General features: G+C 45.5%; 9 protein-coding genes and 1 long non-coding RNA gene across 13 annotated transcripts; 4 read left to right on the forward strand and 6 right to left on the reverse strand.

Annotated features, from left to right (window-relative positions):
- Positions 1 to 6,068: 6,068 nt before the first annotated feature.
- Positions 6,069 to 29,988, forward strand: CIBAR2 (CBY1 interacting BAR domain containing 2). The gene is made up of 9 exons (XM_061593855.1): positions 6,069 to 6,088; positions 9,867 to 10,101; positions 11,557 to 11,625; positions 12,988 to 13,089; positions 17,324 to 17,329; positions 21,843 to 21,947; positions 23,624 to 23,737; positions 26,620 to 26,718; positions 29,572 to 29,988. The coding sequence occupies exons 1-9, from the start codon at positions 6,069 to 6,071 to the stop codon at positions 29,698 to 29,700; spliced, it is 879 nt and encodes a 292-aa protein (XP_061449839.1). The 3' UTR covers positions 29,701 to 29,988.
- LOC133369308 (uncharacterized) lies at positions 12,815 to 24,714 on the reverse strand. Its single transcript, XR_009758867.1, has 3 exons — positions 24,492 to 24,714; positions 23,594 to 23,731; positions 12,815 to 13,293 (listed from the first exon to the last, which is right to left on the reverse strand). It is a non-coding gene; the product is annotated as an uncharacterized LOC133369308 (long non-coding RNA).
- Positions 29,989 to 31,640: 1,652 nt separating the features above from the next.
- LOC133369111 (meckelin-like) lies at positions 31,641 to 71,199 on the reverse strand. Its single transcript, XM_061594019.1, has 24 exons — positions 70,858 to 71,199; positions 69,148 to 69,221; positions 68,977 to 69,042; positions 67,174 to 67,274; positions 65,411 to 65,489; positions 61,577 to 61,654; positions 60,797 to 60,862; positions 60,148 to 60,292; positions 57,939 to 58,053; positions 56,696 to 56,786; positions 53,410 to 53,466; positions 50,273 to 50,371; positions 49,916 to 50,014; positions 49,129 to 49,227; positions 47,308 to 47,410; positions 45,913 to 46,043; positions 44,304 to 44,444; positions 43,111 to 43,191; positions 42,163 to 42,279; positions 39,591 to 39,707; positions 38,584 to 38,679; positions 35,521 to 35,623; positions 34,820 to 34,962; positions 31,641 to 32,790 (listed from the first exon to the last, which is right to left on the reverse strand). The coding sequence occupies exons 1-24, from the start codon at positions 71,048 to 71,050 to the stop codon at positions 32,710 to 32,712; spliced, it is 2,475 nt and encodes an 824-aa protein (XP_061450003.1). The 5' UTR covers positions 71,051 to 71,199; the 3' UTR covers positions 31,641 to 32,709.
- Positions 71,200 to 71,655: 456 nt separating this feature from the next.
- KIAA0513 (KIAA0513 ortholog) lies at positions 71,656 to 129,424 on the reverse strand. Of its 2 annotated transcripts, none has more exons than XM_061594135.1 (12): positions 129,265 to 129,424; positions 93,234 to 93,747; positions 89,607 to 89,706; positions 88,813 to 88,886; positions 88,103 to 88,173; positions 86,954 to 87,155; positions 86,773 to 86,813; positions 86,486 to 86,570; positions 85,899 to 85,976; positions 80,711 to 80,791; positions 78,076 to 78,170; positions 71,656 to 75,485 (listed from the first exon to the last, which is right to left on the reverse strand). In XM_061594135.1, the coding sequence occupies exons 2-12, from the start codon at positions 93,584 to 93,586 to the stop codon at positions 75,436 to 75,438; spliced, it is 1,230 nt and encodes a 409-aa protein (XP_061450119.1). In that variant the 5' UTR covers positions 93,587 to 93,747; positions 129,265 to 129,424; the 3' UTR covers positions 71,656 to 75,435. The 2 variants fall into 2 exon arrangements, with proteins under 2 accessions (XP_061450119.1, XP_061450118.1); XM_061594134.1 differs by lacking the exon at positions 129,265 to 129,424 and adding an exon at positions 128,986 to 129,208.
- Positions 129,425 to 133,627: 4,203 nt separating this feature from the next.
- SPATA2L (spermatogenesis associated 2 like) lies at positions 133,628 to 145,773 on the forward strand. 2 transcript variants are annotated; one of them, XM_061593951.1, is made up of 3 exons: positions 133,628 to 133,739; positions 141,670 to 142,053; positions 143,903 to 145,773. In XM_061593951.1, exons 2-3 carry the CDS (start codon positions 141,670 to 141,672, stop codon positions 144,965 to 144,967), a joined length of 1,449 nt encoding a protein of 482 aa, XP_061449935.1. In that variant the 5' UTR covers positions 133,628 to 133,739; the 3' UTR covers positions 144,968 to 145,773. The 2 variants fall into 2 exon arrangements, with proteins under 2 accessions (XP_061449935.1, XP_061449936.1); XM_061593952.1 differs by having other exon boundaries at positions 141,738 to 142,053.
- A 1,218-nt stretch (positions 145,774 to 146,991) lies between these two features.
- On the reverse strand, positions 146,992 to 161,856 carry CDK10 (cyclin dependent kinase 10). Its single transcript, XM_061593953.1, has 14 exons — positions 161,704 to 161,856; positions 156,599 to 156,671; positions 155,190 to 155,261; positions 154,976 to 155,078; positions 154,080 to 154,161; positions 153,271 to 153,338; positions 153,033 to 153,085; positions 152,830 to 152,899; positions 151,323 to 151,382; positions 151,013 to 151,136; positions 150,239 to 150,378; positions 148,748 to 148,800; positions 148,523 to 148,667; positions 146,992 to 147,321 (listed from the first exon to the last, which is right to left on the reverse strand). Exons 1-13 carry the CDS (start codon positions 161,797 to 161,799, stop codon positions 148,567 to 148,569), a joined length of 1,095 nt encoding a protein of 364 aa, XP_061449937.1. The 5' UTR covers positions 161,800 to 161,856; the 3' UTR covers positions 146,992 to 147,321; positions 148,523 to 148,566.
- A 3,370-nt stretch (positions 161,857 to 165,226) lies between these two features.
- SPATA33 (spermatogenesis associated 33) lies at positions 165,227 to 173,902 on the reverse strand. Its single transcript, XM_061594254.1, has 3 exons — positions 173,776 to 173,902; positions 168,396 to 168,545; positions 165,227 to 165,687 (listed from the first exon to the last, which is right to left on the reverse strand). Exons 2-3 carry the CDS (start codon positions 168,406 to 168,408, stop codon positions 165,485 to 165,487), a joined length of 216 nt encoding a protein of 71 aa, XP_061450238.1. The 5' UTR covers positions 168,409 to 168,545; positions 173,776 to 173,902; the 3' UTR covers positions 165,227 to 165,484.
- A 9-nt stretch (positions 173,903 to 173,911) lies between these two features.
- CHMP1A (charged multivesicular body protein 1A) lies at positions 173,912 to 183,668 on the forward strand. The gene is made up of 7 exons (XM_061594253.1): positions 173,912 to 174,020; positions 175,868 to 175,887; positions 176,316 to 176,393; positions 177,630 to 177,776; positions 179,487 to 179,615; positions 180,550 to 180,737; positions 182,132 to 183,668. The coding sequence occupies exons 1-7, from the start codon at positions 174,014 to 174,016 to the stop codon at positions 182,151 to 182,153; spliced, it is 591 nt and encodes a 196-aa protein (XP_061450237.1). The 5' UTR covers positions 173,912 to 174,013; the 3' UTR covers positions 182,154 to 183,668.
- Positions 183,669 to 188,397: 4,729 nt separating this feature from the next.
- DPEP1 (dipeptidase 1) lies at positions 188,398 to 204,016 on the reverse strand. The gene is made up of 10 exons (XM_061594689.1): positions 203,904 to 204,016; positions 197,241 to 197,373; positions 196,532 to 196,664; positions 195,415 to 195,565; positions 194,663 to 194,732; positions 193,565 to 193,741; positions 191,425 to 191,509; positions 191,256 to 191,331; positions 189,720 to 189,855; positions 188,398 to 188,852 (listed from the first exon to the last, which is right to left on the reverse strand). Exons 1-10 carry the CDS (start codon positions 204,014 to 204,016, stop codon positions 188,682 to 188,684), a joined length of 1,245 nt encoding a protein of 414 aa, XP_061450673.1. The 3' UTR covers positions 188,398 to 188,681.
- A 6,696-nt stretch (positions 204,017 to 210,712) lies between these two features.
- Positions 210,713 to 224,182, forward strand: LOC133369020 (sulfotransferase 2B1-like). Of its 2 annotated transcripts, XM_061593815.1 has the most exons (6): positions 210,713 to 211,006; positions 215,554 to 215,762; positions 218,486 to 218,612; positions 220,148 to 220,242; positions 220,353 to 220,533; positions 221,931 to 222,132. In XM_061593815.1, exons 1-6 carry the CDS (start codon positions 210,868 to 210,870, stop codon positions 222,035 to 222,037), a joined length of 858 nt encoding a protein of 285 aa, XP_061449799.1. In that variant the 5' UTR covers positions 210,713 to 210,867; the 3' UTR covers positions 222,038 to 222,132. The 2 variants fall into 2 exon arrangements, with proteins under 2 accessions (XP_061449799.1, XP_061449800.1); XM_061593816.1 differs by lacking the exon at positions 220,353 to 220,533 and having other exon boundaries at positions 221,931 to 224,182.
- The last annotated feature ends 1,391 nt before the right edge of the window (positions 224,183 to 225,573 follow it).

Raw genomic sequence — 225,573 nt, forward strand, 5'->3', positions numbered from 1 at the left:
GTTGCATGCAATTGCTGGCCTCTCCAAGTAGGACTGGGACTATCCCATCTGAAATCCTGGAGAGCTGCTGCCAGTCAGTGTATGCAATACTGAGCTAGATGGACTGGTGGCCCACAGACCACATTTTGGGAACTCCTGCCCCAGTAAATATATTTTTGCACACATTACTGGGTTAGAAAAATGGACTACAAAATTCAGAGAAGTACAAATTTCAGAGGATGATGTTTTGGTTCATGTATTGTTTTGAGAAGTACAAATTAAGTAGGCTTGCCTTTAAAAGCGAACTGAATCAAACTTCTCCCCCGATCCTTCATGAAAGGCATTATGTAGAAAGTGGGGTTTACTTAGGGATTTGACTGGAAGTAAGGTTATCATACTTTGGACACATAATGAGAAGACATGATTCACTAGAAAAGACAATAATGCTTGGAAAAACAGAAGGGAGTAGAAAAAGAGGAAGGCCAAACCAGAGATGGATTGATTCCATAAAGGAAGCCACAGACCTGAACTTACAAGATCTGAACAGGGTGGTTCATGACAGATGCTCTTGGAGGTCGCTGATTCATAGGGTCGCCATAAGTCTTAATCAACTTGAAGGCACATAACAACAAACAACAAGAGAGGTGGCATCACGCAGGTGCCCTGGCATAACGTAGTTCCAGGCATAAGGAGCAGCAAGAGAGCAAGCAGAGTAGGGCTCCTCTAGGCTGGGTTTTGTTTTGTTTTGTTTGCAGGCTTTTTCTACAACATGTCATTGATACAATAACAGTGCATTAGTGGTGGATTTATACTGGACTGTCCACACACCATTCTACTTTATTAGCTGTTCTGTGATGTTTTCCCAATGTTATTGAATTATTGGAGGGGCAATTTTGTGCTAGAGGGGGCATCTTGTGCTAGAGGGGGCAAGAAGGGGGACAAAGCCAACAACCAGCAACATTTCTGGCATGAAAAGCTAGAGGATTTCAGCAAGAAACTATGGGACATGCATCATTTGGAAACAAAGCAGCATGCTCTGAAAACTTTGCGGGCACAAACAGTATGGAAAGCGGGATCATGTATAACCACCTCAATACCACCTTGAGCACAAATCATGATGAATGCACAATGAAAGGGAGGATTGCAGAGGCCTGTAATTTCTCCCTTTTGTTTCTTCCCTCCTCCTTCCCCCCCTTAAAGGACATTCATTTTTTATAGAGACAGCCTTTTATTTCAGGTAGGGGAGTGTGTGCAGGTGATCCAGAATGCTGCATGTGATTTGGTATCCTGATTTTAAGCATCCCTCAAAAACAGCACTGGTGTTACACCACAAATACTGCTGTGTATTTTTCTTCTCAACACTCCTGATTTAAAAGCCAGGCTTCCATCACCCTCAAAAAGCCGCTGCAAAAGAAATCTAAGAGCCCAACCTGAGAATTCCACAAGCCAAATCCTGCCATTCATTTAGTGACGTCTTATCTCTTACTATATATTTTTGCAAGCATCACGCTACCAGTGAACACTTCTGCACATGCCTGAGCTGGAGCGTTCACAGGTATCATGATGCTCATGAGCAATGAGGGCAAAGAGAGGCAAACCATGGCTGTGATGGCACTGAGGTGGCGATGAGAAGAGTGGCGGTGCGGGGAGCCTAGCAGGTGGATGAGGGAGTGAGCAGCAGCAGCAGCAAGGCCACAAGGTAAGTGGGAAGTGTGGGAGGCTTGGAGACCCTTGAAGCCCTGGTGACCTATGTAGTGTGGGGTTGGTGAAGGGGTGGAGAGACAGCTAGGGGCACCTGGCAGAGCTGTGGGGGGGAGCGGTAGAGGGCGGCAAGGCAGAGGGAATGGAGAGATCGCTAGAGGACAGCATGGCAGAGGGGGTGGGGGAGGCCTTGGAGGTGCTGTAGGGTGAGGTGTAGGCGGGGTTGGTGGGTGAAGCAGGTAGAGGTGACAGCCTCTAGTAGAGCTAATATATTTTAAGTTATCCCTCCCTAACCTGATGCCTTCCAGATGTTGCTGGACTACACCTTGCATCCCTAACCACTGGCCTTGCTGACTGGGGCTCATGTAGTCCAAACTGTCTGGAGGGCACCAGGTTGAGGGAGGCTACTTTAAGCGCTAGAGTCCTGGCTGGAACGGATGAGCCAACTCTGTTTTCACATACGATCTGGTATTAGCAGCAGCAGCGCAGCAGTCATCTGTAAATGGTCTAAGTGCAAGACAGACCAGTGATTCCCAAACTTTTTTCCCCACGGACCACCTGAAAATTGCTGAGGGCCTTGGTGGACCACTTCGTAATTTTTCTGCCTGTTGTAGCGATTGTAATGGGCTGGGCTAAACAGTGTATGGTTTTTAATGGTATTTTTATTGCTTTTTCGTTTCTCATATATTGGATTTTGTTTAATTACAATCTGAATTCCATACAATTGAAACAGTAGTAAAATAATACAGTAATATAGTTTAAGAAATAAAAGAAGCAGTGAAAATACAATTAAAAATCAGTATGAATATTTAATACAATGGATGTGCCATCTTCAACTACAAATCCACAGACGTGCCTTAGAGCACCTGAGTAAAGCTGCACTGGGCTCCTACTGGGAGGAATATAAATTTAATCAACAACAACAACAATAAAGCTCGTGGACCAGAGTTTGGAAACCCCTGGGATAGACTATAGAAAGCAAACTGAATCTGCACTGTAGCTTCTAAGTTTTACGTTTGCATTACAGGTTAATTTAAAGCCCAGGCCAAGTCAAGGCTGACGTATACAAACATCCTTAGTAAAATAGCATCCCATGAGATATCATCATACTTGCAAAGATTTTTTACCTTCCTCAGCTGCTGTTCCTTCCTGGAATTGATGCTACTCAACAAGTCCAGAGTACAGACCAGGAAAGATTATCCTGAATATACAGCTTGTGGCTGCCCTCTCCTGGCTGCATAGCTACATGAATACATGAATTCAGATTTCCCCACATTATTGTAGGAGGGTACATCTGCATGGCCCTATCTCAAGTCCTAGTTCAGACCTTTCTTGATGTAGACCCAGTCTGGCAGAAAGGTTTTCTTTAAAGGCTAATTTACACCTAAATGTAAATGTACTGCCTTCAAGTCGATTCCGACTTATGGCGACCCTATGAATAGGGTTTTCATGAGGTTGAGAGGCAATGACTGGCCCAAGGTCACCCAGTGAGCTTCATGGCTATGTGGGGATTCGAACCCTGGTCTCCCAGGTCATAGTCCAACACTCTAACCACTACACCATACTGGCTCTCAATTTACACCTCTACGTCCATAATGTAAAGACTGCAACATAAAGAACTGGCTTTCGTGAAACCAAAGCCATGGATCAAACACCACAAACAGAGCTTTCATACACCCTCATATCCTATATGCAGTTGGGCCTTCTGCAATGGGCTGTTTGGTTTGGGGGGTTTCTTTTGGAAGGGGAGGGGGAAAGGATATCTTGATGGGCTGTTATGGAAATGTGTATCATTTGCCTTCAACTGCCAGGCTTTCTAGAAAGAAATCCCCACCTCTTTGGTTGGCATGACAGAACAGCATGACTCATACAAGCTAGACTCTCATCTTGTTGAACTCTGGGGCATGCAGAAACTCCCTTGGGAAGGGTGCACTGGCTGTGAACTTGTAGTTGCATCCCTATCTTTGCAATCTATAAATAGTGTTTCCCAAAGACACTGTACATTTCTAGCATACTGGGTGCCTCCCAACTGTCAATATTTTGCAGGGAGAATTCAAGCACATACCGGAACCTTAGGTTTGCACAATTAAAGTAGATTAAATGCAAGACCGGCTTTGGTTGTCCCCCGAGTTGGTAAGGATCATTTAACATCAACACGAAAACAAGCCTTTAGTGTCATCAGCCCAGATCTCTGGAATGCTCTGCCAACAGATTTTCAGCAGGCACCTTCTGCTTTAACTTTTAAGCACCTGCTGAAAACCTTTCTGTTCTGCCAGGCTTACGCAGGCAATTAAGAACGTGCCTTTTTGCAACAATTGACCTTTGTTTTTATTGTATTTTTAATGTTTTTTATTCTGTGGTGGCAGCGGTTGTTTTAAACATGTTATTAACCACTTTGATATTTTTAACAAAACACCAGTATACAAATATTTTTATAAATAAATAAAATTAAAGGGCGCTCTCTCTCTGATACAACAAATTTACTTTAAAAAACAGACTTTTGGAGGTTGGGAAAGTGATAGGGAAATACACTGATAAGTGAGGGATGATTTAATGATTAACAGAATGACATGTAAATACCCCACAAGCAAATCAGGATGAATGCTTACTGTAATACAATCACCCCATAAACAAATCAGTATCATTGATCAATAAAGACCAGATATAGTCTAACCACAACATATGTTTTGGGCAAGCAAATCAGGACAAATGCTCAATAAACAGATCATCTGCGGAAAGGCCATAGCTCAGTGGTAGAGCCTTGCATGCAGAAGGTCCCAGCTTCAGTCTCCGACATCTCCAGATTGAGCTGGGAGAAACTCCTGCCTGAAATCCTGAAGAGCACTGCCAGTCAGTGTAGACAATACTGAGCTAGATGGACCAGTAGTCTGACTCGGTAAAAGGCAGCTTCCTATGTTCCTATGTTTTAAGGAGCCCGTTGTCTTTCCTAAACAGTCCTGCATAGACTGGCCTAAGCGTCTCATCACTTTAGAAAACCTGTGTGTGTGTATAAAAGCAACATATATGTGTGCATGGTCCTCCATTCACTTTCCCCCTTTTTCTTATCTTGCTACAGAATATATTGAATTTCCATTAGACTTAATCCTCAGACAGCCACTGAGCCAGACCCTGGGGCACATCGACAGGCATTGCCTGCCCAGCTGCAACACAATGAAAACAAGACTTCCTGCTGACCTATCACATCTGGACAGACAGAAGAGATTCTTTATCCTCTTTAACAGCTTTTTCCATGCCCTCAGGAAGCGCCCTCTAACTCCAGACTATGAGAAGGCTAGAAGAAAAGGAATCAAGAGTTAAAAGCAAGGAGAGAGGCAGTGGTAGTCTGAGCCAGTGCTTAACATTGTTGTTCATTCTACAGTGCTGGCCAAAGACATTTTCCGCTCCTCCAGACATCCTCTTTATTGCACATGCATGATGATTTGTGCCTGCAAATGTTTCTGGGCAGACATACTGCTTCATTTCCAACTGGTGTATGTCCCATAGCTTCCTGCTGAAATTCTGTAACATTTTATATCAGAAACGTTCTGGTGGTGGTGCCGCCACACTTTTGTTGTGCTTTAATGCAAGTGTGTCCCTCCAGATAGCAACGATGTGGCAACATTAGGGAAGCATCACAGAACAGAATGATTCTATGCTATTTGCTTCTGTTATTTGATGGTCTTATTGGTGTTTACTATTTTTAATTGCCATTTTATGGTTAGTCATTTTGGGTTTCTTTGAAGAAAAGTAAAATATACAATTAAAAAAGCACATCCACACAAACATTTTAGTGGGTTTCTGCAACGTATCGTAACATGGGGCTGTAGCCAATGTAAATTCTACATAGAGTAGACCCATTGAAGTTAATATACTTCAGTTAATTGTGTTCATTAATTTCAATGGGTTTACTCTGAGTAGAAATAACATTGGCTATAACCTGTGCTCTTGAAGATGCATGGAAAACTGGTCCAAACCATTCATTTCCCCCCAAATTTCATTATTTGGAAAAAGTATCACGTGAATTCCAAAATGGTCTGAAGCAGAATCACACCAGAACAATTAATTAAAAAAATAAACAAGCAAAAAGAATGGAACCAGAACAAATGACTGGTTTGATTCTCTGGGCGCTGTTACCTGTGTACAGCACATTTGTCTCAACAAATACTCAGCTCGGCTGGACTCCAGGAACAACCTTGCTCCAAGAGACAGTTACCCTTGGAAACCAACGCCCATCCTCTCCCCGTGGGCAATGGCTCTGTTGGTGGGGTTACCATACCAACCAGGCCTAGAGTGCCACCTGAGCAGACTCTAGTGCAGCTGTGTCTTCAATTCCACCAGAGCCCTGTTATTGCCGTAAATATTCAAAAGACCAGCTGATTCCTGCAAAAATGAATCTCATCCTCTCTCGGTAAGACAGACTAGTTTGCTCTTTTTAGAAATGTTGGCTGTGTACACATTCCCATTGACTCTGCATCCAGTGCACTCCCACCACTGGTTTGGGAGGCGGTGTGCCCACAACATTAGCCACAATCCATATCTATCCTGTCATTTCTTATGAAATGCAGCATGTTTCATGCTTTTTCCCAAAAATAGCTTGAATCCAAATTGAGAAGAAAGTTCTGGCTGCGTTTCAAGACGATCATGTGTACACAGCCAACATCTTTTGCAGACTGATATGCAGGGGTGGAGTCGTTAAGGGTTGCAGGGGGTCGTAGACCCCTTACTTTTTTGGGGAGCAGAGTCCCAGCCAGGTGCCTATGTAGGAGCCAATCAGCATGAAAGGGGAGTGTGTTAGCCACTGAGAAGAGCCCTTGTCTTTTCAGGCTGACTGGAGCCAATCAAAGTGAAAGGAGGTGAATCAGGCACTGAGAAGACTCTTGTCAGTAGCTAACACACAGCCTCTTCTTTCACACTAATTGGCTCCTAGGGACAACATGGAAAGCCAGGGATACAGTCGAAAGTGGAAAATGAGGCATGGCTGTGAAGGGGTGTGCTCATGAACAGACCCTGCACATTTGAATTTGCCACTGTACTACTGCTGATTTAAACCTTTCTCTTGGAAATGCTGAACTTTCAGGAAACAGCGAGAGGGAGGCATTTGTGGCCCTGGCTGGATTTTTCATGATTCACCACCACAACCATTATTACCACAGTAACATCAGTGCATATGGCGCAATGCAGGAAAATATAAAGCAGAAAGACAGACCTCTGCCCCAAGGAGGTTACAATCTAACTTTTGAGATGGGGCAGACAACAGAAAAAGGGTGAATAGTACAGGCAAGAATGGCAGGTATGAATGCAAGTTGTACTTTGGCTTAGTTTCAGGGAAGGAGAAATAATCATAATCTGGGAGTGCAGGAAGATATGTCACGCGCATTAAGAGGAAAAGTCAGGGGACTAGAAGAAAATGCTACGCACCTCCCACCGACCCCCGGAAGACACACACAGTGGAGGTGTAGATAGGTAAGCGCGGGGACATAAGAAGATGCTCCAGCAGGAGATAGTTAAGTATAGGTACAAGGCATATGTAAATATGTATGGAGGAGATAAGCTAAATATATATATAGGAGGAGATAAGCTAAGTAGACACAGTGGCCCAAGAGCATAGATACACACGGGTAGGAAATGCACATGGGGGTGGAGGTAGCTAAGTATGCACTGACGTAGGAACACATACACAGGGGAGGTAGCTGCGGATGCAGAGGTCAGTAACTCAGGCCCCGTCTGCACTATCTATTTAAGACAGTATCATACCACTTTAAACAGACATGACTTCCCCCAAAGAATTCCCAGGGTGGTTTAACAATCAACCCCTCTTTCCCAGGGAACTCTGGGAATTGTGGCTCTGGGAAAGGAATAGGGGCCTCCTAACAACTCCCAGCACTTTTTGCAAATTACAGTGCCCAGGATTCTTAGGGGGAAGCCATGATTGTTTAAAGTGGCATGATGATGCTTTTAACGTATAGTGCAGAGAGGGGCCTAAGCACAAAGGGCATAGGCAGATAGTAGCTAAGCATGGAGGTGAAAGGCAAATATGAACTGGAAGAGGTGACTAAGTATGCACAGGAGAGGTCAGCTTGTACATAAGAAAATAGAAAGCTGGCTTCTATTGGGTCAGATTATTGGCCCATATAGCTCAAACGTTGTCTACACTGACAGCTAGCAGATGTCTAGGATTTCAGACAGAGATGTCTCCCAGGCCTACGTGGAGATGTTGGGGATTGAAACTGGGACCTTCTGCACGCAAAGTAGACACTCTACCATCGAGCTGCGGCCCTTCCCCAACACTTTCATGAAACACTTGTAAAGCAGTAACAACTGTCTTTAGGAAATTCTGCAGTTGCTAGAGTCAATCACCCTGATGGCAAAGATCCACCGTGGTAGATTGAATCCAGATGCTTTATAGCAGTTCCTCAGTTAAAGACCCTCAACCTTCCTGAGCCGTTCAGAAAAAAGATAGCAGGGCAAGGGGTGGGTGGGCAGTGTCTAAGGAGAAACATTTAAGAAGATTACTGTAATGACCTCTATGTGGGGCTACCCTTGAGGTTGGTCCGGAAGCTGCAGCTGGTGCAAAATGCAGCGGTGAGACTGCTCACTGGGGCAGGGTACTGCCAACATGTCACCCCGCTGCTGAAAGAATTGCACTGGCTATCTATTAGCTACTGGGCTAAATTCAACGTTCTAGTTTTGGTGCGCAAAGCCCTATACACCTTGGGACCAGGATACCTGAAAGGCCGTCTTATCCTTTATATACCCAGTTTATCACTGCGCTCTGCAGGTGAGGGCCTCCTGCAGATACCATCTTATCAGGAGGTCCCTTCCACACAACACAGGAAGTCGACCTTTAGTGTGGTGGCACCAATCTTTTGGAATTCCCTACCCTTAAATGTCAGATAGGCACCATCTCTGTTATCTTTTCGGCACCTACTGAAGACATTCCTCTTTCAACAAGCCTTTTAAGTAGAGACCTTATCCCACTCTGCATCTGTGTTGGAATTGCTTTTTAATGTTTTAAACCTTTCTTTAAAAAAATATGTTCTTAAAGCTTTTTTAAAAAATGTTTTTAAAGATGTTTTGTTTTAATATATTATAAAGGTTGCTTTATTATTTTTAAAGTGTTTTTAGTGCTTTTGTTTGCTGCCCTGGGCTCCTATTGGGAGGAAAGGCAGGATATAAATCTAAGAAATAAGAAACTGTTGGAAGCAAGAAGAATTTAGCTCTAGCCTACCTCCAAGCGCTCCTGCTTTTCTAGCTCCAATTGCAACCTGAGCTGAGCTGACTGATGCATGCAAAAATCTAGCTAGTAAAGCTTTTCCTTGCATGCAAATGCAGTGATGAGGAAAACTTGACTTGCTAATATTTTGTTGTGCCATGTCATTATATAAAAACCCAGGAAGAGTTATATAAGGAAAGACGGCAAACATAGAGCTAGGGAATTGGCACAAAGAAATCCATTCTGTAAAAGAGGCCCCTGGAGAAAAAAAAAGGCTTTACCTGGTGTCAAAAAGATGAAAGGGCCCCTCTAGACTGATGTTCTATTGCAGGTCTATTCTGCTACATGTTTTGACACAATAATAGTGCATTAGGGGTGGATTTATTCTCTTTAGTTTGGTCAGCAATGCTTCCTCTGTTAACACATTATTACTGTCTGGAGGGGCTATAGTGCAATACAAGGGGGACTAAAATAAACCAAAACATTTGCGATATCAAGAGTTACAGGATTTCAGCAAGAAGTGACCGGCCATGCACTGATTGGAAATGAAGCAGCGTGGCCATCCCAAAACTCTTGCAGGTACCTACAGTATTGAAAACAGGACTGTGTATAACCGTCTCAATACCATCATGAACACAATTATGAATGCACAATAAAAAGGACTTCTGGTAAGTGTCAGTGCCAGACAACTTCTCTCATGGAAAAGCAGTCCATAAATAGGGAACTAAAGTCGAGAAGGGTTCCTACTGGGAGGAAGGGCGGGATATAAATTTAATAAATATATAAGACCTCTCCCTGGCTGTCACCTAACCTAATAGTGGGGAGCATCTGAAGAAGGGCTGCTGTCAATGACAATCTTTGCACAGGGGCAGGTAAATGTGGGAGGTGGTAGTCCTTGACATCACCATAAGAAAAAGAGTGCGGAAGAAGAGGGACCCTTTTTTAAAAGAAATAATTTGCTTCCCTTTTCTAGAGATACCCAAGTGAAGATAATGGAGAATACAGTCACGAACGCAGAGAAATACTTTGGGAAATTCTGCAGTCTGATGGCTGCTTATACACGCAAGACTGCAAAGCTTCGGGACAAGTCGGACCTGCTAGTCAAACAGCTCATTGACTACGGAAACACAGAGAATCCCGAGCTGCGAACCACTGTGAAAAACTTTGCTGAGGAGCTGGCAAAGGTGCAGGACTACAGGCAAGCTGAGGTGAAGAACTGAACTTGCCAACTTAAATCCATAGCAGTGTGCATTCATGCATGTGCAGAAACACACACGCCTAAGAGTAAGGGAATATCTATTCCATTCTAAGATCAGAGCAAAGATAGGATCTTAAAGACTCTTTGCTGCAATAGTCTAACAACAATATCCTCTGGAACTCACAGAGAGCTTGTGTTGACATTTTTAATTTTATTTTAAGGGACAGAAACACTGTTTTTTTTCAATTTTTTAATATATTTTTTTCCTTTTTTATTGTATTAGTTATGGATTTGTGTTTTTTCGTTTTGTTTTGTTTTGGTTTTGAAAATTTGAATAAAAATTAATTGAAAAAAAAGAAACACTGTTTTTAATAGCTACAAAACTGGCAGAGATTAATAAGTGCAACCTGTTTTGAACAATGAGTGAGTAGGCATCCATGCTGATCTGTAAGAAAAAAAATTAGAATTGGGCAATACCTTTATCGTGACCAATCAAACTGTCACAAAAGTGAGGCAAGCTTTTGAGTTCTCTAGAACTCTTCATCAGGTAAAATGTTACACAAAGCAGGGGGCAAGAGGGATGGACAAAATTAGAAAACAAAAGGAGTACACAGATTAGGCTGATGTCCTAACAATGAGGCCATCTTGCAGACTCAGTTCCAAGATGGAGACTGCAGGCCCAGGAAGCCCCTTTGAGGTAGGAATGGGGGCCAAATTCAATTCAGTTTGCATTTCAAAAAGAATACAAGAACCGAAACGCAGCTGTTCTTGAAATCTGCACTTCTCTCCATTTTGCAGGGTAGTTCTCCGGCCAAGTCATATGTACAAAAATGCATATACAAGGGTAAAGTGTGCATAAAAAGCATATATTAGTGAAAATAGCACACAGAAATGAATTTTAGATTAAGTAAAATATGTTTTGCAAAACTGTGTACATTAGGCAAGATTGCTTACAAATATGTGCATTTTAGGAGAAATTTGCACTAAAATGTTGATGAGTTTTCCTGAAGACTTTAAAAAAAATTCAGAAACTTGATGTGGAAATGCAGAGAACTGAAAAACAAGAAACCAAGAGAAACCAAAATTAATGTATTTCTTCATCCCTACTCACACCTGCTACATATATCAGGTTACACACCTAGAATTCTGGGATGAAGAGGCAACAGCTGCTCTTGTAAAGTCTGCCTTGTAGCCCAGTTAGATTTTCTTTTCAAGAAGGAATGGTGCAGAAGATGAAAGCCCTGGGCTAACATTGCATTAAATATGGTGCAGACTGTGATATTCAACACTGAAACTGCAATCTAGAGTATAGCATGGCACAGGTCCAGCATAGCACAATTATGGAGCCATGTGTCCAACAGGACATGCATCAGATGCACTTCTGACCAATGAAGTTGCACTTCAGTTGCCAACATAGCAATACTTTATTGTGCTCTTCTTGTGCTCTTCTTGCTGACTCCTTTAGGTAGAGAGACTGGAGATGAAGGTTGTTGAGCCTCTGAAGATGTATGGGATCGTTATCAAGCAAACCAGGGTAAGCAATGCATTTATTTTAAAAGACAACCCCAAACCAAGTTCACTGTGGAACTGCAATGCCTTTCTAAACTGAGATACAAGCCCATAGTGAAAGGGGTAACATAGGATACTGACTTCTACTAGCTTTGGTTGATACACCAACTATGGCCATTCCTGGATAGAGATAATCTTGCCATAGTAGTTCTGGCATTAGCAACCTTGAGACTTGATTATTGCAATGCACTCTGTTTTGGGGATGCCCTTGAGTTTGATCCAGAGGTTAGTGCAAAATACTGGTATGAGTTTACTATATGGAGCTAACCTTTCAACATGTTACACCTTTGCTGAAGCAGCTGCACAGGTTGCCTATATCACTCTTCCTCAACCTTGGATCCCTGGTTGCTGTTGGACTACAGTTCCTATCAGCCCCACATAGCATGGTCAAGGGTCAGGGATGATGGGAGTTGTGGTCCCTCAACATCTGGGGACGCAAGGTTGAAGAATATGGGGCAGGTTCAAGGATTATTCCTTATTTACAAATCCCTAAACAACTTGAGACCAGGCTACTTGAGAGACCATCTCTCTGCTCATACCACCGTCTGGTCATTAAATTCTATGAAAGAGGAGCTCCTGGTGGTACCCGTATTATATAAGTCTTGTGTCCAGCGCTACTAGGGGCTTCAGAGTTGTAGTATCTTTAATGTGGGACCCATTACCATTTGAGATAAGACATGTTCCAACAATCTATTCTTACCGATGCATACTCAAGGCATTTTTTACTTCCTCAAGCCTTTTTGGAATGATTTTTAAAAATTTTATCAGCCGATGACTATGCTAGGGTGGCAATGGAAAGTTCTGTCAATTTCAGTTCTCTCAGTTTCTCATTTTCCCAGTCTTAAATTCGGTTCTCCACATTTCTTCACCAATCTGTGATATTTTTAAAAATCCTTATGAAAATTCTTCATTTTTAGACCAAATTTCTCCTAATACATGCATTTTTATATGCTTTCACTTATTCACTTTTATGTACATTTATCCCTAATATATGCATTTTTGTACACATTGGTTGGAGAACATCACAAAATTTGAACAAGTGCAAATTTCAAAAGATGGCTGGATTTTGGTTCTCATACTGTTTCAGAAAGTTCAAATTTGATACAGTCGCCTTTAAATGCAAACTAAATCTAATTTCTTCCTCTTCCTTAACCTCTCATTTGGAACTGTTAGTTTAATGGTTTTATTTATTTATTTTTAATATTTCACACTTAGTTTTGTTTTTTTCTATATTGCTCTGATATTTTATAATGTGAGCAGTTTATAAAGTTAACATAAAACAAAGGAGCTGTTGTACAAAAGAGATTGCCTTTGCTACATTCAATAGGCCGAGATTAAGAAGTTCAACAAAGCCAGAAACAATGAAATAAAGCAACTGGAGAAGTTGGAGAAGATCCGACAGAAGTCGCCATCTGACAGACAGTTGATCGTATCCTTGCCAGCAGCCCATTGCTGTTTCAGTCTCTTCCTTGCCCATGCAAAAGCAGTCCCAGCTCACCAGCATTGCGGAGTTCTGGCTGCTTTAGGAAAGGCAGATCAGGAAAGGCAGAGTTATGAGCCCCACTATGGGAGGCTTGTATTACAGTAATGTTTCCTTCTGAGCGTTCCACAGAGCGGTGGAATCCAATGAAACCTATTGGAAACAGACGTACACAGGGCAAAGTGTCTCCTTTAATAAGGGAACACAAAATAGATTGTTGCAGGCTAACAGTTGGCCCTCTAGAGAGGTAGTTGGGGCCCAGATAAATCAGATGAAAATCACATGAATAATGTTCAAACAACAAGCATAGGTTTAAAACATACACATACTCCAAAGACCACTTCCTTGTCACAAATCTGCAGAAGTAAAACGGGAGATGAAAATGCACAACACCTGGATATACGTTTTAGCCAGGGCACACAACAGTTTGTGCCTAGAGTCTATTTGCTACTCCGGGCTTAGCCCCGGAGATCTTTTGCTTTGCAAAGATGAGAAAGCCCCTGCACATGTGTAGAGAGTCTGTCACCACTGAGTAATCGGAGCCATCTGGGACTGGGGGAAAGACTTCTGGGCTAGACCATCAACCCCTTTGATTCTCTCCCAAGCAACATTTGATTTAGACATGCATGAGTTCAGCCATACTGCAGTAAAAACCAACCCAGTGGTCCTCTGTATTCCCAGGGCGCCCAGATTTGCCATCCTATTCCTTAAAGGGCCTGATATTCTAATATAAATATCCAAACAGCTTCCTAGCATCAGTATGTTTAAAATATCAGAGAGAAATACCAGTCCCTTTATTTCTAGAGATATTTGCCCAAGGGGGAAATACGTTCTCCATTGGTGAAAGAAGCGCAAAGGGATAATCCGAAAATGCTCAAAAAAATATTTCCCGCCCTTTTCTCTCCCCACCCCTCCTTGGCAATAGATATTTTAATCAGGAGCTTCTTCAAAAACTGAACCTTTTCTTCCAAAGGGAGAAGCTCTCAGCAGCAAATCCCCAGGAAAGATTCTCAAGGGGAGGAGAGGAGCTTTCACATTCTCTTAATCCCTGCTGTGCTAAACTCAGCTGCTGAGAGAGTGACCATAAAACAAGGGAAAGACAGAAAGCTGCAAGTGGCAACTGTGGAAGGACCTTGCAGGGAGGTAGAAGAGCTCCCTCTCTTTTTCTCTCTCTCCAAGATTGTGTGGGGCCATCATCGTTTGTTAAACTGCATCTTCCAAACCTGTAGAGCCGCTAGGTTAAAAAGAGAGAACAGGACCTTTGAAGAAGCCAAACACTCTTCTCCCTGGGACCAATCATGCATATCTAAGCAGAAAAGATTAAACTGCATCCTGCTTCGCTTACCCTGACCATCAAATCCTGACACCTATAGACTCAAGGCCCACAACCATTTAGCAAAGTCCAGCAGCTTTGGAAAAACTGAGTTTTTCCCCTTATGAATTTAGAGAATTTTTACCCTGGTCTACAGCCGAAAAGGCTCCCAGGCTACGGAGCTGGTCTCAGCAGAGCGGATGGCACGGCCCTACTCCCCTTCTTTCCCTCTGCTGCAGCCTAATGGATAGGCTGCTGGCCAGTGACAGCTGGGGGAGGGGCCTGCTCATACTATTCTCTCAGGAGAGCTCTTGCTTCCCTTCTCTTCCTCTGTTGCAGCCTGATAGAATGGTTGCTGCCAAAGGACAGCTGAGGGAGGGAAGCCCCAAAGGAACTTGTCTGCCCTTTGACCCATATTTGCTGCAGTGGCAGCAAGCTCTTGGACTCCTAGACTTATTTTCCCCTATCTTCCCTCCTCAGTGAGATCTGCAGGGGGTTATAAACTTATAATACATACACAAGCACACCAGCTATTGGGTAACTCTCTTACCAGTAGAGATCTTCTAGGAAATGGGTATGGGGTGAGCAACTGTACTGTGCCAAGAGTGTCACTTGTGCAATAGAAAGAGCAGGATCTTGAAAAAATGCCTTTGGGGAGAAGCTACAGGAATTTATATTTTTATTGAAAAAGAATTCTACCCTGCCTTACTCTACAAGGTAAATCCAAAGGGATCAATAACGAAAACAGTAAAAGCAAGCATAATCCCTGAAAAAGCTCATCAAATCATAGTACAGTATAACAATATCCGACAGATTTAATAATTCCAGCAGCACAGATGTTGCTGGACGGCGACTCCCATCAGCCCTGGTCAGCATGGCCAACGCATGAGCTTGATGGGTGCTGTAGTCTAGCAACATCTGGAGGGCTACTGGTTCCCCATCCCTGATCTATCCCAACATTTTTAAGTCTTCCAATGCTGAGATGGTGTAGAAGGGGTGTACTTTTGGCTAGCAGTAGTTTGCTCCTGAACAAGAATCAAAAGACCCTGAGCACCTTGGGCTACTCAACAGTTTTTAGTGCACCTTTAAGGTCCCCTTTCTGAGTAGTTTTTTTTAATTGCCCCCTTCTCCTCTTTCCTTTTACTCTGAGAAAAACTGAGAGACAAGCAGAAAAGGGACCTACGGTGTCAAAAACATTAAATAGGGCTCCATGTTACAGATTGGGGTTAAAGGTGAATCTCAGGTCTGAAAGCTTGAACCACACTCTCTCATCCCTGCAAAAAATGTGTACTGCAGAAGATGAGGGTCAGGGTGCCTCTGAGTCTTCAGATGAGTCTTGTTAAGGAAATAATGCCAACTGCTCTCGTCTCCTGATGAATTCCTTGCTCACCCTCCTACACTTCTCGTTTTCCTGCCACTCGCCTGGAGCTTTCTTGCTTGTTACTGTGAAGCCACTGCAGAAGTTGCAGGGGATAGTAATGTCTCCCTCTCCACCACCCCCTTCCCCTCCTCAATGCCACAGTTACCATGATCTATTGATGGGTTTGACTGCCCTCTGGTGCTGAAGCTGAACATGGACATTTCTCACCACAAACTGCTAGCAAAACCTGTTTTGTACAATAGCAAAGAGTGTGGAGGCACTTTTGTGGCAGACATTATACACACCATCTGTATATAAAGCACATGGCTTCCCACAAACTATCCTGGAAAATGTAATTTGCCCCTCAGAGAGCTACAACTCCAGCACAGTTTCCAGGATTGGAATCATATTAATCATAGGTTGGAAGGGGCCTATAAGGCCATCCAGTCTAACCCTCTGCTCAATGCAGGAATCCAAATTAAAGCATCCCCGACAGGTGGCTGTCCAGCTGCCTCTTGAATGCCTGCAGTGCTGGACAACCCACCACCTCCGTAGGTCATTGGTTCCGTTGTCGTACTGCTGTAACAGTTAGGAAGTTTTTTTTGATGTTCAGTTGATTCTTTGGGGGGAAGCCAATGTGCTGCAAATGTGTGGTGTGCAATGCCATCTTCAAAGACTTAAAAATTAAGCTGATAGTCTTGAAGGTACCACAAGACTCTTTGCTGCTTTTGCTGCAACAGACTAACAGGGCCACCCCTCCAGACACCGTATAATGAATATTATGATTGTTTAAAGAGGGTCAAGTCAGCTTCCTTAAGATCATTATGTGAAATGTATCCTCTTCTGTAGCTTCTGTCTTTCAATACCCCTCAAGATTCTGCCTCCTCAGCACATCCCTCCCTCCCTGATATTCCTACCTTCAGCTCACTCCCTGCAGGCTGCACTGCATGGCCTCCTGTTTCTCATTTGCCCTGGGCTTTAAAGTCTTGTCCTTTCTGTCCCAGAATGCCCAGATAAACAATAGAGGAAGAAATAATCACATTGCTAAAAACTGACTGATTTATTTTTTAAGACTTGCTTGCAGGGAATGGTGCCCATTGGAACTGGCAGGGCAAAAGGCAGAGAGCCCCAAACTGTAGATGGATCCAGAGCCACTGACAAGCAGAGCCAACTAATTCTGGTTTAGTCTCCAGTTTAGAACTCTGCTGAGTTCTACAAGGGGCAACAATAAGTAGAAGGAAGCTGACAGCCAGTGCCCCCCCCGGATTGGTTATAAGTCAGAAGGTAGGCAGGTGGGGGCTATTGGCTGAGAGCAGACTGAGCTTGGTGGGGCAGTGCCTTACTTGCCCTAGTGAGTCCACTGGGGCATCTGGTTGGCTACTGTGAGAACAGAGTGCTGGACTAGACCTATCTTCTTATAGCTTTGGTCTGGTCACGTAGTCAGTTACAACCTGAATTGTTATTCCTTTGATCCCCATTTGGTTTTTTGCCCCCTTGACACCTATGCTCAGTCACAGGTAAGGGATAAGATGACCTTCATGTGTACAGTAAGTTAAAGTGAAGGCACAGGTAAGAATGCTGACCAGCACACACACAGCAACCACTCTCCAGTTGGTCCAGCAAAGATGGCCACATGCGTAAGATGCTCAGCATAACGTTCATTCACACCATCAGTTTGGTGCTGGCTTTCTGTTGAACCACTTTTGGAAAAATCCCCAGCACTATAGGGCTTGCTCTTGACCCCAGTAATGTCCTTTGGGAAACAAAGTAGAACAGAGTTTTGTATTTAAATCTGCAGCACATCTGTTTGAAAGTATTTCTGCTGATTTCAGAGGGATGAAGGACTGATTCACAGACAGATTATACGTATATGTAACTCACAGCTGAACATCTGCATCGCCACCACCGATAAGCACTGGTCTCTTAATGCAGCTTCACTTCAAGCTGATGCAAGTAATCATGCACAGCAACTAGTTGGCCAAGATGGGGATATGCACCTCCATCTCTATCAAGAAATGCATCCAAAAAGTAAGAGAAAATAAATACATCCAGCCAGTTCAAGGAACTCAGGCTTAGTCCATGCATGCAGCAGAATTAGTTTGCCCAGAAGTAACAGGGTTCACTGGACAACGTCAGACTGCAGGATGGTAAAGCACACTTTTAATCTATCATATTTATTATTATTATTTATTCAATTTATTAGTCACTTGCTACCCGAAAGTCTCCAAGCAACTTACAACACAATTAAAAGCAAAAATATATCACACATAAAACAATAAAATAAAAACAATGACCACCCCCATACAGCCACAGAAAGCTTTGGCAGCTTTCTTAAACCGACCAACAAAAAACCATTGCAAGCAAAATAACAATTACAGCAATGAGCAAGCTGAACTCACTCCCTGAAGAGCTAGCTTCCCTCCGCAATATAGGTGTGCAATATATAGATATATGACCTAAGCTTACAAGATCTGAACAGGGTGGTTTATAACAGGTGCTATTGGAGGTCGCTGATTCATAGGGTCGCCATAAGTCGTAATCGAAGGCACATAACAACAACAAATATAGATATATAGTCTAGAGAATCTTAACACTCCTGTAACCAGTAGCAGCCCAAGACATTTTGCTGCCTGAAAACACAGCCCAAATCCCCATCTCTAGGGCCAACCCTTTTAAAAATCATCCTACACCATCCACCAGACACCAATTCTTGCCAGTGTATCACTTCATCATCAAGCTGTATGGCAGGATCAGCCTTGAACAGCCTGGAGTGTTGCATTTCACTCTAGCATCTCAGCTTTCCATTTTCTGCTCCTGTTGCATGTGGAGACCAAGCCAATCTATAGTATTTGATGCATGATAACCAAACTACTTGTTTGTATATCTTTCCTTTCTTCCCCAAAGCAGCTCAGAGTTACTTAAGCCTTCCAATAATCATGCAAGGCAGGTTAGGAGAGTGACTTGCCCCAGGCCACCACCTCTCATAGGTTGTAGGGATTTCAATCACACCCAAGCCCAGTGATCTAGCCACCATGGCACACTGTTTTTTCCATGTTTCAAACATTAAAATCATCACTTGATATTGCAGTCACTGAGCAATGGAAATATGTGAGAAGGCTCTCCCTTACTTCCAAGTAGATGTGCTTGCAGTCCAGTGGTCAACAGCCATTGACAGAAAAGTAGAGCAATTGAGAAAAATGCCTCTTATGGGATCAAGTCTTTATAATCCCAGGAGAAAGTTTTATAGTTGAACAGCATTCCGCTTCTGGGTAGAGTGCTCTTTGTAAACACAAAGATGGATGCTACTGGACAGTCAGGCTGGAATTTGCTTGATGCTTCAGAATCAAGAAACCAGCCGGATCAGGGGGATGCTATGCTAACTGGATGTTAGGACCTGCTGATGTTATAAAGCTGCCAATTCAAAACACTGAATGAAGAAAGAAGGTTGATTTTATGTTAAAGCTCCCAAATGAATGTTAAAGCTCCCATAATAATACTTAGCCTTTCAATAGTACTTTGAATATGTTAAAGCATAGGTACGTTTTCTCGATACTCTTTACAAGAACCCTGTAAAGTATGCCTCCTTATCATCCCCATATTGTATACACACCATACATTTAAAGCACATGACTCCAACAAAGAATCCTGGGAACTGTAGTTTACCCCTCACAGAGCTACAACTCCCAGCATCCTTAAACTACAGTTCCCAGGATTCTTTAAGGGAAGCCATGGTGTATACCCAGAAAACCTTGCCTAAGGGCACCTACTGACTTCAGGGCTGCTAAAAGGGTATTTGAATTGGGGATATCCTAGCTCATATTTTACACTGGTCGCTAGTCTATGACTTTGTATCAGTTCTCATAGGTTAGGAGGACTTAGAAATATATACGCTACTGCAATCCTAAAGTGTTAATGGAGCAGATCTCTCCAACGGTAAATGTTGATGGCATGCCCAGTTCAAGATGACATGCCCATATTGTCATAACCCATGCAACACAATTTATTTCCCTATATTTACACTATGCTGTAATCAGCAAGGCAGGGCCCTATAATTATGCACTGCTAAATCAAGCCAAGCTCCCAGGCATTCACAGTTGGATGTTTTATGCAGAAAGGTCAAGCTTCTATTCTCCCAGCATTTGGGGGGGGGGGGCAGAGGAACTACGAGAGGGAGAGAGAACAAATAAGCCCTGCAAAGCTTTGGCAGAATTACCACCTTGCACATTAATGCACATCAGTGTCCAAGGAGAGTTACCTTTATCCCACACATCACAGGGAGAATCTCGCAGTCTCCATGCTGCCAGGCATCACTCATCTGAGATAATGCCTTCCTGACAAGCAAGAGTGACTCATTGCGCTCTGCTGATCCAGAAGTCTCACACCGCTTGTTTACAACTGTATCTGAAATAGCACTTCTTGTCGTAAATCTACTTTGTTTACTTGCATCCAATACTCATCATGGTACTAACAGTGCACAGCAAGACGGTGCTGAGTGGAAGCTGATTTAGCTCATCAGCAACCTACAGCGTCTGGTCTACACAAATACATCCGGGAATTGGGGAAGGTCTGTAGCTCTGCAGTAGAGCATCTGCCTTGCATGCAGAAGGTCCCAGGTTCAATCCTTAGCATCTCCAGGCAGGGCTGAGAAGGACTCCTGCCTGAAGCTCTGGAATGCTGCTGCCAATCTGCATAGACCATAATGAGCTAGATGGACCAATAGTCTGATCTGGTCTAAGGCAGCTTCCTATGTTCCTTCCTAAAATCTGTTAGGACTGGGCTTGATGGATGGAAATGGCCAAGTCGATGAAGCAAACTGAAGTAGATATTTTGGGGAAAAGATATGGGTGAGGGGGGTTTACGGTCCTCAGTATCAGGCCCATGGCTAGTTTTCCTCCATTGGGAACTGTTCAGAAATAATCCATTTTCTGCTCTAAAAACCAACCTCCCTCTGGAACACAAAGCTAAACCCCTAATCTGCTCTCTGCTTTCCAGTTACCTGCTAGATAAGCCTTTCTCAACCAGTGTGCCTCCAGTTGTTGTTGGACCACAATTCCCATCTTTCCTGACCATTGGCAATGCTGGCTGAGGCTGATGGGAGTTGTGGTCCAACAACATCTGGAGGCACACTGGTTGGGAAAGGCTGAGATCTCTCACTGTGTAATAACCCCCTTTCATTCAGCAATGTAAGTTTTGGATTTCTCAAAGCAGTTCCCAATGGAAATGAAGAATTTATTAACCCCCTCAATATGTGCATGAGCTACCCTGGGCTCTTTGAGAGGAAGAGTGGGATAGGATGGGATAAGAATGTAATAATACTAGTACTAATACTAATGATGATGACGATGGCTATGATATCCTGCAAGGTTGCTAACACTAACACTGATGCCCATAAGGTTTGCAGAAAAGAGGGCACCAGATTGGGGAAGGCTGGATTAGACTGACACCCAACTGAAGCAGTCTTAGCTAATTAATCACATTAATTTTTCTTTTGAAGGGAAAAATGCTTTCGATTTAGATTATGCATGCATGCTGGTACGCACCACAGCAGGCATCACTTTAGAAGAGGTGTCCCCCTTTTTCTCTTCCATGGGAGGGAATGCCTCTTCTGAGATGGCATTTACTATCTGCAGTATTTAGAAGTGTATGTTATTTTTTAAAAATGTAAAAGTTTGCTCACCAATTCATCAAGGGCAACGTTCTTAGCCAACAGATTTGTCTAACTCAGGGCTCGGGAACCTGTGCCCCTCCAGATGTTGCTGGACTACCACTCCCATCCTCCTTGACCATTGGCCCTGATGACTGTGGTTGATGGGAGTTGGAGTGCAATACCACCTGGAGAGCCAAAAGTTTCCTGACCACCCCTGGTCTAACTGATTAGTTGACTAAATCTTGTAACCCTCCTGTTGGTGCTTCCTGGAGTCATTTGCTTGTTTCTCTCTAAGAGCTCAGATGTGATAGCATCACATAATGCCTTCCTGGCTTCAAAAGAGCAGCCTCACAGGTAACCATTACGCTCCTGTCTTTCCCTAGGCTGAGTCTCAGGTACACAAAGCCACTGTTGATGCAAGCCGCAGCACACAACAGCTCGAAGAGACTATAGATGAGTTTCAGAAGCAAAAGCTGAAAGATATTCAGGTAATAAAGACAGCTTGGTGGTTACTTCCCTAACATGCAATTGTAGCATGGCTGCGTACAAGTTACCTGTTTGCACCACACAAAAAATCATCTCTCTCAGTACAGAAACGTTCCTGCTCATCCTCAACATGCTGCTTCATTCTAGATTGAAGTCACTGCGTCCTTTGTCAGGAGGTGGTGAAAAATACATAGAGCTGAAAGATAAAGTTGAAAGAGGGACACTCTTCGCCACTTCCTCTTTCAGCAACATGTACTTTTCAAGGCTCAGGTCAGCACCTGAGTAGCTGAAAACAGAATGGAGTGTGACCTGGTGGGTTGGAGGGAAAGGTGAGTGATATGGGGGACAGGTGGAGGGAAGAGGAAAACTGATCAGCCAGACAGGAGGAAGTGGGGTGCCAAAGGAATCTGGAAAGAACCAAGGGGGGGGAGGGTGCATGCATGCATAAACATCCACCCATGTTGGTTCCAGAGTAAAACTGCATATTTTTTTTCACACACACCCCAACCACCTGCAAAGCACATCCATCTTCATTGACTGAACCATAAAAATCATGGATCCCAGCATTGCCATGGCACAAAGACATGGATCCTCATAATTATTCAAGGGATCCCTTCAAAACTACCATCAAATCACAGGGCTCCTCACAGTCAACAGATGTGCTCTGTGATTAGTTGGTGGTTTTGTTGCCATTCTATATAAAATCATGAATGTTTGTGAGGATTCATCATTGGATCCATGTTTTCGTAGCACTAGCAAACAGGTGATTTGTGGTTTTTACTGTGCAGTCTGTCACTGTAAACTTTACTTTGATGGTGGATTTTTGGGGGCTCCATGTAAAATCATGCAAATTCAAGAGGACCTGTTTTCATTTTACTTGATCTGAACTTTACGCACACCCTAAAGAAGCTTTTCCAAGAGGTCTGAAGGAAGATGCAGGGGAGAGAGAGAGAGAGAGAGAGAGAGAGAGAGAGCATACAAGCACACACACACTTTCTTACTGTTTCTCTGGGAGGAGGAGGTTAACCTGGTGGGGGTGGGGGGTAGAGATGCAACTAGAGAGGGTGCCCATGTCACTTTCTCAAAATTCCATATGTCCCTATGGGCCCCAAGAGACTGATGACCCCAATCTAGCCTTAGTTATTTTCACAAACAAAAGGTTAGTAGGCCGCTAATTACATTTCCCCTTTACCAGAATTAAAACTTGAAATCTTGCCAGCATTGATTTGAAAATGAATTGAAAAGTCAAAACTGAAAATGGAATATGTGTTAATTCTTTCTAATGAGTAACAAAGATATTGGATTGTCCCAGCAATCTTGCAAACAGATTAAATGGCTAGAAGCTCTATGATTTTTGCAATTTATTTTCTCTGCCTTCCACATTCCTGGTGTTGTTGTTTCAACCCAAAGAATATTATTGCTTTAAGCAGGAGCTAATGCATATTCCATTGAGTTTTTTAGATTTCCAGTTTTCTGTTAAGCAACGGGTCTCAAGAACTTTAGGATCAGGAAAAAGTGTGTTTCTAGAATGCCTTTCCTAAGCCTTTTGAAAAGAAATAGAGAAAACATACTTTCAATGGATGAAGTCCCAAGGTTCCGCACTGAACAAAGTCATAACAGAAACCAAGTTGGGAGATAAAAGACTCACATTAAGACGTGCTGTTTGCTTTCCTTGCAGAAGATCTTCTTGGATTTTGTCACCGTTGAGATGGTCTTTCATGCAAAAGCTCTAGAAGTCTATTCCAATGCCTTCCAAACTCTCGAAAGCTATGATGTGGAGAAAGATCTGGAGGTAGTTGAATGGGATAAATAAGAAAATGAAACTCACTAATTACAAATTAAATTTAAAATTGTTAGAAATCTTTAGATTGTCTGCTATGCAAGACAAGGCTATCAGTGGCTAGCTACTAACCCTGATGGCTATGTTCTACCTTCACTGTTGGAGGAAATATACTTTTGAATACCAGTTGCTGGAAACCAGAGGAGAGAGTGCTGTTGCACCCAGGTCCTTATTGTGGGCTTTCCATGAAGCCATCTGGTTGGCTACTGGGAAAATAGGCTGCTGGACTAGGTGGGCCACTATTCTGATCCAGCTATAAGGTTCTTTGTGTGTTTTTAGAGTTAAAAAAAACATGAACATGCCCCTCATCTTCAGGTATTGTTACATAGGCATATACTGTCTTGTTCCTCAGTAGGGGACCTGAGGCCTTGCTATATACCTACTAGGGCGCTCTGACAGGGCTGGGAAGGCCTCACTTCTCCCTCCCCATGACTGCCAGTCCCCATTACGTGTGAACCGCCTCACAGCATTAGGAGGAAATAGAAGCTTTATTTTTTCACTGAGGGGAAAATAAACAAACCTGTACCTGGGCAGTGCCTCTTCAGACTATGGGCTTGTTTATGTGGCTGTAAGTTTGTCACTCAAGTCGCTGCAAACTGAAAGCTAGGTTGTTAACAGCGGGGGAGTAATGTCCTTTTCTCATGAGGCAAGTAAAAGATTTGCCAGTAACACCCCCCCCCGATATGGACAACAGCCAAAGCAGTACCTGGAGCCAGTCCAAAGTCAGGGCCCAAACCAGGAGAGTCCACAACAAAGGCTCAGGCAGGGGGAGAGCAGTCCAAGGTCAGGAGCTGGTCAGTCCATGGGCAAAGCAGCACAAGTCCAGAGGCAGGTCCAAAATAATCCTGGGTCAAGCTTGGGGTCCTCAGAAGCTTAGCTAACAGGCCAAGCACAAAGTTGGTGCATAGATACTCTTCCAGCCAAGCACTGGGGTTTTAAAGCCAGAGCTGCTGGAATCACAGCCCCAGCCTCAGCTGACTCCTGTTCATTACTACCAGCTGGGCCTTTACTCCCAAGGAGATCTCCCTGGTAATTGGGCGCTTCTGTGGATTGGCCAGATCTCCAACTGGCATTTGAGGCGGTGACTCTCTTGCGATTGAGGCCCATTCAGCCTCGATGTCAGAGGCCAAACGCCCTGGGTGCAAGCAGCCCTTTCTCGGCCTCATCGCAGGACCCTGGCTCCTCACCCGCAGATGGAGCTTGACCCAGGGCTGGGTGTAAGGCCACAGCCTCAATGACGACTTCCCCCGGCTGAGACCTGACAGCTACCTTTCTCCCTGCCAGGCTAGCCATGTGAAGAATTTTTTTTTTAGTTGTGTGTATCAGTGAAGGCACATTCAGGCATGTGAGTCTCCATCTGAGGACTTTTCACATACACAGGAACTTGGAAAAGTTACTTTTTTGAACTACAACTCCCATCAGCCACAGCCAACATGGCCATTGGATTGGGCTGATGGGAGTTGCAGTTCAAAAAAGTAACTTTTCCAAGCTCTTAGTGGCAAGTAGGCCATAGCACAGCCTTTCCCAACCAGTGTGCCTCCAGATGTTGTTGGACCACAACTCCCATCAGTCTCAGCCAGCATTGCCAATGGTCAGGAAGATGGGAGTTGTGGTCCAACAACATCTGGAGGCACACTGGTTGGGAAAGGCTGCCATAGTAGCTTGGACTGGAATGACAGCACCTGAGGCTGCCATCTTGTTACTAACACATTACATAAGCCTGTGCCAACCTGCGCCCCCCCCCGATGTTTTGGACTACAATTCCCATCAGCCCTAGCCAGTGAGGCTGAGGAGAGTTGTACTCCAAAACATCTGGAGAGCACCAGGTTGGTGAAGGCTGCATTTTACAAGCAATCCTCCGTACCAGGAAGGCTGGGCAAACATGGCTCCAAGCTGTTTATTGTGACCCAATATCACCCTGGTTATCTTGTCACATACTTGTTAATTAGTCAGTGTATTGCTAGAAGACAAGTCACTAATGCCTACTGACTGTTATAGCACCCTATTATATCACACATATGTGAATAATAATACAAAGTGCTGGTTTTGACCTATAAAACCATATGTGGCTCTGGACCCCAATATCTCAAGAATCGCCTCTCCCCATATGAACCAACCCAGATCCTGCAGTCTTCTTCAGAGGCCCTTCTTTGTGTGCCTGTATGGAAGAAGGTAGCAATACGAGAACGGGCCTTTTCACTGGTGGCTCCCCGGTTATGGAATGCTCTCCCCAGGGAGGCACGCCTGGCACTCTCACTATCCATTTTTAAGCAGCAGGCAAAAACATTTTTATTCACCAGGCTTTTGGACCCTTAATGTTCTGCTCATTTTTTAGTGGGGTAGATTGAGTTGGATCTGTTCTTTTATACTTGCAATCGGGAAGCATTTGAAGTTGTTTTCCCTCTTGTTTTTATACTTGCTTTTAACATTTATTTCTACAAGTTGCTTTCACTTTTGTGAAAAAGTGACTAATAATTTATTTATTTAAGTTCTCAGGGTGGAGATTGCTAAGAAAGTAGGCATTACATTTCTACAAAGCAACCTTTTCTCTTTTCTCTTTTCTCAGAGCACACATTCTTGTTCTTTCCAAGAAACTGTTCTTTTCTCCCTCCCTGCTCAAAGACATATATTTAAAGGCAGCATTGCCTGAAGTTTGTTCAAATACACAATTATGTCTTCACATCAGATACGGACAACTCTGTCCATAATTAATGTTCTCACTCCTGTGGTCTTATTGCTGATAATTTTCAGGTGAATAGCCTTGTGGTTGCAGGTGGGGCTCACCCATCCAGCAGTGTAGTAAGAACCCTAAATAGGCTTTCTTGCCTTGCTAGGATTTCAGAGCAAAAATACACATTACTTCTGGAACCTTCCACGAGACAAGACCAGTCACCGCAACAAGCCAATCTACTGCCCTCCCATGGTCCACACAGGTGAGAAAGGGGGTGTGATTACTGTGATAATTGGTACTGTTTTATTGTTTTATTGTTATATTGTATTTTATGATGTATTTTATTATGATGTAATGTATTGTTGTTAAATTGTACGTCGCCTAGAGTGGCCATTGGCCAGATAGGCGACCCACAAATTAAATTATTATTATTATTATTATTATTATTATTATTATTTTCGCTTCAAAATCAGACTTTTGAGTAACACACTGATATGAAAAATAAGCTCCTGCATCCCTCGGAAAGGGGAAAGGAAGGGATGCCATTTGCAACCCCAAAAGCAATAAGATGAAAGAGTAAGGGCAAAAATCAGTAGAAACCTTTTTAGCGAGAGGGGTGTAAGCCTTAGAAATTGCAGCAGCATGCATATTTATTCTCACAACAACCTTCTGAGGTAGGTAAGACATATATAGTTGCTTGCCCAAGATCCCCCAATGAGTTTCGTGCCTAAAGTTGCACTCCTAACCACTTGTCTAGAAGTAAGTTCCATTGAACTTAGAGGGACTTACTTCTGAGTAGACATGGTTAGGATTGCACTGTAAGTGGAAAATTGAATCTGGTACTTTCTAGTCCTGGTCTAAGAATACTCTATCTACTATACCACACCAGTGGTAAACTACTCCAAATTTTAGGTGGACACTGTAATTACAATGTTCTTTGTATTGATGGGCCACTTGCAGGCAGAAGTCCTGAAACCTAACCTATGGTTTTCTACAATCAGGGGTGTAATCATCTGGGTCTCAGGGGGTCTTAGACGCTTTACTTTTTTGGGAGCAGGGTCCCAGTAGTGTCCCTATATCTCCAGGATCCTAAGAGCCAGTCAGCATGAAAGGAGAGTGTGTTAGCCACTGAGAAAGGTCTTCTAACATGCTTCCTTGTCCTTTCCTGCTGACTGGAGCCAATCAGAGTTAAAGGAGGTGTCAGCCACTGAGAAGACTCTTCTCAGAAGCTAACACTCATATTTCATGCATATTGGCTCCTAGGGACGTCTGTTGTTGTGGGAGAAGGCTTTAACAAGGATCTCATTCTCAACCCAGCAGTAAAAAAGGGTGAGGGGCATGGCTGTGATGATCATGAAGGGACCCTGCAGTTCTTAATTTGCCACTACACTACTGACTACAGTCTATGGCCTGTAGTATAGATGCAGTCATCTCTTGGCACTAAAGACCAGGAGTGGCTAATCTTCAGCTAGCCCCCCCAAGCAAATTCCCATCACCCCAGAATTCACTTATTTTGGTGCAGCTAAATTACTTTATTTTTAAAATAGGCAGCAATGGAGTGGACAGAGAGATTTGAAGCTCTCCAGCCAGCCCAGTGCCCTGACATGGATACAACTTGTCCCCTCCCCAATAATCAGATAAATCATTTGATGAATGGAGAGGGGACAGTCACCCTCCTCCGCAGCTGATTTGCACAGGCCACTGGGCGGAGAGACAGAGAGAGGCTGTCTGTCTCTCTCACACATTCACCATTGATATGCGGCCCCTGGAGTGTTGGCCAAGGATAAATGCGGCCTTCAGACCAAAAACGTTTAGCTACTGCTGCTATAGTCAGTTATCATGTCTTCTTGAGCATGTATGTATGAAGGAGCCCACAATGCATGTTCCCCGGGTAGATCATCTCTGAAAATTGCAAGTCTGACTGCAGAAAGTGGGAAGGAACCAGGAGAATAGCTTAGATTCTTAGAGCAGGTGTGGAGAACCTTTGACCCTCTAGTGGGGATGAAAAGATCTGTCAATTTTGGTTCTTTCAGTTTCTCATTTTTCCCATCTTAAATTCAGTTCTACAAATTTCTACAGCCATTTGCAATTAAAAAAAATTATCATGAAAATTCTCCAGCGTTTTAGTGTGAATTTCTAATAAACACATTTTTGTAGGCAGTTTTGACTAATGTACATTTTTGCAGGCAATTTCTCATGTCATGCATTTCTGTACGTAATTTTCCCTCATATGTTCATTGCTATGCACACTTTCCTTTAATATATGCATTTTTGTAACCATTGTTTGGTTGGAAAGCTGCACTGCAAAATTCAAATAAGTGCAAATTTTGAGGGATGGCTGGGTTTCAGTTCTCATATTGTTTCAGAAAACGTGAATTTGATAAGATTCAGCTTGAATTGGAAGCTGAATCAAATTTCTCACCGATTCCTACCCTACAGATGTTGCTGAACTACAACTCCCATCAGCAAACATGGCCAATGGGCAGGGCTGATGGGAGTTGTAGTTCAGCAGTGTCTGGAGGGCCAAAGTTTCCCCATCCCTGCCTTAGAGGGATGAGAAGAGACAAGGAAAGAAGATAGGAGACGAGAAAAGGAGTTTCTGGGGGTCAGAGAGAGGCAACTGAGATGCATGTTTTAAGAGTTTTTTCCCTCCTTCATGTAGCTATTCTTCAAGCAGGCTGAGCTCTTCAGTGGCACAGATTTTGGCGCGAAGTTGTGTGATTTGTAGCTCAATGGCAGGGAGACTGCTGACTTTGCACACAACATGTTCCAGGTTCAGTTGGTATGAATAGCTAAAAAGATTATACAGCAGGTGATGGGAAAGCTCCATGCCTGAGATCCTGGAGAGCCACTGCCAGTCAGAGTGGACAAAACAGGCTCAAATGGATAAATAGCCTGGCCTGGCATATGGTAGCTCCCAGTGTTCCCAAACTGAGGCTATTAGGACCTTCAGATTCAGCCGTTCACAAAGGCAAGAAACTCACAAGCTTTTCTTATTTTTTTGTGGGGAGGGTGGAGTCCCCATATTGTCAAAATGCGGCATTGGCACTGTCACAGCAACATCAACCTTAGACAGGCTGGTACAATAACCATTGTTCAATCTCTCCATCTCCAGAGCATTCAAAGCACTCTTCAGAAGCTGACACTAGTGGAGAGTGGCGAAGAGTCTGAAGAGGACCAGCTGGAAGATTTAAGAGGTGCTGAGTATACCCAGATTCGGCGGGTAACCAGCAGAACCACATGAGACCAACCCCTTGATTCATTAAGCTGTGCTGTATTTATTTCTGTTTCTGCTTTGAGATTTAAGCTTTCATGCAGGTTTGCCCTAGATCAGAGGCATACATTGCGGTGACCTCCAGATGTTGTTGGACTCAAATTCCCATCAGCCCCAACCACCAAGGTCAAGAGTCAGGGATTATGGGAGTTGTGGTGCAGCGACATGTCAAAGGCACCACACTGACTACCCAGATCAACACCCACCACTCCTTCCACAATCTTGAGATTTAAAATAAAATAAAATGTGAACTTCCAATTTCTTCTTTAATCTTTAGATGGCATAAACTGAGAATGGGAGCACAGTGCAAACACACTTGCAAAGCTTGTTGTTTATTCAAGAGGACTAGAAGCTTAGATTATCACAAGCCTATGCATCAGATGTGCACAGTCTGCTCAACGGACAAGTGTATTTGCAGTACAAGTGCAGGAGTGGTCATTTCATACCACACTATCCCCCACTTGTACAGCCCATTTCTTCTTTGAATTTTTGCCATCTCAAATCACTGGACTATTTCAGAGCAAACAATTTAGCAGTTTAAGAGGTCCTCAAGTGTGCAAATGTAGAAAGAGCCAGTCAGTCCTTGGCCATCTGTTGTATATCATCTGTAGGAATATAAAACAGGTTTAAACTCTCACCTCCCAAGTTTATCACGCTTATGCTAGTGACCTTTATAACTTCCTGCAACAGTGAGTTCCATAGGTTAATTAGTATTTGTGCACTTTCTACTTCCAATCAGTTTCACTAACCTCACCTTCCCCGATTTTGACGGTTCTGAAAAAAAGGGGATAGTTGATCCTTATTGTCTCTCCATGCCCTGTCACTCATACCTGATGACATACTTTTCCTGACCAAAATAAAATGTGCCACGTTGGCTTGTGATTTAGTGGCTCAAATGAGCCATTAAATGTCAATGAGTGGGTGGAGGAAACTGATGCTTGCCAGGTTTTGGGTACATCATAAAAATGTTTTATTAAAAGAGCTATTTATCTGCAGTGCAAGCATGAGAGGGAGCCCAGAGGGGATCAAGAGCACTGTGGTTTTCCCTGTCTTTGTTGCGGTAAATTTGCTTTACTTCCGAACCTCCTTTTTGAATTAAAAAAATTAATAAGGGTCAAACAGCATATGGTGCTAAGTGTGCTATCAGAAAATACATCAGGGCTTCTTTGCTTAAGGGGGAGGCAGTTTATCAGGACAACACAGTGCTCAGAAAAGGAAGGTTTAACCCCTCCCGCTCAAGTTGCAATCCCAATGAAAATGACCCTCTACTAAACGAACAACGTCAGTGCCCAGATGGCAGATTATGGGTGAGAGAGTATGCTTGTAATTGGCTGTGCTTAGATCCATAGGCCGTATTCAACTAAATCTTACTCAGAGCAGATGCAGTGAAATTAATGCACCAAAGTTACTTGTGTCCATTAACTTCAATGGAACTATTCTACATACCAAACCATGTGTGCGATTTTTTTCTCAGCTGCTGATACAGGTATAAATCATGTATCCACGTCATGAAATTAGCTACAAATGCAATTTTTAAAAAAATTCAACGGATTAAAACGCTGAATAAATTGGGGGGGGGAGCTGAAGACACTCCTTGCCTGGGGCACCATTTTTTGTAGGGCACAGGAAAGAATGGTTATGTGTAAAAACCAGGTCCCTGTGAATGGCCGTGAGGAGACCTTTAGTTTGGCCTGGCATATGTGATAGAAGGGTAGTTTTACACCCTTTCCCAGACAAAGAACTCTTCCAGATGTGCAGCACTCTAGCTCCAGGACGGCTAACCTTTCTTCGGGCTAAGGGCTGCATTGATGCATGGTCAGACCTTGGGGACCAAATGTCAAAGTGGGTGTGAACAAAGTGTAAAAGTCAACATAGTTATTATTTTTTAAAGGACAAATGGGGAGTGGCACAAAAACCTTTTGGCTTTATACAAATCACAGCAAGGACCCACAGAACTGGTCAGTAAAATGAAGAAATGACTTTTTTTTAATGACACAGGGGAATTAGAGGGTGACAAAATCCTTTTGGCATCACAGTATGGAGCAGTTATTATTTTTTTAAAAAATTAAGATTTTAAAAATGGGGAAAAAGAGGAGGGCTAGAAAAAGTATTTTGATGTCATGGCATCATGGGGGGCACAGGAGCAATTGATTTTTTATGACATGTTGGGGGGTTGGGGGCCACAAACTATTGGGGGCCAGATCTGGCCTGTGAGTCCAATGTTATCTTCTACTTCAGCAACTGACCACGGAGCAAATGGACTGGAGAGCATCCACCCCAGGGATGGTTCTTCTGTTCCTCTGTGTCTCATTTTTCAATCTGAAATTCAGTTCTCCACATTTCTGCAGTGATTTCTGGATTGTTTTTTTAATCCTCATGAAAATTCTTCGGCATGTTGGTCTGAATTTGCTCTAATAAACACATGTTTGTTTGTATGTAGCTTTGACTGATGTACATATTTTTTCTAGCAATTTCTTCTAATATAATGCATTTTTGTATGTTATTTTCACTAATATATTCACTTTATGCACATTTCCCCCTAATATAATGCATTTCTGTAAACACTTTTTGGTGGAGAACTGCACTGCAAAATTCAGATGTGTGAATTTCGAAGGATGGCCGTGTTTTAGTTCTCATATTGTTTCGGAAAGTGCAAATTTGATAGATTAAGCTTTAAATGCAAACTGAATAGAATTTCTCCCCCATCCCTAATGAAGACTTGCTGTTGCCCTTTATCGCTGCTTTGGGAAAGACGCACAGCCATTGCTCAGAGGCACTCATGTTACTTCACATGCTCTGACGATGGATCTCGGCAGGAAGAACAGATATACAGGGCAGAATTCTAGTTCAGATAAAAGATGTGCAAACCACAGTTCTAGTGCTGAACAGATTCAAGGTTCTTCACAATTTCTTCAGTAAGTAGCAGCAATTCCACAGCAGGAACCTATAGATTCACAGGCAACCACTTGTTGCCCAATTCTAGATTAGGAATTGCTTCTCCACCAAGGTTTTCTCAGCCAGGTTCCTCCTTCCAAGGGTGTTTCGAAGCATCTGCAAAAGCTGAAAGCCAAAGGGGTGTAATAAAAACAGGTGTCTATTGTTTTCTTGACTGTACAGTGGCCTGGAGTCCACACTCTTGCTCCATTAGCACTCAGATCCTTCCTCCCACAGTGGCACAGTCAAAGCAGAAATGTTTTAAATTGTAGAAAAAAACACCCACAATTAGATATTTGGAGTGGCAGCGTAGATATGTTTTAAATGAATAAGACTCCAGCCACGTTTACTGCTCACCACCACCAAACCACTTCTGAAAGTGTTGTAGCAACGGTTGTGGGCTCAGAAGCAACCTGGTTGCACATAGAAACCATTGCACGATCATTGCATCAAACGCAAGTCAAATCTGTCAGTTTTGGTTTCTCTCAGTTTCTCATTTTTCCAATCTTAAAATCAGTTCTCCACATTTCTACAACAGTTAAAAGTACTCATGAAATTCATCAGCGAATTTCTCATAATATAAACGTCTACGTGCAATTTCCCCTAAAAATATACATACCGTATTTTTGCAAAGCAAGTCTCTCTAATAGCATGCATTTTTAATGTTATTTTAACTACCATAGAAATTTGTATGCACACTTTACCCTAGTATATGTATTTTTGTACACATTACTTGGCTGGAGACCTGGCGTTATAAAATGTAGAGAAGTGTGAATTTTGAAGGATGGCTGAGTTTTGGTTTGTGTATTGTTTTGGGAAGTGCAAGTTTGGTAGGTCTGCCTTTAAATCCCCTCCATTACACAACATTGCTATTCAACTTCCTATAGCCAGGGAGCTATGTCCTTTCAGCATCTCCCCAGCTCACGGATGCTGAGCTGCAAAGTTACACAAATGTTCCCAAATCCTCCCTCCTATTCAGCACTCTTCAGGTGGGCTAGCTAGACCACTTGTGGGAGATTTGGAATGTGTGAACAAGGTGAAGATTTATGAAGCAGCCTTTGGCCTGCATTAGATCAGCTCACACACTTGCCGTTTTGATTTTATTGTGTAAATCAGTCTCCACAACGGGGAAATTCTATAAGCTGTGGCTGCATACAGTTAAAGTCTGCTCCCATTTTAGCCCCTACCCAATTAAAAAAAACCTGAGAAGTAATATTGAATTGAAATACACCCCTTTTCTTCCAAATTGTATGAATTACTCTGGACAAAACCTTTATCCACACCATGCATAATTTTTTAGAAAATAAAGGCAACATTCCATTCTCTAGTAGGGATGGACAAGTATGTCACAATTTCAGTTTCTCTCATTTTCTCCTTTTTCCAGTCTTAAATTCAGATTGCATCGTTTCTGCATCAGTTTGCATTTTTTTTTAAAGTATTCATAAAAATTTGCCACTATTTTAGTGGGCGTTTATCCTAACGTAGATATTTTTGCAAGCAATTTTGCCTCAAATGCACCTTTTTGCAAGCAGTTTCCCCTAATATAATGCATTTTAACGTTATTTTTACTAATATATACATTGTTGTATGCATTCATCACTTAATCTGGTGAAGTGTCAAAGCACAGCTGTGTTTCATCTAGAGATGGAAAGATCTGTCAATTTCGGTTCTCTAAGATTCTCATTTTTCCAAGTCTTAACTTTGGTTCTCCACATTTCTGCAGCAATTTGAAATTTTTTAAAAAATCCTCATGAAAATTCCCAGTGTTTTGGTGCAAAAGTCTCCTAACAAACACATTTTTGTAGGCAGTTTTTTGCAAGCAATTTCTCATCATATAACACATTTCTTCTGTTATTTTCACTCATATATTCATTATGCACATCTCCCCCTAACATATGCATTTTTGCAAACATTGGTTGGTTGGCAAACTGCATTACAAAATTCGAATAAGTGTGAATTTCAAAGGATGGCTGTGTTTTAGTTCTCATATTGTTGCAGAAAGTGCAAATTTGATAGAACTGAACTGAATTTTTCACCTACGTATTGTTTTGGGAAGTGTGAATCAAGTAGGCTCATATTAAAATGTGAACTAAACCAAATTTCCTCCCCATCTCTACTCTTTTGCTCACATATCTGGGGTCATGAAACCATTTACCTTTTGCACAACAAAGGTGATAATTGTTGCCAAGACAAAATCCTGTGCCGCCAAGTCCACAGCAGAGAAGATAAGGGTTTCAAAGAGGAGCAGCACAAGCTCATGGTTGTAGAAAAGGGTTCTGCCAAATAGTGCACTGCCATCTAGAGGGAGAAAAAAGGAACACATTTATCAAACTACTACTCTTTTGCCATTTAGAGGTAATTCTGGATTTTAATTCCCACAGCAACTCTTCTTCTTAAAAATGTGCACCCCCAAAATGGAGTCTGTTTTGTCTCATCCACACACAGTGGAGGCTAGGCAAATGGGCCGTTGCCCCATCAACCTCAGTCTTCCATCGGCCAACCCCCACCTGCCTGCCTTCTTCCTTGCATCCAGTCCAGGGGGTGAGATCTGCCTGTCACTGGCTCTGGTACCACCACTGTTGGTCTCCCTTCCTCCCACACTACCAGTCCCAATGGGCACCATCCACTACTGAAAGTTTCTTAAGCCACTTTAACAGTCATGAAGAATCCTGAGAACTGTAGTTTGTTCAGGGAGCTGACCTCACAGAGTTACAATTGCCAGCACCCTTACAAGCTACAGTTCCCAAGATTCTCCAGGATCATTAAAGTGGTGTAATAGTGCTTTAAATGTATGCTGTGGATATGACTTAATGCAAGATAATGCCCAACACAGAAGTCTACAGGCATTTGGAATACCATTATAGAGAACAGAGATGTCCCCTGGCTCTTGGAATTCCATGTTCAGAATCCGCTCCAGGAAAAACTTGTCCTTCACCACGTAGTCCATATCTCTGTACCTCTAAAGGGTGAAGTGAATGAGGAGAGAATTAAAGGTGTTAGAGATACGTCAAGACAGGGTGACTCCTTTATTGTTAGTTGCCAGCACACCTGGGCCTGCAGGATTAATTAAATACACAAAGACAAGGGAAACAGCATTAACTTGGGGTGCTTCCGCACTGCAGCTTATTGCAGACTCAGTACTGCTTGTGCACACCAGTTTTGCACAGCACCTACGAGATGTCATCTTCATCAAAATCCCATACTATTTTCCCATTTAATCTGGATTTACTGTTTCCATGGAAAATCTGCTAAATTTAAAAAAAGGTGGGGGGCTGCATACAAACCATGTATTTAAAGTACACCCCTCCCCCCCAAAAATCCTGGGAACTGTCATTTATTAAGGATATTGAGAATTATAGCTCTCTGAGTGGTAAACCATGTTGGAGCTGTTTTCTGGCGGTTTAACAGTACACCCCCCTCTAGTCCCCAGAGGTAAAGCAGCACCAATAACCAGGCATTCACATTTTCACTTGCCATGGCAAGAACTTTGGTTTGTCAATTCACAGGCATCATAACAAACCACAGCTAAAGCTTCACAAACTGTGGTTTGGTAAGATGTCTGAACTGAGTTGCAGGGTAAGGACAGGCAACAGAAAGTACTACTTTGCACAATGCAGGATCAGTTTATGGAATTTGCTGGCATAAGAGGTGATAATGGACATTATTTAGATAGCTTAAATTAATGAAGTCTATCAGTGGCTACTTGTCGCTGTATGGAACCGCTGTCATGGTTGTTATGTCCTTGAATACCATCTGCTGGAGGAGCAACAGCAGAACATGTCTGTTACTCTCAACTGATATACTTTACAATATTTGTATTCCACATTTAAACCACAACCATTTTCAAAGTGGTTCACATTATTATTATTTCCCTTTTCTTGCAAAAGCAAGCCAAAGTGACTTACAATAACAAAAAACCCTAAAACCATGTATAACAAACAACCAAGAAACTTTAAAAACACAGCTGTACAAATAAAAGACAGGTCTTGTAAAACCTGCCACAGTAAAAGAAGCCACCAGTACTAGAAGCCCCTCAAATGATATAGAATCAGATTTACAGGAGGAGGATTGTTCCTTCTTCGGCAAGCTGTCTCTCTGGAATACCAGGTCTACTCTTGTGCTTATGACATGCTTATGAGCTTCCCAGGGTCATCTGGTTGGCCACTGTGGGAGAAAAAGATGCTGGACCAGATGGATCTTTTAGTTTTTATCCAGCAGGACTCTTCTTACTTACTGAAGTTAACTGGGTGCTTATGTATCCTTCTGTTAAAAATTCCCGTGACTGTCATGGCTGGAAACAATGCTATAATTATGGGAACTGTTGCCACCTGTGACTTGCAGTTGCCCTGTTCACATGTTATAGATGGTTAGGAGCTCTGTGTTTTTATTTTTTCAAAATATAAACATAACCAACAAAATAAACACAAAATAATACACTATGTAGATCATAGTCATATTGCTTGTAAATATTACATTTTGATTATACATACTGAATTATTAACACAATTTTAATTCATACATTAATACGGTTCCCTTCCTTTTCTTTCCCACAGGATTGTTGAATATCATTCCTATCCTTTCAATTATTGGACCATTTAATAATAGTGCCATATTCATGTGTATGCCATTGGCAGGAGAATCCTTATATTTTGGAGATTTCTATAATTGATAAAATCACACCATACTGAAATTAAATTAGTCCCTTTGTTCTCTTGCTCTCGTTAAATTATCTGTTAGTTTTTCAAGTAGACATCCATGTTTCGAGGGGCCTTGAGCAAGATACTCTCCATGAGCCCCTCTCTTGCACTGGGTCTCGTTCCCTACTGCTGTTATCACCCGCTGTTGTGTCTGCTTCACTTCCTCATCATGAGAGACAGGCAAATCTGTCATTGTTGGTTGCTCTCTGTTTCTAATTTTTCCAGACTTGAGTTCAGTACTCCACATTTCACATTTTTTTTCAAGTCCTCATGAAATTCATCAGCATTTTAGTGCAAATTGCTTGTTAGTTATTTACTTTATTAGCTACCCTTCACCTTAAGGTCCCGTGTGTGTGTGTGTGTGTGTGGCAACAATTTAAAATGAAATATTAAAACCAGTTTGAAACAAATTACAGTTACAAAATCTTATATACATTTTGTATGCAATTTCACCTAATATACATATTTTTGCAAGCAATTTCCCCATATATTGTTTCCCCATAGAGTGCTGCAGACAGAACAGTTAAGGGCGCCCTGAATCAAGCCTCTCCAAAGCATGTATTTGCTGCTCCTAATCTAAGATTGAAGTTATGAATAATGGTTCTGATCTTTCTGTTTGTATAGCAAACTCTTGATAAATGTGTGCAAGGCCCTGAGCCATAAACTGCCATAAATTATTTGCACATCATTTTCACTAATATATGCATATTTACACACACTACCCTAGTACATGCATTTTTGTACACATTACTTGGTTGGAGAACTGCATTGCAAAATTCAAAGTAGTGCAAATTTCAAAGGATGGCAGAGTTTTGGTTCACGTATTATTTTGGTAAGTGCAGATTTGGTAGATTCGCTTTTAAATGCTAACTGAATTGAATCTCTCTCCCATCCCTACTCATAGCTATCACCTGCTTGCTTGCCAGGCAGAGACCCAATGAGCAGGCAGGCAATGGCACCTAATGCTCCATCGTTTTATCACCACTGTTGTTTGGGGCAGAGTAAAAGGTGGATGAAAAAGCAAGTTGCAAAGGTGAAGAAAAGGAGCCGGTTGAAGAGGCTTCTTGTTAGTGGTCCCTCGGCAGCTCCCTGACCAAGTCAGCCTTTGACGCCGGCCCCAACTGTTGGCATGCAGAGCACAGCACTTTGTGTGGCACAGCCTATGGATACAAGTTCCCAGCACAAATAAATGTTGAATAGATAGAGGAAGCCAAAGACTCACATGTTCCAAAAAAGATATCAGGAAGCGGTTCAAGGCATAGTAGCTTCTGAGTCTCTGTTTGTGAAGGTCAGACTGCACATGGGTTCCTCTTGGAAACTGCCACCAAAAAAGTTCAGAGACTGTTAAAGTTCGTGTTGGCTACCTGCCATGCCCCACTGAAGAGGATTTTTTAAAAAAACATTGATTTGTTTTCCCTCAGACGTTGCCTTTGGCAGCAGGGGTCTCAGCTCAATTTTCACCTGCTGTTCGTGAGAGCTCATCTCCACACACAGACAGTGTTTTCAATTAAAAGGTGGAGGGAAAACAGGAGGGTTGCGTATAGCCTGGCAGATTATTGTTCCTTGAAGGAGCTCGGCTACGGTTAGATTCTGATCAAGAAGTAAAAACAACAGAGGCTCCTAGTGGCACCTTAAAGACTGTGAGGAGAGTCTTAAAGGTCAAACAGAGCAGGAGTTCCCAAACTGTGGTCCCCAAGCTTCATTCAGGTGGTCAGCATGTCTGTGAAGAACAGGGGAAGCAGCCACTAAGAACAGCAAGCATCACTGCTGCTCCATCGTTCGTAGAGCCTGGGGGGCCAGCTGGAAGGTGAGTGGGACAGACACAGCAGGTGCAGCCATCACATTAAATATGAATATTGATGTTTAATTATATTTTTATTTTTATTTCATATATATTGTATTTTGCTGTGTTACAATAAAATACAATATACAAGAAGTAAAAAGAAGCAATAAAAATGCAACTAAAAATCAGGCAACATCTAGTGCGTTACAATTGATACAACAGGCACAAGAATCACAAAGTGGTCCGCCAAGATCCTCAGCAATTTTCAAGTGGTCCGTGGGGGAAAAAAGGTTTGAGAACCACTGAGATAGAGTCCTAAAGGCAGCATTTTTGCTCCAGGACCCGAACTTCTCCACCCCAGGGCCTGGCAGAGATTGTTTTTAAGTATTGCCCAGCTAATATTTTTGTCGAACCAATTACCAGCAAAATACGATTAGGTATTGTACCTCCATTAAAGATAAGGTTATTCTGTCATAGAACTCCTGAGTCCTATCAGTAAGAAGCACTTCAAATGTTTGCACGTCCGAGTAGGCCTCCAAGCCTCTAAGAGCACAGAGATTCTCCTGTGGAGAGCAGCAACAAAGGGGGAAAACAGTAATCACTGAAAGGTAAAAAAAACATGAATACCAAAGATTGAGAGCTATATTGTAGCTCTTTTCTGAATATCCCTAATTCTAGAGTGAGGGGCAACAGCCGGGGCTCTGACTGAAGAGTTCACATTCTTTCAATCAGAAACCCTGCCTATCTTCCTTTTGCACAAGACCTAATGGAATGGAGAACAACGTTGCAATTATGAGTGGAAAGTGGGGGTGTGACTTCGCAGAGCTTGGAAAAGTTACTTTTTTGAACTACATCTCCCATCAGCCCCAGCCAGCATGGCCACTGGATTGGGCTGATGGGAGTTGTAGTTCAAAAAAGTAACTTTTCCAAGCTCTGGACTTAAGGAAATCCATAAGTCCCACTTCTCTACTCCCTCCAATGTTAGCAAAATCACCTCCCTCCCTCGGTAGCCTTGTAAAAAGAGCAGCTAAGGGGACTGTGATGTTCCTATATTAATGTATATATGGTAAGTGTTGGTTGTTTAGAAGATACATGGTAAGTGGAGTGAAAGAGGAGGGGGAGTGAATGGGCAGCAGAATGCTAGATGATTGGCTGAGTGTTTAAAATGGCTGAACGTATAAAAGGAAGAGTGAGAGTGGAATCTGGGGGGAGAAGAGAAAGAGTGGGTTGTTTGGTGGGTTTGAGAGAGTGGTTTACCAGGAGAGAGTGGAGAAGGAGGGGGGTGGAGTTCGGATTAGTATTGAGTAAAACCATATGCTTATGTGCCTTAAGAAGAAATCTTGTTAATCTTGTTAGCTTTGTTATCTTTAATAAATACTTAATTTGGTTTACCAAAGGCCTGATCCTTGGCTGGGGTTTCACAGACCAGAAGGGAGGGTAAGGTAATGACCAAGGCTGAAGGGGAACTGTAACAAATGGTGGCAGCGGTGAAGAGAATAACAATACCAGTATTCAGAGTCTCTGGGAATACTAGTATTAGGACGTGACTGGTGGTTGCCTAGCAGGGGGATCTGTTGAGATCTGTGCTAGAGCGGGGAGAGAAAAAATAAAATAAAGGACAGTCCGGACTGGTGGAGTCCCTGGTGGTGCCTAGTGACAGGCAGTAGCCACGCGCAGGTAGGAACCTGACAGGGAGAGCCAGGGAAGGGCGCCACAGGGACCGCCAAGCTCACTTGCTAAGGGCAAACCCAACAGAGGCACTGAAGGAACGGCCAGTTCCTGGCCTACTTCGCGGACCGTCACCAGAAGGTAGTGCTTGGGGAACATCACTCAACACCATGAACTCTCCATTGTGGAGTCCCTCAGGGGTCAGTTTTGTCCCCCATGCTTTTCAACATCTACATGCAGCCGCTGGGTGCGGTCATCAGGAGTTTTGGAGTGCGTTGCCATCAATATACTGATGACACGCAGCTCTATTTCTCCTTTTCATGTTCTTCAGGTGAGTCTGTTGATGTGCTGAACCGTTGCCTGACCGCGATAATGGACTGGATGAGAGCTAATAAACTGAGACTCAATCCAGACAAGACCGAGACACTGCTGGTGAACGCCTTCCCTGCTCAGATGGTGGATGTTCACCCTGTTCTGGATGGGGTTACACTCCCCCTGAAAGAACAGGTACGTAGTTTGGGGTTCTTTTCGATTCTTCCTTGTCTCTCGAGGCCCAAGTGGCCTTGGTGGCACGGAATGCATTTTACCATCTTCGTCTGGTAGCCCAACTACGCCCCTATCTGGACAGGGACGACCTCGCCTCCGTTGTTCATGCTCTGGTAACTTCAAGATTGGATTACTGTAATGCGCTCTACGTAGGGCTGCCCTTGAAGACAGTTCGGAAGCTTCAGCTGGTGCAGAACGCGGCTGCCAGACTATTGACAAGGACCAGTCGGTCTTCGCATATAACACCTATTCTGGCGCGTCTGCACTGGCTCCCTATTTGCTTCCGGGCAAGATTCAAGGTGCTGGTTTTGACCTATAAAGCCTTACACGGCGTGGGACCTCAATACCTTGTGGAACGCCTCTCACGCTATGAACCTACCTGTTCACTTCGTTCAGAATCTAAGGCCCTTCTCCGGGTACCAGCTCATCGGGAAGCCCGGAGGGTGGTTACTAGATCTAGGGCCTTTTCTGTGGTGGCCCCTGAGTTGTGGAACAGCCTCCCCGAAGAGGTACGCCTGGCGCCTACACTTCTATCTTTCCGGCGCCAGGAAAAGACCTTTTTATGCTCCCAGGCATTTTAATCTTTTAATTTTCTTAATCTTTCTACTTTTAACATGTATCCTTCTTAATTTGTGTTGTATTTCGTTTTTGTTGTGCTTTCTGTTGTTTGTTTGTACATGTTTTTGTGATTTTTTACTATGATATATTGTATTTTATCTTGTTTGTTCACCGCCCTGAGAGCTATTCTGCTAAGGGCGGTATATAAATTGAAATAATAAATAAATAATAAATAGATGCTATTACCTCTTCCTTCCTGAGATAGGAGTGCATGGTGTCCATGCCCACATCGGCGTGTCCATGGACACTTCTTCCATGGATGTAGAAACCATAGCACCTGTGCGTCAAGATGAACACTGACACCTACAGGTGCAGGCAAATGAAACAGTCACTTGACAACTGGGCAGAGAAAGTTAGAGAACATGATTGCAGTCCAAGTTTGTTTATGGATTAACATTAGTAAATTTTACAAGCACAATTAAGACTCCACGTTAGTTTATTTTTAATTAACTACATTATATCCCGCCTTTCCTCCCACAGGGAGCGCAGGACAGTAAACAGACGATAAAGCACTAAAAACATCTTAAAAACAAAACATCTTTAAAAAACGTAGTGTAATCTAACCTCATCCAGCAAACATGGGCCTTCGGGGGAGAGCAGATGCCCCAGTTGTAGAATGTCCTCCCAAGGGAGACTCGCTTGGCATCCACACTAATAAGTTTTAAGTGCCCAACTAAGACTAATATTAAAAAAAAAAATTGCCCAGGCATTTTAGTATGGCTTTAGTTGATCGGTGCCCAGATGGCTTTTATAGTGAATGCTTTTCATCTTCTGATTTTACACGGTGTTGGTTTTTACACTGCCTAAGAGCTTTTAAGATGTCATTGCTTTAATAAATTATAATTATTTTTATCGCCACCAGCAGTTCTGGGAATTTTATTCGAATTGAAAAGCAAACTGGAAATAAACTAAACAAACTAATCAATTATGAGCCACTAGTAGGCCTGCATACATTATCTGTTCTGAAAATAGTACACTCCATTTGCTCATCCCGAAACAGGATAGATAATAACTGGTCCTGTGTTGGCTATGGCCAATGGTACATGGCCAACATTTTCTTTCTGTGCAGCAGAGCTGACTGATGCTCTGCTTAGAGGTTTTGACAACTATAAATGCTATTAAATATATACTCACATTGCTCAATGAACAAAGATCAATGAACTGGTGAATCTTGTCCTCTACAAACCGCTCGTATAACCCGACAGAAAACACCACCTGTAAACAAAAGGCATGCCGGTTCTAATCACCATGTGATGATAGCAAACAAGAATACGCAGTAGGGCCTTCTTTACTAGCACTGTTCAGTTAAAGGGGGCCTCCAAACTGTCATTATTTTGTGGGAGAGATTCAAGCGCATATCGGACATTTAGATTTGCATGATTAAAGTGGATTAAGTGGCTTTTGTCCTCACACAACAAATCCACTTTAAAACAAGAAACTGACTTTTTTGCAGTTGGAGAAGTGACAAGGAAATGCATTGGAAACTGTGGAATGTACAAATGATTAATGGAAGATGTATAAATGCCCAGCAAGCAAATCAGGATGAATGGTTATTGTCATATAGCCTCCCTGCGAACAAATCAGAATGCATGCCTGTTAAAGACCTCCGTGTAAGCTTTGTGCAAGCAAATCAGGACGAATGCTTATAAACAGGTTGACATTACTGACAATTAGCTCCTGGAGAATGGACTGAGCAGGCACACAGCTCATTTGGTCAGTCTTCCCCACTATGGTGAGACATACTGTATTTCTATTTAAATTATTATTTCTTAGTTTGCCTCTATACATATAAATTAGCACATGCAAATCATTGTCCTTTTTTATTATGCATTTCCTTCCCCTCCCCCCCAATACATGAGTGGCCATGCTAGATATAATCCATCCATACTGGATGCTAAGTTATTTATATTCCTCTCAGGCAGAGTCCTGGGTATAGGTTATGAAATCTTTACTTCACTTATTTCTTAAGAAAGCAAAGGAGGTATTTCAGGGTGCCTCACAGTGCATAAAACAGATTATGCCTTTCTTTTGTCATGTTACTTACCTAAGCACTTTTTTAAAAAAGAAGGCTAGTTATTGCTTGTTAATTTCATATTTGTTATATTTTTCTATACTAACAAAGGAGGAGGAGGAAGGATCAAGGCAATTTCTATATTCTTATGTTGGGTGAGATCTAAATGAGACCTCACTGTGCCCCCTTCCCCCAGGTAAGGCACGGAGCTGGATTGAACCAATCCAGCTCCGTGCCTTACGGAAGGGGGCACAGTGGGGTCTCATTTAGATCTCACCCAACACTTAGTTAACTAAGACTCAGAGAGAAAAGTGACCTGTACAATCCCCACTGCCAGCCAAACAGAAGCAGCAATCCCAAAGCGAAGAATTGGGCTCCATGGAGCATGGTAGACATTTGGTCCTAGGTGCAGATTCACATTCAGATCTCTCGATGTGAGGTTCTTCAGTCCCACCACCTAGAAGTTAAAAAGAAGTCTGTGTGGTTCCCACTTCGATAGAACATTGTAGGACTTGGGCCTAAATTTCTCCTCAGCCTCACTGGGTGGGCCCTGGATAAGACTCCCTCCCTGGAAAATGGGATTAATTACATACTCAAGAGTTGTTGAGAGGGCTGCTGAGTCAACCACAATGCAATCTGGAGAATTAAAAAGCTCTACAAAATAATGTCCAATTTATAAATTACATGGAGACACTGTAAGGCCACAGATTAGGCCTGGTGCATATGTTACCATGGTAACATGGTTGCCATTGAACAACTGCTTCTGTATGGTGAGGCCTCCACCACACTGCGATAGGTGTTGGCCAGTAGCTTAGATGAGGCAAATGAATGAAGGAAGAAAGGTTTACCAAGGACTATTCGTCATAATGGCCTTACGGCACCTCCATGTTCAGAGGCTACTTCCAGTTATTGGGAAGCCACAGTGGGCAAGGACTATTGTCTTCGTGTCCTGCTTGTGGATGTTCCAGCTGCATCTGGTTGGTGACTGTGATGGACAAGATGCTAGACTAGATGGACCATTGGTATGATCTAGAAGGGCTATTCTTAAAGGAGGATGGGCAAGAAGAGAATACAAGGGACCAGCAAGAACAGACTCATCTTATCTTACTCATCTTACTGGGCACTCCAGTCTCCATTTCTTCCAGAGGAGGGTGATCCATTAGAGCACATGGGGCACAGCCCCACCAACTCAATCAGCCCTCAGCCAGCCCTCATCTGCCTGACTTCCAACCAGTCCAAGGGGTGGCATGCTGTGTCAGCAGGGAAGAGGATGTTGTCCAGTTGTTTCAGCCCTACAAGTAGACACCAGCCATTCCTGATCTCTTCCTGTGAGCTAGCTCACAGAAAGTCTGACCATCATCCAGGCATGGCTGAAGCTTTGGCAGCCCTGGTGACTTACACCAGGGATGAGCCGATCTGTCCATTTCAGTTTCCCAGGTTTCTCATTTTTCCAACGTAAATTCAATTCTTCACATTTCCACGACAGTGTTGCAATTTTTTAAAAAATCCTCTTGAAAATTTATCAGTACTCTAGTGCAAATTTCCCTTAATAAACCTATTTTTGCATGCAGTTTTGACTGATATACATATTTTTGCAAAGCAGTTTTCCCAATACAATGCATCTTTGCATGATCTTTTCAACAATAAATGCATTTCTATTTTACCTTAATAATGCACTTTTGAACACATTTTGCTAGAGAACTGCACAGCAAATCTTGAAGGATGTCCATCTTTTGGTTCTCGTATTGCTTTGAAAAGTGTGAATTTGGTAGGTTCACCTTGTCCCCCATCACTAATCTAAACAAAAGATTTGCACTCCTTGGCCCTAAGTGTCTGCATTTGTGACCTTGAGAAGGGGGAAAGTTATCACTTAGGAGAATGCAGGGACTGCATAGCAACTCCTTTCTTTCCTTAATCTCGCTCACCTCCAGGAGCAGCAAGACAGCAAACAACTGGAGCGAAGCGTTCACTTTCCTGTGGGTCTGGATCTCATTCCACTCATTAGCGATCAGAAAAGTTCTCCAGGCGCTCACAGAGGAAGTAGCCCTCTGATCTCCTGAAGCAAGGGGGGGGGACACAATGAAGCAGAAACAATTGGCTTTATTTGAGGACTCTGCATGAGCTTATCGGATTTTTGGCAAAGTGCAAAGCTCAACGCCCCTGGGTTTCCTTGAGCCCTTGCTTATGTTAATTTACCTCTCCCGATATGAAATCGTTACAGTCTGCAGCAAGCTGCTTCCTGGAACAGGCGCCTGCTGATTTCCCAGAAGTACCAAGGGCCTTGAAGTGATTTGCCAACGCTAATTAAACAAGCAAGAATCGCACAACAGCTGTGCGGATGTGCTGTAGGTAACATTGCTCTCATTTTTCTGGGAGTCAAAGTTTTTGATCTTCAAGAACATCCTCTAGTAGCAATCACACAGTGTCAAACGTTCCATGCTCCACTCAGTAAAGTGCTCAGAAGCCACACAGTTACGCCCTGAATACTGTGAGACTTTGCTCACAGCTGTAGGGTGGCCCAGTGAAGAGATATAAAGGGAGGAAACATAAAAAGGGATTATGTTCCGGTTGTGCTTTATCTAAAATGGCTGAGCACAACCTTGGAACTACAAGCAGTTATAGGAGGCAGAAAAGGGAAGCCATTGGTCCCAGGGTATGGTCTGAAGGCACATGAGAACACCACTTTGCTGAAACTAAGCAGGTCTGGGCCTGGTCAATGCCTGGATGGGAGACCAACTGGGAACCACATGTATGCCGCCTTGGGTTTCTTGATGAAAGAAAGGCGGGATATAAATGTAAGAAAATAAATAAAAATTGGCTCACTCTTCCAAGCCAATCAGGGATTTGTAGATAGAACTTGACTGGCATGCTGCCCTGGAAGTTTTCCTCCTTGGCTAGCCTAGACCAGGGGTAGCTGGGGAGTAGGTGTAGCTTGCGGAGAGTCCCAAGGCCTGGAGAGCCACATTCAGCCCCAGGTCTGAGGTTCCCCACCCCTGTTTTAATGGGAGTAAAGAAAACTGTAACCTCAAATTAAAATTACGTTCCTATACAATCAAATACTTAACTCATCAACTGCTACGTTATTCATCACTTTATACCAGAATCTCAATTATCCATCACATTTCTCTCTCAGCTACACCTTGTACTGTAGAGTTCACGACAGAACCGTATTTTGGTTCTCATATTGTTTCTGAGAGCGCAGATTTGAAAGATTCTCCTTTAAATGCAAACTGAATCAAATTTCTCCCCCATCTCTACTTGCAGTAAATTTACCCCTCAAAATGCACACAACCTCTCGGGAAACAAAAGCAAACAGTTACCCATAGACGCTTTAAACACTTGTTTGTCCTTTGGCTTCTCCCAGTCTATCAGGAAGATGGAGACCGTTAACTGGGTTATCAGGATATGTATGAGGTCCAAGGTCTGGAACAAAAGGAGCCACCGAGGATTATGTCTCAGTGACACAACGATAGGTTCAAGATTCAGTCCTAGGTAGCTGAGAAAGACCAGAGTATAAAAGCCTTGGAGACTTGTTGACCTTCAGAGTAGGCAATTCTGGGCTAGATTCAGTGGATGTTGGTTCATTAGAGCAAATGGAGTATTGTCCCACCAAACTCAATTTACCCTCAGCCAGACTCCACTTGCCTACTTCCTTCCTTACAACCAGCTCAGGGGGTTATGTTATGGTTTATTTCTAGGCCGCCTTTTGGCCAAAAAGGCCCCCAAGGCGACTTACACACAAATGGAAAAACACAAATACACGATACAAACAAAAACAATACAATTTACAAAGCCAACAAAATCCTAGCATTTCTAAAAGCAACAACGGCTAAAAACCAAAAGCACTCATCTTCCCAGTAAAGGACAGTCCCCAGAAAAATGTCACTAAGAGCAGGGACGAGGTGGCAAAGCAGGTGGAAAAACTTGACCCTCGATAGTCCCAGCACAGTCTCAACCCTGCAGCTCAGGGGGTGACTCTGGCTATCGGCTCCCTCTTTTTCCTTAGCCTCAGAGTTGCCCTTGTAGAGCTCACCTGGGAGGAGGAGGATGGGGGCAAAACTAGAATGAGTTGCCCTGCAGCTCATTAGCTCCACCTATTGTTTGGGCTCCCTGCCTTCCGCCACACCAGTCCCAATGGGCACCAGCCACCACTGGCTAAGTTATTCTGATTGCAAATTGTTTTAACTGATTTCATTATTGTATTTTTATATTTTGTAACCTGCCCTGGGACCTTATGGTGAAGGGCGGGGGGGGGAATCCAGTTCATTAATTTTTTTTAACAAGAGACGGATCAATAGTCTGTCCCTGTATAAGGCTGCTTCCCATATGCTGATATATTAACTTCCCCTGCGCCATGAACTCATCAGGAGGCCTTAGGCAAACAGCTCTCTCACCGCCTCAGCACCCCACTGCAAGATGAGGACAATAATACAGATCTATCTTTCAGGTTTGTTGTAAGGCAGTGGTAGGGAAACCTGGCGCCCTCCAGATGTTACTGGACTCCAACTCCCATCAGCTCCAACCAGCATGGCCAATGGTCAGGGATGATGGGAGCTGTAGTCCAGCAACGTATGAAGGGCACCAGGTTTCCCACTAAGGATTACAACAAACTAATGTGAGAAGCCATTCTGAACACTAACATGTTACATATTGGTATGCCGCTTTGAGACATCATCATCGGCAGCAGGCCATAGGAAAACAACAGTAGCCTGAATTACAAGGCTTAGGTTAATAAAACTGCAATTATCCAGCACCCAAGGTTCATTTTCTTTTGGAAACCTATCCATTTTTACCTGTTCACAAGCCTCCCAGGGTAACTTGGAGGAAAGCCATGATGGTTAAAACTAAATGAAGCCTACAGCACAGACTTTTGCTCCAGGGAGCTGTGCACATCTGTCTCAGTCTTGCTAAAGCTTCAGATGCTTCGCCGAGTCCCTCAAGTTGTGGAATGGCGTAAGATTTCCTTCTAGGTTAGAGCTGCCCAAACCACCTTTCCTGTCAGAGGTTTGTGTGTTTGGTTTTTTTTGTTGTTGTTAGTTATGCCATCTTTTAAAACTTTGACATTTCTCCGTGAGATGCAGTGACAAAGCCTTCTCCATTTCCCCCAAATCTCAAACACTCAGCTCTCCCGGGGCTCTTACCTTTAATGCAAGAGCACACAGCAAGTAGATGATGAAGTTGGTTTCTATTCGGCTACCACCAGCAGGCAGCATCACCTCAACTGCAGAAAACTGTTGACCCTAGGGAGAAGGACCGAAAATGAGGACAGGACACAAAAGGTGTTTCTCTATGGACAATTCTTGGGGCTCATACCTCATCATCCCTTTTTAACAAGGTAACAGCTGTCCCAGCACAGAACCTGCAGCCTCATTAGGGGGCACAATCTGGGGGCCCAGCTCACTGGCAAACACATGCTTTGCATGCAAAAAGGTCCTTAGTTCAATCCCTGCCATCTCTGGTAAGGCTGGGAGAAACTTTGGAGAGCTGCTGCCAGCCGGTGTTGACAGTACTGAGCGAGATGGACAAAGCAGCTTCCTATGTTACACTGGTTGTTCCTGGTTACATTGGAAAGATCTTCCTCTTTCAACAAGCCTTTTAAGTAGATACTTTATCCCTGTCTGTGTCTGCGTCTGAATTCCTTTTTTAATTTTTACTTTTTTAGATGTTTTTAATGCTTTTTAAAAAAGATTGTTTTTAAAAGATACTTTGTTTTAATATGTTTTTTAAAATGCTTTGTTTTAATATGTTTCAAAGTCTTCTAAGATGGTTTAGAGTGGTTTTTAGTGTTTTTGTTTGCTGCCCTGACTCCTTCTGGGAAGAAGGGTGGAGAATATATATATAGGTAGACATCACCTCCAAGACCAAGAGTAAGAAAGATCCACTGTGTCAGATGCCTGCAGGAGAATTCTAGGCCTGAGAGTAACTCACCTTGAAAACTATGAGCCAATAAATGCCAATTCCCAGGCTGACCATGAAAAAGACATTTGCCAGAGATCCACTGAAGTAGGCAAAGAATTTCACGATGATCTGCAGAAAAAATAATAAAAAAAATCCAAAGGGAATAAAATCTTGAATTAAGGGGGGAACTGCATGGCAAATGGAGCAAAATGCAAGCTACGCTATCTTCCATAGCTGAGCACATGCTAGCAAAGTGCAGGCATGCGGAAGAATACCTATCATGTCTAGTAAACAGAGAGAGGGAATTGAGCAACATGTCATTCTTTGGACTGAGGCATGACCCAATTTTCAGCAGCTCATACATGAAAGGAAAACCATCACCCTTACCATAAAGTTTATGTTCGGAAGTCGAGATCGCCGGGCCCAAGTGCTGGTCTCCAGCAAAGCATAAAGGACTGCAAGGAATCCCAGAGCTCCAAAAGCAATCTGTGAAGAAGGAAGGCAAGGACTGAGGAAAGCGTGTGTGCATCATCCATAGGGACAGGTGAGTCTCTCAAATTTCAGTTCATCTCTCCACATTTCCACAACAGTTTGCATTTTTAAAAGTAAGTCCTCGTGTGCAATTCTAATATGCATATTTTTGCAAAGCACATCCCTCTGATATCATGCATTTTTAATGTTATTTTAATTCAGGCATTTTTATGCAAACTTTACCCTAGCACTATATATGGATTTTTGGACACATTACTTGGCTGGAGACCTGCATTGTAAAATGTAGAGAAGTGTGAATTTCAAAGGAAGATTAAACTATTTCCAATATTAAAACCATACACACATATAGCTAAAAAAGTTCAAACTAGTTTAAAAATGATATAATAGACATGAGCAATGCAGCACCCTTCATGCTCTATCCTTAGCCTTCAATTCCAAAGGCTTGTTGGAATAGGAAGTCTTTGCTTGTTGGCGGAAGGACTGCAAAGGGGGGGGTCATTCTTACCTCCCTAGGAAGGGAATTCCAAAGCCTAGGGGCAGCCACCGAGAAGGCCCTCTCACGCGTCCCCACTAGTCGTACTTGAGGAGATGTGGGTATTGAGAGAAGGGCCTCTCCTGAGGATCTCAGGGCCCGGGCAGGCTCATACAGGGAGATACGGTCTGATAAATAGCCTGGACCTAAGCCATATAGGGCTTTATAGGTCAACACCAGCACTTTGAATTGTGTCCGGAAACAGACTGGCAACCAGTGGAGCTTTTTTAACAGGGGGGTAGTACTTTTCTAGTTCTCTCATAGCTGCCCTCCTCAGTCCTAGCCTTCTTCTGATTTCTTGACTATTGTCTCCATTTTGGTTAATGACTGTGCAAAGTATTGGAAATCCTTGACAAGTTCAATGTCCTCGTTGTCAGCTTTAAAGTTACATAAATCTTCTGTTGCCATTACTTTAGTCTTCTTGACGTTCAGCTGTAGTCCTGCTTTTGTGCTTTCCTCTTTAGCTTTCACTTATTATAAATCAAATAAAGAATAATAATAAATAAATACATAATTTGCACTTTCTGAAAATACACAAAACTCCTCAAGTACGACTAGTGGGGACGCGTGAGAGGGCCTTCTCGGTGGCTGCCCCTAGGCTTTGGAATTCCCTTCCTAGGGAGGTAAGAATGACCCCCCCCTTTGCAGTCCTTCCGCCGACAAGCAAAGACTTCCTATTCCAACAAGCCTTTGGAATTGAAGGCTAAGAATAGGGCGTGAAGGGTGCTGCATTGCTCATGTCTATTATATCATTTTTAAACTAGTTTGAACTTTTTTAGCTATATGTATGTATGGTTTTAATATTGGAAATAGTTTAATCTTATTTTAATGTAGACTTTGTATGTATTTAATTATATGTATTTTTTATCTGGAAGCTGCCATGAGTTCCAGTTTTGGAAAAATGGCGGGGTATAAATAAAGATAATAATAATAATAATAGAAAAGGTCCTAAAATGCAAAGATGTGTCACTGAACACTAAAGTCAGGATCATTTAGACCATGGTATTCCTGATCTCTATGTATGGATGTGAAAGTTGGAGAGTGAAAAAAGCGGATAAGAGAAAAATCAACTCATTTGAAATGTGGTGTTGGAGGAGAGCTTTGCGCATACCATGGACTGCAAAAAAGACAAATAATTGGGTGTTAGAACAAATTAAACCAGAAGTATCACTAGAAGCTAAAACGATGAAACTGAGGTTATCATACTTTGGACACATCATGAGAAGACATGATTCACTAGAAAAGACAATACTGCTGGTAAAAACAGCAGGGAATAGAAAAAGAGGAAGGCCAAACAAGAGATGGATTGATTCCATCAAGGAAGCCACAGACCTGAACTTACAAGATCTGAACAGGGTGGTTCATGACAGATGGTTTTGGAGGTCACTGATTCATAGGGTCACTATAAATCGAAATTGACTTGAAGGCACATAACAACTACAACATTAGATTTATATTCTGCCCTTTCTCGCAGTAGGAGCCCAGGACAACGTGTAGGTTTACCTTTAAATGTGAATGGAATCACATTTCTCTCTCATCCCTACTGGAAATCAAATGGAAAAATAGGTGGAAGGGAAAACCCACACATTGCCCCTCCCACTTTAAGATTAAGTAAACTGAACTATACGTTATTGAACATCACTAAGTCCATATCCCCAATATGCAAATTGCACCCTTCAGGAGCAAACGGCAGCTTCAGGGAGAGGGTGATTTTGGGAGGAGAGGCAAATGGCATTGTGGGGGGGGGAGAGAAAGAGTTTTTTAAAACCCTTCCTCATGTCACAGTCCTGATCTAGATTGAAGAGCCCTGTGGTGGGTCTCTCCAAAGAAAGAAACATGGAAGCAGAGATGTAAGAAGGCATTGTTTCCTGTTCTGCCCTGTACTTGCTGCATGCAGCACTGTTTCTGATCTGCTGTAATTTGTTTTTTTTTTAAATTACATTATTTGTCTTGCTGTCCACTCTGGCAAAATTATCTAATTTACATAATTTACATATTTAACTCTGTAAATTACATGTTACCTTGTCATTACATCATTCCACCTTATCCCTTTCAGTCAAAAGGAAACACAATGCAAATGAGGGGAGGATGCAATCAATTACATATCATTTGTGGACTGAAAGTAGCAACAGCAGCAAATACCAATTGTATTTGCTGGATTGATTTCTGTTCCAGATATGGGATAAATAAGTGAACATCAGCAATTTTCACTCCCTAGTGGTAGTGATTAAGCATGGTAATTAAAAAAGGCTTTTAACAACACATATTTTGGCCCTCTTAATGTGACCCCAAAGAGTCTTGCCACACCTAAAGGATGAACAGATTTATCGTAGCATTTGTTTTGCATTGCCTAGAACTCATTCTGTCTGTGGGCCCTGGCCCACAAAAGCTGAAGCCATACTAAACCTAAGAGTCAGCATAGCAAAACCAACAAAAAGAGTCTTTGAAGACAAAACATGCACAGCTACCCTTCTGGAATCCTGCTATGAGGGTTACTCACATCTGTAGCTTGCTGAGCGGTTCCAGGATCCTGAATATAAGAGACTGAAAACGACACCTATAAAGAAATAGTGCAAAGAAAACATAACAACAGGAAAGAAAACAGGCATATAAACTGCAGGTTGTGGGCAAAGTCTCATCTGAGGTCATTACAGTGAGTGACTTTGGAAAATATCATGCAAAATTTGGCTAAGCTGACAAAAGACTTAATGTTGAATGCTTTGGCATCTTCTTGCTCATACAACAGGAAGTTCAAAATGGTTTCCCCCCCCAAAAAAAGTCTAATTCTGTAGGAGTTTTTCTTTTTACAAAGTGCAAATGGAAACTACAACAAAATGTTGCAGTATGGAGAGCCCTGTGTCAGCGTTTCAGCCAGCCACCCAACCCCTTGTCCAGGATACTCCATTCCACTCCCCTCTCCAGTTTTCTCACCTACCCACCCACCCAATCGGTCGCTATTCCATGCCCACCTGAGCAAGCTTAGCCTTCATTGGACTGTTTTATTTTTTGTTCAACCAACTTAGGGGGCTTTTCCTACAACATTTTTGTATTTCTGAAAACCTTAAAGAGTTCCCCCAAGCCTGCTAATACTTCACTCTTGAGCATGACTGCTACTGTTCTGGCTATGAAAGGATCCACACTCTGGGAATGAATTCAGTATGTGTATATTTATAGAGAATGTCCCCCGTTCTGTTTATGCAAGAAACAGCAGCCCAGTCCTACTACCTTACGCTATATTAACAAAAAATAATGGCAGGCTCATTCCTCAGTGACTTTTGTCCATTAGCAATCCACCTTCTTTGACAAACCACCCTGTCAGGGAGGGTTTTTCTCTCCTCTTCCTGAAAGTAGCAAAGGGATCCCTCCTGTGCATAACCATCTTTAGCTGCAGGAGACCCCTGAAGGATGCAAAGAGAAAGGGCAACAACACTGACTGAGGCTGGGGATGAAGCCGTCACTGGGGACAGGCAGGCAGTGGCCAAAAAAAGACTGAAGGGACAGGAAACCTGTCTATTGAGCATTCATTTATCCTGATTTGCTTGCAGGAAATTTAGGCCACTGTTCTTCAACCTTGGGTCCCCAGATGTTCTTGGACTACAACTCCCATCATCCCCACCCAGCTCAGCCGCTGGTCAAGGGATCATGGGAGGTGTAGTCCAAAAACACCAGAGGACCCAGAGTTGAAGAACACTAGACAATGTTGGCTGTTCGATGAGCACTTGTTCAGATTTGTTTTCAGGGAGTTTACATGACATTGCACCAAACCACTTTCCTTATTGCAAAAAGTTCAAATTTTTGGAGGAAGCAAGTTTGTGACACAAGAGCTCCCAATCAATTTTAATTTGGAACACAGAAAGCCGCCTTGCACAGAGTCAGACCACTGGTTCATCTATCTCAGTGCTGTCTACACCAGAAGGTTACCAAACATTTTTTTCCCATGGACCATTTGAAAATTGCTGAAGGTCTTGGTGGACCACTTAAGGGTTTTTCTGCCTTTTGTAACAATTGGAGTGCGCTGTGCTAGATGCTGTATGATTTTTAATTACACATCTTATTTCTTACATATTGTATTTTATTACATCCCATAGAATCCAAACTGTAATACAATCAAATGCAATAAAATAAAATTTAAGAAATAAGAGAAGCAATTAAAATACAATTAAAAATCAACAAGAATATTTAACGCAGATATGCCGCAGACCACATGAATGACACTCACATACCACAGTTCGGGCACCCCTAATCTGCACTGACTTGCAGTGGCTGTCCAGGTTTTCAGGCAGGGAATTTCTCCCAGCCTTACATGGAGGTGTCAAGGATGTCAATTTGCCAGTAAGTGACCGAATTCCACTAGAAAACAGTGATTGTCTGGAAGCTCCCAGAGTTCCTCTACTACAATCATATGCAAAACACCTAAGACTTGGGCGGAGTTGCTCAGCCCAGCTAGAGGACGTTTGTGGTGGCTTTGACTACTCCAACCCTGAATCTCAATGGAGAAACCTGAGGTTTACTTACTTAAAAACAAAAAAAATTAGCCTGTTCTTCATCACCAAGCAAAACCGGGTGGCAGGGGACACAATCAAATACATTAAAGCCACAAATATCAACCACAGAATCATGCAGCCACGGAAAGATAGAGGAACCTCAGCAGAACCAGTACAAAGGCCCTTGCCAAGGCGATACTCTCCAGATGTTTTTGCATTACAGCTCCTGTTGGCTGTGCTGGGCTAGGGCAGATAGAAGTTGTAGTCCAGAACTTCAGCAGAGCACCAACATGGCAAAGGCTGCAACAGTTTCAAATACTCTGCTTAAACATTAATACCCTGCACAGAGAACTGTTTATATACATAGGTCTTCAGCTGGCACTGAAAAGTCATTAAGAGTTGGATCTCCCCAGTGGGGACCTGAGCTAGTTTGCCCGTCAGGACCAGAACAGAACATAAGCCCTGTAACCGGATCAGGCCAAAGGCCCCTCTAGTCCAACTTCCTGTCCTCACAGCAGCCAACCAGATGTCCCAATGGGAAGCCCGAAAGCAGGACCTGAGCGCAACAGCATTCTCCCTACCTACGATTCCCAGCAACTGGCATTGAGAGGTATACTGTCTCCAACAGTGGAGGCAGAACACAGTTATCGTTGCTAGCAGCCATTTCCCTAATCCTCTTTTTGGAAAACGTTTTGGAAAAAGGGCAGGGTATAAGATAATAATAATAATAATAATTTTAAAGCAATCCAAGAGAAGTGCTATCACCTGTGCACTCTGAATTTACTACTCCTATGAACATATGAAGCAGCTCTCTGGGGGTCTCAGGCAGAGAATGGTCTTTGCCATCACCGGCCACATAATCCTTTAATAAAAAAAAACCCTGGAGATGCGAGGGATTGAACCTGGGAACTTCTGCATGCACAGCAGCTGCTCTCCCACTGAGCCAGTATGGCAGACTTGCTTTGCCTGCCTGCCTGCCTCCATTTGCACAGTCTGCTCCTTGGGCACCCTCTCCTCTCATCAGACTGGCAGAGGCAGCTTCCTCGCAGGAGGTCAGGCCATACAGGCAGGAGGAACAGAAGCCTTTGCTTTCAACTCCTGACAATCCCCCAGCACAAACCCATTTCTAATTAACACCTGCCGAAGCAACAGCTGCTGGAGAGGCCTGGGGGGAAGGGAAAAACATTGAAGCAGGGGTTGGGGGGGGGGATCCAGCCAGCCAGCCTTGTTGTTTCAGCTGCTGCTGCTGCGCACATATATATTTCTCTTCCTCCAGGAAGGCTTGATGCCACACACTCTTGCCTGGGCGACTTCAGCACTGCTCCGCTTTGCGTATTTCACTGTCAGTAGGAAAGGGGGATTGTCTCCAGGAGTCCCGGTTGGCAGGTGTACACTGTGTAAGTCAGGAGAAAGGAGGACGGGAGAAAGATTAGCTGGAGGACAAAGCCAGCAGTTCGAGGGAGGAGTGATGGATCTTTCAGCCTCTACGGAGGAAAGGAGGGACTGCAGTGGAGGGGAAAGCAGCTAACTGGGCAGAAGGCAGCCATGGTTAACGCACTTCAGACATGCCAGATCTTAGGATGCTGATGGCTCTACTACAGGCACAGTAGGGCACGGGTGCGGAAGATTTTTCCAGCACGAGGGCCACGTTGCTTCTCCAAGGGCTGCTTGACAGTGGTGGGGGTGGCAAACGTTGGTGTGGCCAGACACACACACACCACTCTCCATCCAGGCAAGCAGCAAGAGGCGTTATGACAAGTTCAAGGGCACATTCCAGCCAACTAAAATCAATAGACTGAGGGCCGTGGCCTGGGCAGAGTTCTGAGGGCCAGGCAGAGATGCATGGAGGGCGCATTCGAGAGGAGCGCTGACCTGATCTTCCCCATCCCTGCCTCAGGGCCAAATGAGACATCCCATTAATTGTGTGAAAGCAATTGACCTGCAGGTTTCGTGCTATGTAAATAGCATTGCCAGGGAAGACTGAGCCTCCTTGTGGCTGGGGAGGGCAGGAAGGGGGAATTTAACTCTCTCTCTTTCTCTCTCTCCACCTGCCCTCCCCAGCCAGGGTCCCAACAAAAATCGCATCTCTGAAATACCTGTTTGAATTTCAAGGGATTCCCTCACCATGCAAATAGCAGCGTCAAAGGGGGGGATATTCATTAGGACCATAGCAGGGAGCAAAGGGTTAAATCCCCCACTTTGCCTGTTGTAGCCTTGATAATTATCACACAGAGCAGCTGCTATTTGCATTTAAAATAAATAATAAATGTGCCTGTTAAATGCAGCCTTATATGTCCGAGACATGTCAAAATGAACTCCTCATTCCCCCTCCCTTTTAATTTAGGAAGGGCAGGTTCACAGCAATCCCCCCCCCAGTCAGGTACTTTTGGAGCTGTTAAATTCCACACAATGCCTGCCCATCAGACGTTCAAGGACGATTGTAAGGGGGAGTATGCTTCATCATTGGACCAACTGTAGGAAGCAATACTCTTCCTTGCACGCGTCCACCCCACCTGCACTCCTCATTTTCTATTGTTCTTTTTACCTGAGGAGCAGCTCGGCTGCAAGAGTAACAGTTGCTGGGGCATTGGACAGGTTCTCTCTTCTGCCGGACAGTCCGTCCACAAGAAAAAATCTTTGCAGCTTCTGAGAAAGAGATGCTGACAAAAATATTTGGGCAGGAGGCAGGGAAGAGAGAAAATGTTTTTGTAAGCTGAGGACTAGGGATGTAAAGACCTGTCATTTCAGTTCTCTCAGTTTTCCAATCTCAGATTCTGTTCTTCGCATTTCCGCAGCAGTTTGGTTTTTAAAAATCCTCATGAAAATTCTCCAGCATTTTAGTCTTTCTCCTACTAAACACATTTTGTATGCAGTTTTGACGAATGTACACATTTTTGCAAGCAGTTTTCTCCTAATACAATGCATTTTTGTATGTTATTTTCACTCATATATTTATTTTTATGCACACTTTCCCTCAATATACTGTATGCATTTTTGCAAACATTGCTTGGTTGGAGAACCACGTTGCAAAATTTGGATAAGTGCAAATTTTGAAAGAAGGCTGTGTTCGGTTCCCGTGCTGTTTCAGAACAAGTGCAAATTTGATACATTTGGCTTTAAATGTGAACTGAATCCAATTTCTCCCCCATCGTTACTGAGGACTCAGCATTTGTGTTATCCAAAGGAAAGGAATGAGATGCAGCAACTGATAGACATGCAGTCAGGATAGTATTCTATGTATTGCATGATGCTATGAACTCTGTTCTAAGCAGTCAACTATCACTTGTCATTAAAAAATAAGGGTTGTATCCAGTGGGCTCCTACTGGGAGGAAGGGTGGGATATCAATCAGTCAAATAAATAAAATAGTTCTGCTCAAAGGACACCCACTGAAATTAATGGACACAATTAACAAAGGACCATTAATTCCACTGGGTGTACAGAACTTTTTGGGGGCATTAAGCTTCTGCTTCAGCACACCCTTTTCTCTCTCGGCTAGACTCACTTCACCATGTGGCCCTCCAAGGGTTGGCCATGGGTCAATGTGGCCCTTAGCCCGAAAAAGGTTAGCCACTCCTGTGATGCAGTATGCAAATGTTAAGCCAAAGAGCTTTAGGAGGTTAAGCTGTTGCAATGCTGCTGCGCTTGGAGCTGGTTGAGATTTGGGGTAGGGTGGGGGGCTGAAGTGATGCCGCTGTGAAGTGTGGGTCAAAAACCAGTCTTGTAAACAAGCTCACAAAAGTCACAAGCCTGCAAAAATATTTACTAGCCTTTTGGGGGCTGGCAGAGGAGGGGCAGTAAGCGCCACCCTTCCTCCAGAAGCCCACCACGTTTTTGCCCTGGGTACAGAGGTGGGGGTTTTCCTCTTTTTCTGGCACCCCGCTTGCTTTCTATGCTGGACACGGAGGACAGGCAAAGTGCTTCATTGCTTCTCCTCTGCTAGTCCACTCATTCGCCTGCAATGCAATCCCATCGCCGTTGGCTACCAGGCAAGGGCTTAAATAAAAGGCTAGTCTAGTGCACTTAGGGATTCAGAGAATTCCAACAATAATAGAAACAGGAGTGGAAATTGCCAATGTTCGCTTACTTGTCCCATGTCTAGAAAGGAAATCAAGCCAGTGAATATGATCGGTACTTGCTGTTGCTGTCATGATATGTAATTGATTACATTTCCCCCACCTCTACCCCATTTGCATTGCGTTTCCTTTGCACCAAAATGAATGGGGTGGAATAATGTAATAACTACATAACTTATGTAATTAATTACACAAATTACATAAGTTATGTAAATTTCACCACAGCAAACAGCAAGATAAAAAAAAGTAGTTTTGGGCAGAAGACAAACTGCAACAGAATGAAAATAGTGCAGCATGCAACAAAAACAGGGCGGAACAGAAAACAATGCCGTGTGACATCCCTAATAGCTCTGACCTGTGTGCTTGCTGCTGCATCTCCAAAATACCTGCTCAGCCTACACATTTATACAAAGACATCGCCGATGGACGTGCCACGCACCTTGAAAAGGGAACTTGCTGTAAAGACAGCAGCACTAAAACTTTCCATCGTTTGGAGCAGGGCACAAGTGTGAAAAAGAAATTAGTTTTGCATCCAAGATTCCGGAGGAAAAAGAGATTGGGGATATGTGTAACGCATGGGCAGGTGTGAGGAGACAGATGAATGATGAAGGAGAGGCAAAGGCTTGTGTGGGCTATTATAATACCCAGAGCTCCTAACACAGAGAGAGGAAAGGGTCACCTTGGTTATTTGTAAGTATTGCAGGATTCTCTATGGGGACCTGCCACAATCGGGTGTTTCCTTCCTCATCCTCAAATTGCAAGAACATCTCATAAAAGATGGGTTCAGGGACGCTCTGCAGTAGGACGGAGACGTCGAGGGTGCACTATAACAAAGGAGAATGATTAGATGCTACCACACATGTCTTCATTGTGCCAGGAGCAGTCTGCAAGGGAGATCTGTTTACTCTTCTGAATCATCCTTATTTACCCAATTAAAAAAGAAGAACACAACAGAACATGGTGTCCTCCATGCAAATCTGACTGAAGGCTGCACTCTTCCTATGCACCACTATCAGCCACCTGTTCCCTTAAATCAAAATGCCATCTTTTGTCCCACCCTGCAGAACAGCACTGAATCTATGCATGCCGCAAAAACAGAGAGGAGATGCGTATGCAGTCTGAACCCTCTCTTGCTTGCCTTTCCCCCTACCTTTCTGTGCACGTGAGTGCTCTTATGTGTATGCATCTGCTTGTGTGTGGTCTGATGCTTTGGGGGCACGCCCACCTCTGGTATGCAGCCCCCCCCCAAGAAGGGTTGCAACAGGGCAAGACAACCATCAGGTTGAAAAAGGTTATCCATACTCTCTCTGGAATAAGTCAACACTTACAGACTCATTGTATGAAGTTCCAAACAGAAATGCAGCATCCAGTACACTCTGTCTGTTCGGGCAGAGCTAAGAGGACAAAAAACAGAAGAGAGAGGCAGAAATGGTGCTCATCGGTAATTTCCATCTTTCTCTCTTGGCATGTCTGTGAAATTAACATGCCAATTCTGCTAACTGGGCATACTAAAATGTATTATATTATCCAGCAGTGACCCATTCACCCTAATGGACAATCGCCCATCAGCCCCAGGCTGGGAAGGCTACCTTAGCCCCACTTACCTGGGAGTAAGTCCTCTTGGACTTACTTCTGAGTAGACATGGTTAGGATTGCAGCCTTAGTATATCCTTTTCGTCTCACATGCTGCCACTAGAATTCAGAGGTCCTCCGACAAAAATGACAGGCAGTAAATTTAGGACAAACAAAAGGAAGCCCTTCTGCACACAATGCAAAATTAACTTAAGGAATTTGCTGGCCAGGATGTGGTGGTGGCTAGTGGCTTAGATGGGTTTAAAAGGGGCTTAGACTCCACTTAGAGATATTTGAAAAGTGCCACATATATGTGTTTAAATAAAGATGAGGAGACATAAACATCAATGGCTACTGGGCATGATGGTGATATGAAACCTCCAGTCCAGGGGCAGTCTATCACTGAATCCCATTTGCTGGGGGGCAATAAGGGGGGGGATGGCTACATAAGAACTTCCTCCAACCTCTCTTAGCAATCAAGGCAAAAAGCAACAACACTACAACAGTGCATTAAGGCGAGAAAGAGACTGACTTACTTGCAGCGTAGCTCGTCTCACATCTTCCCAGCCTAAGAACTTTCCGTGCACGTTGTATTTTATAACCTTGAGGTCAATCTGTAGAAATGGGGGGGGGAGAAACAACCTGAACACTGGAGGCCAATGTTCTCAGCTGGTTTCCATACATCTCAAGAAGGCCCTTTTGCAAAGCCAGACTAGTTGACTATGCAGCTCAACAAACAAGGCCAATCACAACTGCCAATGGGTAGGACACCAGTGGTTAATCCTGTACCTACAAAGACAGGTATAAGACCTCAAGCTTGCTTGATGCCACACGCTTCATCCCACAATATTTGCTTCGTGATCCCAGATGCATGGAAATGGGCTGAGGCTGTTCAGTGGTGGAAGGAACTTTGCCTCAGAGTCAGCCCTGCATGACTTCTGGTTTTCCATAGCTGAGCTCTAACATTAACAGATTGCAGAGGTAAGCTTTAGCTGAAATTAATCCCCAAGGTGGTCTTCAAGTCCAGACCCCCTAAGGCCTCAAGCAAAGTTCTCTCTTGTGATCCACCTGAGTTAGTTATACGGGGTGCTGTTGCAATACAAAACATGTCCTCTGTTTTTCCTGTGACTTCATTACATAAGTTTCCAGCTAAACACTTCTCTTTGGGCTAAATGTTTGAGAGAAAAAGGAAGGATTCTAGCTTTGCCCTCTTCCCCCAACCCCACCACAGACATCCTTGACCAAATGTTTCTTCTCCACGAGGAAAGTACCTCAGTAGGAGAGAAGCCTCCTTGAGCATTGAGAGCACATGGATAATAATATAATATGCTGTCTGTAAGGTTGGGGGTTTGGACAGAAGAGGGTTGATGGGGACAAAATGACTGCAAATAATCTATAATAGTCTATGGCAAAGTTGTTAGGGAAACTACGGGTGATGTGCTTCCATGGGAACTAATTGTTAGACATCAACTGGGGCAAAAACACACCTCCCTCTCCCAGCTAAAGAAGAGGCAGCATGGTGTTTTGCTCTTTGGGCTAAAGATACAACAGAAAAACATTATTGCCCTACAGTCTGTTATCAACAACCAGGGGTATTGCTAGGGGTGGGCCTCAAGATGTTTTCTAAAAGTTTTTCTATGTGGTTAATGAATTCTGGGGAAACTGATTTGGGTTTGTGTTGTTGTGTGTGATCTGGATTATTGGGCAGCATATTAATTGGGGAAAATAATACAAGATGATTGGGGAGCAATGAACAAGGGTAACCGAAGGAGAATTGAATTGATTTGGAGCAGGAGTTGTTGGAAACAATTTTGGGCCTAAATGACAAGGAACTTATTTGGGGTAATCTGAGGTGGGTGCAAATAAGAATTTATCTGGCATGATTTGAATGGGAAGTTAGTTGGCTTGTCTTCTGTGACATTTAAATTCTAAACCTGCACCTATGCATATAAATTAGCACATGCAAATATTATACATTTGCATCTACAGGTCTTTGCCCCAAATTTTTTAAGTACCTAGCACTGCCCATGTCAACATTTCAAAATACATGTTAGCAGCTGCAGTGTGCGAATTGGCAGGTTGTGCATCGCATGGTGCTTACTGTTCATGCTCATGCATTTGCCTGCATGTGCACTGGACAGAAAACACATGCATCCATTTCCCACTCAGAAATTTAACTTCTAGAGACCAGGATAGGTAACTCACACTAATAAAATGTTAGTGATGCATCACACTAAAAAGAGTGTATTTTTATAGGGGCAGTGAGTTACTGGAAACAGGGAGAAGAAAGGAGAAATGGATCATCCCTGGTGGATAAGGACAACTGGGGTGTATAGACAGGATGTTTTTTTCTATGTCACCTGACATTCCAAATAAAGCTACTCAGTGGTATGGAGGTGATGGTGGTGGGGATACTCCGACCTGTACAGTGAGCTATTGTTCAAATGCAGCTGCTCACAAGACAAGAGCCACTATGTGGGGCAACTGAATGTGGCATCCATATGTGGCCACTGGAAAGTCATCTCACAAATGTTATATGGCTCCCAGATGACAGTCTACTCCCGGTCCTTTTCTTTTGAACCTGTCCAAACAAAATTCTTGAGAGCCATACTGGGTATTCCGACATGTGTCTCCAACAATTCCCTGCGACTTGAAGCAGGTCTACCCTCCATAGAGGCTCATATTTGGTCGCTCAAGGCAAGCTTTTGGGGTGGGTTAGGTTTTTTACTGTTACGGTTTTAAATTTTAATGTTTTAATGTATTGTTTTATCTTGTACGTCGCCCAGAGTGGCTGGACAACCAGCCAGATGGGCGACTAATAAATTTAATAAAATAAATAAATAAATAAATAAATAAATAAAGGTTCTGGTTAAAGATGTGGTTTTCCCCTGTGGGACCCCTCTTGTATTTTTTGATTCATACCAATCTAATTGGCACAAATTATTATCAGGAAACTCTCTAGTTTAGGCTTCTCCCTCCCTGCCATCTCCCGGCTTGGCCTACACAAAGCGAGGCATGCTATCCTCCAACGAATCCTAGATGTAGAGCTCCAAAACCACCTCGCTCTGGCAGCGACCGTTCCTGGCCCACCCCACTCCATCGGGGGTTTTGCTACGGCACGTTATCTAAGCTCTCTCATCTCCCCTAGGCTTAGAAAGGCATTCGCCTTGGCGAAGTTCAACGTACTTCCGTCAGCTCTCCTAGATGGCAGATACCTAGATGGCTCTCCTAGATGGCCCAGTTTATCTGACGGAGCGCCTCCAGCGCCACCAATCATGCCGCCCAACAAGATCAGCCACACAGGACCTTCTCTCAATCCCGCCAACTAAAACAGCTAGGTTGGCGGGGACAAGAGAGAGGGCATTTTCAGTGGCGGCCCCCACTCTCTGGAACTCCCTCCCGTATGACCTTCGACATGCCCCTTCCCTGAATGTATTCCGCCAAGCTTTGAAGACCTGGCTCTTCAGACAGGCCTTTGGGACTTACGGGGAGGGTTAAATTTTTACGACGAATAGCCTACTACTCTGTACTGGAACTGTTTTATTGTTTTATTGTTATATTGTATTTTATGATGTATTTTATTATGATGTAATGTATTGTTGTTAAATTGTACGTCGCCTAGAGTGGCCATTGGCCAGATAGGCGACCCACAAATTAAATTATTATTATTATTATTATTATACCACAAGATTCCCTTGGAGGAGCGCCTTTGCCCTTGTGGTGCAGGCAGCGTGGAATCTGTTGCACACGTTCTTTTAGATTGCCCTTTTTACCAGGATCTTCGGCTCTTAACCATATCTCCAATCATCCAATCAATCCCGGGTAGGGATCCTGTATTTTATGCTACCTATCTTTTATCAGATCAACACCCCCAAACAACAAACAGGGTTGCAAGATTTTGCGCAGCAGCAATTGCCCAACGTAGAGCACTCCTGGCTCAATTGCCCGCACAACCTTGAGTGTTGGTCTTTTAATTACCATTGATTTTACTCCCGTAAACGATTGTTGTTGTTTTAAATTGTTTAGTATCAATTGTGTATTTTGTTGCTTTGTACTGGTTTATGACCGTAAATAAACGAACGAACGTATGTGGACACTGTGGCTACTTTTCCCCCCCAGCCCCTGGCAGAAGTTTTGAGGCAGGTAACTTGATCCATCTCTGCAACACAACTACTTCCAATTAGCTGCAAGTGGATTCAATTTTGCAGTCTCTGGATCAGCAGCACTGGTCCAAAGAGAAAAGAGCTGGTTGGATGCGAAACTCCCGGGACATTCTGTAAAGCTCCGTCTCAGTACTAATTATTGTCTTTAGTATTTTTCTCTTACTCTTTTTCTAACACTGCCCACACCAAATGTCTGCTTTGACTTGCCTTAGAAGTCTTTCCGAAAACCATCCGGGGGGATATTCCTCCAAGACTACCATACCACAGCTTCGGAAGTTCTTGGCTTCTGAAAAAAAGTCCAGTGGGGATACTCTGGGAAGCAGAAATTTGCCCATACAGAGAAAGACTCTAAGGACCAAATGAGAAGTGATGCCAGTTCACACCATATAACCTCACAGCTGCTGTTTGCATTAGGGGAAAAGGTCCCATCAGAGAGAAGGGGAGTTCCCCCCACCCCACAACAGCCATGGGCCCCCTAATCCAGACCGGGACTGCAGCACAGAGTGAAGGATGAAAGCCCCCAATGCCAACCCCCTGTGTAGATCAGACTCTTCAAAACTGCAGTTTACTCTTAAAAAGTAATATATCATGAATGTGGAATTCACTCCCACATGAGGCAGTGATGGCCACCAACTTGGATGGTTTTAAAAGAGGATTAGACAAATTCATGGAGGAAAAGACTATCAGTGGAAACTAAACTGTGATGGCTGTGCTCTGCCTCCATAGATGGAGACAGCACGCTTCCAAATACCAGTTGCTGGAAACCACAGGAGGAGGGAGTGCACTTGCGCTCAGGTCCAGCTTGAAGGCCTCCCATTGGGGCATCTGGCTAGTCACTGTGAGAACAGGATGATGAGCTAGATGGGCCACTGGTCTGGTCCAGCAGGCTATTCTTTTGTTCTTATGGTGTGACATCTAATTTGGCCCTAAATCAGCCGTTCCCTTCCTGGTGCCCTACAGATGTCATTGGACTGTCATCATCCCTCATCTTTGGCCATGGGCCTACTTTGAGTAGAACTAACAGTGGAAGCAACCCTTTTTATTTGTTTCTTACAGTTTGAGCTACATTCAAGGTTCTGGTTTTAGTGTACAAAGCCCTATACAGCTAGTGGCCAGGATACCTGAAAGATTGTCTTACCCCTTATATATCCAGTCGATCACTGTGCTCTGCAGGTGAGGGCCTTCTGCAGATACCATCTTATCAAGAGGTCCATTCCGCACAACATAGGAAGCAGACCTTTAGTGTAGTGGCACCTACCCTTTGGAATTCCCTCCCCTTAAATATTAGACAAGTGCCATCTCTGTTATCTTTCTGGCACCTACTGAAGACCTTCCTCTTTCAACAAGCCTTTTAAGTAGAGCCCTTATCCCAGCCTGTGTCTGTGCTGGAATTGCTTAAGATTTTTTAAAGATTTTTTTTTTTTAAAGATGTTTTTAAAGACGCTTTAATATATTTTAAAGTCTGTTTTGATGATGTTTTGGAGTGTTTTTAGTTTTTTTGTTTGCCACCCTGGGTTCCTACTGGGAGGAAGGGCAGGGTATAAATTAAATAAATAAATAAATTGTATGCACTAAGTTACAAATGGATGATAACGACGGCAAGAACAACATGAAGCATCTTACTTATTTATAATGATTATAAAGTGGCCACCCCAGAGTGGCATGTTTATCTGCCTCTCCAAGTTTTAGAAGCTAACATCTTGGCCCAAGCTCCTTTTTGCAAGCCTTCTCTCTGGTTTTTATCCGTTCCTTCTGCATGCAATATCCCTAGGCAGGCAGGTAGTTTTAACAAGACCTGCTCAATACCTTAGGAGGCACTGATTTTCACCTACACTCCTCTCAAATGTCATTGAGACTCGCCTTGCAGAAGCAGAGCTCTGAAGGTGGCAATTTATAACATCCACAACAGAACACTTAGCTAGCAGATACTGCCTTGCCCCAGGATTCAACACAGGCCCTTGGATACTCACTTGGTCTTCCTGTAGAGGTCGTAGGCCCTGTTTTGTAAAAAGAATGCTTCCAAAATGACCATGTTGGTGAGAATTTGGCAGGCCGTCACATTGCAGGTGTTCTGGAGAGAGGAAAATCAAAAAGTGAAGGGAACAAGGAAGAGATCTTCCTTATTAGCTGGAAAGAGAGCTGGGGCAAGAAGGGCTTCTGAATTCAGAGGGAACCTACGCAAAGCTCACTGCTGGAGACTCTGTTTGGTACTGGAGTTTAAAGCAGATTACAGATGCAGGAGAATGGCTGTCACAGCATGCATGAGCAAATGATCACCTGGGACAGCAGTTTGCAGCGGATGACATGCAAGTCAGTCCGAAGCACACTGACAAAGACGGTGAACCAAGGAAGGGGAACCTGAGGCCCTGCTTCACACCATCCTTGGCTGTTTTTGCCAAGCTGAAATATGTCCTTGAACTCCTGCAGAAGGTCCTAGGTACAGCCCCCAGCACGATCAGCTAAAGGGATCAGGTGGCAGGTGATGGGGAAGACTCTGTCTGCCTGAGAACTTGGAGAGCCTCTGCCAGCCTATACAGGCAAATAGTCTGGCCGGGTGTAAGATAGCTTCAGATGATATGGCTAGTTTATTTATTGCATTTATATCCCACCTTTCCTCCAATCAGCTCCAGGTGATGTACAAACATGGTTCTCGCCCCTCAATTTTATCCTCACAACAACCCTGTGAGGTAGAGGTTAGGGCTGAGAGGCAGTGACTGGCCCAAGGTCACTCAATGAGCTTCATGGCTGAGTGGGGATTTGCACCCTGGCCTCTCAGGTCCCAGTCCAGCATTTCCTGAGACCTACAGTTGCAACCATCTCTGGGACCTTTTGGTGAGGGGTGGGTAAAAAATGTAATAATGACAACATTGTTTCACTGTTCTACCCTAAACGTATTTTCTTTGAAGTTAGCCTTATTGATTTTGGTGGAGTCCAACTTTCAAGTAAGCATGCTTAGGACTGACGCTTCATGGCTCAGTGGGGATTTGAACCCTGGTCTCCCAAGTCCTACTCCAACACCCTAACCACTACACCACACTGGCTCTAGGGAGTGCAGAGAGGCACTTTCAAAAGGCTGCAGAGCTCCAATCTTGTGGTGTAGTGGTTAGAGCATCAACTGGGACCTGGGAGAGGCCACAGCCATGAAGCTCACGGGCTGACTTTGGGCCAGTCACAGCCTCTCAACCTAACCTACCTCGCAGGATTGTTGTGAGGATAAAATTGGGAGGGGGAAAACCATTTCTGTACACCACCTTTACAAATAAATAAATAAAAATTCTGCCAGCCAACTCATGGGAGTGATTTCTTTGAAGTCCGATTTATTTTAGGGCAGAGGGTTCCCAAACTATGATCCACAGACTACCAGTAGCCTGTAAGTTCATGCAGGTCATCTGCGGTGTATCTGTGGATTTGTGGTTGAAGATGGAAGGCGGCACATCCGTCGCATTAAATATCCAGATTGATTTTTAATTGTATTTTTGTTGCTTCTTTTCGTTCCTATATATTGTATTACAATTTGAGTTATACGGAATTCCAATTGTAATACAATAAAATGCAATTATGTAAGAAATAACAGAATCAGTAAAAACACAATTAAAAATTGCATCATCTAGCACAGCGCATTACAATTGCTACAACAGGCAGGAAAATCACTGAGTGATCAGCGCGAAGACTCTTAGCAATTTTCAAGCAGTCTGTGGAGGGAAAAGTTTGGGAACCAAAGCCATAAGGAGAATCCCAGGATACTGAACCAAAGCCACAAAAAAATCACTTACGTTGCAAGCCAGGAAACTGGCATCAAGGAACATGGACTCCCACAGGGTGCTGGGTGGCAGGTTGCTCTGAAGGAGAGGAGAGGGTGGGGGTGGGGGACAGAACAGTCAACATCAAAAGGTCCTGCCTGCATAAGAGAAAAAGGAATGACGAAGGGATGCATTTTTTCTTACACAGCTGCGGCAGTCAAGAGGGTGCAGTCGCTCATTTGTCCCATTCAGTCCAGCTATGCAAATGCACCCCAAGCCTACAAAGAGGAACAGCATGACAGAAAGTCAAGAATGGCAATATCCAGCTTTCTGCTATCTAATTCTATCATCATCATCATCAAAATGTACATCCCACCCTTTTTCCCAGTAGGAGCCCAGGGCGGCAAACAAAAACACTAAAAACACTCCAAAACATCATAAATACATACATTAAAATACATTAAAACAACTTTAAAAGCATATTAAAACAAAACATCTTTAAAAACATTAAAAAAAAAAGCTTTAAAAACTTCTTAAACAACTACCAGGGGGCTGAAAGACAATCACCCAATGCTATTCTCTGAAAATGACCCTGGAGCTAGGACTGGAACCACTGCAAAACAGTGCCTCCAATACCCAGCTCACCAAGTTGGCCCAGAAGGATACCACGGTCAATGTTATCAAAAGCCGCTGAGAGATCAAGTAAGAGTAACAGGGTTGCACTCCTCCTGTCCTCCTCCCGATAAGAGTCATCCATCAGGGCGACCAAGGCCAATTCAGTCCCATAGCCAGGCCTGAACCTAGATTGGAATGGGTCAAGATAATCATCCAAGAGTACTTGCAATTGCTGCGCCACAACCCTCTCGATCACCTTCCCTAAAACGGGGGTATTTGCGACCGGGTGGTAGTTGTCACAAACCAATGGGTCCAGAGTGGGCAGCTAGAACCATTCCCTCCCGCAACGACACGTTGGCCATACCCTGGATCCACTTGGTCAACCCCCCTCGACAAGCTTTAATAAGCCAAGAAGGGCAAGGGAAAATATTCTACCCCTCAATATTTTGCTTTGTGCCTTAAAAAGTGTATTGCTAGGCATTAGGCAAATGCCTGAATGTTGATTTAAAAAAATAAGAATAAAAAGCTACTAGTCCTCATAGACGAGTGGCTGCAATGCAGGCTGAAATAGCTGCACACTATGCTGTTGGAGGTTGCCGATTCATAGGGTCACCATAAGTCGTAATCAACTTGAAGGCACATAACAACAACAACAATGTACAGGAAAACCTGTGCTTCAGAATGAGCATTAATGATTTCAGCCATGAGATAAGGAGGGGGTGGGGTGGAAACACTCAAACTTGAGAGCTGGACCAAAATAAAGCCTTGATGGTCCCTGTTTGAATGTTGGTGTCTGTCATTCTCTTTTGCTGGGCAAATCCACACCAAAAACACTGTTTAAAAAGTTGCAACTTGAAAAGCCTTGGAACTGTAATTCTGTGAGATGCCTACAACACAGGAAGCTGCCTTATACTGAGACAGACCATTGGTCCATCTAGCTCACTATTGTCTACACTGACTGGCAGCAGCTCTCCAGGGTTTCAGGCAGGGAATCTCTCCCAGTCCTATTTAGAGATGCTGGGGATTGAACTGGGGAACTCCTGCACCCAAGGCAGATGCTCCACCACCAAGCTATGGAAAACTCCTAGAAAACCAGCCCTCCCTTCACTTATAGCCTGAGCTTTGCCAGTTGTGCATATTTAATGTTCATTAAACAAGACCAGAATACACCAAGTGCTTGCAGTTAAAAGGTAGATTTAAAAACAAGCCAATCCCCTCTCTTTTTGGAACAAGAGATTTCTCTTTCTAACACCCCCCCTTTCCCTGCAGCCTCTTCTTGTGTGTCCATTTGCCACTCACCATCAGGGCTCTTCACCTGCTTCTGGGCGCACAAGGCACACTGGCCTGTCTCAATATTGAGGAATTTTTCGGCTCCGCATTTCCCTGGCGGGCCAGACGAAGCAGGCATGTCCCCTATGATTTGAGGAGTAGAGCAGCGAGGGAGATAAAGCAAGCAGAGCCAGAGCAGCAAGCTGGCCGAGAGAAGAGCCATGCTCGCTCGTGCGCTTCCCTAGGGTACTGTATTTCTTCCCCAGATTTATTTTCTCTGTGGGGAAAGGAGTTGTGGACCAGGAAGCCTGGGCAAGACAGGATGGCCTGAGTCTGTGTACAGAGAAGGGCATCCATAGTAACCCATGCCGGGTGTGGCTTCTCCTACACAAAAGGAAACTAACTGGCTGTTAACAGGTTACTGGGATTGAACCAGAACGTTGGCAGCTACCGCCTCTGAGATCATTTTCAGGTGACCTGTTTATTGAACATTTGTTGGCACAAAGTTTGCATGGGAATGTTAGACAATGTAGGCTGTTTATTGAGCATTCATTCCAATATTTTTTGCGAGAAGGTTATACGGCGTTGCATCAAACAAGGGTTATTCCAGTGCATTTTCCCATTACCTTCCTTAGTACAAAAAGACACATGCGTGTGCATGAGTGGGGAGTGCAAAAATTGCAAACTGAGGAAGAAATGGTGCAAACTGAAGATTAAAGAAATGGGAACTTGAAAGTGGCATTGACAGATTCCTCCTTCCTGAGAATACCAAAATAATTATGGAATAAAATGCACATGCGCAATATGAAAGAGAGTCTGAAGTCAGTGTGGAGCTTTAAAAAAAAGTTTTTATTTCACTTTCCCAGTCCTTTCATCACCAGGACTTGAAATGCTTTCAGTACACGAATTTAAAAACAACAATATTCCACAAAGAATACTAAATCACAAAATCGCGGCACAACGTGTCAGTCCTCACACAATTGCACCCATCACATCAGAACGTGGCAGCACATTGTGTACAAAACAACAAAACCTGGGTGAATATATCTCATCATATATAAAACAGTCAAACACAGCATCTAAAACTCCAATGAATCCCACAATTAGCTATATGGAAATGAGACACTGAAACGGTAGGTTTACATTTACATTATATGAGGGTTCTAGATATCTCTTAACAAAAAGAGTCTTCACAGCTAGATATTTCTAGTGTTGGAAGAGAATCAGAGCTTGATTTGGGGCCAGGGGGTTGGACAGGCAAGAGACATACAAGAGAGGAAAGACCCCTTTAAGTTACACATTAACAAAAATTCAGCAGCGGAAAAAGAACAACATTTTTGCTGTCGTGAGATGTCCATCTTTCAGTTCCAGCCAATACAATTACTTCTCCCTGGAAGCTCCTCCCCCTTTCCCCTCCATAAAAGCGAGACTTTTGATTTGGTCATCAAAAAGCAGGAGTGCCTGGAAATGCACCTACATGTAGACAACATTCACATCAGTTAACCCCCTTGGAACAAAGATGGTGGTCCCTGTTCCCATTTGGCTCAGTGCTTTCCCCTGACCCACCAACACACAAAGACACACTCTCAAGAATCAAGAGCATAATTAGGAAAAAAAGATACACATTAACACTTTTGTACAAGAGTCCTGAAGGATTAAGGTATAAATGCCACATGACGATATGCATAGAAGATTAATAAGGACCTGTAGCTTTCACTGGGAGGATAGACAGTTTCCTTCCATCTTTCTTGAACTTGTGTCCATTAGCAGTTAGGAAGAGACCCCCACCAAAGCCATTTGGAAATGCACACTTCTTGATTCTCACACACCCTGTCCGCAGGGTGAGTATTGTAGCATTCTCATTGCAAAGCAGCCGTGTGAAACAGGCAGCGGCCTGGAATGTTTATTGCTCAACATGCTTCTTGAAAGCTTTTAATTATGTGCCAAACAGATGCGAGCCTATGGTAGAAGGTTCACACAACCGCTTCACTGCAGAGGGGAAAATGCACTCTTGCCTTCCTTCGGCATTGTGGACATTCAAGTCAGCAGGGGCCTTTTTCAGATGTGGGAGGTTTTACCCTGAATCAATAAATGCAGAAACCAACGTCTTGGAATGCTTATACAGCAGAAGTAGCCAATGGGGTGCCCTCCAGAAGTTGCTGCGGCTACAACTCCCATCATCCCTGACCACTGGCTGTGCTGACTGCTGTGACAGATGGGAGCTGGAGACCAGCATCTAGAAGGCACCATCTTGGCTCTCCCTGTTATACAGACCCTGAACCACGATGTGTTTTTAGGCTTTGAAGCCCATCATTTTAAAAACAGAATGACTGAGGGAAAGGCAGATGAGGCAAAGGGACTGAACACATCTGGAATGGGATAGTCCTTGCTATTTGCTAAACCAAGGTCATGAATCATTTATTGATCGCTACCAAATACAATGTCGTTACAGAAAACTGAGGAAGAAATGGTGCAAACTGAAAAGTAAAGAAATGGGAACTTGAAAGTACAGGAAACACAGGGTCAAAGCACACAGTCCGTTCCAGAAAAGGAGGACTCCATCTCTCCTTCTCACACCCCATTAAGCACAGACAGCTAGCCTTGTTCGGAATCCAAAATCGTCAGTTATGGCACGGGACCAGAAGAAGGTAGAGGAGGCAGGAGTTGGGCCACAGGCAATTTGTCAAAAACACTCCCTTCTTCTCAAGAATTCTTTATCCAGAATAGAACAGGCGACTATCCCAAAACATGCTCCCCGGGCACCCTCTCCTGGACACAAAGGGAAACTGCAGGGACTTGAAAACCAAATCTGCAAGAATTAAGACAAATCATTTTGGAAGCTGCTGGGAAACACATATGCATGCACACAGGGAAAAGAGTCCTTCATCACATCCCAATTTCTCTCAAGGCAGCCAAAGGGGCATCCATGCCACAAACTTAAACCTTAGGGATTGTAGTTCTGTAAAAGGCGCTAGGGGTTTCTTGACAGAAAAATCTAAACTCCCTCAATAAATCTACAAAGCCCAAGGTTCTTCAGTGTAAGCCCAAACAACACAAGTGCTTTACAAGTGATTTAAGTCTGTGGCGTGGATGTACCCTAACAGTCACGTAGAAGCAAAAGATTTACCATGGGATAAGAAGCTATTGTTAGCTTCCGATACCTGCACTTCAGTGCACCAGGGTATACAGCCGGGTCTTTGAAAGTATCAAAAGAGTACATCCAATGGCACATTCACACAACCTCCCCTTACCAAACCATCCAGGCTGATTCACCACCACTATCAAAGGAACCTTGTGAACACTCAAATGAGTGTTCAGAATACAACCGCTCTGCATCCTCCGGACAAACTTTGCAACCTAGATAGCCCTAAAAGACAGAGTCACAATCCTCAATTATCACATCACATCACTGAGAAGAATCACACAAAGACATCAACTCATGGTTTGTTTGTTTTTTAAAAAATGGGCAAATGGGTTGGATTCTTATAAAAGCTGCATTAGATGGCACAGAGCAATCTTCTCAAAATCTCAAGATGAACAGCATTTAGGTGACCACCAGCCACTACCAAGATTCACTACCTCTGCTGACCATCGTTTATTTAACAAAAACTTGAATAGCAGCAGAGGTCTGCCTTGACAATTCCCTGCAAGTTTCACTTTGACCACCCAGATGGGTAGCAAGGACTCGAAAAGGTTCAGGCTCAAAACAAAGAAAGGTCATATAGCTCTGAACTGACACTGCCAGCCAGATATGTGGTTGTGTACACCAGGATGTTCCATCTGTCAGACCATTTGAAGGAGGCGGGCACCCCTGTCGACAACATTACTGGGGCCTTTCTCTGTAGCAAATATCTGGGCAAGGCAAGGCAATGCAAAGCGCCTGGCAAAACATTCTTTGTCGGATCAGAGCTCCCTGCATCTAGACATACTGCAAAAAAAAACTTGTGAAAACTAAAGGGGGGGGGAAGAATCTAGGACTTTCAAGCTATAACTCCCATCAGGATTTGCATCTGGCCTCCTGGGCTTACAGAACTCCTTGTTTTCCTTTCACTGGCCTTCCAGAGTAATAATAGCAACTAGGGAGACTGCCCTCCGTCCCACCCACTCACCCCTTCCTACATCTCTTACACGCACACATCTATCTTCATGCTTTGCAGCCTTTGGGCACATAAAAAACATTCAGTGGCAGCAATGCAGAGTGAGAGAGAGGCAAGGCTCTCTAAAAAGCTCAACCATCCTCTGTTATGAACTTGCTGGACTCTCCTGTCGTTACTGGCTCTCTGCCTCGTATGCAGATTTCCCCAGAAGTCTCTTTGTTCAGTCACAGTCCGTGGGAACAAGGCATAAGGGAAGGAGGCAGCAAAAGAGGGGCGGATGTCTTGGATTGCCGAGCTGTTACTTCTAATGGGCTGCGCGACACAGCTCTACGTGGTTTGAAGACGATCATGCAGGTTTAACACAGCATCTGTTGGGTTTCATTCCTGTTTCGTTTTCAAAAGCCCATCGTTTACGTGTCAGGTAGTTTCAGAGATGGGGTTTTCCCACCCTTTCACCCCCAATGGCTTCCCTCTCTCGGTTCCAGAATGCAGGGGGCAGTTTGCATCGATGCTATTCGGCGGCCATTTGTTCAATGTGATCACTAAGCAGCTTGTACTGCTCTGTAAACAGAGAGACAATGCAATTCAGATTTCAGGAGAGACAGAGGGCTCCTCCAGATGCCCTTTTTAATTGGCATTTATGATGATTTGTGCTCATGATGCTGTCAGTGCAGCCATACACCACTGTGCTTTCAATACCGTTTGTGCCTGTAAAACTTTCGGGTTGGGCATATTGCTTCGTTTGCAATTAGGGCATGTCCTCTAGCTTCCTGCTGAAATCCTGTAACTTTTTACACCACAAAAGTTAACCGTTTATATTTTGTTTCTCTTTTGCTGCACTACAGCAATGATTTCTGCAATAATTATTATACTATTTGCAATACTAATACTAATAATCACTGCAATAATGCAAGATCAGTGGGAAAGCACTGCAGAACAACTTAAAATGTGGAATGATATGTGGATGGTTCGGCAAAAATCCACCAGTAATACGTTAAGATTGTGTCAATGATATCTTGCAGAAACAAAGCAACGTGGAGGGGCTCAGAGGATGGGATCAGGTTAGGGGCAGTGCTGGAGAGAAACGCCTCGTTTCAAGTTAGCAGAAACTATTCCACTCAAGGAGGAGAGAGAATGCAATACAGTATGGGTGCTGAAAGTCAGTGGCAGATTTTGATGGCAGGGAATGGTCAGATGTTTCGTTAATTGTGTTTTTTTACCACTGGGGACGCCATTTGTATTTTTCTGCTCTGATCTACAGGAGTTTGATGCTCTAGTATTGTCCTATCTTATGGATTTTGTGATGTTTTAAATGCTGGACAGTGCCATTCTCAAGATTCCTTCCTTTATGATCATTTCTTGAAAAGTGGTGTACAAATATTTATTTTTTATTTTTTTATTTTACCGCCCCATAGCCGAAGCTCTCTGGGCGGTTTACAGTAACTAAAAACATTAAAACTTATACAACTTAAAACAGATCTTATAAAAACAATTTAAAACACAATTTAAACATTTAAACAGTATAAAACACGTGCTAAAATGCCTGGGAGAAGAGGAAAGTCTTGACCTGGCGCCGAAAAGATAACAGTGTTGGCGCCAGGCGCACCTCGTCAGACAGATTATTCCATAATTTGGGGGCCACCACTGAGAAGGCCCTCTCCCTTGTTGCCACCCTCCGAGCTTCCCTTGGAGTAGACACCCAGAGGAGGGCCTTTGATCTTGAACGTAGTGTACGGGTGGGTTTGTATCGGGAGAGGCGTTCCATCAGGTATTGTGGTCCCAAGCCAAATATTTAACATTCAGCAAACAATAATGCTCCAAAACAGTGTGAGCCACCTCTGCATGGAAAGAGCTGCTGTTTCAAAATGCACAGAGGACTTGGGATCATCCAATGAAATTGTTTGGCAGCACATTCAGGGCAGACAAAAGGAAGTTCTTCACACAAGAGACCTATGCTGGGGTTCACTGTCCAACACACAAAGGGGTGTGCGGGAATGTGCAGACCTGGCTCCCAACCCTCAATGACACCCTGTGTCCCAGCAGCACCCCTGAGCTGATGCAAGATTGGCTGAGATTAAAGGGGGGGAGACAGTTCCATCACACGGGTAATTTCCAACTCAGAGACAGGGACCCTGATTGGCAAGACTCAGCTGACCACGCATAGGCTCAGGAGGATTGCTTACAGACAGGAGGCTGTTATCAAGGGGGCAGAGGTAGCCTCACATGTTCTCACAGGCCCCTTTGCACATTTGGCAGCGAATGCTAAAAATCAGCTTGCGGAACTTGGTGCTACAAGATGCAGTGATGGCCACTGCTTAGATGGCTTTAAAAGAGGGGCTAGATAAATTCATGGAGGGATGAGGAAAGGTCTATTCTTCAGGAATAGGTCTTCAGGAATAGAGCCAGTATATCTGTGATTGCTGGGGGGACAAACTCTGGCTAATGTCCTCCTGCTCTACTTCCTGAAAGCATCTGGTTGGTCACTGTGGGAAACAGATGCCAGATCAGAGGGAGCTTTGGATTGATCAAGCAGGGACTCCAATGTTCTTCAGTCTTATGTTCTGTAGAGGGTTTAGAGCTGTTGGGAATCTGGGCTACACTCTGGAAATACATTTGCAGTGTTTCAGAAAACAAGAGACAAACCCATAATATATATATAATAATGCTTTTAAAAGAAGCAGGCACATTATGCCCATGGAAATTTAGCAGGTACATAGGAAACATTAAGTTAAATTATCTCCCCATTGCTTGTGAATGGAACTACCCCCCCCAAGCCTCAAGTCCTCTAAATTTGTTCTGGTGGTTCCCTCAATCCTCCAGAGCAGATGTCAGGAGGGTGCAGGGCACGCGCAGAGAGAGGAGAGGAGAGGAAGGAAATATTCTGTTGCATAAGCCGAAATCCTTGGACTGAGTCAATTGGTTCATCATACTTTTTTGCATATAGAATCCCTTGCCTTCGACTGCCCTTCTGGACAACCATCTCCCTCCCCCCCCCCCGGCTAATTCTAAGGCATAGCAAATGGCTTGAATGCGGAGCTCACAAATCCTCAAGGGGATGCCCTCGCTTTCTTCAATTCTCCTCTTGGCCCCTCGGAGCGGATCCTTGCTTAAGCCTCCCCCGCCCCACACAGCCTCTTATACATGACCCTACCTTCATCCAGGTTGCCAATCACTGCCTGCTTCTTCAAGAAGTCATTGCAAAGCTTCTTGTTCAGACCAAAAGCCAACATATTATGGGTGAAAGTGCTGCAGCAGGGAGAAGAAATGGGCGTAAGAATATTTTGGGAAAGAGTACATTATTATTATTATTATTATCATCATCATCATCAACAACAACAACAACAACCTACCTTTTACCTTGAGGCTCCAAGGTAGGTTACAACAGTTTAAACACATCATTAAAAAAAATGAAACACAACTTAAAATCACACCACCACCAAAAATAGTTCCTAAAAATATACACCTCAGGTGTTGAGGGCCATAGCAAAGAGGTCTTCAGCAGTTGCCGAAAACCGTACAGTGAAAGTGCCAGACACGCCTCTGTGGGGAGGGAATGCCAGAACTTAGGGGCTGCAACAGAATATGCTCTTTCCTGGGCCACCGTCACCCTGATCTTACAAGGGTGGTGAAACTACCAAAAAGACCCGCTCGCTGATCTCAACACCCCAGAGGGTCTGTAGGGAAGGAGGTGATCTCTCAGATGTTTGGGACCTAATTCATTTAGGGCTTTAAACACTAACATGAGCATCTTGAACTGGACCCAGAAACAAACTGGCAACCAATGCAGCTGTTTCAAAACAAGGGTTACATGAGATCTAAAGGGAACACCAGCCAGCAATCTGGCTGCTGCAGTTGAGACCAGTTGACATTTCCAAGTCGCCTTCAAGAGCAGCCCTATGTAGTGCGCAGTGCAATAATCCAATCTGGAAGTTAGCAGAGTATGGAATACTGTGGCCAAGTCATCTCAGTTCAAAAGGGGCCAAAGGAGGCGAACTATCCGAAACTAGCTGGAAAAAGGCACTACTAGCCACTGAGGCTACCTGAGCCTCCAGTGACAATGTTGGATCTAGGAGTACCCCCAAGCTGCGAGCCTGCTCCTTCCAGGGGAGTGCAACCGTGTCCAGAACAGGCCATCTCCCCACCTCTCGGACATGAGAACTCTGGACACGTAACACCTCTGGCTTTTCAAGATTTAGCCTCATTTTATTGGTCCGCATCCAGTCCTTCCAGCTTAGCTGTGTGGTAGGTCCCCAGTACAATTCCTGGCATCTCCACTTACAAAGATCAGGGAGCAAGGGATGGCAAAGATGTCTCTACACTTGAGAGCTGCTGCCAGTCAGAGACCAGATGGACAAATACTCTGATGGTCTGAAACAGCTAGGCGGACTATAGTCTAGAGATGGAGAGATAATTTAGCTTGGTATGAGGCAGCTTGCTATGCACCTGCTAAAATTCCATGGGCATAACCTGTCTGCTCCTTTTAAAAACATTTTTTATGAGGGTGATGATGATGCCTCCCCCCTTCACACATTATATACATTGAAGGGACATCACATGAGGAAAGGCTGCATGGCTTTCCTGACCCCTAGTATCCACGCAGGAGACTCGTGGTTTGTCTCACTGCAAAGAAACCACAAACTGTAGCCAAGGAGGAGGTGACAAAGTATGAGCTTGGGTTCATATGTAACTCTAAGCCAAACCATGGCTTACCTCCTGGTAGCATGGTGGCAGCGGGAGGAGTGAAGAGGCAGTCAGTTGCACTCCGGCCACCAGCATGCTTGCTCATTCAGACTTAGCCGTGGCTTGGCTTTGTGTTACATGTGAGTGAGGCCTACAACAATCCGCGTTACAATAGCAGTTCATGCACTCAATGAGAATTGCAAAGCCATTCCAAAATGCATGGATCCTGAAATAAATTTTTCATCAAACAGTCAGAGCTTCGTTCTCTCTTTTTTTTCCCCTGTCAGTGGTGCTTTTACAAGTTTTGTGGTCATCATTTCTTAGCTAAGGGACACAACAGTTCTTAAAATCTAAGCTGGTGGTCAACCCCACATCTCATCTTTCATTCCACAAGTGTATTTTAAAAAGTGAGTAAGATTAGCTTCTACGAGAGATGGGGATCACAGCAGAGGATCTATCTATCTATCTATCTATCTATCTATCTATCTATCTATCTATCTATCTATCTATCTATCTATCTATCTATCTATCTATCTATCTATCTATCTATCTATCTACCTACCTACCTACCTACCTACCTACCTACCTACCTACCTACCTACCTACCTACCTACCTACCTAAGGACCTATCCAATTTTTGTGATCGTAAATTGTTTTAAGTTGTAAATTGTTGCAACAGGCCCTGGGACATCAGTATGAACGGCAGGTAAGTAATTGATAATAATAATAATGCTACAGGGAGACAATTTACGTTGTATGCTCACACACACACACGGTTTTACTCCAAAGTTATGGTATGCACATTGTTTGATTGATAGAGCTTTGCATTACTGTTAATTATGCTTTTAAGTTTTATGTATCTCCTGTCCTGGAAGGTTCAGGTGAAGGCTGGTTTACAAAATACTGGGAACAAACAAACATAATCAATACGTTACACTAAATTCTCTCTCTTACACGTCATAGCGTATAGATTTCAAAAGAAATCATTATGATAAACAATGTGATTTATACTGGTATTTTAAACAGAGTAATGTAAATTAATTTTAAGTTTTTAAAGAAAGGAAGCTCCTTGCAGGGGCAGATCAGTTTCCTCCTGGCTGGCTTACCCCAACTGGCCAAAGGTGATATTCTCATTAAACCGCAGACTATCGTCCCGCTCCTCTTGGGTCATGTGACACCATTTCTCCCTGCAAATATAAGAACAGATCCTGTCACCAGGAAAACCAACACGCCAGCAACACACACATTCAACATTTGCCAAAATTGTAGGATCTGATAGGAGCAGTGACGGATGCATGCAATGTCGATACAGGCTCTCGACACACTCCTGTTCCATGTTGGTTAGCAGCAGGCAATGAGTAAAGGGGTGGGCCAACATGCAAATGCCCGCAGGCCAGATTTGTTACATGGGCTGCCTGTTGCTAACTTCAGGTTAGATATTAGAGCAGCTATTATCACTGAAGCCAGATGAAAGCTGTTTTTTAAAAAAATAAAAATAAAGTCTCCCTTTCATTTATGTACTCACACTTTTTTTGGCTTGTTTTCTTGGTTACTCTTCTCTTGTTTCAAAGGGAGCCAAAATGTCCAAATGCAGACCTCTAAGAAGGTCATCACTGTTAAATCTCAGTTACCATCATCACCACCACCATCATTCTACACCCAACCCTAGAACCTACATTTCACTTGGTCAGCAAATGCAAGGAGCGGGGGGGGGAGTTTAAACATGTAGCAAGGGATGCGCAGGGGGAAGGAAGGTAAGCATGTAAAATGTAATTTTTTCTAAAAACCTGTTCAAGCTGTTTTCTAAAAACCTGATCAATATTTTTTTCCTAAATTTGAGCCACCATATAAGTTTAGAACCCTTAAATTTGTGATGTTATCAGGTGTTTGCTTTCAAACATACCAAATAAGGTAGACTACTCCATTTCTATTTCACAGATGGAGAAACTGAGGCTTTTTGAGAGAGCATCAAAAGGCTACAGAACAAAAGCCCAGAGCAGAGACTGGATTCAAATAAAGGTCACCCAGGGTTAAATTCCGCCACACGAGTCCACCGTTTTCAGAAGAATGTAAAATATTTTAAAGGTGGATAAATATGAAACAGCCACTCAGCACTGAACTGATGCGTTCTTGGCCGATTTCATGATATTCACAGAGCAAGCGACTTTGGTTAACATGGGTGGGCTGTTCCATGCACTGTGCAGCATTGCTCCTGAAACTGTCCCCCCAAGGAATAAACAAGCAACTGTTCCAGGGTGAATCAGTTTCGTTCAATCATCTTAGGAACGACCAACAATAGATAGATATAAATAGGTAAAATATAAATTAAGAACAGCGGCATTTTGTTGAACCAACAGACTCTCTGGCTATGTACCCTCTCTGGAACACTGACCAGCTTTGGATATCCCAGGAGCAAACAACAGAGGACTCTGAACTGTGTCATTTCCTGCTCTCCAGCCTCCAATAATGTATAGTTATAATTCAGGATTATGCTAAGAAGTCCCAGAGACTTACCTAGCAACACACCTAAGTAATCCATGAATTTAGCTAGCCCTTATAACTCGATAAACGACTACTTTTGGTAGTGGGAGTTGCAAATGTCAACTAAGTACCAGAAAAGAAGCCACTGAATTTGCTGTATGCATGCCAAAGCCTCATTTTTCAGTGCATGTCCCTCCCTGCCAAGTTCAGTGAAAGGTAGACAGATGACTCCTCTCCTCTTTCCAACCCTCAGTCCATCTGAGCATGATGTTAAGTTAGTACAATTATTTACCTTTTCATCCAATGTTTCTTACCCTTTTCTAGCTAATCTCTAAATGGAAGACATTCCTCACAGCACCTCCTCTAAACCTTCTCTCTGTTCTGCCAAGACTTTGTTTTAGAGATGCAGCAACCAGAATTCTACACGTTCTTAATGTGACATTCCCCATGCAAACCCCCCAAAACCTGGTATGTAGAGAACTAGCTCATCAACGTACGGCTAGCCTCTCTCTCTCTCTCTCTCTCTCTCTCTCTAATGCACTAGTTTTCTAAACGCACAGATTCTTTTTAAATAGGGCAACATTAGAAAATACCATCGCCCACCACCTACAAAGGCACAATCTAAGAGGGATTCTATCACTTGATTTCACCAGAGACTGGCTCTCCAATAAGTCTCCTTTTGAAAAAAAAAAGTTGCCTGAAGTTTGCTATATGTCAAGAGGAGGAGGAGAAGCGGGGTGAAAGGGGGTGAAAGGAAAAGCACAGGAAGAAGGAAGTCAATGCAGGAGGAGGAGGAGGAGGAAATAAAAGGAAAGCAACAGAAATTGCAAAATGTGGCCTTGGACACAGAAGATGGAGTCACACTGAATGGGAACACAGAGTGGCAGAAGGATTAGAATGCAACCCCAAATCAATCCCTGCAAGAAATAGGAGATGGGTCAGGCTCAGGGTTCAGGGAAGGCAAAGGCAAATAATATCCTTTAGCTTAGCAGAGGCAAGTCTCCTCCTAGTGAGTTATCCATTCAGAGAGGTCACAGAGTGCCAGCTGACCCACACTGGCCTATTGGTGCACAGTGGCTTCTCTGATGGTGCACATGCCTGAGCAAGGCATTGGTGCACAGGATAAATCCCTGCCTCCCATCCCACAGGTCACCAGTTCAAGGACTACTTTCAGATGACCCATTTATCGAGCATTCATCCTGATTTGCTTGCATAAAGCTTTCGCGGAGGTTAGATTATATTAGGCCTTTATTGAGAATTTGTTCTGAGTTGTTTGCAGGGACGTTATATGACAATATGCATTCATCCTGATTTCCCTGCACAGTAGTTATACATCTTCCTGTTAATCATTTGTTTATCTCATACCTCTTAGCTGCCAAAAGTCATTACTTTTTTTAAAAAGTGGAGCTGTTGCTCTAGAGTCACAGAGCACCTTAATCCAGTTTAATAATGCAAAGCTAAATTTCAGGTACGCTCTTAAATCCATCCTGCAAAACCTAAAAGATCCACATATAGGCAAAATCAGGTGCCACCATTCTCTGCGATCAGGGAAAGCGCAGGTCTAGTGTTAGCATGCTAGAGATGAGCTAGAATTCTGCCCAACTTGAAATTGGTACCAAATTTTCCATTAATTCTCTTATTTGCTATCTTCGCGGCTTCATTTTTTAATGTAGTGATTTTCCACGGCTATTTTTGGAAACAGATTTTTTTAAAAATAATCTGCATCTAAAATATTGATATTAATAACAATATTTTAATTGTCATTTTCTTCCATTTATCAACATTTCCTTTAATTTATTGACATTTCCTTTCAAAGTATCAATCAATATTCTTTCCAAGGGCAAAAAAACTGGATTGGTAAAAGCAGCTCGAGGACAAAGAATGAACTTGACTCAATACCAGCCTGTTCAGTCGACGGAATGCTTTCGAACAGGCACCAGCCAACGGACCCCATACCTAGCGCACGGACTATGATCGTTTGCCTTTTGGACCTGCTGCTCCAGACACATGAAAACCCACCTTCCATCATAATCCACACAAAAAGCCATTTAACTGATATGGCACGAAAGGGGCACAACTAAGTACAACAGTAACAAGTTAGGGGGGAGGGGAAGAAACACTACACAGACAGCAGGTACTTAAATTTAGATGGTCATAAAGGAATGGAAGGAGAGAGGAGATTCTCAAGCAGCAGCGGCAGCAGCAACGATATTCCACAGAGGCAGCAAAAGCAAATGCAAATACAGGTGAGGGGGAAGTTCAAAGTAGAATGTTTACATCACAAACTCTTCAGAGATCGGAAGGGGCCCGTGTCCAAAAACTTACCACGGCTGCCGACACGGAAAACGGCGAGGGAAAGCCACGCTCATTTAAGCATCGTGCACCAAGGCTTTATATGCAGGCTGCCTTATGCGCAGTTGATACAAAAGCTGTGCATCGTCATCAAGCCACTGGGATTCAGGGATAAGCTGTTGCCGGCTAGGCAGACTCCAGCAGGGTGACAGAACACAGGTTTTTTGTGGTGTTGTTTTAATTTTAAGAGAATCAACAAGTAGTATGAGAGAGGCACCTGCTGCTTCGCAACTGGTTTAGCATCAAGTGAATTTTGTCCTGCTGCTGCCTAAACACCTGCAAAACTTGTGTGCCAGAGTAGAGAGTGAAATCAACAGGGAACACTCCTCCCAAACTCCTTTTGTGTGTTTAAAGACATACCTTAAAGCAGCTTTTCCCAATCTGGTGCCTTCCAGTGGTTTTGGACTACAATTCCCACCAGCCCCAGCAAGGTTGGCCAATTTTCAGAAATGATGGGCGTTGTAGTATAAAACATCTGGGGAGACCCAGTTTGAGGAAAGCTATGCTAGTTGGATCTGCAGCACTGGGCCGAATACCATGCAAACGCAGTGGCAGATTTTTGGACCCAAAGCAAGCCAGCGGTGTAACCATTTTGGGGGGGAAAAGGTAAGAAAATTAAAGGCGGACAGACACACCTCGTTTCCTCTTCCGCTCCAGCATTCCCTCTGGAGTGACAGCAGAAAGGGTCAACAGAAGGTTACATGTTAAGACCATGGAAGAAGTATGGGTGGAGAGAAAAGAAGAGTGGAAAAATTGGCCAGAAAAAAAGAAAGAAAAAGAAAAGATCACAGAGACGTCAAGAAAGAGAAAGAGAAATTAGTCGCTTTTTAACCTTCCCTCCCCAAAGCAGCAACGCAGGAGCTGGAGGCAAGAAGAGGGGTCCCCTCCCCTGTTCCCAGGTTCCTGCGTGACAGTCTCCCCCTTGGATGCTGCTACCATACGCTAAATACAGACCTCATCCTGGTTTGCATCAGTGTTGGAATTGCTTTTTAAGATGTTATTAAAGCTTAAAAAAAGAAATGTTTTTAAAGATGTTTTGTTTTAATTTATTTTAATGTCTGCTTTTATGATGTTTTAAGAGTGTTTTAGTGTTGTTGATTGCCGCCCTGCACCTCTACTGGGTGGAACAGTGGGATATACATTTACTAAATAATAACAACAACAATAATAGCTGGGTGGTTTTTGCTAACTCTTTTCTAAAATGCTGAGAAAGTCTTCCTTCCAAACGCGCGGGGGGGGGGGAGCTTCCTTCCAGACCCAAATCAGGTGTCTAAACACAGCCCTCTGTCAAATTAGCACAAGTGGCACAGCTCTGTCAGTCCTCTGAGAAGTGAGAGAGAACAGGAGAAAAAAGCACTTGCAAATGAAATAGGCCTTTCCAGCATCATGACCTGTTCTCGAATCCCACACTCCCATTTCTCCTTTCCTAAAATTAAAAGAAAAGCAAGCTAAAAATCCTACCTAGTGGTAGGAGACCGTTTCCGCCTCTCACAGTGGACCGCGTCGAAGAAAGCCGCATTCCAAAATCGCAGGGTGTGCCTGCAAGACAGGGAAGGAGAGGATGTGTGTGCTGGGCCTATATAAACTGCGGCAATGTGTTTATGTGAACATGGCTAGAAAGAGCGCAGGAATGGGCTAGCTTCCACCAGATGGGGCTGTGGCTGGACCTCCGGGATGAGGGGGCTTCCCTTGCCTTCCACACTTCAGCACCCTGGTCAGGAAAGCAAGTGGCTGAAGACAATAGGCTCTTACCAGTGGTGGCTTGTGCCCACTGAGAATGGTGGGGCAGAAGGCAGGGAGCCCAACAGTAGGTGGCGCCAAAGCCAATGACAGAGCCAACTCATTCTAGTTTCCTTCCTATCCTCCTCCCTGTTGAGCTCTGCAAAGGGCAACACTGAGGCGGCGGAAGAGGGAGCAGACAGGGAAGGCCACCCTCTGGACTGGTTGTAAGGAAGAAGGCAGGCAGGGGGGAATTGGCTGAGGGCACAGCAAGGCTGGTAGGGCAGCGCCCCGATTGCCCTCCTGGACCAGCCACTGCGAGCTCTTACCAGATGGGCTGCTGCTTCAGGTGCATGTTCAGGTATATCTTCTCCCCGCTTTTTTCTTCCTCCTCCTCAGGGCCGTACAGGGAAACTACAAAGCGAGGAGAGACTTGGTCAGGGGGATCTATCTGCACACACATACGCAGCCTTCAGGTACAGACCGGGCAGCGCCGGGATCCCTGCCTTGGCCTCCGGCTCTCCAGAAGCCGAAACGTCCATTTCCCAAGAGCACTTCAAACACATTATTTGTTTAAAAACCAAAACTGAACCAAACCCTTGCCAATGCTACCTACCCGATTTGTGGATTCTCTCTCTTGGCTTCTCTTCACCATCCCTAGAAGCAAAGGAAGCGTGTGGTGTTGGGTCAGCTAGAAGCAGCAGCCACGCAGCAGCTGGCCCTTCTTCCAAACCCCCTGATTTGGTTAAGGAGTGACTCCCACTGCTGGGGGGGGGGAAGAGCCAAAGAGGACTCACTCGGGCTTTTTGGCTCCAGGCCCCTTCAGCTTGCTCTCAAAGCTCCCAAAAAAGCCCTTCATGTTCTCGGGCTTTGTGTTCTTCAGGAGCCGTTCAGCAATGTCTTTCTTCTCGGCTAGCCAGCTGTTGGCAGACTTCAGGTAGGCATCGATGCTGCCAGTGGGCTTCTCCTTGCACTCGAGGGGCAGCGCTTGGGGCTTACCTACCAGGAGACACAAGAAAAAGAAGCAGGGGACTTCAAGTGGGGGTTGGGCATCTCAGGCCTGCGGGCCAAATGTGGCCCTCTAGCCCTCTCCACCTGGCCCTCAGAACTCTTCCCAGGGCGTGGCCTTTCTCCACGCCCTCTTCAAACACTTTTTTCTTCGTTGGAGGGTCTCCTTGAATTGTGATAAATACCTCTTGCTTGACTGGATGAAGGATGGAGTGAAGGGTGTATATAGAAACCTCTGGCACTTTAACCCTATAAAGGTGCAGTTGCTCCAACTGCTTTAGCCTCTGGCATGTGGGCCCTGTAAGGTTGCTCTTGAGGAAGTGTGGCTCTCAGGCTGTTAAAAAAGTCCCCCACCCATTTAAGGTGTCTCCACTTCTCCTAAAGATCAATAACAGGGAGAGCCTTGTTTAATCTCTTATCTGTTTTTTAAAATAGAATGCAAGGTGCTAACCCTCAGCGATCAGAGCGTTACACTTGAAAACAGATGACAAAATCATGGTAAGTGGTTGGAAACATGAAAGCAACCAACAAGAAGCTACTACGACTCATTATGCTTCTTGGATCTCATTTGTTTCTGAGATCAAATATGATTTCCCCCTCCCTAAAACTGACTTAATTGGGGGGGGTTTGCAAGTTTGGACGTGTTAAAAGAATAATATTGCAGACCAAATGAACCACCTTCTTCAGCATCCTCAGAAATAATCAGTTTATTAAAAGCGCCTGAAAATGTGGCTGAAACGCAAGCATTTATGAAACCTTTCTGGGTTTTTTCCCTGAGCCTCCCAGGATACTATTCCTATGAAGATGCTTCTTGCAGGATAAACTTGCTCCTTGGATGAAGACAAACCACTTGCCCAGACACATCTCTCCCCCCACCCCCACCCCGGCACTATGTTCACTCCACAGGCACCCAAGAGCAAGATGGAACTGTCCCTTACCAACGTAGTAATAGGTAAAACACATGGTCATCAGGTTCTTAGCGGGGCTGAAATCATCCATTTGGTAACACCTGAAAAAAGGAAAGAGTTCAGTGTGAAAGATGCTGAAACATGAAGCAGCAGCCCAGCACTCTGCAGTGGCTGGTGCCCGTTGGGACTGGTAGGGCAGAAGGCAGGAGGGCCCAACCGTAGGTGGAGCCAGAGCCAACTCATTCTAGCTTTGCCCCCATCCTCCTCTTCCGCCCTGCTGAGTCCTACAAGGGGCAACACTGAGACTAAGGTACAGGAAGAGGCTGACAGGCACTGCCGCCCCCTGGGCTGGTTGTAAGTAAGAAGGCAGGTGGGTGGGGGCCTCCTGAGGGCAGACTGAGTTTAGTGGGGCAGTCCCCATTTGCCCCAACAGGCCAGCCTCCATTGCCAGCACTGCAGAACAGTCTACACATGGCTTTTTCTCAGGAGAAGTGCAGATCGCGATGTGTAACCTACTCCAGTTGCCCAGGAGCTGCAGTGGCTAGACCAACCTTCCCCAACGTGGCGCCCTCCAGCTGTTTTGGACTACAACTCCCATCAGCCCTGCCCACCTGTCAAAGTTGGTCCATGGAGAGCGGGGGGAAGGAAGGATCCAGCTCACCGGCCGCATCCAGTTCCCCATCCCTGCTGTAAAAGCTGCAGACCCTGTAGCCACCATGCAGATGCTTGGCGTTACTCACTCAAAGAGAACGACGGCAAAAGACTGCACCAGTCGATAGAAGGTCTGCTCCGAGACACACTTAGAATTGCAGCGCTGGGAAGAAACAAGAAGAACAACGGTATGAAGAATGCCTGCAGGCATACCTAGAAACGGGTGCAAAGGTGCTTTTCTCTCTTTTATGGCTGTGGGGGCGCAAGCCCTGCTTCTTCCTCCTTTGATCCTCTGTGGTCTCAAATAGAGCCTCTGGATTGACAGCTGTGTACAGCCCAAGAGTCAGGGCAGGATGCCCGACACACTTTTCACTTTCTCTACTCTTGAGTGCCAACACGGCTATTTGTTTATGCATTTGTGGAGTGCCTGTCTTTTTTTTAAGAGCGGTATGTTATGTTTGGAAAGCTGCTCTCAGAAGGTGGTTTTGTGACTAAGACAAAGGCCAGCCAATCAGTGTTGTGCAAAGCGCTGCTCTGAGAAGGGAAGAGGCAGCTTTGCAACTGAGCCAAGGGCTGGCCAATTAGCACTGTGAACAGCTCTGCTCTGAGCAGGGAGGCGGTTGTTCTCAGCTGAGACAAGGGCTGCCCAATCAGGACGTTGTGCAAATCTGGCTTTGGTTTGAACTGGAAAAACAGTCCCCGACCCTCAAGCAGGTTTTTTTCAAATTATGGCATGATGTCTCACAACCCATACAGTTTGATTGTGTAAACGGGTGTCATGAGGCAGCAAATGACCTTTACAGAAAAGTGTCATGAAAAGCAGAGGGCCTCAAGAGAACACAACCCATACCACCCAGGCATTGCACCCTGAACATCTCCTTACCTGAGCACTCACGTATCTGGCAAACCATTCCCTGCCTTTTGCATTCTCCCCACTGCAGAGTTCCCCAAACTTGGCCTTCTCCTCTTGGTCAAATTCCTCTCTGGAATTGCAAACACACAAAACAAAATCCCATCTGTGCATTCAGTTGGACAACGGAGAGGCACAGAGGGCTAAGACTACAAGTTGGCAAGTCCCCAGTGCAAATCTCACTGCAGCCAAAAATCACCAGCTGCCCTTAGGCAAATCCCTACCTGCTCTCAGTGTTACCCCTCTGAAATATAACAACAACAATACATGAAGAGTCTCTGACCAGTGAGCTTACCGTGTAGTTTAGGAGGTTAACACTATTACTAGCCTACCTTACAGGATTGTCATTGCAAGAAATACAGAGCTAATATACGTGAAGCGCTTTGAACACTTGAAACAAACCACAGAAGTGAGTTGAAAGCACAGCACAAAACAGTCAAAACACCGAAGAAGATGCCTTCTACTGGGTCAGAGTATTGATCTCTCTAGCTCAATACTGTTGACACGGACTGGCAGTTTCAGACAAGGAATGCTCCGTTCTACCTGGAGATGCTGGGAACTGAACAAGGGACATTATGCATGCAAAGCAAATGCTCTTCTTCTAAGGTTCAGAAATGTACTCCTGAAATCCTGATCCAGAATACACAGTTTGGTATCCAGTAACAGGCGGCGGGAGGGGAGAGGATAACTCGTGCTGTAGGAAGAGGCCGCTCACCTCCTTTTTCAAAGAAGCGGTGAGATATTCACTCCTCTTCCTTCACTGGAATATGCAAGTCAGTCTGGAGGACTCGGGACCCGGGGCTAGTCGAGGGGCCCCCTGACATGCAGAAAATTAAGGCAAGAGAATAGCAGTTTATGGGGAGGGGTGTCTGTAAAAGACAGCTGCCGGCTGCATTTTCCTTTTGCAGGGATGCTTCAATATGCACCAGTGATCTTACTTCTGCAGGAACAGAGCCCATCCTGCAACGGGCTTGCAGTCACACAAGACTTTTGCCATTCCTAGATAAAACAGCAGATTTGCTGTCACCCTTAACCTGGGAACGGCAAAAATTCCCCTGCTTGAAACAGGCTGAGGAATCCGGAGACTAACAGGGGCCAGCATAAAAGAAAAGGGGGGGGGGACCAGAAGGCAGTGAAAACTGAAGGGATATTTCCGGGAGAAATAATCCCACGCAAGCTGTTTCAGCTCTTTTATGAGGCCAAAACGCAACAATATTCTTTATCAAGACTGGAGGCAATGGGGAATTGACATGTGTCAATAATTCTGTCTTTCTGAGCAGGAGTGGGGAACCTCAGGCCGGAGGGGAGTGGAATGCCTGGCCCCTTGGGACTCTCTCCTGGCCACAACCCCTCCCCATGCCATGCCTTCTCTTCCCAGCCCTCCTCCCCAGCCCTGCTTTGCACACTCCTTGAGTGTTTTCGGCTGGCTGGCAATGCGTCCTTGAACTCTGATCATGCCCTGCGCTTGCCTGGATGGAGGGCAGAGAGGAGTGCACAAGTCTGTGCAAAAACTAGCCTAAGGTGCAAAGGTAACATTTATATTCATTGCTCCACCCACTTTTGCCTCTCGCCCCGCCCACCACTGGCAAGCGGCCCCCGGAAGGTTGTCCAGAAGTGAATGCGGCTCCTGGGTTGTTAAAGATTCTCCACTCCTGCTTCTGAGTATCAGTTTGAGGTTTTTGATTTCTAGAGCTGCCGTTCCTCTCTTTTCGCAGGCAGAACATAAACCACCTTGTAAGTCGATTTTTCAATGGATAACAAAGATTATGCAAGCTGGCAACGTCAGTTGACCACAGAATATTCCTTGTGGGTCGACCCCAAACAGGCTGTGCAGCAGTGCAGGGAGGAAGGAAATACAGAGAAGCTTTTCCCAGCATTGACATTAAGATCCTGTTAATTTGGGCCATGATGAGTCATAGCAGAATGGCTAAATTGCTTAAATTTAGTGGATTTTTTTAAACACACGAACACACATACACACACAGGCAACATCAGTTGCAGCAGCTGAATCCTCTGCCTTGCATCTGGGTGACACAGCCTTGAAGTCCCCAGGCAGCAATTGCTAATTCAAGAGAGAACTGTGACTCAGCCAGAGAGATGTGCCACTGCCAATCAACCTTTTCAACTGGAGCACCCAGGGAGAAAGGGGGCTTGCACCTCCCTCTTGTGGGTGGGGACTGAAAATCCAACAGACAGCTGTCTTCTCATTACATAAAGCGGGCACAAAGAATTTCTCGTCCCTGGCCTCATTACAAAACATTTTCTCACAAGCTACCTCTGGAGTACACATTGGGTGGTATTCACTGCTAGCCCAACTCAGAGCAGACCCACTAAAGTGAATGGACTTGACTAACTTAGGTTCATTAATTTCAGCAGGGTCTTAGTTGAACTCTAACCACTGCACTACACTGGCTCTCTGTTTCAAGGCCCAGCAGGGGATATGAATGAAGCCCTCCCTAATTTGTCCACTATAGTGCACTGCCTGCAGGGATATTAGCAAAGTATGCATCAGCAAAACCTAACCTATTAGGGAGCCTATCCTGGCCCAGCTGGATGCCCAGTTCAGCAGCAGCCCTGGGCTGGCAGCCCGAAACCACAATATTAGCAAACCCTAAAGACAGCACACAAGACCTAGTGAACATACCCAACGCGGATCTCTGCTAACTTTGAACGCGCGCATTTTCCCTGTCCCTTTTCCCTCATGTGTCGTGCATTTTACATTGTTAGCCTAAGAGCAGTTATTTAACTGTTGTAAATTGTATTTTGTATATTGTATTGTTTTATTGATGTATTTTATATTGTGTTTTTATATTTGTGTTTTATGTAAGCCACCTTGAGGGCCATTGGCTGAAAGGCGGGGTATAAATACATTATAATAATAATATAATAATTATAATAATAATTTGTGTTAGGTTCCAGGGATAGTCTGTGGTTTCCTTTACGAGAATACACAATTCCATTGTCTAGCAGGCTCTGGGGGTGCGTTAACAAAAGAGGCCTGTGATGTGATTTTGAGACCAGCCTCCTGGCCTGATAGGGATGAACTTTTCTAGCTCTCAAGTTTATTTTCAAGATGGGGAGGGACCATAGCTCATCTATGACAAACCATCTGCTTTGCATCTGCTGGCATCTCCAGTTAAAACGATCAGGGAATGGAAAAGGCTTTCTCCTGGAGTCCAGGGAAGCTCTTTCCAGCTGAAAGTGGACAGTGCTGGGCACCAGGGACCAGCAGCCCACACTTGGAATAAGGCAGCTTCCTTTAGTTCTAGGATGTATAAATATGCCACCTTCCCATTTAGCAGTTCCTGTGGAAAATGGTGCAGAATTAATCAGGAACACAAGAATGCCTCACACTGAGTCATATTGTTGTTGGTCTACCTAGCTCAGTCTTGTCTATGCTGTCAGGGTGTCTCCCAGGTTTTAGACAGCTTTTCCCAGCCCTACCTGGAGACACCAGAGATTGGACCTGAGACCTTCTGAATGCACGGCTGACGCTCTGCGGCTGAGCTATGGTCTTTTCCCGCAGGGACCTTCTGCAAGACTCTGCTTCCACAATCCTAGCACACTGCATGCACAGCAGCCTGAGCCTCAAACACTTACCCTCCAGTGAAGATCTTCTCCACATATTGCCGAATGAACTCCCGGTGTTCTGCCGTCTCTTCATCCTTGGCAGACTCAGTGCTCTGGTTGGACGAGTAGGACTCCGATGAAGAGCGGCGGTGGTTGTTCCAGCTGTGACGGCTGGGCGAGTCCGTCGTGTCGTTCTCACTGTCGGCGGACTCCGTTGCGTCGCTCTCTTCCACCACTGCGGCAGTGTCATCCACCAGGTGACCCAGCAGCCCGTTGCCATTGGTGGTGGAAGGAGCAGTAGGGACAGATTCGGAGGTGTCGGTGGTGGAAGGTTCAGAGTCAAAGTCAATGAGGTTCCCCACTGGGACATCGACGGCTTCCATGGCTCAAGCAACTGAATACCATGGATCAGGATTCACAGGGTGTGGCTCAATTTCCCTACCACGGGAACCTGAAGGCCCTTAAGAGATGAGCAGCAAAAAGGAGCCTGTGATTGGTCCACCTGTAACCAATGCAGCCTCCTTTCCCGTCTCTTTCAAGGCATCTGAAAAAAGCAAACACAAACCGATTGTTAATAGGCATTTATTAATTGCTTGTTATTAATAAACGTTTCAGGAGCAAGAACTACTTGTCCTCTCTAACTGCAATTTGGCACCGGGCACAGGACTGAGAATGGTGAGAGAAATTACAAGCATTTGTTCATTTTAAAAAGCTAGGTTGCTAGTTCTTATGATTGTAAAGTCTGAAAGTTTGTGAGCAACACCTGGGGAAATCCAAACAGGACTTCCAGTGGCCAGGACTTGACAGACTACCATAGCATTTTCTCTCTACCTAGCCTGGCCTATAGACATGCAGCAGAATGAGGTGGCAGAATCCTGAAATGGTAGAATAGACAGTATCATTTCAGACTGTGAGTGGGATGTGCATTACATTTTTAAATTCACCATTACTTTAAAAAAACCCTATAATCAGAAAACTGGCTAGGAGATAATGGATTGGGATACAACCCTCTCTCAGATGTGCTAGGTTTTATTTCTGTGTGGATTTAAAAATAAAAATAAATATGGAGGAACATTCCAAAATGGCATCACATCCCCCCCCCAAATAGCAGACGAGAAGAAACAAAGGACATGCACATTTGTGTCATTTGTGCAATGTGAATCATTTGATTTTCTTGATGCAGAATTCAATACTGAACTTAGCACAGAAAACTCTTGGGTTATGAGTGTGCTTTTTAGTGTCATTTATCACGCAGTACATAAAGGAAACCTTCACCTGCAGGCAAGCATTTTGAGAGAGAGGCAGGTGGATTTTGCCAGTGCTGGCACTGAGGAGGAAATGGAGATTCTGACCCCCTGCCACGTATTTACACTTATTGTTCTGGGCAAGGACTTCCAAGAAGAGCATTTGGCCACTTGGCGAACACTTAAGTTATGAGTTAAATTTAATGCAGATAGAAACCTCCCTTCAGGGGCTGGCAAATGTCATTCGTTTAATGCAATCAAGTATAAAGACAGAATGAACTTTTATGGAGCACTTAGAAGTGGCCTCTTTCAAAATGGTCTCTCTCTTTCTCTCTTGATTAGGATCCACTGAGCTACTTATACGCTTCTGTTGCTGTTCAAGGAGATGACCACAATTATATATTTAGACTATTTTTTGTAAAGGCATGCATCCAAGACTCTGTTGCACTTACTAAAACAGCATTTCCCCACATAAGCTGCTGGCTAGGCTTGCAAAAGCTTTCCCATCTCTCCAGACCTAACAGTCTTGATCAATAGGCTCCTGAGTGGAGACATTTCCCAGCCCAAACCCAAACCTGCAGGCTTGAAAGCCCTGCATGCACTTTCCATTGTCAAATATTCTGAAGACTGAGCTATGGAGTGGTTTGAGGGGGAAATCATTTCTGTATGGAGGTCTGCATAATACAAAACAAAAACAAAACCACGAGCAGAGAAATGCCATCCACACAGCGTGGCCCAGCAGGCGCTGAGTCGGATTCAAAACCTGAGGTACCCAGCTTCAAATGCTCCTGGCACATGGAAGCTGTCTTATTTTTTAGTGTTTAAAGACCTAAACAACTTTGGCCCCAAATATCTGAGAGACTGCTTACTTCACAGATCCTGTTTCAAGGTGTCCCTCCCCATTCCTCCACCCCCCCGCCCTGCAGACTGCATTCAGTTGATTAAGGTGAATATGGATGCAACTGTATAAATTCAGCATATCAAAATAATGAACCCACAATTCCAGAGCAGAAACGCATCTGGAGAAGAGAAGTGCAAAGTTTAGCTCTAGGTCCTATGAAAGACAAAATTCTACTCTGGATGCACGCAAATAGCAGAAAGGGGGCCTTCTGTCTTTTGACACCCAGTTCGGATAGCAGAGAGGTGTTCTTCATGGCTGCTCCAGAAACTTGCCAGATGTTCAGGCTTCAGCATCTTTTAGAAGCTCTGTAAGGCCAGCCGGGCTTTCGGCAACCAGCTAAGCAAAGGGCTGACAAGCTAGACTGTTGGACCTGACTTTCTCCTATCCTAAGGGATTATATATCTTTATCTTTTACTCGTTACAGTCCAAAAGGCTTTCTTATGCTTGGAACAAACACTGCAAAATATACTACAGGAGCTGTCCAGAGTGCTGTTGTCTCTATCATTTAAAAGTAGCTTGGTTTTGCATAAAGCTCTTCTGCCATGGATCTTCCAGCAATGCATGTGCAGCTAATCCACAAAATCCTGTGAAGGAGGCTAGGATGAAAGCCAGGGACTTGGCCCTGGGATGAGACCAAAGGTCCATCTCATTCAACATCCCACAGTGCCCAGACAAATGCTTCCGGTAAACCCACAAGCAGAGAATGAGGGCAACAGCTTGCCCTTGCCATTTGTCACAGAAACGGATATTCAGGGGTATACTGCTTCTGAGCATGGAGGCTTCCCTATGCCCATCATGATCAATAGCCATTGATATACCTCTAACTCTTCCACGTATTTCAGTAGTCATCATCACACCTTGTGGCAAGGAGTTCCATAAGTAATCACTGAGTAAAGAAGTAGTCCCTCTTGCTTGCTCTAAATCTAATGCCCATCCATTTCAATGCACGGCCTCTGCATTTTGGTACTGAGAGAAAGAGTGTGTAAAAACACCTCCCTATCCACTTTCTCCACACCAAGATTACATTTTACAAATCATGAGCTTCATGGCCGAGAGAGTATTTGAACTCCACTCTCCCTGTCCAAGTCCAGCATAGCACACATTTTGAAGCACCAGCTCTTCTCACAACAACCAATCAAGTTATTTTCCCCTCTCTTTTTCTACACCAGGGGAGAGATTAGCGTGTGTGGAGGTGGTCCCAAATTCTCTGGCTTTTCTACAGCTAGAAAGTAGCCAACTGTACTAAAGTAAAATCACATCCACTGTTCTGTCTACATATACCTCTAGCCCTGCCCACTTTGGACGCTGGCCCTGTCCACAGCCCCTGGCAGGCTGCCCACAAGAGAGTGTGGCCCTCAGGGTGAAAACGTTCCCCATCCCCTTCTATTGGCTTGGCAGCGATGCAGTGCAAAACCATCCCCGTACATCTCTGCTTTGCAAAACTGTGTTGGTCCAGCCTAGAAGTTCAGGTGATGGTGGGATGCTTCCACAATCTTCTTCTGACAAACGATCTTAAAAGTGAATCTTCAATTCAAGATAGCAAATCTATTAAAACACAACACACACACAAAATTCTCCATTATGGGAACTTTTCCCCACCCTCGCCTTAACAGCAGCTTTTCAAAATGGTAACTGGAAGACAGCTTTCAGCAGCAAGGCAGCCCTGTAAACAATTAAAAAAAACCAGGCACCACTGTGCATAGGCGGGCACCACTGACCTCAGTGCTCAGCTAATTGATTGCATCTCTGGAGTCGAGGACCAGCAGAGCCCAACCAAGACTTGACACCAAATTAGCCCGAGACAGTAAAAGCTTAAATGTAAATGTACCGCCTTCAAGTCAATTCTGACTTATGGCGACCCTATGACTAGGGTTTTCATGAGGCTGAGAGGCAGTGACTGGCCCAAGGTCACCCAGGGAGCTTCATGGCTGTGTGGGGATTCGAACCCTGGTCTCCCAGGTTGTAGTCCAACAATACAGCTGATTCTTTGGAAGTTTTCAGGAAAGGGCAGTTTAGACTAGAGACACCAGCCCTCAGTAATTCACCTCATCAATGGCAGGCAGGAAGTTTGTCTTCTTTGCAGAGCAAAGACGATCTGCCACCCTTGTCAGAGTTTCTTAAAATCAAGCACAATGTGAGAAAACTACAACAGCTCTACCAGAAGTGGCTTCTGTACTAAGGATTTGCAACCTAGTGATCAGGTATGGTATTAGTCATAGCTGAATCTCTTGTGTGAACCAAGATAGCTGCGGTGAATGCAGTCAGAGCTGCAGAAAATACACATTGTTTTAGGAAAGTGATGAGTGGTGTGGTGAACACCAACCAAGAGGATGATGTCTCTCAAAACATAAAAGTAAAACATAGTTAAAGTCACCTACTGAAAGGGACAAAAACAATGGGTTTTTGAAATGGAAATGGACTGCCTTCAAGTCGATTCCGACTTATGGCAACCCTATGAAGAGGGTTTTCATGGCAAGTGGTATTCAGAGGTGGTTTACTATTGCCTTCCTCTGAGGGTGAGAGGCAGGGACTGGCCCAAGGTCACCCAGGGAGCTTCACGGCTGTGTAGGGATTTGAACCCTGGTCTCCCAGGCCACAGTCCGACACTCTAATCACTACGCCACACTTCTTAAAAGAGTAATAAAAGGAAACCTGTTGCACAGTGAATAGTCTGGACCTGTACCAGAGCCGCTCTCCCAGTCATCTGGGGTGAGTTAGAACTGGTTGTAGGTGAGGAAGTTTTATAGAAATTGGTACTGTTTTATTTAGCCCAGAAATGACTCACACATGGATGCATGGGCAGATGGATTAGTATCTTTGCTGGAGTTATTTGCAAAGCTGAGTTTAACATACAGTACCTGCCAATACATAATGACGCAGATGACCACTGGCCTTTAAAAAGGCGATTCAGCACTTTGGACAGCTCCTTGAAAATCCGGGACGGATTTCACTGCCCCACTGACATGGAGCCACCAGCCTCCACTGGTTTGGACTACAATTCTCATAATCCCTGACCATTGGGCTGTGCTAGCTGGGGATGATGGGAGTTGGACTCCAACAACATCTGGAGGGCACCAGGTCAGGGAAAACTGTCCAAGACAGTAAAAGAGTTCCCCTCCCAGGTACTGGAGTGACACACTCCGCCTGGGCTGGTCCTCTATGAAGTGCTATAAAGTGCTCCTGTCCAAGCTGGGATTTTGCCTGCACATAGGCCCATCTGCATTATACATTTATCCCACTATTATTCCACTTTCAACAGTCATGGCTTCCTCCAAACAGTCCTGGGAACTATAGTTGGTTAAGGGTGCCGAGAGTTGCTAAGAGACCCCTATTCCCCTCCCAGAACTAGAGCGGTTTAACAATCAATCCCTCTTCCCAGGAAACTCTGGGAATCATATCTCTGGAAGGGAAATAGGGGTCTCCTAGCAACTGTCAGCACCCTTAACCAACTATAGTTCCCAGGATTCTTTGGGGGAAGCCATGACTGTTTACAATGGTACAATAGTGTTTTAAACAATAATGCAGATGGGACTTCAGTCTTTACATACAGCAGCCAGTTTGCAGTGTTGGCTGGGGCTGATGGGAGCTGTAGTCCAAAACTTAGAAAGCCCCAGGTTGGGGAAGGCTGCTTTACAGGCCCCCACCTTGGTCTCTGGCTTGGGCTGCGACTCCTCCCTTAATCCTCCTGGTTGCATGTTTTTTCTTGTGTGGCGTAGTGGTTAAGGTGTTGGACTAGGACCTGGGAGACCAGGGTCCAAATCCCCACACAGCCATGAAGCTCACTGGGTGACCTTGGGCCAGTCACTGCCTCTCAGCCTCAGAGGGAGGCAATGGTAAACCCCCTCTGAACATCAGTTACCATGAAAACCTTGTTCACAGGGTCGCCGTAAGTCGGGATTGACGTGAAGGCAGTCCATTTGCATTCTCTTCATCAGCTCAGCTTTGACACCTTGCACTGCAGAAAGCCCTGCTGCAAGCAAGGGAGGCGAAAGGGCAGAGCAGAGTGAAAGGGAATTCTCTATCATAAACACAACAGCTGCAATTCAAGCTGCCTCTCTTCCTCCACAACCTGTATTTACAAGGTCTTTGCCCCACCTCCCTTTCGTAAGACGGCAGTTCAAAAAAGGAAAAAAATAGGCACTCTAAGCAGAACAAATGGGCCTCCGTTCAGCTCAGGCTGTGGGTGCAATCTGCATAATTATGGTCTCAAAAACCTGCAAGCACATCTGTGCCCTATATGGAGACAAAGTGGGGGGGGGAGGAGCTGGTACAGCTGTTGGAATATCCAGGACAGACATAAGAAAGTCCTTCTTCACACAGTGTATAGTTAAACTGTGAAATTTGCTCCCACAAGAAGCAGTGGTGGCTACCAACTTTAAAAAAGGGTTAGCTGTATCCCCCATGAGTTTGTCTATCAATGGATATTAGCCTCAGTGGCTATGTTTTCCCTCCACCGTTGGAGGCAGTATGCCTTTCAGTACCAGTTGTTGGGATTCACAGGTGGAGACAGCACTGTTGCACTCAGGCCTTGCTTGCAGGCTTCCTCTTGCAGCATCCGGTTGGCCACTGTGCCTTTGCCCTCACCCAGCAGGGCTTTTCTTACACTCCTAACGTTCCCCACACCCACCAGGCTGACTGGCCAATGTACGACAGGTGGACCTCAGCAAGAGAAGGTGTCTTGCAACTTTATCTACCCAGTTACAACTTGCCGTTAGTTGGGGGAACTTTGGCTTGGAAGGCGCCTAACTTTAAAGTTTGCAGGTTCACAGTTTTATCATCATCAGATGCTCAGAATAGATGGGTGCCAAACAAATTTTAGAACACTGCAGAATGAGAAGCAGCATTAAGGATGATCTAATCCAAAAGGGGAGTCAATGTGGGAAAGAGTGTCAGGCCTGCTGAGAGGCCTGGATAGGAAGCTCACCTCCCCAGCAGGACAACTTATGCACTATGACTCAGGGATGGGGAACCTGTAGCCCTGCAGATGTTATTGAACTACAACTCCCAACAGCCAAGCTGGCTGGGGCAGATGGAAGTTGGAGCCCAACAACATCCAGGGCGGCCACACATCATCACAACATCAGGGGAAGGACCATAGCTCAGTGGTGGACCATCTGGCTTTGCATGCAGAAAGTCTTGTGTTCAGTCTGCAGTAGCATCTCCAGGTAGGGGTTGGAAGAGAACCCTGGCTGAAATCTTGGAGAGCTACTGCCAGTCAGTGTAGACAACACTGAGCTAGATGGACTGGTGGTCTGACTCAGTACAAGGCAGCTGCCTATGTTCCTTGACTGCCCAAATATGCCAACCTTTGTTACCAGCCCTGGCCGTGGAAGAGGGTAGGGTAGATGGAAATATAAATCCAGGAGTGGAAAATGGAAGATTTCCGATTTCCACAAGGCCTAACAAGCGTGCTCTTGCATACAGAAATGACTCCTTCCCTAATGTCCACCCTCTGACCTTCCTTTTTTCTACTGCACCCTTAAATTTTTGCAGGTCACCGGCAGCTTTTACTGCTGATGCTCTCCCACCCTTGGCATTTGCAGCTGCCCACTTAGCTTGCTGTAAAAAGAGCAAGCCTGTTTTGCGAACCAAAAGCGATTCCCCTCCCAAGTCAGCTGCAATATATTATTTTCCCAGCTGGGCTCTGGTCTCTCACCTCCCTCTGCTTGCCAGCTCCCATATTACCACCCCCTTTCTCTGCAATGTGTCCTCATTAAATATAATTGCACCCCTTCCTGTGGAATGACATGAGCAGCAGCTCTGGAAAGAGTCACGCAGCAGCTGCTAGTGTCAGGGACCCTGTTATTTGCTCCTGACAAGACGCAAGCCCTCCTTCAACTTGCAAAGCTGTGAAGACGAATATAGTGGTTTTAGCAGCTGATGAACCAAGCGTTTTAAAACTGCACATTTTCTCCCATCACCTCGAGAAGCGGTCTGTAAATTCCCTAAACTCCATTCTCTTTTACAGTCCAGCATGCTTGACTCAGTGGGTTCGGAATTAAAAAGGGAACGATGAGCAATTAAGACACAACAGCAGTCAAGGAACTTGAGTTCCTAAAGCCCCCAAAGAGAGAATCCCACCCGCCACCCCACAATACAATTCCCAAAACACAGGCCATTTCAAAGAACCTAGAAAGTGAACGAGTCAGTGGAAACCAGCCTTGCACCAAGAATTGCAGCTCAAGTACAAAATGCAAAAAAGTATTTGCAAAGAAGGTAAAGCAGGATATATAGTGGAGAGAAACTGGCGAAGGAAGGAAGGAAGGAAGGAAGGAAGGAAGGAAGGAAGGAAGGAAGGAAGGAAGGAAGGAAGGAAGGAAGGAAGGAAGGAAGGAAGGAAGGAAGGAAATATAAAACCCAAATATGATTTGGGAGAAAAGTTCACATAAATTCTTACATCATTACTGGAATACTTAAGTTTGCATAAAATGAAGAGGTTTGTTTGGGGTGGGGAGGATAGGAATAGAGACTGTCTCCTTCATTTGCCCTATAATCGCAGAGCTTTAGATACCACGTTTCTGATAAGGAAGATGAGTACCAAGGTATAATTTCTTCAGCTAGCAAAAACAGGGTGAAGCCTGTGAAGACCTCTGCGTTTGAAGCACTGCAAGGATTACGGAAAGCTCGCCGTCTTTCATGTAATCAGCTTTCCGTAATGACTACAGACAGCCACAGCCACTCTGTGTATCTCTTAAGTTTCTGACACCCACAAAAGGCAGCTGGGATGAAATGCACAAAATGCCCGAAGCCCAAGAATTAAGTGCCCTTTGCAGCTTCACAAGAACTTAAAAGCAAAACACAGACCTCCCATTATCCGGCACAAAAAGCCCTACACAGTTAAGAGGGACAAGATTACCTGCTCATCCACTCGCTGCAGAAGGTATGTACGCACACAGACAAAAACTCCAGCTGGGACGAGGAGGGCGGGAGAAAGGAGGAGAGTTTCAGCACAGCTCGCTGACAAATTCAATGATAATCACCCATTCATCGCTGAAGCGTGGCGCACATCGCAATCCTCGTGCACCTTATTCCAAGGGAGCCACATGCACACCCACACATGCCCTCTCCAGACCTGATAGGCTAGCTACTCCTCCCCGCTTCACAATGTCCAATGAGCCAGCAGCGCATAGTCAATCTGTTAACCCTGCTCAGAGGTGGTGGGAGTTTAGTCTCTCGAGCAGCAACATCAATGCTCAGGGGGCCTTCTCCCACTTCCGCAACGTATCTAATTATTTATTAAATTTCTGGCAAAAGATGCTTTGCAAAGAGGTTGCTCCAAAAACAGTGGATTGTGTTGCCGAACACCTCTCTGCCCTCCTTTGGAGTAAGGAGTCACTTTGCAACAGTCTACAGGCAGTTTGCACCCACGCAAAGCAGTGAAGCAAAAGGTTAAGACAGACATACTGCTAACTCTAGAATATGCCATTCCATCTCCAATATTCACTTGGGTCTGTGTCCCATTTCTTCCACATAACCCTAAAACATAAAGTATTATCCTTAAGCCATGCAGCTGGCATAATCGAGAGACAACAGTTATGTTATGGTTTTTTTACCCCCCCGAAGGAAAAAGGGGAACAGTATAAACATGTATGTAAATGGGTGCTACTGTGATGCAAAGGATGAACTCAGATATGGCAGATCTTGACCCATCTTCATGGTGGCCAGAGACTCAATGTAGGGCCTTGGCCAAGTAGTCACACACTCGCAGCCTCAGTTCCCTGTCTACAAAATGGAGATATTAGGGAGGGAGAATCGGTCCATTATAGTTTCTCTCAGCTTCTCCTTTTTCAGCTACCCACATCTCCACATCAATTTGCAATTTTTTAAAAGGGCGCATTTTAATGCATTTTTCTTTTAAAATACACATTTTTGCATGCAATTACGCCTAATATACTCATTTTTGCAAGCAATTTCCCTTAATAATTTTTTCTGGGTTATTTTCACTAATGTACGAGTTTTGCATGCATTCTCTCCCCAGTATACACATTTTTATACATGTTGTTTGGTTGGAGAACCGCACTGCAAAATTCAGAGAAGTGCAAATTTTGAAGGATGGTGGCATTTTGGTTCCCTTATTATTTTAGGAGACAGCCAGTGTGGCTTACTGGTTAGAGTGTTGGACTACGACCTGGGAGACCAGGGTTCGAATCCCCACACAGCCATGAAGCTCCCTGGTTGACCATGGGCCAGTCCCTGCCTCTCAGCCTCAGAGGGAGGCAATGGTAAAACTACCTCTGAATACCACTTACCATGAAAACCCTATTCATAGGGTTGCCATAAGTCGGAATCGACTTGAAGGCAGTACATTTACATTTATTATTTTAGGAAGTGTGAATCAGGTAAGGGTTTGCAGCAAAATGCGAAGCAAACCGAATTTCTCCCCCATCCCTAGGTAATACTGGCCTACCTCACAGGAACATTGTGAGGCTGAACAGGGCCACATGATAAACATTAATGTGTATGGAGGAACATACGACATGAGAAATACTGAAAGGCCAGGCAAAATTAAGGAAGTCCCACCCTAATACGCAATCAATCACTTTAGGAACCAAGGAGATGATTGCTAGGTTCCCAGCTGTGCAAAGCTTGTATGATGTTTTTGTGAATGGATGTTTCCTTCTGGAGCTCCTTTATAGGTAAGATGCTCCAATTTCCACAATGCTGGGAAATGACCACTGGTAAAAACAGCTTACTGAACACACAGCACTAACGGGGGGGGGGGGGAGAGAGAGACTGAGCCTGGATTGTCCAAGTGCTGAATAACAGGTCTGCATACTCCTGATATAATAAGCAGGTTGGGGACAGCCCTGCAAGGCAAAGCAGGTTGCAAGGCACTGTTGATCCCTCTGCAGTCTGCTCGGAACAGCTGGCCCAAATTTTTCCCAGCTTTCAACTTATAAAGGGGAAAGACATCTCTGCGCTAAGCCCAGGATCAACAAAGCATGAGTGAACAGTTCAGAATGCAAACACAACAGCCTCCCATTTCACAGGAAGGAGACTCTGCGGAGAAATCTGGTGCAACCACGTCAGAGAAGGAACATTATACTCCCGGTGATTCATATTCAGTGACATTTAACAACGAAAAAGGGGGGGGGAGAGGAAAAAATCCTATCAGTGGTATCCACTTCCTTCTTCCGGCTGAAATTCAAGAGGTGACTTGTCTTTGGTCTGCCTCACCTGAAGCCTTGCTCCTGGCTGCCAGGGAGACCCAGTTTGGACTTAAACGCTCCACTGCAACAAAGAAGAACCCAGGGCAATATTCCAGAGGCCAGGAGGTAGAAAGTGACCAGGAAAATAGAAGCTTTTAAAAAAAAATAATGCTGAAGGAAAATTGTACACATTAATTTTTAAAAGGTCTCTAGATCTGGGGTGTGTGTGGAGGGATGGCAAACCTTTTTTGGCCCAAAGGTGGGCATAGCCACCTCACACTCCCATATGCACACACACCACATACGCACAGGACACGCACAGATACAAGTAGTGCAACCCTCCTCAAATCAATGAACTGATGACTAGGAGGGAGGGTGATTTGTGTTTTCTTTCAGGCTTTTCAGCTGGGAGGAAGAAGGGTTTAAACTCCTCTTCTCCCCTGCCCCCCCCCGTCCTGTCTATTTCGTTCTTCTGTTTTTGTTGCTAAGACCACCAGAATTTGTAGGATCTTGGGGAGTCAGAAAAATTTTTTTGGGTGCCTGGACAAGGCTCCTATGCCAGGGGTTGGCTATTCCTGTTTTAGATTAAATTTAAGACGGGCCCAAATGGTTGCGATTATTAGTAGAGGAACAGAACATAATTGGGCACAAGAGAATAAGCAATGGAGGTTTTAAAGTGCTCTATGAAAATGAAAACAAAAGCACAGTGCTAGCAGCAAGCAGCGAGTTCGAGGAGCCTGTCTGCAACTAGAAAATCACAAGAGTCATTTCTGAGGCTTCTACTCTGAGAAGACACCACAGAAGGCAGCCCATGTGAATTGTTTGTATACCACATTCCCCAACTCATTCTGCTGCTTTTGCAGCAGGGCAGGTGGACTTGTGTTTGTATAAACATATGAATGAAAGCACATTCACCCAGGCATCGCATGGCTTCCGTCTACCTCTGGGCAAAATTTGACAGCTGACTATGCATACAGTTTTTTTAAATGACAGTGTATTTGGTCCAACTTGGAAGTGTGAAAATGAGCAATGACTTAATCTGGAATAGGACCTCGTAAGTACTGCTCAAGATCTCCTCGACAGATTTAAAGTGATACTATTGTTGGGTGGGGAATAATTTTCAGTCCAAAGGCAACATTCTCTTCTGGGCAGCCTTCTGAGGGCCACATGCCAGTAATGGGCAGGGCCAGAGGTAAAAGTGGGCAGAGCAACAAATGGACATTTTTCTACTGTACAATAGGCTAGTTTCTACACACACTCAACACACCCCTCTGTGTCCTCCATCCAGGCAAGCCACAGGCATCGCCAGAGTTCAGACACGAACCCACCCGTACACTACGTGCAACATCAAAGACCCTCCTCCCGTTGCCTACTCCGAGGGAAGCTAGGACGATGGCAACAAGGGAGAGGGCCTTCTCAGTGGTGGCCCCCAAATTATGGAATGATCTTTCTGATGAGGTGCACCTTGTGCCAATACTGTTATCTTTTCGGCGCCAGGTGAAGACTTTCCTCTTCTCCCAGGCATTTTAGCATGTGTTTTTAAATTGGTTTTTTTTAAAAGTGTTTTTAAATTTGTATATTTGTTTTTAATGTTTTTAATTGTTGTAAACTGCCCAGAGAGCTTTGGCTATGGGGCGGTATACAAATGCAATAATTAAATAAATAAAGACACAATCCGGCCAGGCAAACACACTTGGGGTGCAGCCTGGGGCCACTTCCAAGGGCCAGACAGAGAAAACTGGAGGGCCACATTTGGCTCCGGGCCCGAGATCTCCCCCTCTGATATCACCCATGCATGTACATTTCAACAATGGGCACATTCGCCACTTCACATTTCCAGAGCCCCGTAACCTGAGCATATTTCAGAAACTGCTGAGGATCTTCCTGTCTGGTTATATATTCCGGTAACTACAGTTAAACAAGTGAAAGCCCCCCTCCCCGCACTACCCTTCAAGCATCATCTTTGACCTACAAGATATAAATCTCAAATATATACAAACAACTGTTGCACGGGCCCCTTAGCAGTTGTTGCGAGGGGGGGAGGAGACCCTAGATACCTCATGGTTTATTATTTATTTATTTGATTTATATCCCGCCCTTCCTCCCAACGGAGCCCAGGGCAGCAGACACATCAATGATATTAAATATATATATATCAAAGAACAATTAAACATTCTAAGAACATTCTAAAACCATTATCTGAACAAGTTACCTCAGGGTTGCCCAGAACCGTGTCCTTCAGTCATCAAATGCCTATGTAAACAGGGATGTTTGGAAATTGCTCCTGAAAGTCAGTAATGAGGGAGACAGACACACCGCACCAGAGAGGGCATTCCACAAATGGGGGACCACCACTGAAAAGGCCCTGCCACAGGTCAATGGCAACTGGGCAGCCCCCAGTGGCAGCACCACCTAGGCCTCACCTGCCAATTGTAGGGTTCAAGATGCCTCATCTTGGGGACAGCACTCTTTAGGTTTGTACAAACACCCTCATCCTCCATGGTTCCCTCAGCTCTGGCTTGTCCAATAGCAATTCCAGGGAATCAGAAGCACTTTTGAGCCCCAAACAGAACAATCCCGTCAGCACTTACTCCCAAGATCCCTCAGCATAAACAGAAGCAGAATCTGCCTTCACCATTTCTATTTGTTCTGCGATGCTCCAATGGCGGCTGCTGCTCTCTTCTGTCCTTCCGTGTATCCTGTATTACCTTCCTCTGGGAAATTAATAAAAGCCACAGAAGAAGGAAAGCAGAGGAGGCCGCCTGCTTCCCATTTCCATCAGGCCGCCAAACTTTATAGGCTAATAAAATAATTAGCTGCAATCAGGGCAGGAAACAAAGAGGCAGCCGGTCAGTCCATTTGGGCACAGTGCAATCTCACAGGGCCCCCGAACACACTAGGAAATGAAGGTTGTCATTTCTCTCCACATAGATCGAGGCTCTTGGTCGAGGGGGATGTCCTAAATCCAAGTGGCAGCTGCACTCCAGACCCACAAGTTCCAGCTGACGCACGGCTCTGTTGCACCCTCTCTGCTGCAATCCTTCTTTCCTGTAAGATTGCCCTCATTCCTCCCAAACGTTTGCTGTCTTAAGCCTAAATGTGCCCCTTCTTAACTTGGGAAACTTTTCTGCTGCGTGTTGGGCCACACATTTTAATCAATTTATTACGTTTACGTTCTGCCTTTCCTCCAGGTGGCATATGTGGGTGTGTGTGAACACTTCTATTGACTTTTGCTCGTAATATCTTCCTTTACACATTTCGGAATCTAAAGGACTACAACAGTAGCATATGAACAGACTAAACAAAGTATCTCATGAGGCACGTACTGTTGTGTAGGAGAACATTTATACCCTTTCAATACTCCCTGCCCCATTTTATCCTTTCAGTAACCCTACAAGGCACGTTAGGCTGAGAGAGATAGTGACTGACCCAGAATCACACAGTGGGGATCTGGACCTGGGTCTCTCCAACCCTAGTGGGACACTCTAACCCAACCTTCACAGACCTGGCGCCCTACAGATGTTTTGGACAACAAGAGGGCTGATGGGAGTTGTAGTCCAAAACGTGCAGGGCACCAGCTGGGAAAAGGGCTGCCTTGCATACTTTGGAATATCAAATGGGAGAGACACACCTTCGGCTTACATAGCAGGAGCTCTGCTGCTCAGGAACCTAGGATGGTGCCTTTTACCAAATCAGTCCATCTAGCTCTATATTGTCTACACTGACTGGCAGCAGCTCTCAAGGTTTTCATGCAAGGGTCTCTCTCCCAACCCCACCTGGAGATGCCAAGGGATGAATCTGGGAGTTTAGACATGTAGAGCAGATGCTCTACTACTGAGCTACACACACAGGGAACGTGCCTCATCCTTATTTACCTTAGATACAGAAGCAACTTGCCAGGTGCCATGCAGCCAAAATGCTAGCTTTTGGGTAGGTGAGTTGCTGTTGCTTCCCAGGAGGGAGAGGGTCGAGGAGGTGAGCGTGGTGGAGACACACAGCTAAGAGCTCTGTCTTAATATTATTACTATTTCCATTTATAGGCCGCTTACTCTCTGGAGATCCCAGGGTGGTTTAAAAAAGATGAACATGTATAAATTGATATCTGGATTGGGATCTTACTGGATCCAAGTGCCCTATTTTGGACTAGAGGTGCTCTTGTGATAAGAGAAAGAAAAAGTAATGTAATATCCGATTAATTTATGAGAGTCATTACAGCAGCTGTCCTGGAGTGTCTAGTTGTTGTTGCTATTTTCACTTTACTTGGTGCTGAATATGTCAAGAATAGCTAACTTTGGTCAAGCTAAAATGGTTCAGAGAGAATTCTGGGAGCCCTATTGAGGGAGATCAGTGGCTCAGTGCCAGACAAGCAATTTACAAATGTCAAAAAGATGCAACTGAACCTTAGCTGTTATCACTTATCTGCTTCCTGAGATCAAAAGTCAGGAACAGGGGGTGTTGTAGATCAGAACCCCTGGGTGGGGCTGTCTAGCCCCCTTATCTTCAAAGAACCTAATCGCAGCATGGGCGGAATATGACTAATTGCTCCCCCCCCCCCCCCCGTGGACCGGTAAACTCCATAAAAATGAAGGATATTCCTTCAGTTGTTGTTCCCTATTTCCATCTATCTCCGCTCGCCTGAAGTGTTACAGGGAAAAGCCATTGGGGGATGAGGCTATTCTACTGTGAGTATAGGATCTTAGTTTAGAAAGTTCTTTGTTATCTTCTTTGACTGTACGAACTTTCACCTTTGTTATGCCAATGTATCTCTTATAGCCCAGCTGGGGGCGATTAGATCTAAGGAAACAATTGCTGCTCTCTTTTTGTATATACCTTTCTTTTCTTTTAAACAAACTACACTTTTATAGATGGTGTGTACTGACTTGAAACTAATTATTCTAAATCTAGTCCTTGATTGCTGAATGCTGCTGATTACTGTTGATTAAAGTGGGTTAATACCCTTAGAACTCACATAGCTCTGAGATCCCATTGCTCAGAGAAGGGAGCTGGAAAGGGGGGGGTGGCAGTTCTACCTTTGATTTAATCCTGGAGGAGGGATAGTTTGCCTGGGAAGCAGAGACCCAAATGTGTTGGGTCTGTTCTCGGAAGCAAGGAACCCTCCTTGGGGTGCTGAGGGCAAGGGACCCCAGGGGGATAATTCTTTGACAGAATATATGTTGATGCACTTGTATCTTATATTATGTTTATGTATATATATAAAATCCAAATAAATATGTATGCAGAAAAAGACATATACATAAAATCCAAATAAATATGTATGCAAAAATGACATTCAACTCAAAATAAATATGTATGCAAAAATGACATATACATAAAATCAGGCTACCAGTGGCTACTAGCCAAGATGGCTATGCTCTGCCTCCATAGGCAAAGGCAGTCTGCTTCCAAACACCAGTTGCTGGAAACTGCAAAAGGAGAAACAGCTCTTTGTCCTCAGATCCTGCTTGCTGGTTTCCCATGTGCAACTGGTTGGCCACTCTGAGAACAGGATGGTGGACTAGATGGGCCACTGGCCTGATCCAGCAGGCTCTTCTTATGTTCTCATGCAAGTTTCTACAAAAGCAACAGCCTCTGGGAAGGCCTATCCCTATCATATCGTTGTCTCCTGGAGAGCTCTGCAGATCTAGAGCAACTGGGTGGAAGTAATCTTGCAGCCTCTCCAAGATCCTCCTGATAGAAAAATCTCTTGCTGCCTTCTTCTGACAACTGCCAAGAATGTGAATGCTGCTCCCTGCGGTCTTGGGTGGGTCTGCCTTGTGCGCTCTGCAGGCATTAAGTGGGAAAACACATGGAGCCTCAGACAAGGCAGGGCATAACCACTGTCGCACAAGAGGCTTTGGAGCATTAAAATGTTTTTTTTTACCCAGCACACCAGACTCTGTCGCAACCCCAGTTTGGGCACGATAGCATCAATGGCTGTGAAAGCAACCCAGGAATAGGATTTTCATCCCTTTGTCATTTCTGGGATGAGGAGACATAGGACGTTACCAAGAAGCTTTGCCTATTTGTTTTCACTCGCATAATGAGGAGAACAACTGTAGAGGTACAGCTGATGCCATGACGGAGTAAAGCCAGAGAGACCAGGTTCCACTGCATTTAGCCATAAAAGGTTATATCCAACATAAGCCCTACTCAGAGTACAGCCATTGGAATTAACGGCCACTATGGACTTTGGTACATTAATTTTAATGGGTCTACTTTGAGTAAAACTTAGTTGGATACAGCCCAAAGCTGCTGAGTGACCTTGGGCCAATCACTCAAGCTCAGCCTAACCTACATTGCCAGGTTGTTGCAAGAATAAAATCAGGGAGGGGGAGAATCTTATATGCGTAAATGGGGAGGTGGAATATTAATGTAATAAATACTTTTAGTCATGTATTTATTATTATTGTTGTTGTTGTTTGTTTGTATATTGGAGAATGGCAAGCAAAAATTGGAAAATGGCCCAACTTACAAAACTACCTGAGATCATAGGTGGGGGTGGAGGTGAAGCAAAGTTGTGGCTAGCTTTCATTAACGACTTAAATCAAGATAGTATTGATGCTTCCAAACAAGTCACAGGTATTTTAAGTTGTATTAATATGTCCTCTCCTGTTTTCAGTTCTTCTTGATCCCGGAAGCTTTACAATTTGCATTGAAACTAACGAAAAGCTTAAAAACCAAAAGAGAAAGGAGGCGGGGAGAGGAAAGGCCAATGGGGGAAGTCAGACGCATAGAACAACCTCCCCTGACCAGATAGCCTGCAGATGTTTTGGACTACAACTCCCATCAGCCCTAGCCTGGACAACGGCTGCGCTTCCTGGGGCTGATGGTAGCTGCAGTTGAAAACAGGGAGGGCCGGCACAGAAGATGAGGGGCACTGATGAATGGAGGTGGTGGTCTCAGCAAAGGATGTCCCCCCTATTTTTTTTCCTTTAGCAGCACTTCACTACTGAAGCACTGCTCCACAGATATAGAAGGCAGCCAAGCAAACACTCCTCTTGCATAACTATAGTATGGTTTCTCTTGACTATACATGCACCTAGGAGAACCTCAAAAGAAACAGTCATTTTGGCATGGCAAGTTTGCACTTTGATTTATGGGAGGGATACAACCCTCACTGCGCAGGAAGGAAGGGCATGTCTGTTAGAAGGCACATAACTGAAGTTGCTCTCCATCCATGGGTGGATCCGCCTCGTAGGAGTCACCGGCAAGTGACAGAACAGCCTCAGGCTACGTGCAGGGTGCAAGATTCTGGTACAGCAGTACACAGAGGGACATTTGGCAAAGGTGCAGGAACAGAGGTGTGTGTGCGTGTGCGTGCGTGCGTGCGTGCGCGCGCATGCACAGGAGGAAGAGAAAGACAGCAAACAGAAAATGCTGCAGTGGCATTTTATCCTTTCGGGATCTTGCATGGCAAGAGGCCAGCAAAGCTCTCATCAAAATATGGAGGAGAGATCTATTAACGGGAAGTGGCCACAAGAGCTAACTAAAAACCATCCATGTTCAAGGGTGCAACGCCTCCAAATCCCATTTATGGGGCTATTGCTTCTGTGTCCTGCCTGTCAAGATTCTTTGAGGCACCTGCATGGAAGACTGGACTGGATGGAATTTGCTTGGTCTGATCCAGCAGTGCTTTTCTTATGTTTGAGTTTATGGCTTCATTTCCCCAGGAAACTGCAAGGGAAGGAAATGAAAATCCATCCATTTGGGGCCAGGTGTCACATGGAACAGGGATGGTACCCTCCAGATCTTGCAGGCTCCCAGTTTCCAGCAGCCCAGCCAGCATGGCTAGGAATGGTGGGAAGTGGCTACCTCTGACCTAGAAGAGAACAGCGGGGGAAGAGGTTTGGCTGCCACCCAGTGCTCACTGGAGAGGCAGAGCGAGGACATCCTGTCAGAGCAGGAATCAACGTCCCATGCATGTACACCAACAACAATAGCCCTGCATCACCAGGAGAGCACAGTTCCAACAGATAAGCTGCAACGCCCCCAGAGTGGCATGGCAGCTTATCTTTTATTGTTTAGATGTCACAAAGACACAGCAGTAAAGACGTGGCAGTAAATCATTCTTATCTCATGGTGCCCTGCCATAAGCGCTCCACACAGATATTCCCGACTGCCTCAAGGGGATTGCCTAGCTACAGCAACTCATCAGCACAGTGGGAGGTGGCTTTAAAGCATGCAAAATTCTTTGAATGTTCATGCCTTGAGGTAGCAATTCCCAGGCTATGTACTGGAGCATAGAAGGGTGGAAAGAGAAATGACTTGGGTCTTGCGGGTGTGTGTGTGTGTAGAACCTCAACCAAGCCATGTCAGATACATCCCTCACGCTCCGTTGTTTTTATTTGTATTCTACCTTTCCACCAAATGGTGCTCAAAGGCAGCTTGAACAGAGAAGGCCTGTCTTAAGAACAGCCCTTGAACTTGGCCCGGTAGCTAATGGGCAGCCAGTTCAATTCTTTCAGCAGCAGGGTGACATGTTGGTGATACCCTGCCCCAGTGAGCAGTCATACAGCCACATTTTACACCAGCTGTACCTTCCAGACCAAACTCAAAGGCAGCCCCACATAGAGCGCATTACAGTAGTCCAGCCTGGAGGTTACCAGTGCATGGACAACTGTGGTTAAGCTAGCCCAGTCCAGAAACGGCTGCAGCTGTCTTACCAGCCGAAGCTGGTCACCTGGGTCTCTAGCGACAAAGATCAATCCAGGAGCATCCCCAGACTGTTCTTTCAGAGGGAGTACGACCCCATCCAAAGCAGGCAACTGACCAATTATCTGAACTCAGACCTCCGAAGGGTCCAAATAAAACTCCATGTCCTGGAATTGATGTCAATCCACAGCGCCTCCATCCCTCATCCAGCCCACCACCAAGTCCAGGCAGCGGTCCAGGGCTTGCAGGGCCTCTCCCAATTCAGATGTTACAAAGAAATAGAGCTGGGTATAATCAGTGTACTCCTGACACCCTGCCCCAAATCTCCTGATGACCGCTCCCAAGGGCTTCCTATAGATGTTAAACAGCACTGGGAACAGGATGGTACTCTACAGCACCCCACAGCACAACCGCCAGGGGGGCAAAAGACAATCATCCAATGCTATTATCTGAGAACAAGAATGTAGGTAGGATCGGAACCACTGTAAAACAGTGTCTCCAATACCCATCTCACCAAGTAGGCCCAGAAGGTCAATGGTATCAAAAGCCACCAAGAGATCAAGTAAGAATACCAGGGTCAACTTCCCCCTGTCCTCCCGAAAAAGGTCATCCATCAAGGTGACCAAAGCCAATTCAGTCCCATAGCCAGGCCTGAACCTATATTGGAGTGGGTCAAGATAATCTATGAAGAAGTACTTTCTTCTGTCTGTCCTGGATCTTCCAACATTCATTGGATGTCCAATATTTATCCCCTTCTCTCTGTCGATGAGAGCCAACGCACAACATTTTACTCCCTCAAGCAAGATGGCACCCCGAGTCCACGTACAGAACTTGATCAGACTGGAAGATGAAGCTCATGATGGAACAATATTCTCCACTGTATCCAGCGAACAGGCTAGCTTAGGAAGTGTGTGGCAGTCTAGCTTAGGGGGAATGGCGGTGGGCACTGCTGACATCCCTGGCATCTGCCACCTGAAGCAGCTACCTCATTTTGTCTAATGGTATGGCTGGCCTTGCTGTCAATACATGGACAACTTCATAACCCCAAGGAAAGGACAGAGTGAGGTCACCTAGGTTTCTCAACTGACAGGGGGAATCCTAGAAGGTGTCACTGTTGCCCAGAACATACAGATCAATTTCTGAACCCTGAGTGGCAGGGCAAATGGAAGATGTGATGCTAGGAGGCAATTATTAACCGGGCTATCCCACATTCCACCCAAAAGCATGCTCACTTATTGTTATAGAAACTGATCAAGAAAATGCATGTATCTTGTTGAGCATATATGGTAAACAGAGGCTCCAGTTTTAGTCCATAAACTTCTCTGCCCCATGGATCAAAAGTATGAGAAAACCAGCTTTAAAGATTCAGACAGAGAAGATGAAGCCCTTCTGTCCAACAACATCTTGAGCAGGAGGCTGGAGTTGATGGCCTTACAGGCCCCTTAAAACTTTACAATTCTATCACTCCATGACTCCAAGTTCCCAGTCCCTGTTCCAGGCTGCAGCTCTTCCACCAATGGCTGTGGGTTAACGGTTACTGGAAGCATGATACACCAGTGATTCATGTCTGCATGTTGCCTCCACGCCATTTATTTATTGTATTTATATACCGCCCCATAGCCGAAGCTCTCTGGGCGGTTTACAATACATTTAATGCAAATCCAGTGCACATTTAAAGTGTTCCAACACACATGGCCTTCCCTCAAAGAATTCTAGGAACTGTAGTTTTCCCCTCACAGAGCTACAATTCTCAGCACTCTTAACAAACTAAAGTTGCCAGGATTCTTTGGGGGAAGCCATGTGCATGCATGGTGTGGAGGTGATACTGAGTCCCATGCTCAATTCAACATGTTTGCAGTGACCTATATAATCCTAAATAGCACAGGACCCAGCATGCCAAGAGATTGCCCTCCACCCCTTTGTTCTACCACAACCTTTAAGACTGACTAGGAATATTCACTTAAGAACATGCAGTCAGGACGGTAAGGGAGATGTTTCAGTAGTTGCCCCCTAGTTCTGAAATTATTCATAGATTCTACAAAGCTTGAGCCTGCGCATCTTCTGGAAACAATATGTTTTAAATAAAAATGGCATTGGTATTTGGGTTTAAGAAGAGATACTGCAAGATGGGGGCTACTTGGGATTCCTGTGTGCTGTGACATAACATGCCCCTGCCCTCCCTCCAAGTCTTTGAGAAAGGCTACAAATCAAACAAATACTTAAAAGCAGACTGATGGCTACTTGCCGCGGCTCTTCCTTTTCAACAACCCAAAACCATTTAAAACAATCACACCTGTATATGAATAATTCACCTACAATATAACAGGATGTGCCGCTGTCTTTCTATGCTGTTTCAAAAGGCAACACAGGAAGTCCCATGTTACCTACGATTGCTTTACAACATTTACTACTCTGCTTTGAAATGGCATGAATTATTAAAAATACAGCTGTCAAAACAATAGACCAACAGAAAGAACATGGGACCCTCTAGATCACTCCATTCAATGTGCTTGTTTGCTTCGTAAATCAGTACTCTCACCTGGCAGTCAACGCCTTACCCAAGCTACATACTAGGTGAGTTTTTAAAAACAGCAAAAGCAGAGGAGAGAGTAATTTATTCCATTAGGGCAAAAATACTTAACCTCCAAATTGACTGAAGCAGGATGGGGAAACCATAGCTCACCAAAGATGGTAGTAATTGACCTTTGTTTTAAAGCAGGATGGAGAAACCACGGCCCACTCCGATGCCCATCAGCCTCAGCCACCATGGCCAGTGGTAAGTGATGATGAGAGTTGTTATCCAGCAACATCTGGTTGCCCACCTCTGGTTTAAAGGCAGATCATGTTAAGATTCCTGCAATACTTTACACTAGGGATGTGGAACCTGCATCCCTCCACAAGCTGGACTCTTTTGGGACAAAAGGTGGGATATAAACTGAATAAATAATAATTAGTTATCGGCCCCTGCCAACATGGCCAATGGTGACAGATAAAGGGAGCTGTAGTCTAGCAACATCTGGAGGGCCACAGATTAACCATCCCTACTTTAAACCAAACATCAATTTCTTCCGCCAGACCTCTCATCCCTCGTCTTCCTCAAATAGCTTCTTTCAAGCCAAGTAGTATAAGATCAGTCTTTAATTTGGTTGTGTGCTCCAATGAGCAATATGTAAGAGTGAAGGCTGGCGGTTCCGATGTCAGTGGGGCAGTGAATCTGCTCTGGGTTTTACTTTGAACTTTCAAAGACAGCACCGTGGACAGCTCCTTGAAAGTTTGGACTAAACCCCGAAGCGGATACACAGCCCTACTGACATCAGAGCCATCAGCCTCCACTGATGCAAAAGGGTGGGGGAGCACCCAACTGATTAGCAAAGTGTGAAATAAGCCAATCCTCCCTAAGAGCACCAAACACCATCCCAATCATGAAGCAAATCAAGGAAAGCACATGTGATGAAAAGCAAGTGACTGCAGTTTGAAAATACATTACTTGGAGACTGTCTAATTGCAAAGAGCAAATTCAAACATCTGCTAACTACATGCTTCTTTTCTGAAACCTGAATCAATTTATCAGGAATAAGGGGAAGCATCAATAATATGAACAACCTGGGTCTGTGTGACAACGCTGTACTCAAGTCACTGTCAGCAATAAAGGACCAGCTACGTCAGCAACCCAGTGGCAACCTCGTCTCCACGCTGGTACGTCAAAGCAGCTGGGCACTTAATTTTGTAAGAACGTCTCTGGTGGCAAAGCACACAGATTTTGTTTCTTTAGTCCATCCTAGTTCTAAGCTCCCCAGCAATGAGAACAGACAAAACAACAAGAAGACCAACCATGAAAATACACTTTACAATGTACTGTTAAAGACTCAGGACCCAACTGCACTATACCTTTAAAGCACTCTTGTAGCATTTTAAACAGTCATGGCTTCCTGGGAACTATAGTATGTTAAATGTGCTGAGAGTTGTTAGGAGACCTCCTAGTCCCCTCCCACAGCTACAAGTCCCAGAGTGGTTTATCAATCAATCCCTCATCTCTGGGAATTGTAACTCTGTCAGGGGAAGAGGGGTCTCCTGATAGTTCTCAGCATCCTGAACAAACTACAGTTCCCAGGATACCCTGAGGGCAGCTGTGCCTGTTTAAAGGAGCATGTTGTTGTTATGTGCCTTCAAGTCGATTATGATTTATGGTGACCCTATGAATCAGTGACCTACAATTGCATCTTTCGTGAACCACCCTGTTCAGATCTTGTAAGTTCAGGTCTGTAGCTTCCTTTATGGAATCAATCCATCTCTTGTTTGGCCTTCCTCTTTTTCTACTCCCTTCTGTTTTTCCCAACCTTATTATCTTTTCTAATGAAACGTGTCTTCTCATTATTTGTCCAAAATATGATAACCTCAGTTTCATCATTTTAGCTTCTAGTGATAGTTCTGGTTTAATTTGTTCTAACACCCCATTATTTGTCTTTTTCGCAGTCCACAATATCCGCTCAAAATGTTTAGTTCAGATGGGGCCTCAGATGGCGACACATCCTCTCAAAACCAGAAACATCAGTTGTGTCCAGAGCCTGTGCAGACCACGGCACAATGTGCTCTGCCATGGGGACTCTGCAAAAATCCTTTATATTGTTCATTCATGATGATTTGTGCTCATGATGCTATCAGGGAGGTTATATACAATCCCACTTTCAATACTGTTTGTGCCTGTAAATGTTCCAGGCTGGGCATACTATGTCATTTCCAATCAGTGTACGTCTTGAAACTTCCTTCTGAAATCCTGTACTCTTTTACACCACAAGTGTTCTGGTTTTATTTTCAGTCCTGCTTTCATTGTGGGAGAGGGGAAGAATGTCTATCCAGATGGCAACAATGCGGTAACCCTAGGGAAGCATTGCAGAATTTTTAAAAAGTGGAATGATGTGTGGACGGTGCTGTATAAATCCACTACTAATGCTTTATGACTGTGTCAACGACAAGTTGCAGAACATACCTGCAGGAAAACCTCAGCAGTCTGGAGGGGGCCAGTTTCCAAGCAGCCTCTCATATAAGATATACTCAACTCCCTTACCAGACTGCAGGCTAGCACGAGAGTTTTATTTCATCATCTGCTTGCTGCCTCGGGCAAGGTCCCATGCAAGGATCTTTTGAAAGAGTTTATCTGGCGAAACAGCCAGGGACTTTACTTCCCTCTGACATTCAGTGACCTTAACTACAAACTGCAGTTTGACATTCCAGGCTGCCAGCAGGAACACAGGAAACCGTATTATCACGAGTCAGACGACTGGTCCAATAGCTCACCATTGTTTACACTATTATTTACATCAACTGGGAGTGGCTCTTCAGAGAGTCAAACAGGGGTCTTTTCCCAGCCCTGCTGAAGATGCCAGGAATTCTGCGTGGGGGGCAGGTGCTCAAACTCAAGCAAGATTGGTGCAGTCTCTCTTCTTATGCAGGAAAATAGGAAACTGCCTTAGACTGGGTCAGACCATTAGTCCATCAAGCTCAGTATCGCTTACATGGACTGGCAGTGGCTCTCCAGGGTTTCAGGCATGGGAACTGCGACCTTTTGCATGCAAAGCAGATGCTCCACCACTGAGCTATAAGCAAAAGAGTATTAATTATATTTAAAAAGCAACATGGAATTAAGGCTTACGTAGAAGCTTCTAATTTGTGCTGGCTTTGGACGATAAGGATAAAGTCGCTGGAGGAGAGGGCAGTCTGAGTGGCAGTTACGCTTTTGCTTGTTTTAATTTATTTATATTATTGCATTTATACCCCATCTTTCCTCCAAGGAGCTCCAGGTGGCACACATGGTTCTCTCTCCACCTCCATTTTATCCTCACAACAACCCTGTGAGGGAGGTTAGGCTGAGAGACTGTGACTGGCCCAAGGTCACCCAGTGAGTGTCACGGCTGCGTGGGGATTTGAACCCTGGTCTCCCAGGTCCTAGGCCAATACTCTAGCCACTACACCACACTAGCTCTGAATGACTTTCTTGGCTGAGTTTGCTAGCAGCCCCTAACATCAGGGAGAGTTGCATCTTCAGGAGGATTTCAAAAGAGGGAGGAAAACAACATGAAGCACAGCAATGCAGTTAGCAACTGTAAGCTGTCCGAGGGCTGGAGCACGCCGCCAAAGCTGCTGGTTTTAAATCCATGCTGTGTGCCGCCTGTTAACTCTGCCCTCCAGCGCCCCATGTGCTGCCCTAGTTTTCTCCACTCCTGCAACACACATTCCTCGTAAGTTTAAGAGATGAGAAGCTGCAGCAACACATTCTGTAACCATTGGACAGTTTAGTTACTAGGCTAATGTCTGAACCAGTGGCAAGAGAGCAAAGGGAGTTTTAAAAAGAGAGAGAAGAGGGTGATGTTATTCCAAAGCCTACATCTTCTTTTTTTTAAAGAAAGATTAAAAACTTCATTAATCCAAGCATCTTGGTTCTAGGGTTTAATATAATAATTGGCGAGGCTGAAGGTGGATAAAAGCACTTTAAAGCATCCCCCTCCCTTACCCCCCCCTGCAGTGAAAGAGAATTAAAGCAGATGGAAAAGCTTTTGTCAGCTGCACAGTCACAGGACGGAGAAGGAAAATCACACATGTGGAAAAGGCATAATGGAAAACAGTTGAAAGGACGGCAAAGACAGTCCCGAATCCTGACACCATCACTGCAAATTGAAGACCGTGTTAACAAGCTTAACCAGAGCTCTCAGTACCATAATGCTGTTATACAAATCTATGGTGTGACTGCACTTGGAATAATCTGTACAATTCTGGTTGCCAAACCTCCAAAAAAGGATCGTGCAGATGGATGGAGCAACTCCTCAATGAGGAAAGGTTGCCATTTTTGAGGCACTTTAGTTTAGAAAATAGGTGAGTAAGAGGCCACATGACAGGAAGTGTAAAAAATGATGCATGGTGTGAAGAATAGAGAATGTTTCTCTCCCTCACTCACAGTACTAGAAACACAGGGACATCTGATGAAGATGAACACTGGAAGGTTCAGGATAGACAACAGAAAGTCCTCCTTCACACAGTGCATGGTTAAATTATGTCATTTGTTCCAACAATTGGCAGTGATGGCCACCAACCTGGATGGCTTTAAAAGAGGATTAGACAGACTCATGGAGGATAAGGCTATCAATGGCTACTAGCCACTACGGCTATGTTCTTGCTATGTTAAGGGTGCTAAGAGTTGTTAGGAGACCCCCTATTCCCTCCACAGAGCTACCATTCCTATTGTTCCCATGGAAGAGGGATTGATTGTTAAACCATTCTGGGAATTGTAGCACTGTGAGGGGAACAGGGGTCTCCTAACAGCTCTCAGCACCCTTAACCAACTACAGTTCCCAGGATTCTAGCAGGTGGGGGGGGGCAGACTGCTTAAAGTAGTCTAATACAGCTTTCAGCGTAGGGGTCGACACTGACATAGTATTCACCTCTTGCATTTAATGAGCTTTTGACTCCACTGTTTACATGTTTTTGTCTCTAGTCTATACCCATGTAAGTAAATGTCTGTTTTAAAGTCGGCCAGTGCAAGAACAGGATGCTGGACTGCTTGTGCATTTGGCCTGATCCAGTAGGGTTCTTCTTATATTTTTATTAGGGAAATGTTCATTTCTCTACTCTTTGACCAAAGCGTCTTAGCAATGCACTGCATACACCGTTCTAGCAAAACAACTCTCTCTTGCAATCTCAAAGCGTATCACGCTGGATTTCACAGGATAGGGAACCTGTGGCCTTTCCGAAAGTTGCAGGACTTCAAACTCCCATCAGCCCCAGCCAGCGTGGCCAGTAGCCAGGGATGATGGGAGCTTGATTCCAAAAAAATTTGCAGATCTACAGGTTCTCCAGCCCTTTAGTAAATAATTCATCAAACCCATTCATTGCAGAAGCAGAGAGACAAAACAGCATTCCTTCAGTGCGGTCTCCTTGCCTTAAAATCTTGAAATCTCCTTCCCTTTCTCCTCTTCCCAAGTGACATAAGTAACAAAAGCTGGAATAAGCCCATGTTTACTTGCTGATACACTGCACTCTGTATATTACAACTTCCCTCTTTCTTTCCAGACTGCTTTACAAACATGCAGAGGTTATTTTAAAGATGTAACTTATCTCCTTGTTTAAATGAACAGGGCAGGCAGGCAACCACATTATTCCTTGAAATTCTCTCTTAGGTTCAGAGACTGGTGCCATTAAACCAGGACTTCTAACACAACAAGGAAACTAATTTGCAGCAAATTTCAAGCTAACAAGAGAAACTCATTTTTCCCAGACATCATGCAAGTGACCAGTGGAACTCACTGCTGCATGATGTTGATTTGTATATTAAATTTATATCCCACCCTTCCTTCTAGAAGGACATTTCCTTCAACGGTGAGGGCAAGCAGCTGTTAACCAGCATGGCATCAGACTCCAAGGAAGAAGCAGTAATAGGTCATATCGTCCTCTGCTGACATAATTTCTTATTTAACCTCAGGTTCCTCAACATGCTATGTTGAAACCAAAAGAAATACCTCACCAAAGGCTTTGAGACAGGAAATAAGATTCAACACCACGTGAAGAACCTTTCAGGAACGTAAACATGTGTGCAACACATATATAAATCTACAACAGATGTTTAAGAAGTAGGAGTAGGCAGGAATGGGAAATCACACCTGAACCTAAGGATTGCATTGTCTTGTGAGCAACCTTCGGGGGGGGGGCACATGTTAATGGGAGATGGGACTGGAGGCATTCCAGCTGCTCAGAATTCAGAGGTTTCCCCACACCTCTCTCTCCATCCAGGCATTACCAAAGTTCAAGGACACATTCCAGCAAGCATTCAAGGCAGGGCCAGTAAGAGAGGGGGCCTAAGAAGAGGTGTGGCTGGCCTGGGGAGAGTGCCAAGGGCCGGTAAGAGAGAGGCCTAGAGTTCAGCCTCTGGGCCAAGGTTCCCCATCCCTTCTTTAAAAGGAGCCCAGCAGGGTTAACCTTCACTCCCAACAGCTTAACAGGTTAAAACACACAGGCAAATAAAGTTTTCACCTGATGCCAACATGAACTTCAAGGTTCCAGGCAAGCCTATGCGGGGAGGGCATTCCAAAGAAAGAGTGCCACAACCAACAAGGCTCTCTCCCCAGTAACAACCCTTGATGGCTTTGGGCCCAGGTGCTTGAACACTGCCTCTCCCTATATATGCTGACCCTTGTTTTGAGATCTGCTGGGGAGGTCCTCCTGATAACTCCACCTTTAACCACGGCTCATGCTGGGGTGACTCGTAGCAGGACCGTCTTAATTATGGCTTCCCACTCTTAGAATCTTCTCCTAACAGAGATATTTATTTATTTCGTATATACTGTTTGAGCCAAAAAGCTCTCCAAGCAGAGTACAAGTGAAATTGGAGGTAAGACACAGCTAAAATCCACAGCAGTTAACATACCTAAAACCATAACCAGGCAAAGATAAAAATCAATAAAACTTTAAAACAAGATATAGGTAACTACATTATATGTCTGGGTAGGCTTGCTGAAATAATAATAAAAACAATGTATTAGTTGCTTGTTATCTGAAGGTCTCCAAGTGACTTACTACATTGCTAAAAACAAAATATACCATAACATAAAAACAAAACAATAAACTAACAACCACCCCCCTACAGCCACAGAAAGCTTTGCCAGCACATTAATACAAACAACATAATCTCAGTCTATCAAATGCCTAGAGGGAAAAAATAAGTCTTTGCCTAGCGCCAAAAAGATGTCAATGAGGGTGCCAGGCAGACCTCACTTGGGAGCACATTCCACAGATGGGGAGCCACAACTGAAAAGGCCTTCTCCCTTGTCACCACCCTCCAGGCCTCCCTCAGAGGGGGGACCTAGAGAAGGGCCTCAGGGGAAGATCTATGGATCCGGGCAGGTTCACATCAGGAGAGGCGTTCCAGAAGATACCAGGTTCCTCAGTTGTAAAGAGCTTTACTGGTCAAAGCGAACACTTTGAATTGGGCTCGGAAGCACACCGGCAGACAAAATAAATAGTGGGCAGTGGCAGGATCCTCCTGGCCTTTTCCCAAAGTGCACTTCCTTCCAACTTTATAAACAGGACTTGACAGCATGAATTGCGTTAACGTTCTGATCCAGCCTGGGCAGTGCTTTTTGCTAAACTGTGGGGAGAGTGCCCACTATTTTGTGTTCAGAAGGGAACCGCAGAACAGGCTGCCTCTTGTTTTTGTCACCTTAAAAAATGAAGCTGGTTGTCCCAGAAGTGGCTAAGAGGATACTGGTCTGAAAAAAGCAAAGAGAACACTCAGGACTTGCACAGGCACAACAGAAGTATTGGCACAAATCCCATTTGCAGTCTTCACTTTCCTAGCTTTAATCTCATGCAGGGATGGGAAACCTGCAGTCCTCCAGATATTGCTGGACTGCAGTTCCCATCATCCTTGACCACTGGCAGGTGCTGGCAGGAGCTGAAGTCCAGCAACATCTGGAGAGCCACACATTTTCCCCATCCCAATCTAATGGATCCTTTTTAATAGAGATGTGAAGTCTAGCCCTTGCCTACTCCCCATCAGAAACTATTTTCTTCTGCTTTCACAGCCTCAAAATCAGACATCTGCCCATCATGCTTTAAAAGTCTGCCTCTGGTGTCATGAAGATTATAAACTTCTTATGAAAAATCAAAACGATCAAGGGTCTCGTTTGTGTGTGTGAATTTATTTTTTATTAAAATTTTCAGAAACTTAAAATCAAAAACAAAAGTATAGTCAAGAAAAGTATAAGTATTGCCGGGCATTATTGGCCTTGTTGACATATTGAGTCAGTGTGGTGCAGTGGTTAGAATGCTGGACTGGGACCTGGGCGACCAGAGTTCAAATCCCCACTTGGCCAGGAAGTTCAGTGGGTAACCTTGGGCCAGTCATTGTCTCTCAGCTTGACCTGCCTCACAGGGCTATTGTGAGCATAAAAAGCTCCTTAGAAGAAAGGTGGGATACAAATGTAACAAATAAATAAAGAGTATCTCTTTTCTTTTTTTAAAAAAAAAAACCTTTCAGGTAAGACTAACAGAGATGGAATTTGCAATCAGATTTGCAAGTACAAGTGTACACAATTGCTGCTGTTCAAGCAGAGAGAGAGAGAGAGAGAGAGATTCTTGCTTATGTACAGGTCATATTGCGTCTAAATGGGCCCAGTTTGGAAGAAAGTGTCTGACGCCATAGTTTTGTTAAGGGTGGGCAAATGTGGACCTCCTACCAGGCTTTTGCATGGAAAATCACTTTCTTGCTTGTGAGTTTCCAAACGGCATCTAGCTGGCCACTGTGGGAAACAGGACAATACAGGACTTTGGTCTGAACCAACACAGTTCTTCTTATGCTCTTGCATCTAAAAAAGTTATACAATACATTAAAAAAATATTGCATTAATTCAGATGTTATTTCCCCTGCTTTTTACACTGTGGGGAAAGACCACCCATCTCTGTGACAGGGATAGGACCGCAACCTGTTCTGGATGGAGTCACACTCTCCTTAAAAGAGTAGGTCTGCAGCTGGGGAGTCCTCCTGGATCCTACCCTGCTGCTTGAATATCAGATGGCTACGGTAGCCAGGAGTGCTTTTGGCCAACTCAAACTGGTCTACCAGCTGCGCCCATTCTAGAAGCAGTTGACCTGGCCACAGTGACACATGCATTGGTGACATCGTGGCTTGATTACTGTAACGCACTCTATGTGGGGCTGCCTTTGAAAACGGTTTGGAAATTGCACTTGGTTCAAAATGCGGCAGCCAGAATGTTAACTGGATTGCGGCGCAGGGATCACATCACCCCTGTACTTTATCAACTCCACTGACTCCTAATTTGTTTCCCAGCCCAATTCAAAGTGTTGATTCTGACCTTTAAAGTCCTAAAGAGTCTTGGCCCAATGCACCTGAGGGACCGCTTATGCCCATATGTACCTGCCTGTGATTTAAGTTTGGCTCCCTCTGGTCTCCTCTGCATGCCTGGAATGAAAGATGTCAGACTAGCAGGCACACAGGAAACAGCCTTTTCAGCTGTGGCCCCCAAGCTCTAGAATACGGTCCAGAGCTTGGAAAAGTTACTTTTTTGAACTACAACTTCCATCAGCCCCAGTCAGCGCCATGCTGGCTGGGGCTGATGGGAGTTGTAGTTCAAAAAAAGTAACTTTTCCAAGCTCTGACCCTACCCCAATAAGCCCGCTCTGCTCCTTCCCTGATGGTTTTCCAGACACTTCTAAAAACCATCTTGTTCTGGACAGCCTTTGAGAGGCACTGAAGACAGACCATGTAACTGATTTTATTTCCCTCTTTTTTAGTTTTTACCTCTTTATAGTCCCTTATAATATCACTGCCCTATATTTCTTAATGGTATTTTATGTATTTTTATCTGTTTTAATGATTTTATGGTGAGCCGCCCTGAGTGCCCATGGGTAGAAGAGTAGGATAGCATAAGTAAATAAATAAAATAATTCTCCAGGAAATGTATAACGTTATACTGTATCGTTTAAGGACCTAAGAAGAGCACTGTCAGACCAAAATGGGCCCACCTACCCCAGCATCCTGTTCTCACAGTGGCCAACCAGATGCCTCTTTTGGGAAACCCAGAACAGCTCTCTTCCCACTTGTGATTCCCAACAACTGGTATTCAGAGCCAGACCACCTCTAATCCTGGAGGTAAGATACAGCCACAACAACCAGTAGCCACTGATAGCCTTATCCTCCACGCACTTTTCTAACCCCCTTTTAGAGCCATCCAAGTTGGTGGCCATCACTGACTGCTGTGGGAACGAATGCCATAGTTTAACTACACGCTGTGTGACAACGCACTCTCTTTTGTCTGTCCTGAATCTGCCAACCTTCTGCTCGACTGGATAGCCCCGAGTTCTAGTATTATGAGAGGGGGGGAAACTGTCCCCTTTACTCATCTCATCTCTTCTCCACACTGCACTGCAAAGGGACTTCTGCTCCATATGACCACAGCCCACTGCAAAAGGACTTCCATAATCCACTTTCCCTCTGCCCCAAGAAATTCTGCAGACAAACTTTCACCTTCCTTAGCATCACCCTGCAGCACTTACTTCCATACATGAGGAACACACCAGCTAGTTTGCCAAATTTCAAAGGAGGTTCCTCCTTGCTTTTAAAATGCTTTTCCTGCAATCTTTCTACATGCTAGCTGTCACATCCGGGATCCTTTTTTCTTCCTCTAAAAATCCTACTGCCAGCCAAATCAAACATCAGCCATAGCAGATTAAGGATCTTGCAAAGATCAAAGGCAATTTGCACTTATTGAGGGTAATCAGGAGTGAAAGGTGAACACAAGAACAAAGCGACAGTCAGCCTGTGGAAACCATTTTAATCCAAGAACGGCTTTGCAGAAGGAGTCATTTATTCCTGGACTGGCTGAACATGAAATTCTACTGAATCAGTTGCGAAGATACAAGCTTATCACAATAAACAGAGCCTCCATGTTCAGAGGTAATATACCTAAAAATACTGGATCTGGGCACAAACAAACCAGGAAGGAAGTTGCCCTCATGTTTCCCTAAGTGAACTCTCCAGAGGCATGCAACACAGGCATCATGGCTAGTAGCCATCAGTTGCCTTACTTACTTTTCATTTGATGGAGCAAGGCATTCCTTATGTCCTTAAAAAACAATTGTCTGCCCTGATCTGTGGAATAGCATTCCAGCCGAGATAGGTCAGTTGCCCATTATCTATACTTTCGAGAAACAATGGAAGACATTTTTGTTCCGAAGGATATTCCCATCTTCATGAACAGGTCTCTGCCATGAAGGCAGCACCCTCTAAAGTCAAGGTGCACATTACCCAGACCACTGATTCCTTCTTGCTCAATACTGCCTACACTGACTGGCAGCGGCTTGCCATGGTTTCAAGCAAGGGATGTTCCCACTCCAATCTGGAGATGCTGGGGATTGGACAAGGGGCCTTCTGCATGCAAGGCAGGTGACTACCACTCAGCTATGGCCCTCCCATCATAGGAAACTGCCTTAGCCTAAGTCAGACCACTCACCTAACGCAGTCGTGTCTACACTGACTGACAGGTGCTCTCCAGCACTTTGGAAATAATTTTTTCCCAACCCTACCTGGAGATGTTGGGAATTGATCTTGGGACCCTCTGAATGCAAGGCAGATGCTCTGCCACTGAGCTATGGCTCTTTCCCATTATACCATATGGAAAGGACCTTCCCTCTTTCAACAAACCTTTTGAGTAGAGACCTTATCCCAGTCTGCATCTGTGCTGGAATTGTTTTTAAGATTTTAAAATATATTTTAAAAGATTTTTTAAAATGATGTTTTTGAAGATTTTTTTTTTGAAGATTTTTTTGGTCTTTTGTCCCATTTGCTGCCCCGAGCTCCTTCTAGGAGTAAGGGTGGAATATAAATTTAATACATAAATAAAGGGTGGAGCATAAATTTAATAAATAAACATAAATAATTATAATAAATAAAATGATATATTGCTGAAAGTTATTGTAATAGCTGTTGATGTATTCTGCACACCTGTGCAGGTAGTACTCTATCCCACCCTCGCCTAGTTATGCCCCAAACTTGCCTACTAAGATGGCAGGGGAGGAATAAAGTCTCCAAAGTCAATAGGGTTTCCTAAGGAATAACACTAGGTTGGAAGGGGCCGGATGGAATTCCATCAGGACTGATTCTGACCCAAGATTCCAAACAAACCTATCTAAAGAGGCAACCTAACAAACCCCTTTTCTCTAAATGCACTCTTTATGTGATCAGAGGCCCCCTCTTACAGCCAACTAGCCAATGAAATGCAAGTGGGTAAACAAAAACAAAACAAAAGACTCAGCAATGGGACAACCCTGGAAGCTGCCTTATGCCGAGTTGCATCCAACTAAATCCCACTCAGAGTAGACCCACTGAAATGAACAAACTCGTTAGTCGTTTGCATTAACTCCAGCGCATCTGCTCTGAGTAGGATGAGCACTGAATACCACCTTCCGAGTCAGAACCTCGGTCCACCGAGTTCATTACTGTCTACACTGGCTGGCAGTGGCTCTCCAGGATTTCAGACAGGACATTTTTTCGGGCGAGACGGAGACATCATAAGGTGAGCTCTGCTGGGACCGGCCAAAGGCGGCATCGTCACGGGATGCCTCTCTCTGGGAAGCCCACTTGCGATTCCCAGCAATCATACTGCCTCCAACACTGGATGTAAGAACAAAACGCGCTTCCAAGTTGCAGGAAGCCAGATTTCATCAGGAAAAACTTTCTAACTGTTAAAGCCATAACGACAATGGAACCAATTACCTAGAGAGGTAGTGGGCTCTCCGACACTGGAGACATTCGAGAGGCAGCTAGACAGCCATCTGTCGGGAATGCTTTGATTTGGATTCCTGCATTGAGGAAGGGGGTTGGACTTGATGGCCTTATACGCCCCTTCCAACTCTACTATTTTATGATTCTAGGACCGTGACATCTCCACAAACGAACCACAAGGGAACCCAATGCAGTGCATAGTTCCAAGGGACCTCAAGAGATGGGGAGGGGGCTGAACTTTCCCGGAGGCATACGGCCCCCTCTCCTTGCAGCCCCCTCCTGCTGCTGCTGCTGCTACTTCCCTTCAAGCTTGCCCCCTTTCGTTGTTGAAATAGGAAAGGTCTCGGGGTCCGCGCCATTGACCCAGAAGCGCCCGGCCCCCTCAGCTTCAGAGGATGCAATTAAAGGCACTCTGCACGCGCCTAGGGGCGCTCTGCACATCACAGCCCCGAGTGCTAGCTTTGCAAACGGGCCCTTCGGGTGCCAAACCCCAAAGTCCCACGCGACGCGTCCCCAGCAGCCCACCTGCGCTGCACTGCGCGCCCCTTACCTCCATGCGCAGGGGCGGCCGGCTCAACGCCTTCGCCTTCCTCCTGCGGCGGCTGGAAACCGTGCGGGCGGCAGAGCGCAGACTCCAAGCGCGGCCGGGGGAGGCAGGAAGCGCCGGTGCTGCCACGTGAGAAGCGGCAGGGGAGGGGCCGGGGAAGCCCGGGCGGACTCGGGAAGGGCGTCTCAATGGGCTGCTGCAATCCCGCCCGTGTGACTCGCGAGTAAAACCCACCACGGAGCCCAGCGGCGCTTGCTGCGGAGTGAACCCGGCGGGACTTACCGCGCTGAATAAACGTTCTTAGGGTTGCACTGGAAGGCTGCTACAGTCGTCTGCAAGCCCCCATGGAGCCCAGTGTAGTGTCTGCTTCCCAGGACAGAAGGACTGGGCTGCGCGGTCGGAAGCGTAAGCCCTTTGCCTGCGAGGAACCCCCCCCCCCCGCAGATCCACCCCATGTGTTGAAAGCACCTCCAACAGGCTTTTAGAGCACATGGCTCTCTCCAAAGAATCATGGGAGTTGTAGTTTAAGTTTGCTGGGCATTTGCAGTTCTGTGAGGGGGAAACCACAGTTCTCAGGATTTATTTTTTTGCGGGGTGGGGAGTCGTGTGCGTTGGATGTGCTTCAAACGTACCGTGTTGCTTTTGTAAACTCACTAGGAAGGACAACCGGGACAAAACAGGAATTAGTTGACTCTTGGCTCTACCTACTGGTGGCCTCCTTGCCCAATAGGCACCAGGCACCACTGAGCCCAATGAGAATTACTTATGGATAAATCTCCATACAGAGGAACGCAATGGTAAACCACCTTTGAATACCTCTTACCAGAGCTTGGAAGATTACTTTTAAAAAGTAATAAATTACAGTTACAGTTACATGGCCCAAAAAGTAGTAATTACCGTCACAATTACAATTGCTCCGAAAGTAACTGATTACTTTACTTTTCCTCCAAAGTAATCACTACAATTACATTTCAGTTACTTTAAAAAAAGCCTACAAGGTGCTGGCCTTGGCTGCTGCACATCTAAGCAGCCTAAAACAACATTAAAAATAAACAAACACAGAGGTAGTAGAATAATTATTTTAATTCTTAAGATAGCAATGGTGGTGGGGAGGGATCCCCTGAGATGCAAAAAAGTTAAAATACTGCAAATGCAGCGCAGTAGCAGGGTGGTGGAGGCCACTTTGTGTGCCAAGTGCAAACACAGTATTCACACACACACACACACGCGTTGTCATCTTTCACCTCCACGGTTCTTTATCTCCATTCTGCTGCTGCCTCCTTCTCCTCCTTTATCCATGTTCTTGACCTCTGGATCCTTTTTCCCTCCACTCCATTCTTCACCACTATCTGTTTTTTAAAATAATTGTTTTCTCCACTCCACCCCATCTCACTCTCTGCCTCCTCCCTTGTCATCTCCTACCCATCCACAGAGCATGAGGAAAGAGCGACACTGCACAGAAGCCCAGTTTGAGGAACATGATTTTCATCCACAAATCAGAGGAGCAGAAGACTTCCCCTGCTCCCCCCCAAGTAATGCCCAAAAGTAATTCTGGAAATGTTACAATGACTCCACAGAAGTAGTAAAATTACTCCTAGTTCTATTACAATCAAAATGTAAAGGAATTACCCACTCATTACTCAAAAAAGTAATGAATTACAAGTAATTCGTTACTTGTAACTAGTTACTTCCAAGCTCTGCCTCTTACCATGAAAACCCTGAATATATCAGAAAAGATTCATAGGGCCGCCATAAGTCGTAATCTACTTGAAGGCATATAACAACAACAAAATCTCCATACAGTTGGCACCCCACTATAACCATCTACTTTGGAGTAAACACCATTGAACTCAATAGGACCCCCAAGAAAACATGTATAGAATGTATTCATTCACTTTTTTTTTAATCCTGCTTTTTAACAAGAAAGTCTCCAAATCAGTTCAATTTTTTAAAAAGGTATCCACCATAAAATGCAACCAGGCTTAGCAACCCTGTACCCATTTACCTGGGAGTAAACCCCGTCAAACTCAATGGGGCTTACTTCAGTGTTGACTGGGCTATTAATAATTGTCAAACTGCAATCCTGTGCACGCACAGTAGGATTTGTTTCTGAGGAACTCTGGTTAGGAGCATGGTCTTTAAGTGTGTCCCTTTCAAGCAATTAATTGATTACATGAGTGGTGGGAACCTACAGCTCTCCACATGTTGTTGAAATCCAACTCCCATCATGCCAGAGTAGAGGTTCTCACTGTGGGCTGTGCACCACTGATGTTCCACAAATGCCATGCAGGTAGCCTGCGGAAAGATTTTTAAACAGTTGAGAATATCTCTACTCAGTCCTGTATTTTGTTCTATCATTTTTGTGACAGGTGGAAATCGAGACCATTTTGATCAGGGGCTGATTACTGAACACACTAAAGAGCCTTTAGCCTGGCCCACCATTTTAATAATATGACCTGGTGCAATCAACTAATTTTTCTCTAAAGCTTTACCAGTTGAAGGGTCCCTTCTCAGGTCCCAAGATTTTCACAGTACAGTGCTGGTTTTGATCATGATGCCAGTGGTGTAGGGGAAAAATATTAAAATATGAATAATGGCTGGTATTCAATGCTAGTCCTACTCAGAGCAGATCCACTGAAGATAATAGACATGTCTAACTTAGGTTCATTAATTTCAGTGGGCCTACACTGAGTAGGACTTAGTTGAATCCAACCCTGTGTATCTGCTTTGATTTACTGATTTTTTTTAAAAAAAGTATTAAATGATCCAAGGGGATCCCCAGCAATCTGTAAGTGGTCCATGGGGGAAAAGTTTGAGAACTTCTGTTCCAGACTATTGGCCATGCTGGCTGGGGTTGCTGGGAGTTGCTCCTCCAAACCAGTAGGGGTTTTTTGGGGGGCAGGGTGGTGAGTGTATTATTCTTCAACATGTCATTGACACAAGAGTGCATTAATGGAGGATTTATACTGGACTGTCTGCACATCATTCCACTTTATTTGTTGTGCTGTGATGCCTCCCCACTGTTACCGAATTATTGCTGTCCAGAGGGGCGCACTTGCACTATAGTGCAGCAAAAGCAGGACACACACCCTGCCAGAACATTAACAGCATAAAAAGTTACAGGCTTTCAGCAGAAAGATACAGGGCATGTACTGATTGGGGTATGTCTGCCCCAAAACCTTTGGAGGCATAACCAGTATTGAAAGAAGGACCGTATATAAGTGCCCTGATACCATAATGAGCACAAATCGTTATGATTGCACATGAAAAAGAAAGTCTGGAGTGGCTCACCAACAGCTGAAGAGACACACAGGGTTCTTACCCCTGCTGTATGCTCCTGGGAGTACAGCCCTGTTCTTTTTTACTCTGCAAAGCATCATGCATCAAATACCTCTTTGGATTTTTTGCTGCTACAGATTAACACAGCCAGCTCTCTGGCAGTTTTAAGGGACAGCCTTAAAGAGAAAACAAAGTCCAGCACCCATCTCCTGGTTTCTCTTTTGAATGGAGCGCTCAGCAGCCGCCTGAGGAAGGGCAGGGCACCGCCCAGTGGGAGGGACGTTTTCCCGCACGAAGCCCCTCCCTGCCACCCGGCTCCTCCCCCTCCCCTCTTTTTATTTTTAATCGTGGATGATGAATTATAAACGCCCAACGTCCTGCGAACAGTGTTTAGCCGTGCAGCGATGCAGGAAAAGTGTCACTTCCGAGGGCAGCTCAGGCTGCAATCCAATGCATGTCTACTCAGAAGTAAGCTCCATTGGGCTCAATGGGGCTTACTCCCACCCTGCACAATTCACGTGGAGCTATAGTCCACAGACCCATATCTCTTCCCCTGAACCCTAAGGAGAAACCTCTGCCACCAGACTCTGATGTCCACAGCCTCCTCTATATTTCCTCCTCCCTCCCAGTCCATTTTCCTTTTGTGTCGTGTATTTTTAGATTGTAAACATAAGGGCTGGAGCTATTTTTTAAAAAGTGATCTCTAAGCTGCTCTGAGAGGAGCCTCTTTTGGTTGTTCTCTAAATAAATGTCTGGAATGAACACAGTACAAGCAGCGAGAGCTGCTCTTGCCCTCAGGTCGTGCTTGCGCGCTTTCCGGAGGCAGCTTATTGGCCACTGTGGGAACCATCTTGCTCTGAGGGGAGAGAAGAAAAAAGCTGAGGAACTGTCACCTCACCATGCAGCTGCCAGTGGCTTCTCCCTCCTTCCTCCAACTGACGCCATCTGCTGCAGAACCATCTTGCCTTGAGGAGAGTGGAAGTAGAGCCACTGTTGCTTCTTAAACAAACAAGCTGTCTTTTCCATTGTATTGTAACTTTTTTTAAAAAATCAGTGGTTATTGCTGTAATAATCTTATGAAAAGCGTCATATAAATGCCTTAAATAAATAATAAACAGCATGCTGGCTTAGATGGGCCTCTGATCCTGCAGGCTCTTCTTATGTTCTTAAATTAACATGTATTGCAATATCGCCACATGATGGATTATCTGTTATAATAACCTTTTTGTGTAGTCTTATTATATATTTTTTAAAAAACGAAAAAATGTTTTTAATTCGTTCCTTATTAAAAAAAAAAGTTTTAAAACGATCCTTCAGGACAGCAAGGAAAAGGTTAATCTCTGGGCTCCGGAGACGTGACGTAATCTCCTCTTGAGGAGGGCGGGGTAAAGAACCGGAAGTGGCAGGAGCGAGCTCCCTAAGAGAGAGAAAAAGAGAGAGGGGGGCTGAGGATCGAGCGAGTGAGCGAGCGCTGGCAGGTAAGTGGGATGCGAGTTCGAATCCCAAACGGCCCGATTTTCGGGGGGGGGCGCTATGTTGCTCAGGCCCCAATGAAGCACGAGCAGGCGCCCTCTGCTAGCCTTGGGGGCAGTGAGAGGTGTTCATATCAAGCTCTGCAGACTCCAGCCTCAAAACAACCCCCCCCAAATTCTGCCGCCTTCGCTGGGATCCCCCAAGTGACAGGCACACGTGCCCCTACCCCCCCCCAGCCTCCGATGCCCTAGTCTGTTACTGCTGCTGCAGTAGCAGCGACAGAGCCCTGTGCCATCCGCAAGACTGCCAGGGTGATTTTGGTGGCGGCAGCCGCTTTTGACCCCGCGGGCTCTTCTGCTGCCAGAGACGTTTTCAGGCTGTCTAAACCTGCTGGAGGCGCCACGTGTGTTTATCCGCGTTTCTGTGCAGTGCCCATTCACGAAGAGTCTTGTAGCGCCTTGAAGGCCACCACATTTCATCATGGCATAACGTTTCTACTTCATGAAAGCTCATGCCATGATTAAAATGTGTTAGTCCTTAAGGAGCTACAAGACTCTTGGCTGAAGCAGGCCAACGGGGCTATCCCTCTGGAAATTAGTGCAGATGAAGCACTTTTATAAAAATGAACCCTGACCCATTGCGGGGGGGGGGGGCAAGGGGCTGGGTGCCACTGGGCTTCTGTGTGGTTCCCCCCCATTCTCCCACTGAATAATGTCTCAGCCCTTCTTTTGTATTATTACCCAATTCTGTCCCTTTCCTGTGCCCCCAACTGTGAAACCAGAGTGCCCCCATAATCATAACCACTCAACTTCCACCTCCCCCTTAGGTGAGAGCAATCACTATGTGACACCCCACCACCACCCTGAGGTTGTAGCAGTTTTAGGGTGACCCTGCCCCCCATCCATCTCCAAAACTGCCTCATTCCCTGGGGCTTTTGGCAGTCTGGTGGGCGAGTCTGTTACCCCAGGGGACAAGTATCTGGTAGCTCCCTGAGTTTCCCTCTCTTGGGCTTGGAGCATTTCACATTTTTAATTTTTCAGAGCTGTTCATTGGCCTTTGATTCTAAAGTACTCTGACAGCGACTTGTTTTCTTAGCTCAGGAACTTGATTGACAACAATGGATTGTTGCCTGTGGAGTTATGTATTAATAGTAAGGATGCTTCCAGAGGAAACCCCCCCACCCCCCAAATGACGAGTGGAAGTGAGAGGGGGGCACTGAGTCTTCCTCGCCCTCAGTCTCCGGGGAGGGCAGCAAGGCAAAAGCCATGCCCACATCTTATGAACACAGGAAGCTGCCTCATACCAAGTCAGACCGTTGATCCAACTAGCTCAGTGTTGTCTACACGGACTGGCAGCAGCTCTCCAGGGTTTCAGGCAGGAGTCTCTCCCAGCCATACCTGGAGATGCTGCCAATGGGGATTGAACCTGGGACCTTCTGCAAAGCAGATGCCCCTTCCCTAAGTCACGTGCTCTGGCTGTCAGGGCTGGCTGCCTTCCGCCCTCTCTCCTCGAACAGGCTTGATGGTGGTGGCAAGCTACTGAGAGGCATGTGGGGTGGGAGGAAGGAGGCTGAAGCCAGGAGGTGGCAACAAGGGGCCGCTGAGGGTGGAAAAGAAGTAGTGGGGGGTCCCGCCAGTCTGAGAGGAAGTGAAGATGACACAATTCTCCTAATCAGAGCAGATGTCTACCCTGTATCTCTCTCTGTGTCTCTGTGTATATAAGTGGTGGAAGGATCTGTCGATAGGATCTGTCCGTTTCTGCTCTCAGTTTCTCATTTTGCCAATCTTAAATTCAGTTCTCCACATTTGTGCAGCAATTCTCACATTTTTAAAGAAACACCCTCATGAAAATTCTTCAGCATTTTACTGCGAATTTCTCCTAATAAACACAGGTTTCTATGCAGTTTTTACCAGTGTTCACATTTTGCAAGCGATATCTCCTAATATAATGCATTTTTATGTTACTTTCATTAGTATATTAATTCTTGTGCACATTTCCCACTAATACATACATTTTTTTAAACATTATTTGGTTGGAGAACTACATTGCAAAATTCAGATAAGTGTGAATTTTGAAGGTTTTGGTTCTCATGTTGTTGCAGAAAGTGCAAATTTGATAGACTCGGCTTTAAAGGCAAACTAAATCAAATTTCTCCCACATCCCTAGTACATGTAGATAAACATTAATCTCACAAGGACATAGATGTGCACTTCAGCAGTGGAGAATGCAGTCAAAAGTGGGGGTTTTTAAAGTCACATGGTGAAACTGGGAAGATTTCTGTCTTCCCCGCCCCCACCATCATCTTGTTAATTTCACCAGAGAATGGGCACCAGATGTTTTGCACTACAACTCTGATCAGACTCAGCCAGCCTGGCCAGTGTCAGGGATAACAGCTCTTGTCGTTCAAAACATCCAGAAGGCACCAGTTTATGGGAAGGTTGGAGCAGATGTTGCGGAGGAAGGGGAGAGCGAAGGCCGTGAGTGGATGGGTAACGTGTGGTACATGGTAATGACATGGTAATTGCAAAACGGTCACTGATCTTTCCTCTGCAAATGCCATTTGTCAGTTCATACCTGGAAACCTCAATGGTGAAAATGTGCAAACCTCAGTTGGTGCAAATGAACCACACAATAAATCAGCGCTTGCAAAACAACAACAACAAGAGGACAAGTAGGGAAATGTGCAGATGCCCACGGTTTGGGATGAGTAAGCACTATTGTGGAAATGCATGGCCTTCCAGTGCATGGAATTTGGGCAAGTGTCTTAGGATGGGGATAGAACGCAAGCAACCTCGGCCATCTTGTAAGAAATGAAAAGGGAATTTTCAAATTCTCACGGATGAGCCAATGATGTTCTTGGAAACACTTCCGTCTGCCAAACTCTGCAGCAGTCGTGTCAGTCAGTAGCATTCTTCTGTACACCAGGGCACCCCCTAAAAGCTGTGAGGGCTTGGCCAAAAAGGCAGGGCCTTTAGGTGCCCATCTGCAGTATACGCTTAAAGAAGTACCATACCACTTTAGCAATAATGTCTTCCCCCAAAGCATCCTGGGAACTGTAGTTTGTGAATGGTGCTGAGAGTTGTTAAGAGACCCGTATTCCCCTTCCAGAGCTACAGCTTCCAGAGTGGTTTAACAATCAATCCCTCTCCCCAAGGAACTCTGGGTAGCTCTGTGAGGGGAATAGGGGCCTCCTAACAACACTCACCAGCCTTAACAAACTATAGTTCCCAGGATTCTTTGGGGGAAGCCACAACTGTTTAAAGTGGGATGATACGGCTTTAAATGTATAGTGCAGATGGGGACTAAAATTAATCAGTACACTAAATCCTCTTGCCCATCATTTGGCGGTATCTCCTCCCCAGGCCTGGCGCTCACACATGGCCAGGTGGGGCACTGGCCCAAAGGCACAGGATCTCACCCAGGGGGCCCTCCCAGGATAAGTGCAAGCCAGCAGCAGAGGAGGTAGCCAAGCCCCAACCAGCTCTACAGCAATAATATCTACTCAGATGTAAGCTCCATTGGGTTCAGTGGGACTTACTCCCAGGTAAATGCTTTGGATAGCAGCCTTAATTACATAATTAATGCCTCCCCACCCCTTTGCCCCACTTATCTGACAGTGGCTCTGTGTGTGTGCGCACGCATTAAGACCTTCCCTCTCCTTTTACAGGCAAGCTTCCATTGTTCAGATCTGTAAATGTACTGCCCTCAAGTTAATTCCGACTTATGGCGACCGTATGAATAGGGTTTTCATGAGGCTGAGAGACAGTGACTGGCCCAAGGTCACCCAGTGAGCTTCATGGCTGTGTGGGGATTTGAACCCTGGTCTCCCAGGTTGTAGTCCAACACCTTGACCACTACACCACACTGGCACTTTTGTATATGAATTCCCTCCCCCCCCCCACCTCCCACCACCCCTGTAGTAGCTAGGAAGCTCCTATTATTTTCATTTATATCCTGCTTCTTCTATAAGGAACTCAAAGATGGTTCTTCCCCTACCCATTTTATCCTCTCAACACCCCTGTGAGGTACGTTAGACTGAGAGACAGTTACTGGTCCAAGGTCACCCAGTGAGCTTCATGGCTGAGCAGGGATTTGAAACCAGGTCTGGCAGGAGGTCCTAGTTATAATGTGTCTCTTTAACTTGGAAACTTACACATTTGTTATGCCTAATGGTAATACAGCAAGTTCAGAGACTAATAGTTTGTCCCTAGAAAGGCCCTTTCTTCTAGTCCTTCATTCAAAGAGCTATATTAGTAGTATTAAATGGAAATGGACTGCCTTCGAGTCAATCCCGACTTATGGCGACCCTGTGAATAGGGTTTTCATGGTAAGCAGTATTCAGAGGGGGTTGACCATTGCCTCCCTCTGAGGCTGAGAGGCAGGGACTGGCCCAAGGTCACCCCGCAGCAGAGCATTAAATCTTCACCATTGCTGTATGTTTATTCTGCACTAGACATCAAAGGTGATTCCTTTAATTAGACATTTTTATGAGAGTTTCTGATAGACTGAGGCAGGCTGGAGTATTGCGTAGCATCTGTGTTTATCTGAAGGTTTCTCTGCATGTAATTCCTGTGATGTGGAGGTATCCTTTAGCGTCATTGTTGTACGCTATACACACTTCTTAACATACAGTTGAATTGTAGCTGAGTTATTGTGAATGCCTTTTTTTTAAAGAAATGGAATTTTAACTTTTAAAAAATAGTATTTGCTTAAAAGGGCAGCCTTTCATCTACTGTCTGCCACATGGCAGTAAGATTGATTCTAGAATGCCTCCTAATATCTCAGCAGAGTTGAGTAAGTTGTGAGTGCAGGGAACGGGCCATTGCCAGGTAGGAGAGATGCCATCAGGGACTGAACCTGAGAGACTCCTGCGTGAAACTCTGGAGAGCAGCTGCCAGTCAGTGTAGACAGTACTGGGCTAGATGGACCAATGGTCTGACTCAATAGAAGGCAGCTTCCTATGTGAGTAGAAAGTCCTGGTGGAGAATTGAAATGTTTATTTGAAGTGCTTTTTTCAAAGATCTTTGCAAATGATAGGAAAGAATGGCTTCAAACCCAGCCCCCACATATTTTTTTGGTCTATGAAAACATTAAAGAACCCAACAGAAACAGCAAAAAAATAGAATTATTTCTCAGTACATTTAATGGAAGATCCCAGGCTCTGACACTATTCATATAATCTGCTTATCTTTAACATGGTAAACCAGAATTAATTCTTAGGAGCTGAGGTTTTACCTATTTTTTAAGGGTATTACCTTTAAAGGTAATTTTTAAAGGTATTTTGTAAATAGGTAAATTTACCCCAACAAATTAAAATAAATCAAAATTTTGTATTTGTATTTTATAAGAGGGGGTTGCAATATTATTGAAGATTTGTTTTCTTTGAAAGAGGTGGGGCCACAAGGGAGGAGGAATGCGGTTTGAGGAAGAAAGGGAGGGGACAAGGGCCCACTGATACCCTGTGCCCCAGGGCCCCAGAAACCTGGAGCCAGCCCTGCTCCGACAACATGTTGCAAATAAAACATGGGAAGTGAGAGTGTGCATGCAAATTAAGAATATTTGCACATACTGCTTCTGTCTATTTATGGACTGCAGCTTATGTTAAAAGGCCCTTTGGGACTGCAGTTTGGATATACTTTGCAGGAGAAAAAAAGCATCTGTGCCACAGTTCTCTCTTATTAAAACAAACAAAACCACCAGCTCCTATGGTATATTATACAGCCACAAGAGTGGCTGTATACTAAAGCCAGCATGGATTTTTCACATTCCGCAATGTTAAATTGAAAATACCCCTCATGCCATTCTGCTGCTTCCCATGAGCACATTTCAAAACAAAACCTTACAAAACTTTAGTCCTGAACTCAGAAACACTTGCTTAACAACCCTCTAAGTTTTCATGGCGATACACAAAACACTCAAAGAGAATCCAGAGTTCAAAATATAAAACAAGAGGGGGGAAATCCAGACCCCCGTTGAACTGTTTTGTGCCAGTGGTCTCATAATTTGTTGAAATTAATTAAAAATCAGCCATGTTCACAGAGTACCTGTAATCCCATTGCTGACCTTGCCCAATACTCTGACCTTCAACTTCTGCAGTTTAAGAGTTAACACCTGGCTGATTTTTAATTAATTTAAGAAATTTAACATTGAAGTTTATTATAGCGCTGGGCAACTGTTAGTGTTCTAATTGCCAAACTCACAGCTATTTGGCTTGCCTAATCAGGGGGCCACACCCACACCACACCTTTATTTCACTTTAGACAATCATGGCTTCCCCCCCAAAATCCTGGGAAGTGTAGTTTGTGAAGGGTGCTGAGAATTGTTAGGGGAACCCTATTACCCTGACAGAGCTCCACTGGCCAGAGTGGTTTAACAGTCAGCCCCTCTCCTGGGGATTGAAGCTCTGTGAGGGGAACAGGGCCTCTCCTAGCAACTTTGAGCATCCTTCACAAACTACACTTCCCAGGATCCTTTGGGGGAAGCCATGACTGTATAAAGTGAAATACAGTTCTGGTGTGGATGTGGCCAGGGACAGCTTTGGTTTAAATTTGGGTGGGATACTATATGTGCCTACTGTAGAATGAAAAGGTTTTCAGGGTTTCCCCCACAATGATACTGTTCACAAACGTTTTCATTTTGGAAAGAAAAGGGGCCTTGCCTCTGTCTAGTGCCTGCCCACCCAATCTCCTCCCCTCCCCCTCCTCCCCCCGGCCCCTCTCCCAAGTCAGTCTCACCTATCCTAAGCATGAGTGTATCCCATTGATACAGGAGTGTATCCCATTGAACTCAAAGAGGATGCAAATGATCAAACCTGCCCACCCCTCCTCCTCCCTCCTATCCCCTCCCTTTTGCTCCTTCCCTTCCTGTTCCTTCACCCCTCCCCCTTCCAATCCCCTCCCCCCTCCTCCTCCATGGTCAGTTTTGCCTATCCTAAGCACGATTGCACGGGACTAAATCCCATTGAACTCAATAAGCTTTCAAATGATATAATCTGCCTTCCTGCTCTCCTTTCCTCCCTTCTTCCTCCCCTCCTCTCTTCCTTTTTCCTTCTCCCCTGCCCACTCCAGCCCTCCCTCCCCCTCCCCCCCATGGTCAGTTTCACCTATCCTAAGCATGATTTCATGGGAGTAAATCCCACTGAACTCAGTAAGCATGCATATAATCAATCCATTCTCAGCAAATTTGAACAGGATCCCATTTCTTACCTCCTAGATTAAAAAGCAGAGAAATAAACTAATAGGCAAAAAACCCTTGCAGCTTAAGAACCTACCTATAGCCAACAGATATTTCTATCAAACTTTAAACAGCAAGGAAATTGGGCAGCTATAGTGAATGCACCAGGGGAACAGGAGAACTGACCTCTGAGATATTGTGCTGCCCTACAAATTTGTCAAAATGCAAACACAATTTGGGTTGGTCTTTCACAGTCCAATCCACTTCCTGTGTAGCTTGGGACTGTGAAAGACCAACCCAAATTGTGTTTGCATTTTGACAAATTTGTAGGGCAGTGCAATATCTCAGAGAGGAGGTCCAGTCTCCTGCTCCCCTGGTGCATTCACTATAGCTGCCCAATTTCCTTGCTTTTTAAAGTTTGATAGAAATATCTGTGGGCTTATAGGTACATTCTTAAACCGCAAGGGTTTTTTTTGGCCTATTAGTGAATACAATACTCAGTTTATGGTCGATGTCTGAATGCAGTTGTTTTGCTTCTGTACCAGTCCCCCTCCCAGCCATAGGCCAGTTTGACTGCCGGTGAGCTGTAGGGTGTTCCCGGGATATTAAGCCAGTCCTGGCTCACGGCTTGGCTCTTGTAGGGACACAGGAAGCTGCCTTATACCGAGTCAGACCATTGGTCCATCTACCTTGGGATTACACTGACTGGCAGTGGTCGTGTAGGGTTTCAGACAGGGTTTTCTCTCCTCGTCCTCTCTGAAGATGCCAGGGACCTTCTGCATAGAAGTTGGAGGCTCTGCCACCGAGCTACAGCCCTTGTCCCACTGCAGGATGTCTCCTGGAGCTGCGCTGCAAGTGCAGGAGGAGTACCGCCGGTGCTTGGAGAGAGATTTCCGCCGGGGCCACACTGGCGTCTGTGCCGACTTGTCCCTGAAGGAGATGCTGTGGCGTGGCCTGCTGGAGGATCCAGAGCTGCACTGTGGCCTGCGAGGGGAGGACACTTTTGCCATGCTCGCTGCAGCCCTGCGGGGTCAGCTGGACCTGGGAGCGGCGCTCCGGAATCTCGGCAGGGCCTTTGAGGTGCTGGAGCTGGCGGCCGTCAACCTCTACTTCTTCCCCTGGCGCAAGGAATTTGGCACCATAAAAGTGAGCGTTGCTGGGGCTCTCTGGGGTTGGGGTGCGGGACGGAGAAGGGAACAACAGGACTCTGCTGTATTGCAGACTGGATACTGGTTCATCATCTTTGCATTCCTCGCTTCTTCCAAATGAAACAAAAAGCAGCTCACATCCTACGTAAATGTACAAAAAAACCCATCTCCCATGCATCAGAGTGCACAGACGTTTATTGTGCTGTTTCTAGTTCACGCCCACTTATTTTTCCATCTCCTGTCAGTTTCCAATCTAGGTCAGGCTAGTCAGTCATGGCTGTTTAACTAGGAATAGAACCCATTGAAATCCTGAGCCCCCGGCTCTCGGAGAACCCAGGAATCCTTAACCACCACCAACATCATAATCATCTTTATTGTTGTTGTTGTTATTGTTATAGTTATTTAAATTTCTATCCTGTCTTTATTTATTTATATGCTTAAATTTCTATCCTGCCCCTTCCTAAAGAAATACCGATTTTTTTTTTGTAATAGTTAGTAGACTATTTGTTTTTTAAATCTTTACATGGTTTTTACTGTAAACTGCTTTGATGGGTTTTTTTTAATGATACAAATAAAAGGTTGCATTCAATCAAGTCCCTCTCAGAGTAGACATCTTGAAATTAATGAACCTAAATCAATCACATCTATTAACTTCATTGGGTTTACTCTGAGTTGGACTAGCACTGAATACCACCCAAAATAAAGGGAGCATAAGAAAAGCCTGGTTCCTGAGTCAGGCCAGGGGGCCATCTAGTCCAGCATCCTGTCCTCACAGTGGTCAACCAGATGCCTCTGGGAAGCCCACAGGCAGGACCTGAGAGCAGCAATGCTCTTCTCACTTGCAGTTCTGAGCAACTGGTATCCAGAGGCACGCTGCTCCAACAGTGGAGGTAGAAAATAGCCATCGTGGGTAGTAGCCATTGATAGCCTCATTCTCCATGAATCTGCCTAAACCTCTTTCAAAGCCATCCAAGGTGGTGGCCATCAGTACCTCTTGTGGGAGTGAATTTCATAGTTTAACTGGTAAAACTTTGTGGTAGAACAATACCACTGTTAAAGTTGTTTAAAAATACATATTTAAAACATTTCAAAACCTTAAGAACATCTAAAAATATGTAAAACAGCCACATATTCATAGGCAATAATTTCAGGGTTGCTAGGAACAGCATCTTTCAGCCCATCAAATGCGTGGACAGGAATGTTTTGTTCCTTCTGAAATTATAATCATGAGGGAAAGAGATGCTTTTCTCCAATGGGGAAACACCACCAAGAAGGCCCAGTACGTAAAATCTCATCTACAATATGTGGGTGTGCTATTGCTGTTGTATTAGGCTTATTTATTGAGTTTGTTTTTAATCTGTAGTTTTTGTTTTATTTTGATCAATTACATTGTTTTATTGTTTAAATAAATTGAAATAATTGTTTTACTGTTGTGCAACCCTCTTTGTGGTCACCTCCGTTTGTGGAATGCTCTCCCCAACAAGGTCCGCCTGGCGCCTTTTTTGACATTTTTTCAGTGCCAGGTCAAGAATAACCTTTTCCCCCAAGCGTTAGATAAACTGAGATGATGCTGTTTTTGTTATTAGTGTGCTGCCAAAGCTTCCTGCGGCTGTAGTGGGGGTTGTTTGTTCTCTTTTACGGTATTTTGTATTTATATTTATGCATTTAATGTGTTGCAAGTCGCTTGGAGACCTTCAGGCAAGAAGCAACTAATAAGTCTAATTACTTACTATTGTCCTCTGTGCTGAAAAGTGGTCTGTGAAGATGGGAAATAAAAAATTAAAGTATTTAAAATGGCGTGGCAAGGAATCCAGGGAGCTAACTGGTGTGCACCTCTTTCTTTGCAGACCTTCTCCGGTGTTTACGTCCATATCCTACAGGGAGTCTTGCCTGAGGCCGACATCACCCGGAGCTTCCGCCGGCTGGGCTACATCCCGAGAGACAACCTCCACCTGGTGATTTCCCAGCTGCCCCCTGGTGCTGCCTTGCTCGCTGCAGCTTGTTGCTTTTTTGCAGCCAGGGTGGAGTGCGAGATCCTGGAGAAAATCATGGAGCATCTGGAGCCGTGCACTGCGTCACCCGAAGAACTGCTTCAGGCCCGTCAGGAGGCCAAAGGCAGCCTGGAGGCCTGCGTGGCCAAACTACAGAGCCTGGTCCAGTGGCCTCGGGGCAAAGAGTTCCGCGTGGAGTTGGCTGACGGGATCGATCTCTACCAGGAGAGTGCTGAGGGGCAGAGTCAATATTGCGAGCCTTTGGGAGCAAAGTTGCCATCGCCGCAGCAGCACCCCCTTCCTCTCTCTGAGCGCAGCAGCCCTAGGTTGCGGAGTCGGGAGCAGCATCTGCGGAGTTTGCAGGGGTGTACGGAGAACCGGAGTAAGATGCAGGTGCCGGGCCAGGAGGAGCCCTATGGCAACGGGATCCTGGTCTCGGAGGGGCCGGACCCTGAGACCTCCTTCTCGTTTATCTCCTTGAGGCACGAGCTCAGCAGAACTACTGAAGCAGACTACCCCACACAGCCAGGAAGCCGGTATTTGTCTCCCAGTCCTCACTACGACAGCCCCGGCCCGCAGCCCCACAGAGCCAGCAGTCCATCCTCTCCCTCAGCAAGGCAGCCAAGGAGTCCCCAGCTCAGCCCTGCAGGGATGCGCCGAGCTCATGGGCTGGGTGCAGGGCTGGCCTCGACAGAGCTGCCACGCTATCACCTGCATTCATGCATGCGCCCAGGTGCCCTTCCTGCGTCCTGCTGCAACACTTGCAGATTGCTCCACAGCCGTGGCTGTGACGGAGCTCAGGTTTGCCGGAGCAGCCACCACATGGAAGAGCTGCAAAGTGAGAAGCAGCAGCGCCTCTGGCTACAGCGGACAGAGCTGGAGAAGTTGCTACACGAGGGGTCAGGAGGAGTCTGGCAGTAGCCTCCAGAAACCTACTGGGGCCTCAAGAGAACCTTGGAGGGCAAAGCTGCTTCCTCTGCCGTTCTGGGGCTTCATCTAGAACCGCACACACTAAGCCTGCTTTTCATCCCCCTCTTCCAGACTTTCCTCCTTGCCCTACCCCTATTTTCTGAATTTTGAAAATGTAAGGAAGGGGTAAAAAAGAAAACTAGCCGGAGATGCAGCTTTGAGTGTGCATTTTCTTTTCCCTCCAAAGGGAACTTTCTCAAATCCTACATATTTTTGAGAAATTAGTGGAACAATTTTGTCTGGGGGATCAAAAGGTAGGCAGACTTCCCTAGTGATTTTTGCTGGACAAGTGAGATTTCCCCCCCCATAACTTTTCCAGTAAGAATTTTGAGGGTGGATCGCTTCAAAATCCTTCACCTAAAAGTGGTCCCAGATGATTGTCGATAAATGGTGAGTCAGTACACACTAGGAGGAACCCCACTCCCATCCATCCATCTTTTTTAGTATGGCACCAGTTGGAGGAAGGGTAGTGTAAGGAAATGGCTTGGGAGAAGATGGGCTGAGATTACAGAAGGGGTACAGGCTGCTCCTCCTTGTTATACCTTTTTCTGAATCCTTGTGGCTCTTTTCTGGTGAAGGCTCAGGCAGGGTAACTTTCCTTCAAGTGAACCCTAATCTGATGGTACATCCCTTGCAGCAGCTTCTGAGTCTCCTGATATTACGCAGCGATGGAGCTGTGCCCAAATGTTTGGGGCATTCACCATCTCCCTGGTGGCTTTCAAAAGCAGCGGTATGAAATAAACAAAGTATAAACTGTCCGGTTCTCTGGGTTTCTTCTTGCTGTCTCCCCGCCCCCCTCCATGTAGTTGACTTCTAACGTTTGAATCCTTGTAGGAATCACCCCAGTCACGGACTACAGCTCAGGGGTAGAGCTTGCTTTGCTTGCAGAAGATTCCAGGTTCAAGCCTTGACAATTCCAGTTTAACAGGATCAGGTAGCAGCCAACGGGAAAGGTTTGTCTTTGCCCAATACCCTGGAAAGCCACTGTCAGTCAGGCCAGTGTTCTTCAGCTGGTGGGTTGGGACCCAGAACCAGGTTGCAACTTTATCTGAAGTGGGTCACAACAGTAGCACTACCCTCACCTACTAAAAAATTAAGAAAAGGGTCCCTGAATGTATACTTGGGTTAAAGGTGGGTCCTGAGTTGGAAAAAGTTGTACTGCTACACGTCTGCCTTGGTATAAAGTAGATCCATTTGTATACCAGAATATACTCATCAGAATTTTCTGATAGTTAAAAGACAAAAGGGCTTCCACAAGTAGAATACCCACTTAATCTACTGAGGCAATTGTTTTTCACAACAGAGATTCCAGAGTTTCCCCCTAGCCACCCAGTCTTCCAAAGGCCATTTCGGCTCTTGCACAAAAACAAGGAGGCAAGAGTAACTAGGCACATTCTCTTTTCATGCTGCTGGGGCAACGTTTCTATCTCTTGAAAGTGCTCCAGGCATCTTTCTCTTGCTTCTCTGCACAAACAAAAGCAACATCTAGCCGAAGCATCCTGGTTGAACCCTTGCTCTCAGTCTGCTGCTGCCTGAACAGCCACCAGCAGTGGGTGGGCTTGTCAGAGTTGGAGAAGAGCTGGAATGTGTTGCTAGGCTCCGCAGCCACTAACAATGTTATTGTCTGAATCAGAAAGCAAGGTCACCCAAAGCTCACATCACTGAGAAAGGGGTGTTTGCTACGACAGAGATACAAAAAGGAAGACTTCAGAGTCCCTCATCTTACACACGCACCAATAAGTTGCTAAGCAGAGCTCGAGGCACAGAACAAGCAACTCATGTAGGCAGGAATACAGAAAGAGTGTGGGAGTTAAGGTGCCTGGCCTTCTAAAAAATGCAGAGTTGCTGCTGCTAGGAACTTATCTCCACTGGTACATATCAGGCTGCCTGTTAAGGTTCTCTCACTTCCCCCCTAGTCCTTCTGCTAAGGCTTGCAGCAACCTCAGCATGCACCTTTCATGTATAACTCACAAACAGCAGCAGCAGAACATTTTATTGAGATACAGCCCCCTTTCCCATGAGTTTGCCAGCACTAAGAGGCGAGGAGGGAATTCAGTGAGGGCTGCTTGGAGTTAGCTGTCCTGTGACGGGGGACAGACAGCAGGGCAGAACAGCTGAGCTTGTTCTTTAGGTGCTTCAGTGCTGCTTGGGAAGCCAGCTCCGCTCCCAGCTGGTAGTCAGCATAGCCAAGCAGGACAGCCAGTTGCAATGAAGAAAGCAGGAGCCGTCGCAACACAGACTGGAGGCTCCTGGCAACTTGTCCTGATGGCGCCAGCAGCACCCAGCGCTGCCTCCTCAGCTCCATCCTTTAAAAGAGAAACGGAGGTTCAACAGCAGCACAAGTGCCATGGTTGAGGCCCTGCAGTGCCTGCACATCTGCAGACATTTTAATAAAACCATAGAGTTGGGAGGGACCTCACAAGGTCATCTAGTTCAAACCCTGCTGATGTAGGAAACCCATTACTAGGGCATCCCTGACTGATTGCCTTCTGCTGAAAAGTCTCTCTAAACGTTCCCTAAGCATCATTTACTGCTTCTGGAAGCAACTCATGTTTCAAAAGGTGTTTTCAAAGGCTTTAAGCTATTCATAAATAGTTCTCCCCCCCCCCTCCATCTTAGCAGGGGTTTCAATGCTAACTCCCTCCTGATCCTGGAGCAAGGCATGCTCCTACCACCGATCAGCTGATGGGTGGTGGGTGCACACTTTGCTCCAGCAAATGAACAACTGGGAGCTCACTTTAAGTTCTTGATTGTTCCTTTGAAGCCATGTCGGTGCCTAACCTGCACCTGACATCATAGAGGAGGACAGGTGTGGAGGTCACTGCGGTTTGCTAGGAACGGCCCTGGAGGCCAAAACTAGCCTATGGGCCAGAGGTTCCCCACCCCTTTAAGCTCTAAGCTGTTCATAAATGGCATCCACAGTTTGCCGTGGTCACAGCCGAGGGAATGCACCCAGGAGAAGGAAAGGACACGCAACGTAGGGCACAGGGAACTAGGACTCGGCTGTATTCCATTTTAGGAGGTGGTGTCTTCCAGCTTAACAGTGGGAACCTCCAACCCATGGCTTTAAGAAGGCCCGGTGGCCAAGCCATGTCCACTTGCCCTACACCTGACATCATGTATGACATCTGGTGTGGGGCAGGTAAAGACACGGCTGTGCCAAAAGGAAGGGTGTGAGCACTATCAACCAGCTGATAGGCAACATCTGCAAAGCCCTGTGCCCCTGACAAATTTGGCCACCCGCCTGTCAATCACTTGTTCTGAGAATTACATCAAATGACCTATTTCTGCATGCCCCGTCTCTTGAACTAAGGGAATGTCCATAGCTCAGTGGCAGAGGGCCTGGTTTGCATGCAGAGGGTCCCAGGTTCATTCCCTGGCACCTCCAGGTAAGGCAGGCAGAGAGCCACTGCCAGCGAGTGTAGACAGTACTGAGGTAGTGTAAGGCGGCTTCCTGTGTTCCCAATTAAACTTGGCTCTTGCGGAGGCGACCCCCAATCCACATACCTGCATGTGCCACGCCTTGTCCTTTCCAGGTGCGGCGAGTGTCCTCAGGGCCGACTGCGCTTGCCCGGGCCCTCCACAGTGGCGCTGGGGGCGGCCCTCTTGTTGCGATGGTGCGGGAAGGTTGGCATGAGCTCTGGCTCGCAGGCTGGAAAGAGAGCGAAGATGAACCTGGTGGTTATGGTAGGGGGAGCCCTGAGTGAGGGGAAAGGAAGCCCCGAGACTCACGCAAAGGCTTCTCCTTGAAGTAGGAGCTCTCCAGGCAGTCGCCAGCTGTAGCTCTGGGGAAGAGACAGGCACGCAACAGTGAGGGACCAATTCATGCTTCCCCTGCTTACCCCTCTACACCTGCCATCTCCCCCTGCATTTTTGTTTCTTCTTCAAGACTTTTATTTGTGAATATAACAAAAAGGAAAAAAAATAAAAAAACCATTGTCAGCTGATATGAACGTTGCATCAGTCCTAATTAAAATGTGTACATTAATATAGGCAAACCGCTTAGAGGTCTTTACGTTCAAGTGGTATATAAATTTCGTTAGGTAAATAAAATAACAAAAATAGGTATCTCAGCAAAGCCATCAGTTGTATATTCAAATGGAGAAAGGGCAGTGAGAACTTCCAAGCAACTGGGTGACAGATAGCGGATGACGGCCCTCCCAACCTTGCAGCATAAACTCACGTAGCCATCGTAAGGGCTTGCAGAACCCACTTTTGCTGTACATCTGTTAGTCCCCACACCACAGGGATATTTTGCATGAACACCCACAATTACCAAGGATTTCTCCGAAGCAAAGCTGATAGGAGCACACGCCTACATCACGTGCCTCAAAGAGGTTGCATCACCAACATCTGTCTGAACTGACCAATCCCTTCCTATAAAGACGCTGTGGAACCCAATATATCTGACACATCAATTTTTGCTGGATCAATCTCAAATTGAAGTCTAAAGAAACTGCATATGGATTCTAAAGCAACTTTTCACTGATTGAGCCGAATGGAAGACTTAACTCTCTGCTCCATTCACCTTTCAGATCTTGAACATCCCTTTGACAAAATTCCATTTATTAATGACTTTATACGTTTCTGGTGCTCTTAGGAAGGGTGTTCTCCAGTGGCTCTACTGAAAGTGCCTCTCGCCAAGCCAAGGGCTCCCAGCGGGTTCATTCGCTGAGGGATACAGCCAGTCCCATGGGCAAGGGCTTGCATCAGGCACAGTTGCATTAACAATATGTGCAGGATACGGCCACCAGGATTGCCAGACTGGATCCAATCAACAATCCATCCTGCTCAGGATTCTGGTTTCTCATCATGATGGTAGCCGCTATCTGCTAATCCTCCGTATGTGGTAAGCAGAGCTACACTGCCTCTGCACATGGGTTTGTGCTGCTGGCTGCTCTGTCCTCCAGGGATTGATCCAGTCCTTTGAAAAGCCATAGCATTAGCCTGACGGGAGTTCCATAAGTTAATTATGATGTTGTGTAAAGTTTATCTGTGAACTCGCTGCCAATCGGTTTCAGTGGAAGACCCCGAGCTTTTGTATTTTGAGGCCGGGGGGGGGGGGGAGAGAGAGAAATACTTCTGCCCTGTCTAAATTTTAGTTGCCCCTTTCTCAATCTACCCTCCATGTTTGGGGGGGGGCAGTCGGGATTGCATAACAGATTCTAAAAGGCAGGTGCATCACAGCACTGTTGGCCTCTTGCACAGCCCGGGCCCAGTTACCTTTTCTTGGGATCGTACATGAAGAGGAAGTTGAGGAGGCGAAGCCCGGCCTCCGAAAGCCACGGGAACTTGTGCTTCAGGTTGTTGTACGGCTGCTTCCGCAAGGTGTACTGACTCACCAGGGGCAGCTTGGAGAAGCCCTAGAGGTGAGAGGGGTTGCAAAGAAACCTCTAAACCAGGGGCATGGGACGCTTTTTCAGCCCAAGGGCCACATTCCCTTCTGAGAAACTTCCTGGGGGTCACATGCCAATGTTGGGCAGTGCCAGATGAAAAAATGGGTAGAGCAACAAATGAACAGTAGACTAGTTCCTACACACAAAAACACACACATCTCTCTCTATCTTCCAACCAGGCAAGCAGTGGGCACCAGCAGGATTCAAGGTCTCATTTCAGCCAGGCAAAGCCACTCAACAAAGGTAAGGGGCATGGCTTGGGGAGAGTTCTGAGGGCCAGATCCAGAGGCCTGGAGGGCTGCATTTGGCCCCTGAGGTCCGAGGCTCCCCACCCCTGGTCTAATGTTTCAGCCTCTCACATTACACCTAGTCTCCTCTTGTGGCTCCCTGTGGCTTGGATTGCATAGGTTGCTCTGGGGTTGGGTGGGGTCAGACTGTGGGTAAGCAGCCATGCCTCTGCACAGGAGACTGGGGCAGATGGCCTTTTGGCTACCAGCAGTGCTGCAACACTAAGGAAAGGCACACAAGGATAGGAGCAAAACACATGCAGGAGCAGAGAAGCAGCAAAGCACAGATGGGCTCTGGCTTGGACAGCACTCACCGGCCAGATCGTCTCATTTGGCGTGCCCAGAAGCTGCACGATCATGTCTATCTGTTGGATCTCGGAGCTCCCAGGGAGCAACGGCTTATGGGCCAGCAGCTCTGCCAGGATGCAGCCCACCGCCCTGCAAGGAAGACTCACAGTCAGCTGCTAGCATCTCAGTGCTATCCCACCTTGCTTGGGCCTGGGAGAAACCAGTCTGTCTTGAGTCCTTCACAGAGCCATGAATCCAGAAGAATGCACTTCTCCTATTCCTCCCCTCTAATCTCCACATTTGGTTTAGGAGCGGGGAGGGGAGTTCTTGTCTCACCACATATCTATGGCAGTGGTCTGTGTTGTTGTCCCCAGAAGCAGTTCAGGGGCTCGGTACCTGGAAGATGTAAAGAAAGGAGAGGCGGTGTTCTAGAGAAGGGTCACGCTTCCAGTCCAAGTCAGAACAAAGCAGAACAGAGAGAAAATATGTCCCTGACTGTTTAAACAACAATGTAAAGCACAAAAGTCAAGGTAAACAAGCCATCAATAATAAAATGTATTTGCAACCTATTTGTAAACTAAACCTGATGGCTATAATGCCAGTTAACACATTTGCAATATTGAATACAAGCAAATACATAAGAAAAAAAGTTGGACCTTGTCATGAATGTAAAAAGTAAAAACAAAGACACACAAAAAAATCTGTAGAGAATTAAACATTTTAAACAAAACCCTGTATAATATAAAAACTTCAGATGAAGTTAATAATGTATCTACAGCATGTATTAAAGCATGCAATAATATGAACAAGAAGGAAAAACCCAGCATTGTGAATGAGATGTCCTCCATATTCTTCAGTGGAGTTCTATGAACATCTGGAATGCCAGGTGCATTTGGCTTGGTCAGCTCTCCTCAGTGTCACGTATACAGAGCCACATAATGGCCATTGGGTCCCACACTTGAATATTGGTGATTCTGCAAACTACTGGGATTTGCAGACATTGGCCATTCACCTTGCTATAAGCAAAGGTGCTCTTTGAAAGATATGAACTCATGCACGCAGAACTGCCACACAAGAATATACGCTACTGAAGAAGATCTGAAGGCCATACAGAGGCTGGAGGACCACATTTGGCCCCCGGGCCTGGGGTTGCCCACTCCTGCGTTAAACCATAGTTTATTTTAACCAGGGTTTAATATTACACTGAATCGGACCGCTGTATGTATCAAGAGGTCCCTCTGCCTCTTCCAAAGAGCAGAACTCCTGCCCTCCAACACATTTCTTAAGCACACGTATCAGGAAGATGCGGACACATCTTTTCATGAGCCCCATCACCATATCTTAAGCAAGCTTTTTTTTTGGGGGGGACACACTGGCTAGGTATCAAAACCAGAGAAGCAGCCTTTTATGAGGTCAGCTAGACAACTGTAAAGTCTGATTTCTTGAATACGTGGAATAAATCATGAAAAGGACTTTAACACACTTGTAATGTTCTAAAGAAAGAAAGAAAACTTTTGATTATGTATACAGAATTATGTTCCTGTAATTTTTTTAAAATTTATAGTTTGCAACTTATCTCTGTTTAGCTCTGTTTGGGTTTATTTTTGTTTCCCTTTCCCCCCCAATTTTTCCTCCTCTTCTTCAATTTTATCTGTTCTAGTTGGATCCTAATGAATCGTAATGTTGAAATAATGAAACAAAAATCTTAAAAACAAACAAACCATAAAGCAGCAGCCTGCTGGTAACAACAAAGCTTCTTCCCTCCTCCTGAACCATTTCCACCCCCACATGTAGTGACTATGCAGGAGTTTTGATTGGCAGGGGATGCTCAGGGTCTACTCACCAGAGCGTCACAACTTTGGGAGTCATGGGCTTCAGGGGCACCCTGTAAGCACGAGCCAGCCCAAAGTCCGCTGCAAGAGAAGACACCCAAAGTCAAAGGTCAGGTCAACGGCATTGCAAACCAATAAGGGATATGTGTGTGTGTCACAGAGAGAGAGATGTGGGAAGTCAGCAAGAGAAGCCAGCCATTGGCCAAGGACTCACCTGTCTTTACACAACCTTTGTCGGTCATGAGTAAATTGGATACCTTCAGATCCCTGTCATAGGAGGAAAGAGAGGTTCAGGGGAGGACAGAGCCGAGGGCAGCCGCTCCCCAATTCCTGCTCTCTGAAGCGGCCTCTCTCCCACACTTTGAGACAGATGCTGATGGCAACAGCTAGGCCTGCAAGCTACGCATCCACCATAGCTCCAGCCTGATGCCTGGTCCCTGCCCTTCTCTCACCTGTGGATGATGAAGTTTTCATGCAGGTACTGAAGGCCTTTGAGGACCTGGAGAATGATGCACTTCACCTGCAAGGGGTTGGAGCAAATGAATGGAGCGTCATTAAGGAGGCATCTGTCTTGCATGAAGCACTCACTGCTTTGTCTTGTGCCAGATTCTACTCTGCAGCTCAAGATCCAGAGCAAGGCAGTACAAGAAGCTAAAAGGATAATAATTCTTGAACGGACCTAAAGCATACAAACGGCAAAAAACTCTGCTAGCCCAAACAATTCATTTCTAGCAGTACTTAGAAGAGTCTTGTGTTTATAAAACAGGCAACTGAGCTGCTTTCTCACAGCCTGCTTGAAGTTTGAGCAGGTCCAAGTCAGAAGGTCTGAGTAACCTGGGGAAGGGCTGTGGCTCAGTGGTCATTTGCTTTGCATGCAGGTCGCAGGTTCAATCCCCGGCATCTCCCAGTAGGAATGGAAGAGACTCCTGTCTGAAACCGTGTAAAGCAGCTGCCAGTCAGTGTAGACGATTACCAATGGTCTGACTCAGAGGAAGGCAGCTCTGGAGAATGCGCTGGCACTTCAGCCCACTTTAACCAACCATTTGCATTATTTGCTCCTTTTGTTCACTCTAAGAGCCCCCTTGCCTCTCCCCCCCTCCAAAGTTGGTCATGCTATTTGACACCACAGCAGTGCCTTAGGTTCAACAAGCTGGCATCTTTATATGACAACTCTTTCATTAAGGCAAAGACAGAGATCCCAACAAGCAAGACCGGGCTGCTGCTTCCTCTCTGCGCAGGTTGCCATTAAGCCTCTACATACCTGAGCTTCGGAGAAGGGAGCCTGCATGTTCTCCAGGAGGCTGGCAAGGTCCTGCTCACAGTAACCCATCACGAGGAAAATGCTGCAGGGCAAACACACAGACGTTTCCTTTGCTGTGGTTGGAGATGGAATATTTAGCCAACAGGCCAGGACTGAACTGACAGGAGGGGCTTAAAAGACAGCAGGTTCTTGAATGCTTAAGTTGCATTCTGGAGGCCATGCTATGCTGGAAACCACATTTCGCTTTCTCCTCTGCTGGCTTTCAGGGGGGGAAAAGACACCCCCCCCTTATACACAGGCTCCTTCATTCCTGCCCACCTCCATCCTCCCTGGCCTGAGAGTTTGCTTTATGCTATTTTTTAAAAAAAGTTATGTACTGCAACCCAACCTTGGGCATCCAAATGAGCATTAAAGGACAGAATATGTAGCAGCAGCAGGGAACCTCTGATATGCAGATCTAATTAGGCCTATGAGGCACATGGGGCAGGTAAAGACATGGCTCACGCCAGAGCAGGGTCTGCAAAGCCCTGTGCCTTTCCAAGTGCCGCCAAGCTGCTTACTGTCAGTGGCTGCAAAGCCCTGCACTTTGCGAGTGCCACCAGTCAGCTGATTGCTGGCATGTACAAAGCACTGTGCCTGTGCAGTTTAATTTCAAACCACACAGGTAAAGAAAGATGACATTGTAAGGACATCAGGTGTTTTGACAGGTGGGTGACTCTGCCCACCTGTCACACTTGGCCCACAGGAGGTAGGGAAGGTAAGCATCTGGCCCACTGACCGGATCCAGTTCCCCATCCCTCACTGATAATAGAGTGCCAGGTTTGGAGGGTAGAAATGAAAGCTGCCTCCTTGTTCAGACAAAAAGTTATGGGGTAGAAGAAGGGTCTGGCCAGTACCTCTCCAGGTGATTCCCCACCACGACCTCCTTCAGCTCCACAATGTTGGGGTGCTGGAGCTTCAACAACAGGGTGATCTCTCGCAAGCTGCTGATGGGGATTCCTGCAGAGAGCAAAGGCACATTAAGATGACATTGGGCAGGACTAAGCACAAACACCTGTTTTTAGAGCCAACCCCAGCAAGGATGCCTTGGAGCTCTCTCTTTCTGCTTACCATCTTTCTCTTTGTCCATTCGCACCTTCTTCAGTGCCACAATCTCATCAGTTTGGGTGTCCCGGGCGCGATCTGGAACAGCAGTGCAATCAGAGCTCCATTCCCTGAGAAGCCACCCTCCACCCCTCCTGGCCAAGCTAATGTCGTACTGAGAGCAGTCCTGGATTCAGGTGCTGGCTCAAAAGTTGTCTCTTGTCAAGGTGGCTTTGCACAAGCCACTTTTTTGCTTCCTTAGTTGCTTTTCCACCTGGGGTTATCACTGCCCTACAATCAGCCTTTCCCAACCTTTGAACCCCTAGATGCTGCTGGACTACAATTCCCATTATTCCTGATGGGAGTTGTAGTCCAGCAAAATCTGGGGATCCAAAGGCTGGGAACTTTTATCATGAGAGATGAAAAATATTACATTTAAGCTGGAAGACATCTGACTAAACCAGGATGTCCTATCACTGGATAGGCTTTATTCACTGATTTTGGTTACTTCATGAAGGGGGGGGCACAACCAGGGAGGCAAGATTTTGAATATCATACACCAGTGTTTCTCAACCTTTTTAACCCATGTCCCCTTTTAGCTAACATAAAAATCCCACACACCCTTTCAAACCTGGTCCCCTAATTATTTTATCTGAACCTTCAAAAGGATTGAAAGATCATGACTTTTAATTCTAAATAAGATTTTGGGCTTAATAATAACAAATCTAAGTACTTATAAATTGTTGGGTTTTGGGGAGCCATTTTGAGATAATCCAATACCCCCCAAATAAAAAGAAAACTGCCATTTTTGTTCTTGTTTGTGCCGTGATTTTGTACTGTGTATATATAATAGCTCACAAGATAATGCCAAATTACTGTGCACCTGTGATTATGTGCAGATTAGCCAATAAGCTGTGTGTGATCTACTCACTTTCCAAACATAAAATTTCATACTTTTAGATTTTAATATTGTTAATTTTGCACTCATATTGTACATATTTTTAAAAAGACTTGTGCCCCCTAAGATCTTCACATGCCCCCCTTGAGGGGGGCACCTAACTGGTTGAGAAATACTGCCATACAGGTTGACTAACATCATCCAAGAATGGTTATGTCCCAACACCAAGGAAGAGACATGGGCTTGGAAGGCGAGCGGAACAGCCGTCACTCAGTGGAAGAGCATCTGGAGTTGCAAGGAGAAGGTCCCAGGTTCAATCCTGAGTGATTTCTTTCCAAAACCCTGGACTGACTGCTAGTCAGCGCAGACAGAATACAAAGCTAGTCTGACTCGGTATATGGCAGCTTCCAATGTCACGTGTTCTGGGGCTGCCCCTTCTGCCCCAAACCTCAAGCCACCGACGTGCATTTTTCAGCATCTTGGGCCGCATGCAGCACAGATCCCTGGCTCTGTGCCATTTGGCAAGTCGAACACTCACACACAATGCCGTAGGTCCCTTCTCCAATCCGATTGAGTTTCTCAAACTCCTTCACACTCCGACATCTTCCCAGCTGAAAACAAGAGATGGGATGACAGAACTAGCTCTTTTAACAGAAGGCCATTACATCATCCCCAGGCCTTTCCCTGCAACTGAAAGATAAAAACATAAGAAGAGCCTGCTGGATCAGGCCAGTGGCCCATCTAGCCCAGCATCCTGTTCTCACAGTGGCCAGGACCTGAGTGCAAGAGCACTCCCCCTTCCTGCGGTTTCCAGCAACCGGTATCCAGATGCATTCTGCCTCCGACCATGGAGGCAGAGCATACCTAGAACATAAGAACAGCCTGCTGGATCAGGCCAGTGGGCCATCTAGTCCAGCATCCTGTTCTCACAGTGGCCAACCAGGTGCCTGGGGGAAGCCCGCAAGCAGGACCCGAGTGCAAGAACACTCTCCCCTCCTGAGGCTTCCGGCAACTGGTTTTCAGAAGCATGCTGCCTCTGACTAGGGTGGCAGAGCACAGCCATCATGGCTAGTAGCCATTGAGAGCCCTGTCCTCCATGAATTTGTCTAATCTTCTTTTAAAGCCATCCAAGCTGGTGGCCATTACTGCATCTTGTGGGAGCAAATTCCATAGTTTAACTATGCGCTGAGTGAAGAAGTACTTCCTTTTGTCTGTCCTGAATCTTCCAACATTCAGCTTCTTTGAATGTCCACGAGTTCTAGTATTATGAGAGAGGGAGAAGAACTTTTCTCTATCCACTTTCTCAATGCCATGCATAATTTTATACACTTCTATCATGTCTCCTCTGACCCGCCTTTTCTCTAAACTAAAAAGCCCCAAATGCTGCAACCTTTCCTCGTAAGGGAGTCGCTCCATCCCCTTGATCATTCTGGTTGCCCTCTTCTGAACCTTTTCCAACTCTATAATATCCTTTTTGAGATGAGGCGACCAGAACTGTACACAGTATTCCAAATGCGGCCGCACCATAGATTTATACAACGGCATTATGATATCGGCTGTTTTATTTTCAATACCTTTCCTAATTATCGCTAGCATGGAATTTGCCTTTTTCACAGCTGCCGCACACTGGGTCGACATTTTCATCGTGCTGTCCACTACAACCCCGAGGTCTCTCTCCGTCGGTCACCGCCAGTTCAGACCCCATGAGTGTATATGTGAAATTAAGATTTTTTGCTCCAATATGCATAATTTTACACTTGTTTATATTGAATTGCATTTGCCATTTTTCTGCCCATTCACTCAGTTTGGAGAGGTCTTTTTGGAGCTCTTCGCAATCCCTTTTTGTTTTAACAACCCTGAACAATTTAGTGTCATCAGCAAACTTGGCCACTTCACTGCTCACTCCTAATTCTAGGTCATTAATGAACAAGTTGAAAAGTACAGGTCCCAATACCGATCCTTGAGGGACTCCACTTTCTACAGCCCTCCATTGGGAGAACTGTCCGTTGATTCCTACTCTCTGCTTTCTGCTTCTTAACCAATTTCTTATCCACAAGAGGACCTCTCCTCTTATTCCATGACTGCTAAGCTTCCTCAGAAGCCTTTGGTGAGGTACCTTGTCAAACGCTTTTTGAAAGTCTAAGTACACTATGTCCACTGGATCACCTCTATCTATATGCTTGTTGACATTCTCAAAGAATTCTAATAGGTTACTGAGACAGGACTTTCCCTTGCAGAAGCCATGCTGGCTCTGCTTCAGCAAGGCTTGTTCTTCTATGTGCTTAGTTAATCTAGCTTTAATAATACTTTCTACCAGTTTTCCAGGGACAGAAGTTAAGCTAACTGGCCTGTAATTTCCGGGATCCCCTCTGGATCCCTTTTTGAAGATTGGCGTTACATTTGCCACTTTCCAGTCCTCAGGCACGGAGGAGGACCCGAGGGACAAGTTACATATTTTAGTTAGCAGATCAGCAATTTCACCTTTGAGTTCTTTGAGAACTCTCGGGTGGATGCCATCCGGGCCCGGTGATTTGTCAGTTTTTATATTGTCCATTAAGCCTAGAACTTCCTCTCTCGTTACCACTATTTGTCTTAGTTCCTCAGAATCCCTTCCTGCAAATGTTAGTTCAGGTTCAGGGATCTGCCCTATATCTTCCACTGTGAAGACAGATGCAAAGAATTCATTTAGCTTCTCTGCAATCTCCTTATCGTTCTTTAGTACACCTTTGACTCCCTTATCATCCAAGGGTCCAATTGTCTCCCTAGATGGTCTCCTGCTTTGAATGTATTTATAGAATTTTTTGTTGTTGGTTTTTATGTTCTTAGCAATGTGCTCCTCAAATTCTTTTTTAGCATCCCTTATTGTCTTCTTGCATTTCTTTTGCCAGAGTTTGTGTTCTTTTTTATTTTCTTCATTTGGACAAGACTTCCATTTTCTGAAGGAAGACTTTTTGCCTCTAAGAGCTTCCTTGACTTTGCTTGTTAACCATGCTGGCATCTTCTTGGCCCTGGCGGTACCTTTTCTGATCTGCGGTATGCACTCCAGTTGAGCTTCTAATATAGTGTTTTTAAACAACTTCCAAGCATTTTCGAGTGATGTGACCCTCTGGACTTTGTTTTTCAGCTTTCTTTTTACCAATCCCCTCATTTTTGTGAAGTTTCCTCTTTTGAAGTCAAATGTGACCGTGTTGGATTTTCTTGGCAATTGGCCAGGTACACGTATGTTTAATTTAATAGCACTGTGGTCACTGCTCCCAATCGGTTCAACAACACTTACATCTTGCACCAGGTCCCGGTCCCCACTGAGGATTAAGTCCAGGGTTGCCGTCCCTCTGGTCGGTTCCATGACCAACTGGTCTAGGGAATAGTCATTTAGAATATCTAGAAACTTTGCTTCTTTATCATGACTGGAACACATATGCAGCCAGTCTATGTCCGGGTAGTTGAAGTCACCCATTACTACCACATTTCCTAGTTTGGATGCTTCCTCAATTTCATATCTCATCTCAAGGTCTCCCTGAGCATTTTGATCAGGGGGACGATAGATCGTTCCCAGTATTAAGTCCCTCCTGGGGCACGGTATCACCACCCACAACGATTCTGTGGAGGAGTCTGCCTCTTTTGGGGTTTCGAGCTTGCTGGATTCAATGCCTTCTTTCACGTATAGAGCGACTCCGCCACCAATACGTCCTTCCCTGTCCTTCCGATATAGTTTATATCCAGGGATAACCGTATCCCACTGTTTTTCTCCATTCCACCAGGTCTCCGTTATGCTCACTATATCAATGCTCTCCTCTAAGACCAAGCACTCCAGTTCTCCCATCTTGGTTCGCAGGCTCCTAGCATTAGCGTACAGGCACTTGTAAGCAGTGTCTCTCTTCAAGTGTCTTTGGCACTTGTGGTTAGGCCTGTGGTAATTTTGCTCTTCTGAATTGATATCCTGTGCCCCTGCTCTCAATGCCTACTTCTAGGCCTACCCCTTTTAAAATTTCATCATTTCTTTGGTTTTTATCCCAGGGGGGAGGTTTATTCCGAACCGGACCTTTCTCAGCTCCTGTCGGGTTTCCCCCCTCAGTCAGTTTAAAAGCTGCTCTGCTACCTTTTTAATTTTAAGTGCCAGCAGTCTGGTTCCATTCTGGTTCAAGTGGAGCCCGTCCCTTTTGTACAGGCCCGGCTTGTCCCAAAATGTTCCCCAGTGCCTAACAAATCCAAACCCTTCCACCCAACACCATCGTCTCATCCACGCATTGAGACTGCGAAGCTGGGCCTGTCTGGCTGGTCCTGCGCGTGGAACCGGTAGCATTTCAGAGAAAGCCACCTTGGAGGTCCTGGCTTTCAGCATCCTACCTAGCAACCTAAATTTTGCTTCCAGGACCTCACGGCTGCATTTCCCCATGTCGTTGGTGCCAACGTGCACCACGACCACTGACTCCTTCCCAGCACTGTCTACCAAACTATCTAAACGACGGGCGATATCCGCAACCTTCGCACCAGGCAGGCAAAACACCTTGCGGTCTACACGCCCATCACACACCCCACTGTCTATGTTCCTAATGATCGAATCACCCACTACAAGGATCCCTCCACCCCCTGGAGATATATCCTCGGCACGAGAGGATAGCTGCTCATCCCCCAAGGAATGGGTCCCTTCTAAGGGATCGTTTCCCTCTTCCTCAGCTGGATGCTCTCCTTCCCCGAGACCATCGTTCTCCATGATAGTAGGAGAGCTATCATCGTTGGAGTGGGACACAGCTATAACGTCCCTGAAGGTCTCCTCCACACACCTCTCTGCCTCTCTCAGCTTTTCCAGGTCCGCCACCTTGGCCTCAAGGAAATGAAGTCGTTCCCGGAGAGCCAGGAGCTCATTGCACCGAGAGCATACCCACGACTTCTGTCCAACAGGCAGATAGTCGTACATGCTGCAGGCGGTGCAAAACACTGGAAAGCCCCCACACCCCTGCTGGCTTCTTACCTGCATAGTTTTGTTTAAGGTTTATTACGTCAATGGGTTGGAGACTGCAGTTTAGTTGAGGTCAGGGAACAGACGGGCAGAGTGGGGGGCCCTGGCCTCCTCGCCCTGCTGCCGAACTCGCTCTGCTGCTTAACTCGCCTTGACGCTTTGTCAGCTGGGGCTCCCTCTAGCTCGTGGAGCAGGCTCCCTCGCTAGGGTGACTCTGACTTCTAGTAGCCACTGATAGCCTTACCCTCCATGAATTTGCCTAATCCTTTTTTAAGGCCATCCAAGTTGGTGGCCATCACTGCCTCTTGTGGAAGCCAATTGCATAGATTAACTATACACTGTGTAAAGCAGTATTTTCTTTTGTCTGTCCTGAATCTCCCGACAGATGGAGGCGAATGCTTCAATAACTAATCTGTCCCAGAGCTTGGAAAAGTTACTTTTTTTAAACTACAACTCCCATCAGCCCCAGCCAGCATGGCCACTGGATTGGGGTGATGGGAGTTGTAGTTCAAAAAAGTAACTTTTCCAAGCTCTGATCTGTCCAAGGATGCACCACACGGGGCTTTGCGAGAAGTCCTTGCAAACCTCCCACAGCCCCATAGCAGATCAGCCTTGCAGGCAAGCAAGAGGGAAAGGGGAACTTTCTCGCCGCAAAGGCTTCTGGGAGTTGTAGTCCCACTCACCCGGTGCCCTGGAGGCACCGTGAAGAAGCCGCCGCTGCGGAGCCGCTTCAACCGCAAAGTCTCCGGCTCCTGCTCAGTGGAAGCAGCCTCGGTCATGGCGCCATCGGAGGAACAGGAGCGAGTTTCCCGCAGCCACTACGCATGCTCAAGGCCCGTCAGCGCAGGCGTAGTCAGTACTTCCGCGCCAGGCTCTCACTGAGTCCCTAACAACGGTTGCTATGCAAGACCTTTGCTTTTCCGCATAGTGTTCAAAGTGGCTTACAGAAGATCAATGACAAGTTACAACAATTTATTTATTATTTGATTTATATCCTGCCCTTCCTCCTAGTAGGAGCCCAGGGCAGCCAACAAAAGCACGAAAAACACTTTAAAAATCATAAAAACAGACTTTAAAATATATTAAAACAAAACATCTTTAAAAACATTTTTTTAAAAGGTTTAAAAACATATTTTTTTAAAAAAGGTTTAAAAACATATTTTTTTTAAAAAAAGGTTTAAAAACATATTAAAAAGCTATTCCAACACAGATGCAGACTGGGATGTCTCAACTTAAAAGGCTTGTTGAAAAAAATTACCATATGCTGTAAATAAGTTAATAAATAATAAACTACTGCCTGACCCTTGATGCTTTGGAGGTGGTAGTGAGCAAGTGATTGGATGAACATGCTGATGTCGAGGCTCTCATAGGTGCCCCTGCAGACCCCCCAGCCTTCACCCTCCATCCCTCATCAGCATGGAGCACCCCCAATGTCTACAAGCAGAAGAGCCTGATGGGAGAGGCTGTAGTCACTGAGGCCTCACTTATCTAGGCCATGTAAAGTTGCACTGAAACACTGTCTGTAGGGATCCTGTTTGCAGCGGCCGCTCTGCTCCCTGCAACCGGGCTGTGTTATTGCGAGGTAAGAGGAGCCATGAAGCATTTACCTAAAAGGAGTAATGAGTGGTGTAGAGGAGCTGCTGCTCACAAAGACTGATTCTCCCCATCACATGGTGGGGGCTTCCTTGCATGTGGAGTTTCATGGGCACCTCCACAGTGCATGCTTACCTTGTGTTTTAGATACTGCTACACCTTTTGACAGAGGGTTGCTTGTCAATCTATCAAATTCACATTTTCCAAAACAATATGAGAATAGAAAAACAGCCATCCTTCAAAATTCATACTTATTCAAGTTTTGCATTGCTGTTTGCCCACCAAGCAATGTTTTAAAAAATTCTTAAGTTAGGGGAAAGTGTGCATAAAAAGGAATACATTAGTGAAGAGAGCATATATAATGCATTACATGATAAGAAATTGCTTGCAGCACTGAACATTAGTCAAAATTTCCTACAAAAATGTGTTTGTTAGGAGAAATTGACACTAAAATGCTGGAGAATTTTCATGAGGATTTTTTTTTTAAAAAAAAATCACAAATTGCTGCAGAAATGTGGAGAACTGAATTGAAGATTGGAAAAATGAGAAATGGAGAGAACTGGAATTGACAGATCTTTCCATCCCTACTGTCAATACACAGTTTTTAGATATGGGAAACATTTGCAGCATTCTTTGACGTCAATAGTGACCTGAGAATTGTTGGGGTTCCTCCCCCACTTCATTTCATGGGGATATTTAAGAGCTGCATGCCTTGAGGGAAGGCAGAAGTGAGGAAGCTCAGGCCAGGGAGATGGTGCCATCAGCTCCTGAAGTCGGCCTGGAAATATTTTGTAGCATTTGTTTATTCTCATATTTTACATTGTAAACTGCCATGACAAAAAGGCAGTCAATCAATCAGTCAATCAATGCATAGTTCTCCCTCTCCCTTCATGTAAGGTACCTTGGCCTTGCATCCACAGTTAGAGGAGTGGAAGTTCCTCTTGAATGTTTGGGTGTCTCAAAGACAAAAAGGTCGGTTCCCTTTTTTTGCCAAGTGCCCTTTCATCAAAGCTTCCCCTTGTACGCCTTAAGTTCACAGGAGGTCACAGTGATGTGATCTCATGGCACACACATTTGATGAGTTATGGGTGCCCTGACAGGATTTTATATCCTGTGGTTGGTGTGCTATGATTGGCTGTGGTTGATAAGTATCCTTGGGGGGGGGATAGGAAGAAGTTGAGGGTAGCCATCTTTAGCTCTCACAATTTACATCAGTAGGTGTGCATATACTTAAGTTACAAAGCCTCTTTTGATGACTTTAGTTTATAAGGGTGGAAGAAGGATAGGGGGAGGATCCAGACTAACTTTTGTTTGCTCCCCATTATTTTGGTTTAGCTGCAGGACTTGCACTTGATATGGGCATGCTTCCCATAGGCATCTGCTTGGCCACTGTGAGAACAGGATATTAGATTAGATGAGCCATTGGCCTGATCCAGCAGGCTCTTCCTATGTTGTTATTATAACACATTAACTCCCATATGCCCTTGGAACATGGAGATACACAAGTGAAAGGGATTTAACAGCTTTCCTGTCCTCCTCCAGCCAGTGTAACTTGAGGACAGAACTGCACTGTAAGTGATTTATCTTCACAGGCTTCAAACATTCTTACCACAGATATACTACATGAAAATGCTACATACAAGAGAACCACAGGTTTTGCAACAGAGAAAACTGATTACTGTATACAGTGTATCATACAAAACTCCTTTGAGGTTACTGCTGTCTACTGGAAGGTTATTTTGCCAGAGTTTTGAAAATATGTATTCTTGCTTTTCCCTGGTGACATTACTAATTCCTAGAGTGTAAATCCAGTGCAGTTTCCTAGCTTTGGGACTTTTAAGTGGACTTTAAATAGCACCACCCATGTGCATGGTGCATTAGAAAGAATGAGATGACAGGTTCCAGGGGCTTAGAATCGAGAACATAAGAAGAGCCATGCTGGATGGATTGGCCTATCTAGTCCAGCATCCTGTTCTTTCAATGGCCAACCAGATGCCTATGGGAAACCTGCAAGTAGTGCCTGAGTGCAAGAGCACTCTTCCCACTTGCGATTCCCAGCAACTGGTATCCAGGGGCATACTGTCTCTGATAGTGGAGGTATAACATAGACATCATGGTAGCAGCCATCAATAGCCTTATCCTCCATGAATTTGTCCAGTCCTCTTTTAAAGCCATCCAAGTTGGTGGCCATCTCTACTTATTGTTGGAGTGAATCCCCTAGTTTAACTACATACTGTGTGAAGAAGTATTTTCTTTACTGAATCTTCCATAGAAAATGACTTAAGACAGGAACACTAGAGTGGGCGGGGAGAATGGAGGCAGGGATACCCAAGAGAAGAATGTGTAATTACAGCAGTCATGAGTATTTAGGATTAGTTGCAGGAGAATGCAGGGAATGCACCAAAGACTTCACAGATTTCTAGAGGAGGTGCTTACTGTGGATTGTGCCTTATACTTACACCATTCATGCTCTCTCCAGGTGTCTTTACCTGGCAGTATACATATTTTGCCTGTACCTTCCTTTCTGGAGTGCACCTGTGGCTGTGAAGTGCCCCTTGCTCCAACAATACTAATTCATTCATGCAGATACTGGTCTGATATAGACTAGAAATCTTAAGACATTTACCAAACATATTTATTTGGAAGTGAACATCCACCAGCTTCCTAATTTACATTTTGCTAAGTTTTGCCCCTCCTCCTCCTCTTCCTCCACCTCCAAATGTGGGAGGTTGGGGGGAAAGTGAAACCATGAACAGATTCATTTTGGTGGTGGATTCCCATTTATTTAGAGGGGGGGTCCAGGACTGGGCTCCTAGCTTCCCTTTATGGTCTCCATCACCTTGAGCGCTCTTGACTCTTCGGTGTGTACACTCATTGATCTCTGTTGTTTTTATAAGCATCTACTGTGCTGGGCTTTGTATGCACATTATATGCACCGTAGTCTTCAGTATCCCGAATGGTTTTTGTGTCAGGGATTTCATCAGTAAAGCTGTTCAACAGCAGTTCCTCGGAGGGCCCAGTCACAATGATCTTAGGAATAAGCTTTTTCTTCTTGCCAAGTTTATCAGCAGATACTGCAAGGAAGGGATGAAATATCAATGTGCTGCATATTGGGGCAGGGGACAGACTCCAGTTTAGCTACTATCCCAGGGTTGCAGCAACCATCCAAGGGGGCCTGCAAGGCAAATGTGCACACACACACACAGATACACAGGGACACCACAAGTACTTAAATTTCAAAAATAGAGTTGCCAAGGCTGAAGTTTTGTTCGGATCCCCTCAGGAATGACAGAAGTGAATACTCAACAGGTGCCTTGCTTGTTCCCTGTGAGCGAGCAGGAGTAAGCCAAGCAGAAGCGGCTTAGCGTGAAGCCACTTGCCTGGCTTATTCCTGCTCACTCTCAGGAAGGTCCAATCTGCACGGTAAATATCCAGCACCCCATTCTCAAGAGGAGTGGATTGTATCCAACTAAGTTATACTCAGAACAGACCAAGTGAAATGAATGGATCTAAGTTGTTGTTGCTGTTATGATTTGTTAGATTTATTAGGTGACTTACAAAAGAATAAGCATGCAGAGTTAAAAATGTAGCAATCATCAATATGCTAACAAAACAGCCACCTCAAGAATCACAACAGCAACAGTAAAAACCTGAGCAGTATATCCCCCAAATGCCTGGGAAAAGAGGAAAGACTAAACCTGGTGCCAAAAGATGTTAAAGTTGGTGCTGGGTAGACCTCACTGGGGAGAGCGTTCCATAGACAAAAGGCCCTCTCCTGTGTTGCCACCCTTTGGACTTCTCTCAGGCTCAGGTGATGAATGCAGAGTCCAGGTAGGTTCATGCTGGAAGAGGAGTTTCAGTCAGGCATTTGGGCCCTGAGCTGTCGAGAGCTTTGTAGGTTAAAACCAACACTTTGAATTGGGCTTGGAAATGTACAGGCAGCCAGGACAATTGTACCAGATGCAGCATTATATGGCCAGATTACTTCATTCCCATCTGGAATCTGGCTGCTGCATTCTGCACCAGCTGAAGTTTCCAGACCATCTTCAAAGACAGCCCCACATAAAGGGCATTACAGTAATCCAGCCTAGAAGTTACCAGAGCATAGATAACCTGAAGCCAGGTTATCTCTGTCCAGATAAGGGCATAATCTAGCAACCAGTCAAAGCTGGTAGAAGGCACTTCATGCCACTGATGCCATCTGCGCCTCTATGACAGCAGTGGATCTAGGGGAACCTCTATGCCAGTGGTTCCCAACCTTTATGAGTACGGGACCCCCTTTATAAAAAATTGTGAAATTGTAATTTTAGCCTCTGTTAATTGAAACATTGCTGCATGGCAAAATCATATCTCCAAATATCTCTTTCCATAAAAAGCTCCCTGCAGACAGGCAGGTGTTGCTTTCTTTTCTTAATGCCAAGGTTCATCAAATTGGCATCCCCTCCAACAGTCTGAAAATGTACAGTCCTGTCTCCCAACACCAGTGGGTTACAGTGTTGGATTAAGATCCAGGTTCAAATCCCCACCCAGCCATGAAGCCCACTGGGCGACCTTGGGCCAGACACAGTTTCTCAGCCTGACCTATCTCACAGGGTTGGTGTAAGGATAAAATGGAAAGGAGGAGAACTACGTGCACCACCTTGAGCAACTTGGAGGAAAGGGGAGATATAAATGCAATAATACATAAATACATTTCAGCTGCAGTACTTGTTCTGAGTAAGGGTGTTGTCAGTAGTGGCAGTGTGAGGAGACAGGTGTCGGTGATAGTAACCCCTTCTTCTTCCTGATAGCATCACCCTCAGCCTCCTTTGCCATGTGCCACGTGATTTATAGGCAGATGCCTGCCCTTGGCATGCCTGAAAGATGCGGTGATGCTTCAGCAAAAGTCTCCCCTCTCATTTGAAGCAAGGGGGAGGTGTTGTCTGCAGAGGCAGTGGGGAGCAGACAGTGTCCAGGGAGTGAAGACTTTTTTTAAAAAATTAATAAATAATTCATTTCTTTACTGTTCGCAGCCCCCTCTGGATTAATTTGCAGGCCCACTGGGGGTCACGCCCCTCAGATTGGGAGCCACTGCTCTAAGCTATGAACCTGCTCCTTCAGGGGAGTGTGTCCCTGTCTAGAACTGGTTGTACACCACTCATCTGGCCAGAGGAACCACCCACTAACAGTATCCTGGCCTTTCTGGATTGAGTCTCTATTTACTGAAGATTGAGCCTTCATCCAGCCCATTACTGCAACCCAGGACATCCACTATTTCACCTGCACAGGATGAAAAAGAGAAATAGAGCTGCATGTCATCAGTACACTGATGACAATGGATGCCAAACCTCCATACAATCTCACATTTATGTTAAATAGCATGGGGGACAAGACTGACCCCTAAAGGACCTCATATTGGAGAACCCATGGTGTGGAACAATATTCTCATTCATCACTTTTTGGAGCCGTCTGTCAAGGTAGGAGCAGAACAGTGCCCTCTACACATAACTCTGACATTCTCTGCAACTGTCAGATGCATGAAGTACACTGAGAAGGCCACAGCTCGGTGGCAGAGCACCTGCTTTGCATGCAGAAGGTCCCAGGTTCAATCCCCGACATCTCCAGGTAGATCTGGGGAGGATTCCCTGCCTGAAACCCTGGCGAGCTGCTGCCTGTCAAGGTAGACAAAACTGGGCTAGATGGACCCATGGTCTGACTCAGTGTAAGGCAGCTTCCTATGTTCCTATATATGTATGTCTACATAGAAGTACTGAGAACGTGTGAATGGCATATGACATATTACCGTCTACTTGCATAGGATGTGGCACAGGCTTCTTTACCGATTTACCCGATGTTGAAGGTTGAATGCTTGCATGGATAAGCTGATTCTGATCTTGAGAGGTAGTCTTGGAATCTTTGACCTTGTTATTCTCTAGATTTCTATGAACATGAGCTAAGGAAAAAATAAAAATATAAGAATGGAAAGAAAATCCAAAATGAAGCAAGAACACTTTTCCTTCGCCATTTGCTAGCCCTTCGCCAAAGACCAACAGCCAATGGGAATACAAGGGGCACCCTGCAGGATAAGACGCAGAGCCCATCTAATCCAGCACTGGCCTCCAGCCAGATATATTACATTTTTATCCTATTCTTTTCCCAAAAAGGTCAAAAGTAGTGTACAAAGTTTCCCATCACTATCCCCATTTATAGTGTACAAAGTTTCCCATCACTATCCCCATTTATCCTTTATATATATAGATATAGATATAGATAAATAAAAATGAAATTCATATCCCACTTCAGTTCTGTGGGTGCTCCTGGATCCATCTTTGTCACTAGACACCCAGGTGACCTCAGTGGCTAGGATACCCTGACCACAGTTGTCCATGGTTACCACCGGTAACCTCCAGGCTGGATTACTGTAATGCATTCTATGTGGGGCTGCACTTGAAGTTGGTCTGAAAGCTACAGCTCGTGTAAATTGCTGTGGCATGATTGCTCACTTGAGCAGGACATCACCAACATTACTGAAATAATTGCACTGGCTGCCATTAGCTACTGGGCTAAGTTCAAAGTGTTGGTTTTGAGGTACAAAGCCCTATGCAGCTTGGTACCAGGATACCTGAAATATTGTCTTACCCCTTACATACCCAGACGATCACTGCGCTCTGCAGGTGAGGGCCTTCTGCAGATACCATCTCATCAGGAGGTCTGTTCCACACAACATAGGGATCAGGCCTTTAGTGTTGTGGCATCTACCCTGTGTTATTTCCTCCCCTTAAATATTAAACAGGCACCATCTTTGTTGTCTTTTCAGTGCCTGCTGAAGACTTTCTTCTTTTAACAAGCCCTTTAAGTAGAGACCTTATCCCAATCTGCATCTGTGTTGGAATTACTTTTAAGATTTTTTTGTTTTTTAAGAAATGTTTTGAAGATTTTTGTTTTTACAATGTTTTGTTTCTAAGATGTTTTATAGATGTTTTGTCATTTATTTGCCTCCCCAGGCTCCTCTTGGGAGGAAGGGTGGGATACAAATTTAATAAATAATAATAATAAATAATATCCAGTCTTTCCTCCCAAGGGAGCCTTCCAACCACCCTGTGAGGTGGGTTAGTCTGGTCACCCAGTGAGCTTCAGAGCTGAGCTGGGATATGAAAAACAGCATAGAGTGTATATTTGATAAAAGTAAAGAATGAGAATTGTTGGGGCTTGCATACTGCTGAGTTGCAGAAGAGCTTCAGATAATTTTTCTCATACTTTTAATCTGTAACAGTATAATAGTGTTTCTCAACTGGTGTGCCTCCAGATGTTGTCGGACCACTACTCCCATCAGCCTCAGCCAGCATTGCCAATGGTCAGGAAAGATGGGAATTGTGGTCCAACAACATCTAGAGGCACACCGGTTGAGAAACACTGGATAATAACTACAGGAATTTACTATCTCAGCCCAAGGAGATGTCCTTCAACTAGATGCCACTCATGAACACTTTTTAAAATCAAAACACGCTTGGCAGGTTACTCAAAATACATCATTTATAAGCATCTTCTGGTTCTCCAGGTTTCAGGCTATCATACCTTCAGATTCTTTTGCTGTGCTGTAACTAATATTTATAAGACATTTTTAGTCAGCACAGCCAGATATTTCACAAAATATTTATGCGATATTGCACACTATGTTTGCATTGCCATGTTGTAAAACCGCTTGAGATTATTTGGTCAATATTGTACATTCTATTGGCTATCAGCCATAGACCTATTTTTGTTTGTAAAGTTTTTACATTTTTGAATACCTATGTGACAGAAATATAGTAAGTTCATTTAGACCTTGACTGTATTCATTTACTGCTATTGAGCCAGGATTTGAACCTGCAGCATCCCTTTCCTTGTCCAGCACTCTAACCAAGGGATGGAGAACGTGTGGTCCTCCAGTTGTTGTTGGACTAGAACTGCCATTGACCGTAGCCAGCCTAGCATGGCCAATGGCAGGCAATGGTGGGAGTAGTCGGGCTCCCAGATGCGGCTGGACTACAAGGTCTCACCCCTGCTTTAACTACACTGACTCCTGCGTACTGGCTTAGATACCGCCAGGAAGCCCATAAACGCTCCCCCCTTGCTGTCCCCCATGTAAACTGCCTCTGAGCATGGACACTCCGTTTAGCTATTGTGATTAATGTCTGTTGATTGATTTCTCCCCTCCCCCCAATGAATTTGTCCATTTTAAATATTGTCATTAGTTTCCAGTAGTGCTTCAAGGGAATGGAGTCTGCTGTGAACTCAAAAGTCGTTGTACACTTAATTTTTGTTGTTATTGTTGTTCACTGCAGTCTGCCAATAGCATTCTAGGTGCCGTAGACGAGAAAATAGAGGCATTAGGAATAATTACTAGAATTTAAATTTCACAGAAGACAAGCTAATTTATTTCCCAACCGGAAAATGAACATATCCAAACATGCTTATCTGCTTCGAAGAACCTAGATTAAATTAGATTAAATTAAGATTACCATTTGAGCAGGATTGTGATCTGAGGCCATAAACTGGAACAACTGAAGGGGAATAACATTCTTGAATGGTCTCTGGCAAATTTAAAAAAAATCCCTGCAGGTAGAAAACTAGCATTTCAAGAAGGTTAGGCCAGAACTTTTCTCCTTGATGTTTTTGTGTTCTACTTGTAGTTTTCACAAATGGTATCTCCTACATGCAGGCTGAAGGGGTATTCATTCAGCCACTTCAGGATCCTACCACATTATACTGCCTCCATCTTTCACAGGAAATGTCATTTTCTCAAAACAAAAGGAGTGGAAACTCTCCTCCCCCCCCCACATTTACAAGCTCAGATCATTAGGGGACCCTCCTGGCTTGACCTCATTCTGTTCATGCCAACCATCACCTGGCACTAACCTGAACCCTTCTTGGACATCACTCTGTAAAGAGGAACAAGAACATTTTACCTCCTCCCACATCTTCATGTTTGCTGTGAGACCACCCCATAGGTGAGCCAACAGTCCTTGCTCCCCCAACATTGGCACTACACCATCCTTGACTGGACTGCCTGGGTCCTTTTGTGACTCAGCACCATCCAGTGCCATCATCATCAAAGCAGCAGCACACCAGATGCACAGCAGGAGGGGCCAATTCAGCTCAGGAAAAGGTTCTTATGATAACTGCTCTTCTCCTCCTCTCTCCTGAAAGTCAAAGGACGCTTTGCCGGCAACAATGAGGTACGGGAATATCTTGAGGTTTGGACTGGAGTGGACTGGTATCAACATTATGAGGCTCCCACAAAATCCAATTTGAAAAGGGGAGCAGTTCTGCCAAAGAAATGGTGCCCGGAATCTTGGGAAATTTTGTTGTGGGTCATTTTCAAGGGCCCCTAAAATGCAACCCTCTCTCCTGAATTTTTTCTTTTTCTCAAGCTGTTTTAAGTCCTAAAAGTGGAGACCTCGGCAAGATGCAAAGCCTGGGATGTTGCAGGAAAGTACAGGCCAGGCTTCTCTGCCCTGTTTGTTCTTGCCCCAACTAATGTTTGACATCTTTTATCCCACCACCATTTTATGATTCTTATATTCTTGTCACCATATGCAAAGGATATTTTCTTACATCCTCAAAAGTTTTGAGTCAAAGCCATCTCACTAGAGGTGAGTTATTGAGTGAAAGTAACTGGTCTCAGTCCACTCCCATCATGGTTTGGAAGCATCTCCCATAGCCAAACCCAAAACGTCTTTCGCCACACTGCACTAGTTCTCACTCTCCTAAAGTGCTCTAAACGTTTGGGAAATTCCACTAGAATTGTTTGGATGTTGCAAGACTGGTGGTGGTGGCAGGTAAATGCTATGGAGACAGAGCAAAAAAAAAAAGAGCTCCCTTGAAGTTATCATACTTTGGACACATAATGAGAAGACATGATTCACTAGAAAAGACAATCATGCTTGGAAAAACAGAAGGGGGTAGAAAAAGAGAAAGGCCAAACAAGAGACGGATTGATTCCATAAAGGAAGCCACAGATCTGAACTTACAAGATCTGAACAGGGTGGTTCACGACAGATGCTATTGGAGATCGCTGATTCATAGGGTCGCCATAACTCGAAATCAACTTGAAGTCGCATAACAACAACAGATTCCCATTGTGGGAAGCCCAGAAAAGCTCGTACCTTTTGATGCACGTCTGTCTGTACCACAAACCGTTCATACTGCCAGGAAGTTCTTTCTAATGTTTAGCCTAAGTCCTTTTTTTTCTCATAGTTTGAACTAATTGTTTCAAATCCTGTCCCATGGAGCAACAGAATACAAAGCTGTTCCATCATATGTAGCCCTTCAAATATTTGAAGATAGCTATCGTATTGCCTCATAACCATCTCTTCCCTAGGCTGAACGTACTAAACTCCTTCAACCTTTCTTCATAGGCCTTGATCTCCAGCCCTTCACCGTCTTTATCTCCTCCTCTGGATGGATTCCAGCTTGTGAATATCCTTCTTGTACTCCAATGGACAGTCTGCCAAGTAGACCATGTTCTTCTTGAAATGAAACGCAGTATATGCATTCCAATAATAGTAATAATTTGTATGGTGGAAGACAGTACTGCTATTGTGACTCCCTTTAGTTCAGGCTGTGACCTAGGAGTGGGTCTCATCCCATCCCATCCCACCTGTTGAAGACAGATGCCTTAGACAACTCAGCCTCATTCCCACCAGTCTGTAGAATGGGAACAATTATGCTCCAGCATACAACAGTACATTGAAAGACCCATACGATTGATCACCAGAAACAGCCTCAGAGGCAGCCCAAGCACAACGAGCAGCGCTGTGCTCTGTTATGAACGGGCTCCATCCATGGCCAGTCTGTTTGTTTGGAAAGCCATTGTGCCCAAATGCTGAATTTGCTTGTTTTCCTCTCCCCTCCACTGTCTCTTTTCCTTTTCTATGTCTATTATATTGTAAGCCATAATGGGGCAGGGACCGGCCTATTTTTTTTTTGTACAGACCTAAATACACGATTCTTATTCTTCTTTGTATGGCAGCCCTGAATACATCATCATTATTAATATCATAATTAACCACAACAATATGCAAGTGAATTGTGTGCCACGTTTTTGAATTAAGCCGAAACTCCGCGCGTGGCATTTCCCTCATCGCATCCTCGTTTTCTTTCTCCTCGTTGCCGTAGGAACCGCCACCCACGAGCCTCACCTTCCTGATGGGCCCGTGCTGGCCTCTTTTTTTAGTCTACATATGCGCTGGCGCAGACCAGACGTGCGAGAGGGCGGGGATGACAATAATGATGATGACGAGAATAATAATAGACGGACATCTCGCGAGGTGAAGCTAAGATTGCGTTCGCGGAAGACGCTAGAGGGAGAACCCGGAAGTGGGCGAAAGGGAGTCCGGAAGTCCTGGCCAAGGAAGTAGGCAGAGGGCTCAAGTCAGAATGGACGGTAAGGGAGTTGTACCAGGGGTGGGTGGTGGAGTGACGCCCCATTCAGTCCTGATCCAGGGGGCGGGAAAGGACTTGGGATCTTGAGCCTGGAGCCTTGCCTACCCGGGGGGGGGGATTTCGGGCCTTTGGGGCTGGAGCCTTGCCAACGGGGTGGGGGGAATTGAGGAGGAGCTGGTGAAAGCAGAGGGTGGCTTCCTGGGAAGGGAGAATGTGTGTGACAATGAAGCCATCAAGACAAGACTTGGCCATTCCCCCCTCCCGTCTTTGGCTCCCATAAAAGGATTGTTTGTGTCTGACGGTATATCTATCTATGTATACACGTGTCTGCGTGTATACGCGTATGTTTGATGTGAGTGTGACCTGGAGGTGAATTTTCTGGTGTTGTCTAGTAGGGATCTGGGGCAATGGGGGTCGATCCCCCCCTCTTTTTTTCCAGGCCGGCTTTCTGCCTGCCTCACAGATTTGGTGGGCAAAGATTCACCTGTTCAGTTTCTGGCATGGGTGATTCTCACGAAAAGGAAGTTAGCAACTTTGCTGCCCCCAGACAGGGTAGCCATTTAGATCAGGAAGTACACATGATGTTGTGGAGAGGAGAGGTTGCTTAGGGACTGCTTGTCCCGCTGCTCTACTGGCTTAATGGATTTCATAGGTTACCTTGTGGGAGCCTGATGATCCTGTCTGCCATGGGGTTGGACTAGATGACATCTTGGATATGCATTGTGATTCTGTAGGAGGCAAAATCAGGTGTTTAGCCTTGACTCACTGGGAGTGATTAGTGCCGAGGAGATCTTTGATAAGGCCCAATTTCATTATTCCTGTTCATGGCGTACAACCCACTAGATGATCTGGATTGTGTGATTTTTTTTTTTGAAAAAATGTATTTGCTGCACTGAAGATTTCTACCTAAGGCAGGGGGTTGATTGGTGCTTTCCCAACCCATCCTAGAAAATGTCAGTTGGTATTATGAGATACCCCAAGGAATGGAGTCCTGTTGGTGGAAATGTATGCCTGCAAGAGACATGTTGCTGTTGGCTGGAAAATGGGCTCTTCACTGGGCTGGTAATCATCTCCAGAGAATCGTTCTTTTGTGCTCTGAAGGAAGACTGCATGTTTAGAATCTTCAAAAGTGAATCCTTTAACATATTTCTCTCAGGTCTCAAATACCATTTCCTATTCCTGCATGACCGGTAGGGGACGCAGTGTTTGAGCCACTACCCTCACCAGAGGCAGAACAGGGCCTCAGTTATCCTACAGGCAGCCTGAGAGGCCAGAGTACAAAGGAACATGACTCCTGCTTTCCAAGTTGAATGTTGAATTTGGGAGAGTGCTGTGGCATTTTGGAAGACAGACTGATATATTGATGCATGATTAATATATAGCCTGTGAAACGCATGACAGGCCAAGAAGTTAATCTTCAAGGTGTTACAGTTCCTCCTCTGGAGCAACAGCATGGGAAAAATATAACTTATTATTATTATCTTTTATTATTTGATTTATATCCCGCCCCTCCCAGCAGGAGCCCAGGGCAGCAAACAGAAACGCTCAAAACACTTTAATATTATGAGTTTTAGCAGCAAATGTCAAAAAGATAGAAGCTAGCTCTGAATAGAGATGAAAACATTTCATATTCCTACTGTAAAGTTTCTAGACGCCCATGCAGTTCGGTGCGAAGGAATTTTCTTGATCTGTGGAGATGGTGACGTTAGTGCATCCAGTTTCGACCTCTTTGGGCTAGAAGGTTTTTTTTGGGGGGGGGGGGCTCAGTGAAAATTGTAGTCAGTTCCCTTCCTGGTGAGACCTCCTTTATCTCTAAAACTTCCAACTATTGTCATCTTTTCTTTACAGATACACTCTTCCAGTTAAAGGTGAGTGCTGATGCTATGAAACTCTTGTTGCTAGTTAGGGCTTACAGATTAGATAGTCTACAGCAAAATCTGGAAATGGATAAATTTTTCTATTTTCAAATATACATGTATTTATTATGAAGATGTATACCTTCTCTTTTGATTGGGCGATCTGCAAGGCGGCTAACAACCCTCAAGGCAACTGCATATACAGTACCAAAAAAAAATTGTCAGTGGACAAAATTCTACTGTTTTCATGGTGAACTTGTGCAGGTGGTAGCTAGGTGTGAGGAAAGACTGTCTGTCTTGGACAGAGAAAGCATCTCCTTTCTGGGCTAAAAGGTTACTAGTCTGTGTAGGGGACTCTGGGTGGGGAATGTGGGGAGTGAGTATATTCTGCAGACGGCTGCTCCTACCTACCTACCTGCTGAGCATCTCCTTCTCTTCAGTTTACAGCCAAGCAGCTGGAAAAGCTTGCCAAGAAGGCAGAAAAGGACTCCAAAGCCGAGCAAGCCAAAGTCAAGAAGGTGATGGAGCTGGACGTTGGTGATGGGAGTTACCGCCAGAGATGTCCCTGGAAGGCCGAGTGCCTCTCCGGGAGGGCCGGCAGTTGTGTCAATGCTCTCTCTAAGCCTCTGTGCTGGCTCACTGTTGCTCCCCGTGTGAACACTGAGCCTCTAAATCCAGGGATGGGAAATCTGTGGCCCTCTGGATGTTGCTGGACTCCGACTCTCATCAGCCTTGGCTAGTATGGCCAATGATTGGGGTTATGGGAGTTGTGGTCCACCCATATCTGGAGGGCCACAGGTTCCCCATCCTTGCTCTAATCCTTTGTTTTAAGGCTCTCTGTGTGTTTTTTCCCTCTCTTTGCTCGGTGCAAGTTGACCTGCTTTGGATCCTTTGGTTTCCTATTTCTGTTTCCATTCTGCGTTCTTTTTTGCTGCATTCTATGCCTGAAGCGGCCTCCCCTTTCCCCATAACTGATCTACCTCCCTCCTCCAAGGCCTGTCTCTCTCTTCAGCAAATCCATTGCTAAAACATCCTTGCTTCACCCTTCATACGTGTTTGTCCGTAGAAGTTTGATCTTTCAGTTCTGTCCCTCCATTCCTGTTTTGTCTGTTTAGTCTAGATTGTAAGTCCTCTAAGTAAGGACCTTTCTATGTTCTGGATATTGTTGGCACCACTCTTATTGTTATTATTGTTATTAATAATAACAATAACAAATGTATTACTTGCTCTTCACCAGAATGTCCCAGAACGGCTCACAACAATATAAAAGACAGTATTTAAAAGTTTAAAACAATAGGGGAGGCATGTTGCAGTCCTTACAGAGGGAGAGGGCAGGCAGGTGGGTGGGCCAGCCAGGGAAGTCTGTGTAACGTACAAAATTCTTGTACTCTTGATCATGGGAAGCACTACTTGAAGACCCCCTTCTGGTTTTGGCTAAGCTACGCCTACCAGCCTTACACCAGACATAGTATATGACATCAGGTGTGGGGCAGGTAAAGATGTTTCTGAGCAGAAAGGGGGGTTGCAGGTTGATCAACAGCACCTCCAAAGCCCCATTCACAGCAGTTTGCAAGTGCGGTCAGCTGATCGTTGGGGCTTCCACAGCACTGTGAGTGGTGCTTTGCAAGTCCCAACGATCAGCTGATTGTTGAGGCTCGCAAACCTCTGTGCCTTTACCTGCATGCTTTTTCCTGTGGGTCATGTTATGTCATCCTGAGCATCTTCCCCCCCTCCCTTTTTCTTTCCTGCTTCAGGCCCTTCAACAGAAGAATGTAGAATGTGCTCGTGTCTATGCAGAGAATGCCATCCGGAAGAAGAACGAAGGCTTGAACTGGCTTCGTATGGCTTCCCGAGTAGATGCGGTGGCCTCTAAGGTCCAGACAGCAGTGACCATGAAGGGGGTAAGAAGATGCGCTTTGGCACTGAGTTGCCACAGTCTTCTCTTGGCTCCTTGGAGCTCCTGGGGATTGTCTCTTCCCTGCTGCTGCTTAAGGCTACAAGGACTTGCCTTTCACATTGGCTTTGTTTGCATATTATGGTAATTGTGCTGTCCCCAACACTGGGCACCACAGTACCCATTGAAATCTCCCACATTTTGTGCTCACCAGGGCCCCCATCCCATTAATTTTCTTAAATTACATTTTGGAGCATTTCCCCCCTCTTAATTTTGGCAGTGGCTGGCAAAGTGGGTTGATTTAAATCCAGGTGATAAAGGCCGATTGAAATGATTGAGCCATTTGTGTTGGTGCTCGTGCTAGGTTCTCAAAGGTGTTCCCAGGTCTGAAAAGGTCTGTGGTAAGCCTTGGTCAGAGACAAGCCATGGTTTACTGGGAATGAGCAGCTTGCTGATGCATGCTGCTCAATCACACCCGCCCTGCTCCTCCCACTGCCTCTCAGTAAACAAACCATGGAGCGGCTGACTTATCATTAGCCTCCAAACCAGTGCTCGAGTCTTGTTTCCCTCCAAACAAACCATGAGCGGTAAGCCAAGAAGAAACCTGGGCTTCCTCTTGCAAATATTTTGGAGAGAAACAAACCACAAGTGCCAGTTTGCACATAACACCAGCTGCTCCATGGTTTGTTTCTCCTGGTTCAGCAAAGGCAGGCTTAGGGAACAACAAGACCAGGACGATTAAGCAGCATACAGGGTAAATCATAGTTTATTTCAAACGATGGTTTACTGTTACGTGAAAACCAGGCCAGAGTCAGACCAACAGTGACCCATCTTGCCAGGTGCGGTCCAGTTTGACTAACAGTAGCTTTCTAAGGTTTCTGGAAGAGGACTTTTCCAGCCCTGTTGCCTGAGATCCATTTGCCGTAAGATCTGCTACTTCATTCCTAATAATGTTAAGCATGTGCTGTTTTCCTGAATTTGGGTCACTTTCTAAAGAACCCAGCTTAACTGGTGTGGGCAGGTGTTGCACCACTGCTTCCCTCTTCTCTGGCTCTCCAACCCCATCCTTCTCTCCTTTTGGTATGTGAGCAGAACCAGCCAGTTTGGTTTCTTCCGTAGGTGCCTTGTGGGCTGCTTCGGGCTGAGAGATTTTCTTGTGCCCTGCCTGCCTTTTCCTACTGTACCCAAATTTTTCTTTGTGGCTGACGATGGCCCCCGGCATCCCAGCCCGCCTCTTGACTTTCAAGCCTTTAGTCTCCTTGCACATCTGGCCTTCCAGGATTAGAAATGATGAAACAGCCCTTTAAGCTGCCTAGATTAGAGCCATCTTGGGTGTCCCTTGCAGGGCCGGTGCCAGAGGGCAGCCAGGTTGGGCCCTGGCCAAGGGCCCTTGTGGCCCAGAGGGGGAAGGGCACCAGTGATCAGCAGCATCTGCAAATCCCTGTGCTCTGGGCTTTGAAAGTGCTGCTGACTGGCAGGGCTGTGCCTTTGCTTACACAGGTTGAGTCTTAATTGCACAGGCAAAACCAGAGCACCTGACATCATTGTGTTGAGAGGTGATTGACTGCCCACTTGTCAAGTGTGGCTCACAGGGGATGGGGGAGATCCCTACCCTTGCTTTAAGTCCTCCTTGCATACTTGCCCCATCTCCCAGGGCAAGACCAATGTGCTTCTGCTCCTGAAATGCACGAGTACATTTTCCGACTCTCTGCTGCAGGTGACTAAGAACATGGCCCAGGTGACGAAGGCCTTGGACAAAGCGCTTAGCTCCATGGACTTGCAGAAGGTCTCGGCTGTGATGGACAAGTTTGAGCACCAGGTCCAGAACTTGGATGTCCACACATCGGTAAGTGCTGTGTGCTGGCCAGGGAGAACGGGGCAACTGGACTGTAGTGCTCAGGGTGTTGGGGTGCAAGACCCTTGATATTCCTGCTGCTGGTAAACCTGCTCCTGCGGCCTCCTTATCCTGTGACATCATTTTGTTCCATCATTCCACTCGTTGCCAGATATGGTGAAGTTCTGGAGAAATTCAGGCCTGGAGAAGGGCTGTGGCTTGGTGGTAGAGACCCACTTTGCACACAAAAGGTCCCAGCTTCAGTCCCCAGCAGCATCTCCAGGTGGGGCTCTAGGACAGACCCCTGGAGAGCCATTGCTAGCCAATGTAGACAGCAGTGAGCGAGATGGACCAGTGCTCTGACTCGGTGTAAGGCTGCTTCCTATGTTCCTTACGGCCACGTATGTCATGACCAAGGTGAGGCTGCAAATGCTGGCCTGGTCTACTAGCCCACTATCTGTTCGTTTTGCCCCAACGCTTCCCTTCCCTTGAATCCGGACAAATGTCGAGGATGTGGTGTGACTTTCCTGCTCTTATTCCAGGCTTTTTTTAGAATGTACAAGTAGGGCTTTCTCCTGCTGCTGCTGCTGCTGCCATCTACAAAGTCCAGCAGGAAGCAGGAGAGAGCTCCCCTTCATTTTCTCTCCTGAAACTGCATGGAGGAAAGGGAAGGTACCTTCTCTCTTGCTGGGCTTTTGCATGGGACAGCAGTAGCACCTTCCTGCTGCAGGGAGAACTTGAGGAAGGAGGGGATGTTTGTGCTGGGGTATGTGGGAGGGACAGCGGGAGAAGCGCTCACTCCTGACAAACAGGATTTATGGAACCTCTTGGACACAGTTGGTTTGTCTGGGCTGCTCCCATTTGTTCATGTGGTTTTGGCTGCATCACCTCGTATTCGGTTTCCCCACATGCCACTTGCTGAGGTTCTGTCTGGTGGCCCCCACAGGTGATGGAAGACTCCATGAGCTCAGCCACTACCTTGACCACGCCCCAGGAGCAAGTGGACAGTCTGATCGTACAGATCGCTGAAGAGAACGGCCTGGAGGTCATGGACCAGCTGAACCAGCTGCCCGAGGGGGCCTCAGCGGTGGGCGAGAGCTCTGTGCGTTCCCAGGAGGACCAGCTATCGCGAAGGTTCGTCCCCTCCCAAGTGTTCATAATCTGTCTGCAGGAGTCGAATTCCTACTCCCGAAGGTCCTAGTAACTGTCTGTCCTGAACCTACCTATCAGTTAATGTCATTGTATGACCCCATCTTCTGTTATCACGGGGCAGGGGAACCACTCCATTCATGCTTTCATGAGCTTCCCGTGATCTTCCTTTGCCATCTCTTTATCATTTCCTGTGTCTATATACTAATGCCGATCTCAAGTCTTTGACTGCCTCTATAGCCAAAATGTCATGAGAAGGAGGTATCAGCTGCCTTGAGGGAACCTTGAGGTTTGCAGAAGTACGCCCCCCCCCAAAAAAAAACTTAAAGGAAAAAACTCTAAGAGGGATCCCAGGAACAGTGCAACAAGGACCAACCGTGCTCGGTAGCTGCAGAATTATTGGGAGGGAGAGAATGGAGCAGTCTGTCCTTGAAGGAGGCCTGATTATAACACTGGATTATTGTTGTTGTTGTTATTGATAGTAACTTGATACCCAAAGGTCCCCAAGCGACTTACACAATATTAAAACAAAAACAAATAAAACACACTATAAAAACATAACAATAAAAAACAAAACAATAGCACCCCCACGCAGCCACAGGAAAGATTGGCAGCATGTTGAAAACAAAACATCATGAATGAAAGGAAGCATTACACTCTGTAATATTTTGTTACAGATCCCAGTTGTCTAAAAGAAAATCATAACTCTCTCATCATTTTCATGACCAGAATGATCAAGGGGATGGAGCGACTCCTTTGCGAGGAGAGGTTGCAGCATTTGGGGCTTTTTAGTTTAGAGAAAAGGCGGGTCAGAGGAGACATGATAGAAGTGTATAAAATGATGCATGGCATTGAGAAAGTGGACAGAGAAAAGTTTTTCTCCCTCTCTCATAATACTAGAACTTGTGGACATTCAAAGAAGCTGAATGTTGGAAGATTCAGGACAGACAAAAGGAAGTACTTCTTTACTCAGCGCATAGTTAAACTATGGAATTTGCTCCCACAAGACGTAGTAATGGCCACCAGCTTGGACGGCTTTAAAAGAAGATTAGACAAATTCATGGAGGACAGGGCTCTCAATGGCTACTAGCCGTGATGGCTGTGCTCTGCCACCCTAGTCAGAGGCAGTATGCTTCTGAAAACCAGTTGCCGGAAGCCTCAGGAGGGGAGAGTGTTCTTGCACTCCGGTCCTGCTTTCAGGCTTCCCATAATTGGTATCTGGTTGGCCACTGTGAGAACAGGATGCTGGACTAGATGGGCCACTGGCCTGATCCAGCAGGCTCTTCTTATGTTCATTGCTCTTTTCTGCACCTTTTTGAAACAAATGTCATCCTTGTTTTTTAAAAAATTCTTTTCCCCTCTCGTACTTTCCTTTTCAGGTTGGCTGCCTTGCGGAATTAGCTCCCCCTCACAGACTGTTGCTTCTGCCTTGTTCATTCGCCTATGATTTGCGGGGCTCCTACAGGAGGCCCCTGACCTTCCATCCCTTCCAATCCTCTTCTGTGGCCAGAAGGAAGACTGCTCCCTCAACTCCTCCAGGCCTGCTGGGTTCAGCAATGGACTATAAATCCTCTCATGGTGATGGCGACTTACTCTCTAAAGATGCAGTGACGGCAGTAAGCATCTGTGCATGAGCTTGGCTGGGGGCGGAGAGGGGGGGAGAGTGAACCCCATTGCTCCCAGCAGCTTCTCCTTCCAGCCCATACTTTTCTTCATCCTTTGGTGCCTGAAGCTCATTGGAGAAGAGGAATGGGAGCACGTAACTTGCCATTGATTCAGACACGGCCTTCGCAAGACCTGAAACATTTATATCTGGTGCCTGTGCGTGTGTGGAGACAGGTGTTGTCTTCGTTTCTCCTAACACCAGTTAGTTGTTCCGCTTAGCTCAGTCTTCTCCAACATGGTGCCCTCCAGACATTGTTAGACTACAACTCCCATCAGCCCCTGCCAGTATGGCTGATGGGAGTTGCGGTCCAAAACATCTGATGCCCTCTAGGATGGGGGAAGGCTGGTTTAGGGGATGGCTTATGGAGATCCGGCTGCTTAAATCTGTGTGATAGGGTGAGCTTGTCAGGAGAATGGATGTGTCCCTACTCCCCCCTCCCCAGTGGCTGTTTACCCTGCCTTGGATTTACACACCATTAAGTGACCTTTGAAACCAACGCTCCTTTATTCTTTCTCTTCCCCCTCCCATTCCCCCCTCAAATCCTTTTGTCACCTCACTTAAGAACGCTTCGCTTGTGGTCTGCATTTCAGCTGGCCCCTGGCCGGCATATCTCTTTCCTACAAGGTTGTTACTAACGGAGGGGAAACTGGCACGTGCAGAGATCCTTGGGCCCTTTCCCCTGATCGGTGGCCTTGGAGGTGTTTGCCTTTTTGTGCTGAGGCACCCCTTCCTCTGTGTGCTCTCTCTTCTCCCCCCGCCACCCGCACTTCAGCAAGACTCGGGATGTCTCAATACCTTAAGGTGGAAAAGCAGGGCTTAAGAGATTGAGTTATCACCTTTCACAGTGTTGCTTTGACCTTCCTGCTACTGTAAAAGGGCAAGAGCCTTTCTGCTTTTAAAGCTCAGCCCTCCTTTATAAAAAGCCAAAGCAGACCTCTGGGCAGCAAGCATGTTGTTCTGCTTTGGAAAGGAGGCCACTTCCTCTCTCTCCTCCTCCCCTGCCGCCACCTTCTGTCTCTGAAGGGCCTGCCCTTGCCCTTGTGCTATTCCCGTTTGTCCATGCTGCACTTTTTGCTGTGGGGTGGGGAGGATGGAGGGGATATTACTATAACCTCCAGTCAGCAACCCTTTTACAAAGTGGTAGGTTCTCCTTCTCTCTTGGGGAAAAATTGTGGTTTCCCCCCCTAAATTAAAGTGAATGCTATTGGTTCTTTAATGCTGTTTTAAATGAATAAATTTCTTTCTGGAAATCGGTAGTCATGTTGAGGTTTACAGATCCTTCCGTGCTCTATGAGCCAGCTGGGGCTATGAGCAGAGAACCCTGCGTTGGGATTCTAAGGGAAGCTAGCTTACAGAAACGAAGCCCGGTGCCAGCGGTCAGTTGCTGACCGAGGGCCCTCTGCCTTGTCAACCTCAACAGGCTCTCTGCTGGGCCCCTGAAGCCGTTTCAATGCTACTTTTGCATAAGATCCAAGGTCGACATCCACAGTGGCTGCTCATCATGTTTAATTCCTCCAAGGGAACTGCCCCAACCCATAGATCTGCAGTTTTGGTCTCACCAGGACTGTAGGCCTGTAAAATCTACAGAGCTGTGTCTAGTGATGCTGCTGCCCCTGTGCATGACAGTAGGCAGGGTAAGTGTCCTGCCCTGGTTGGGAGGTATTGACGGGTGGGGTGGCTCTGGGCATGGGAATATTGCAGGTCCTGCCCATGGCAGCAGGCAGCGGCCCTGCCCTGGTTGGCGTGCCTCTCATCAACACGGTGCCAGCAGCTCCGTGAAGGCCGGCTCTGGCTCTAGCAGAGACCACCTCCGTACTTTTCCCAGGATATTGGGCAGAGATATTTCCTGGACCTCCTACCCAAGAGCTTTCAGTCAGTAGCCTCTTGAAGGGGAAGGGCTTGGCTTTGGTTGCTGGGCGAGGATTCACTGCTGGTTCCTTGGACTGGTTAGGAACCCAAGGAACTCCTCTCAATAACCCAGGAAAGTGTCTTTGCAAAGCAGTGAAAATCCTTCGGCCAGCCACCCAAACTTGAAGAGCCAGGAGACGAGGTGCTGCTTCTCACACAGCAGGAATTAGCAGGTACATGTGCGCCTCTGTTGGGTATCTCCACAGCGGTCTGTGCAATGTGTGAGAGGTGACCTTGATTTTGAGCAGAGATGGGACACGATGCCCTCCAGATAATGATGGACTCAATCTCCCATCACCTCTGATTGTTGCCCATGCTGGCTGGGTCTGTTAGGAGTCCAACATCATTTGGAGGGCCACTGTTTCCCCATCCATGATTTTGACTATGAGTCCATGAGACCAAGAGTAGCTGCCAAAGGCATCCACTTGCATATGCTGCAGGAAAGACAAAGATGGCTCTTGCGTATTGCAGGGAACAGCACATGTTAATTAGTGATTAAACAGCCCATCATGGTAGGAGAACATGGAACAGTTGTTAGAGCAACGTTTCTCCTGCAGCATCCCCAAATTGTGCGTGTGTGGGTTCTGCAATAAACAGGCTTGCCACAAGAGGGCTCCCTCTTCCTAAAGAATGCCACTGATTGCCATCTCATGTAGGCAAGCTTCAGATGCGATTTACCACCAGTCCTGTGTGGCAAGGACTCCACATAGCAGCTGTAATGCGTTTTAGGGTACAAATCTACCTGGGAAGCCACACTGTGGCAGGTCTCTGAACCAGCATCCCTGAGCAAGGCAGGGCTATGGGTTGTAAAGTTAGCTTGTACTCTGGTAGATCCATGTGAGAAGCTAACTGGCGTGCAGCATGGATCCAGGCAGGGCATTACCACACTGGACCATATTCATCAGCAAACATGCTCCTGCTGTACTGTGTACCTACAGAGCTCAAAATCGAAGCAAAGCATGAAAATGCTTTGGATGCAACGTCTCCCACAGCTCTTCTTTAGACTTTCGTGTTCAGAGCAGGAAAGGAGGAGGGGGTTCTAAGGGGTCGCTATGGATCAGCAAGGCATTTGCCACCTAGAAACTGGAAATCAGTTATGGAGGTCGGTTATGGAGGTAATCAGAATGCTGCAAAGCCATGCAGTGAATTTTCAGAGTATGAAAAGTTCTGGCAGGGACAATGCAGGGATGTGAAAAGTGCAGAGGTAGGTAGGTGAGTGTGATTGAGTGACTATAGGAAAAAGCCAAGACTTGTGATGTCCAGACAGGATCTGTCGATTCCTTCTTGGGGGAGGCATGGTTCTCTGCTATCGGGTGCCTTTTCTGCTTTGGGGTTGGATGCAGACGATTCCTTTCTTTTGCATAGCCTGGTCAAATTGTGGGAAGTGGTGGTTCAGGATCATGGCAAGGAAGAGATTTACCTGGCCCCATCTGTTGGCCAGAGAACAAGCAGCTGTTTGAAGCTTCCCCTCCCACCAGAAAGAACACTGCTGCAAGTGCCTGTTGGTGCCCTGGGACTGCAGGCGCGAGGAGAGAAGACAGCATGGCCCCATCCATCGGCCAAAGGCGCAAGAACCACTACTTGCTATTCGGTCAAGAGCACCAGCAAGGCAAGATCAGCTTGGCACTTTCCACACTGCAAATGCCCTCTTACATAGCTAGCCGCTGTGTTCTAGCCTTTAAAAAACTGTCTTCCCTTTTTAGTTTTGCAAGCCTACTGGGAGGGCTTCTGTATTTTCTTTTTTTTTATGGGAGCTGTTTTGGGAAGTGACAACTGTCTGAAAAGTGGAATAAAAATAGTAATAATAATCATAATTGGAATCTGCATCAAACCCACAACGCTTTTTTAAAAAAGAAATGCCTCTTCCTACACCCGCCTTGTCTGTGGAAACATGATATCCCCATTCAGTTTTTTCTTAAGCAGTTGGCTGTGCTTCTTCAGCACCCAGAAGGCCCCTTAGTTAAAGGTGAGTCTCGGGCTAATCCATACATAGGAAGCTGCCTTATACGGGTGCAGACCCATTGGTCCATCTAGCTCAGTGTTGTCTACCCAGACTGGCAGCATCTCTCCAGGGTTTCAGGCAGGAGCCTCTCCCAACCCCACATGGAGGTGCTGGGAATTGAACCTGGGGCTGTTCTGCATGCAAAGCAGAAAGCCACTGATCTACGGCCCTTGGAATGTTTGCAGGATTTGTGGAGGCAGAGTTGGTGTGCATGGGGGAGGCAGGAAGTAGGAAAGTTCCTACCTCTTTTGGGTGTGTGTGGTCTTCCTGTGTTCATCGTGATGTGCTGCAGGAGCCATTGGGGTGCTAATATTATCTCCCATTAACCCTAATCTCAATAAGGATCAGTCGTGTGAGACTGATTGCTTTAGCATGTCAGCAAATACACCATGGACAGGGCTGCTCCTCTCAGGCAGGTAGCAACATGGATAGAAAGGGCTCTAGTGGGCTCCCTGCAAAGCCATCAAAGCAGGTTTATCCTTCAGCGGGCAAGTTGGCTGCAGTTAACAAGGACCACAAGAGGAGCCCCACTTGGGTCACACCAAAGGCCTTTCTAGTCCAGCATCCCGTTTTCCACAGGGGCCAATCAGATGCCTCTGTGAAGCCAGCAAGCAGGGCATGAGGGCAACAGACCCTCCCACTGTTGTCTCCCAGCAACTGGAATTCAGAGGCGTACTGGAGTAATAAAGAGCCATCATGGCTAGTGGCTGTTGAAGGTACTATCCAAAGTACATCAGGACAGCTTTGGTCCAATTTCTCTTGAGCAATTCTCAGTGGCCTTTCTTATAGCTGCATGCGCACCGTGCATTTAAAGCACATTTCCACCCAGCCACCCAAAGGATCCTGGGAACTGTAGTTTACCTCTCACAGAGTACAGTTCACAGCACCCTTAACAAACTACAGGTCCCAGAATTCTTGGGGTGGGAAATGTGCTTTTAGATGTATGGTATGTACGCAGCCCTATCTGGTGTGTGTGTGTTCCTATCTTGGCCTCTGTCTGCACAGCAACACGCAGGACTATACAGGGGCCGCTAAAGGCTGAAAACAGCCTCCACTCCCCCTGCCCCCCCGGTGTTAATCCTCTCCCACGCAGAGCTTCTGTGCTGTGGCAGCCAGCGAGTAAGTGCAAGCAGCAAATTAATCCCTCCCCAGGCCTGTTTGTGCAGGTGCCCACCACCGCCTCTGCATCAAAAGACAGGCTGTTCTTGAAATGCCAGCGGAAACTGCTAATGAGCGGCTTGATTAGCTAATTAATTGGCTAATGGGGAATGCTTGGACAAAGGCTGCTATAAGATGGGAAGGCAACACCTGCCTGGATGGCACTTGCTCTTCCATCTGTGCTCCTGCGCGTGCCGTGCAGCTACCCAGGAGGGGAAGGCGGCTGACCTGGGCCTCCCAGCTGTACTTGGAGGCTGCCACGATACCACCGACCTCCTCTCCAGCGCTCCTGCAAGAGACTTCCAAAAAGGATCCTCGACACAGCTCAGGGAGGCTGGACCGGCTCTTGCTGTGTTTATGCATTCAGCTCAACGGAGAAGGGAGGTGGCTGTTCTTTGAATGGCAACTAAACTTTTATTGAGAGCCAGCAGTATACTTGGCACTGAAGTACATAATACAACGCGATGCGATTTCCCCTGTACCTAAACAGGGTCAGGGTGGAGAGAAGCAGGGAGGATGAGATAGGGGAAAAGAGAAGGAGTAAAGGTTACTCATGGAGGGGCTCCAGGGAGGACAAACGGCTTGCTGAACTGGGAGGGGAGGAAAGGACATAAGGTCAGAAGGCCTGGATCATCTAGTCGAGCAGCCTGTTCTCACAGTGGCCAACCATAGCAAGCTGCCTTATACTGACCATCAGTCCACCTAGCTCCATATTGTCAGCACTGACCAGCAGCAGCTCTCCAGGATTTCAGCCAGGAGCCTCTCGCAGCCCTACCTAGGCATCCCAGGGATTGAACCTGGGACCTTCTGCATGCAAAGCAAGATGCTCTTCCACTGAGCAGCAACTGTAGGTGCCTATCGGAAGCCTGCAGAGGGACCAGAGTCCTAAGGGGAAGAGCAGAGTCTGCCTTGCATGCTCTTGCAAGTCTGTGGGGACTGATTGGCTGCAGAGAGTTTGATGGGCGTGGGGAGACATGTCCCATGGCTCTCCAGTTCCCTGGAGTGGGGTAACCGGGGGGCAAAGCTGCCAGGCAGGGAAGAGAAGCTGGAAATGCTCCCATTGATATTTGAGTTGAATTTACAAAGGCTTCTGGGAGTGGTAGGCGGGGTGCAGCAAGAGCCCAATCTCCAGGGCGAACTTTCAGTTGCCTGGTAGGATTCCAAGAGGTCATCGAGGCAGGAGGTGTCGGGGCTTCTACAAGAGCAACTTGAGGAGGACAGAGAGTGCGAGGACAGCAGGCAGCAGTTGGAGACGTTCCCCATTGTCAGGGTACCCATAGCGCGTTCGGCATGTGCCCTCCAGGTCCTGAAATGCAATAGGCACATCGTCGGGAGTGATGTCTTCGGGAGCCATCATGTCCCGCACCTGTAGAGGAGAAGGCCCAGTTAGATCAGAGGACGCTGCCTGGTACAGGGTCAGACCACTGGTCCAGCTCCGTATTGTCTGGAAGCAGCTGTCCAGGATTGCAGAGAGGGCTCTTCCTCAGAACTACACAGGCTGCTGGGGATTCACCACGAGACCTTGTGCATGCAAAGCAGTTGCTCTACCACTGAGCTGCAGGCCCTCCTACCAAAAAATGATATAGAAATGACCTGGGCTTGCATACATAGAAAGCTGCCTTACGCTGAGTCAGACCCCTGGTCCATCTAGCTCAGTACTGTCAACTCTGACTGGCAGCACCTCTCCTGGATTTCAGGCAGGGACCTCTCCCAGCCTTATCTGAAGGTGCCAGGGATTGAACCAAAACACGTACGGTGCCACTTAGCCACGCGACCCTTCCTTTGTAAATCTATTTAACCGAGTCACAGGCAGAGTTGTGAGGCCCTGAAGGGGAGCATCCCCAGCGTGCCGTGTAAGTGGCAAGAGCTCAGGGCCAGCCCTACTATTGGGCAGAGTGAGCCACCTGCTTCAGGCAACAGATGCTGGCTGATGGGGAGCAAGGGCGAAGTGTTGGAGGAACAGAGCTGCATTATGCTGCCGAAGTGGTCTTTCTGCCCTCAGGGACAATGTCTCCTTGCCAGGACTGAAGAGTCAGTTGCCACTCTGGCTGACTACTGTATGTAGAATTTGTGTGTGCGTGCATGCGTCTTGGGCAGAGGGTTGGTGCAGACTGATGGAGGAGACTGGGCCAGGAGGCAGCGAGGGGAATAGCAAGAGCATTGCAAGAGCACCCGCCGAGGCTCTCCATGACCCCTGCCCACCCACAAAGCCTTCTGCAGACAGAGCCCTCACCTCCTCCACTTTCTGGAAGACCCGCAGGAGATTGTTGGCCAGGGCTCCTCTGACGTCCTGCTCCGTCCACTTTCTCCTCAGCAGCTCTGCAACCAAGTCTGGGTATTTGGAGACGTCTTCCAAGCCGAGTGGGACTCTGTGCAGGCCAAAAAGCGCCAAGACAAATCCAGGGAATGAGAGTCAGAGTCTTCCCCCACCCAACAAATATCCTCTTTTCACCCCAGCTGCTTGAAAGCCCCGAGATGGTGTTGCACCCGGATGGGACAGCTCAGGAGCCAGAGCCACTCCTTGATCACTCTGGCTTCTTGATTAGCTGTATACCTTTGGCCAGAGTGCAAGAAGCCCAAATCTCTGGGAGTCCCCTGACTCTTAGGTTGTATCTCTGAGTCAGTTTTTATGGAGCTGCACAACCACAGAATGGGCCTGCAGCCACTCCAGGCTCTGTGTTAGTCTGAAGCCTCCTTATTTTTCTTTCCTGATTTATAAACTGCTTCACAGCCAAAGCTATCAAAGCGGTGCATAATAATAGAAAATGAGATAAAATACAAAGATACAGATTCTAAAACAGTAAAACCATCGCTACAGTTTTACAATTAATACTCCATAAAATGACTGGGTCACCCTTCACCCTTCTAAAACAGAACTGTCTTTGGTAGTTTAGTAAAGATCCAAGACACTAGACACCTGTCTCATTTCAGCTGGCAAGTGATTCCAGAGCACTGCAGCTGCAACACTAAAAGCCCAGTGTCTAGTACAAGTTATGGCCCCTTTAGGGCATGTAATATTATTGCTGAGATTTTTAATGTTTTAATGTATTTGTGTGTTTTTATTTTGTACATCACCCAGACTGGCTGGACAGCCAGCCAGATGGGCGACTAATAAATTTAATAAATAAAATAAATAAATAAATAGTACACTCAGCAGTGCCCCATCTAAGAGGCTGGACAGGGATATAAAGCTGGGAGATAATGCTGCTCTAGGGCCCCTCCAGACATCCTTGTTATTGTGCATAATTATGATTTGTGCTCACGATGGCACTGGGGTGTATATACACAACCCCTCTTTCAACACTGTTTACACCTAGAAAATCAAGTGAACATACTGCTTGTTTTCCAGTCAGTGCATGTCCCATAAGTTCCTGCTGAAATCTTGTAACTTTTCATACCACAAATATTCTGGTTTCCCCCCCCCCTTACTTTTGTTGCGCTGTAACACAAGAGTGCCCCTCCAGGAGGTAATAATGCAGTAACATTGGGGAAGTATTGCAGAACAACTAATAAAGAGGAATGATGTGTTCACTGGCCAGTATAAATCCACCTCTAATGCACTCTTATTGCACCAATGACATGTTGCGGAATACACCTGCGAAGAATCACCAGTGTGGAGATACCAGCAGGCAGCCACCTACACTCTCCAAGCAGTCAGGTAAACTCTGGGGGGTGAGGCATGAGCATTTACTACGGTCAGGCCCGGCTCTGACTGGCAGGATTTAAGAACGTCTCTGACACATGCAGCCGTGCATCTTCCCTCTGATACCTGGAAACGCCATCGTAATCTCCTCCAAAGCCAACAGCCTCTGCTCCAGCAATTCTCTTTATGTAGTCCATGTGTTCTGCGGGTAAGAAGACTGGAAGGTTAATGAGACCCCCCCCAATTAGTTGATTCTTCCTTTCCCGCCTCCTCAGATGTCCTCCCCCCACCTCACCTGCCACCTGAGAAATGTTGGCTTTGGAGCTACAGGACACGTAGTCATTATAGAAGTTCACCATCACGAGGCTGTGGGTCTCTTTCTGTGGGGAGGGACAAGGGAGCCATTTCAGAGCAAGCAGGTTCCTGAGAAGAAGAAGCCCCCTAAGACAGGCATGGGCAGACCGGAGGCTTGTGGGATCTACTTTGTTTTTTGTTTTTTTACAAGAACCCCAAGATTCTCCAACCAGAGCCAAGTGCAAAAGGCAAGCACTTAGAATGCAGTAAATCTGAGTCCAGGAATTACTTCTGAGCACCAAAAGTAATTCCTGGGCTCAGAATTCATGAATTTTACCCTAATGGAGCCCAGTCCTCCTATATAAAACCCACTCCTAGTTACCCCAGGCTTTCTTCATTCCAGTGGCATAATAAGGCAGTAGGGCATGTGCCACTTTGCTGCTGCTATTGTTCAGCCCGTCCAAGCAGGTGATCCTTGCCGATCTACTTCCGATCTAGAGCAGGGGAGTGAAACCTCAGACCTGAGGGCTGAATGTGAATGTGGGCCTCCAGTTCTCTCTGTGTGTGTTGGGACTCTCCCTAGTTTTAGTACTGATATGTTTGCTGCCCTGGGCTCCTTTAGAGGAAGGCGCAGGATATGATGATGATGATGATGATGCTTCCCCAGGCCACACCCCTCACTGGCCCTGGCCCATGCCTTCCCTGAGGGCTTTTGCCTGGCTGGATTGTGATAATACCTGTTCATTGACAGGATGGATGATGGGTGCGTTTGTGTGTGAATATTTAGAGAAGCCTCTGGCTCTTCTATGGCTGCCATGTAGCACACTGTAAGGATATTAAGAGCCACATCAATTGCTTCACCAGCTTTTTGTCTCTAGCCCCACTCACCACCGGCATGCAGCCCCTAGAAGGTTCACCATGAGGGAATGTGGCCTATGGGCTGTAAAAAGTTCCCTGCTCCTGCCCTAGAGATCTAGCAGAAGATCCCCACCTAATGTCTGCCCACCACACTCTAAAACAAAGCAGTTCTTTCTTTTCTGTTGATCAGAGTTGGAGCCCGCCCCTTTCTTGGCTCTAGGACGGCTCTGTCTCCCATCCTTCTCTCCAACTCGCACCCAAATGACCGACCGGCCTCTGTGGTGGTATGGAAACTCAGCTGATAAAAATCAAAAGCTTCTTCTACCAACCTAAACTGATCCATCTACATTTGCTTTGCACTACCAGAATCTCCAGTGGAGGCTGGAGAAGCATCTGAGGAGGAGTGGCTGGTGACTCCATGTCAGCAGGGCAGTGGAATCTGCTCCAGGTTTTAGTCTGAACTTTAAAGGAGCTGTCCAAGGTGCTGAAGACCAGACTAAAACCTGGAGTGGATTCCACTGCCCAGCTGACATGGAGCCCCCAGCAGCCGCTGAATCTGACAATTTTGTGTGTGTCCCCCCCCATGCTAACCGTTTGCACCCAGGGCACCTAGGGAACTTTTGCACTTCAGAGGTGTGGGATGCAAACCTTTGAAATGAACTGGAACAACATAAATATTCATTTGCATATATGCAAATATAAAGTTGCCTGCTATCTCACCCACCACGATGGGAAAGGATTGGGGTGGTTGAAAAGTTGCCAGATCAGTAGCAAATACTGCTGGCTTTATGCTGCATTAGGATTTTATGGCCTTGTGATTTCATCTTGTAGGTCCCCCCCTTGAGAAACAACCACCACCACTTTTATTCTGAGCCACTCAGAGAATGTTTGTTACTAATGTTGAAGATACATCCCAGGGGACAATTGCTGGGCATCATATAATTGCTTGCTCCTGCTCCTGTTCTCTCTTTGGCAGCTGCCTCACATCTTCCAGTCTCTCCCTGCTCATGTCTCAGGCACAAGGTCCCTTTACAACACTGTGTGTTAACCTGGTGACCCCCAGATGTTTCGGACTGCAACGACCATCAGCCCCAGCCAGCACTGTGCTGTGTAAGAGACATGGCACAAAAGGAAATGAGACTGGAAGGGAGGAGGAAAAAAGCAGGCTCAGGTACTAGTTCTTTGGGCAGGAGCTGATGAGAGTTGTAGTTGTAGTCCAAAACATGTAGAGGGCGCCAGGCTGGCACAGGCTGCCTCACAACACACGCCACAGTCTTGCTCACCACTTGGCTGAGGACATCGTCTGGCACGTTGCGCCGGTTTTTGCAGATTGCGTAGGCTGAGGAGTGGCTGAATATCACGGGCGCTCTGGAGATACTCAAAGCATCCTTCATCGTCTTCACAGAGACGTGAGCCAAGTCGACCATAATTCCCAGCCGGTTCATCTCCCTGATCAGGCGCTGCAGGGGAGAAAAAACAGAGCAAGGGGGGGAGGGAGGAGATCATTTGTGTGCAGAGGAGTCAGTGGGTCTCTTTAGGAACTATGCGAGGAGAAGCCCCTCAAACTCTCTCTTACTAAGAGATAAACACATCCACATTAATGCACATTATGTCCCCCAAAGAATCCTGGGTAGTTTGCCTCTCACAGAACATAGGAAGCCACTTTATACCGAGTCAGGCCGTTGGGTCATCAGCTAGCTCAGGGCTGTCTACCTTGACAGGCAGTAGCTCTCCAGGGTTTGCAGACAAGGAGTCTTTCCCAGCCCTACCTGGAGATGCCAGTGGGGATTGAACCTGGGACCTTCTGCATGCAAGGCGGATGCTCTACCACGGAACTATGGGCCATCCCCAGAGCTCCAGTTCCCAACATCCTCAACAAACTACAGTTCCCAGGATCCTTTGGGGGAAGCCACATGTTTTCCATGTCTGGTGCGGGTGCGACACTGCTTGCAATAAATCCCTTGCAATATGCCCACCGTCTTGCTTCTGGTTAGGCTACGAGGCGGCTTGCTAAAGTATGGCAGGTGCTCATGCAATGGTCACGTTTCGAGTTGAGCCTGTGCAAAAGGGAAGGGCAGCAGCTCAGGGGCAGAGCATCCACTCTGCGTGTAGAAGGTCCCAAGTCCAATCCCCAGCAGACTCCTGTCTGAAGTCCCTGGGCAGCTGCTGCCAGACAGTGTGGAAAATACTGAGCCGAATGGTTTGACATGGCATAAGGCAGCTGCCTCTATCCCTGTGTCGTGTGAAGCTGTGGATCTTTTTCTCCTCTTCTAGCATGAAATGCCACCTTTTGGAGACCAGTAAATGTCGTATATATGACGCTTACAGGTCTCCAAAAGGGTGACATCTTCATCCAAACTCTCCAGAGAGCTTCCACTCACCTTCCCAAATCCAGTCAAGCCATTGTGAACTGCCTCCTCCTCATCAGTGTCCACCAGCCAGTTATCAGCCCTGCCGAAGGAAATGGACATCACATGAGGTGGACAAAAGAGCAGCAGGTCCTTTTGCATCCCCGCAACATAGAGGAGGGGGCTGTAGGTGAATTTCCAGGTGATTCTTAGACATTCGGGCTCCCTTTGCTCACACCTGCCCAAAGAACTAGTGCCTGAGCCTGCTTTTTCCTCAGCCCGCCCAGTCCCTTTTCCTTTTGTGCCATGTCTCTTAGATTGTGACTCTGAGGGAAGGGACTGCCTTATCATTGATCTTTGTAAGCTGCTTTGGGAGCCTCTTTCTGCTGAATTGCAGGATAAAAATGCTAACGCTAACAACATGCTAACGCCAACGACAACTATTATTTATTTATTATTAGATTTATATCCCTCCCTTCCTCCCAGCAGGAGCCCTCAATTAATAATTGATAATGACTCTCTTCTCTCAAAGACTAGCAGATGCTTTCCTTTCCCTTAGTCCAAGGCGTGACCAGTCCTGCTGAAGTGAAATGAGTTGGGGCTCAGAATTTGCCTTCTGACACAGACATTTCAGATGTTTATTCAGTAGCAAGGGAATTTCACTCTGTGCATGCTCAGATGCACTTGTCCAAAGTTTCTAAGCTGAGTCGTGGTATTCAAAGCAGCCTCCAGGGCTAAGCTCTGGTGAAAAGCAGCACAAAGCAAGCCCCCCCCCCGGGACTTACCAGGGTGTGTTGCAGCTGTGGGTGAGGGTCATGTAGCGCACCCCCAGCTGGTAGAAGGTGCGCAGGACAGCCAGGCTGCTGTCAATGGAGTGGCCGCCCTCCACACCAATCAGACTAGCCACCCTTCTGCTGCGGAAAGCATTCTGGATACCTGTAAGGGAAGCATCTCCAATGGGCCTCTAGGACCAAGCAAGGTGTGGGGAAATAGAGGCTGCATTCAGACATGGGCTTTATGGCGTTAGTTTTACTGGTTATAATGCTAGTGTGTCTGTCCCGATTTCTAACGTTCCTTTTCACCCTGCAGTAGCTGTTGCATTATGGAACTGTGGCTTTTTGACCAATACGGCACTATGTCGCACAAAATATTATTCACACCAGAGGGCGTCATCAGACAAGTCGCCACTCCCCTGCTCTTTCCACACATGCACGCTTCTGCTCCCCCATGACTCACTGCACGGTGTGCCCAAATACCACCCAAAATTTCATCATGGGAGCGTGATCTGTGAAAACCATGGAAAAACTTTCAACACAAAACTCCCCTGGCATTCCAGGTTTCCAGGGTTGCAAACGGATTTTTTTCCCCTGGAAACAATTCAAGCCAAAATGAGTGCTAAACCTGTGCTAGATTTCCAGAAGTGGGTTTTACGTCATGTGGAAGATAGCACAAGACAGGTAAGAAAATGTGGGAAGGATGGAATAAAGTGCCGCCTGAATACAGCCGGGGCAGGGGCAGAGCAGGAGAGCTGTGGGAGGTGGAATCATTCTAAATCAGTCCTTATATCACCAAGAGCCCCACTCACCCGCTGTGGGATCCAACAGAACTCCAGTCTCCTCGAGAGTAGGGAGAATTTTGGCCAGGGCTGCTTCTCCCACAGCTACAGCACAACCATGGAAGAAGTGGCACCTGTGAAAGGTAGCCTGTACAGAATTTAATCCAACAGCCCTCCCATCCTCCTTGCTCCATCATGGGGTACCAGCCAGTCTCCTTGGCCTTTGGCAAAGGTCTTCCCCTATGCTGAATAGTTGTCGTTCAGGTCAAATAAATGGGCTCTTGCCCTGGGCTACCCATCCCCAGCCTAGTTGCAGCTCTCCCAATGGTGCCGTCTCCCTCCCTTACCTGCACTGTCCGTGACACACTCAAAGTCATCTGGGTATTGGTGGCACATGCGGTGGATGACATCAATCTGCTCCAGGGTTCGCTTGACAGCATCTTTGTTCTGGGTATCACAGGGCACATAGGCTGCCCAGAACTGAGCAAGAAGGGAGGAAAGCAAAAGGGTAATGAAAGCCGCCTCTTTTACTCTTCCTTCACAACCATGGAGTGAGCTGCTGGAATATGCCATGGAATATCAATAAACATTCTAACTGCTGGGGAGAGAGAGCCGTTCTGTAGAATCACAGAATAGTAGAGTTGGAAGAGGCTATGAGGCTATCTAGTACAACCCCCTGCTCAATGCAGAGATCAGAGTTAAAGCATACCTGGCATGGGTCTGTCTCAGCACACACAAACAGCTGGAAAACAGCCTGAACACATAACAAAAACTGTACCTAATTTTAATTTAATCATTGAGGGTTGTCTCCAATGTTATTCCTACTTAGAGTAGACCCACTAAAACTGATTGATAGGATTCACTTAGGTTCACCAATTTCAATGGGTCTCCTCTGAGTAGACTATTGGTGGCTATAACCCTGAGAATATTTTTCTCTGAAAAAGAACATGTGGGGTTTGGAAGCTTGCAAAATGTCTGCATAGCAGAAGCTTGCGCTCTTCGCCTATTCTGTTTTCCTATGCATATTGGTGTCTGCCTCTTCCACACTTTTTGTACCTGTGCTCCCACATGTCCAAGACGCAGCTTCTGGATGTTAGTGTGAGTGTCTTGCAGGTGGGTCAGGTTTGCAGACTCCAAGGACAGCTGATTGTTGAATTTCTTTAGCAACTGCCAAGGCAAGTCGTTGTGCCTAGAACAGGAGAGGATAAAATTTCATGAAGAGTGGGGCCACTGCATGGCGTTGCTTTGCTCTATGGTGGCCTGTTGTCTCTAGGTGGGGATAGCGAGAGCTTCTGCTTCTCACAGCAGAATTGCATGTCTGATGCCTAACATGCTACCATGGAAAAGAGGCGGCAGCAGTTGCAGGGTGTTTATATCCCATATGTTCATATATCGGCTATTCAAGGCATGTGAACTCCTACTTTTCTGACCAGCATTGGTCCCTGGAAAAGTCCATAGCTTGGTGGTAAAGAAGACCCCAGGTTCAATCGCCATCATCTCCAGGCAGAGACTCCTGCCTTAAACCCTGGATAGCAGCTGCTGGTCAGTGTACATACTCTTATACAGCATGCTCTTGTACAGCATTACTTTAGGGCTGCCCCCTGCCATCTTGGGTGATGGCAGACCTGCACGCAGAGCATGTAAGTTATTCATGCTGACACACTGAAGTGACAGGTGGGGCGAGCAAACTTATTTAAGCCCCATCCTGCCTGTATTGGGGGGTGGGTGTCCATGGGAGCTCCCACTTTGAGATCCATGGCAGGGTTGGGTCACTGAGTCCTACAACCTGATGCTGCCACCGATTGCCAAGCGGGAACGTCACCATTCCACCCTAATGAGGGGTCCCTCAGGGGCCCTTAGCCAGGGCCCAATCTGGCCGCCTGCTGGCACCGGCCCTGAGTAAATCCCATTAAACTCATTCTGTGTACACACTCCCGTTTACTCTGAATGGAGTGTGCTCTCACCACTACTTTGGAAAGTGATGTACACACAATGTTAGCCACAATCTGTATCTATCCTGTTGTTTCTTATGAAATGCTCCATTCTGATGTGTTCCCTGCCTGCCTGCCCATCACAGCTTCCATCCAAATGGAGCAAAAAACTACCTAGCTGCATTTTAAGCCAGTAATGCATACACAGCCTTAATGGAATTTACTTCCAATCAAGCATGCATGGGAATGGGCTGTGAGACAATTCGTGGGAAACCATTGAACCTTAGACCTTGACTTTGATAAGATCTGCTTGGACCGTTTGGAAAGATGCTTCATTATGAGCTGTGGTTTAATTCAAGTATTCCTTGGCCAAGATGCCTGTGTACAATTTCTTGCTCAAGAGTATGCTGGCCAGTCAAGAACATTGACTAATTGTTGCTCTCCAAGCTGATTCTCTCCCTGGTGATGTTCTAAGAGAAACCAGGAGCCAGAGACTCAGCAATCAGCCACGTGCTTGGCAGATTTTAGGAATCTGTGTATTTGTTGCCCTATGCTATACAGGCAAGGGCTTGGAAGATTGAGTGCAATGGTGATACCTCAACACACGTATACCTTTTCACTCAAAATCAAATTTTACACTTGGAATGCTGCTTTTACAATACATTTCTGTTGTCTCATCTTTGCTCAAAGCACAGGTCAGACAAGGAATGTCTTTTTACAGTAATTACGTTGCACCAGCACTGAACAGGCGTTCTATTACAGCACTTGAAGGCATGCACCCCTTTCAACTAAAACACATTTTTATCAATATGGCAATCCCCTATCATCAAAGAAAAATGCAAACTTTAGGACTTTACTGGTTCCCTTTGTAAATTTTTTTTGTCAATGGTAGAGGTAACTTAATCCTGTACATATTTACCTGGGAGTAAGTCCCATTGAACTCATTGGGTAGACATATATGAATGACTGAACTGTCAGAGGTAGAACTTACATAACAGAGGTAAACAGAAAATGCACATATCAAACGTAATCCACCAGAATAAACATCATCCCTTCTCCTGCAACTAAATTGCACAGCATATAGTGAAACTATGGAATTTGCTACCACAAGAAGCAGTTGGATGGCTTTAAAAGAGGAGTAGGCCCAGCCCCCAAGAGGTCTTCTGTATCCTTAAAAGTTGTGCAAGGGGAAGGCAGAATTCCACCTTGCAGTTTTTCCCATTACAGGGTTGCAAGAAAACCTGCACTTGGCTGAATTTTCTCTTCTCTTAAACATATAGAAATCATTCTCAGGCCCTGAGCCTGGCAACCCTAGCATGTGTGAAATGGCCCTCTGGGCTGCTTCGCACATTCAAGGTCATCTCTTAAAAATGCTACTGAAGACAAAGAGATCTATTGTATGTTCCCTTTCCCTAGTTTTGTTCCATTGTGGCTTGCCAGGTCAATTCCCATGACCTTGTTGGGTCAAAGGAATCCCGTTAATGATTTGTCTTCCTTTGTCTTCCTCCTGTAGAAATGGTGTTTTCTCATGCTCGGTGTGTGTGTGTTTAAAAAGCCACTTGAAGACTTACACCTCTTCAGACTGCAGAGAAAACTGGGGAGTGCATTCCCCTAAAAATATCCTACAAATATTTACTAGAGAGTAAGCCCCATTAAACACAGTGGGACTTGCTCCCAAGTAAACAAACATACATAGGATTGTGCTGTAAATATTTTCAGATTACAAAATAGCTAGACAGTTGAAAGTAAGGCCAGTCCTGTTTTGGCAAAGGGTTGTGGAGGAGGAACAGCCTGGAAGACAGAACTGCACAGCTTCCTTAATATTTTGAGGGTAGATGATACTTAAATGGAAATGGACTGCCTTCAAGTCGATCCCGATTTATGGTGTCCCTATGAATAGGGATTTCATGGTAAGTGGTATTCAGAGGGGGTTTCCCATTGCCTCCCTCTGAGGCTAGTCCTCCCCAGCTGGCTAGGGCCTGCTCAGCTTGCCACAGCTGCACAAGCCAGCCCCTTCCTTGTCCGCAACTGCCAGCTGGGGGGCAACTGGGCTCCTTGGGACTATGTAGCTTGCCCATGGCTGCACAGGTGGCAGGGCACATAGCCCCTGAGCCACTCACTGTGGGGGTGATCTTTAGCTGGCCCTTGACGTCCAGGAGACACGAGTGGGGATTTGAACTCACAGACTCTGGACTCCCAGCCAGGCTCTCCTCCCCACTGATACTTAGAGACAAAAAGGGGGCAATAAGTCATACATAATGACTGCAGCTTCATTTCTTTTTTTCCTGGCTGAGACTGTACGTGTAGAGCTGTTTTCAAAGTTGAAAAGGCTGTTGACTGTCCAGTTGCAGAAGTTAGTTTTTATATGAGGCCAGCCCAATCATTAGGCAAAGTGAGGTGACTGCCTCAGGCAACATATTTTGGGGGCAGAAGTTGCAGTCCCCTGGCTGTTCTTCCTATGCCCGCTCCCATTCTTTGTTGGGAGTGCAGAGCTTTGTATACTACATGGCCTATTGCAGGGCAGAGCTTTGTGTGCACAATGCCCTACCATCGGCACTTTTAGAGGACAGATACCAAAAAATCCCATTCGCAGAACGTTACTGCTCATGCGATGTTGGCGCAGTAGAGACCATGAGCCACATTTTATTAGAATGTTCTCTTTATCATGACCTCTGATGCTGATTAATTACCCCCATACTGCAGAAATTCCCAGGTAGAGATGCCGTTTTCTACGTACAATATCTTCTAGCTGATAAAAATCCTTTAGTTACAACTAAGGTCGCGAGCTTTTGTGACGCAGCCATTAAATACCAAAAAACGTGCCAACCAACGACTGTTATAGCTTATAGCTTGGTTTTAGATTGACCATGTGTCAGTATACAGTCTATTGTACTAACTTTTTATACAGTTTTTTTGCACTAACTTCTTATGATGTTTTATATTTTGTACTTTGGTCTCTGCTGGTCTTTGACCGTAATCAATCAATCAATCAATCAATCAATATATGTACTTTAAATGTATGAAGAGTGTGTGTGCTGCTTTCATGCCATGCAGGGTCTGGCACAGCTGTGACTGCATTGCCTTTGTAGCCAACCCTAGCTTTTTTGAACTGCTGCCAAAGCGTAAGCAGATTCTGGATTGCACAAACATGGGCTTATGAAACGCCCTGCTAGATCAGGCCAAAGGTCCATGTAGTTCAGCATCCCATTCTCAGAGCAGCCAACCAATTGCCTCTTGGGAGAAGCCTGCAAGTCTTCTTTTTCTTGCTGTTGCCCCTTCCCTCTGCGAGCTTGGAAAAGTTACTTTTTTTGAACTACAACTCCCATCAGCCCCAGCCAACATGGCCACTGGATTGGGCTGATGGGAGTTGTAGTTCAAAAAAAGTAACTTTTCCAAGCTCTGCTTCTGCTCTACATGAGGCACTGACCATCATTTGCCATTTGCTTCAGACCTCTGCAGAGACTTGTCTGTTCCTCCAGGCTTTCCCTGACCCGTAGGTCCAGGCCTTGTGTTATGTGATTGGCCCTCATAATTCCTGTTTTATCTGTTGTACATGCTTTTGTATATTGCTGTTTTATTGGTTCTATGCTTTGTCTCGTTAATATTGCTTTTTAAATTTTGTACACAGCCGCTTAGACATTTAAAAAATATTAAGCCTTTTATTGATGCCTTTAAATAAATAATCAAATAAGTAGGACCCATGACATGGGATGGAGTCAGGGCTACCTTTGTTGGGAAAGCAAGCTAGATTGTGGAATGCATTGTGAAGAATAATTTTTATGTACAACATTAAGAAACGTCAGTAATTAAGCGGTATATGAATACCTTAAATAAACAAACTCCATCGGGGTCTCAACCGCTGTCCATATCACTGGTGCTACTCAGTGAGTTGTCTGTCTTTCTGCATTGCATGCAAAACCCAGGAACCCACCTTGTTACCTGCTTCCCTGTCAATTGTGGCATTACTGTTTGGGCTCTGCAGCATCAAACAGGCTCCTTCTGGTGCTCTCGTGCCTTCTGAGCTGGATATGGCCCTTCTTCCAACTGTCTCCAGGACTGTAGGGCCCTTCCCCCAAACACTGCAGACATGCAGCTGTTCCCCACCACAAAAGGGTTCTTGGGTTACCAGAGGGGAATGCACGGCCCGCACCTGGCTCCTAGCAATCACTGCAGCCCACAGCAAGAGCCTTTCAGCCTTTGGTCCTTGTGAGATAAGAGCAGCACATAACAGCCCTGTAGCTGGATCAGGGCAAAAGAGGCCCATCTAGTCCGGCATCCTGTTCTCACAGTGGGCAACCAGATGCCCCAACGGGAAGCCTGCAAGCAGAACCTGAGCGCAAGAGCACTCTGCCCACTTGTGAGTCCCAACAACTGGCAGGCATACTGTCTCTGACAGTGGATGAAGAACTTAGACTTTGTGGCTATATGCCTTGATAACTTTATCCTCCATGAATTTGTCTAGACAAGCATAGTGCTGGTAGGACTGTTTCTTTAAAACCGAGAGTGAATCTTTTCAAGAAAGCATAGGTATTCTGCATATGCACAGAGGCAGTCTGCCAATAGCTCCATGCTCATTGGCACTCTGCCCTCTGTGACAGAATTTTTGGAACCAAAAGCAAGATGCAGAGGCCGCTGAGATGTGCCAACACCCACTCCTTCCTTCTACACCAGGACTTCACTTGGCAGTGAGACAAGAGCCGTGCCTTCATCCAAGGCCAGCCAGCATTAATGTCCTAATTCCAGAGAGGCCACTGGGCATGGATGACACCAGCAGCAGCAACCCAGTCATTGGCCTACTAATGATTAACTTGGTGAACAGCTTCTCGAAAGCTAGCTCTGTGACCTGAGAATGTGGGGAGCATTCCCTTCTGGAAAACCCTGCCCAGATCAGGCACCTTCTTTATCCTTTCTTCAGCAGGATTCATATTGTCCCAACAAGATCTGTTTCTGGAGAAGCCAGCCCTTCTGTATGGTTTTGAAGGATCCTTGAAAGTACTAAGAGGGTTGTTGTCAGGATCCCATCTCGACCAGACCCTGGAGAGACTTCTTGGGAGGAAGAGGCTTGGGACCCCAGAGAAAATCCCACCACTGCTGACGATCTCTGGAGGAACCCACAGTGGTTCAAAGGCAGCCTGAAAAGGCCCATCTCAGGGATGCTTTGCCTGGGGCGCCCAGTGACCCATCTGGCCGCATCCTGAGTCTGCCTTGATCCCCAATTAGGACCATAAGAAATTGTCTTCTACTGAGTCAGAGCATTGGCCCATCTAGTTCAGTATGACTGGCAGCTAGGGATGGGGGAGAAGTTGGATTCAGTTCACATTTAAATATGAACTTTCCCAGTTTGCACTTTCTGAAACAATATGGGAACTGAAACACAGACTTCCTTTGAAATTTGCACGTCTCCAAATTTTGCACTGCAAGTCTCCAGCCAAGTAAGGTGTATAAAAAAATGCATATACACAGGTGAATTGTGCATATCAGTGTATAAATGACTGAAAAATTACACGCAAATCACATTATATTAGGGAATATTTTCATGCAGGCATTTTTTTAAAAATTGCAAACTGATATGGAAATGTGGGGGGCCAAATTTAAGACTGGAAAAATTAGAAATGGGTAAAACCCAACATTGGCATATTTGCCCATCTCCACTGGCAGCAGCTTTCCAGAGTTTTAGGCAGGGACCTTTCCCCAGTCCTGTCTGGAGGCCTTCTCCTTGCAAATCAGGTGCTCTCCCACTAAGCTACAGCCCTTCCCCAGAAGGCACAGGAAGGAAGGATGGTCTTACCCATCTATGACAGGAGTCGTGTTCATGATTCTCTCTGCCTCCAGCTGATATTGATCTGCTGAGCAGAGCAAGAGGCAGGAGAGAAGAAGGAGGCAACTGGCCTTCAGCGGCATCCTGGTGTGTGGCAGGCTGAGCTACGCCCTCCGATTCTTCCGATGAGATTTCCCTGAGGCCCTCAAGCTTTTCTTGCAGGGGGTGCAAAAGAGGGATTCCAAGGAGCCTCTGCTTGTCCAGGGAGTGATTGATTTCTTGGGCTCCCGTACCAGGAAAAGCCAAGCAGGTACAAACTCCAGGGTGTACATACCACCCCGAAGTCAATAAATAACACCTTGGGAGGAGCCAAGGAACAATACCAGGCAGCTGAGTTTGCTGTGCTCACTGTGGCACCATGTCCATTGCCATTGTGGTTGCCTTTCCTACAAAAAGTATGTTGCAGAGCCAGAAAAGGATCAGTAGCAGGCAACCAAAGAGATAATGGAGATGGACCAACACCCTTATGAGGACCCATTGTAGCATCTGGGGCTTTTTAGTTTAGAGAAAAGGTGAGTAAGAGGTGACATGACGGAAGTGTATAAAATTACACATGGCATGGAGAAAGTGTACAGAGAAACTTTTTCTCCCTCTTGTACAACTAGAACTCGGGGCATTCAATGAAGCTGAATGTTGGAAGATTCAGGACAGACAAAAGAAAGTGCTTCTTCATGCAGCACATAGTTAAAATATGGATTTTGCCAGAGCCTGGAAAAGTTACTTTTTTTGAACTACAACTCCCATCAGCCCAATCCAGTGGCCATGCTGGCTGGGGCTGATGGGAGTTGTAGTTCAAAAAAAGTAACTTTTCCAAGCTCTGGATTTTGCTCCCACAGGAGGCAGTGATGGCCACCAACTTGGATGGCTTTGAAAGAGGATTAGTCCCGTTCATGGAGGATTAGCCTATGAAAGTCTACTAGCCATGATGGCGATGCCCCATCTCTACGCTTAGAGACAGTACTTCTTCGAATGCCAGTTGCTGGGAATCACAAGAGGGGTGCTGCTGCCCTCCAGTCCTGCTTTCCGGCTTCCCACTGGGGCATCTGCTTGGCCACTGTGTGAACAGGATGCTAAACTAGGTGGGCCTTTGGCCTGATCCAGCAAGCAGACTCTTCTTATGCTCTTATGCTTTAGTTACATTCAGACTGGATCACTGTAATGCTCTCTAGTGGGGGCTGCCGCTGAAGGCCGTTCAAAAACTTCAGCTGGTTCAAAATGCTGAAGCAAGGTTCTGAATTGGTGCCAGGCTTTAGGGGCATAGTCTCCACTTATACACTTCCTGCTGCCTCTTTCCCAGGAACAATTCAGCATTCTGGTTATCACCTTTGAAAGCCCTAAAAGCCCTGGGACCTGGATACCTGAAGGACCAGGAAACCTGAAGGAGACTCTCATGTCTATGGCAGAGCCATTCCTTGATCCATAATTCCAGAGTAAGAGTCTGAGGCCTCTAGACTCAACTGGTACCACCTGGCATTAACTGACCTGTACACTTTGATCAGCTGGAGAGGCCCTCCTGTTGAAATACCCTTTCCTCATGCAGCTGAGAGACACTTGGGTCTGGCTTTGATGAATGGCCCCACCCAGCCTGTCACCATTGGGAGATAAGCAGCTTTGATAGCAGCTGTAAAAACCCAATTGCTGTCTTGTGAGAGTGGTGGTGGTGTGCAGTAGAGGGTAAGGCTGTAGACACAGCAGAGTGTAAAACAGCTGGCCATTCTGGCTGGGGCTGGTGGGAGTTGTAGTCCAAAACTTTAAGAGGACACAAGGTTGGTGGAGGCTGGTTTATGGCATTTGTATATCCATAGAGCACTTTCTTAGGACCAAACCCTTTAGAGCACAATGGCATTTGGGTGCATCCAGGCAAAAGTGCCTTTCAGCCTTGGAAATGGTACGGTGGGTCCTCTGCTTGCAATCTCCTGCCAACATCTGGTTGGCCACACAGAGAACAGGATGATGGATTAGACAGGCCGTTGGCCTAATCCAGCTGTAGGGCGGCTCTTCTTAAGTTTCTACGTTCATCAAGGGTCCTGCTTTTGGGCTTTCCATCGGGTCATCTTGTTTGCTGCTGTGAGGATACTGGACAAGATGGGCCACTGGCCTGATCTAGCCGCCAGGCTCTTGTGATGATCTTGTGGTCTGATCTCCAATGCCACACAAATGTTCTCATATGTTGCAGTTTCCTTTTAGCAGGAATCTTATTATTAAACAAATTTTATGGTTCCCAAAATAAGATGAAAGTGTTTCTCCTTTTGTTTTCTTCATGCTTGTAAATATACTATTACAAGCATGCACTCTGAACACATCCAGGGATTTTTTTGTTTTGGTTTTTTCATTAAGGTATTACCAGTTATGTGAGATCTGCTGGAAGAGGGACAAAGGAAAGGATAGCACAATTGCACTAACCATATTAAAATATGCACATTTGCATTTTATTTTATTTATTATTACATTTATATTGTACCTTTCCTCCAAGGAGCTCCAGGTGGCATATATAGTTCTCCTTGTTCCCATTTCATCTTCACAACAACGCTGTGAGGTAGGTTAGGCTCAGATACAGTCGTTGGCCCGCAGTCATCCAGTGAGTTCCATGGCCTAGTGTGTGTGGGATTTCACCATGAAGCTCACTGGGTGACCTTGGGCCAGCCACAGTCTCAGCCTAATCTACCTCACAGGGTTGTTGTGATGATAAAAGGGAGCAGGGAAGAACCATGTACACCATCTTGACTTCCTTGAAGGAAACATGGGATATAAATTTAATAATAATTAAACAAAAAAAATCCCTGATTTCCCGTCTCCTAGTCCAGGGATAGGGAACCTTTGGCCCTCCAAATGTTGCTGGATTCCAGATTTCACCATCCCTTGTCATTGGCTATATGGAGTCCAACAGCATCTGGAGGGCACCAGATTTCCCATCCCAGTCCTAGTTCAACAGTCTAGGGTTGCCAGGCTCAGGGCCCGAGAATGATTCTGTATCTTTAAGAGAAGAGACAATTCAGTCAAGTGCAGGTTTTCCTGCAACACTGTAATGGGAAAAACCACAAGGTGAAATTCTGCCTTCTCCCTGCACAACTTTTAAGGATACAGAAGACCTCTTGGAGGCTGGGCCTGGCAACCAAGAGGTCTTCTGTATTTTTAAAGGTTGTGCAGGGGGAAGGGAGAATCTACCTTGTGGTTTTTCTTATTACAGTGTAGCAAGAACACCTGCACTTGGCTGACTTTCTCTTCTCCTAAAGATACAGGATCAGTCTCAGGCCCTGAACCTGGCAACTCTATCCAACACTCTAACCATTCTACCACAAAGGCTCCAGCACATGCTCATGTTTACTTGTGGAAAGAGCTTCACTCGGATGCCAGTTTGTTTCCAGGCTGAAATCAAAGTGCTTACGTTAGTGTTTAAAGCTCTCTAAATCACTGGTCTTCAACTTTGGGTCCCCAGAGGTTGTTGGACTACAACTCCCAAGATCATCCCCAGAAAGCATGATCAATGGTCAGGGGTGATGGAAGTTGTAGTTCATCAACATCTGGGGACCCAAGGTGACTGGCCTAAGGTCACCCAGTGAGCTTCAGGGCTGTGTGGGGATTCGAACCCTGGTCTCCAAGGTCGTAGTCCAACACTCTAACCCAGCCTTTTCCAACCAGTGTGCCTCCAGATGTTGGACCACAACTCCCATCAGCCTCAGCCAGCATTGCAAATGGTCAGAAAAGATGGGAATTGTGGTCCAACAACATCTGGAGGCACACTGGTTGGGAAAGGCTGCTCTAACCACTATACCACTCTGGATTAGGTCCCATATAAAGGCCCCCTCCTTCCCTACAGACCTCCGTGGGTATTAAGATTAGCAGCAGGGTCCCTCTTGGTGATTCCACTGCCCTCAGAAGTTTAGGAGTGATGGTGGCCTGGGAGAAAGCATTCTCTGTGGCAGCTTCCAGGTTGTGGAATTCCTCCCATTTTGCTGTAGGCAGCTAGTGTGCTCACAGCCCTAGACTGCTAGTGTGCTCACAGCCCTAGACTGTGGCTGTGAACACACTACTTGCCAGATCAAAGCATTTCCATTGGCCATACCTGGAGGGGGAACAGGTCGATCTGCCGATCAGCTGCAACATCTCTTTGAAGCTGATTAAAAAAAAACACCACTCAAGCTGATCCAACCAGGTTTTACAATAAAAAGCGGGTAGTGTTGTGTGCCCCCCGTTTTCAGAAGAGAGAGGAGGAGATGCACTGGAAGCAGCTGAACAGTGAGTATGTTTCTACCCTGTGTACGGAGTGGACTACATAGGAAAAGCATGTGCTCAGCCTCCATTGATTTTGGAATAAAATGTTGTGTGTACACAGCCCTAATCTACCATACTAGTCATAAATTCCCAAATCTTCTTCCTCCGTCATTACTGAGGGAGTTGTTGTGTGAGGCTAGAAATATGACAGGCTGATCAGTTTTTTTCCATTCTCACAGCACCAATATAAAACCTACGAAAAAGGCAGTAACCACCGGAAGGAGCTCCTTTGTGCCTTTACACTGTGATGTGGTTTTTCTTTTACATTTTGGGCCAGTTGACTCCCCCCCCCCATTCTGCTTCTCTGGCTCCACGTCTCTATGACCACAACCCAGCAATTTGTGTGTACATTTGCACACCATTCCTTTTTAAAGTTTATGGTTCTCTCGTTGTCTTCGCATCGACAGTGAGGGAAAATGCACTAAGGGTGTGAGTGTATTTGTAAAGTGCTATGCACAGCAGTTTTACTTGTTTGCTTTTAAATGTATAATGTATCCGCTGCCCTTACTTGGGTTCTCAAAGCCTTTTAACATTTTTTTTTAAATGCATTTGAAATACAAAAGTCAGCCATGAAAACTCAGTGGTACAATGCGTCATACAAAACATCTGTTCATGTGCATGTTTTTAAAAAAACACCCTAAAATCCAACAATGGCAAATTAATTGACACAGATGAAAGCAGACAGGTTAAAAGTTGAAAAAGAAAATAAAGCAATCTCCTAAGCAATGCACACACCCCATTTCAGAAGGGTCACTGTGAGTGAACACACTAGTCGCCAGATCAAAGCGTTTCCATTAGCCACACCTGCAGGGAGAATGGGTTGATCTGCCCATCATCTGTGAAATCATATTTGAAGCTGAATTTTAAAAAAAACCCACTCAGGCTGCTCCCACCAGGTTTTACAGTAAAAAAGGGGGGGTTTGTTTGCCTAGCGTCGTGTGCCCCCATTTTCAGAAGAGAGAGGTGGAGATGTATTGGAACCGGCAGAATAGCGAGTGTGTTTGTACCCAGAGAATCGTAGGACGCTGACTTATACTGCGTCATCTAGCTCAGAATTGCTGACACTGACTGGCAGAGGCTATCCAAGGGGTCTTATTCAGCCCTACCTGGAAAATGGGTAGATGGAAAATGGGACCTTCTGCATGCAAAGCATGTGCCCTGCAACTGAGTTATGACCTTCCTCAAGGAACATAGGAAGTTGAGTCTTTCCACAGTGAGTCAGATTGTTGCTACATCTAGCTTAGTATCATCTACACTGACATCCAGTGACGCTGAATGTTGGGAGATTCAGGACAGACAAAAGGAAGGACTTCTTCACACAGCGCATAGTTGAACTGTGGGATTTGCTCCCACAGGATAAGGCTATTGGCATCTACTAGCCAAGAGGCGACAAGATGGAAGTGCATAAAATTATGCATGGCATGGAGGAAGTGGATAGGGAAAAGTTTTTCTCCTTCATGCAACTGGAAGGAGGGACATTCAATGAAGCTGAAGGCTGGAAGATTCAAGACAGACAAAAGAAAGTATTTCTTCACACAGTTAAACAATGGAATTTGCTCCCACAGGAGGCAGTGATGGCCACTAACTTGGATGGCTTTAAACAAGTATTAGACAAATGCATGGAGGAAAAGGTTATCCATGTTTGCTAGGCATGACTGTCAGAGGCAGTCTGCTTCCAAATGCCAGTTGCTGGAAACCACAGGGGGGAAGAGGGCTCTTGCACTCAGGTTCTGCTTGTGGGCTTCCCAAAGGCATCTGCTTGGCCATTGTGAGAACGAGATGCTGGACTACATGGGCCATTGATCTGATCCAGCAGGCTCTTCTTATGTTCTTATTAATACACTATTATTGCATCGATGGGATGCTGCAGAATACGCCCCCAAGAAACACCAGTCTGGAGGAGAACATAGTCTAGCCACCGTGCAAGACTTTGGACAAGGAGATCAGAACGACTGCTGAATAAACAAGATGTTTGGAGGGCCCCTCTAATCCTCTAGAGCTGTCTCATCAAAAGAAAGAAAACGCTGTAACGCCATCCTGGGATTCCTCATTGCTGGGGGGATGTCTGCTCCTGAGTCAAACGATTTTAAGCAAAGGTTGGATGGCCATCTACTGGGGTACATTGGGAGTGGATTTCACAGAAGGTTAGACTGAATGACCTTTGGGGACCCTTCCAATACTGTGATATGTGTGATGCAAAAGAAAAGCAAGATTTGAATATTTGGGGGCATCATGTTGCTTCACAAGCAACATTGGACCAAAGAGGGAGTTGAGTGCTTTTTAAAAATTAGCTTGCAGAGGCACAAGCAGGCATGAAAGCAGCAATCAAGACACCCCTCCCCAAATCCCCTGCCACTTGTTCTTGCGTTTATTTCAGGGGCATCCAGCTGCTTAAACAACAAAAGAGTCTTCGGGCTTCTTAAAAGGCGGGCAGATTTATTGAGACATCCTGAACTAGACTAGAGCAAGGCTTGCCAGCTGTTTAAAAGCGTACACACACACACACACACACACATGAACTGGCCACAAGCATGAGAGTCTGAAATAGGAGCAGAGTCTCAGAGGGCTGCTCTTCCCCTCCCTTCTGGGGCGGGACAGAGGAAGGGAGGGCTCTCTTTTCCTGCCTGCCGTGGGCCCCACGCACTCATTCAAGGCAGCAAATATGTACAGGCTGGATGTAACGGAGACCTTTGCCGGCCTCAGCCTGCCAGGCCACCTCCACACGCAAGAGTCCCTGAACTTTGCCAGCACCTTCCAGTTCTGTGGCTCTGATGTCCTCCTAGTTACCTACCCCAAATCAGGTAAGGGCTGCCTGAGAGGGGCTAAAGAGGAAAGCCCCTAAAACCCCCCAACCCTTTGCTCCCCTTTCCCCCTGCAGCAACAGCATTGTTCTGGCTGGAAACAGGAACAAAGGAAGCTGCCTTATAGTCACTCAGACCATTGGTCCATTTACTTACTCTTGTTGACACTGACTGGCAGTGGCTCTCCCAAGGTTTTAGGCTTGGTTCTCTCCCAGCCCTGCCAGGAGATGCCAGAGACCGAACCTGGGTGTGTCTGCATGAAGTATCTCTCGGCTACATAGGAAGCTGCCTTGCACTGTCACACCTTGGTCTATCTAGCTCAGTATTGTCTGCACTGACTGGCAGCACCTCTCCAGGGCTTTAAGCAAGGAGTCTTTCCCAGCACTACCTGGAGATGTCAGTGGAGACTGGACTTTCTGCATGCAAAGCAGATGCTCTAACCACTGAGCCTTGGCCTTTCCCCAGAGAGATGATAGGGTTTTTGTTTCCCAAAGAACTGGAGGCTGTTGTTGCGGTCTGCACGCTCATCCCACTTCAGTAAATAGATCTATTTTGTGGGTGGAGGCAGGCTTTGTGTTTTTTTCTAAGATCTGCAAAATCCATTTGAAGAAACGTGGCAACCGGGTAACAGAAGTTCAGCTTGTGTTTGGCATGGAAGCAAGACCTCTCTCAAAATGCTTTTGGCACTCTTTACATCTATGGGGCCAGTTTGGATGTACAGTTGTGCTGGCTATGGTTGATGGGAGTTGTAGTCCAAAATGTCTGGAGGGCCCCGGGTTGGAGAAGGCTGCCCTACAGTGAGACCTGGATATCTTTGTTCTTTTAAGAGCTTACCTATCTATCTAATTTGTATTTCTCTCTGTTTTTAAGTTTTTGCAATCTTAAATTCAGTTTGTTGAATTTCCACTTTGGTTTGTGTTTTCTTCTTTTAAGGTCCTTTCAAAAATTCATTAGTATTAGTGTGCATGTCTCCTAGTATACACACTTCTGTATGCTTTCTTTGCAAGCAGTTCCCCAAATATGCATTTTTGTATGCTCTTTTCATTAATACATGAATTTCTGTGCACACTTTCCTCTTATATTTACATTTTTGTACATAGTATTTGGTGGGAGAACTGCATTGCAAAATTCAGAGAAGTGTGGGTTTCAAAATATGGATTTTCAAAAAATAAGTGGATTTCCTAAACATATTGTTTAGGAGGTGCAAATTCAATAGGGCCACACTAAAATGCAAACCAATTTCTCCTCCCTGTTGACTTACACAGAGGAGGGAAGGAGGGAAGTAAGTGATGTCTTGTGGAAAACCAGATGATGTGCAGAGGATGTTCACCTCGCTTCTTGGTTTTACTCGTAGGTAACCACCCTGCATGTTGGGTTGCTTCAGTTTCCTAGAATGGGGCTGGTCCCACCATCACACTTCATAGCTGCATGGAATTGCTCCATGAAATGTGTACCTGACCAATAGCTCAGGTTTGCAACAGGATGGTGACTTTGCATCTGTGGTTCTTTTTCTGTGTGTTTTCTCCAACACCTTTTTGATTCTCACACCTGCAGTGGAGAATGTGGTATCAGAAGCAGCCCACGCAGTTGTATAATTCAGCGTGTTGCTAAAAGGTGCCAGCAAATTAAGCAACCCATTTCTCAAAGACACCCGAATGGCATGGGGAAAAACAACATATGCATCTAGCACTGCTAATTTCACCTGGAATGCCTCATGTTTTATCATAAAACAAGTTTAGGCAGCTTGGAAGGCCATCTTTCCTGGCTAGTCCCATACTGGCTGGGGGTGATGGGAGTTGTAGTCCAACAACATCTGGAGGGCACCATGTTGGCCACCCGTGGCCTAAGAGATCTATTTACCAAGGCATCTGATGACTAAAGGAGACTGTTCCTGGCAATCCTGAGATCCCTGGATGAAATAATGTTTTTAACGGTAACTGCTTTTAGAATGCTTTTAAACTGTTTTTGAATGCTTTTGGTTGTTCTTAAATTGTTTCGTTGATTTGCCTGCCACCCTGGGCTCCTTTGGGGGGAAGGGTGGGGTATACATTAAATAAATCTTCATCATCACCATAATTCAAAATGGCATCCAATTACATTCATACATAGACGAAAACTTATTCCTTCATCTTAGGAACAATCATGCCAGATTTGGTTAAAATCAATGAAGTTTTAAAAGGTTCAGTCCGCCATCTTGATTCAAAATGGTGTCCAACTGTATCTATAGATGAAAGCTGGCAGGATTTATTTATTTATTTATTTATTATTTTATTTATATCCCGCACTTCCTCCCAGCAGAAGCCCAGGGCGGCAAACAAAAGCACTAAAAACACTTTAAAACATCATAAAAACAGATCTTAAAATACATTAAAACAAAACAATGTTAAAAACATTTTTAAAAAAGCTTTTAAATCATCTTTAAGAAAGGGTTAAAACATATTGTTAAAAAAAAAAATTAAAAAGCAATTCCAGCACAGACGCAGACTGGGATAGGTCTCAACTTAAAAGGCTTATGGAAGAGGAAAGTCTTCAAAAGGCACTGAAAAGATAACGGAGATGGTGCCTGCCTAATAGTTAAGGGGAGGGAATTCCACAGGGTAGGTCCGCCACACATTTGTCAAGAACAACTCCTCCCGGAACTAAATTTATCTCATTTTTTGATTAGGTAACCTCCTTGGTAGAGAGCCAGGGTGATGTAGTGGTTAGAGTGTTTGACTACAACCTGGGAAACCAGGGTTCAAATCCCCACACAGCCATGAACCTCACTGGGTGACCTTGGACCAGTCACTGCTTCTCAGCCTCAGAGGAAGGCAATGGTAAACCCACTCTGAACACTGCTTACCATGAAAACCCTATTCACAGGGCGCCATAAGTCGGGATCAACTTGAAGGCAGCCCATTTTTCAACCTCCCTGGTAGACTGTAGGAATGCTGTCGACGTAATGTATCTCAATTTGGCTTTTGACAAAATGCCTCATGATATTCCGATTAGCAAGCTCGCTAAATACGGGCTGGATGGAACAACTATCAGGTGGTTGGCTACAGAATCATACTCAAAGAGTGCTTATCAATACTTCCTTCTCAAATTGGGGTGAGGTAACAAGCAGAGTGCTGAAGGATATGGTCCTGGGCCCAGAGCTCTTCAACATTTTTATTAATGACTTAGATGAGGAAGTGCAGGGAATGCTTATCAGATTTGCAGATGATACAAAATTGGGAGGGATAGCTAATACCCTGCAGGACAGAAACAAAATTCAAAGTGATCTTGATAGGCTGGAGCACTGGGCTGAAAACAACAGAGTGAAATTTAACAGGTATAAGTGCAAAGTTCTACACCTAAGAAAATGAAACCAAATGCACAGTTATAAGATGGGGGATACTTGACTCAGCAATACTACATGTGAGAAGGATCTTGGGATTGTTGTTGATCACACGCTGAAAATGAGCCAATAGTGCGATGTGGCTGCAACACAGAAGTATAGTTTCCAAATCATGTGAAGTACTAGCTCTCCTCTATTCAGCACTGGTTCGGCCTCATCTTGAGTACTGCGTCCAGTTCTGGACACCACACTTTAAGAAGGATGCAGACAAACTGGCATTAACAAGGATCTCATTCTCAACCCAGCATCAAAAAAAAAGTGGGTGGGTGGGAGCATGGCTATGACTAATATGAAGAAACCCTTCACTTCTGAATTTGCCACTACACTACTGCTCAAGAGCTTGGAGGAGATACTGAAGGGAGACCTCCACTGTTGCCAATGGGAGTTTCTAATGAAATGCGATAGCAGCTTTGGAGGCTGCTATTTTTGCTGTAGAGCTTGGCAGGGAGGGAGAGAGAGAAGAACTAGGGAGAGGGAAAGGGAAAGGGAGAGGGAGATCAACTCTCGCTCTCCACCCACCCATAAAATATGTGCCAACAAACTTTCACACCAACAGTGACTGCAGCAGATGTATAACGAGTTATTTATACTTGTTGGATTTTCTGCAGTAAGGAAACATCTGGATTAAATGTATATTAAAAAGGTAGGCATTGGCATGCTGATTCCACAATAAACTCCCATCCGGAAGCACCCCAGCCTGTGAGAAATGGCTAGTTCATGCTTCTGTTGAATGAATAAGCTAACGCAGTTTATCACAGACATTTTGTCAGTTTATGTCAGTTTATCACCAGACATTTAATGCACATTTACTGTAAAGCACATGGCTTCCATCCCCCAAGAATCCTGGGAGCTGTCGTTTGTAAAGAGTGCTGGGAACTGTAGACCTGTGAGGGATCAACTACAGTTCACAGGAATCTTTGGAGGAAGCCATGTGCTTTAAATGTATGGTATTGATGTGACCTAAGGTGGAAATCTGGCAATGTTGTCAGCTGTCCGTAACATCCCTACTCCTATGTAGAGCCTTCTCCCAACCCAACCCCTGCTGGCAAAGGCAATTGCAATCCTTAGAATGCATAAGTCTGTCATTACTGGGGTTGTCCCTGAAGGTCCAGTGGTGGCTGGAGGTTAAAGGCCTGCCCCACACTGACACTCTTGTCCTCCCCTGTAGGCACCACCTGGATGCAGGAAATCCTGACCTTAATCTACAGTGACGGAGACCCACGGCCTGCCAAGACAACCCCCAACTGGGCCCGGACCCCCTGGCTAGAGCACATCCACTTCAAAGAGCTTCTCCAGGAGACTGAAGGACCTCGCCTCCTCACCACCCACATGCCCCCGCAAGTGTTGGCAGCTTCCCTGAGGAAAGCGAAGCCCAAGGTGTGTGCAGGGAGATCCCATAACTGGCCAGCTTTCTCATGACATCAGGGCAGAGCCAGCCCTACCCTTAGGCAGAGTGTGGCAGCAGGCGCTTGGCTATTCCCTTCTGATGGAACGTAGGAAGCAGCCTTATACCGAATCATAAAAGCAAATAAAGTCAAGGTCTAATCAGACATGATATGATTTTAAAATATAGAAATGAATAGTGGAAAAAATAGTCTTGGCTAATAGGCGACAGAAGATACAATAATGCCCAATTTCAAAAGCGCATGCACTTTACTACACAGGGTGTGGTATGAATTGTTAGCTCTATAGATAAAATATACATACACTCCCAATGGCAGCACGGCAATAAAGCCTACTTTGAATTTCTGCTTTGGATCTTGCCGTGCCTCTTCTTGGGCCTCATACTCAAACTGCCATTTCTTTCTCCATTTTCTAACCTGTTCTGTCTCAAAGTTTGGTAATATTTCTAGCTCCTTTGCAATCTCAGTAGCATCTATCAAAACTTGTTGAAAACCCTCATCGCAACTGCAGCCCACAAGGTAATTCTTGGTCACTTGCAATTGGCTTGTAGCTGAATTTAAATCAGCTTCCTTATTTTGTAGTAGCTTGCTTGTAAGATTGACTTCAAAAAGGATGTTGTACCATGTAACAAGGGATACCACAAACTTGAACTTACAAATTGCATCAGCAAGGCCCTTAGCTTCAATTCGGGAAGTATTTCCAGATAAACCTTTTAGGCTTGTGTCATCAAAGATGTCTATTAAAGCATCATATATACTACCAACATGATATCTCAGTAGTTTCAAAGCATCGATCCGACTCTCCCATCTTGTTTTGCTCAATGGCTTAACAGTTATGCCTAAGTCTGATACATGGCTAGTTAGAATTTGCCAACGCTGAGTCGATGCAGAGAAATAATTATAGATCTGTTGAACCAAACTGAAGAAACTAGTTCCTTCCAGACAACACTTAGTGGCATCATTGACTACCAAGTTTAAAGAGTGTGCATTGCAGGGCACAAAAAAGGCACGTGGGTTTATGTCCAGGACTCTCTTTTATACGCCATTTTCTTTGCCTTTCATGTTACTCCCATTATCATAACCTTGACCATGCAGATTCTCAATTGGTAATCCCATTTGCTCAAGCTGTCCAAGAAGAGTTTCTGTCATAAAGGCACCTGTAGTCTCCTTCAGTCGAACAAATCCCAAGAAATGTTCTCTTATGATAACCTCAGGCTCAGACATCTCATTATCTGATGGTTTGATTACATCAACATAACGTACAATCATTGTCATTTGTTCAATATGACTGACATCAGGTGTGCAGTCCAGAATAATTGAGTGGTATTTGGCTCAGTTTGCATGTGCTAAAATTTTCTGCTTGATAGCACTTGCTAGAAGTTGTATAAGCTCATTTTGGATATCTTTTCCTAGGTAGTGAACCACTGTTTCCTGATCTTGAACTCTGTGCAAATGTTCATTCATGATAGGATCAAGAAGGGCTAGATATTCTACAAACTTCAAAAAATTTCCATTTTCAGTTGTACCATGGAATGCCAAGTTTTGTATGCCAAGAACTCTGACCAAAGCAATCAAGCGTTCCAAGATATTGTTCCCACACCTACTACTCAAAAACCTTTTAACTGGAGATGCTGGGATTGTACCTGGGACCTTCTGCATGCAAAGCAGATGCTCTGCCCCTGAGCTATGGTCCTTTCAGAGCAGCCGGTCGCCTTTAAAGTAGCCTGCTGCTTTCAGTTGCGGTGAAAGTTGCTAAAGATGTTTTGTTTTTGAGATGTTTTAAGGTGCTGCTAGTATTTTGTCCTTTGTTTGCCACCCTGGGCTCCTTTTGGGAGGAAGGGCAGGGCAGAATTTATTTAACAACAACAACAATAATAATACAACCTGTTGCCATTGTTAAAATAAAATCCAGCTGCATCTCCAGTCAGCTTCAGTATACAGAATGGAGAGTTGCTATTTATTTATTTATTTATTTATTTGATTGATTGATTGATTGATTGATTGATTGATTGATTGATTGATTGATATCCCGCCCTTCCTCCCAGTAGGAGTCCATGGCGGCAAACAAAAGTGGCAAAGATACTCTAAACACTCTATCTTGTCATTTGCCTTGGGCAGCAACATCTATCGGGGGTCTCTTAAAACCAACATTCACAGGAGTCAGGCCAAAAATATGAGATTTGACGGAGTTGGAGGTGGGTAAGTGGGGGCTTCCTAGCCTACCCAACTGTAGGGACTCCAAGTCAGTGAAGATGGTATCAGATTTCATCTCTGTGTTGGGATGTTAGTGAATCTTAATGTTTTGGTGTTACATTGGGGCTCACAGACTTGGTGGGGCAGGACTTTTATTTGGTGCCAAGTCCATCGCACAGCTACAATTACCCTCACATAGCTCCAGTTTCCAGAGTTCCTCAGGAAGAGAGATTGACTGTTAAACCATTCTGGGGACCGACCGTAGCTCTGTGAGGGATATAGGGGCCTCCTAGCAACTCTCAGTACCCTTAACAAGTTCCCAGGATGTTTTGAGGGGAAGGCGTAATTGTTTAAAGTGGTGTAATAATGCTTTAAATGCATAGTGCGGATGGGGCCCTGTGAAGGGAAAGGAAAATGGAAAGGTGCTTTTCCTCCTATCTGCCTGGGCTGTGCCGTGTTGACTCGTGTGGGGTGTTCCATCTGTTTCTCCGCTTGCCCCCGCAGGTGATTCATCTGGTCAGAAACCCGAAAGATGTTGCCGTCTCTTTCTATCACTTCTGCAGAATGGCCAACTTCTTCCCTGACCCCGGCTCCTTCGATGAGTTCCTCCTCGCCTTCTTGGATGGCACAGGTGGGTGAGACATGCTGGGCATCTCTACGCCACAGCCATTGTATGGGTTGACCTGAGACTGGCTACTGTTCAGAGTAAACCCTGACAGCAAGAGCCAGCGTTTGTCTTTTTCCCCTCTGAAAAGTCAGCCTAATTTTGCAACTATACCTCTAAATTAGCATATTCAAAGTCTATGCAAATTTGTGCCATAGGCTGTGTGCTTGAGACTTTTAAATACCTAGCTAACACACCTGCAGCAAAAGAAATTCAGTTCGTTGCCATCGCTGTTGTTAAATGGCCGTTAGGAAATTCACAAAAGACTAAATTTAAGGTTACAGTAAAAGAACGACTCCTTTCCCCATGGGCAGAATGAAGTTAGTTCTTTACCAGTCATGCAACATTTATTTCAAGAGACTCCCCCTCTCCCCCCAAAAAACTCTTTTTTTGTTTTGTGCACAATTAATGCAAATGCAATATATCTCTTGCCTAGTCAACAAAAATTACATTTAGGCTGCAATCCTAAATAGGGAAGGGCAGTAGCCCACTTGTAAAGCATTTGTGTTGTTTGCAAAAGGTGCCAGGTTCAGTCCCTGGCATCTCTTGGTATGGCTGGGAGAAACTCCTGTCTGCAACCCTGGAGTGTCGCTGCCAATCTGTGCAGACAATATTGATCTAGATGAACCAATGGTCTGATTCTGTGTAACACACCTTCCTGTGTTCCTAAAAAAAAACACCCACAGGACTGTGGAGATCAGCTTTCTCGTTTTGATCCTAGCAAGGTTCAGCACAGTTTGTAAGGCCCTGGAGCTCTGTAATTTAAGTCGCAGCAAAGAGGCAGTTCTGAAAAGCAGGCCCTTAAATAATCCCAACTTCTAACTTGTTTGAATGGGTACTTATTGAGAGCCCTCTTTATTTAAGCAGAAATTAAGTTGGGACAGTTTTCCATGAAAAAGAAGAGGGAGGATCTTGCACCGATTGAACTTCTGCCTGTCACACAGCTGCTATTAAAGGCACAAGATTGTTTTTAAAAGTGGCAGCTCAGTCGGTGCCAGATCACTGGGGTTGATTCTTTCCCCTTCTGTTTCAGAAGGGGACTCCACTCACTGCATTAGAAGTGGAAAGTTATTGATTCAGAGCAACATTTCCCACTTTGCTATTTACTTTTGCTTAGATGAATGAGAGCCATTTTATGGACAGACAAAATTCTGAAACCTCAGCAAAAGGCATGGGGTCGATGGGTGGGGCTTGCTCTATGGCCTGATTGGCTGGCTGGCATTAAGGCTGCATGCCGCCCTCCAGGCCTCTCTGTCTGGCCCTTGGAATTCTCCCCAGGCCACACCCTGATTGTTTTTGCCCGGCTAGAATGTGTCCTTGAACTCTGGGTATGCCTCTTGTCTTGCTTGTCTCTGAATGGAGAACAGAGAGGGGTGTGTGAGTGTCGGTAGAAGCGAGTCTACTATATAAAGGCAAAATCTGAGCTAAAGAATATTCGCTGTCCCAGCAGTAGGAGGCACAGGGGCTGCTCTGACCCATCTCGTCTCTCCTGCCCCACACAGTGCACTATGGCTCCTGGTTTGAGCACACCAAAGGGTGGCTGAACTGCAAGGAGGAGCTGGATGTTTTCTACATCACCTATGAGGAGCTGCACCAGGTGAGTTCAGCCAAAGGCACATAAAAGATGTGGGTGGTTTGGCTGATAGCCCCTTGGGTGCTGTGGTGGCAGCCTTTGCCTTACGCCCTCCACCACTTCTCTGACCCCAGGATCTGGAGGGCTCTGTGGAGCGACTGAGCGCCTTCCTGGGCCATCCTCTGCCGCCAGGCCAGATGGATTCCATCCGGCAGCATTGCAGCTTTGTCTCAATGAGCAACAACCAGATGGTGAATGGCGCACTCATTCCTCATGAGATCATGGATCCAAGCAAGAGCCAGTTCATGAGGAAAGGTGAGTGGGAGGCAGGGAGGATGGGCAGCTCAGTGGCAGAGCTCGTCACTGCGTGTGAATCGCTTCCCGCAATCGCTTTGCTTACAGAAGGTCCCAGGTTCAGTCCTCGGCATCTCTAAGGAGGGCTGAGAGAGGATCGAGAGTCTGGAACCCTGGAGAGCAGCTGTCAGTCACTGTAGACCAGTGTTCTTCAACCTGGGGTCCCCACATGTTGTTGGACTACAACTCCCTTGATCCCTTGACCAGTAACTAAGCTGGCTGGGGAAGATGGGAGTTTTTATTATTATTATTATTAATTATTATTATTATTATTTCCATTTATAGACCGCTTACTATCTAAAAGATCTCAAAGCGGTTTACAATTGAATACACAAGGTACAATAAAAACATATCAGATTAATTTACAAAGCAAAGTACATAAACAATATCCATATACATAAACATATATATCAACAGTATAAAAGTCAGAGTTCACCAAGGGAAGCCCATAAGCCGCCCTCCCTGCTCTATGAAAGTGTCAGAAAACTGAAATTATGTTAACCACGGAGAAGGGTGACAAGCAGGTAAAAGGTTATCGCTCCCCTGCTGCTGTTTGCCATTTCATGTAGTCCAAGAATATCTAGAGACCTTCCCGAGATATATTTCGCCGGGGTCTGAAAACTTGGCTGTTCCATCAGGCCTTTACGACCTTTGAGACTTCCAAGGTGAACTAGTCCTAGAACTGTAAAAACAATCTACTAAATACTGTAATTTTTGTATTACACTGTACTGGCTATATTGTTTGTTGTTTACTGTATTTTATCATGTTTTATTGTAAGCCGCCTAGAGTGGCCATTGGCTAGACAGGCGGCCTATAAATTAAAGTTTATTATTATTTTATGGTTGAAGAAGAGTGGCACAGACGACACTGAGCTAGATAGACCAATGGTCCAAAGACAACGTCCTACGCTCCTACTTAATTCAGCCCTTCACAACTATGAGGACTAGGATCTTACTTTGGGGAAGGGCTGTAGCTCAGTGACAGAGCATCAGCTTTGCATGCAAAAGGTCTCAGGTTCAACCTCTTGCATCTCCAGTTAGGGCTATGAGATATCTCTGTTTGGAAATCCTGGAGAGACAGTGCCAGGCAGTGTGGACAGCGCTGAAGGAGACGGACCAGTGGTTTGACTCAGTGCAAGGGAGCTTCCTGTGTAACAAAGCACAGTCCTGGGTGCAGCTCGTCACCCTTTGGCAGGACACTGCCTCCTTTCGGATCCTGCGCGCCTTCTAAATACACCTAAGACTAGTTCCCAGACCCCTCACTGGATGACCAGCTGGCATCTGGCCAGCTGTTGCTGCACAGGATGAACTTTTGACTGATCTGATCCAGCCAGGCAATGCCTTTATGCTCTACTTAGGTATTGTCGGAGACTGGAGGAACCACTTCTCCCCGCTGCAGACTGAGCTCTTCAAGAAGAAGTTCCAGCAGGAAATGGGAGGCCGCTGCCTGGGTTTCATGGACTGATGGGAGCACGATCCAGGAGCCAAGGGGGTGCAACCAGGTGGGGATGCCCAGGATGTTCAGAGGACCAAATCTGGCACACCAAAGTGGGTGGATGGGGAGTGGGGCCTGCTTACCGGAAAAGGGCACCCACTGAATGGAGGCACTTTTCCCTTTCCTGATGACATATGGACAGCTCAGAGTCACATGCATGAGCCATCCAGAAACTGTCTACCTCAGGTGTGGGGAACCTTTATTCCTCCAGCTGTTGCTGGCCTACAGCTCCCAATACCTGGAGGGCCAAACGTCCCCCACCCAACTCTACCCTAGCCTGGAGCTCTCCAGATGTTTGGGACAACAACTCCCATAAGTCCCAACCAGCCTGACCACTGGAGTCACAGTCAAAAATATCTAGAGGGCACCAGGCTAAAGAGCTGCTTTACCTTCACTGGCAACAAAGATATTTTCCAGTCCTCCTGTGTGCCCTCTTTTAACCGGAGACTGCTGAGCCTGAAACTGGGATCTTCTTCACACAAACCACATGCTCTGCCAGTGAGATGGTTGGGAAGGCTCTGTGGGAGTACATTACCAGCTACCTCTACAGCAGAGGCAGGGAACCTGTACACCCTCCAGATGTTGCTGGACTCCAACTCCCAGCAGCCAGTATGGCCATTGGTCAGGGATGATGGGAAATGTAGCCCAACAACATCTGGAAGGCCATAGCAAGTTCCCCAATTGCTGCTTTAGGGCTTCCCCTCCTTCCCTGGGGCTTGCAAAACAATGACCTAGGTCCTTATAAGTGGAACACCTTCCCCACAAAGAGCAGTGCATCTTCTTCTTTTTTTGGAAGAGACAATTAGGTTCCTGGTTTTGCAACATAATTCTGGAGATGCTACAAGCATGTCTGGTTTGTGGTAGAGTAAGTTCTAGTCTGCAGCCACAAGCCATGGTGTCGTGCTGTGGAGTCCTGTGTTGACTGCAGAGCCAAGGGATGCTTCCTTTTCTCACACTCTCTGCGCATGCAGGGTGAGATTGCATGGTGGAACCTCTTTCTGAAGGACTGGTGCTGCTTACTGCATCTGGGAATTTACCTCTCCAGCCAACCCTGCATCTTGGGTTCCTAGGGAACCATCAGAAAGCACATAATTACACGATCTTCCTTCCATCCAAGCCACTTTATCAGAAATTGCCATTCTTTGTCCACTCACATTTCAGGGAGAATCCAGACATCATATTTGCCAAATCATTACAGCGCTAGGTTGTCCTCCTATCTTTTTTCAGACCTGAGTTGTGGCAACTGCTTCTTCCCAACCCCCAATAAAAGCAATTGCAGTGCTAGCCTGTGTGGACAAACAAAACACTACTGAAGCATCTAAGAGTTTTTGTGCCTTTAATTAAGAACTTCCTACTTGCACCTTCTGCCCTTGCATTGCTTCCTAGGCAACAACATCAGGGATTAGTGATTAATAGCCTCTTAATTAGTCACATACCTATAGCCAAGTCGCAATGAAATGCTTGATAACTATCATTTTGCAGGTATCTTAAAAATTACTGGAACTCCTGGAAATAGCAAAGTGCAGCTCATTGGTTATTTATATTTATCATTTGCTTTTTTACACACATAGCAACGTACATAAAAACACAATACAAATCAAACAATTAAAATGCTAAAAACCTAGAAATACATTTTTAGAAAAAGAAAAGAAAGGCAAACAGCAACAGCCACTCCATGAAACAGCATCCACACCTGAAAATCCAAAATGACTATTTTCTAGTCTGAAACGTCTGGACACCAGGTTGGGGAAGGTGACTATCTTTCACACATATGGGTTTGACATAGTTCTGTGGTGCCCCAGTACCCCAGTGGGATCTCCATGGACGTAGCATGACTTGTATTCTAGCACAATGAATTCTTTATTCATCTGTTAGATTGCAATTTCGTTTCGCGGTATATGTATTACCTACCACCCATTTTTATAATTAGCCTCCCTGGAAATGTTGCCGAAGGACGGTATAGAAATCCATTAAATAAAGTGTACATTGTCAAGGTATTACATAAGAATGTGTGGAGCCTTGTTTACCTATTTGGGCTCCACATAACAATTAATTCAACTGGTTCATTAAACAGAGGTTTCTACAGCACCTAGTAGAACTCTTAGCAAAGGGCATCTCCAGACTGGGCTTGTTTTGCAGGTGTTCTCTGCATCATGTCATTTACGCAATAATAGAGCATTAGTGGTCGATTTATACTGGGCTATAGTCCCAAAGAGCCCAGTTGCCCGCCAGCTGGCAGTTGCGGACAAGGAAGGGGCTGGCTTGTGCAGCTGTGGCAAGCTGAGCAGGCCCTAGCCAGCTGGGGAGGACTAGCCTCAGAGGGAGGCAATTGTAAACCCCCTCTGAATACCGTTTACCATGATATCCCTATGCATAGGGTCGCCATAAGTCAGGATCGACTTGAAGGCAGTCCATTTCCATTCACACATCATTCCACTGTTTTAGTTGTTCTGCAACATTTCCCCAGTGTCCTTGCGTAACCGCTGTCTGGAGGGCTACTCTTGCACTACAGCTCAACAGAAGCAGGGCAACAAACAAACCCTGGAACATTTGTTGTGTGAGAAGTTACAGGATTTCAGAGGGAAGTTAAGAGATATACACAGTTGGAAAGCAAGCAGTCTCTTCACCGCAAAACCTTTGCAGGCACCAACAGTTCTGACAACAGGATCACGTGTACCCATCATGAGCACAAATAATCATGAATGCACAATATAAAGGGTGTCTGGAGGACCCCTGAATTTCTTAGGCGAAGGGAGGGAGGGGGTCTAGAGTTTGGGCTCCTGCTGGGAAGAAGGGCGGGATTATAAATCAAATAATTAATAAATAAACTCTTAGGCGAAGGGAGAGAGGGCGTCTAAAGCTTGGGCATGCTGGTTTAAAAGGGCAGGCATACAGCAATTCCTGGGTCTGACCATGACCCAGGAAACTTGCAGTTTGTTTCAGTCATGGTGATGAAGGGACAAACACAAGCTATAAAACATATAGGGACTGTACAGGGCAGGATACAGGTCTGAGCCCTTCAAAAGGTATGAAGGACTGTTTCTTCCAGACCACCACCCCTTGCTCCTGCCAACTGGCATATCTAGGATACCACAATGGCCCTCCAACAAGCTGCATGCTCGGCTGAGTTAAAGGAAAGCCTTCTGTCGTTCGTCTCCTGCATCTGTGAGGCCATGCAACGTCTCCCGCAAGTGGAGTCATCCATTTTCCCTTGAATGGGCAGGAACTGGTTTTATAAGGCCCTAGAAGACCTCACAAGAGCTGCAGAGTAAGGAGAGTGACTGAACTCTCTGTCGCTTAAGGACTAAGAAGAAGCTCAGATGAGTTCTACAGCGTGTTGCAACAGGCCTGCCCACCAACCCATGCTCCAATGCAACCCAATGGCTGTTTTGCTGAATTTAGGATTAGCTCCAACACACCAAATTGCATGCAGGCACTGTTGCGTTCTAATGGGAAGGAATGGGAAAGAGCAGCACAGACGAGATAGCCAATGCTGTTTTCTGAAC

This window comes from Rhineura floridana, chromosome 13 (assembly GCF_030035675.1).
Source record: "Rhineura floridana isolate rRhiFlo1 chromosome 13, rRhiFlo1.hap2, whole genome shotgun sequence".
NCBI lineage: Eukaryota > Metazoa > Chordata > Lepidosauria > Squamata > Rhineuridae > Rhineura > Rhineura floridana.

Excerpts from the sequence above, each read along its gene's own strand:
- KIAA0513 (XM_061594135.1), bottom strand. The coding sequence starts at position 93,586 with ATGGAAGCCGTCGATGTCCCAGTGGGGAACCTCATTGACTTTGACTCT. Across the intron at positions 88,887-89,606 it reads CCAGATACGTGAGTGCTCAG|CGCTGCAATTCTAAGTGTGT; the intron begins GTAAGGAGATGT and ends GTTTCTTCCCAG. Across the intron at positions 78,171-80,710 it reads ATCACCTTTGGCCAGTTGGG|CACTTTCACCCATAATATGT; the intron begins GTAAGCCAGCCA and ends TCCCTGCTGCAG.
- SPATA2L (XM_061593951.1), top strand. The coding sequence starts at position 141,670 with ATGCCAGGGACCTTCTGCATAGAAGTTGGAGGCTCTGCCACCGAGCTA. Across the intron at positions 142,054-143,902 it reads AGGAATTTGGCACCATAAAA|ACCTTCTCCGGTGTTTACGT; the intron begins GTGAGCGTTGCT and ends CTTTCTTTGCAG.
- CHMP1A (XM_061594253.1), top strand. Across the intron at positions 177,777-179,486 it reads CAGCAGTGACCATGAAGGGG|GTGACTAAGAACATGGCCCA; the intron begins GTAAGAAGATGC and ends TCTCTGCTGCAG. Across the intron at positions 179,616-180,549 it reads ACTTGGATGTCCACACATCG|GTGATGGAAGACTCCATGAG; the intron begins GTAAGTGCTGTG and ends TGGCCCCCACAG.
- LOC133369111 (XM_061594019.1), bottom strand. The coding sequence starts at position 71,050 with ATGGCTCTTCTCTCGGCCAGCTTGCTGCTCTGGCTCTGCTTGCTTTAT. Across the intron at positions 49,228-49,915 it reads ATTGGCTCATAGTTTTCAAG|GGTCAACAGTTTTCTGCAGT; the intron begins GTGAGTTACTCT and ends CCTTCTCCCTAG. Across the intron at positions 39,708-42,162 it reads CCTATCTCAGGAAGGAAGAG|GAGAATCTCTGTGCTCTTAG; the intron begins GTAATAGCATCT and ends TGCTCTCCACAG.
- CIBAR2 (XM_061593855.1), top strand. The coding sequence starts at position 6,069 with ATGAATCTCATCCTCTCTCG. Across the intron at positions 10,102-11,556 it reads AGGACTACAGGCAAGCTGAG|GTAGAGAGACTGGAGATGAA; the intron begins GTGAAGAACTGA and ends TGACTCCTTTAG. Across the intron at positions 26,719-29,571 it reads CCCTCCCATGGTCCACACAG|AGCATTCAAAGCACTCTTCA; the intron begins GTGAGAAAGGGG and ends CTCCATCTCCAG.
- CDK10 (XM_061593953.1), bottom strand. The coding sequence starts at position 161,799 with ATGACCGAGGCTGCTTCCACTGAGCAGGAGCCGGAGACTTTGCGGTTG. Across the intron at positions 150,379-151,012 it reads CAAATGAGACGATCTGGCCG|GGCTTCTCCAAGCTGCCCCT; the intron begins GTGAGTGCTGTC and ends TCTCACCTCTAG. Across the intron at positions 148,668-148,747 it reads CTTCAAGGAGAAGCCTTTGC|CCTGCGAGCCAGAGCTCATG; the intron begins GTGAGTCTCGGG and ends CTCTCTTTCCAG.
- DPEP1 (XM_061594689.1), bottom strand. The coding sequence starts at position 204,016 with ATGCCGCTGAAGGCCAGTTGCCTCCTTCTTCTCTCCTGCCTCTTGCTC. Across the intron at positions 197,374-203,903 it reads ACGACTCCTGTCATAGATGG|GCACAACGACTTGCCTTGGC; the intron begins GTAAGACCATCC and ends CTCCTGTTCTAG. Across the intron at positions 193,742-194,662 it reads GCTTGACTGGATTTGGGAAG|CGCCTGATCAGGGAGATGAA; the intron begins GTGAGTGGAAGC and ends TCTCCCCTGCAG.
- LOC133369020 (XM_061593815.1), top strand. The coding sequence starts at position 210,868 with ATGTACAGGCTGGATGTAACGGAGACCTTTGCCGGCCTCAGCCTGCCA. Across the intron at positions 215,763-218,485 it reads TGAGGAAAGCGAAGCCCAAG|GTGATTCATCTGGTCAGAAA; the intron begins GTGTGTGCAGGG and ends TTGCCCCCGCAG. Across the intron at positions 220,243-220,352 it reads CCTATGAGGAGCTGCACCAG|GATCTGGAGGGCTCTGTGGA; the intron begins GTGAGTTCAGCC and ends CTCTGACCCCAG.